General features: G+C 21.0%; 53 protein-coding genes, 2 non-coding genes and 1 pseudogene across 55 annotated transcripts, besides 1 other annotated feature; 40 read left to right on the top strand and 16 right to left on the bottom strand.

Moving 5' to 3' along the window:
- Nucleotides 1-2597: 2597 nt before the first annotated feature.
- Nucleotides 2598-11552, top strand: PY17X_0804400 (conserved Plasmodium protein, unknown function; the record flags this gene model as incomplete). Its single annotated transcript, XM_720874.2, has 1 exon — nucleotides 2598-11552. The coding sequence occupies one exon, from the start codon at nucleotides 2598-2600 to the stop codon at nucleotides 11550-11552; it is 8955 nt and encodes a 2984-aa protein (XP_725967.2).
- A 1424-nt stretch (nucleotides 11553-12976) lies between these two features.
- PY17X_0804300 (conserved Plasmodium protein, unknown function) lies at nucleotides 12977-24859 on the top strand (the record flags this gene model as incomplete). The annotated part of the gene is made up of 1 exon (XM_022955642.1): nucleotides 12977-24859. The coding sequence occupies one exon, from the start codon at nucleotides 12977-12979 to the stop codon at nucleotides 24857-24859; it is 11883 nt and encodes a 3960-aa protein (XP_022811894.1).
- A 929-nt stretch (nucleotides 24860-25788) lies between these two features.
- Nucleotides 25789-28230, bottom strand: PY17X_0804200 (conserved Plasmodium protein, unknown function; the record flags this gene model as incomplete). The annotated part of the gene is made up of 1 exon (XM_022955641.1): nucleotides 25789-28230. The coding sequence occupies one exon, from the start codon at nucleotides 28228-28230 to the stop codon at nucleotides 25789-25791; it is 2442 nt and encodes an 813-aa protein (XP_022811893.1).
- Nucleotides 28231-30656: 2426 nt separating this feature from the next.
- On the top strand, nucleotides 30657-31265 carry PY17X_0804100 (conserved protein, unknown function; the record flags this gene model as incomplete). Its single annotated transcript, XM_721160.1, has 1 exon — nucleotides 30657-31265. One exon carries the CDS (start codon nucleotides 30657-30659, stop codon nucleotides 31263-31265), a length of 609 nt encoding a protein of 202 aa, XP_726253.1.
- A 588-nt stretch (nucleotides 31266-31853) lies between these two features.
- PY17X_0804000 (conserved protein, unknown function) lies at nucleotides 31854-33804 on the bottom strand (the record flags this gene model as incomplete). Its single annotated transcript, XM_022955639.1, has 10 exons — nucleotides 31854-31940; nucleotides 32084-32156; nucleotides 32302-32438; nucleotides 32550-32616; nucleotides 32709-32801; nucleotides 32958-33052; nucleotides 33203-33292; nucleotides 33416-33493; nucleotides 33614-33678; nucleotides 33801-33804. 10 exons carry the CDS (start codon nucleotides 33802-33804, stop codon nucleotides 31854-31856), a joined length of 789 nt encoding a protein of 262 aa, XP_022811892.1.
- A 1266-nt stretch (nucleotides 33805-35070) lies between these two features.
- Nucleotides 35071-41124, bottom strand: PY17X_0803900 (uncharacterized protein; the record flags this gene model as incomplete). Its single annotated transcript, XM_721162.2, has 1 exon — nucleotides 35071-41124. One exon carries the CDS (start codon nucleotides 41122-41124, stop codon nucleotides 35071-35073), a length of 6054 nt encoding a protein of 2017 aa, XP_726255.2.
- A 3345-nt stretch (nucleotides 41125-44469) lies between these two features.
- On the top strand, nucleotides 44470-46530 carry PY17X_0803800 (conserved Plasmodium protein, unknown function; the record flags this gene model as incomplete). The annotated part of the gene is made up of 1 exon (XM_022955638.1): nucleotides 44470-46530. The coding sequence occupies one exon, from the start codon at nucleotides 44470-44472 to the stop codon at nucleotides 46528-46530; it is 2061 nt and encodes a 686-aa protein (XP_022811891.1).
- Nucleotides 46531-47466: 936 nt separating this feature from the next.
- Nucleotides 47467-47907, bottom strand: PY17X_0803700 (conserved Plasmodium protein, unknown function; the record flags this gene model as incomplete). The annotated part of the gene is made up of 1 exon (XM_725100.2): nucleotides 47467-47907. One exon carries the CDS (start codon nucleotides 47905-47907, stop codon nucleotides 47467-47469), a length of 441 nt encoding a protein of 146 aa, XP_730193.2.
- A 1331-nt stretch (nucleotides 47908-49238) lies between these two features.
- On the top strand, nucleotides 49239-53006 carry PY17X_0803600 (conserved Plasmodium protein, unknown function; the record flags this gene model as incomplete). The annotated part of the gene is made up of 1 exon (XM_725099.1): nucleotides 49239-53006. The coding sequence occupies one exon, from the start codon at nucleotides 49239-49241 to the stop codon at nucleotides 53004-53006; it is 3768 nt and encodes a 1255-aa protein (XP_730192.1).
- A 950-nt stretch (nucleotides 53007-53956) lies between these two features.
- On the bottom strand, nucleotides 53957-54490 carry PY17X_0803500 (uncharacterized protein; the record flags this gene model as incomplete). Its single annotated transcript, XM_725098.2, has 1 exon — nucleotides 53957-54490. The coding sequence occupies one exon, from the start codon at nucleotides 54488-54490 to the stop codon at nucleotides 53957-53959; it is 534 nt and encodes a 177-aa protein (XP_730191.2).
- Nucleotides 54491-55321: 831 nt separating this feature from the next.
- PY17X_0803400 (conserved Plasmodium protein, unknown function) lies at nucleotides 55322-60178 on the bottom strand (the record flags this gene model as incomplete). Its single annotated transcript, XM_721185.2, has 1 exon — nucleotides 55322-60178. One exon carries the CDS (start codon nucleotides 60176-60178, stop codon nucleotides 55322-55324), a length of 4857 nt encoding a protein of 1618 aa, XP_726278.2.
- Nucleotides 60179-61460: 1282 nt separating this feature from the next.
- On the top strand, nucleotides 61461-62277 carry PY17X_0803300 (centrin, putative; the record flags this gene model as incomplete). Its single annotated transcript, XM_022955637.1, has 4 exons — nucleotides 61461-61535; nucleotides 61637-61742; nucleotides 62021-62122; nucleotides 62237-62277. 4 exons carry the CDS (start codon nucleotides 61461-61463, stop codon nucleotides 62275-62277), a joined length of 324 nt encoding a protein of 107 aa, XP_022811890.1.
- A 1150-nt stretch (nucleotides 62278-63427) lies between these two features.
- On the bottom strand, nucleotides 63428-63511 carry PY17X_0803200. The gene has a single exon. It is a non-coding gene; the product is annotated as a tRNA-Tyr (tRNA).
- A 421-nt stretch (nucleotides 63512-63932) lies between these two features.
- Nucleotides 63933-64005, top strand: PY17X_0803100. Its single transcript has one exon. It is a non-coding gene; the product is annotated as a tRNA-Ala (tRNA).
- A 1254-nt stretch (nucleotides 64006-65259) lies between these two features.
- On the bottom strand, nucleotides 65260-67422 carry PY17X_0803000 (chitinase; the record flags this gene model as incomplete). Its single annotated transcript, XM_022955636.2, has 1 exon — nucleotides 65260-67422. The coding sequence occupies one exon, from the start codon at nucleotides 67420-67422 to the stop codon at nucleotides 65260-65262; it is 2163 nt and encodes a 720-aa protein (XP_022811889.2).
- Nucleotides 67423-70546: 3124 nt separating this feature from the next.
- PY17X_0802900 (conserved Plasmodium protein, unknown function) lies at nucleotides 70547-70907 on the top strand (the record flags this gene model as incomplete). Its single annotated transcript, XM_022955635.1, has 2 exons — nucleotides 70547-70729; nucleotides 70881-70907. 2 exons carry the CDS (start codon nucleotides 70547-70549, stop codon nucleotides 70905-70907), a joined length of 210 nt encoding a protein of 69 aa, XP_022811888.1.
- A 1556-nt stretch (nucleotides 70908-72463) lies between these two features.
- On the bottom strand, nucleotides 72464-74386 carry PY17X_0802800 (conserved Plasmodium protein, unknown function; the record flags this gene model as incomplete). Its single annotated transcript, XM_720868.2, has 1 exon — nucleotides 72464-74386. One exon carries the CDS (start codon nucleotides 74384-74386, stop codon nucleotides 72464-72466), a length of 1923 nt encoding a protein of 640 aa, XP_725961.2.
- Nucleotides 74387-76630: 2244 nt separating this feature from the next.
- PY17X_0802700 lies at nucleotides 76631-77114 on the bottom strand (annotated as a pseudogene).
- Nucleotides 76631-77114: a sequence feature (fam-a protein, pseudogene).
- Nucleotides 77115-79477: 2363 nt separating this feature from the next.
- On the bottom strand, nucleotides 79478-79873 carry PY17X_0802600 (early transcribed membrane protein; the record flags this gene model as incomplete). Its single annotated transcript, XM_022955633.1, has 1 exon — nucleotides 79478-79873. The coding sequence occupies one exon, from the start codon at nucleotides 79871-79873 to the stop codon at nucleotides 79478-79480; it is 396 nt and encodes a 131-aa protein (XP_022811887.1).
- Nucleotides 79874-84001: 4128 nt separating this feature from the next.
- Nucleotides 84002-87779, top strand: PY17X_0802500 (PIR protein; the record flags this gene model as incomplete). The annotated part of the gene is made up of 3 exons (XM_022955632.1): nucleotides 84002-84016; nucleotides 84155-87373; nucleotides 87459-87779. 3 exons carry the CDS (start codon nucleotides 84002-84004, stop codon nucleotides 87777-87779), a joined length of 3555 nt encoding a protein of 1184 aa, XP_022811886.1.
- Nucleotides 87780-88507: 728 nt separating this feature from the next.
- Nucleotides 88508-90095, bottom strand: PY17X_0802400 (fam-a protein; the record flags this gene model as incomplete). Its single annotated transcript, XM_022955631.1, has 6 exons — nucleotides 88508-88612; nucleotides 88808-89041; nucleotides 89142-89251; nucleotides 89413-89479; nucleotides 89575-89827; nucleotides 89965-90095. The coding sequence occupies 6 exons, from the start codon at nucleotides 90093-90095 to the stop codon at nucleotides 88508-88510; spliced, it is 900 nt and encodes a 299-aa protein (XP_022811885.1).
- Nucleotides 90096-91856: 1761 nt separating this feature from the next.
- Nucleotides 91857-93339, bottom strand: PY17X_0802300 (fam-a protein; the record flags this gene model as incomplete). The annotated part of the gene is made up of 6 exons (XM_022955630.1): nucleotides 91857-91931; nucleotides 92077-92307; nucleotides 92388-92491; nucleotides 92663-92732; nucleotides 92826-93063; nucleotides 93209-93339. The coding sequence occupies 6 exons, from the start codon at nucleotides 93337-93339 to the stop codon at nucleotides 91857-91859; spliced, it is 849 nt and encodes a 282-aa protein (XP_022811884.1).
- A 3904-nt stretch (nucleotides 93340-97243) lies between these two features.
- On the top strand, nucleotides 97244-98495 carry PY17X_0802200 (uncharacterized protein; the record flags this gene model as incomplete). The annotated part of the gene is made up of 3 exons (XM_725479.2): nucleotides 97244-97297; nucleotides 97435-98340; nucleotides 98430-98495. 3 exons carry the CDS (start codon nucleotides 97244-97246, stop codon nucleotides 98493-98495), a joined length of 1026 nt encoding a protein of 341 aa, XP_730572.2.
- Nucleotides 98496-100794: 2299 nt separating this feature from the next.
- Nucleotides 100795-101728, top strand: PY17X_0802100 (fam-b protein; the record flags this gene model as incomplete). Its single annotated transcript, XM_022955629.1, has 2 exons — nucleotides 100795-100863; nucleotides 101027-101728. 2 exons carry the CDS (start codon nucleotides 100795-100797, stop codon nucleotides 101726-101728), a joined length of 771 nt encoding a protein of 256 aa, XP_022811883.1.
- A 2781-nt stretch (nucleotides 101729-104509) lies between these two features.
- On the top strand, nucleotides 104510-105587 carry PY17X_0802000 (PIR protein; the record flags this gene model as incomplete). Its single annotated transcript, XM_022955628.1, has 3 exons — nucleotides 104510-104524; nucleotides 104662-105411; nucleotides 105501-105587. The coding sequence occupies 3 exons, from the start codon at nucleotides 104510-104512 to the stop codon at nucleotides 105585-105587; spliced, it is 852 nt and encodes a 283-aa protein (XP_022811882.1).
- A 2821-nt stretch (nucleotides 105588-108408) lies between these two features.
- Nucleotides 108409-109549, top strand: PY17X_0801900 (PIR protein; the record flags this gene model as incomplete). Its single annotated transcript, XM_022955627.1, has 3 exons — nucleotides 108409-108423; nucleotides 108566-109378; nucleotides 109463-109549. 3 exons carry the CDS (start codon nucleotides 108409-108411, stop codon nucleotides 109547-109549), a joined length of 915 nt encoding a protein of 304 aa, XP_022811881.1.
- Nucleotides 109550-111944: 2395 nt separating this feature from the next.
- Nucleotides 111945-113134, top strand: PY17X_0801800 (PIR protein; the record flags this gene model as incomplete). The annotated part of the gene is made up of 3 exons (XM_022955626.1): nucleotides 111945-111959; nucleotides 112098-112964; nucleotides 113069-113134. The coding sequence occupies 3 exons, from the start codon at nucleotides 111945-111947 to the stop codon at nucleotides 113132-113134; spliced, it is 948 nt and encodes a 315-aa protein (XP_022811880.1).
- Nucleotides 113135-114637: 1503 nt separating this feature from the next.
- PY17X_0801700 (uncharacterized protein) lies at nucleotides 114638-116093 on the bottom strand (the record flags this gene model as incomplete). The annotated part of the gene is made up of 6 exons (XM_722307.1): nucleotides 114638-114733; nucleotides 114873-115091; nucleotides 115186-115295; nucleotides 115413-115482; nucleotides 115574-115796; nucleotides 115963-116093. 6 exons carry the CDS (start codon nucleotides 116091-116093, stop codon nucleotides 114638-114640), a joined length of 849 nt encoding a protein of 282 aa, XP_727400.1.
- A 2504-nt stretch (nucleotides 116094-118597) lies between these two features.
- PY17X_0801600 (conserved Plasmodium protein, unknown function) lies at nucleotides 118598-120475 on the bottom strand (the record flags this gene model as incomplete). Its single annotated transcript, XM_722632.2, has 1 exon — nucleotides 118598-120475. One exon carries the CDS (start codon nucleotides 120473-120475, stop codon nucleotides 118598-118600), a length of 1878 nt encoding a protein of 625 aa, XP_727725.2.
- A 3938-nt stretch (nucleotides 120476-124413) lies between these two features.
- On the top strand, nucleotides 124414-125489 carry PY17X_0801500 (PIR protein; the record flags this gene model as incomplete). The annotated part of the gene is made up of 3 exons (XM_022955624.1): nucleotides 124414-124428; nucleotides 124537-125313; nucleotides 125403-125489. 3 exons carry the CDS (start codon nucleotides 124414-124416, stop codon nucleotides 125487-125489), a joined length of 879 nt encoding a protein of 292 aa, XP_022811879.1.
- A 2410-nt stretch (nucleotides 125490-127899) lies between these two features.
- PY17X_0801400 (PIR protein) lies at nucleotides 127900-128919 on the top strand (the record flags this gene model as incomplete). The annotated part of the gene is made up of 3 exons (XM_022955623.1): nucleotides 127900-127914; nucleotides 128051-128749; nucleotides 128833-128919. 3 exons carry the CDS (start codon nucleotides 127900-127902, stop codon nucleotides 128917-128919), a joined length of 801 nt encoding a protein of 266 aa, XP_022811878.1.
- A 2262-nt stretch (nucleotides 128920-131181) lies between these two features.
- PY17X_0801300 (fam-c protein) lies at nucleotides 131182-131722 on the top strand (the record flags this gene model as incomplete). Its single annotated transcript, XM_724604.1, has 2 exons — nucleotides 131182-131262; nucleotides 131390-131722. 2 exons carry the CDS (start codon nucleotides 131182-131184, stop codon nucleotides 131720-131722), a joined length of 414 nt encoding a protein of 137 aa, XP_729697.1.
- An 895-nt stretch (nucleotides 131723-132617) lies between these two features.
- On the top strand, nucleotides 132618-132929 carry PY17X_0801200 (uncharacterized protein; the record flags this gene model as incomplete). The annotated part of the gene is made up of 1 exon (XM_724605.2): nucleotides 132618-132929. The coding sequence occupies one exon, from the start codon at nucleotides 132618-132620 to the stop codon at nucleotides 132927-132929; it is 312 nt and encodes a 103-aa protein (XP_729698.2).
- A 2397-nt stretch (nucleotides 132930-135326) lies between these two features.
- Nucleotides 135327-136266, top strand: PY17X_0801100 (fam-b protein; the record flags this gene model as incomplete). The annotated part of the gene is made up of 2 exons (XM_022955622.1): nucleotides 135327-135395; nucleotides 135568-136266. The coding sequence occupies 2 exons, from the start codon at nucleotides 135327-135329 to the stop codon at nucleotides 136264-136266; spliced, it is 768 nt and encodes a 255-aa protein (XP_022811877.1).
- A 3208-nt stretch (nucleotides 136267-139474) lies between these two features.
- Nucleotides 139475-140621, top strand: PY17X_0801000 (PIR protein; the record flags this gene model as incomplete). Its single annotated transcript, XM_022955621.1, has 3 exons — nucleotides 139475-139489; nucleotides 139624-140445; nucleotides 140535-140621. The coding sequence occupies 3 exons, from the start codon at nucleotides 139475-139477 to the stop codon at nucleotides 140619-140621; spliced, it is 924 nt and encodes a 307-aa protein (XP_022811876.1).
- A 2393-nt stretch (nucleotides 140622-143014) lies between these two features.
- PY17X_0800900 (uncharacterized protein) lies at nucleotides 143015-144202 on the top strand (the record flags this gene model as incomplete). The annotated part of the gene is made up of 3 exons (XM_719124.2): nucleotides 143015-143029; nucleotides 143166-144047; nucleotides 144137-144202. The coding sequence occupies 3 exons, from the start codon at nucleotides 143015-143017 to the stop codon at nucleotides 144200-144202; spliced, it is 963 nt and encodes a 320-aa protein (XP_724217.2).
- A 2554-nt stretch (nucleotides 144203-146756) lies between these two features.
- Nucleotides 146757-147772, top strand: PY17X_0800800 (PIR protein; the record flags this gene model as incomplete). Its single annotated transcript, XM_022955620.1, has 3 exons — nucleotides 146757-146771; nucleotides 146891-147622; nucleotides 147710-147772. 3 exons carry the CDS (start codon nucleotides 146757-146759, stop codon nucleotides 147770-147772), a joined length of 810 nt encoding a protein of 269 aa, XP_022811875.1.
- Nucleotides 147773-150052: 2280 nt separating this feature from the next.
- On the top strand, nucleotides 150053-151222 carry PY17X_0800700 (uncharacterized protein; the record flags this gene model as incomplete). The annotated part of the gene is made up of 3 exons (XM_722380.1): nucleotides 150053-150067; nucleotides 150206-151033; nucleotides 151136-151222. 3 exons carry the CDS (start codon nucleotides 150053-150055, stop codon nucleotides 151220-151222), a joined length of 930 nt encoding a protein of 309 aa, XP_727473.1.
- Nucleotides 151223-153981: 2759 nt separating this feature from the next.
- On the top strand, nucleotides 153982-155086 carry PY17X_0800600 (PIR protein; the record flags this gene model as incomplete). The annotated part of the gene is made up of 3 exons (XM_022955618.1): nucleotides 153982-153996; nucleotides 154105-154914; nucleotides 155000-155086. The coding sequence occupies 3 exons, from the start codon at nucleotides 153982-153984 to the stop codon at nucleotides 155084-155086; spliced, it is 912 nt and encodes a 303-aa protein (XP_022811874.1).
- Nucleotides 155087-157496: 2410 nt separating this feature from the next.
- Nucleotides 157497-158586, top strand: PY17X_0800500 (PIR protein; the record flags this gene model as incomplete). The annotated part of the gene is made up of 3 exons (XM_022955617.1): nucleotides 157497-157511; nucleotides 157649-158410; nucleotides 158500-158586. 3 exons carry the CDS (start codon nucleotides 157497-157499, stop codon nucleotides 158584-158586), a joined length of 864 nt encoding a protein of 287 aa, XP_022811873.1.
- Nucleotides 158587-160948: 2362 nt separating this feature from the next.
- On the top strand, nucleotides 160949-162004 carry PY17X_0800400 (uncharacterized protein; the record flags this gene model as incomplete). The annotated part of the gene is made up of 3 exons (XM_725333.2): nucleotides 160949-160966; nucleotides 161092-161814; nucleotides 161918-162004. The coding sequence occupies 3 exons, from the start codon at nucleotides 160949-160951 to the stop codon at nucleotides 162002-162004; spliced, it is 828 nt and encodes a 275-aa protein (XP_730426.2).
- Nucleotides 162005-164390: 2386 nt separating this feature from the next.
- PY17X_0800300 (PIR protein) lies at nucleotides 164391-165416 on the top strand (the record flags this gene model as incomplete). Its single annotated transcript, XM_022955616.1, has 3 exons — nucleotides 164391-164405; nucleotides 164524-165264; nucleotides 165351-165416. 3 exons carry the CDS (start codon nucleotides 164391-164393, stop codon nucleotides 165414-165416), a joined length of 822 nt encoding a protein of 273 aa, XP_022811872.1.
- A 2549-nt stretch (nucleotides 165417-167965) lies between these two features.
- PY17X_0800200 (uncharacterized protein) lies at nucleotides 167966-169096 on the top strand (the record flags this gene model as incomplete). Its single annotated transcript, XM_726313.1, has 3 exons — nucleotides 167966-167980; nucleotides 168118-168921; nucleotides 169010-169096. 3 exons carry the CDS (start codon nucleotides 167966-167968, stop codon nucleotides 169094-169096), a joined length of 906 nt encoding a protein of 301 aa, XP_731406.1.
- Nucleotides 169097-171302: 2206 nt separating this feature from the next.
- On the top strand, nucleotides 171303-172454 carry PY17X_0800181 (PIR protein; the record flags this gene model as incomplete). The annotated part of the gene is made up of 3 exons (XM_022955615.2): nucleotides 171303-171317; nucleotides 171449-172306; nucleotides 172392-172454. 3 exons carry the CDS (start codon nucleotides 171303-171305, stop codon nucleotides 172452-172454), a joined length of 936 nt encoding a protein of 311 aa, XP_022811871.2.
- Nucleotides 172455-174662: 2208 nt separating this feature from the next.
- PY17X_0800161 (fam-b protein) lies at nucleotides 174663-175527 on the top strand (the record flags this gene model as incomplete). The annotated part of the gene is made up of 2 exons (XM_726316.2): nucleotides 174663-174731; nucleotides 174904-175527. 2 exons carry the CDS (start codon nucleotides 174663-174665, stop codon nucleotides 175525-175527), a joined length of 693 nt encoding a protein of 230 aa, XP_731409.2.
- Nucleotides 175528-178422: 2895 nt separating this feature from the next.
- PY17X_0800141 (PIR protein) lies at nucleotides 178423-179517 on the top strand (the record flags this gene model as incomplete). Its single annotated transcript, XM_034637491.1, has 3 exons — nucleotides 178423-178437; nucleotides 178546-179343; nucleotides 179431-179517. The coding sequence occupies 3 exons, from the start codon at nucleotides 178423-178425 to the stop codon at nucleotides 179515-179517; spliced, it is 900 nt and encodes a 299-aa protein (XP_034493461.1).
- Nucleotides 179518-182292: 2775 nt separating this feature from the next.
- On the top strand, nucleotides 182293-183420 carry PY17X_0800121 (PIR protein; the record flags this gene model as incomplete). Its single annotated transcript, XM_022957790.1, has 3 exons — nucleotides 182293-182307; nucleotides 182444-183247; nucleotides 183334-183420. The coding sequence occupies 3 exons, from the start codon at nucleotides 182293-182295 to the stop codon at nucleotides 183418-183420; spliced, it is 906 nt and encodes a 301-aa protein (XP_022810817.1).
- Nucleotides 183421-185813: 2393 nt separating this feature from the next.
- Nucleotides 185814-186814, top strand: PY17X_0800101 (PIR protein; the record flags this gene model as incomplete). Its single annotated transcript, XM_022957780.1, has 3 exons — nucleotides 185814-185828; nucleotides 185934-186665; nucleotides 186749-186814. The coding sequence occupies 3 exons, from the start codon at nucleotides 185814-185816 to the stop codon at nucleotides 186812-186814; spliced, it is 813 nt and encodes a 270-aa protein (XP_022810816.1).
- Nucleotides 186815-189138: 2324 nt separating this feature from the next.
- PY17X_0800081 (uncharacterized protein) lies at nucleotides 189139-190167 on the top strand (the record flags this gene model as incomplete). Its single annotated transcript, XM_725884.1, has 3 exons — nucleotides 189139-189153; nucleotides 189272-190018; nucleotides 190102-190167. 3 exons carry the CDS (start codon nucleotides 189139-189141, stop codon nucleotides 190165-190167), a joined length of 828 nt encoding a protein of 275 aa, XP_730977.1.
- Nucleotides 190168-192403: 2236 nt separating this feature from the next.
- PY17X_0800071 (PIR protein) lies at nucleotides 192404-193656 on the top strand (the record flags this gene model as incomplete). Its single annotated transcript, XM_022957763.1, has 3 exons — nucleotides 192404-192418; nucleotides 192544-193479; nucleotides 193570-193656. 3 exons carry the CDS (start codon nucleotides 192404-192406, stop codon nucleotides 193654-193656), a joined length of 1038 nt encoding a protein of 345 aa, XP_022810815.1.
- Nucleotides 193657-196489: 2833 nt separating this feature from the next.
- Nucleotides 196490-197604, top strand: PY17X_0800061 (PIR protein; the record flags this gene model as incomplete). The annotated part of the gene is made up of 3 exons (XM_022957754.1): nucleotides 196490-196504; nucleotides 196613-197428; nucleotides 197518-197604. The coding sequence occupies 3 exons, from the start codon at nucleotides 196490-196492 to the stop codon at nucleotides 197602-197604; spliced, it is 918 nt and encodes a 305-aa protein (XP_022810814.1).
- A 2345-nt stretch (nucleotides 197605-199949) lies between these two features.
- Nucleotides 199950-201090, top strand: PY17X_0800051 (PIR protein; the record flags this gene model as incomplete). The annotated part of the gene is made up of 3 exons (XM_034637490.1): nucleotides 199950-199964; nucleotides 200096-200935; nucleotides 201025-201090. The coding sequence occupies 3 exons, from the start codon at nucleotides 199950-199952 to the stop codon at nucleotides 201088-201090; spliced, it is 921 nt and encodes a 306-aa protein (XP_034493460.1).
- Nucleotides 201091-202203: 1113 nt separating this feature from the next.
- PY17X_0800041 (fam-a protein) lies at nucleotides 202204-203699 on the bottom strand (the record flags this gene model as incomplete). Its single annotated transcript, XM_022957697.1, has 6 exons — nucleotides 202204-202278; nucleotides 202435-202665; nucleotides 202745-202854; nucleotides 203023-203092; nucleotides 203250-203433; nucleotides 203569-203699. The coding sequence occupies 6 exons, from the start codon at nucleotides 203697-203699 to the stop codon at nucleotides 202204-202206; spliced, it is 801 nt and encodes a 266-aa protein (XP_022810813.1).
- Nucleotides 203700-207172: 3473 nt separating this feature from the next.
- On the top strand, nucleotides 207173-208324 carry PY17X_0800031 (uncharacterized protein; the record flags this gene model as incomplete). Its single annotated transcript, XM_719756.3, has 3 exons — nucleotides 207173-207187; nucleotides 207312-208148; nucleotides 208238-208324. The coding sequence occupies 3 exons, from the start codon at nucleotides 207173-207175 to the stop codon at nucleotides 208322-208324; spliced, it is 939 nt and encodes a 312-aa protein (XP_724849.1).
- Nucleotides 208325-210656: 2332 nt separating this feature from the next.
- PY17X_0800021 (PIR protein) lies at nucleotides 210657-211689 on the top strand (the record flags this gene model as incomplete). The annotated part of the gene is made up of 3 exons (XM_022957591.1): nucleotides 210657-210671; nucleotides 210792-211535; nucleotides 211624-211689. 3 exons carry the CDS (start codon nucleotides 210657-210659, stop codon nucleotides 211687-211689), a joined length of 825 nt encoding a protein of 274 aa, XP_022810812.1.
- Nucleotides 211690-214376: 2687 nt separating this feature from the next.
- Nucleotides 214377-215515, top strand: PY17X_0800011 (PIR protein; the record flags this gene model as incomplete). Its single annotated transcript, XM_022957542.1, has 3 exons — nucleotides 214377-214391; nucleotides 214510-215325; nucleotides 215429-215515. 3 exons carry the CDS (start codon nucleotides 214377-214379, stop codon nucleotides 215513-215515), a joined length of 918 nt encoding a protein of 305 aa, XP_022810811.1.
- Nucleotides 215516-217680: the final 2165 nt, after the last annotated feature.

Here is a 217680-nt window from a genome sequence, read left to right as displayed (position 1 = left end):
TGATAATTACAACAAATTGATAATAAGACAAATAAATTTAATTTTTTTTAGCAAAATGTGTAAAAAAGTTAAATACAAAATGATAAATATATATAAATATTTATATAATTGTGAAAAAATTGCATTATCAAAAAAAAATTCTATAAAAAGTTTAACTTTTTGTTCTAAGTTTCATGAACTTATTATCCTCTTCATTATGGATAAATGATAAAAAAAAAAATTAAGAATTTATGAAAAAACAAAGTAAAAATGTGCCATAGGAAAAATACATAATATTACAAAAATTAATAAAATTAATAAAATACTTTTTTCAATTGTTTATTTCACAATGATCTAATAAAAATACAATATTTTTAACAAATACGTGTATTTATATTTGTCTATTCGTGCATACATTTACATACAAAAAATATATATATATTTTTAATAATTAAGGTTGAACATATATATTTTTTCTAAAAAGACGGAATTGTTACATGGAAATATAAAATGAAAAGGGAAATATTCTATTTATTAAAGAAATAAGTAATCAGTTATTTTTTATTTATTATTTTTTATGTGTGCGAAGAAATATGTAATTTACAATGTTCCACATGCCATATTGAATATAATAATTTTGGTATTAAATCATATGATATCGTTTTTATTTTTTATTATATATTTTTTTATGTTATATATCTCATATTTCTATCATAACCATTTATATTATGAATGTACCAAAATAATTTTATGTTTTCTATCGTAAGAATGTTTTAATATTTTAAGAATTGTCATTTTAAAAAACCAAAAAACAAAATACACTGTCTGAGAAAAATACGCACACTGGTAAAGCACATTTATTATATTATATACATTTTATATAAATAAAAAAAATAATCTGGTAATTTTTTAATAGCATTATTTTGGGACAATATAAATTGTAAAAAATTGTGAAATACAACTTTAATGAACAAACCTGTTTTATATTTTTTTCTTAAATTCATATATTTTTATCAATTAAGATAAAATAACCATTAAAATTACCCTGTTGGTAATTTATGGTGAACATGTATAGTGTCGCAATTTCACTATTTTTTTTAATTAAATTATATTAGCCGAATTTTATATTCGTTATAAATAATATAAGGTAAAATGAAATATTTATATATTTTTTAATGGTATATAAATGCATTTAACTAATGCGCACACACAATATATTTTTCTACATGTATGTGCGAATTATCATTTTCATTAAAAGAATGTATATTACCAAGTTACTATAATGAAAATATTCATTCCAAGACACAAAAATTGCGTATTATTTTTATATTAAACGTGATAATACATTCAAAAATGAATCACTTTGTTGCAGTTGTTTGTGTCTCAAAACATATGATCTAGCTTCAATATATATTTTTTAAGACGTTATTTGTATTTTTGGAAAAACAATAAAATTACCATATAATAACATAAATTAGCTACTGTTCACCTTTTCATGATATATGTAATGTTGTTTTTTTTAACTTGTTTTGTTTATTAAACTGTATATTTCACATTGTTATTCATGAACGGATAAAAAAACGGGAAACTATCAATAAAATAAATATTTATTAGCAATAGTAATATAAAAATATAATTATCAAATTATATATGTGTAAACTTATTCTATAATCCCCAAAAAATGTATTAGTTACTATTTTGTCATAGTTTAATTCAAAAAAACATGTTTTATATGATTTGGGTTATATATATTATTGTTTTTTCTTAATGTACATAATTTGGGGTTAATCTTTTCATCTATACTTAATATTTTGTTTTATATTATTCAGTTTTCACATATATATATGTAAATAATAAAACATATGATTAGTAAATATTATATAATAAAATAGTAGAAATGAATAATTCACAAAATAATAAAAAATGAGAAAATTTATGATTGGAATTTCGTTATATGGAAAATACAGAGTCGTTTGCATTGAAATAAATGTGGTATAAAAAATTAAAGATTTTTCTTAAACAAAAAAAATATATTATATTTATGTACAAAGTGGGGAAATGCGTGGTATACATGGCAAAATAAATATCATTTAACAATGTATATTGTTGCATTATTTGAAAATATGAAGGATGAAATCTTATAAATATTAAATAATCATATTGGACTTTAAAAAACTGAAACTATAGAATATTATATAATTTTTTCCAATTTAATATGCTTAAATATTTTATAACTGATAAAACATAGAATATATACGAAAATTTAATATTTTGAAGAAATTTGTCATTAATTAAAAAGAGAAAAAAGATCACTTATCATTTACTAAGTGATATTTCTTTTATCAGATTTTAACAAATAATAAGTGAATGCTATATATAATAGTATTGTGGATAAAATTATGGTACCCAGGAAAAACACACGAATATATATAAATATGTATGTAATAACCCTGAAGGATACAAAAGATAAATAATAAGAGTTAAAATAAGATATAAAAAATAAAGCAGAGTATATAATAAAGGTGTTATATAACAATTTTAATAACTACTAAGTAAATCATAATACTATCAAAAAAAAACATAAATTGGTGATAAGTAAATGATAAAATAAGGTGAAAATGAATGATCAAGAGAAACGGAAATATGCAAAGGTTATTGAAAATGTTAAGTATTTTCAAAATGAAAATATTTTGCTTGAAAATTTAAATGTATTTCATAAGAATAACATAAAAAAAGACAATAATATAGTTATAGAACTTATTGATATATTTTTAGATGATAATAATTATTGCAATAATGAAAACTTTCTTTTTGATTATAACTTGTTAAAAACAAATAAGGAAATAAATTTAAATATAACAAAGAAAAATAAATCAAAAATTGCAAAACAATTTAAAATAAATGTTAAAAACAAACATGTAGAAAAGGTAAATGAAGATGATATATATTATTTTGCGTTAAAATCGAAAAATATATGTAATTATAATCGTGAATTTTTAAATGCTAAGAAAATATTATTTGAATATATTTGTAATGGTGTACTGGAAAAATGTGTAGATATAAATTATTTAATAGATAGAATATATGTCGATTTTCAATTAAAAAAAAATAATACTTATCATTTAATTCGTAATAATGATATTATAAACATTTTAATAGAAACTATTTATAAAATTTTTATTAATAACATTGATCAAGAAAGTAATATTTATAATGACGAAGACGAAGAAAATGACGAAAGTAAAACAAAAAGAATTACAAAAAATCAAAATAAAACAAGTGATAATAATATATATTATTGTAGAAATGAGATGCAAAAAAGTTATTTGACATATTCAAAAGAACAAAGAAAATTAGAGGGGGGGAAAAATAATGTTGGTAGCAATGAATCTATTAATTATTTAGAGTTATTCAAAATATTAATCACTATTGATAAAAGTTTTGTTAAAAATATATTTTATATTTTTTTAAAAAATATTGAAACATTAAAAATAAAAAAAATTAATAAGGTTTGTAATAAACTTTTTATAATATTAAAGCATTTAATAAGCTATTTAGACGAATTTGAAATAGGAACCATTTATAATATTTTTTTGAGTAACGATTTATGTAATGAAATCAATCAAAAAAATAACACCTTGTATAATTATATTATTATGCTATGTTTAATAAATTTGAGAAATGTATACAATACATATAATATGGAATTATGTATGAATATGATTTCGGAAAAATTAATTATTGACGATAAGGAAAATTCAATAAAGGAAAATTTGTGCTTAGCCATGATTGATATTAATAAAAATGAAGAAGAAAATCAGCACCAAAATAATTCCTTAGATGTGTGTACCCATAATAGTTTAGAAGAAGAAACTGATGAAAAAAAGGAAGATTTTTCTTATAATAATAACGAATTAGATACTAACTCATATTGCAATATTGAAAATGAAAAAGATAATAAAATTACAAAGACATGCACTAGTTATTATAATAAATCAACAATAGAAAACAGTGAGAATGGTTCCGAATTTACTATAAATAATAAAGAAATAAATAGGAAACATATAATTTTATTTATACTAATTTTCGCATTAAAAATATATGATATAAGTTATATTAATGGATGTGTGCATAAACTTATTAAAAATTTTTTTCATTTACTAAAAAAATCAATGCATTTTATGATAAATAAAGTTTATCATATTATAAAAACTATAATCTTCATTTTGTTATTAGTATTTAGTAACTTGAATATTAATAACAATGAGACCGTTGTTTATATTTTAAAATGCATAGATATTTTGCTAAAAATTTATTACAAAAATTTGGTGTTTAATGAGGAATATCATGAGGTAAGGAATAATATTAGCGGCAGTAATTCTAATAGTTATGCAAAAAATCATAAAATATTTGAAAAAAATACTATTGAATTAAACAACAAATGTGCTAATAAAGAACCCCAAAGAAATAACAATGGAGAAGAAAATGTAGAGGATAGCTATTCCGATGAAATAAACATTTTTGAATTTAACATATCGCCTATTTTATTGTTTTTGATAATTCATATAACTCTTGAATATAATTTGAACAAAAAATATGTGGAGGATCAAAATAGCATGAATCATAAAATAATGAGTTTGTCATTAAAATTGAAAGAAAAATGGATGTTATACCTTAAAAATTATAATCGTTTTTTTCTAAAGTATTTAATAAAAAGAGATAAAGATATTAAATTATGTAGGAATAATGTAGATGGTAATTATAAATATGAAGATGGTGTAAATGTGTATATCGAGAATCTAAGCATAATAAATAATATAAGAAATGAAATAAAATATTTGACTAAAGAAGTCGATAATTTTTTTGAAGAAGATATATTAAATATTTTGTGTTTAAATAATATATTATTTTATATATATGAAATGTTTAATCATATTGACTTAATATATTTAATTCGTTTTTTTAATTTATGCAAAAATGTGAAGTATACATTTTGTTGTATAAATATTGAAAAGGTAAGGAATAAACTAGATATTTTGCTAAAGTTGAATACAAAATTATGTATTAATACATTTGAAAATTTGAAAATTGAATATATATCTAAATGTAGTTATATATATATAAATGCATTAATATTATCATTATTTGAGTATAATTTAATTTATGTTTTTAAATTTATCTCATATTATTGTTTAATAAATTCATCCGAATTGATAAAATTTTTACCAGCTTTATTATTTATTTATAATTTACCATATGATAATTGTTATATAGATAATACGAATTTTAAAATAAAAACATATCAAAATGTGTTATATTATAACCAAAGAAATTTCTATCGTATCTTAGTAATCAGGAGTTTAATTTTACACGCACTTTCAAAAATAGGATGTAGCGATAGCAATATTCCAATTATTTATAACTGTGTATGTATATTATTAAATAAAAATGTAAATGAGATTGAGAATAAAACAAAACCATCAACTTTGGAGGATGACAATATTTGTAATGAAAAAAACATGAATTATGAACAAGATTTTAGTAAACTACATTATTTATATTGTTATGATAAATTAATTGATAGTAACGAAAACATAATGAGTAAATACTTCAAATATATCGAGACCATTTTGAATAATCCTATAGAAAGCAGTAAAGAAAGTGAGAAAAAAGGAAGTAGTTTCAATAAATTTAGTAAAAATGATTATATAGAAAATGATACTGAAAATGACATACTAGATTGTGTTAAACAAGATTTAGATGTTCTTTTCGATTTGAAAAATTTGTTGATTTTGCTAAAACTTAGCAGGTTTTATAATGTCAGTAACTATATAGATATTATTATAAAATTAATAAGTACATACTTTCGTAAATATAAAAACAAGGTTAAATTGAACAACGTATACAATAAAATACAGAATAATATAATAAAAATAAGCATATTAGTTTTAGTTGCTTTATCATTAAAAAAATATGTAGAATTTGAAATTATTTATAATTTATTAAAAAAAAACTTTTTAAAAAATAATGATTATAGCGATTTTAATGTGTGCAATACGAATATACTTTGTTCTGTTATTATTTTTACAAGATATTATATAAATTATTTAGTTTATAAAAAAAAAAATATGTGTAATGAAGAATATGATATTTTATATCACACAAAAATTAAATATATTTTTAAAGATTTCTCTAAATTAATAAATTTAAATAATGAAAAAATATCAGAAGAACTTATTAATCTTGTATCTTCAATTTATTCAATATATTATAAAAATAATGAATATATTGAAGCTGAAAATGTGAAAGATGGTATTATCTCCAATTTAGAAAATGGTACTAGCATGAAAACTGAATTTGATGTGGAAAATAATGATAGAAGCTTGGAAAATAATAATATGACATATTACTTAAATTTTTCAGAGAATAGCAATTTAATGAGCCTTTATTATGATAAACGTTTTGTACATGAGTCATTCTTAAAGTGTAAAAAAATAAACATTTATGAAAAATTACAAAAAGTTATACTTACAGATGAAATTAATAATATTTCATTATATAATTTAAAAAATAACAACAAAATAAATAACAACCACTTGATAAGAGTTTTATATAAACTGTTTAATAAAAATATTAAAAATGATTCAAACTCAAATTTTAATTATTATGTTAAGTTGTTATTTACAGAAAACTTTAATAATATTGACGAAATAATTGGAATTTTTAAAAATTTACATTTTTTTAATGACCATTATATTAATTTATTTTTTTACATAATTGAATGTTTTTTTGAAAAGTTAAAAAGTAGAATAAAAAATAAGGAAGAGTTTATTATATCTATTGACGATAAAACAAATGAAGCAACAAATTTGGTAACTCGAAAAAAAAATAAAGAAAATATTAACACATATGGAAATAATAGTGATATATCTAAATCATATAAAGAAACCATTTCAAATAAAGGATCTGAAATTAAATCTATAAAAAAAGAAAAAGAGGAACACAATGTGATAAACAAAAAAGTAAAACAAAATTTATCTCATGAAATTATCTGTAATAAAATATATGAAGAAACAAAAAAAATGATAAATGATGAAAATTTAAACATATATGTATTTTATCCGATATTATGCATATTATGTAAGTATAATAGTTATATAAATGAAGTTATAGATTTTTTTTTACAAAAAATTGATATGTATATGAAAGAAAATGACACAAAATTGAAGGTTGTAAAAAATGAAATGATTATATCATTACTATGTTTAAATTATATACATATAAACATTTCCGAAGTTCCCCAAATTTGCAAATATTTGATTGGAATATATAAGGAGGCATCAAAAGAAAAAGGAGACGAAAATCGATATATTAAAAATACACTTTTATTTTGCTTAAGTTCATGTTGTCATTATACAAATTTAAGCACTGATGATATTATTACAATTTTAAATATGCACATTGAAAATTTAGAATATGTGTTAAACTTCAAAAGTTGGAATAACGATGAGACTGATAAAAACGGAAATAATAACTACACAAATTACAACCAAAATTATGTTGAATGTCAATCAAATCTAAATATGGATTATAAAAAGGAAGAAATAAATAATTTAGATAAAAATGAAGAAAGCTTGAAAACTTTTGATGATCTTTACTTTTTTATTTCGATAAACAATTTATGTTTTTATTTATATAAACACTATAATAACACAAAATTTGATGAGCTTATAAAACATATATATAATATTATAATAAATTATTCTAATGAGAATATAAATAATGTTATAATTACCATTACAAATATTATGATGTATTTATATATAAAAAAAATAATAAATATTTATGATATTATAGAAAATATAAAAATTATAATAAACCATGTAAGATTAAATATTCAGTATAATTCAAAATATGTTGTATATGGTATGTGCTCATTTTATCGATTTATAAACTTTTATTTAAAAAAATATTTTGGGTATTTTTCGTACGAGACGGATGATGGTAAAAATGAAGTAGTGGAAAATGTGCCTAATAATAATATAAGGGAAAATAGTAATGAAATAAAATATGATGATATAAAAGAAATAATGAAAATGTTGTCAAATAGGGTAAATATACTTATTGAAAAATATTTTGATGAGCTTGAAGATAAAAATATAAGTTTTCTTTCCTATTTTAATTTAATAGGGTTAAAAAGTTTAGGGGAATGTATGATATCTGATTGTTTTGATTCTTTTGATTGTTCTAATATGACAATTTTATTTATAAATAGATTTATAAAAAAACATTTTGAAATAAAAAAAAGTATTAATGCAACGAATAAGATATTTGCTGATAGTGACTCATCTTCATGTTCTGAAGATAATAAAAAAAAACATATAAATAAAGAGATTGGAAATGAAGATATAATAGATAGAGAAGCTCCAGAAATATATAATAATTTATTTATATACAATAATAATAATCACAAATTAAATAATGATATAATAATTAGTGATAATAATACAATTCTTATATTTGTGTATTTGTTTTGTCATAAGTATTATGAAGAATTAAATTGTTCATTAATTAAAATTGAAAATTTAGATAAAAATAACATGTTGTATTATCTTTTTTCGAACTTAATGTGTATTGAAAATTATTTAAGAAAATTTCTCCAAATTTGTAAAATTATAGATATAGAAGAAGAGTTACACATTTTACAAAAAAACAAAAAAAAATATGAAGATATAAAATTGAATATGACAAATAATAGAACTGGAAACAAGATGTATTACTTAAATTTTTTTAGTGATGAATTATATGATAATTTAAATATATTTTTAAATACAATGAAATTAATAAATTATATAAAATTTGATGTTCAAATTAAAAATATAATTTTAAACATATATTCTTTTATTTGTAAATTTATAACAATTCTCTACATAATTTTAGATATAATAATATGCAATATTGAAAAGGATGTAGATATGGAAAAAATAAAAAGTTTTTATAAAATTTATGAAGAAGTTATCAAAAAAGTTCAACTGTTATATGAATGTAGAATAAGTATATTTAATTATTTTTCTATATATAGTGTATTTAATAGTTCATATAATCATATATTTTGCAACTTTAGTAATAATTTTTATACGTTAAGCACATATGAAAAATATATGTTTATTAAAAGTATAATAAATTTTAAAAAAATAAAAAAAGAAGAAATAAAATTTATTTTTTTAAATATTTTCAAAAATTTAAAACTATTTCACCAAGACACATCCCTATGGATTTACACCATTTCAATATTAAAAATATTATTAAAAAAAATATATATAAGCGTGAAAAAAAAAAATAATAAGCAAACAAAAAATGAGAAAAATAGTGTTAATTATGATAATTTAGGTTCTTATATTAAGTTGTCGTTTGTTACATTACTTGAAGAAGCTATACTAGCAGTATATAAGGAAAAATATTACAGCTATTATTCATTAAGTGATAGTTTTAGAAAAATTGTGAATGAGAACAAAAGTGTTGAATATGATATTCCGAGGATAGAAAAACACGATTACAATATAAGTAGGACAAAATTAGGCAACTATTTAAATGGAAAAAAAAGCAAATATGAAATTGGAAATGATTATAATAATGAAAACAATGGTTTAGTTAACAAAAAAGTTATAAATGATGATGAAAAACACAAAATACTATATTTAGATATGCCTTTTAGTATTATGATGTGTATATCTGATTTTGTTTATTATTTGTGTAAATTAATAGTTAAAGAACAATTAGAAAACGAAATAAATATTGATGAGCTAATAAAAAATTGCCCTATTCTTATTCAAGGTTATGTTCGACTGAAATTTAATGATTCGTATAAAAAATTAAACATGATTAGAAATAAAATATTATTTCATACATTTGAGTATAATTTTACATTTAAAGAAAATTTTCAAAATTTTTACTATGTTGAAGAATCATGTAAAAATAATAAAAAGTTATTGACACTAAAATTTAATTATCAGAAATTAACTGAATATTTTCAAACAATTTTTTTGATAAAAGAATGTATATATTTATCATATATATATAGTCAATTTAGTGAAAAACAACAAATATTAGATAACTTATTGCAAATGTGTGATGCTAATCAAATTAATAAAGAATATCTATATATATTAATTACATCATTTACATTATTTTCTTTTAAAAATAATAATAGTTCTTTTTTCATAAACAAATTTATGTACAATTTTGATGTTGCTAATTATTTAGTTGATGGAATTTCCACTTTTTTATTTGAGAAAAAAATCGATTTGACACAAAGATACAAGAATGAAAATAGTGAAGAAGGAATTTATAATTATTTCAATGTCTTAAATAAGGAAACCTTTCAAAATAATACGAATGGTAATGTCAACAAAAAGTTAATAAGTGATGATAGCATTAGTAGTAATCAAAAAAATAACGTTAGCAATTTAATAAAAACTAAAGAAATGAGTGAAGAATACCAAGGAAAGGATATTAATATCTCTAAAATATTTTACATTATTGAAGAAGAATTAATAAGAACTAAAATGAGAAATAGTTTTTTTAAACATAAGAATAAATTACTAAAGGAGGAAAATTTAACATATGAAAAATTTTTAGAAAATGATATGTTTTTTTTAAAAAAATTAGGAATATTTTATTTAATAAAAAATAATGAAGGAAGAACAAACTTAAGAGATAAATATAAAAATATATTATCCTTTTTTTCTAAAAATGAAAAAGATGATATATTTATAAAAACTTATGATATATGCAATTTAAATGACAAGGATATTGAAAAATATGCATGTACTCAGGATATTATTGATAATTCCTATTATAACAATAATTCCTTTAACAAAAAAAGTGAAAATAATTCTTTTGTTTCTGATGATCAGGAATTAGTTTCAAAATATTTCACTGTCCCTTTATTTATGAAGGATGTCTTTACGTTTTTTGAACTTAGCTTAAATAAAAATATTATACTAAACAATTTTAACGAGTTATTCTATAAAAATATTCCCAATATACAAGCAAATAAAAAAGAAAATGAAAAAAAAAATAAAGATAACAATAATGATGATAATAATAATGACTGTAAAGATGACGAAAATGATTCGTGTTCACTTATCTCTGATGATGAGAATAATGTAGACAAAATATTGTTCGACGAAAAAAGAAATAAAAAAAAAAAAATATTATTTTATGATAATGCCATATTAAATTATTTAAGTATTAAACCACAGTTTTTAAACAATTTTGAACTATATATAGCAAATGTTAGTTTTATTAGCAAATTAGTACGAAGTTTTTTAATTGAAAATAATAGTATATCAAACAAAATAAATATTGATGAAAATTCCAACTGCAATGGATTTTCTCACCAATTTTATTTAATTCAAGCTTTTTTTAATAATTTGTCTATATATTTCATGAGTTTTACAAAAGGTTTCATTCTCAATAATTCAGAATATTTATATCCTAATTCGAAATTACACCTTGTTTATAGGGTTATAAATTTTTTATGTGAAAATTATACAAATAAATATTCTTAGTTTTTTAATAATTAATATTTTTGATGCGTATAATACACGGAGAAATTGTTTCTGGTGTAAGTGATGTGGTGTTTTTGTTCAAATTTTGTGCATTTATTCTATTTTTCACTTTTTTTTTTTAATTATACTATGTGTTATACATGCTTTGAATATAATTACCCCCCAAAATATATTCGTATTTAGTTTAAATCGTAAAATATGTATTATATGTATATATGTTTATGCCTTGGTAATAGGCGTATATTTTAAAAATACACAACATAAAAGTTATAAGAGAAACTTTATAATGGCTGTTTCAGTGGGACAGAAAATAACTTTTTTTCTTTATAATTTAAAAAAATAAAACAATAAATTATACAAAATTATTATTAATATATATATTATTTCCCCTTAACTATTAAAGTTTTCTATACTAGAAAATATTTTTCGATCTACATGTAATTGGATATATTTTTATAATTTACAAAATTTTTTAACATCGCTATTTTTTTTTTTTTTTGAGAAAAAATATATTTTTTAAATTATCAATAACAATTAATAGCTGTATTTATGGGAATTTTGTAAATATAAATAAATGGGAAAAATTATGTAAACAAATAATAATTTATTCGGTATGTATTTATATAAATATGTATATATATATTGCATACAAATATAAGTGGAGACATGAAAACAAAAAATGTATACCATACTTATATAAAATTTATTAATAAATTAATTAATTAAATATGGAAATAAATATATACATTCTTTTTATTTCGAATTATATTTTTACATTTTTGTATATATTTTGAATTTTTTTTGAAATACGTTATTTTATATAATGGATATTTTGCATAATTTTGGCATTTGTTTTATATGTTAGCAAAGGTATTAATTAACATCCTATAAAAAATTCATTACTTCATAGATATGATATATGTATATATATACATATATATTCATAAATTTTGAAGTAATTTTATGGTTTATAAAAGAAACAAAGAAAACTCCTTGAGGAAGTAAAAAAAGAATCTTTGTTTGTAATACAGATGAAACCCTGAAATATTTGGGAATTTTTTGTTGGTTTAATAATTTTATATTTTTTTACATTTGTTCAATAAAATTACTTATAAATTTGTAATTCATTTTTATTTCATTATAGATTTGTTATCACTTTGCTATCATTTTGCTATCACTTTGCGTTTATTACGCATTTTCAGTTGTATATATATTTGCATTATACTCGCTTAGTGTATGTATATAGAATGTATGCGACTGATTCAAGGAACTAAAAATAGCTATTTGAATTGTATAAAATTTTATGATTTGGTTATAATACCATGCAATTATGAGATTGAAAATAATATATACGAACTGGTATTGTATATAGATTTATGTGAACAATTAGGAAGGGGTTAAACAAAAAAGTAAAATTTAATAAAATGAAGAGGGGAAAGGATGAGATTATCGAAATATGTTCCCTGCTAAATAATAATAAAGATAAAAGCATAAACAAAGGAATAAGAACATTATGTTTGTTTATAATAAATAATGACTCTATATCAGACGATGAATATAATAATTATGTTAGATTATTGATTGAAAATAATTATTTTCGTGTAATATATTTTTTATTATGTCGTGAAGTAGAAAATGTGAAATCTTCAAAAATAATACAAGATGTTGATTTAGAGTTTATTGAAATAATTTTTTATACATTAAATTGGGTATTTCGAAAATTGTTTGGGGGAGGTAACATTTATACGAAGGATAAAAATGAATTCGATAATGGAAAAATAAAAGTATCTAAATTTGTTTACAAGGATGGAAATATAGAGACATATATAAAAAATGGGATATTTGAAGAATCTCATGAATTTTCAAGGATCGGAATATTATTGTGTGAAAATTTGAAGTTTGTTGAAGTTATTGCATTAGCTAATATTTCCTATAATGCAATATATATATTAAATTGTATTTTTTATTTTTTATTATATCATAAAAGATTTAATGAAGTTTTTTTAAGATCCCCTTTGTTGTTAAGCTTGATTAAAATAAGAGAAAATTTGGAAGATTTTTCAAATATAAAAAATAATGACAATATATTTGATAGCATGGAAGAAGAAAATATAGATAATGGAAGTGACATGGGTGGAAAAAATGAATTATACAACGGAAGCGATATAATGGATATTAAAGAAAAAAGTGATGGATCAAGTGATGTAAATAATAAAATTAATGAAAGTGATGGAAAAAAGAAAAAAAAAGTTTCAAATAATACAGATGAAATATTAATATGCAATTATAGTTTTGAAAAAGAATTAGTCTTTTTATATAAACATTTAGCACTAAAAAATTTGAAACGTCAAACGAATAAAAATATTAATCAAGTATCGGAAAATTGTGATTTTTATGGTGAGTTATTAATAAGAAAACAAAATGGAGAAAGCAAAATTTTTAAAGAAGAAATAATAAATGTAGAGAAGAAAATTAAAAAAATAAAAAAAAAGTTAAAGAAAATTAAAGGAAATAATAATGATAATATTCGTGATTTAATTGAAAGTGGATCAGATTTTGAAATAATGAGAGTAACTATATTAATTTATTTTTTATATTGTTATTTATTTATTGGGAAAAATCATTATTTACATAAAAATTTTGAACAATTATGTAATGAGATATATGAAATATATAGAAATAGTATTGATGTGGTGAAACTTTATATTTTGTTATGTACATATGAAATACTAAAGAAAGGTGAACATTATAAATATATTAACATATTTCTAGTTATTATGAAATTACAAAATAATTTCTTAAATAATATTCAGATCGAGATGAAAGAAAATGTTACTTTTATTTTAAATGAAGTTTTGAAGTATAATGAATTTTCCCACATATATAAAAAAAACAAATTTAATGATAAAGTTATATTTCTTTTAAAATTATCAAAAGAGTCATATAAAGAAACGGATAATCAATTACAAAATAATTTTGATGGAATAATGGACGAAAATATTGAAAAATCAAAAAGGAGTTACATTTTAGTTATAAATTTTAATAGAAAACAATGTATGCAAACAGATAATAATTATAATGATACTATAATAAATTTTGCTAAAAATGTTAAAAGAAATAAATTTGAACAAATAAATAATAACTTTTTATTATTAACTGATAAAAAGGAAATTCATCGAATTTGTATGATATTTAAAATTATAGAATTGTATGTGAAAAGTTGTTCCACAGAAATACATCAATTATTTGTCATTAGTCCTAATTTGAAAGAAGAAGAAAATGTCAAAATATTTAAAAGTAATACATCAACAAATAATAATAGTCTTAAAATTGGAAAACCTCATAATAATAAAAAAACAATGAATGATAATTTGTTTGCACTTTTAACTGATTTAAATGTAAAATACTTTCTTAATCATTATGTAATTGTAAAAACATTAGAAAAACATAAGCATTTTATTAATATGTATTATAATAGTAGCAGATTATATAAAATATTAATTTCTGGGAATATATATATATTTATATTTCTTAATTTATATATCGAATTAAATAAAATATTTTTCATCTATAAAACAAAGTCAAATTTTGGTATATCTATAAAAAACGATGAAAGAAATGTAGCATTTGATAAATTGTTTAACAGAATAGCGGAATGTGGTGTGACTGATATAAACATCGGGAAGAGCATATGTTCGTTTAATTATGAGAAAACAGAGAATGAATATGATGAGATAAACAATGGTGGGGAACACAACTTGACGCCAAGTAATAAAAGCAAGAAAAGAAGAGTTAGTATAAAAGGTGATAATATTGAAGACGAAACAACGATAATTGAAAAAAATCAATTAAAAAGAAAGCAACCAAAACAGGTGGAACAAAATGAAAATAACATAAATTTTGAAAATAAAATGGATAAAAATGAAACTGACAAAATGTGTCAACAAAAATATCAGTATAAATATATATATCAAAGGATTAAAGATGAAATTGTTCATAAAACAAATTTTTTAGTGTTATGTAAAGAAGTTGTAAATTTAAAAATTGTTGTAGAATTGTATAAGAATAAAAAAAAAAAATATATATATAATAACAATGAAATAATACATAATGAAGACATTTTAATTCAAAATATGAAAGAAGAAAATGATTATATTTATAGTGAAGAAAACGAAATAAATTATAAAAAAAAATTAGAAGAATTATTATTTTTTTTTATACCTATGCAAATTACAAAATATTTATTAAAATTTGTTTTGAAAAAAGAGCGACATTATTATTTTAATTATTCTATAATGTCCTATTTATATTATATATTTGAAATATATAAATGTATTTCCTTGTTTATTTTATCTCTTCAATCTTATATAAACATTCCGAAAGGAATAAATAATGAAATTTTACTCAAAAGCATAAAGTTGGATTTATCAATAATATTTTATAACATTATTAGCCCATATTATTTATTAGACATTACATATATAAATATTTGCTTGTCAAATAGTATTAATAATGTAGAAACTCATAAAAATGGAAATACATTAGCAAGTAATGATAACAATAATAAAGGGGTAAAGAAAGATGGTAAACATAATATCAATAGTAAGAAAAAAACAAACTTTGAAGAGGAATATTCAAGTGGTAATGATTCGGATAATTATGTTTTCAACATAGAGGATAAAACAAATACGATGTTAATGTATAAATTAGATAAAAAAAAAGAAGAAAAGGAGAATTTGTTAAATTTACATTATTTTATAAATAATGTATATATAAATAATAACAATTCAACTATATTTTATTTTATAGTTTTAAGGAGTTTTATAAATTTATTTGATGAATGTGAATTGAAGAAGAAGCTAATATATGAATTATACAATAAAAAAACAATTCTTGAAATAAATAATTTTACATTATTTTCAAAAATTAATGATAATATTTATAAAATATTTTTAAAATTATTTATAGAAAAACGTTATTTCACCATTGAAAGTTACAATTTAGTTAACTCTTTATTCCACATGTTTATATATTATAAAAATAAAGTCATAGTGGAAAAAAATGAGGCAATAAAAAATAATAGTAAAAATTATAGTATTTATGAAAAGTATTATAATTTTATGGAAAATCTTGTATACAAAATTTTAAAAAAAACAAAATATTTTGATAACAAACACTTGGATATTTTATTTATATTTCTAATTTTTTTAAGAAGTATAAATAATTCACGAGAGTTTCTTATTGTTATTTCAGTATTTTTAAGAATTTTTAATTTGTTTAATACAAAAATAACGCATTTGGAGGTTTATTACAAAAGTGAAAGGTCAAAAAAATGCACAGAAGAAAATGTAATAAATTACACCGCCAAAAAACGTAGAATAACAAATTATGAAAATTCATCTGTTTTGGGTTTAATTATTGATTATTTTTTTACTAATAACATAAAATCTCTATGTAATAACATACCAATATTAAAGGTTTTTAATGATAATAATTCAGAAAAGGAAGGACAAAATAATAAGAATAATACCAACCTATATGAATATACTGTCAATGACGTTGTACAATTGTATAAAAATTATGTAAATTTTGTTAAATATATTATTTTGTTTAATCCATATATATATTTAAAATTTAAAAATAAATTAAAAAATAAAAAATGTTTGAGTGAACTGTTTTTTACTATTACTAAAAAGGGAAAGAATAGTTTTACAAATTCAAATCTTGATAAAGGTTTACAGACAAATGATAATAAGAATAATACTTCACACGAAAGTTGTAACCAACCAAGCAATAACGATTTGATAGAAAAAAATAAAAAAGATGAAAATGACAATAATGAAAATATATACTTTCCTTATAAACAAGAAATGGAAGAATACGATGAAACGTTTCAAATTTTTTTGAAATTTCAAAAAAGTGTAAAATTATTTTTAAAAGAAATAAAATTAAATAAAAACAATGATACAACTAAATATAAATCGAAAATTGAGAAAATATGCACAATGAAGATGAATTTAGAAGCAAAGAATAATGAACAATATTTAATGAATAATAAAGATGATTTATTAAAAAATGATAAAGGAAATAACATAGATTGTAATACTATCAGAGAATTAGGAGAAGTTTTGAGCAAATGCAAAAATGTGTTAAAAGCTTATTTAAACGAACAAAATATATTTCCATTTGATTCAAAATGTAATGAAGAAAACGGAAATGAAATGGATGAAGAGGTAGTGTTTTATAAGATATGTAATATAACACATATTTTAATTAATTATTATTATATTAATTATATATATATAAAAAATAATGATATAGATAATATAAATATAGATATCGCTATATATTTAATAAAAAATATAAATTTTATACTAAAGGTATATCTTAAAATTTGTATGAACATAAATATAAAATTTAGCTTATTAATGAAAAGAAATTGGGAATATATAGAAATAGAAAATATGATTATGAATCGTAAAAATTTAAATAAAAATAAATTTCATTCTAACCAATTTATTGAAAAAATTAACAAGATGAATAAAAAAATGTTTATATATTTTTTGAATATTTTCAAAAATGAATCGTTTAAAAATTTATTGAGCTTATTGGAGAATGTGGGGAAAAAAAATAGAGACGTATATGAAAGTTTTATTTACCTTAATTTATGTTATATATATAAAAATGTATATTTCTGTAAATTAAAAAAGGAAAATCATATAAATGTGCTAGTTGATAATTTAACATTTTTAATTAATGCAATAGTAAGACATGATATAAACAGAACAAACGTTCTTTTTAAAAAAAACATATGTAACATGGTTTTTTTTTTATTAAAAAAATTGCAAACAAAGGAATGTTTTATAAATAAATTAATTATGAATTCTTATTTTTGTAATAAAATAAAAAATAACATTGAAGATACACAAAAGCAAAATGATAAAATTACAAGCTCAGAGAAATTCAATGATTTCGAGCAAATAGATAAGTCAAATCAATTTATTGTAGAGGAAGCCCTTTCATTTTTTCTTTATTATATGAGCAATGAAAATATTATGCAAAGTCATTTGAAGAATATTAATGAAAATATTATTAGTAATACATCATTACTAATTAATAATATCATAAAAAATAAAGGAATAAATGTAACTACTAAAATTGCAGTAAAAAAATTGTGGAATTTGTATATTAATAAAATCTATTCATATAATGACTTATTATTAAATTATGATTTAATTAAGAATATTACAATCTTTAGTTTATCAAATAATTTGGATAGCAATAACAAAAATAATGATATGGGTGCTGGTAAAAATAATTTAATTATTAAAAAAATAAAAAATGATAAAATACATTTTTTAAATTATAAAGATATAGAAAGAGAAATAAAAAGTTGTATAATTTATAATTATATGACGCATTTTGGAATTGAAACATTAAAAGACGAAGAAAATGTAAATATGAGTAAAGAAAATTATATTATTATGTATATCTTATATTTTATGAAAAATTATAATGAGTGTGAATTTTTCGATAAAACACATATTAACGTTTTGGAAAAAATCACTTATAAAAAAGTTTTAAAACTTAAAAAACATATATTTACAAACGAATTTGGAGAAATGTGTTTAAATAAAATTATATATTCATACACAAATGTAAGAAATAAAAACAAAATTGATTTTCTTTTATTAAATACGAAAAGGATGAGAAATAAGAATTGTCTTTTTGTAGCCATGTCTATATTATATTTTCTGGGGAATTTATTGAAAATGGAAAATCGAGTAACTATGTTCAATAAATATAATAAAAATATAATACGAAGAATATGTAAAGTCGTTTTTCTTTATTTTTATGAATATTTTTTTGAAAATGATGTTAAGAAGAATAAACATATTTTTAAATCGTATAATAGAGTAGTTTTTTTTACGTATATAAAATATTTTAAGCAGTTTAAGAAAAATGAATCGAATAGTAACATCGAGGATAATGATGAATCATATAAATCTGACCATGTAAATAATGAACAAAATCCAAGAATCAACAAGTTTGTTGATGTCGTTTTAAAAGGCAATACAAACGATTTCCATATCATGCTAATGCTATTATTAAACTTGATTAATAAGAATAAGAACAAATTTTATATTGAAAATGTGATAGACAAACGTTTTAATTCTGTATTAGTTAATATTTCGAATATTTTTAAAAGGAATAACACAAAAAATTTGTATTACACAGATATTATGAAAGAATACATATATACTTTTTGTGATAGTGATATGAATAATATAGTAAAATACAAAGAAAATATGAATTATATATCATTTAACATATATTTCCTACTATTTAAGTATATGAAATTAAGAGATTTGAATTTGTTAAATATGATTGAATCATTTTTTAAAGATGAGGGTATAGAAAAAACAATTTTATCTCAAATAGATGAATACAAAAAGAAGAAAAAAAAAAACGATGAAAAAATTTTAATTTACATTTTAAAGTTAATAAAAATATTTTATGAAGAATGGTATAGTTTATGTAAGAATAAAACAGAAAGCCAAAATATATATTTAAAAACCTTAAATAAAAATATATTTAATGAACTTAAAAAATTGTATAATTACACATTAGGAGATATAGACATTTGTATAAGAAATATATTTTTTGTTGATTTATCTTATTTTTTAAAATCAATTACTATTAAAAATATGCTTGACAATAAGCTAATGGACGAAGTTTTAAAATTTAAGGATTTTAATTTAGATAATGATAATAACCATAATTGGTTAGATATGAATCCAAAAATGTTATATAAAACATGTACCTTTTTTTTTGTGAATGAAAATATACGCAACGAACTAGGAAATAATGAAACATATTTTACATTTTATAAAAATATGAAAAATCGATCTTTGAATGAAAATTATGATATTAATGAATCAAAAAATGAAGAAAATTATGACTATAATGATTTGCAAAATAATATAAATAAAATCGACACATCCAATAATTTAGAGAACTATGACGATGATAACTATAATGACAACAATGAGAATAACTATGCAGAAGATATAAATGATGATAAAAATGATAAGGATAATGAAATTGAATTGGGGAAAATGGAAAATTATTTAAAAAATTTAGCTATTAAAAATTTGTATTCTATAATATATCAAAATGATTACATTAAAAAAGAAGTTTATCTTTTATCACAGAATGATAAATTAAAAGACAATATATATGATTATTTATTTTTGCTATGTTTAATAGTTAGTAAATTAATTTTTTGTTTTATTTTAATGGCAGAAAAATTAAGGATTTTCTTCTACCATTTTAGGATTTTATATACGACAAATAGTTATGATAATATATTTTTAAATTATGATCTATTATATATGCAAGAAGTTAATAGAAAGATTAAAAACTATATAAAGAAATATCCAGATATTCATTTTTATATTGATTATGACAATAATGAAAAGGAAGAAAATAAAGGATACAATAACACTTCTTATTATAGTTATAATAAAAATGCACAATTAAATGGCGAAGAAAACTTTGAAAATTCTTACAATAATAAGAATGAAGTAATGAACTCGGAAAATAACAGTGGTTTATTTACAAAAAATAAAAAATTAATATCTTATGATGAGGAAAAAGAGCATTTTCATCATTTAAAAAAAGGTGAAAAATATAGTATGAATTGTAAATTTTGTATAAAATTTAGGAAGGTTCATAAGATACACAAATCATATCGAATTTTTAATTTATTCAATGAAGATGAGAAAAATCATATAAAAAATATGATCTACTATGGTAAAACTATTCGAACAACTATATTTTTAAATTGCCCTTATGAGAATAATATATATAGCAATTTTAGCACTTTTATAAATGGTCAAGAATATTTCGATGATACTAATGAAAAAACTAAAAATGATGAAACGTCAAATATATTTGATAATTCTAAAAGCGAAAAAGTGGATAAAATGGAAAACAATGACGGCGAAAACGATGATATAAATATAGATAGCGATAAAAAAAATGATACTAAAGATAATAAAAAAAAAAATAAAGAAAATCACATAATCAACAAAATTAATTCATATTGCATAGTTGACAATAATGATGATTTATTATATGGAAAAAAAATTGGAAAAAATCATTTTAAAAGAAATTATAAAAGATTATTAAATCAATATCTTTTAGACGATATAGATTTTTTTGGAAAATGGATTAAAAATTTTTCTATATATGCATTGAAAATATTAATATGTTGTTTAAGTAGTAATGATATTATTGTTAGAATTATAAGTTTAAAAGGGTTATCAATTTTTTACCAACTTATAGAAAATTCATTTTTTCTTTACAAAATAAAAAAAAAATTAAATTCATTTAGAGGAAAAAATTATAATAATACGGATGAAAATAATGGTATATATAAAGAATTTATGGAGAATAGTATTGCACGTATAAATAGAAATAACAATAACAATGAAAATATTAATCTTGGGATCGGAACAAATAAAAAAAATTTTGTAATTCCATTTAAAGAATTATTTTATCTATATTTTTTCATGAAAAAATTAAAATATTCAGTAGATCAAAATTCGTATTATATAAATCCTTGTATATCATCTTACTCCATATTTTTATTAAATGATTTGTACAATCGAGCAAATATTATAGCAACATTGAAGCATCTAATTATAAATAAAACGTTTTCGGTTTATTTTTTTTATGCTTATTTAGACAAAATGTTTACAAATGAAAATCTAGTATCACTAAAATTGATAAATTTTTTCATTATCTCGGTTCAGTCGTTGTATTCAATAGGGTATAATATAACAGCAGATGAAAAGGAATGCGATGGGGAAGAATCTCAGAATCAAAACTTTAATAATGAAAATAATGATGAATATTATAGCGAAAGAAACAACAATTATGAAGATGAGTATGCAAATAATAATAGAAGAGGAAATTATACAGAAAATAAAAATAATAATCATGTTGATAAGAGTTTTTTTGTAACTTCTAATATTGGTAATAGGATGATTCATAATTTTGAAAATGAAGAAGATGATAACGATGAAGAAATAGAGGATAAAATGAATGATGAAGAAGAAAATGTGGATAAACCAGTTTTAGATAAATTGCAACATATTGAAGAAAGTCACAAAAATGCAGTAAACTGTATTTACAGTATTTTAAATAAAAAACAAATTTTTGAAATTTATATGTCCATGTTTTTTAATAATTATTCAAATTATAATTTGTTAAAAAACTTTCTAATATTGCTTATTACATCAACTAATGTAATCGATGTAGTTTATATGAAACATGACGATATTAATTGTACTGAACCCTGCAATGGAAATCAGAAGGATCAATTAGAAGATAACATATATTGTGATGAAAATGAAAATAATAACAACTCACATGTGATAGATGATAAGAAAAATTATGATGATAATGAAGAAGATGGATGGACTGAAAATAAAAATATAATATACAAGGATGATGATAATTTTAATGAAAACGATGAAAATAAAAATTATGATAATACTAATATGAATAATATTGGTGTTCAATATTATGTTAAAAATAATTTCGTTATAAAATTAATTACCAAAAACAATATTTTTTTATGGATCAATTCATTAATACATAAAAAGCTTTTTCACGAAGAAAATTCATTAAATTATCCTTCTTCTTTTATTTTTCCAATTTTAAACTTTTATGATTTAACGAATAAAAATGAAAATTATTATGTTAATTATATTTATAAGAATATAAAAAATTTTAAAAAAAGCACCGTCAAATTATCTATGCCACTCTTTTTAATAAATCAATTGAAGTTTATTGAGAATAACATGCAAATTCTTGAAGAAAAAAATTATGATGAAATGAAGAATGATGAGGAAAAAATAGAAAACAGCTACAATGAGAACAAAGAAGGAGACATTGAAGATCCCAATTTGAGAAACACTAACAAAGATGAGAAAATATATAGTGACAATGATAGTAGCAATAGTGAGACTGTTAGTGTCGATAGAAATAGCAACAGTATCACTGACGACGAAAGTGATATATATAAAAATGAATATATGAATGGCAACGAGTTATCTATGCTGCAACATTTAGATGACATAATTAAAAAATGGCATATGTTAGGACATGTATTTAAAGAAAACTATGGAAAAACATCAGGTATATTGTTATACTTATCATTACTGACCAATAATATAGTGTCTAATTTGTTTTATCCTAGTGTAGATTATTCGCATATTTTTGGAAATAGTTTATTAAAAGAAGAAAAGGAAAAAATCAAAAAATTTATATTAAAAAATGGATATAATTTAATATATAAAAAAAATGAAAATAATAATAAAAAATTTGAGATATGGAATTTTTGGTATAATAATTTTCATAAATGCATATCATTAAAAATTCGAGGAAATTTATTAATACATAAAAAAGATATCAGTTTGAGGAATTCGAATTTAAATATATTTTCAGAAATACTAAAAATTATAAGAAAATTGAATAGAAGTTTATATTACACATTCTTTAATTTATATCATACAGAATATTATAATTTGTTTATTTTTATTAGTGGAAAGAAGAAATATATTGCAAAAAAAAATATATACTTGAAAAAAACTATTAGCAATTATGTAAAAATCTGTAAAAAGTTTATTAAATATATTTATCTTTTATTTAATATGGTTTTTAATATTTGTACTAGTTTATATGACACAGCAACATCAAATGATAATATATTTCAAAATTCAATATCAACAAAAGTAATTGTAGACAAATCTTTTATGAACAATGATATAAGTTTAATTGTGAATGAATTTATTTTATTTTTTGAAAATATTTGTATAATCCTCAATTATTTTAATTCCCAAAAAATGAAAAAAGATAGTACTGATTTTGATATTGAGCAATTCAAAAAAGGGGAATATGAAGAACAAGAAAAAAACATACAGGATAGAAGTAGAACAATTGAAACATTTTATGTTAAAATTCATACAAAATTATTAAAAGAAACGTATAATAAAATTCCACAAAATTCCAATTATTTCTTATACAGAAAAATCATATTATGCGTATTACAAATGATACATAAAAATTGTTTTAAAAATAACAAACATTTTTATTATATCTTTTTAAATAAGCTAATTACTATGTATCATTTTATTAATGTTGATAATCGACCAAAGCTATACTTATACATATTTGAGCTTTATAATATTATTAAAAAAGATCCATTCGAATCAATACTAAAGCAAATTTTTTAAGATATATTAAATATGAAGAAAGTATTTTCTCTTAAAATTCTGAAACTTTTATGAGCCGATTTTTAGTAATTAATTATTTGAAATTGTAGTCAAAATGATGATACTAAAAAAGGAGAGAAACATAGTTAAAATCAAAAATAAAATTCATTGATTTAACATTTTTTCCTGAATACAACCCTTTTTGTCAATTTTTCATATACATATATTATATGCTTGTTTTTTATTTTGAATCCTTATATATGTACACTTATTTGTTCATCAATTATTAGAAGCATTTCATTACGATGTTATAATTTCATAATTTTAAAGATTTTTAAAACACGAAAACTCAAATTAAACATTTTGAAAATAAAAACTTTTTATTTAATGCATTTTAAACGAATAGCAATAAAAAAATGAATGAATGAATGAATGAATAAGTAAATAAATAAATAAATAAATAAATAGATAAATAAATAGATAAATAAATAGATAAATAAATAACGAGGTTGCATTGCATATGCATACTAAATAGCAGCATAAATATAATCCATTATTAGTGTTGATATACCTTTTTTGGGTAATTTATTGCCATAGATATAGACATTTCAATTATGAGGCTTATTTTTACTGTACCGCGCATATTTAATATGCTATTTTTTCTTTATGCTTATATATATATTATTTTTGATAGATAACTTAAAAATGTTAACAAAATATGAGGAACAAATTATATTAGTATAATTATTATACGATGTTATGAATTATAAAAGAAATTTAGAAAAGTAAATAAAATGAGGCTATTATATGTGTAGATAAATTTGGTGAACGATTTAAACGAGGAATTTCTCAATTTTAATGAATATTACGCAGAGATAGTTGGTTTATTAATAAAATAAAGCTGAATTTTATACTGCGCTGTATGTATGTGTTTTATGTTGTATATTTGTTTATTTCAAAGATTCATTTTCGTTAGTTAGAAGCTCCTTTGGTAATTCTTCTTTTAGTTTATCATATTCAATATTACGAGAATTGAAATGATTTAATAAATAATTTTCTTTTACTTCATTAATTATAATATCATTTATTTGTTCACTTTGGTTGTTTTCTCCTGTTATGCTACTTTCTAATTTTGCATTTTCGTTTTTTGAATTATCATCGTCCATTTTTGCAACCTCTATATTTATATCATTTTGTTTGTTCTCTAAATTGGTATTCTCCATTTTCTCTTCTACAACTACATCTTCTTTAGTTTCTTCTATAGCTACATCTTTTTGTGTTTCTTCTACAACTACATCTCCTTTAGTTTCTTCTATAGCTACATCTTTTTGTGTTTCTTCTACAACTACATCTTCTTTCGTTTTTTCTATAGCTTCATCTTCTTTTGCTTCTTCTATAGCTACATCTTTTTGTGTTTCTTCTATATCACCATCTTCTTTTGTTTCTTCTACAACTACATCTTCTTTCGTTTTTTCTATAGTTTCATCTTCTTTTGCTTCTTCTATAGCTACATCTTCTTTCTTAATAATATCATCTGTTTCGTTCAAGGCTGAGGCTTTTTTCTCGTCAGTTTCTGAAATTTCATTTGCGCTATTTTCATTTTTTGTTTCCTTATTTTCCTGTTTGTCATTGAAGTCAGTATTACTTAGTTGATTCACCGATGAATCATTTGTATTATCAGGATTATAATTTATACTGTCGTTATTTTTTATATCATCTTTACTATCTATTACTTTATAATCTGTTTGTGGAATTTGTGTGTTTGTTATGAGATCATTTTCTGTATTGAGAGTATTAGTCGAAATAAATTCAGATTGTTTTATATCGGTTGTATCTAATTGGATATCTATATCATTAAAATGTGTATTGTTAAAATTTGGATTTTGATAAATAAATGTTTTATAATTAAAAGGCATAGGAAGATAAAAATTCAAAGCATATATATATCTTTCAATAAATATCAAGAAATCATTTAGATGATTTTCATCAACTAATATTTCTTCATTGTATTTATGTATATAATTAAAATGAAAAATTTTGTCTTTATTTATAATTTGTGTTCTTAAATTTAATTTATTATTATTATTTTCATATTTTTTAATAAAGTCATATAATAATTTTAAATATGAGACACATTCATAAAAGCATTTTTTTTTTAGCTTACACGTTTCTTGGTTATTAATTAATGAAGTTTTAATAGTATTTATTTTGTCGTTCATTTTATTAGTAATTTTATTTTTCAAATGAACAATTTCATCATTTTGGACATTAATATTCTTAAATTTTTCTTTCATTTTTTTATTTAATTTTATTAGTACATTTGTTTCATAATTTAAAAGATTAATTCTGGATATAAGACTGTAATTTTTTTCTTTTGATGCATTTAAATTTATTATAATATGATCGAAATCTCCATTTTTAGCACTTAACGAATTTATAGAATTAATTGCATTATTCATATTTTCTATATTTGTTTCTAATTTGTTTATATTTTCTTTTTGGTATTCATTTATAAATAATATCCTTAAGCACAATTTTTTTAGCAATATAATTTTTTGGTTTAATTTTTGTTTCTTTTCACTTTCATAGTCTTCAATTAGACGATTGTTATTAGCAATATTTTCATTGTTTGTGTTACCTTGTTTTTCTTTTTTTTTATATGATGTATTTGTTTCGTCTATAATCTTATTATATTTCTTGTCTTTATTACTTTGCTTCATTTTTATTAATTCATGTAATTTTTGTTCTGAGGATAAGATTTTTTGTTCCTTTAATTTTTGTTGTAATGTTTTAAAATTTTCTCTATGTTTTTTTTCCATGATGTCTTTTTCTTTATTCAATTCAGCTAATTCAGTTTTTAATTTTTCATTTTGGATAGCCTGTTCCTTTTCTTGTATTATTAAATTCTTGATGTTTTTTTTTAAAGTATTATATTCATTAATTAATATTTTCATATTGTTGTTATAAATAATTCTTTCATTCCTTTCATCGTCTATAGAACTTTTTAATATGTTTATATCATTTGTAATATTATTTGTATATTCTTCAATATTGTTAATATTATTTTGTAATTTCACAGTAATTTTTTTATAATGATCTAAAGAGTTTTTTTTTTTATTATCCGATTGATCAATTAATTTTTTTTTTTCTAATTCCTCTTTTATTATTTTATGATGTAAATTAATTTTTTTTATTTTACTATTCTCTTCATATATTCTCCGAGATATTTTCTCGATTTCATATTCTTTTTCACCTAAATATTTTATATCGCAATCATCTGAATCATTCTCCAATAATTTTTGATACTTATCCATTTTGTTATCACTTATGTTATTATGGATATTTTTTGTTTTTTCTTTGAGCTTTGTGTCTTTATTTTTTTTTAGTAGCATTTTTTGTTAGACTTTGATTTTTTTATAAAAATAAATTATATAACTGTTAAGAAAAAATATAAAAAATAGTATAATGATGTTATGCAAACATGTGATACATATATAAATCGTAATATATTTATTTATGAATTAATAAAATTTATGTTTTGGTGTGTAAAAGAGGTATATATAATAGATATAGGGTTGTCTCGATGATATTATCTAAACCTTTTCTTTTGTTACATTTTTCGACATATTTTATATAATTTTTTTTCGAAATGACAAATAGTAGGATGAGTGAAATAACAACTAATACGTCCCCTATTATATTCTGCTATATATATACATATTTTATGATATTAATATCATTTTCTTAATGATATTCCATTTCAATATTATATTAAAATTTTCTCCTTATGAATAATATGCTATGTGAAATACTATTTGATTAATTATAGTTATTTTATCGTATCCAATTGAGAAAAGATAAGAAAAAAAAGGGGAAGAAAATGATAAAATATATATATATATATATATGACAAAGGAATGCATTATGTGTATATATAATTATGTTTATCTATATGTGCAAAAAATTTTATCGCATTTTCAAAATAAAGACACATATACACATCTTGCGAGCCCGTAAAAGAGAGAATGATAAAAAAATAAAAAGTTATGAATAATAGTTAGAATACAATTCATAAATAAAATTAATACTTTTCCTTTTTTTGTTTATTTCTCCATATTTATTAAAATTAGGAGAAAAAAATATTATGCATTATAGTAGAAAAGGGATTACATTATTGAAAAGTTAATAGCTGAGCATATATAGAATTTCTTTAATTATAATTACCAAAAAACTACTGTTCATCATGTTTCTATAAATGTATAGATGCTTATAGAAAGTTTAAACACTACAGCATGCTTATATATACAAAAATTATTTATTATATAAAAATATTGCAGATTAAATATATTTAGTATTTTTTAATAATATTAATATACAAAATCATACAATAATCTTAGTAAAGACATTTTTTTCTCTGAAAAAAGTATATTATATTATTTTTTTTTAAATAAATTAATTTACTTCTTTTTGTTTTCAAAAGATAGTTGTATGGGAATTGTTATTATATAGCAAATGTGTTGCAATAATTATTTATGAACTTATTCTATATATGCTAGTATGAATATATTGCGAAGATAAGTTATTTTCCATATTATATGACATTGAATGGATTTTTGTATATACAAATATTGAATTGTTTAAATGAGATATAATGATTTCATATATAAATATGGAATTCAATTTAAGTATGAATGTATATAATTTTTATTAGTATGCTATGTGTATATAATAGGAAAACCTTTTTTTAATATAGCAACAACAAATTTGGAAACTTAAGCAGAAATATTATTTATTAGATGGTTAATGACATGACAATAATTTTTTAAATATTTTTTTGCTTTTGGTTCTAAAATTTATTTTATATTTATTTATTTTTTTGAAAGAAAGAGGCATATTATTATTATTATATAGTAAAATTGTAGATTAGTTGAGAGTTTGTATAATAGATCAATCAATTAATGGTTCACATATTAATATAAATTTTTAGTTGCTAATTTTCTTAAAATGTTTTGGAAATTATCTTAATATGCAATGTTTATTTAAATTTTTATATAATTAATTTTTGAGTTATTGTATAATAATTTATTATATATACATTTAGTAAATAGTATTTTTAGAATTATGATTTTATATTCCAACAAATTATATAGAGCTAAAAAACAAAATGCAATAAAATAATAAAAATCGGTATATGATATGCAGATATATGTATGAACTAGTTTTAGGATAGTTTTTGTTATTAATTGATACATACTATTCATATAAAAATTACCACAATTTCTTTTATTGTGGAAATAATACTTTACCATTACTTAAAAATGAACATAATATAATAATGGATCTACTGGCATTATATTATTATACAATTAACTTATATTTATGAGGGTCCTAATATTAGAAGAGAATAATTATAGAAGCATATATATTTTTTTTACTAGGCATATGCTTCCATAATTTTCACCATTAGTTTAAATAAAAGAAATTAAAGCATATATTTTTTATTATTTTACAATTTCATAAGAAATAAAAATTATTTTATTTTAAGAAAAAAATATATTTTATATTTTTTTATAAAATTAATTAATTTTATAAATTATTAATTTATATATTATGATTTATAAAAATAAATAATAATATATATACCCTAGAATGTTATTTTAATTTCCTAATTTGTTTGTTACATTTTGTTATAATTTATAAAATTGATAAATTTAATATATATAGAACAATACATAATTATGTTTGGTTTGTATTGAAAAGTTCTATAAATTAAATAAGATACATATTATTTTGTTAATTATATATTTTTTTAAGTAAAATGAATTCTATAATAAAATTGCTTATACCCCTTGTTTTGTTTAATGTGTTATGTGAAGGCCACCCAGGAGGCTTAGGATTTAATTTAAAGTATAATTATTCTAAATATGATAATAACAATTTAAATATTTTTTTAAAATCAAATAGCCCAGGATGCACTGGAGAACTTGAAAGAAAAATAATAAATGGGCAAAAAATAGATTGGAGTGGTGTGATGGTTGAAGATGATACTGGAAAACACAATGACAATTCAATTCGTATAAAAATTAATAAATCTAAAGAACATACAATAGAATTACCTGTTTTCGATAAAAAAATGCCTTCGAACAATTTTTATAAAATTCTTTTTAACTGTGCTAAAGCATCTTCAGCAAAACCACATTTAATAGATATTTGCATAAATAAATATTTTAAAAAGTACAATGTCCCATTTTCACCTGATTGCGTAAAATGCTTTTCAGATTTTATTGGTTGTGGGTTTATATCATGTAATAAACAATGCTCAAAAGACCAATGTTCTAACGCTTGCAGAGATTGTAGTCAGAAAGAATGTTATAATAGTTTATTAAAATGCACCCAGTTAGAATCCTTACCAGATCCATGCAAATGAATTTATATAGATTATATTATCCCATGTTTAGAAAAAGGGGCAAAACGAATTGTAAGGAAATAGAAGAAAACTATATAACAATGATTGAGAATCAAATGAACAAAAATAAACCAAAACAACAAAGACGGTGATATTCAATTCCGTTAATTTTGTGTGTTTTATTTTATATGTATTTTTCTAATGTATTTTTCTAATGCATTTTTCTACATGGATTTTCTACATGGATTTTCCTATATGTATTTTCCTATATGTATTTATTTATTCATTCTTTTTTTTATTGTATTTGTATTATCATTTTTAATAATTGAAATTTATGAATAACTTAAAATTCACATAAAATGAAAGCTGTTCAAAATTGTTTAATAAGTTAAATATTAACACCAAAAACAAAAAAACAAAACGCAATAATAAAGCCAATACATGCTTTATTTACATGTATACACATATATTATAGAAACAAATAAAAAAGGGGTAAAATGATAACACCTTTTCAACCATATGCTTTTAAATTATAAAAGAAATATTACTTCCAAATAGTTAATTAGTAATATTATAAAGAAAAATCAAAAAGGCAAATAGCATATATATTTATGCATATGGCATTCCTATTTTATCTAAAGTTTCTTCCATTAGGTGAACAAGTGTCTCTTCTGTGTCTTCTCTTTCTAGTCGTTCCTTTGAATTAAAAAAGATGGAAAGTTGTATGTTTTTACAAGCATTTATTGATATAATGTTGTATGCACATATATGGATGTATTATATATTTTTTATATCATAAATAAGCACTCGTTTATTTATTATTTCAACAAAAGTTTTACTTTATCTATTTCCATTTTTATTTTTGAAAAATATTGTTCGATAAGGGAAACTAAATTTTCTGAGTAATTTTTTCTACAAAAAAATAATAATAAATAAATTAATAATAAATACACAAATATATGTGAATAGATATTTTTTAAACGATATAAAACATATTTGATATATTTTTAATTCTGGGTTATTTTGTATAATGGTTATATTTTCATATATAAATTACCTAGTTATTTTTTCATTTTTGATTATTTTGATAATTTCGTTGATTTTTTCATCTACGTCTTTCAAAATTTCTTTTTCAGTTTTAATTCTTTCGTTTATTTCATTTTGAACTATGGATTTAAGATTGGCAATTTCATTCTGAAAAAATATAAATTATAATAAATGATGATATAGACATTATTGGACAAATAAAAAATTATGACTGTACATAATGATATATAACAAGTTTAGCTAATTATAAATTCTTACATCATAATATTTTCTTAATGATGCTTCCTTTTCTTCAAAAATACCATATTCTTCAGTTATTTCTTCCCTAAAGAACATATATATGTATATATTTGTTTGTATATATAGATATACATATAATTTTTTTAATTATTTTACAAAAATAAATTCATATATTACTTTAATAAGCTAGATTCGTTTTGAAAGTCTTTTATTAGTTTCATTTTGAGGTTATTCCACTCTTCCTTTTCGGTGTTTATAAAATCTTCAGTTCTATTTTTCCAATGGTGAAATGGAAAACAGTAATTGAATTATAATAAACGCAAATTATTATATTCATATATATATGTGGGCATTATATGCATATTAGTAGATACAGTTGTCTAAGTACAAATATGTTTGTGTCAATCAAGGCATATTTATTCTTACTTTTTTTCAAGGTTATACAATTTTTTTTGATGATAGTTTTTAAATTCCTCAAATTCGGATTTATAATTAGTGAAATCCGTTTTTATATCATTTATCTGATAAATATATATGCGTTTATATATATACATATGAATAATTTAAATATATGAGTTACGGTAAAATATAATGGTGATATTGCAATACTGTTTAGCGATATTATTATAAGCTACGTATCAAACATTTATAGTTTTTTTAATTCTGATTACCTTTTCATTCAATTCTTCAAAAATTTTATTTGAGTTTTCATTAATTTGGACTAGTTTCTCTTCTAAGGAATTGACTTTTTCAGTTAATTTCTGAGTGTTCCCCAAAAAATAAATAAAAATCAAATAAATAATAATATAATAATTGGTTTAAGCATGATATTAATTGTAATTAAAAAACTTATATATATGTATTTCGTCCTTGATTTATATTACCTCAACTTTTTCATTTTTTTGTAATTCAATATTGAAATGTAGACCGCTCAATCGTTTTTCAAGTCTTTGCAACCTTTCCTGCAGTTGTAACAGAAAAATACGAGTATTTAAATTTGTAATTATTTATTTTTTAAATATATCTGTATAATAATATTTATACAAATATTATTATTCTTCATTAATTTGATTTTTTCATACGCTGCTGTGTTTGCTTTGGCTTAAAGAAAATTGCTTGTTATAAATTCCACTTTTGTTAAGATCTTCTATATATATAAGGAAACAATTGTAATATGTGTATGCATATATGTGAATGTTTATAGTCAAATTGGCGAAGAAATGTATGCATTTATATTTATTTTATTTTTTTAACATTTTGTTTTATTACCCATTTTAAATCGCTTTATAATATAACGAACAATAAATACATTATGTGGAGGAATACTTGAATTTATTATTTATTTTATATTTATTCCTTATATATATATATATAATAGACAATTTGATTAAAATACAATATTGTATTCAAAAATTATAAAAACTTTTTTTTATTAATTTTGTATAATTATTAAAATCAGAAAAAAATTAAAGCATTTACTTTTTAGTAATTAAACCTTTGAAAGTTACACCAAATTTTTTAAAGTGTAAAAAACAATATGATGCAAAATTATATTTTACTATTTTATCAATGCATACAAAGTAGAATATATTTTTTTAATTAATATATTATATATATATTTGCATTAATTCGTAGTTTTCTTTTATTATTATTTTATTAATTTTTTGGAGAGGAGAGGAAAATTGGAAAAGGAAATTATTTCCACCCAATAATTACATGCACATTTGTGTTAATACGCCATATATGTATACCTTATACATATTTTTAATTGATACTCATAAATATATAATACGCATAAATATGCATTAAATAAAATTAGGGATGTTATATTCCTGTGTGTATAGTATAATTTTCACAATTTCATTAATTTCACAGTTTTGTTCAACCATTTATGGTCAATGGATACCATCATTTCATTTTTATATTCAGCCTTCTATACCTTAGCATGATATCCATTAAGTAAATACAATTATATATATATATATATATATATATTTGAATATTAAGGAAGCATAAAAATTTGTATAAACCCGTTACCATAAGCAATGTGTGTATACTGTTTGTAATAGGGATGGTTATTAAAAATTTTGTGCGATGGAGAAATACTCTAACTTTCAAGTATTGCATATAGGAAAATGATATATGGATATGCAAACATTTATATATCGAATAAAAGTTCAAGTTAATTTAATTTTAATCTTAACACATATTTTTTTTAATTACACTAATGTATGTAAAAATAAATAAAAGAAAAAAAAATAAAAAATTTTAATTTTGATAAATAAAAAAATTAAACTATATTATTTGGAATAATTTTTAAATTGAGTAAACATATGTAGCATGCATGCATATTCATATGTATAGCATGCATATATATATGGGAATATAAACTGCAGATATAATTTGTATTAAACAAAATAAAAAGGTAAATATAATAATATATGAAAGGGGTGAATAAAACAATAATAGGGATGAATTGTTAATGGTATTATATATTGTACCCTTTTGCAAAATGATATTCATTTGTATGTATATATATTTATAGCAAATCTTCCCAATTTTCTACAATTTCCTCTACTTGCTCTTCTTCTATCTGGTTATTGTTTAAATCTGAATTATTGTTATTGTCGGTAGTTTGGATATATTTTGGGTCATAATCATTTGAGAACCCAGTATCATCTCCATAAAAATAGTAGTTATCCGAAACATTTACATTTTTAAAGTTAACAGCTTTATTAATTTTGTTTAATTTATCCATTAGGGAATAATCAGCATTATCTAAGTGTTCATTTAATTTAGTTATATGGACGATTGCTCTTTTTGATGATATCCATTTGAGCCATGGTAGCCAATTGGCTGGGTCATTTGCTAATGTAAATTGATCACCAAATATGATAACTCCTCTTTTCGCTCTTGTTAACATAACATTTAATCTTCTTGCATCTCTTAAGAAACCTAACTCGTTATTTGCATTCGATCTAACAGCTGAAAATAAAATTAGATCCTTTTCCTTTCCTTGGAATCCATCAATTGAATCAATTTCTATTCTATGTGCAGCTTCATATGGGAATGTTTCTTGAACTGCTTTTTTTAATTTAATTTTTTGTGCATCATATGCAGTTAAAATACCGATTTCGTCAACTGATACACAACCTTCATTAACAATAGATTTTAAAACGGCTATCAATGGTTCTATTTCATATAAATTAAATTTGGATGTTCCATAAGCGTTTTCAAATTTACTTCCTGGTTTACCTAATGATACATCTATGAATACTAACCTACATTTTGGATTTGGCCATAAGAACCCTTTAATAATGGGTCTATTTTCTTCAGTAACATTAGCAGTTTTTAATTTATTATCATAAAAATGAAAATTTGGAAATGTACAAATACTTAAATGCATACGTCTTTGTGTTGATAATAAATGTATTGGTGCAATTTTTGCCATAACAAACCTTTCTAATAATGATTTATCTAATCCTAATTTAATAGCATCTGGTGATATAATAGTTGGAGGTAATTGTTTATGATCTCCAATTAGGACTAAATTTGTACAATAATGACCTAATGGAATTAAGTTAGATGGTTCGATTGATTGTGCACATTCGTCAATAATAACTCTTTCAAATTTTTCATTATCAAAAATTTCATGACCCGATCCAACACAGGTAGCTATAACAACATTATATTTTTTAACAGCTTCAAGAAATAATAATGCTTTCATAACTTTAGCTTCTTTTTGCATATTATTTTTTCGTAGTTTTAATAAATCTTTATATCTATGAAATTCCATTATAGCTTCTTCATGAAAATCGCTGTCACTACCAGCCCCTACTCGAACAGCTTGAATATTTCTTTTTTTTAAACCTTCTACTAAATTATTAGCAGCAACATTTGAATCAGCAACAGCCAATATTTTTTTGCTGCTGTTTTGTCTATGCCAACTATCGATAATAGCACATGCAACATGTGTTTTACCTGTACCTGGTGGTCCCTGTACTAAAGTTAATCTTCGTGTCAAAGCGCTTAAACATGCTAACTTTTGAGAATCGTTAAGTGGTAAATTAGTTGGCAAATTAATACTTTCAACTAGATATTGATCAACATCTTCAAGGTACGTATTTCCAATTTGTTTATTCAATGCTTCGTTTAATAAATCTTCATATGGATTTTTTGCTTCTCTACTATAATCTTTTAAAATATCTTCTTGTGAGTTTTTGGATGGATCATTATTTTGAAAATTCATTTTAATTTTTTCATCATCAGCAATTTCTTCATTCATTTTTCCAGTTTGTGCTATATATTTTGCATGCTTATTATATGTATGTAATATTAGAAAACGGATTTCTGGAGTAAAAACATAAGGTGATTGATATTGTGTTGGGACTGAACTTATAAATGTAATTGACCTTAGTGCTTGCAACATTCTTTCATGTGTAACTATATTTAATAATAAATATAATTTATATTTGGTGTATTTAATATTTCCTTTTTTTGTATTTTCTGCAGAAAATATTCTTACATTAATATTATAAACCGTATTATCACCTTTTGTACTTGTTATACTACCTATTAAGCTGTTTGACCATGCATCTTCATCTTTTAATAACATATCATATGGCTTCAATATAACAATATCATCTTCTCTCATTTGAGTTGATTTCATCCATTCCTTTTCTTCATTCGTTAATGTACAAGTAAATGATAAAATAGGCATAGTAACACTTTTCATTTTTAGCAATAATGATTTATTTTCATGTAAATATTCGAAATCTCTTTTTTCTTGTATACTTTGTGCCAAATTAGCTTGTAATTCTAATGCTAACATGATTCTATATTTTTTATAATAATCATGTGCACATTTAGATATAAAAATTGAATAATCCAATTCTACTTCACGTAATAAGCTAATACAATGGAAACATAATTTATCGTTTAAAACAATTACACATTCATCAATTAATTTTTCCCATAAATCTATTGAAACAAGTTTGTGTACATAATTACTATTATCACTTTGATTTTTAATATATGGATTACAAAAAAATAAGTTACTAGAACTATCAATATATTGTTCTTCACAGGAATTATTTTCATACAAGCCTTTTCCCATATCGGCATTTACATATGGCCCATTATTATTCATTCCTGATGGATTAAAGTTCATTTCGTTACTTGGAATATTATTATTGTTATAAGAATTTGCATAATTAGCGTTATTGGTTAAATTGTTTATTTTTTCAGATTCTATTCTTCCTTCTTTACTAACCTCAACAAGAGTGTTAAGTAGCCTGTTTATGTGATCATAATTACCATCTATTAATAATTCTCTAAGTAAATATACTACAAATATAGACCATGCATTACTACTATATTGCATTATAAATTGGATAGCTAAATTAAGAGCCTTTGTTAAATCTTTTGAAATAAGATCTCTTATATATTGTGCATTTTTCCTATCAGTTGATGAAACATATTCTATTAAATTATTTTTTACTAGCATATCATAAGCAGCTTCACATTTAGCTAAACTTTTTGTACTTCCATAACCAAAACTTTTTGCCTTACATGATATTTTGCCATTTTTCCATTCCCATTCTAAAGTACATTTATATATATTGTATACTTGTTCAAATGTTTCAATTTGATGAATTTTATATCTTGAAGCAATATTATTTCTCAACATTTGTATGCTACTAGCATCTTGCTTTGTTAAACCATACACAATAAGTTCTGATGGGTCCGATATTCCAGGTGGTAATGGCACTTCAGAACTCATTCCATTTATATTATCATCACCTATATTGTTGTTATTGCTGGTGTTATCGTTAATATTCTGAGAATTGTTATTCCAATTTTGAAAGTTCATATTATTATTATTTGGATTAATAGGGATATTAGTCATGTCTATATTGTTACCCATATTCCTGTTATACATATTAGCTGTTAACGTTTGCATTAATTGATTATCAGAAGATGGGGGGTTAGGAAAATTATTGGCGATTCCATTGTTGATATTGTTATTATCATTATTAATATATAAATCATCATAATTATTTAAATTTGGAATATTTCCACCAAATTTATTCATATTGGATTCATCATAATTTTTATTATTATTGTTATTGTTCATAATTTTTCCAAACATAGCATTTTCATACATTTTATTACTATTGCTGTGGATTTTCACCATTTTTTTATCATCCGGAATTTTAGAATATTCTGTTTCTTTAATTAGTTGATCTTTAATATCATATAAAGTCATATATAGTTTTTGAATAGCTATAATTTCTGCCACTTTTTCATGAACATGCACACCTATTGATTGATATATTTTATTATTAACTTTCCATTTTATATTTGTACAATATATATTATTATTAAATGTATTTTCCACATTTTTACTTTCCACTTTTAATATAACATTGAGGCTGTTTATCATCCATTTACTCATTTGATCTAATTCTAAAAGGGATATATTTTTTAATTTTAATAAAATGTTTTTTACACATACTTTCTTACTTAATTTTTTAGTATTATGTAATCCAAATACGGTAATTTTTTCATTATTTGCAAATGACCATACAATAGAACATTTTATTTTATCATTTTCATTTACAAATTCTTCTTTGGATTCTGCTTTTAAATAATTTTTTCTTATATAAAAAAGGGTTAATATATTTTCATCTTTATACATGTAATTTACAAAATCACTAAAATCAAAATATATAGATGCATCAGAATCTAAATTCAGGGTGGTGATAGTAGAGTTGTTTCCAGAGGGATGTATGTTTACATTTTCTGGATCTAATGAATTATCCAGTTTGTTAATACCTCCCATGTTGCTAATATTCTTTGAGTTTAACAAATTATCATAATTATTTAATTTATTAACATCATTATTATAATTATTATTTTTGTTATCATAAGAAATGTTTCTTACATTTTTATTCATAATAATGTTTGTTCCTTTTTCATTTTCGTTTAACATTTTGCTGTTCCCATGATTAGAATAATTTGCCATCACATTCATACGATTTTCATTTTGTCCATGAGTCATATTAATGTTCATCAAATTGCCTGTATTATTATTAGCATCATTATAATTATATGATGAAACTTTATTTATGTTTCTATTGTGCATTAGTTGGTTATTTATTGAGTTTCTCATATTGTTTGAATTTCCATATATATTTTGTGATGATTCATGTTGAAAATTATCAAAATTTTCATTTCTTTTTATATCCTTATTTTTAATTATGTTATTTATTTTGTGCATATTCACATTTGTATTATTATTTTCAATGTTGTAGTTACCAGGCAAATTTACATCATCACTAATATTATTAACTATGTTAGTATTACATGTATCTTTGATATTTAGCATGTTATTTGTTTTATCTATTGAGTTCATATTAAGGTCTTCAACTTTATTTATATCATTGGTACTAATACTTGTTATATCATCTGAAACTTCTCTTTTAAAATTTTTTTGCAAGTAATTTGTATGCCCATTATTTTTGCTATATTGGCTATTATTATTATATGTGGATAAATTTTTTTTTCCTGAATTAAATGCACTCTTCATGCTATATTTCATATTATTTTGATAATTGTCATGAAAATAGTTATATCGTTCATTCCCTTTCATGTTATTATTATTATTCATTGATTCATTTTCTTTCCTTTTTTCATTAGAATGATTTTTATAATTTCCATTTTTTATTGAAATATCTTGATAATTTGAATTAACTGGAAATTTATTATTATTAGTAGTAATTCCACTACTCGTGGATATATTGCTATTATTGTAATCAATTTTTTCTTTACTGTATGAATTAGTGTTTACATTTTTTTGAATTATATTATGTTCATTGATATGTGAATTAGAATCATTATTTGCGTTCAAATTTGTGTTGTCCTTAATGTTCGAATTTACAAACTTAGTATTTGTATTTATTTTTGCTTCGCTTAATAAATGGGTTGAGTCATTATTGTTGTTTTTAGAATCTCTATTAAAATAACTATTATAATTATTCGAATAATTATGGTTATTGTTTGGGTATTTACTGTTATTATTATTACTCGATAAATAACTATTAGAAACTTTATTTTTGTTTTTATTGATATGAATATTATTGTTCATAAAGTTGTTAATATTATTTCCACTATTATTAGGGTTATTATAATGTTTGTTAAATATAGAATATCTATTATTATTTTTATAGTTTCTATTATAACCCTTTACGTCATTATTACTTTTATTAAATGACAATATATTATCATTTATAATGTTTTCATTGTCATTATTTGCATTCATATTTATGGAATTGGAGACTTTCTTGCTCATTTTATATTTTTTAAGCGATATATTTATAAAAGCATTATAATTTTTTTTATTTGAGCTGATATTATTTAATATTAATCGATTGTTTCTTTTGTGTGCTGAACATGAAAAGGGAATTAAACTGTGGATGTGCGAATTACTTCGTTTTACTATAACACTTTCTGTTTGCAATACGTTAATTAGTGAAAAAATATACATGTATTGGGTTGCTAGTGATATTTTCTTATATTTTTTTAAAATCATATCATATATAAATATATAATAACAATCATAATATGCTAAAAAATTTTATAAGATGTGATTTCAAACTTATAAATACATTATTATATTTCTATATGTGGGTATCAAGAGCATACATTGGTATTATTTATATTTTTATTGATGGAAACATATAAATTTTATAAACTCACTAAATAAATATATATTAATACAAAAATAAGCAATTTTACAACATTTTTATAAAAGGGAAAACGACTTTGAATTTATTCTATGTAAAACTGTACGTTAAAATTTTAAAAGAAAAATATTAAAAAATGTAAATATGGATTACTAACTAATGAGTAATGAATTAATATTAAAAAATTCGGGAAATAGCATATGAATGGTGAAAAAAAAAAAATATATATATATTATACATAAATATATATCTATAATAACATATTGTATATAAATATGTAAATATTTATATTTGTAAGCATGAAATGCAAATAGTTACAATAATTTATATCAATATGGAATTATATATATGAAAAAAGTTTTATTTTCATTTGTACATTTTCTTCTTTTATTCTAACAAAATATGCAATATTGTATATATAAATGATATATTATGTTCCTTGCATTTAAATTATAACAATATGTTACATTGAATATGTTATATGCATATATTTTTTGGAGGGGTTATTTTTATATATTTTTCCCTTTACACTGATGTTTATAAGGGCATTTAATCAATTTATATTTTATATTTATATTTTATTAGTTTTTTTGTTTTATTTTATATGCAAACACAATAAATTTTATATATACATAATTATTTTTATATATTTTTGCTGTTACTTTTTTTACGTACATGTAAAATATAATACTAATATAAATATATAAACGTTTTATATACAAGCATGTATTAATTTGTAGGCACTTTTGTATATAGAAACTTATTTGCGCGCATTTGTATTATACATATATATTAAGTTTTTCGTGCTTATATAAAGTGATAATTAAAAAAATAATGGTATAAATCTTTCATTATTTCCATAGGAATAAATTAAAAAAAAATTAACATTAAATAACATGCGGTGTTTATAAGATATACCAAAACAATAACAAATTTATTCCTTTTTATCATATATATATATAATATATATATTATATAAGCCTTATTTTTTATAAAAATGTTTCAGTGCTTAAAAATTTATTTATATATGTTTTTGCGCGTAAAGCATAAATGATTAAGCATATTTTGGTAATTTACGTAGTTTTAAATGAAATGTAAAAAATGAACAATTAAGGGTTTATTATATCACATACTTATTATGTATAATACTATATAGTAGTAACAACTTTTTTCATTACAAAAAAGCATTTAATGGATATACATAGTGAAAAAAAAATTTATAGAATTATTCATAAGCACACACTATATATTTTTTAATATATAGAAATATTTTAAATGTTATTGATACTAAATATACATTAATTTTCCTTTTGTTGTTATAATATAAATACAATATAATGCGGGATAATGCTGTTTATTATTATTGTTACTTGGTCTTGTTTTTTTTCTTTATTTGTTCTTAAATGGATTTTATATACATATATGCAAATTTACAATTATATAAAAGTATATACAAAAAGCATATATGTTGCTTTAAAATGACGGACATACACAATTATAAAATAGTATTTCAAGTATCACAAATATATATGAGTATACATGAAAATGTAATCATATTAACATGATAAATTTAACTTTTAAAATATAATATTTTCAAATAAATATTTGCATACTATATGGTATTTATTTTAACATACTTTTAGTACTACAAGTTTGTATTTAAATTATTATTGCTTAAAGAAAAAATATAATAAAAAATAACACTTTGATATGCACATTTATTGTTTTTCACTATTGCATGTGCATACATATAATGGTGAAGTTTGAATGATAAAATATGTATGTTTTTGTATTCTTATTTTAGGTATATGCTTTATTTACATTAACCTAAATTTTATTTAGGTTAATATGTAAATGGAAGTAGTTTGAAAAATGCTATTGTTTTATTTAATTTGAAAAAATGAGATTAGAAAATATTTCGTTGTAATATAATTTAATATGTAATTAACAATTATCCTTTTACATAAAAGTTCTATTAATTACTTAAAAGGTATTTTTTAAAGTAAAATATATGCATAACATATGTTTGTATATACTCTCTATATATGTACATACGCATATATTCATTTATTTCAGTAATATAATTAATACATATACAGTATTAAAGTGTGTAATAGTTGAGACATACTAAAAATATAGAGAATATTCTTATTCGAAAATTTAAAACTTTGAAGTGCATTTTTTTTGAATAATAAAGATAAGGAATAATTATATATCGACAATATTTGTATTGCTTTCCGTTTTGTGTATACACCAAAAATAAAATTTCGCGTTTCATTAAAAAAAAAAATATTTTTAAAATGAATTAAGCAATAAATAACAATATAATATAGTATGTTACGAGCTCGCTATTTGTGCATATAACTTTGGGGTTATAAAAGTAAGAAGAAAAATGTAGACGTTTTTATTATAAAAAAATAAATAACATTTGTGATATAGAACGTTCATATACAAGTTTTTACTTAGATATACACCACCATATTATATGATTATGCACATTTCATGTATTATTTTTTAAAATATGAAAATAATTTTTACGTATTAAATTTTTAAAAATCATAAAAAATAAAATAATGAATTATTTTAAAATATTTGTAAATTAATTCATGTGAATTATATTGCTTCATTATTCCTATAAATCATAATGTATTTTTAATATTTCATCTTTTAAAAATAACGCTGTAACACAATTTTTTATTCTATAAAAATTGTTACAAAATAGTAAGAACATTTTTAATTTATATTTTTCTATAAATGCAATATACAAGAAAATTTATAGAAACTATTTTAAATCGAATTAATTTAAAAAAAGGTAATCAAATTGTGTACCTCAAAATATAATGTAAGTGGTATTTGATAAATATTGCATCATCTACGTATTTAAGTTATCATAGACTTATTAAAGGTTAACAAAATGTATGCAACTTATTAAGTGACATATATATTTTAGATAATGAAAAAGTGAGTAAATGAATATGGGAATGAAAAGTATAAGGAGGATAAATAAGTGACAGTAAATATGTATACATAACATAAAATAAATATGTATATATATATTTCTTATTATCCGTAGAAATAACGTTTCTTTTTATTATACATTATAAATGAAGGTATTTATCAAAATCTATATATTACAATGAAGGAATTTTTTTATTAAAAACAGGATAAATATTATTGGAAAAAAAAGCAAAATGATTAATTTCTTTAGTTCACCATTAAAAAGGAATGTTATAACACGGAAAAAATGTGTTGATGTTTGGAATAGAAAAAATGCAGGATTTAGCTCAAAAAAAATATGTATGTTGAATATAAAAACGATTAAGGATATGAAGAAAATGATATGCTATATTGAAAATGTATATTCCAATGGTAATAACGAAAAAAAGGATAGTTTTGAAAAATATTTTGGAAATAATGATGTAACTGGATTTTTATATAAAGATAGTAACTTTGAAAAAATATATAATGAATGGAATAAATTTCATTTGAAAAATAAATCAGAAGTAGAAAGGGAAGAAAAGGCAATAAATGAAAATAAGGATCCTAATTATGATAACAACAATTGTAAACATTTGAGTTCTGTCTTTCAATTATGCTCAAATGATAATGGTGAAATAAACATTATGAAAAAAAACATAATTGGGATTTATATTCCTGAAAATAGAAATATCAATTCTATAAACGCAAACTATTTTTATATTTTTAAAAATTTAAAGGATTTAATGGATGGGAAAATTATTTATGAATTATACCTTATTTTGCCAAATTGTGTATTCCTATTGTCATTTATTAATATTTTTAAGGAGTTGATTTATTACGAAAAAATCATTGAATTTATTGAAATGGAAAAGAAAAAAATAGAGAAAAAGGAAAGTATAAAAAAGATAATTAAAAATAATATACTAAGACGGGTTTATAAACATCGAAAAAATACTCTAAAAGGAGAAATGAAAAATATTTTGGAAAAAGTATTTTCTCAAAAAAAATATATTAAAATAATATACGAAGATTCAGTTGAGTTGTCTTCTTTTTTATATAAATTTTTAAAAATAAATTTATTTAATGTTATAGATTTACATCATTTATACCATAATATATTATCTATGTATGAGCTTAAAATTTTAAAAAATAATATTTATCAAGTGATTAATATATTGTTTCCGGATATATATAATAAAACAATATTTTATGAATACAAACAATTTCCTAGTATGGATGAAAAATATCGAATTGGAATAAATATGAGTGGGTATAAAAAAAGGAAACAATGTCCAGAAAAACAAAAAAAATATTTAGAATTAGGAAAAGATGACTATTCAAATGTTAATAAGAAAGATAATAAACTTTTTCAATGTAAGAAACAAATTATGTCTGTATATAATTGTGCTGATAATAATAACGAATTATTAAATTATGAAAAACAACTAGTACACATTTTATATATATTTCCATGCACACACAAATTGCTTTCTAAATATAAAGATTTGGAAGGATATAATATTTGTTATAAAATGAATGAATTAATAGAAAAATATATATCATTGTTTACTTTCCGAAATAAAATTTTATATATGAAAAATGCAAAATTATTTTATAATGATAATATTATAAAAAAAAATAGAAAAGAAGCTAGTAATACCGAATTTCATCAAAATAATTATGAGAAATATAATGATAAACTTATTACTTCATTGTGTAATAAATTAAATATAAATGAAGAGATAATATATAACCATCATTTAACTATAGGGAGTAACTTGTATGCATATATATATGAGAAAAATAAATGTACAAAAAATATAATATTCCGTTTTAATTTAAACTCTAAAAATATTGCTTTTAAAAATGTTTTATCTCAGAAATATTATTCTATATGTGATAAAAATAATAGAAGAATCAGTATTTATAAATATATATTAAAAAATGTAAAAAATAACATTTTTTCAAATGCATCACCTACACTTGTAAATAGAAATAAAACAATTTATAATTATAAAAATAATATATTAGTGGGATATTTAAATGATAAGGAAAATGATTTTCATTTTTTTGATGACAAAAATATCGGTGATGTTGTTTTGTGCAATATACGTGATATTTCTTCATGTGGGAAATATTTGTATTTAGAGCGATTTGACAAAAAAAATTTAATTTTTCATTTTCGAAAAAAAAAATACGTTAATTTGGAAAGAAATTACGATTACGATGATATTAATAAGCTTGACGAAGATATGTTAAAAGAAATTACATAGAAAAAAAGGAAGAACATATAATCGTTTTTTTTTTTTCATGAAATGTGAATTTGTTTTATGTCTAATTTCATATTATTTTTATACATTATTAAGATAATTTTTTGAACATTTTGTTTTATTATTAAAAAATTGCAACATATTTTATATGTATATATTACCGACATATAATGATGCTCCTTTTATTTAAAATATAAATTATATCTTTGTTTTTTTGTTTTTCTTTTATAATTTGTTTAGTATTTGCTGTTTTTTGTGGTTAATAATGATGGTTTAATCAGAATAATATATATACGAAAAAAATGCATACACACATATATATATGTGAAGTAGTAAAATTTATTTGTGGATTTGTTTATGTATTTTATTATTAAAGCATAACATACTCAGACAAAAAAAAATAAAATAATAAATATATACATAAATTCACATTGGTTGAATAATATTATAATTGGATAAAAAAACACAAATAAGTTGAATTACAATAATAAAAAACAAAAGAAGATGACACAAAATTTTATAATTGAATTCATTCCATTCTGGTTATAGATTTTTTATGAAATATATGTTTGGTAGAAAATAATGTCAAATAAATTTTTAGAATACACAAAAATAGGGGTATATATTGCATATATGATGTTTTATTGACTGTTTGGCAAAATGATATGGCTTAATTTCATAAGACACTAATATTATTATATACTATATATTAAATGTGGTATTGATGTGAAAAAACTGAAATAAAATTAAAAATTAATATGGTTTAAAGTAAGGTTTCAATTGTTTTATGTAACTTAATATAACATCATGCGGGTAAATATTTATGCGCGTCTAAATTATAAATATCCCTTTTATATTTCGTCGATTTTTTTTGGAAATATAGTTTTGGGTATTTTCCTTGTTATACTCATCTTTATTTTGAATGTTCATTTTACTTTTTTAAATATCAAATACATCATCGTCCAAGCCAATATCTTGCTGGAAATCATTATCATTAATGGATGGGTCTTCGTTATTAAAATGTTCACTGGAATAATTATTATTGGCATATGCGTTTGTATTATCATTTGGATAATTTTCCATATTGTTGTTAAAAGTATCGTATGTACGTGGACCAAATATTTGATCTAACAATCTATTACTTAAAAAAAAACCACAGCCATATATAAAGCTTTCATAAAAAGTATTTAACAGTCCTCCACCAAATCTAGATATTTGATTATTTCCATATTGTTGATTTTGAAGGTTATTTGGCGTAGAATTATATTGTGTTACATTTCTATGCAGGTTTTTTCGTACCCCTCTCTTTGGCGTATTGTTATTTATAAATCTCGAAAAGTTTCTCTTAAAAATAAACATTTTATTAAACAAAATGAACATTTATACCAAAAAAAATATATACATATATAGAGAAAGAATCAACAATTCATTATAATATATATTTGAAGCAAAATTATATTTAAAAAAAAAAACAATAGTTCCTTATTTATTATATTTAAATTCACTGAAAAGGATTAAAATATTATTGATTCATTTTTTCTCAAGTTAAACATTTTAAAATAAAAAAAAAAAAAAATGACTATAAAACTTGTGTTATTTTATTGTTTATTTAATTATATACAATATTTTCGATTAAACAGAGTATTAATTTGTAGAAAAAATCAAAGGATTTTTTTTTAACCCTTTTTCTTTGATTATTTAATGGATAAAAAAATATGTAAATTTTTTTAAAGAAATGTTTGAAAAGAATGTTAATTATTTGTGGTAAAAATTGTTTATTTATATAACTGAAGTTCATAGATCCAAGAAAAATTTACGTATTGGGACATGTGAATTATGCACTAAAATACATATTTGCCATATAAATATACATAATAAGCGTATAAAAATTTGATTGCGTTTAGGCTATATATTATATTTTTAATCATTACTTTTCCCCTCATTTTGTGTAGATAATTTAAAATTTGTTCCATGGATAAATAAATATAAATATTTTTCTCTAATTTTTTGGAAATAAAATTGGTAACAAAATAGGCACAAAACGTGTATTTTTTATTAGTGTAATAAATATTCATTTTTAAGTTGCTATTTTCCCAATTATAAGTTTCTGAAGAGCTACCAATTCTTCCCGTTTCGTCTCTTTTTTTAATAAAATATATAAGAAAATAAAAATTTTAAATAAAAAATGAAACAAAAAACCGAGTAAAACCGAGTAAATTATTAGTATTAAATAAATGGTAAAAATACACATCATATAACACATGTTCATTTTACTTTGTTTATGGCTAATTTTATTTTAGTTCACTGTATTATTGTGAATAAATGCATAAGAATAATTAAAACCTTATAATATTAACGATGTTATTTATAAACACTAATATTTTGTGAAAATTTATGATATATATATTTTTAACCATTTTTAATTACACACAACAATAGGATATTCGATTATCTATATACAATCCAACATAAAATGAACAAATATATATAGATATGCATGTATTACTAAAAGAGCTATTTTAATAATAGTACATTTAAAGAATCCACAATATACGATATTCATTCTAGTATATTTATATAATTGACTTGATGCGCATATTTGAATATATATATATATATATATTTGCATAAATAAAGTGATCGTATTTCAAATGGTATGTAATAGGGGAAAAAAGGATAATTAAGAAAAAAAATGATACCATATTTGTATAATGGATATTTGTATAAATAATCTTTATAATAGGCAAATAAACAAAAATCTATTACAGGATGTATTTTACAAGCTTGAAAATTTTGATAATGAAAAATTTTTATGTTTCGATGTAAATTCAAGTGGGAATTTATTGGTAGCATCCACAAAAACTTCTCTGTATTTTTTTAATATATTATCTGGAACTTTGCTAGTTCAATATAATTATTGCAATGAAAAAGATCATGAAGGAAATTTAAAAATAAATACATCCAAGGATGTAAATTGTGTAAATAATAATAGTAATGAAGGTAATAAAAAAACAAATGAGGAAGAAGACATATTGGTCAAAGAAACTTCCAAATATGATAATGGCAAAGAATGGGATAACAATGATGAAGTTTCTCAAAAAGAAGGGAAAAAATTTGAAAATGAGGAAATGTGTAACAATGATAAAATTATTATAAATAGTGAAAATTTAAATAATGAAGATCCATCACTAAGTGAGGTAAATCCAATGAACGAGAAAAGGCTTACGAATGAAGAAATTTTAAAAAGTGATGATTTAAAAAGTGGTGATTTAAAAAGTGGCGATTTAAAAGGTGGCGATTTAAAAGGCGGTGATTTAAAAAGTGGTGATTTAAAAAGTGGTGATATTTGTGATGATAACGAGAATTTTGTTTGTGTCGATAAAAATACTTATGAAAAATCAAATGATATGAATGATGAAAATTTTACAAAAAGTGAAAATGATGATGAAAATATAATTAACAATATAAATAAAGATGATACAAATGTGAGAAAATGTAGCCAACTCTCATTGGATAATGATTGTCCTATTAATGGTTATTCTATTAAAATAAATAATAAAAGAAAGAATACCCCATTAAAGGAGCAAAAAATTAAGAAAGTAAAAAAACGCTCAAAGCAAACTGACAAAAATACAAATAGGTTAGGAGATAATCCAAATAATACCAAAGGGAAATATAATGATATAGGTCCTAATAAGAAAATTCCAGAAGATAATTCGAAAGATGAAAATTATTATATTAAAAAAATTCAATTTATTAAAAATGATGAATATTTGTTATGCACATCGAATAGATATTTGTACATATATCAAATTTGCAACTATCCAATTACTAGAATAATATGCATTGATTTGTTATATTTATGTATTGGAATTGAAACCATTATTTCTGAGAAATTATTTTTTCCGTGTTTTTTTTCTGAGTATTTTTATTTTTTATATAAAGAAAATGAAAATAAAGGGTCAAAAAATGATGGTAATAATGGTTCAAATGGTGATATAAATAAATGCAAAGATAATTTTGATAAATTGAAAAATAGTGATGAGATAAAAACGAATTTTGGATATAATAATGATGACAATAGTAATGATACAATAGGAGAGATGGGTCATTTAAAATTATTTGAAAAATATTACGATATTTACAAAAATCTAAGTATTAAAACAGTTAGGAATTTTGAGATACATGATATTAAGTGTATAAATATAAAAAAAAAAAAATATATAGATAATAATAATAATGAAAAAAGGACAATATATATAATAGATATAATTTTATGTTTAAAAGAGCAGATACCATATATATCAAGAATGTATGTTGAAAACAAAAAAATAAATAATAATAAGAATGATATAAATAATAGACAGATAAACAATTTTATTATTGACATAAATCAGACATTTCCATTAATTTCTCTTGATCAAATGAATGCTACATTTCAAGAAAATGCAGGAGAAGGTAATTTAAACACGAAGAAGGATATCGTTTGTACAAAAGGTAAATCGAAAGTTAAAAAATTATCTTCAAAAGGATTAATGAAAAATATAGATGATGGTCAAGAAAATGAAATAATTGAAAATGAGGAAAGAAAAGATAACGAAAGGGAAGAAACCATCGTTTCGGGACCTAAAATAGACGATAATAAAAATTATGTATACAACTTTGATGGATGTGTAGAAAAGTGTAATGGAGAGGATGGAAATATAAATAAATGTGAAAAAGTGGAAAAAACAGAAAATTGTGATATAAGTATGGATAATAACAAAGATGATTATATGCATTTCATTATGTTTTATGAAAATTATGAAAAAAATCGTAAATATGTAAAAAAGTTAAAGAATACTTGTTTTTCTGTATGTCTTTATAAAAAAAAATGTAAGAGGCGATTTAAAGAATTACCAACAACATTAAATATTTATGACAATTTAGATAATATTTTAAAAGAATATATTGATAATGAAAATAATTTAAAAACCGAAGAAACGAAAATATTTAAAAAACATAATGATTATTATTTATTTGATTATTCTGAAATGGGAAAAAATGACTACTTTAAATATCCATCTGATTTATTAAAAAATAACAATATTTTTAAAAATATTAAAAGATATGGAAAATTAGATGAAAAAAAATATTATATATTTGTAGGTACTCATTCATTTATACTAGTTTTTGAATTACGATATATAAAGAATAGTGATATTAAAAAAGCAAATGGAAAGAAAAAAAATAATATTTTGAGTAATGATAATGTGTATGAACAAATTGAAAATATATCAAATGAAGTATATAAAGAATATAATAATTTTATTAAAAGTGCGGGGTTAACTATTTGTGAAAACCATTTAAAATTAAAATATTTATTTAAAATATATTTAGGAATAGTAACACCATTAGAAATTGTTATGAGAGAAAAGGGGAATATGATATGTGTTAGAACTTCAGATAAAGTTTTTTTGTATAAAATTAATTATAAATATAATATTGAACATTCTTTGCCGATTAAAAATGAGGAACATATATCATGTGCTGATAAAATTGAGAAAGAAAATTATAAAAGGGAAGAATCAATTATAAATGTGAACAAGGTGAATGATCAAATAAATAATGGCAAAATTGAGAAACATATATATAGTTATATTGATAAAATATATTTATATCATACAATTTATAATCCTATTCAAAAAGAAGTACATGAAGTATGTTGTTTTAGTGGAGATATACACCAATCCTATTTATTAGTAATATCTTTAAAGTCAGGATTATACACCTTATATATTTATAACTTAAAAGATATGGACTTTCAAAATGCTGTTAAAGTAAATATTTCTGCATATAAAGGATTTAAAATTATAAAGTGGGTTAAATGCTATGACATGCTAGTTTCTTTATCTAATGCAAGTAATAATATTTTAGTTTTAAAAAATAAGCATTTAAATAATTGGAGTTTTTTTATGTCTGATTTTGAATTAATAGATTCAAATATCGAGGTTATTGAAGAAGATAATGAATTTGACGCAATAGAAATTGCAGAACCCAAATATGCAAATTTGGAAGATAATATATGGAAATATATTATTATTTATTTAAATATATTTATAAAAAATAAAATATGCATACAAAATTTAATACATCCGGCTTGTTCTTTTCCTACATTATATACGGGATATTATAAGAATAGTCCAAGATATTTTTTTTATGAATCATCTTATGATTTTTCAAAAGAAAATATCGTTTGTTTCAATACTGACATGTTTACAGCAAAAAGGGATAAAAAAAAAGAAAAACAACAAAAAAAAATTTCTGAAATAAAAAACAATTGGGAGCATTTTATAAATGTAGAAAATGAAAAAGTAGATATTGTGAAAGAGAATACAAATAATTTAACAATTGTAGATAACTCTAACACAGTGCAACTGCTTGCCCCATCTTCTATGTATTATTTATATTACAAAAATATAATAAATTTTTCAATATAATGTAAAATTGGAGATTTAAGACAAATTTTTATTAGTATTGAGGAGGAATATATAATTTCATTTGTTTACAATTTTTTAGTTATAATGCAATTACATATGTAACAAAAAGCATGCACATGTATAAGTAAATATTTATAATCCCTTTGATATATGCATATTTTGTATTATTGTTTTATGTCATTTACAATTATTTTATCATTTATTTATTAAATGTTATTAATTTAACCATATTCAATTTAATTATGTTTTAATATTCGTGCTTATATTAAATATGTGCGCATAGTTCCTTTGGAATGAATGTGTATATATTCCCTTATGATTTATATAGTTTTTAGTATATTATCCAAACTTTCTTTAATATTACATTGATTTTACCAAAAACACAATTTAAAAATTGTTTAATATAAATGTACAAATACCTTTGTTATGGATTTAATTTTACATATTTACTTTCGTTTTATATTACTTTTTGTGATTTTTATAAGGAAATTGTTTTAGATAAATATATACGCATAGTTTATATTTACATTCCCCTTGGGATTTTTATATATGTAAAAGTTTAAAAATTTAACGTCATTAGAGGAATATGAGTGCTCAATTTTTATTAAAAAAATAAAAATACAAAAAAAAACACCATGTTTTATCATGAAAAATGAAAAAAATAAATTATGAAACATGGGTATATATATATCTTTCCATTGTTGGTACACAGAAAACAAAGGGTTATATGAAACTAAAACAATTAATAGTTTAATAATTTACATTGTCAATAAATAATTTTTTGAATTTCAAATAACCATGGTTAATTGGTTTTGTTATGATTAATATATAGTATGCCTTTTTAGGAGCATTTAAATTGATTTTTCATTATAAATTTTGTATACATGTCATTTTTATATTACACAGTTCCCCTTTTTTTTCTTCAGTGATATTTCGCATACTTATAATGTCTAGAAATTAATGACTGGGTGGTTATATGTTATGCTGGACTTTATAACATTGAATAAGTGGGTATTTTCGATGGCAGCTGCTATCCTTTCTTTGTCATTTAATTGTTTATTAATGGAATGCTCAGAATTATGTGAGCCTGGGTATACATAAATATTAGTTTTAAATATATTTGGTAAAGAAAACTGTAATTTAATATTTATCATTAATCCAATAAGTGTTGCTAAGGAGCAATTTGGTATTGTTGGAGTAAAATAAACTGTAACTGTTTTTTCTTCACGATTTATGCTAATATTTTTTTTTTCTATTATTTTTAAATTTTCCAATGTATAAGAATACTCAGGGTCTTTTATGTCTTTTAATAAATCAAAAATTTCATCTACACTTATTTCATTTTCTTCGTAATGTAAGTCACACAAATCGCTTGAATTATATACATTGTCCCTAATTGCTTGTTCATCTATTGTATCCTTTTTTTCATCCGTGTTTGTGTTATATAATATAGGGTTTTCATTTTCAGGTTTATAAACATTCATTATACTATGCATATATAATATATGATAATTTTTACGAGAAACTTAAAAAAATATAGGAACAAAATAATTGCTTATTTCTTTAAAAAATAATTCATGGTATATACATAAATGTTAATTAGCTAATTTATATGTATATTGTTCACAGTGTTTTATATAATACAAAATTTGTGAATCTTCATAAAATTAAAAGTTTTTTTCTTTTTTTTATTCATTTATTTATGAAATATTTATATAAAACATATATATTATCCACTATAATAATATTAATTATTTTTCAAGTCATCAATTTATAATTTAGTGCAAAAATGGAATAATAAATATATATAAGCAGAATTTACGATTTATATTATACAAATTGTGGATTTTTAAGAGAAAGGGGAGAATTGTCCCACAAAAAATACGTATGTAGTTTATATTAATTTAAATTTACTAAAAAATAAAATAATAATAGTTCATAATGCATATAACTTAATATATATATGCTATAACAAGATACGAAAAAATTATAAAATATCATAACATATGAATAAATGTTAATAAATTATAACACTGAATTGAGAAATATAATTATATCACAAATATTTAAAAACAGTAAAAAAAATATATGATAATATGCTTGTTTTAAAATTGTATTATGATTATATTTCTACAGCATTAATATAAAATGTGCGTCTTATAAACATACAAATTTGTATGTGTTTTTTATTGCATGCATATTTATGACAACCGACAATTGCTTATCAGAAGGCTTATTTATTAGTAACATATTTTGCCCCCAATTATGTGTGTGTATATTTCTGGCATTTTATTTAGATTTCCCCCTTTTCTCATTTACGAATTTACTGGTTTAATTTTATTTTGTATATATTTGATTATACCCGTTTCATAACTAGCAACGTAATTATCAGGGATCATCTTAAAATGATAATATTTCATAATGATAGAACGTATATGTTTATATTGAAAAAAATCTGGATTGCAGTTCTTTATTAAGTAATCGAGTTTTTCTAAATTATAAAAATGTAAATCTAAATATTGATCGTAATAATTAATTTCATTAGACAAATATATATAATAAAAATTGTATCTCGAGTTATTAGTTGAATTTTTTAAATCATTAAAAAATTTCATATATATTGTATTTTGTATTGTTGCATTATTATTTTTATTTAAATAATTTTCAATTTCTTTTTCAAAGTATTTTATATTTTGTATTATAGAATTAGATATTGTCGAAAAAAAATATTTTAATGTATTTATTATGAAAAGCTCTTTTGTATAATTATCTTCATATTGGTTATTGTGTGTTGTGAATATTTCAGTTTTCCCATGTTTATTATTTAAAGGTGTTACTATGCGTTTATAATAATTATTATTATTATGTGATAATAGAGTATTTCCATTTTTGGTTGTGGACATATACTTATTATTTTCTTGAGCTTTACACTTATTATGATTTGTTTGTTTTTTAATGTTTTTAGAACTGTTTATTATAGGAATAATTTCCTTTTTGATATTATATATAATTTCTATATTATTTAAATTAAATATATAATTAATTAAATTCCAAAGTAAATAATGAATAATAATAGATGTAACTCCTTCACAAGAAAACATTAATTTTCTTTTTCCATCATTTAATATATTTAAATATAAATTCATATATTCGTTTAAATTCATTTTAAAGTTTTTATTTTTTAAATTTAAGTCATCATTTGTTGTTGTTTTTTTATCTTTTTCATTATTGTAAGCATCATTGATTATTTTTAATACTTCTTTTATATAGTTACTACTGTCAATAATTCCAAACAAAGAATCACAATATATTAAAATTCGTAGTTCCTCTACAATTTTTAATTTATCATTTAAAAATGAAATGAACATATTATTATCTTTATTAATTGGTTTGCAATTTGAATTTTCTTCCTTTATATGTTCATAGTTATCACAGGTATCATTTACTTTTTTTTCTTTAGTTACACTTTTTTGATAATTATGATTTTCTTCATTTGTTGAAAAATCCATTTTGATTACATCTTCTTTTAATTTTGATATTAAACAATATAATGATTCTATAGATACAATTTTTTCAGAAATAGCATATATCGAAGTAGAACTATAAATTTTAGAATAATTATTTAAACGGAAAAGATATTTTTTATTATCTGTAATGTTATTTTTATTAAAATTGTCTACAGTATATTGAGGTTGGTGGAAATTACTTTTATTTATATTAAGATTTTCGAGATTGCATATATTTTGGTCATTTTTAATTTCATCATTATAAGAAGTTAAAAAGGTATATAGTTCTTTATACTTTTCTTGTCTTTTTATAATAAAATATATGCTATTTAATCCAAGTCTTTCATTGCATTGTTTTGGATCAACTATAAGTTCATCAATTGTTGATTGTTTCATGAAGTAATAACATAACATGTATATATATAAATCAATTGTTTTAAAAATATTATTATGAATTTCATCTTTTAAATTTGGTAATAATTCATTAAGTTCAAGATATTTCTGAAGCACTGATATTAGCATATTTGTAGAGTATGAGGAAACTATGTCAAAATTAACAATTTCAAAATTTTTCATACTGTATATTTTGTTTTTATCATTTGTTAAATTATGTAGATTCTCTTTTTTTTCTTCTTCATTATTATCGACTTTATTTTGTACACTTTTCTTTTCGATAGGTTGATATATGTTCCGTTTTTCTAGAGTAATTTTGTCAGAAGGTTTGCCAAAAGATACTTGGTTAGTAATATTATCTTCTGAATAATTGATGTAATTTATTTCTCCTTCCAAAGGTTCATTTAATATGTCATATGATGAAAGATCTTGTTCTAATGTTTCGAAATTAAAATTCATTAATGGGTTTTCCGAAAAAGGAATATTTAAAAAATTATTAAATATTTTTTTATAAAACGATATGACACTAGAAAATTTATTTTTTTTTTTTAAAATAGGTTGATTTCTTATAGTTGGTATTCTTACCCAGGTATCATTATTAATAGCATTATTTAATTTTCGAATATTCATGGAAAGTATTTTTGAAAAATTATTTTTAATATTTTTTTCTATTTCTTTAAAAATTATATTGTTTTCTATCATGCTATAAAAAATATCTATGCTTTCCTTTTCAAAAATATTTATATGTGGAAATTCGTTGAGAAAGTATTCTTTCAATGTGTTTTTCAAGTTTTTGTTTTCCTCTTTTTCGTTTTTATTTGTTACACTATTATTTAGAATCGTATTTGTATCATTCATTTTGGATGTTTCTTCGTTAGAGCTATGATTTTTGGTGTATTCGTGATGTTTTGGCTGGGGTGAATTTAATTCATATTTTCTCAAATTGTATATATATTTATTTGAGCAATCATTTTCAAAAAGAAAAGAATGAATACAAAAAATAATAGTAATCACTATAAATCCTAATCCATAATTGAAATCAAAATTATCGAATTGTATATTTTCAACAATTGTTTTTATTACTTTTTCTATATTTTTTAAAAATTTATTTTTTGAATTTATGAATGTATTTGCACATTTTCTAGAAAAATTGGCATATTCCTCACAGTATTCATATTTAGTTATTTTGTCCATTAAATAATTTTCTATCTGATCTTTTATATTTGGATATTTGTCTAAAAATGAGTAGTTATTATTCATAAAAAGGCTGTCTGATGGTGAATTATGTTTTTTATTTTTGTGAAAATTTAATATATCATAGAAATTAAAATGAAGATCATCAGTATTATTTTTTTTGTCTCGTTCTGTTTTTTCTTTCTGAATTTTATGATCATATGCTGTCTTATTATCGTGTAACATTTCGCAGTTATTATATTTATGGTCATTGCATTTTATAGAATTTAGATCATGATATATTTTAATGGAATTTTGTGTAGAAGGATTTTCATAATTTGTGGGAATAACTTTTTCTTTGTTTTCATCCAAATTCGTTTTTTTATCTTCCTCATCCTTATTTACTAATTTTGATGCATAATTTTTGTAGCAACTTAATAAATATATTATGATAAAATCATATTTGTTAAGGATGTCAATTGTGATTTCATAAATTTTGACCATTGAAATATAACTATCTTTTTCATTTAATTTATGAACTAATTCATTTAAAGGAATAAACAATAAATTATCTTCATCTTCGTTTTGATTTATCTCGTTTTCAAATGAATTATTTAGATTACTAATATTTTCTGATGAATGTACTGTTTTGCTTTGCTTGTTTATTTCATATTTATCAGTGGGTGTATTTTTTGTGTCATTATTATGTACATTTTTCAAACCGTCAATATATTTTAATTCTACATCACTTGTATTTTTATTTATGTTATGTGTATCTTCTTTTAATACCCTTTCCATTAATACTATTTTGTTAGCATTTTCCGATATAGAAATATTTTTTAATTCACTGTCAACTGTTTTTATGGATTTTTCATTTAAAAACATAATTTCTTCTTTTAGCTCTCCATTAGATATTTCCCTTTTTTCCATCTCCCTATCTCTGGTTCTTTCTTTTTCTTCTTCATTTTGTGAAAGGGTACTTTTAAAAGGATCTTTTTTTTTTTGTATAATTACAAATGATAGAATAACTTGTTTAGAAATTTTCCGAAAACACTGATATACATAACCTAATAAATTCTCAATAAAATTTGAAGATTTTGATTTATAAATCAAGTAATAAATTTTGAATGAAACTTGTATTTGTATTTCCAAGTTCTTTTTAGAATTATTTGAAAACAAAAATTCAATGAAGTCTGTTTGGTTTTTTTGTTTTAATCTATTTAGATACTCTGAAGACATTTTTTCTTTTAATGCACGTATGCAATTAATATTTTTTAATAATTTAATATTATCATTTATTAAATTGGACATCTCGTAATATACTAAAGATGCATACTCATAATTTTTTTTTAAAATGCTTCTAAAAATGATCTTATCAAAAATAGAAATAATATAAATAATTAAAATAACTGAATTAATTTTTTGATTTCTTTTTTTTTTTTTAACCAATTCTATTATGTTTAAGATCTCTTTATATTTATTATCTTGTATCACTTTTAATTCATTCATATTATCGACAACTAAATCGTTAATATTCGATATGTGATTTTCTATCTCTCTAATTTTAACTGAGTTTATAAGATAATCTTTATATTTTTTTTCTAATTTTTTATATATTGTAGTTTCAATTTCTTTTCTGATCGAATTTAAATTGTTTATAATTTTCAAAACATCGTCTACATTATATATATTAGTAACTTTGGCATATTCTTGTTCAAAAACAAATTTTTCTCTTTCTTCGTAAGTCCATTTTTTATCCATACATTTTGAAAACAAATAATCATGGGTATTACGGTTGCATGTTTCATTTAATACATTTAATTTTGTCTCTTTATCTTGATCATCTTTCTTATTTTTGTTAATTATTTCTTTTTTAGAATTTTCTACATTGTTATTATTTTTGTTTATATCTACACCAAGCTCTGTGGTGTGATTGTTTTGATATGTTTCCTTGGGTGGAGAATTCTGTGAATAATTTTTTTTATGTTCCTTTGCGTCATGGTTAGAAAAAAAATAAAATTCGTTTCCTGTGAGATGATTTATGCTATTTGTTGTGTCAAAAATTAACACCTGTTCATCTTGTTTTTCTTTAACTTCCATTGTTTTGATTTATATTTTTTATATATAATATCACATTATCTATTTTAATCATTTTTTTTTTCATAAAAAAATATAAAGTATAGATGCATATGCATAAGTTGGGTATGTAATTTTACATTACATTTGTAATTTCGGGAAATATATGACAAAAAAAATAAATATAATAATATAGAGGGTTTTACGTGTGTATATGTTTCCTGTTGGGTAAATATATCTCTTAATTGATAGAAGAAAAAATCAGTACCATAGCTATCCAAAAAAGTGATATTTTAACTAGAAAATTTATATTTTCCTATTTTATTATAAAAGTTTCCTTTTTTGCTATGGTAATATTATTTTTATATTATTATATTTTACGTATATACTTTATTTTAAAGAGTTTTTGGCGGTTATTGATGAGAATAATAAGAAATCCGTTTAAAGGGATGTATACAAATGAGCACGGGTATTCCCTATGTATGTGATATACCAAGTAATGTTAAGAAAAAAAAAAAATTTAAGAAACAAAAATATTTATACATATATTTACGCATTAGTAAATGTGATAAAAATAAACTTGTGTGCTTAAGAATAAAGAAATGAACAATTAAGAAAAATATTATATATTGTGTATGATTGCATATTTAAATAAGGTAGCTCCAAAAATAAACAATTTTTTCCACTCAAAATTTATGGAAAAAAATAAAAATATATTATTTTAAAAACGTCCAGATTGTTACAATATTAAATTTATATATACTTTTTTTCTTAAATTTTTATGTGATTTAATTTTTAATATATATATATTTATTTATTTATTAAAAAACATAAATTGTATTTGAAAGGAATTAGTAAAATAATTGTTTTACAAAATTGCGATAAATCAAAGTGTGCTAAATTTACGTACATAAAGATTATCGTTGTGTTAGTTAAGAAAGTATTGATCGAAGTAAAATATTTGCTATAATCAAGAAGGGAGATTCAAGCAAAGCTGAAATATATAAATGCAACATATATGCATTATGTCTTATTATTTTTACCTTTGCCGTTTTAAACATTGAATTTTTATGTTTGTTACTTCCAATAACAAATGTTTCATAAAATAGATAAAAGCGAGATTAAAAATAAAACAATTTATACACAAATTTAATAAATAAACAAATATTTAGGAAAATTTGATATATATATTTCGCTAAGAATATTGCATACGCTGTTAATTAATTGTACTATTTTTATATTCATTATAATTTATTTGTTTTATTCAATACTTTTTCAAATATAGAACTAAATTGATTTTGCTATAATGAAACGATTTTACTTAAAGGCAATAGCTCTCTTATTTATGTTTATATCTTTTTGGAATGAAATAAAATCTACTGTAATAAAACCTAACATTTATATTTAGTTACATAAATATATAAAGTTAATATCCATATGTGGTTTTAAATATTGTTACATTTTTAATTTATATCTTAACAGAAAAATGATAATAATGAAGCAGGGGGTAATGCAGCCTCTAATATGTCTAAACAAGAACTAGACGAAGTTTATCTGGAATTTGTCGAATATGATTTAAATAGAGATGGTAACTTATATATATAATAAAAAATGACTGAATTAATTACATAACATGATTAAAATTGTTAAAAACAATGAACATGTGCAATTGCAAATATATATATCGTAATAAAGGATATATCAATGCATTTATACATAAAATGATGAGGTTATTAATATGTATGATATAAAACAATTTGATAAAAGAAAAGCAATTCGGGAACGTTTTTAATTGATATATACATGTGTATAAATAAGTACATTATAAATATGTTTGTTGTTTGTTTATTCTCAATTTTTTTAAAGGTTTAATTGACGCAGAGGAAATTATATCAGTTTTAAAATATATGAAAAAATCAGATTTCATAAATTTTTTTACAAAAGTCGATTTAGACTCATCAGGAACAAGTAACAATAATTTTATTCTCTAACATATATACTTGTGTGTATGTTTTTCTCTCATAATATTGTTTTGTGATGCTTATTACTTTATTTATTACTTTTTAAATTCCGTTTTTTTAGTTTCATTTAATGAATATATGATATTCATAAATTCAAATTAACCCATCCATCATAATAATAAAGACTTCTGAATATCGGAAGATTAAAATGAATGGTAAAAATTATATAGTTAAATTTGAAGATTTTTTAGACAATTTTATTACAAGATACTTAATTTGAATTGCATTTTCCGTTTAAAGCGATATATATGCTAATATATGTGCTTATATTTATATGAACTAGTGTGCATAGTTTACATTATATTAAAACTTTTAATATTGGTAATGGGGGAAATAATTTTCATTTAATAGATTTATAAATCACATTTTTTTTTATTATTTATTGTTATTTCATTATTTTGGTTTTTATATTTTTACTCCTTTTATTAACTCTTTAAATTGTAAATATACAATTATTTTTTACAAAATGGGAATACTATAAAGAAGTATGTTAAATAGTAAATCTATTAATATATATATATATACTAAAAATTGTTCCGTCCACATAAGTATTTATAAATTGAAAATAGTATAGCTAATGAATATGTATATTGCGATATCACTATGTATGTAATATAATATAAGCGATTTATGGACGCGCTCATAAAATTTATAATTATTTAGTGTCAATTTTGTTAATATTATCTTTGCTAATTTATTAAATTAAATGGAACAATACGAAAGACATAATAAATGCGAGTCAAGTTATATTTTAAATTTTATTAAAAATATTTAAAAATACAAGCATCAAAATATCATTGATATCACAACAAACCAATTTACGAAAATTACAATTTTAACATGAATAGATTTAATCACTATAAAAATAAAACACACAATCCTATGCATATGAAATACCCAAGTTTTAATCATTATATCAAAATAACTATTATATATTAGAGAAATCAAATTATAAGCATATTAAATCATTTAATAATGATGTACAAATAAAATAATTTTTATTCAAAAATTCCATAAATCAAGTATTCAAGTAAAGAAATTATTTTAGGAAAATTCATATATTTAAAAAAGTATTATTAAGAGTGTTTTTATTCTAGTTATATACTATTATATACATATATATATAACATATTATTTATTAAATTTATGAATAAATTATTCATATTACATAAGAATAGATGCTTAATAAACTTTTTTTAAAGTGTTAATAAAAAGCAGAATTTAAAAAGGTTTTTTTCATAAAATAAAAATATCCGATGAACCGGAATCGAACCGGTGACCAACAGATAACCATTGCAACTACAGTCTGCCGCTCTACCAACTGAGCTATCATCGGTATATTTTATAATGGTAAATGCTAAATTAATATAATTTCAAAATAATAATTATATATTTTTTTGCTTTAAAAAGGGCATATTAAAAAATAAATGAGTTAAAGCAATTTTTGCTTGTATTAAATGAAAATTTTTATGTTTTTTTAATTAAATAAAAAATATATTTATTATAAATTATTTAAAATTTTGATATATATATTTTTTTAAGTATCATGTATACATTTTTTTACTATGATTACTATACCCTTAAAATTTAAATATGGCAAAAATTGTGTATATTGGTTTAAATTATTAAATATATGAATAAAGTTATATATTTATAAATTTATATTATATCTTTGTATAAATTGGAAAACATAATATTATATAAGGCGTTGTAAATGCATTCTTTTAATAATATACACTCTCGCTAATATAAGATGAGGGCGGCTAGCTCAAGTGGTAGAGCGCTCGCTTAGCATGCGAGAGGTACGGGGATCGATACCCCGGTCGTCCATATTTTTCTACATTAAAAAAAACATTATTAATATAATAGTTTTCAATAAAATATATTTGTAATATGTTAACGAATTATTATGAACAATTAATATGGGTTTTATTTAAATTATATAAAAAAATTATTAAAATTTTTAGTATGCATTTTATTCGAATAAATTGCTACATTAATCTCATTTTTATATGGGAATTATTTATTAATTGTTTAAATGTTAACTGGGGAATACAAATAAAGCATTTAATGGGGATTATATATTTTTTTTTATAAAAATATATTTAATAGGATATGCTATTATTTAACAATGTTTCATGTTACAAAAACATAAAAGTATTTTTAGCTTAAATGAAGATATACATAGATAATACATAGTTATATCTATAAATATAATATATCGAAGAGTAAAAGTAATTTTCCTTATAATATAATAAAAAGGCATCACATATGTTATGTGTATTATATTTTGTGCTTCCAAAATAAATAGCATTTTTATATTGGAAGACAATTCAGAACTGCTTTATATTCATTAATATATATAATTAATATATCATTTGAAAATTGTTCTGTCTTTTATTTTACACGTTCCAATTATTTTACAATATAAAGGATAATATAATTTCAATCATTATATATTTTATTATATTAAAAGCTTATATATTATACATTGTGCATAACTAATATTCATTATAAGTTAACATATATAAGGTCATTGCTGATGCAACAACACTTTATGATATGAAATTTATGAAAAATATTAGTGGTGCATTCATTTAAATTATAAAATATTATTTTATAATTATTCATTTCATTTTGTCGTAATACAAATGATTTAATTATTTTATTATTTTAATTTTATTATTATTTTACTTAAAAATTTATGTGTTAATAATTTCCAAATATATGCAATGTAACTATAATTTGCGACTCACGAAAAAAAAATAATACAAAAAATGACGTAACACAATACTGTAAAACGAGTTATAAAATGTGAACAAGGACAAATTAAATTTATACAAATGTTATATTCTTTAAAAAATTATTTATTGTAGAGAAACGAATTATTTATGTTACAAAAAAGTAATACATTTTTTGATTTATAATAATACTATTTCACAACACAACTATAAATATTAATTTTCATACGGATATTTATATGTATATAATATATGTTATAATAAAATATACCAATAAATATTTATTTTTTTATTATTTGATTACATTAACTTGTTGCAAATATAATATGAGAAATATTTGTATTTATCCATCAACTTCAGGTACATATGGAGCTAAAACTTCAAGTGGTTTATGTGGGTGTTTCACATTCCATTCTGCTAATCCTGGGCAACTGGATTCATCTACTTTTTCATATGCTTCAAGATAAGCACCTTCTGGTGGGCCTCCATGCCATTGTTTAATAGAGAATACTTCTCCTTTCCAAACGACCTTTGCTCCTGTTGGGTAGTCAACGTTATAATAATGTGCAGCTTCATTATTACATGCTTTTTCATAACATACTTTTACTAAGTTCCATTCATATCTGTCAATACCAGGTGCACGTGTTGAATAGGACCTTGTTACCCATATGGCATCATTGTGTTTAGCATAGACTCCTACATTTGGAATAACGATTCCTTGTACATATTCGTCTATAGTGCTACAATCATCAGGGTTAGGTGTTGAAACTATATCTATTGGTGATGGTACTCCTGGATTTAAATGGCTCCATGCATTAGCAACAAAACCATCTAGATCATATGCTCCATTAGGCATTTGCTCTTTCATAAATAAATGCCATATTCCTACACCATCAGCTCTGTTGAATTTGTGATTATTCTCATGTATAGCTTTCGATACTAATTCTACTAATTGTTTGTTATCTGGACTAAATCCACCTCTATTTTGTTCTATTGAAAAACCTAAGAAAACAGTTATATCATATTTTTGTCCAAAATACAAATGGGATAAATACATATCAAGCATGATATCTGGGTTTGATGTTTCTAAATTATATGTTTGGATAAAGACAAGATCAATTTTATCCTTTGATGTATTAAAAACATTAACAAATGTTCCTGTGGATAACATGGTTGCTGCTTTGTATAATTCAGGGTTTACGCTCATTTGTTCAGATAAATATTGAGTATTATATGGTGTTTCTTCATCTTTACAAAATGTTTCTCGTACTGATACACATGATAATGCTGCGTTTGATGAACCAGATATGGAAATTAGCTTATCTTTTGAAATGTTGCTTCTTATTAAATCAATCAATTTAATGTAATAATTTGAAAAGGCGAGTTCATTTAAATTGTTAAAACTTCCATTTGGTTCCCAGTCAATATCTACACCATCTAAATCAAAATTATTAACCATGTTTACTATTTGAGGAATATAGTCAATTTCTTTTGTTATATCTAGCATATATGTTTCTCCTCCTAAGGATAAAATTATAATTACATCTGGGCGGGCTTTTCTTATACGTTTAATTTCATTAGTCATCATACCATATGTTTCAAATTCTAGTCCATGCTTTTTTTGTAAAAAACCTTGAAGTCCATTATATGGTCTAGAAGCATCATAATACATATTTATACGGGCGAAAGCTATATAAATTACAGATACGTGTGGGTTGGAATGTGTCATTTGCTTCCCAGCAGCTCCTTGGCTATTCCATGATCCATAATATCCTGCAATTATACCTTGTTTTCTTTTTTTATATTCTTCTAAAATTTCCCTTGGAGATTTTCTTTCATGGTTTCCATTTCCAGTTACGTTACCATTTCCATTGCCACCTTCTACAGTTCCATTTCCATTACCACCTTCTACTTCAGTTCCATTTCCATTACCACCTTCTACTTCAGTTCCATTTCCATTACCACCTTCTACTTCAGTTCCATTTCCATTACCACCTTCTACTTCAGTTCCATTTCCATTGCCACCTTCGACTTCAGTTCCATTTCCATTACCACCTTCGACTTCAGTTCCATTTCCATTACCACCTTCTACTTCAGTTCCATTTCCATTACCACCTTCGACTTCAGTTCCATTTCCATTACCACCTTCTACAGTTCCATTTCCATTGCCACCTTCTACATTTCCATTTCCATTGCCACCTTCTACAGTTCCATTTCCATTGCCACCTTCGACTTCAGTTCCATTTCCGTTTCCACCTTCTACTCCGTTACCATCTTCAGAGCAATATTTTCCTTTGGTTCCATTTTTACAAATATATTTCGTTTCACAAACAAAGTTTTTGGAATCACCACATAGTGCGTCAACATGTGATAAGGATTTATATTGCTTCTCTGTGTGTGCTATATTTATTGGATGATTTACAGCTGTTCTACCCTTAAGCCCAACGGAATAGGCATTATTGATTGTTGAAAATATAATTAAAAAAAGGGATACATAAATATTCATTTTTTCTAAATTTTGTAAATATATTAAAGTGAAAAAGCTAATTATAATACAGTATAGACGGAAAAAATATAAATAAAATATAAAATAATGTTATAAAGTTTCACAAAAAAATTAAAATGGAAAATAAAAATGTAAAAAAAATTATAAAGACACAAAAAATGAATATATAAATATAAAATAAAATATAATTAAATATTTAAAATAAATATAAAATAAATTATAATTAATTTAAATTTAATTTAATTTAATTTAATTTAAATTTATAAATTATAAAATAATTGAAAAATTTTGGCAAAAAGTTATCCAGCTGATTAACAACAATAAAAAAAACTATATAGCTTTACAACCAAAAAAATGGTGATATAAAAAAGGGCTATTTAAAAAGATATATATATATAATACGTTTGATAATATTAAAATATATATAAGAAAAAATAAAAAAAATAAAACATGTCTATTTATAATCATAAATAGCTAAAATACGAAAAAAAAAAATTTCAAAGGAAAATAAGGTAGCTATTCAAAAAAATATGTACATCCATAAAATATAAAATAGTGATTAATTTAAAAATAGCTATAAATAAAAAAAAAATAATACCTATGGTATATAAAAACACAAGTATGCCCTTATTTATATGTATTTCATATAATTTTTTTTTAAATATTATAAAGCTATTCCATATAAATTTGTATTTTATTAGACCAATCCATTATCACCATTTTGGTTGTGTCTAATATATTTTGAGACTTAGCTAAAAAGATATAGATAACCTATTTTAATATAATTGTAATATTTTCATAACTATAAAAGTATTTTATTTGGCTAGTTTTCCGACACCATAAAAAAAATCCCAAATAAATATATTAAAATACCCTCGCCTTATGGGTAATTTTAAATGCATATTAACACATAGTGTTCGTTGGTTTTTAATGAATAAAATTTTCATATATTATACATTATTTTATATAGATTTTCTTTGTCTATATATTGTAGATGATATTTTTTCATAGTAATTATTTGGAAATAATATGAAACTTTGTATAATACTAAATATTTACCTTTGGTTATTTTTACGTCCTTATATATTTTTTTGTGTGCATTTAATAAAATTAATTATAGACATTAAAGTATTTCATGTGTAATTAATTACTTTTCAATATAATATATGTACATATATTAATATACTGGTGAATGGTATGAACTATTAAAATTTTACAACATATACCGCAAATAAAAATTAGAATGATAATTTACTAGAATTTACAATTGATGATATTAATTATTAGTAGTATTTGACCATATTAACGTTTTCTTTATTATTCCTAATATATATATTTATTTATTTATTTAACATTTGTTTATGGAGTTTTAATTTACTTCCAAAAATAAAAAAAAAATGTTATAGAATTTTAATAGAATATGATAATTATATGTAATATAATAATAATAATAATATTTTTATAAAAAAAAAAATGAAACCTTTAAAAAGTAAAAAAATAATAGAAATTAAGTTTAATGCTGGTAGTGGGGGATTGTTGTTTCATGTATGGACTTTTTATTATAAAATATTTAATAACATGGGAAAAATTTAAAAGAAAATTGAGTATGAAAAATAATTATTTATTTTTATTCATTATAATTGCATAATACATATATTCTTTCAATTAAGGTTATTTTAATATTTTAAATAGAAAAAAATTGAATCAGTATTTCAGAGTTTAACTTTCTAACATTATTTTTAATGATAATATAACAAGTATATTGTATTTTTATTATTATTAAAACCAAAACAAAAAATAATTGTATTTTATGAAAAATGCACTTTAAATATCATTTATTATGAAAATCATAAATAAAATATATAGTTTCATATAAAATTATAATATATATTATAAAATACAAAAAACATGCATTTTAATTACACTCTCGTGTTTAACTAATACCGATAAATAGGAGCCGAAGTAAAAAAATATAATAAATGAATTTTATACCAATTAGATATATAATATATGTGCATTTATTATATAAAGTCTAATTTTATTGATATTTAAAATTTTTAATTCAGAAAAAAATTAATTACCCTAATTTTTATTTTTTATTTTAAATGAATAAATATATTACATACTACTAAAGTGAATTTTTTTATCTTATATTTTAATATATATATTTATTATTATTATTATTTTATAAAATACCGTTAAAAAAAATATATTAATTAATGATTTGTAAAATATGATTAATAAATTTAAAAATAACTTAAAAAATAAAATCGTTTATAAAAGTTAGCGGAATTAATTATTTTAATACATTTTCAAAAATAAAAAGGTAAGTATTTTGTTATATTATGATAAAAACAAATTATAAGTTTTATAATGAGTAATTATATGAATTATGTATATAATATATATATAGTATCATAATTATTTTTAAAATAGAACGAGTTGTTAATACTTATGTAATTTTTTATCACAAATAGATATTTCTATTAACATTTTTTTTTTATTTTCTTCATTGATTTTAGCCTGAAATTAAAAAAATACATTTTTATCGAAGGAAAAAAGAAGACATAAATTTGCCCCCATATATATAATAAATAGTAATACTAATAAACATAATGTTAATAACGTGTGAATATTACATATAATTATAAATTATATCAACTGTAATTATGTATATAAATTAATTAACTAATATAGTATTAAATATTTAGTAAAAAATATGATTTCTTAGTTTTCTTATGTAATAAAAATACATTATAGTGTATAATATATTTTGTACTACAATCCTTATGTATTAGGTTTAAGGATAAAATTAAAAAAACATAAACATTACTAAAGATCAAACTCATCATAATTAAGTACATTATATTATATATTTGTTCTAATTTTAGTATTTACTTGACAATATATACATTTCTAATATTAGCAATACTTCAGTTAAAACAAACAATAAGCATGCTAAATATAAACTTCGATCGTTGTATTATACATATTATTACTATATTCATTATTTATTGTTAAATTCATTGATTATTATCATTTTTTTTTCAAATATAGGGATTCTATTTATGCTACTGGAAATTTATTAATATAAAATATTATTGTAATTTTAAAAAATGCTATAATGGCAGAACTTACATCATCTTCATATAGGGTCGCTGTTAGCGACAATAGTAGCGGAATTTTTCCATTTAGTTGTGACTTATTTTCTTTATTTGGTGACCCTAAATTCTTACAAGGTGTTATATTGGGTATTATATTGTTTTATTTGATTATGTATTACAATTCCCGTAAAAGAATGAATAAGGTAATATTATAAAAATTATAGCATTTGATAAATCACGTATATAATTTTTTTAATAATCAATTGTGTTCTATAATTTATACATAACTATGTTTAATGGCTGCTTTGATTACTTATCGACTAATTTTTATTTTTATTTTTTTTATTTTAATAGAGACATAATTGTTATGAGGAAAAATAAGGGAAAGTAATATTATGACAAATTAGACATTTAATAAATGAACTTAACCCCAATATAACATATAAGTATTATGGAGTGTTTTTATGATGCAATATGCCAATGTATAGTAGTTAAAATTAGCATTTATTGTTTTATACATCATAGGTGATTATAAGAGGAAATAATAATATAAACAAAATTATGTTATATAGAATCCATGTGTTGTTATTTTCGTAAATATATATCCAATTTTATATTGCATTTGTACTTTTATAAGCTGATTTATTATTTTTAATTTTAAAATATAATTTGTATATAATACTATAAAGAGATGCATGTTTATTTACTTTGAGATAAAACTTTATATTTTGATACAATTGTGTAAGATATTGTTTTATGAAATGTATAAGATTGATTATTAAAATAATATATAATTTTTTAAATTATCACGAATTTCGGTTCTGGATTTTGTTTTGGTTAAATTTTAGGGATCATGGATTATGACTCTGAATTTAAAAGGCCATATAAATTTTAAATAATAATAATATGTCACATATATTTCGTTCAATATTATAAGTATTTAGTGTTTCAATATCTATAAACAAAATTATAATTGAAATTTCTCTATATTTTTATCGAAAAACAAGGGAATTAATCAAATATATTTGGTATATGATGGGATTTTATATTTAAATTATTTGTTGTATTTACTGTTATAGTGTGGTGATTTATTTGTGGGATATACATATTTCATATTATTTTAACAGAAATAATATATTTCATGTGTGAGATTATTATTATAAATAAAAGAATTAAAGATCAGGGTCTAAAAATATATGTAAGTTGATAACATATAAGGTTTTGTTAAATAAATATAAGAGAGAAATAAATTAAATTATTTATTATTACTATTATGATTACATAATTGTTAAAGCAATTGCAATATTATATGCAAAATAAATAATGCAATGTCTTTTACTTTGGATTTGTTATGAAAACAAATTTTGATAATTTTGTAGATATACACTTTTCTATTTTATATTTAAAATGCTCTAAGTGTGTATAATAATATTATAAAAAAATATGTAATGGTTATTGAAGTTTTAATTATATTATAATAGTGCTTAATAAATTATATATAGATTAATAAATATTATAAAATCACATAAATTAAAATAAAATTGAAACACAATCATGAACTTTAAACCATAAAACATATTGAAAAAAAATGTATTCTTCCAAACATAGTGCATCTTATTTGAATAACAATATTAATTAATTTTGGAGAGGTAAAAAAACAAAAAATTACGATTATTAAAATGAAACAGGAAAGTAAATATGTTATACTATCATCAAATAATCGAACAAATGAATAAATGTTGGAAAATTCCATACTTTCTCTTCATTGTTTATGATAAATTTCCTTGATTTTTAATATAGTTCATATAAATGTACATCAATATTGTTAAGGACGTGGAGGTAAAGTTTGCGACTGTAAAGGGGAGAAATAAAGAAATGATGTTTATATAATGGAAAAATATAATGTAGTTCGATATACTATTAATAAGGGATATATTTCACTTACCTTTGTCGGAAGGCGTCACTGTGGGATTCATATGCATTGTTTCGTTTATGTAATTGTCTAGGATATTTTCAAAATGTTTTGTTTTTATGAATATTTTATTATTTTGGGGATTTGTTATCTGATTTTTGAATCCAGATAGTGTCTTATTTTTAGCACCAGGGTGTTTGGTATCACTACTACTGACATCGCTACTACTGACATCGCTACTACTGACATCGCTACTACTGACATCGCTACTATTGGCATCGCTACTATTGGCATCGCTACTATTGGCATCGCTACTATTGCCATCGTTACTATTGCCACCTTTATTATTGGAGGTTCTAAAAATATTGTTTATATTGCTAATTTCAATTCCCATTTCACGCAAGGCCTTGTCCTTATATATGTCTCTTACACATTCATTTATGCATACCCTAAACTTTAAACAAATCGAATTTAATAATGGTAAAAGGGTACCTAATATAAAGCTGTCGAATAATGAGGATTTTAAAAAATGTGCGCCATACAACATGTCTATCTGTGTAGCATTTTTTCCGCTACCGTCTTCACTAGGAACACTGTGTAAAATAGCTGTTATGACACCGCGAACAGATTTAAGAAATGGAATATTAGTTATAAAATTAATTTGTGTTTGTAAAATTATACAATCATGAAAAAAAAATAATTTAATAGTTTCATTAATATCTGCTCTTGTAGGTAATCCGTATACTCTTTTTTTAGCTTTTACCAATGATACATTATATTTAAAATTAAATGAATATCCAGATGGGGTTTGTATATTATCACTTAATTCATTAAACTGGTCATAATTAACACCTTGTGGATCTATTCGTTGATAAAATTCATAAAATGGATTCTTTTCATGAATTTTTGAAAATACGTTATAATAAACGTCTTTAAAATCTTTATTTATATATAAACTATTTGAATATTCTAATTCACTATAAAATTCTTTTTCTTCTAATAAATCAATTTCGTCGGGATATAAATTCATAGTCATCATATTATCAATATCCTTTGTAATTAAAATTCTTTCCGACAATTCAGAAGAAGGTTTTATGTCATTTGAATCCGAATTGTTCTTTTCCTTTTTCGTTTGTGTTTCATTGTCTGTAGCATTTGCTTCCGATTTTTGTTTTGAATTCATTGCATATTCTATCATGTTAGATATCGAATCATATGTATCGTCTTTATCTAATAATGATGTAAACGAAAATGATTGGTTTTCATCTGGTTTTATTTTAAGCCATTCAGGAATTATATTCAATTCTTGGGCTTTTTTAGTTGATAGGATTGATTCACATTTTACTCTAACAACCGATGAATTTTTTAATATTTGATTAAACGCTGAAACAAAATAAATGCTATCATTTGATATGAAGCATTTCCCTTCAACTAAAACGGGGCTTTGTAATGAAAGTTTGTCTTCGTCTTTTTTTATTATAGTACAATTTCTTTCTTGAATTTCTTCCATTGATGTGGTAGAAGCATTTTGTTCATCATTATCATCTAATTCTTCGTTTTTTGAAGTTGCCCTTAAATTTTGTTCAACTTTGTCATTTGGGTCCAAATCATTTGATGAGCTTTCATTGTTTGTTACTTTTGCTAGCAAATTTTCATAAACATAATTTATTATATCTTGATTGATATTTGGATCGGGAATGTCGTCTGAAACACTTTCTTCGTCGTTTTGTTCTGTATCACTTTGACCATCTTCATCATTCACTCCAACTGTTATATGTTCATTATCATTGTCTTTTATATTAATTTCAAAAATTTTATGTAAACCTAAAGCTTCATCATTATCATCTAATAGTAATTCGCAATTCTGAAGGCTGTTACTAAATACAGGCGATTTTTCCACCTCAGTTACAAAATCATGAAATGGTTTTGTTCCCTTTAACGCCGCCATAATTAAATAATGGTATTGAAATGGGTTATTGTTGGTATATATATGTATACAACCTTGAGGGCAACGGTGTTTGAATTTTTATATCAAATGTAAACAAAAACATTAAAATAATATACTTTATTAAGGATACGAAAAATGCATAAATATTAACAAATTTATAAATGTAATTCTAAACAAGGGAGAAACACAAGATACGAGTAGTTATACCATTTTATATATTTTTATAAAATAAAAATGACATTATTAAATCAATTAAATATTAACAAATTAATGAATGTATTATTATTATTATGATTATTATTATGGTTATTATGATTATTATGGTTATTATTATTTTTTTTTTTTAATTATTATATATTAGTAGTTCTTTTATTATGCTATATTAAAAGCAAAAATATATATTTAGAATAATGAGTACGCGAATTAGTATAATAATTAAATTTATAATTATATTAAAAAATAAATACAAGAAATAAAACATGCATATTAATTATTATAAAAATAAATTAAAAATATAATAAATATATTATATTTTTTCTATATGTATTTATTTTTATATAAAACATTATATGCTACAAAAAAGTATTTTGTTGTATTACTGAAAAAAACAACGGTTCACAATTAATATTGTATGCACTACATACAAATATAATGCATATATTATAAATAAGAACTAAAAATTCAGAAAGAAATATGATATATATTATATATATAACTAAATAAAATAAAAAATAATATTTCGCAAAACATGCAATATTTAACTATAAAAAATATATATGTTTAATAATTTAGACTATAAAGTATTTTTTACAAATTTTGATACAAATACATTTTTAATCTAATTTATATTAAAAAAAAATATCGTAATATGATATATGACCATATATACGTAATAACCAAATTTATACAGTTCAAACAAGTTAATTGATATGTTCCTTTTTATAAAATCGGCATGTATATATAATTATATGACGTAATTATTCATATCAATCAATATTTCTTTGTTTAGTCCTTGATAAAATTAGTCTTTAAGTTTATATGCATTAATAGTATAAAATTATGATAATTTAAATGTCTATTTTTTTAATAGAAAATTTATTAAGAAGAAAATATATTGGAATATTATTGAATATACTTACATATGTCCATTTTAACTGTTTTAAAACATAATATATATATCAACCATAAATATTATATATTGGTGAATAATAATCTAATATTATATCTTTATATAAAATAAATAAAAGTTTACAAAACTATTTCTACTAATATAAATTAAAATTTTAACAATATAAAATAATGAAATAATTTCTTATAATATACTTTTTTATTAATATATATATTTTTAGACATTATAAAAAATGCTTTCATAAATCTGTATTGCGTTATAAATAATGTCGCTTTGTCGAATCTTAATTTATAGTTTATGTATCTGAAATTTATAATTGTATATTAAATATATAAAGATTTATTTCATTAATATTATAAAATATGCGTATTAATCCTCCCATATTATAATGTAGAGAAATTACTCAAAATGAATTTGGTTATAATTTTATAACTTAATATATAAAATGTTTATTACAGTTTTACCAGGGAAACTATAATTTAAATTAAAAAAATGGAACGTACAATTAAAAGGGTTTTGTTAAATAAAAGTATTAATAAAATGAACATATTAGGATATACATAATTCAATATAACCATAACCCCTGAATCCTAAACATTTTTATATTAGTATATTATTTAAATTCCATAAACTATTTTAAAGACAAATTTAAGAAAAAAAAACAAATAATATATAGGAAATAAAATATTAATAGGTGATTATGAGAATAGCAATTGATATGATTTAAGACAATAGATATTTGGAAATAATAAAATTTTACCATAATTTTGAGTTTACAATGATAATTAAAATGATAGAAATAACAAAAGAAAAACGTAAACTTATAAATTTTTAGTATAAAAAAATGATAAAAAATAAATAAAGGATATTTCATAAATAATATTGCTTATATTTCTAATGTTGAAAAAATAAAATACTTGTAAATGTATCTTTATATTAAAGAGAAAAAATACATTACATACGAAACAAACTAATTTAAAAAGGAAAAAAGACGCTTTATGCTGTTAATTAAATCGGTGCTATAAAAATAAATTAATTTTATTAGCATATGTATATATTAAAGTGTTAAAAGCTACTATTAGATATATATATTTATTTCTTTGACATAATTTTTCTTAAGTTGATAAAGATGGCAATTTGTCTGATATACCATTTTTAATCGCGAAATTTAGGGAAGGTGGCACATTAAAATCCATCTACAAAAAAATGAATAAATGCATAAAAAATGTTCGATTTTTTGAATAAATGAATATCATATATTATAAATATGTACATATATACAGAGTCTGTATATGTTTGGTCACTTATAAAATAGAATAAATTATAGAATAAAATTAGCATGTTATTAATATATTTATATTTCTTACAGAGCTAACACAAGTGATATCACCGTAATTGTCTTTTTTTTAATGATAAATCCGGATAAGTTAACATAATTTTTTTTTAATTTTCCACATCGAATATAATTTTCAGAATTAATATAGGTTTTGAATGAGTTTACATGCTCTAAAATAGTGTTTGTATATTTTTTTTTATCACTAATGTTATGATCATCTATATTTGCTGAAGAATTAATTAATTAATTGTATGCTTCACCGGATATACAAATTTAATCACTTTTATTTAAATCATTTTTTTACAAGACAACAACAATAATCGAAGTTCTCATAAATAATGAATATCTAAAAGCATTATGATTCTTAACTTCTCTAATATTATATTATTGGAAAATAAATAATTTTAATTATATTATATATATATATATATATAATTTTTAATATATCACATTATGGATGTACAAGCTTTTTATGGTTATCATTATTAAACAGTGACTAAAAATTATAAAGAATTTCATATATGATATATACTCTTATATTTATACGAGCATGGAACAAATATATATACTTTTGGCTAATAGATGTTTGTTAATATATAAAAATATATAATATTAGTATTAGTGTAATACTTGATATATATGATTTAATGTAATTATATAAAAATGGTAGTTTTGTTATTTCTTTTGATTTCATTTTTGCGTTTTTTAAATAATTCTGCATTTTTATTATAAAATATGTTTTATATGTTTTTAAACATTATAATAATTTAATCTAAATCTAGAATTCTGCTATTTTTATAAACGTTTTTTATTGCTACTGCTGCAATAATAATATTTATAATTCATTATAACAATAGCATGATAAAATTTATATAGAATGGTAAATTTTTATTATGGTGTATCATGTTTTATTTTATTTTTTTTATTAATTTTAATCTCAATTTTACTAAATAAAAATTTTCGAATAGAATTTTTGAGATGATAAAAATAATGTGTTGCTAAAAATATTGGTAGAAATGTCTTTTTGTAAATTATTGTGAATTATAAAATATATTTTTTATGTCGCAAACAAATTGTATATGTTACAAATTAAAATAAAAAGTGTATAACTATATAGAAAAAATAAAGTTGTAAAATAAATCAAGAAGAATCTATATAGGATTTTTTTTTAATTATAATGTTCTTGATATCAAGGCACTGGGGGTGAGATATTCAACGATCATGATTTCGTGTTATGTGGTATAATTCTGTATTTATGTTGAGAATTATGTGTTATATTTTTATTTAATTTTTAATAAATTGATAAAATTTATTGGTTTGTGCAAGTTTATTTAATATATATGTGTAACTTTTTAAAAGAAAAATTATTTTTATAATAACCCCCAATTTTTAACCTATAAATGAAGACTAAATATGTAACCCAAAAGGTGGCATAAACATTGATATGAAAAGAATCTTATAATAATCACATCATTCATAATTTATAATTTTTCTGTTTAATGTGTTCATATAACTTAAATATTAAATATGTTTAAAATAAAATTTTGTTATTTTATATTTTAATATTATATATTGGTTATTCATATATAATAATAGTTAATGCGTAATATTACAAATGTTCATTACATAAGATGCGTTAATAATGATTTAGGGTAATATTGAATTATATATATCACAACACACAATATACAATACTTTTATTTTATTTTATGAACGTTTTTATTTAACGAAACCTCTTATTTTTATTCTAAATATATGATTAATTTAATACTATATTTTTCCAACGCCTTGCTGCAATAGTAGCAAAATAAATAAATTATTATCTTATGTTGTTTATATTTATGTTATATTTTATGTAATTTTTCTATTAATTCATACAAAATATTTTTTTATAGTTATTTAGGTTTAGATAGTTTATTATAATGTTAAATATATATGTACATAAAATATATTGGCATTATATGCTTTAAACAGCATAAAAAATATATTATGTATAATGTAACATTTGTATGGAATCATTTTAATAATCTCATTAATTACTATAAATGATATTCCGATCAAATATCACTTACAAATAAAAGTATATATCACGATTTACTTTTACTATAAAGGACACAAAGAACATCACGTATATGTATTATATGCACAATATATTTTTTAATATTAACAATATGAAACTACTCTTAAAATAAAATAATTTATGTTAATAAAAGAAAAACAACAGAAAATGAAATGTTTTTTCAATGTGACTTTGTTGTTAAATAATTTTATTGTGGAAACGTAAATACATATATTTTGGAATTGAATCGCAAATATTGGAACTTTTTAATAAATCCAATATACTATTTTATATATTATATGGCACATAAGAATTAAAATAAAATGTTTTAAAAAAGGCAAATTGGTAACGTAAAGATATTTAAATGCCTCGATTTATTGACATCTTATTAATTTGTTTAATTATTTAATTAATTTTTACAGCGTATGGGATATACTTGAATTTTTGGTTTACTGTCACATATTATATGAAACTATGTAAAGCGTGATTTAAATCGATATGGAATTGTATTAGTTTCTGGTGTTGATGGTTTTTCATTTTTTCTGGTGCTGGTGTGTTTTCATTATTTTATGATGCTGGTGTATTTCCATTATCTGGTTTGGGATTTTTGCGTGGAGTAATTAAGGGTGTTTTTTTTTCCTCTACCTCTATTGGTTTTTTTTCATCATTTTCACCATTTTCAACATTTTCAACATTTCCATCATTTACATCATTTCCTTTATTTTGATAATGCATTACACCAAATGTAGTAGCAATTGCTAATGCTACTGTTGCAGCTAGTGTAGATATGAATGCAGCTTTGTTATCTTTAATTTTTCTAATAAATCCATTATCACCACCTTTACCTTTGGCTACTTTTTTTGAATTTGCGGGTTTAGCTTCAACATAATTAATAGATCCTGGGGTTAAGACTTTTATGGCCAATAAAAAGGCAACGAAGTATAATGCTTTTGCTAATTTCATTTTCGTACAATTATGTAAAAAAATTATAATATAATAATAGCAAAAAAATATAATAAATATATAAAGCGAATTAATGTAATTATAAGAGTTTATTATAACAATAAAATAGAAAATAAAAAATAAAATAGAAAAAATAAAATTAAAATAGTAATATTTAAAGTTTTTAATAATTAAAAAATGTTTTTTAAAGAATAAAATTTTTTTGGCATTTATACTATATAATTTTTTTTAATTATAAACTTAAATAAAAATCTAATATATTTTTTTGTGAAGCGTTTATATAGAAATATATCCATAATATAGCCATTGGTTAGGCTTTTTAGTTTTTTTATTATTTATTTTCTTAATGGCTGTATATTTAGTTATATTGATTAAACCTCGTTGCATTTATTGGTAATATTTTCACGTATTTTTGAATTACATGCAAATATATAATAGTGCATTATTAATTGCTAACTTTTTATGTTTTTTATAACAATTTTTATCAGGACAATTATAACTATTTTATTGCTAATAAATATTAAAATTATATAGTTAATGAATATTGGATTTTTTTTTGATAACAGTATAAAAATTTTAAGATAAAAATTATTAAGAAAAATGCACTGTATATAAAAAAGCCACGATATATTTATATATATGTTTTAATATATATAGCAATAATTTTAAATATTTTCTATAGATTATTGTTATTAGATTTTTTCCTGTATTAAATAAAAAATAAAAATTGAATAGGCACTTTTTTTAAATATTACGTTCACACTTGTTATTAAAAAATTAATCTATAGCTAGCTAACTAAATGTTATATATAAATGTACATATTATATATACAATATTAAAATTTTTGTAAATATTCCAATTTATTATCATTTGTTTTGAAAAAATTTAATTCATAAAGATCTCTCATGGAGTTTATAGTGATAATAAATTATTAATATAATAACATAACATTATTATAATGACATAGTGCGTATAGAACGTTAGACAAATAATGAAATAAATGAATTATAATATTTAAAATTGTAGGGTTCTTTTTAAATAATACTAATGTTATTATTGTTTACGTATATATTATGGTATATTTAATAGTTTTATAAAATTAATATGGGGGGGAGGTGTTTTATAATAATATGTAAAAATGTGTTAATCCAACGTAAATAATATAAAAAAAAATTACTAGTAAACGAACAAATAAGAAAATATGTACACAATTAATATATAAATAAATACAACATTTTTAGCAAATTTTCGTCATTACTATATTAATAAATGTGAATGCATTATAATTTATGCGTATATTTGTAATTTCAGATTTATGATTCAGTTTTTTTGTTCGAATATGTACCCTAATTTGGTTTTGGATCATTTTTTAGTATTTAATAATTTGATTGTATATACAATATTATTATATACATATATAATAAAATAATGGTCGTATTTGATTCTTATGAATTGTATTAAATTAATTTTAAAAACTTGTTTTTTTTTTTTGCAAATTAATTTAACATCAATAAATATTTATCACTTACACCAAAAATATAAAAGGTGTTGGTAATATAATTATTATTTTAGCCGCACACCCATAAATTCTTTTTATTTTTATGAATATGATATTATATAAATTTTCACATTAAAAAATGAATATTTTAAAATAGCGAAAAATTGCTTAGAATTTATTAGACAACAAAAATATTTTTAACGATATATTATTTTCCATACTATATATTTTGGCGATTTTTACATTAGTGTTTATGTTAGTATTTATGAGTTGGGGTAAAAGTGGAAGTAAGAAAAAAATACGAAAAATGCCGTAAATCGAGTCGACGAAAAAATGAGATTATTAAATATATAGAAAGTTATGGAGGTCGATCCTGTACATTTATTAATTTATTTTTTTTGTTAATTTTTTTTTTATAAAAGAAAAGAGGATTATTTATATGATAAATTTAATTAACAACTTTTTTTTTCGAAGTTACACATTTAATATTGACTTATATTTTATTAGTTAATGCTTTGCTTCGATTTGGGTTTAATTTTGGATTCTTACAATAATTAATATTTTCATAATTAATATGTTCATAATTAATATGTTCATAATTAATATGTTCATAATTAATATGTTCATAATTAATATTTTCATAATTAATATTTTCATAATTAATATTTTCATAATTAATATTTTCATAATTAATATTTTCATAATTAATATTTTCATAATTAATATTTTCATAATTGATATGTGTATATACATATATATTACGAAATATATAATTTATCTAAGACATAATGCATTTTATAAAGTTAAAATGAACATATATATAAGTACGTTTTATAATATGTTTCGTTAATAAATTTTCTAGTAACTCCCAAAAGTTATGTATATAAAATTATGTTATTATAAAAGCTATAGATATAAATGAACAAAATATTGTATCAATAATTAGGCACTGAAATATTTTTAGATTATGGCGACATTATATAGCTATTATATAAAAGTATATTTATAGAGCTTGCATCTTTTAATTAATTTTTTTTGAACTAATGATATTTTTTGTTATTATACATATATAAATTAATAAATATGTATTATAAATATTTCTTTTTATGAAGGAGCATATATATGTTTTAAAATATTTTATTCTAAAACAATGAAATAAGGAAACTTTTTACATAGATTTAAACTATTTATGTTGAGTACAATCATATGTTTTTGCAACATATAATGATGTAGGAGGAGTAACAATAATAATATATTAATATGTTACTAAATAGTAACAAATATATTATATTTATATAGGTATAAATCCATTATATATATTATTAAACGAGTGACAATATCAAAATTGTGTGCATAGAAGAGCACGCGAAATATTACAACACTTATTTAAGATTTAATGTGATGATATTAGTATTAACACTATCAAACCATGTATTATTAAATCTATTAGCAATTATATAGTTTTCCTTAGAATGAACACTTTTCTATTATTAAATAAATATAATTTTGTTAGAAAATATCCAATATATAATATTTACTTAGGTAATTATTAGAAATTTACACCAGAAAAAGTAAAACCATGCTATATTACTTTCCAAATGAATTGATTATTAAACTAATATATTAATAAATTATAAAATTAATAAAATAATTGGTTTAAAGTAAAATATATGAAAATAATTTCATTTACTTGATTTTATATATTATAATAAGTTTTATTATTTGTTAATAGCTAATAGAATGGAAAATGTAATATACACAAACTATTGTTATAAATCGAATATATATACTATTGTTTATTTAAGTTTATAATTATTTCGATTAATCTAACTGCATATTATTTGTTTTTTTTAAATTCTGCAAAGATGCATAAAATACACACTCGAAATTACTCATTATAAATGCGTATGTGTGTAAAGGAAAATTAGTGTGGAACACACTTATTGCACATTATGAAAAATGGTTTTAATTAATATGGATAAATTAAAAAAATATAAAAACGGCGTGTAATATATTTATAAAAATAATTAATAAGTTATATTTAAGTATTATAATTTAAATAAAAATGTCTATTATATTTACTAGAGGTAATACTAAAAGATATAATATTCCATACAAAGTAATAACGGATATCAATAAATTATATTGAATAATGAGATATAATACATCTTATTTTTTTATATATTTACAGTTGTATAAAGTTGTAATAACTTTATTAAAACTAATATATAATACATCTTTGTTCCCATATGTAAACCTACAAATACGATGATATATATTATTATATAAAAATGGATGTCTTTTATTATTATTCCGATATTACATATATTTGTGTAATGAAGTAATATCAATTTTGAATGGAAATAGTGATATTATGCGTATGAACAAACTTTTCAAAAAATTAGAAAATTAGAAGGTTTATCTAAACTACCATAAAAATAAATATAAGTTATTCCCCATACACTATTGTATTATATACTAATTTTAAATTAATATTATGATTATCTACAGACAATTTTATATAGAAAGGCACGTAATTGTATAACTTATTTTGGTATAGTAGATAAGTTTTATATAAAAATGATATGATACCATTTAACATGTAGATTAAAAACAAAATTCGGTTACAATGCCTAAGGACATGGTAAATGCATTATTTTTAAATAGAAATTATCACCTTAAATTTTATATGATATATTGGTTGTATATTATTATTAAATTTTATTTTAATAAATTTTTCATTAATACATATTTTTATTAAATTTTATAAAAAATTTCTTAGTGTATGATATTTAAAAATGCTAATAATCTTTTTAATAATGAAAAAATTGACTTGGCTACAATAAATTTGAAAGATGGACCTTATATTCGGTATTGTCCTTATCATAGAAGCTCAGGAAAATATGAATGTAAGAACATTTATGATGGCCTTAACGCTCTGTGTATGCATTTATTTACTGAATTATACAAAATTCCTGAGAACACAATGAAATTTAAAAGTAACAATAGGCAATATGTTGGATACATTATGATGTGGCTATGTTATAGATTACTTCAGGTAAAAGATTATAATGACTCAACTTTACTTCAGTTTTATGAAAACTATTTAACGAACGCATTTATAAATTATGAACATTCTGAAAGAATACATAAAAACAGGTATTTGAAGGATTCCAACATTGAATATATGAGTCGATTATATAATTTATTTAATGAAATATGTAATATCACTTTGAAATATTCAAAAAATCCTTCCGACATCGATCAAATTATTGTCGGCTCTAAAAAAATTTATAATATGCATAAAGATCTTTATAATGATCTTTACGAATGTGATTCATACGTTTATTTATTAAATACTTTAAAAACAGAATATCAAAAATTAAGAAGAAATATTATTAAGAATAAACGAGCTGCTTTTATTAGTGGTAAACCATTTGCTACCCCTAGAGATCTTATGGCTACAAGGAAATTAGAAAAAAAAGTTGTAACTGGATTTAATTGCGATGAATGCATAAGAGTAAATTCAAATGTTAAGAAAAAATCCCACAGTCCTGCAGAACCATTACCAAAAGGACCGCCACAGGCATCACGCTCAGAACCCAACATGCCATTGCCACAGGCATCACGCTCAGAACACAAAATACCATCGCCACAGGCAAAAACTCCAGAAAAATCAAAAGATAATAAACCCGAAACACCATTACCACCATTGCCACCACGACCAGAAGCACGAAGAGCACCACAACCACCACAACCACCACCACGACCACCACACCCACCACCACAACCACCACCACGACCAGCACCACAACCAGTATCACAACCAGTATCAAAACCAGTATCAAAACCAGTATCACACACTTCACCACCTTCACAAGACAATACTGAATCACAAAAAACTAAAACAGGAGGATCAAATCATAAAATTGGACCAGTTCCTAAAATTGAACCAAATGCTTTAGATAATACTAAAAGAAATACAGGGGGTCCAAGTGTTGATAAAGGAGGTCCAAGTGTTGATAAAGAAGGTCCACGTGTTGATAAAGAAGGTTCACGTGTTGATAAAGAAGGTTCACGTGTTGATAAAGAAGGTTCACGTGTTGATAACAGAATTCCAAGTGGTGATAAAGGAAGTCCAACTAGTAGAAACGGAAGTCCTGGTGGTATATCAAGTGATAAGGGTTCAGGGAATGGAACTGAAAAACCACCAAGCATAACTTCCAATAAAACTGATACATCAGGAAGTAAACGTATTATACCAGACATTACTAAAAACAACGAAGACCCTAAAGGGGGTGAACAAAAAAGTCTAGGGAGTGACATAGGAAATAAAAAGAGTCTCTTAACCAATCCAAACGATTTAAGTGATTCAAATAAGCATCTCTCAACTCCAGGTACCAATCAAGGAGATTCAAATGATGGATTGGTTAGTGGGCCAAAAGGTTCAAATGTTGGGGGAGGAGACAAAGATAACAGGTCATTAAATACAGGTAGTGGACAAAATGGACAAGATGGACAAAATAGGCAAGATGGACAAAATAGACAAGATGGACGAAGTGGACAAGATAAATCAGGAGATGGACCAATTGGTGATCAAAAAAGTCAAGAAGGATCAGGAGGTTCAGGCAGTAGTACAGAGCCTTCTAATGATGTTCAAGGAGGTCAAGGTGGATCAAAAGATGGTCACAGAAGTCAAGAAGGATCAAGAGGTCCAGGTAGTGAGACAGGACCTGTTATTGATCTCCAAAGAGGTCAAGATGGACCAAAAACTGATCAAGATGGACCAAAAGGTGGTCAAAGTGTACCAACAGGTGGTCAAAGTGTACCAACAGGCGGTCAAAGTGGACCAACAGATGGTCAAGGTGGACCAACAGATGGTCAAGGAGGATCAGAAGGATCAAAGAATTTGGGAGGTGGGCCAAGTAGTGAGCCAGGTAAATTAGGTAATGAACCAGATGGTTCAGGTAGTGATAAAGATCCTTCAGATAAAGATCCCTCAGATAAAGGTCCCTCAGATAAAGGTCCCTCAGATAATGGTCCAGAAACAAAAGAATCTCAAAATACATCAGAGAAACCTCTTGAAAATGGATCATTCTCTTTGAATATCATATTCAACGGCATGGAAAAAATAAATAACACTTTCAAGTTTTATGAAACATATAAGGAAAAAATTACAAATATTTCTAATGACATCCATAATGTATATAATACAACTTTAGATAATATAAAAACTGGTTTTGATAAATCTATTAATTATTTTAGTGAAATTATTGAGAATATAAATATCGATTCTAAAAAAGTAGAAAATTCTGATAATTCAGGCGATAAAAAACCTGGATCAGACGATAAAAAACCTGGACCAGACGGCACAGGGGACAAATCGCCTACATCTGATGATCCACCAACGCCTCAAGGAGGTCCAAATCAAGAAGGTCCAAATCAAGAAGGTCCAAATCAAGAAGGTCCAAATCAAGGAGGTCCAAATCAAGGAGGTCCAACTCAAGGAGGTCCAACTCAAGGAAATACGCCTCAACAAGATTTGCACCAAACAAATCAACATCAAGGAAGTCTACCTAAAGAAGGTTCACATCAAGGAAGTTCGCCTAAAGAAGGTCCACCTAAAGAAGGCCCACCTAAAGAAGATCCGCCTAAAAAAGATCCACTTCAAAAAGATTCACTTCAAAAAGATTCACTTCAAAAAGATTCACTTCAAACTTCACCACCAGAAAGTTCTAATGAACTAACTAAAACACAGAAACTGTCTCAGGGACCATCTGAAAACAATCACAGAGAACCTCAACAACCAGCTCCAGTTTCAGTTCCAGCTTCAGTTCCAGCTCCAGTTCCAGTTCCAGTGATTAAACCAAGAAATCCAGTAGCCGAAATAAAAGGAAATGGAACAACCGGAATAGATATTAATGTACTCAAAAAATACAAACCAATTGGAATTTCAATTCTAGTTCTTTTAATTCCCATTACTTTATTAATTGTGTACAAGGTAAACAAAAGAAAATTATGAATTATACATTTTTAAAAATATCTCCCCACTAAAATATTATATATTTTTCATAATTTTATGTTAGTATTTTTCATCTGGATGGAAAAAGAAATTGAAGAGAAAACAAAACATGAAAAAAGTTATAAACTTGATTGGTGTAAATAAAACTACAAAAACAGTTATAAACTCAATTAATGGAAACAAACATGTGGAAATAATTATAAATTCATCTACTCCAAAAAAAGAGACTAAAAAATTTAAAAAATCTATAAATTCCGTTTATAAGGAAAAATCTCCATTATTAAATATATACAAACTTGTGCGCGCTGATCCTGCACCATTTATTAATTTATTTTTTTTGTTAATTTTTTTTGTTTATAAAAGAAAAAAAGATTCTTTGGAATGATAAATTTAATTAATGTCTTATATGTTTTGTAAAATAATCAAAGCTCAGATGCTTATGGCTCTGACTTTAAAATTCAATATAAATATAAAAACAATAAGTAAACTGCTTATTAATATTAGTAATTTGGTTTATAAATACAATTGAAAAATGTATTTTTGTGTAATATTATAGTATAAATATACGAATTTTAATAATCTATATATAAGAATGTTGTATAATCGATTCATTTTATTTCGAATTATAATTTCCTTTTCTATAGTTCTAAAAATATATTAGTATTCATTATTTGGAATTCTTTTCGAATTCCAAAGATAAAATAAATCATTAATAGATGAATTAGAGGGTGTTGATTGACATAGTTAATAATTTCTAAAGTTGATAATAACGATGGGGAGTTACATAAGAATAATGAAAATAAGAAAAATAGTACCAAACAAATACTAATTAATACATTTTTACATACAAAAAGATTATAAATATTAATATGAAAATGGAGAATACAGAAACATATTTCACAAATTATAACGTTATATTTACGGAAATCACCAAAATAAATATATGCATCATTATGTTAAAAAGACATAAAAAATTATAAAGAAAACAAACTGTATTAAAAAATGCGTTTATGGCAATAATTTAAAATAGACATCATATGTGAAAGTATATTTATTTTATTAATAATGTATTACAGCATTAAAATGATCAAAAACATTATGAGGAATGCATATTTATTTCATGGAAATTATGGTGGATATATTCAGAATATTTAGTATGTGTGCTGAATGAACTATTCTAATTAATATATTTTCAAACATAGGGGCATTAATATCAATCTGTAAACAAAAAAGAAAAATGGATAAATATATAAAAGAAAATATTATAGTTTTATGTGGAAGAACATATATTATAAATATTTACATTTATATAAATGGTATGTATTTTTTATAAATGTTAAAATAGGATAACGAAATAACAAATTAAATTATGGAATAAAATGATTAAGTTATTAAAATGTGTAGATTGCTTACAGAGTCAAGATATGTAATGTCAACGCAATCCTTTTTTTTTTGAATTATATATCCAGATAAATTAACAAACATTTTTGTCAATTCTCCATCTCTAATATCCTTTTCTGAATAAATTTTTGGTTTGACTAAGTGCGCACTGTCTACAATAGGATTTACATATTCAGTTTTATCGACACTGTTGTAGTCATCTGTATTAGATGATGTATAAACAATTATAGTTATGTCATCTGATACCTAAAAATTAATTAAAAAAATATATGTTTTGCATAAATTACGCTATATAATGTGGAATTTTCATTTTTAGAGGAATGAGAGAAAAAAAATGTTTCCTTACTTGAACTTTTTTGGCGAAAGCATAGTAATATCCATGGAACGATAGAGAATCGTATATGAAACGTTGTTGGACCATCATTATATTTGGAGAGTAATGACATACAATTTTTTCTAAAAAAAAATTATATTTTTACATATATGTAAATTCTGGTATTACGAAATTTAATGACTAATAGATAAAAAACAATATTATAGAATATTGACAATAATAAAACATGAAATATTGGATATTGGAAATCGTATATTAAATTGATCGATTATTTGCTTAATACCTTTAAGCATATTATCATCAGAATATTTGACATTTGGATTCCATAGCATTTCTATTATATCATTATACTAATGAACAATGGAAAATATATATATGTGTAATAATTATTTTTTAATTTTAACTTAATTTTATGACTTAAAAATGTTTCTTCGTTAATTCATACCTTATCTGGACGATTTATTTTATGATTCAATTTGTAAATGACTGTATTTCCATCTTTCTTAAAATATTCAATTGAATCATCACCATGTTTATGATATAATTTGTAACCATTCGTACTTGTAGCATGGTATTGTAATAACATTTCAGCATCATCCATAATTTTGTCTACTGTTTTAGTTTCTTCAGTATTCATAGATAAGTTGAAAGGGGCTTTCTCACTTTTCTCTTCTGAATTATCATTGGGAACAGTAGATCTTCATTTAATTTGTAAAGAAAAAAGATAAATGCATTTATAGACTGATATTTTTACTATTCAATCTTATGTAGGTATACATTTCTATAAATACGAATTATATTTGATGTGAATATATACACTGTCATATTTTCTTACATGTTAGATGGTCGAGCAAATCTTCGTAAAGCTTCAATACCTGAATTAGCCTCAGTTGCAAAGGCTTTATTGCTCATATATATGGATGAGATTAAAAGAGAAACAACTATTTTAATATAGCCTTTACTCATTTTCGATTTTAATAAACAAAATATTAATAAATTTATTTATATTTTTTTTAGATTAGAAACTATAAATCAAGAATTCGAAAAATTGTGTAAATAAAATTAAATCAAACAAATTTTCGAAAAAACAATAAAAATAAAATTTATTTAAAAAATAAAAAATATATATTTAAATGTCAATTTTGTATAACTTTGTTATATTTGTAAATTCAACATATTTTATATTTAATTAGTTAGGTTACAAGTATTGGATAGCCAAAACTTTCATAAATAAAACTAGTATGCATAATATTATGGATTTTGGTTTATCAAATATTATAATAAATAAAAATTAGCAAATTTAATTATGTAATATCTTTAATGCTGTATTATTAATATACAAGTTTTTTGAGTTGTATAGTCCATTCAACTAAAACATATTTTAAAATAAAATTTATAAAATATACATTATGTATGAAATTATATATATATTAATATACCTTATACATGCTACAAATCTGTATAATTTTATCAATCACCAACATCACCAATTTAAATATAGATTATAAATTTTAATGCAACACTTGATAAAGATTGTTTTAATATAATTATTGATGCATACATTAGTTAATGAACGACTATGGTAGGAAGGATACAATATTAATAATTATATTAATAATTATATTAAAAAATATATTAAAAAATAAGTATGTCGTTTATTTTGAATTTATATATGGTTTTTAAATTTTAAAATTTTTAAATATAAAAAAAAAATTGACTTAATCCCAAAATTACAACATAGTTGCGCGTGCGTGCTATTTATAGTACAATGCCACAATAATAATATTTGTCAATTCATGATAAAATTGTTTAATAAAATTTACATTATAGTAGCTCCCGTTTTATATTATATTTTTATAGGTATTAATGAAATTTTACTATATATATTTTCTAATATAATTTATAAGGCGATAAGAATTATGTATTGCTAGTAGTATTGATATATATTTTTTGTAAATTGATGCAAATTATAAAACATATTTTTTATTAAGATATATAATATAAAATAAAAAGCTTAAAATAAAAAAAATATCTTTATTTTTTAGTTACAATTTTATCGATGTTGAGGTATTTATGGTTCTATTTCTGGGTCCAAATTGATTTAATTCGTTCATATTTAATATTATTTGGTTGTTTGAAATTTTATTAAATAAATAAATATATAAGATAGTGACAATGTGTGATTTTTATGATGTATTTTTAAATAACCATAAACACTATGTTTTTTAGAAGGCATGAATAATATATTTATTCTAAAAGTTTCAAAGAGTTATTATGTATGAGTAAAAGAAGAAATAATTGATGGTATTAATGATAGTATTTTTCCGGTGTTTATGTATCTCGTTTTATTTAATTTTGAAACATTTATTAGTTTAACATGCTTCTTAATTAGTATACATAAATAAAAAATCGTTTAAATATATGGCACATTCGCCAAAATTTTAGCATATGATGATGTTTATGTTTGTAAACAAAAAAAGGTGATAAGAATTAAATGAAAGAAATATCATAAATAATAACAATTCTATTTGTAGTATTCACAAAATTAATACATATATATGCATCCTAATATTAAAAAACATGAAAAAAAATATAAAACTTGTTCAAAATGGAAAAATATATTTTATGATGGTAATTTAAAATAACCATTATGGATAGAAATAAATCATTTTATTAAAATAAGTCTTCTAATATTACGGTACTGAAAAATATATATGAAATATGTGTTTATATATCAAGGTAAAAATAATTAAAAATTTGTCCAATAATCCAATCTTGACAAATGGAATTATGTCCATCAATCTAAGAAAAAAAAACATAAATGGATGAATATATAAAATGTTTAAATTTTTTGCAAATTATAAATATGTACACTTATTTAAAACTATATATTTTTAATAATTATTGAAATAAATTATTATGTTATTAAAATTTGTATGTTGATTACAGATTCGATATATGTGATATCAACACATTTGCTGCGTTTTTTAAAGAGGTATCCATTTATGTTAACAAACACTTTTTTTAATTTTCCTTCTCTAATATCATCTTCAGAATCAATTTCAGTTTTGAATAAATTTGCTTCTTTTACGATTGTGTTTTTATATTTTTTATCGGAAGGGTTGTGATCATTTATATTTGCTGAAGAAATGGCAATTATAGTTTTGTCTTCTGATATCTACAAAATTAATAAAAGTGTATTTGAATAATACGAAAAATATGATTTATAACGAAATAGAAAAGGAAAGTTTTCCTTACTTCAACCTTTGTAGCTAAAGCATAAAAATATTTCTGGCGGCGTCCTAATTTTTTTTTGTAACGGTGTTGTATCATTACTAAATTTGGATTGTATACACGGGTAACTTAAAAAAAAAAATAATAATTTTGCATTATGTAAATTAAAATATTATAAATTTGAAGACATGAGAAACAATAAATATTATCATATAATAATGGCAATGATAAATCACGAAATGTATAATAAATAGTAACAATAATATGGTGATTTGACTAATTATTTATGTTTTGTATACTTTTAACAGAGCCACTATTTATCAATCTGGGATAATCGGGATCCCAATACATGTTTATTATTTCATTATACTAATGGAAGTAAAGAGAAATATATATATGTATTATAATCATTTTTTAATTTTAATTTGGTTTATAACTTCAATAGTGTTCTTTAATTGATACCTTATCCGGATAATCAATTGTATATTTAACTTTTTCAATAAGTGTATGTCCTTTATGTTTTTTTTTATATAAATCTATATGATGATTAGGATTTGTTTTACAAGATATATAATCATCATTACTTTTTGCATGATGTACTAAATGTTTTACAGCTGCTTTCATAAATTGGTCAGCATTTATAATTTCTTCGGGATTGGTACATAATAGGTGCTTGTTTTTTTCATATACTTCTTCTGGACTATCATTGATCAAAATGGACATATTTTTTATGTGTAAAAAAATAAAGTTATTGTATTTATATTATAACATTGTTGTACATGCGTATATTTAATATTTTCATAATGAAATATGTAATATATATATATATTTTTGTATTTTATTACGTAAGATAGTTATGTGTTGATCCGGGCGTTGGATCTTCTCCTGGATCAGCCTCAGCCGCAAGGGTTTTATTATTCACATGTACGAAGATGCTTAAAAGAAATAAAACAATTTGTATATAAAATTTATTCATTTTTGAACATTACAAACAAATGTTAAATTATATATTAGTATTTTTTTTAATTAAAAATTAACAACTCGAAAATCTGGACAAGTATAATTAAAATTGAAGCAAATAATTTTCTCCAATAAAATATAAAAAACTACTATTTAAACTGTAAAATGTATGTTTTTATCAGATTTATAAGTTTAATATATTTTTTATTTAATTAATTAATCACAAAACGACGTCAATAACAGAAGCTTTCATGAATAATGAATTTCAAAAATATTATAATATCTAAAAATAAATAATTTTAATTATATAAATGATATTTTTAATATATAATATTATGAACACACAAGTTTTATATTTTTATAATTGATTAAATTCAATTTAAAATTTATAAAACATCACGTTACGTATGTAACTACCCATATACTATATTTATATATAATAGAAAAAAACTGTGTTGTTTTTACCTAATAGAAAATCAATCATTTAAAATAAAAATATAAAAGTGAGAAAAGAATATAAAAATATATATTTGTTTTAATACAATTTGAATAATATGCAATTTTAATATAATTATATATACTTACATAATAGATAAACGACCATTGTAGTATAAATATTATATTAGTAATTGTATTAACATAATTATTTTATTATTCCTTTCTATTTACTTTTTCAGTTTTTATATTATGCTTCATTTTTAGTATAAAAATGTTTTTTATTTGTAAATATTAAAAAAATCAATTCAATATGAAAATTACAGTTAAGTTTATGCATGGTTGCAGCATTTACTACCAAAATAATAATGCTACTAATTCATCATAAAATATATATAATGATAAATCGCGCTTTTTGTAATTTGTGTTCACCAATTTTAACCGGAATTTATTAAATAATTTTTGTCTAGAAAAATTCTTAATTTTATAAAAATTATTTATTGGTAATAATATTGATTTCCATGCTTTTTTATAAATTAATACAAGTTATAAATTCCCTTTTAATAGTAAAATATAATATACAAAAAATTAAAAAAAAATACAAATAAATAAAATTTAAAAATAAAATAATGAAGCATAAAGTTGTAAAGTCAAGAAATATATATATAATTAATTTATTTTTTAATTATATATTCTTAATGCCGAGGTGTTCATGTTATGTGGGTCAGGGTTCTGTATTATGGGTTATCGTTTCGTTCATTAAATCTGCGTTTTGAGTTAGGGTTCAAGGTATATTGTAATTTAATTGTTTATAATTGGATAATATGTATTGTTCTTTGAATACTAATTAAATATATGTACCATCCTGTATGTTTAATCTCGGGTTGAAGTCTAAATATGCAACCAAAAAAGGGTATAAGCTAATATGAAAGTGGTTGTACATATTTTTTCCATAAAGTATAATATATACAGTTGTGTGTTAATATAGATTTAAAATTATTAAAATAAAATATAATATTACATATATTAATATACATATTGGTTATATATGTCGTATTATGCTATATCATAATTGTCTATTATATAAAGCTTGTTAATCAGGGACTATATTGAATTATGCATAAAGCAATATATTTCTTTATTTGAGGAAACATTTTATTTAGTAAAACTTATTATTCGTATCATATTTATTTTTATTTAAATTATATTACCCAACTGAACCAGATAGTAATCTTATATATCAGGGTATAAATTATAATTCGATTCTTTTTTAATATTCATCTACATTACAACATATATTCGGATTAATATGTGTGTTTTTAAGATTAATTAAACATATCACCAATATATAATAGGTATTCATAAAATATCGATTCATAGAATATAGCCCGAGAATCGACAATACAACGTTGTCTATAAATATTATTATGCTTCTAACGTTTTTAGTGACATAAAAAATTGATCTATATATACAATATTTTTTAAGTTTTAATTGTAGTTACTATTCTCTTTTTTTATTTCCTTTACATTTGTATTAAAAATAATTAGTATTAATAGAAGTTGATTTATACGCATAATTTATTTATCATAAGGTATAATAATAGATTAATCACTATTAATTTTTAAGCTTCGTAGTTTTGAGGTATAAATAAATTATATTTTAAAATGGTTAAAAAATAAAATATAAGTATATAATAAAATTTAATGTTATATTTATTAAAATAATTATAAATAATATAATAGGTATAATCCGTTATTATTATATACATATAAAATAGTAAAATATTCTACCAATTACTAATATTGAAATATTGTTGTTGTGAAACCTTCATATAATTAAATACTAATATTAATTTTATCGAAAAGGCAAATAATAATAAATTTCCTTTGAACTAATAATATTTATATTAGGTTATTATATATACGCAAACTTATAAATATATATTTTAAATATAATGGTATTACGAAATAATATATATGTTCTAAAATGTTATCCTTTAAAACAATGAAGCAAAGAAAATTACTATTTGATTTAAAGTGTTCCTTTTTAATGCATTAATTATCTCATTGTAATATACTGTGATATATCAGCAAAATCATAATAGTAATAAAAATAGATAAAAGTATTAAATACGAACAAATATATTATGTTTATTTAATTCGATTACGTGGATATACAGTAGTTATATTATTATTAAATTTATAATAATACTAAAATTGTATGCACAAAACATCAAATGAAATGTTATAATTTTGGCTTAGTGTTTTTTTAATGTGATAATATTAGAGCTAACATTACCAAGCAAAATAATATTAATAATTCTATAGTTTCCTTAAAATATTGTTTTCCATTATAGAACTAAATATAGTTTATTATAAAATATAAAAACAAACTATATATTTAGAAAATAATTATAAGTCATTTTTAATGAAGAATTTTAATATATATATACATGAATTGAAAGTTGTATGGTATAAAATATAAGGCATTAAACTATGTAGAATAGGTAAATCTTATGTGGATAAAGCCTTGTCTTAAAAAAGCATACTTCCCTCATCTCTCCTATCTCAAATGTAAATATACAACTTGATTATCCATATTTTTATATTATACTTAAAAATTTGCATCAATACTTATTAATTTGTTAATATTTACTAAGCATTATTTTAAAAATAATATGCATTCAAAGGCTTATTTAAGCTTATAAATATGGTTCAGTGCTAATTGTTATTTTAAATCGTGGAAAATATGCGTAAAATATATTATAAAATTACCCAAAAGGTATAATTATAAATTGGAATATGTAGGAATAAAAATAAAGTTATTGGACTCATTAAAATGAATTATAAATTTATCTATATTAAATAAAAACAATATAAATTTATGTAATTTGCATAAAAAATGGAACATGTAACTTAATTTGAAAAAACTATAATTTTAATAAAACAGTGGTATATAGTATTAGAAACAACTGTATAAGTATTTAATATATTTAAAAAAATGACTATTTATATATTTTTAAGGGTTATAGTAATAATAACTTTATTAAATTTTTTTATTTGTGCATCATTTAAGTTTTAGGGCGTTGTTTATTATAATAAAAGATATGACATCATTTATGTTATATATTAAAGCATATGTATAAAAAGATATATTCTAAACTCACTACAATGTCACTCTAATTTTGTAATAGGATTATACCGGAAGGTATTAAGGATAATAATTTATGCAAAATTGTATTATATATACATATGATAAAAAATGTATTAAACACGCCCCAAAATAAGGTAATTTATTTAACTATCATAAACAAAAATAGAATATTCTTTTAGCAATACTATTGTATTATTATTCCATATTAATTTAAAATTGATATTAAGAATTGTAACAACATGCCTAACTACAAATAATTGATATATAAAACTCAAATATTTGTATCACCTATTTTGACGCAGGTTATACATTTTATATAAAAAAGACAATCATGGAAAATAAAATAAATGAGTCAGAATATTTCTTTAAAAAACACAACAAAATAGTATATGCAATTTTTTTAATAAAATATACATCTTATATTTATTGATGTTATATTACTTATAAATGAATGGTAAAATTAACATTATAAAAACATCATTGATATTTATTTTTATTTGTTTTTTTTAAATGGCTCCTTAGTGTAATAAGTTTGATACTTTGAGGAATCTTTTTCCTGATGAATTGAGTTCTGGAAAATATTACTTTAAAGCTGGACCGTCCAAGAGATATTGCCCTAATGGAGGCTGCAATAACGATATCGATAAAATTAATGGGTATTGCTTATGGTTATTTAATCAATTATATAAGGATAAAATAGATTTTTCGAATAATGCAAATGACAATATGAATATTGTTACATACATTTTGGGGTGGTTAAGTTATAAGTTAAATCAAAAAACAGAAAACAAAATTACCACATTAAACGATTTCTATACTACTTATATAAAAAATGGCGAGGGATATAACAATATTATAGAAAATGTTACAAAATATAAAACTTATAAGGAAATTATAGATGGGAATAATAAATTGATGGATATTGATATTAAAATTATGTCTAAATTTTATCATGCATTTAATAATATGTGTAAAATGTATAATGAACTTTTAGAGGCGAAGAAAAATGGGGAAAAATATTTAAAATATGTTAATAATTTTGTTGAAAATTATAATACCCTGTTTAATGATACCAACAGTAATCTATTTAAACAAGTACTGTCTGGTGTATCAAATGATTATAATTACATAAAAAGTAAATTAGATGTTGAATCTATAAGGAATCAATTTCCAGAACTTTCAAATGAAAGAACAGAAACACAAGTTTCTTCAAGTTCTAAAGAACCACAAATAGATGACTCCTCAAGTGGAACATCAACATTAAATTCTAAAATTGAAGTATCAGATTCTGAACCTGAAACATTAAATTTTGAAACTGATGTATCAAATTCTGAAACGACACTATTGAGTTCATTGATAATAAACAAACTAATTCCAATTCCATTTATGTTTTTTGTAATATTAATTATATTAGGAATTGCATACAAGGTAAATAATAAATCAATTAAAAATATATTCATCACTGAGTATTTTGTGAATATAAATAAATTATACATTTTTAACAATTTTTATATTAGTATTCATTATTTGGATTTCGGAAACGATCTCAAAAACGATATTTAAGAGAAAAACTAAAAAAATAAAGAAGAAAACTAATCATTAATATATTATTCGAAGAATAGTGACAATTTAGGAATAGTAATAATGATTGATATATCTAAGAATCAGTTTATTTGTAAATAAATAATTTTTGCATAAGTTTATATAGTTTTATGTTGTGGGTCATGGTTAAGGTTATGGGACCCATGTTCGGTTAGGGTTAAGTATTATATTGTATTCAATTTTGTATAATTTGATAATATTTATTAGTTTAATAATTTTTTTTATATATTTATAAGAAACAAGTTATTCGAAACATGTATAGAATAAGTTGTAGTATCTAAGATTTATATTAAATCTAAATATGTAATAGAAAAAATGAGGATGAAAATTACTATGAAAAGGAACGAATAAAGTAATATATTTTGACAAACTATAAGAATTGAATTTCGTATTAATATAACTTAATAGTAAATTTGTTGAACTATACTATGTATTTTTTGTATTTTACTGTTAATTTTGGTTAATGCTTTATGGGTTAGTTGATCAAATATTAGAATAGACTTGGTCCTAGAAGAAATCATTGATTTAAATAATTACAACATTTAATATGAGAAACTAGGGAGAGGAATTGGAAGAAAATAATTTATTTTTATTTCTTCCCTCAGTGACATCTGAATCGAATGATAAATGGAGTAAGTAAAAGAGTAATGAATTTGAATGGAATAGAAGTATAAAATACTATTTGAAGGAAATATATTTAAAGAAGGTATGCTACATTAAAGGCATATTTATTTTAATACCCATTATTTTAGAAATTAATATAACATTTTAAAAATATTTGTCCAATGGAAAATATTATATATTTTGGTGATTTTTACGTTAGTGTTTATGTTAGTATTTATGAATTGGGAGAAATGAAAGTAGGAAAAAAGATGAAAAATGTCGTAAATTGAGTTGACGAGAAAATGGGATTATTAAATATATACAAACTTATGCAAGGAAATCCTTTACCATTTATTTTGTTGATTTTGTTGATTTTTTTGATTTTTTTGATTTTGTTGATTTTTTTGATTTTTTTGATTTTGTTGATTTTTTTGATTTTTTTGATTTTTTTGATTTTTTTGTTTATAAAAGAAAAATCGATTATTTATATGATAAATTTAATTAACTTATATTTGACGTCGAATTTAAAAAATGTATAAATTTAAATAGTACTAAATAAACAACATTTCATTTATTAATATAAACAATTAGGACTTTAATATATGAGAGTCATTTAAGACTCATTTACCCTATTTTTATAAAAAAATATAGAATACATTTTTTATATTAGGAAATGTTCTATGATAAATAATTTGCTATATTTATGTTTATTTAAGTAGTATTTATAAAAATAAAGACAATATAATATTTAACTATTAAAGGTACTATAATACGTGTTTAATGAATACGACAACATAAAATGTTTTTTATTAATCGTATTTCATTTTCTGGTTTCATATAATAATAAATTGATATTTTTTTACAAATTTTGATTTTACATGTATTTTTCGTTGTATTTATACGAGGTATACTTGAAAATATGAATATTTTATATTATTTTAATATAAATAATATATTTGATGTTGTATGTTCTGAGATATATTTATAAATAAAATTATTACATACCGATCTATGAAAAAAAAATATTTTACAAAAAAGTGGTAAATAAAATATAGAATATTATCAAGTAATATTTAAAATTGTAGAAATATAACAAATATAAACGATAATTTGTTAATTGATTTTCATATGTTTTCATATATTGATTTACAATATATATGTATCTAGTATTTTATTATTTTTATATATTTTTATTAATTTGTTCGTATGTAAACAATAATAGAAAAATATAAATTTATAAAATATTAGAATCGTATCACTAAATATACAATATATTTTAAATTATATTAAAAGTCTACTTCTATAACAAATTTGCAAAAAATAAAATTTAGGAGAAACTATTATATAGATATATATTTTTATAATTAAAATATTAAAAATTGTGCATTTTTAGAGAAAAATTAACATTTATTTGAAAAAATAAATAATATAATATTTATATCCATAAATACTTTTAATGAATATAACAAAGTTTATTACAACGATTACATAAATTAATTCTATAGACAATGCAAAAAATTAATAAATGAAATCAATTCCGTTTTTTATAGATATATCATTTATTCATAAATTTTAGAACAAAAAACTAATAAATATTACTATTTTTGGAATAAATATCAAATTATCATCATTATTTCAAACTACATATATTATTTTATTTATTTAATAAAGTTAAAAATGAGAGTCAGTATTTTAAAATTTGTTTTTTTTTCAATTATTATTTGTTTTTTTAAATATGCCAAAAATGTAAGTTACAGATTATTTTATTATTAATAATATTTCATTATAGTTTTTGTATATATTTGTTTTACATTAACCTTATATTATTGTTTCGTGTATTGGTAAGACATTTAAAGAAACTATTAAAATTGATTACATATATGTTAATAAATATTTAATTTATTTGCAGGAATTATACTTTATAAATGAGAGAAACATATATCATGAAAGGAATATAATACAGCTTAGAAGTATTAGGATATTAGCAGATGTAGACAATCAATTTGATTTAAATGATTTTTATCAATCAACTTTGAGTCTTGCAAATCAATTTAATGACTACGATAATGATGATGAAGAAATGATATCTATTCGAAATATTATAGATTCACATATAAAGAAGCATAAAGAAAATAATACATTACCCGATTTAAATAATGTAGATAAAAGAACGAAAAAGTTAATTCATGGACTTCACAAAGAAATAGAAGAATTTAAAAAAGAGCTTGATAATAAAGGGGATAATGAATTAGCAATACAACCAATACATGATAAAATAATAATAAAAAAAGATGAAAATAGTTCTGTATCAGAACATGAAGACTTTAAACAATTGAAAAATTCTGAAAATATTTTGGAGATTAATGATGATAAATTTGACGATAAATATTATGAAATTAAAACAAGTAATAATTATAAGAAATTCAAAATTAATGAAAATATTAAAAAAGATAAAGAAAAACCGCTTAAGAAGTTGCTGATGGTGTCTTTTACAATTTTGTTGGCGATGATAGTATCAGGAACAATAAAATTACTATTAATACTTGCACCTTTGGGGGCTTTAATATTTAGGAGCTGGCGGAAAGTCAGGAAATATAGCTTTAAATTATGAAAAATATAAATATAACCACTCTTTATTATTGTTTTTTATTATACTTGCTTAAATGATTAAAACTAGTATATTTAATATTGTGTGGCATAAAAGTTCCACTTGTTTACGTTCTATAGAATAATGAAATTTGATTTAAGTGTTTGTTTTATTATTATATATTTTTTAATTTAATATATAATCACGTTATATAATTAATTTGTTTTTGTTTAGTGTTTGTCAAAAACTCATTTGCCCTTATTTCCATGCATATATATTATGTATTAATTTAAACGCACTTATTAATAAACTTATAAGCTATGTTGAGGGGTTAAGTTCAGGTTTAGAGTTGCATTTTGGGAAACTCGTATTTTGGGTCAGGGTTTTGTATTGTGCGTTATAGTTTTGTTATATGGAATTCATATTTGGATTAAGGTTAAGTATTATGTCTTTATTTAATTTTTAATAATTTGAACACTATTAAATATATGTATCATTCCTGTATGTTTAATCACGAGATGAGGTTCAAAAGTCAAAATATGCAACCAAGAAGAGCCATAAGCTAATATTGATGGGGTTGTATAACATTTTTTCATAAGTTATAATATACATAATTGCGTGTTAATATAGATTTAATATGGTTAAGTAAAATATCTATATTTCATATATTAATATAGATATTTGCTATATCATAATTCCTATTATATAAAATTTGTTAATCTGTTGTTACATCAAATTATGCATAACGCAACATTTTTCTTTATTTGATGAACATTTTATTTAGTAAAACTTATAATTTGTATCATATTTGTTTTAAATTAAATTATATTACGTCAACTGAACTGTAATAATAGCATTATATATGAAGCTGGGTATGAATTATAATAAAATTCATTTTGATTATTCATCTACACTATAATATACCTACAGGTTATTGAGAATACTTTTATTGTTAATTAAGCATATTACCAATACATAATAAATATTCATAAAATATAGATACATGGAATATCGATCGATGTTCGACAATATAACATTGTCTATAAAATATGTTTTACGCATATAACATTTTTAATAATACAATAAAAATATGCATATTAATAAAAAATTGAATTATAGATATATGTATACTATCCTTTTAACTTTCGATTATATATAGTATAATTTTATCCTAATATTTTAAATTCAAATAATAGAAATAGTTTATAGATTTTAATGTATTCTCCATAAGTTATAATATTAGATTAATCATTATTAATTTTTAAGGTTTATAGTTTTGTGATATAAATAAATTATATTTAAAATAGTTAAAAAATAAAATATAAGTATATTAATAAAATTTTATGTTATAGTTTGTTCTAATAATTATAAATAATATGATATATATAATGCGTTATTATTATATGACTATACATATAAACTAGTAAAATATCATACCAATAACTAATATTGAAATATGTTAATTTTGGAAAACATACAATTATATATTAATTTTATTGAAAAGACACATAATAATACATTATAGAGGTATAAATACTATATATTTTATTAAAGGTCCAATTAGGGATTTGTAGTTTTATATTATAAAAAACTGGATAAATAAAGAAAAGGATAAAGACTCAATGTTAAAAATATTTTTATTACTCCATATTAGCATGTATTATATTACCATTGTTTAATGAATCATCATTTTTTTAATTCAAAATAGCATTGTTTTATCGTAGAATTAATAAAATATAGAATTCTAATAAATTATTTGAATGTATATACATTGATAACTATAACCATAAATATATAAGATAAAATGAACAATGTAAAAATTGAACGAATATTTATTTAAATTTATATATTAAAAGACCAAATATATCTTATCTCTCTCATCTAAAAGGGCAATATAACAACATAATTACGCATAGTTTTATATTATACTTTAAAATACCATCAATACTTATTTATTTGTTAATATTTAATATTTACTAATTATTATTTTAAAACAGTCTACATTCAAAGATTTATTTAATTTTATAAATACGGGTTCAGTGCTAATTGTTGTTTTAAACCTTGGAAATGATGCGTAAAATATATTATAAAATTACCCAATAAGGCATACTTATAAATTGACGTATATAGGAATAAAAACAAAGTTATTTAACGCATTAAAACTATTTTTTAATTTATCTATATTAATTACAAATAATATCAATTTATATAATTTGCATAGAAAATGTAACAATGTAACTTATTTTGTAATTGTTATAATTTTAGAAAAGACTGCATTATATATTATAAGAAACAAGTATATAAGTATTTAGTCTATCTTATTAAATAATTATTTATATACTTTAAGGATTGTAATAATAATAACTTTCTTAATTTTTTATATTTGTGTAGTATTTGAGTTTTATGACGTTGTTTGTGTTCTATATTAAATCATATGTATAATTATATATTTTTTAAATTCATTATAAAAGTATATTCATTTTTATAATAAAGTTATACCAGATATTAGTAAGAATAACATTTTTTGTATAAAATTCATCATATATACATATAGGAAAAGTGTATAAGCAATCATCTATTTAAGATAATTTAGCTAATTGTCATAAAATAAGTATAATATTATTTTAGTAATACTACTATATTATTATTCTATATTAAATTAATTATTGAAAAACTTATAATATATTTAACTACAGACAGTTGTTATATATAGGGTTAAAGTATTTGCGTCATATATTTGGTGCATCGTATATAAAATAGCATGATTATACTTAATTTACAAATAAAAAATAAAATCCCATTATAATGAATGACGGCATGGTATATGAATTTTTTAATAATAATAATTTACTTTACATTTTTTGATATTGTATTATATATAAATACCATTAAACTTTATTTTAATAAATTTTTCAATAATATGCGTTTTTATTTATTGTTTTTAAATGTTTTTTTAGTGTAATAAATTCTTTGCTTTAAGGAACTGGTTTCCCGATCAATTGAGCAGGGATGGAAATTATCAATTTAAAAGTTATAATAACCATAGCTTTTGTACTAATATAAACTGTGAAACTGATATCGATAAAATTAATGCTGGATGTTTATGGTTGTTCAAAGCAATTTTTTTTGATTCTTATTCGTTCAAGACATATGCAAAAAATAATATCAATATGGTTGAATACATTATGATATGGTTAAGTTATATTTTAAGCCTAAAGAAAGATAATAGCATCAAAAATCTAAAAGAATTTTATGATCAATATATAAGTAATGATAAGGAGTATACTAGTCCTATATCTGGTGTTGAAGCTTATTATAGTAGTTATAAGGATCTTATGGATAAAAAAAATGGTTTGATGAGTATTGGTATTAAAGATATATCTAAATTTTATGATGCATTTAAATTATTATGTGAAATTTGTACTGAAATTGATGCAAGCACTTCAAATTGCTCAAACTATTTACAAAAAGCCAAAGAATTTGCTAAAAAATATGATGATCTTAATGAAAATTATAATAACACTAAAGGCAGTCCCTATAATCAAGTATTGTCTACATTATCAAATGATTATAATAATATAAAAAATAAATGTAATCATTTTCCATCACTTCCAACTTTTTCACGAAGATCAGTAATAAAAAATACACTAATTTCAATTACATTTATATTTGTTGCAATATCAATTTGTTTGGGAATTGCTTATAAGGTAAATAATAAAGAATTTTAAAATTATTTTCATTATATATATGCAAACTTTAACAAGAAAATTATACGTTTTTTAACATTTTATATTAGTATTCGTTATTTGGATTTCGGAAACGATTTCAAAAACAAAAATTAAGAGAAAAGCTAAAAAATGTAAAGAAGAGAATGAATCATTAATAAATTATTCTGAATATGATGATTTACATATGTTAAGAAACTGTCTATTGGGAAATAATTTTTGATCATAGTTTTTATATAGTTTTTATGTTGTGGGTTATGGTTGTGTTTGTGGAACCCACATTCGGGTTAGGATTAAGTATTATATTGTATTAATTTTTTATAATTTGAAAACCAATTAAATATATGTATCATCCCTGTATGTTTAATCTCGAGCTGAAGTACAAATGTGAAACACACAAAGGGATACTGTCATTAATATGAAAAGGACCACATAAAATTTTTTTCATAAATTATAATACATATAATTGAGTGTTCATATCGATTTAATATGATTAAAAAAAAATGTCTATATTGCATATATTAATTCATATTATTATACATCATAATTATTTATTATATAAGACTTGTTAACCCAGAGTTATATTGAATTATACATATCATAATATATTTCTTTATTTGATGAAACATTTTATTTAGTAAAATTATTATTTGTATCATATTTATGTTAAATTAAATCGTATTTTGATAACCGAACTGTAATAATAGCATTATATATGAGATTGAGTATTAATTATAAGATGGTTCATTAGGAACAATTATCTACATTATAATATATCATCAGGTTAATGATTATATTTTTGTTGTTAATTAAATATATTACCAATATATAATAGGTAGTCACAAAATATAGATTCATAAAATATCGATCGTGATTCGACAATACAACGATATCTATAAAAGATGTTTTATACATCTAACATTTTTGATAATGCAATAAAAATACACTATAGATATATTATAATATATTTATAAATTATAAATATATATAATACTCATTTTTTTCATTCCAATACTTTGAATTTATGTTAATGTTCTAATTTATATTCATAGAAATAGTTATATATACATTAATTTATTTGTCATAAGGTATAACAATATATTAATACTGTTAATTTTTAAACTTTATAGTTTTTAAGTATATATAAATTGGAAATATATTATATTTTAAAATAGTTAAAAAATAAAATATAAGTATATTAATAAAATTTCATATCATATTTTGTTCTAATAATTATAAACTAGTAAAATATTATACAAATAAATAATACTGAAATATGTTAAAATTGTGAAACATATACAATTATATATTAATGTAAAGTATATAAAAAAGGTATGTAATAATTAATTTAATTTGAACTAATAATATTTTTATTAAGTTATTATATATATACAAATTCACAAATATATATTTTAAATATAATGTTATTACGAAATAATATATGTTCTAAAATGTTATACTTTAAAACAATGAAACAATAAAAATTACTAATTGGTTAAAGTATTTTTATTGAGCGCATTAATTACTCCGATGTACTATACAGTGATATATCAGCATCACAATAGTAATAACAATAGATAAAATATTAAATACGAACAAATATAATATTTCATTTAATACACTACACGGATGTAAATTCATCATATATATTATTAAACGAGTGATAATATTAAAATTGTATGCGTACAAAATCAAATGAAATATTATAACATTTATTTAAGTATGCATGAATGCGATAATATTAGAATTAACACTACCAAGCAAAATAATATTAATAATTATATAGTCTTCTTAAAAATATTGTTTTTTATCATAAAACTAAATATAGTTTATTATAAAACATGCAGTAAAATATTATTTATTAAAATATAAAAGCAAACTATATATTTAGAAAATAATTCTAAGCCATTTTTAATGCATACATGAATTGAAAGTTTTAATGGTAGAGAATATAAAATATAATTAAACTATGTAGAATAAGTAAATCCTATATGATTACATCCTTGTCTTAAAAAAACGTACTTCCCTTATCTCTCCTCTCAAAGTGCAATATACCAACCTAATACACATAGTTTTCTATTATACTTTAAAATTTACATCAATACATATTAATTTGTTATATGTTTAATATTTACTAAGTATGATTTTAAAAACAATATACATTTAAATATTTATTTAAGCTTATAAATATGGGGTAAGTGCTAATTGTCGTTTTAAACCGTGGGAAAGATGTGCAAATATATTATAAAATCACCCAACAAGGCATATTTCTAAATTGTATTATATAGGAATAAAAATAAAGTTATTGGATTTATTAAAATGGATTATGAATTTATCCATATTAAATAAAAATAATATTAAAATTATGTATATCAATTAAAAAAGGAAATAATGCAACTTATTTTGTAAATGTTATAATTTTAGATAAAACTATATTATATATTATAAGAAAAAAGTATATAAAAATTTAATATATTTAAAAAAATTACTATTTATATACTTTTAAGGATTATAGTAATAATAAAATATTTTATTTTTTAAATTTATACAGTATTTAAGTTTTAGAAGGGCGATCATTAAAACAGACGATATAAATATATACCTTTTCTATGTTCAAACATACTTTAAATTCTTTAGAAAAGTATATATATTTTTATAATAAATTTATACCATATTTTATTAATAATAGTCTTTTTTGTATAAAATTCATCATACCTACATTTAATCAAAATTTTATTAAACAACCCTCTATTTAAGATAATTTAGATAATTATTATAAACATAAATATAACGTTTCTTTAGTAATAATATTATTTTATTACTCTATATTAATTTAATTATTGAAAAACTTATAATATACTTAACTACATACAGTTGTTATTTATAGGACTAAAGTATTTGCTTCACATATTGGGGGCAGTGTATATAAAACGGGATGATTCTATTCAATTTACAAATCAAAAATAAAATCCCATTATAATGAATGACAGAGCGGTATATGCATTTTTTAATAATAATAATAATAGTTTCCTTTACATTTTTTATATTGTATTACATATAAATATCATTAAACTTTATTTTAATAAAATTTTCAATAATTCACGTTTTTATTAATTGTTTTTAAATGTTTTCTTAGTGTAGAATACTCCTTTCTGTAAAGAACTCGATTTCCGATAAATTAGACAAAAACCAAGATTATCAATTTATTATTGAAAGCAATTTCAATAAGTATTGTACTAATGGCAAATGTAGTAATAATCTCGGAAAAATTGATGCTGGATGTTTATATTTGTTTGATGCATTCTTTGAGAGTTCTTCTGTGTTTGAGTCTGTTGCAAAAAGTAATACCAATATTGTTGATTACATTATGATATGGTTGAGTTATATGTTAAACCTAAAGGAACAAATAGGAAATGAGACCAATCTACAATATTTTTATAAGACATTTATAAATAATGATAAGTATAAAAAGCCTATAACTGGCGTTGAAAAATATTATGAAAATTATAAGGATCTTATAGATAAAAAAAAATATTTTTGGGATTTGGATAGTAATATTATATCTAATTTTTATAAAGCATTAATATTATTATGTGAAATGTATACTAATTTTGATGAAAAATCATCATTTTGCTCAATCTGTTCGCAAAATGCTAAGAAATTTGTTAATATATATAAAGAAATTAATCAAAATAATAATATTACTAGTGATAGTTCCTATAATAAAATATTGTCTATTTTAGAAAATGATTATAATAATTTTAAAAAATATTGTAATACTAAAGGTGGTAAATGTGAAGAATATCCAACCCTTCCAACGATAGAAAACACACGAAGTTCTGGGCAATTTTCTGAAGATACATCATCAAATTCGTCGATAACAAGCAAATTATTTACAGTTTTATCGATATTTGGTGCAATAGCATTTTTTTTGGGAATTTCTTATAAGGTAAATAATAAGAAATTAAAAAAAATTATTATATATATACAAACATTAACAAAAAATCGTACGTTTTTTAACAATTTATATTAGTATTCATTATTTGGATTTCGGAAACAAGTTCAAAAACAAAAATTAAGAGAAAAGCTAAAAAATATAAAGAAGAGAATGAATCATTAATATATGATTTGAAGAGTAGTGATTATTCCAGGAATAGTAATAATGATTTACATATGTTAAGAAACTGTCTATTGGGAAGTAATTTTTTTATCATAGTTTTTATATAGTTTTTATGTTGTGGGTCAAGGTTATGTTTGTGGAACCCATATTCGGGTTAGGATTAAGTATTATATTGTATTCATTTTTTATAATTTGAATACTAATTAAATATATGTACCATCCTGTATATTTAATCACGAGAATCCCAAATATACAACCAAAAGGGGAATAATCAAATATGAAATGGGTCACATCACATTTGTTCATAAGTTATAATATATTAAATTGTGTGATAATATATATTTAATATAGCTAAAGTAAAATAATTATATTGCATATATTAATATATATATTGGCTATATATTAATTCATATTATATATATCATAATTTCCTATTATATAAAGCTTGTTAATCAGAGACTATATTGAATTATGTATGACACAATATGTTTCTTTATTTAATGAAAATTATATTTAGTAAAACGTGTTATTGCATCATATTTATTCTAATTTAAATAATGTTATCTAACTGAACTGTAATAATAGATATTCATAAAATATAGATGCATAGAGTTTCGATCGGGAATCGACAATATAACATTGTCTATAAAATATTATTATGCTTCTAACATTTTTTATAATACACAAAAAATTGAACTATATATAATATTTTTTAAGTTTTAATTGTGTTACTATTCGTTTTTTGCATTAAAATTAATTTTTATTAATAGAAGTTGCATTATATACGTTAATTTATTTATCATAAGGTATAATAATAGATTAATCACTATTAATTTTTAAACTTATAGTTTTGAGGTATAAATAAATTGGAAATATATTATATTTTAAAATAGTTAAAAAATAAAATATAAGTATATTAATAAAATTTAATGTTATAGTTTGTTCTAACAATTATAAATAATATGATAGATATAATACCCTTATTATATGCCTATATATATAATATTCTACTAATAACTAATATTGAAGTATTATTTTATTATGGAAACTTCATATAATTATATATTAATTTTATTGAAAAGACATAATAATACATTATAAAGGTATCATTGTTATATATTTTATTAAGGATTTAATTTATGATTTAGAGTTTATATTCTAAAAAGCTGGATAAATAAAGAAAAGGTTAGAGGCTCAATTAACGTTAAATATCTTTTTATTATTCCATGTTAACACATATTATATTATCATTTTTTAATGAATAATCATTTTATAATCTAAATTAGTATTGTTTTACCATAGAATTAATAAAATATAGATTTTTTAATAAATTATTTGAATATATATACATAGGTAACTATAACAATAAAATATATAAGATAAAAATGAGCTATGTAGAACATTTAACGAATATTAAACTTAATTTATATATTAAAATGACTAATATATCTTATCTCTCTCCTCTTAAAGGGCAATATAACAACCTAATTATACATAGTTTTCTATTATACTTAAAAATTTGCATCAATAGTATTTATATGCTATATATTTAATATTTTCTAAGTGTGGTTTTAAAAACTATTTACATTCAAAGGGTTATTTAAGTTTATAAATACCATAATGAGTATGGGTTCAGTATTAATTTTTGTTATAAACTGTGGGAATAATGCGCAAAATATATTATAAAATTACCCAATAAGGAATACTTATAAATTGAAGTATATAGGAATAAAAATAAGTTATCGTACTCATTAAAATTATTTTTAATTTATCTATATTAATTACAAATAATATCAATTTATATAATTTGCATAGAAAATGGAATAATGCAACTTATTTTGTAATTGTTATAATTTTAGAAAAGACTGCATTATATATTATAAGAAACAAGTATATAAAAATTTAATATATTTAAAAAAATTACTATTTATATACTTTTAAGGATTATAGTAATAATGGGTTTCTTAATTGTTTCGATTATTCCAGTATATTAATTTGGGGTCATTACTTATTAAAGCAAAATATAGGACGTTGTTTATTTTATATATTAAAGCATATGTATAAGATACATTTTTAATTCGTTACACTGTTGCTTTAATTTTATGATCGGATTACACCTGAATGTATTAAGGATAATAATTTATGCAAAGTTGTATTATATATACATATGATAATAAATGTATTAAACACCCTTAAAATAAGGGAATTTATCTAACTACCATAAAAGTATATATTCTTCATATTATCTTTAAGTTGATATTAAAAATGATAATAACATGTTTAACCACAAACAATTTTATATTAGAGTTCATTATTTTGTCATTTATTAACCGTAAAATATATAAATCAATATGATGTCACATAATTTACATATTATAAACAAAATAAAATTACAATGGATTATAAGCTAGTATATAATTTTTTTAAGAAAATTTGCTTTTCCTTTATATTTTTTGATATTGTATTATATATAAATATCATTAAACTTTATTTTATAATAGTTTCATTAACATATATTGTTATTATACTTTTTTAAATGTTTTCTTAGTGTGGCAGGTTTCGTCATTTGAGAAACTATTTTCCCGATGAATTAGGAAAAATTTCAGATTATGATTTTCATGATAATGGGAAGATTGAGAAGTATTGTCCTATTGTAGGTTCAAAAAATAAATGTGAAACTGAGGCCTATAAAATAAATGCTGGATGTCTATGGTTGTTAGAGCAAAATATTGTTAATAGGATTAGTGATTTAAGTAAAGATCAGGCTAAAGCGTTTATTATGTACATTATGATATGGTTAATTTATATGTTAAACCTAAAAAAAGATAAAAACATTAACTACCTAAAAGATTTTTATGAAGCGAATATAAAGGATAACAGTCATTATACTAATTGTAAAAAAGGTAATATAGATTGTAGTAATTCATTAAAAAATAAACTGGGATATAATAATTTTAAGGAGATCATAAAAGAAAACGAATATTTCATGAATATGGATATGAACATTATTTCTAACTTTTATGATGCATTTAAATCATTATGTAACATGTATATTGAATATGATGCAAGCAGTCCAGATTGCAACCAAATTTCGCAAGATGCTAATGAATTTGCTGAAAAATATAAAAAACTTAATGATGATTCTAATAATACTGATGGAAGTTCACATAGCCAAATATTGTCTATTTTGTCAAATGATTATGATAATTTTAAAAAGAAATATAATAATGATCAATATTGCAAATCTTTATCCCTTCCAACGATAGAAAAGAAAAAAAATATTGTAAAAAGTTCTGAAAAAATGATTGAACAAATTTCCGAAGTTGCATCATCAAGTTCGTCGATAGCAAACAAATTAATTATAGCTTTATCGATATTTGCTGCAATACCAATTTTTTGGGGATTTTCTTATAAGGTAACTAATAAGGAATTAAAAAATATTACATTTAAATATTATTTTAATTATATATATGTGAACGTTAACAAAAAAATAATACGGTTCTTAACATTTTATATTAGTATTCGTTATTTGGATTTCGGAAAAGAGCTCAAAAACAACATTTAAGAAAAAAGCTAAAAAAATAAAGAAAAAAAATGGATAATTAATATAAGATTCGAAGAGTAATGACCATCTCAGGAATAGTAATAATAATTGATATATGTTAAGAAATTGTTTATTTGAAAATAAATAATTTTTCACCATAATTATTGTGTCTATAAGAATAATTAAATAATATAATTAATAACATATAATGTTATATATGTATATTTATTGTATTTTTGTATGTTTTGGCATAATGCTTAAACAGCTTTATGTTGTGGGTCAGGGTTTTGTTTGTGGAACCCGGGGTTTATTAGGGTTAAGTGCTATATTACATTTAATTTTGAATAATTTTTAATAATTTGATAACATTTATTAGTTTAAAGAATTGTTTTAAATATATATAGGAAATAAATTATTAAAATATGTAAAGGATAAGTTGGACTTTTTAATATTTATATTAAATCTAAATATGTAAGAAAAAATGAGCATGAAAAGGAGCAATAAAGAAATATATTTTGATAAATTATAAAAACTTAATTTCGTGTTAATACAACTTAATGTTAAACGTGTTGAACTATGTACTTTTTGTATTTTATTGTTAATTTCATGGTAAATGTATTTAATAGCTCTTATTATACTGTACCATAATTTCCTATTATATAAGAAATATCAATCGGAGTTTAAGATTATATTGAGGTATACGTAGTACAATATACAGAAATTTGGTTTATTTGATGGGTAACTGCATTTATTAAAACTCATTATTTGATGGAAGAGTTATTTGAATTTAATATATGATTCCTACCTGAAATAGTAACATACGTTATATATGAAGGTATAAAAATATAATAAAATGTGTTTTAATAAATTGTTTACATTATAATTTAAAATATACGAGAAGTGTATTTTTAATATTAATTAAATAAATTGTATATTATTTAATAGACAATCAATAAATATGGATATATATTTAAGTTGTATTTATACATATAGTATTTTATATTTGAGTGGATAACATTGAAATTATATTTTTTTGAATATATTTATATTAGTATTGATTATTTGGATTGTGTAAACGGTTTGAAAGAGAAAATTTAAGGAAAAAATATAAATAATAAATATAAAAATGATAAGTATATTAATTTGAGGATGGTGATCGATATATTTTATGATATTTGTATATTGATAGAGAATTAATTACTAATAAGTTTTAAGTTTTATGATAATAATAAAAATACGGAAGATAAATTTTTAGCGGTAAAAAAAGTGATCAAATTAATATAAAGGGGGATAATAAAGAAAATGTAATTGAATTATAACATTGACTATTTGATTTAGTCACAAAATTAAATAAATTGAATATATTTTAATACAAAAGGAATGATAAATTAAATACTAAATAAGCATTTTTAAAATGAAAAAAATATTGTGATGGTAATTTAAATAAGCATTACGCATAATTATAAATTAATTTTATTAATTTATGTATCACAATATTAAAGTGTTGACAGAATTTGATTTGGGGGATATTGTTGTTTACTAGATCAAGTACGTTGTGCTAACCTTAGGATATTTATATATGTACTATATCTTTCTTTTTTATCGTTGTCATAGTCGGTAGAATTACCAGCATCATAAATCTACGAAAAAAATGGATAAATATATAAAATATGTTAATATTTTGTGTGTGAATATCATAAAATATATGAGTTATAGAGAATGTAGATTTTATATAAATTTTAAAATGAGAAAAAATGATTATTTTTTGAGATTGCTTACAACGTTGATATAATTAACTTGAACTTTATCGGCGCGTTTTTTAACTACAAATCCGGCAATGTTAGTACCCAATTTGGTTAATGCTTCCTCAGGATCAATGTCAGTTTCGATTGATTGTGTATTTTCTAATATTTCTTTCATATTAGGTCCACTATCAATTTGACCGAAATAATTTAGAGGTCTTGAAGGGCAAAGAATTACAGTTGTGTCATTTGATTGCTACAGAATTAATGAATAAAAAACATATATGTATTGTGTAAATTAATGTATAATAATATAGTTATTAGAGGAATGATGGAAAAATTGTCCTTACTTTAACTTTTGCGGCTAAAACATATTTTTTTATGAGGGGTGCATACTTAGGGTCTATGCTAAGTTTTTCAAACATGATTAAATATTTGGAGTATACACGAATAAGATTTCCTAAAAAAATGATTATTTTGGAGATATAAATGAAAATAATAGACAAAGAATAGTAAAATTAAAGATGCGTAAATAGTGACAAGTAGATATTAAATTTATTGATTATTTTTTATGTACCATTAATAAACTTGTCATCGGGTTGTTTGTTATCACTGAAATCCCAGAGTTTCTTTATTACGTCAGAATACTAACGAAAAATAAAAATATGGGTATATATAATAATGATTATTTAATTTGAAGTTATTTTTATATGTTAAATATTGTTTGGCATGTGATACCTTATAGGCAGATGGGATCGTAAGATGAAATCTTCCAATATCAACATTTCCAATTTTCTTAAAATATATAGTTTTGTTTTCATTTTCTGTAGAATAGACCGAATAATCGTCTATACTAGCCTCAGAAAGTTTTGTTAAAAGTTCTGAAGCTTGTATTGCATGATTTATTGCTGTTGAAATTTCATAAATGTCATAACATACCAAGTCTCTGTATTTCTCAAATCTTGAATTCGAAATATTATTGGTGAAAGTGAGATTATTTTTAATGGGTAAAAAAAAAAGAAATGAATTTATAAATGGGATTTAGAATATTTAATGATTATGAAAGGATGGGTTTGAGGAATATGGATATTTATATTATATGTATATATTTTTCGATATTTTCATACATTGTTTTTTGGCGGACGGGGTTGGCCTCACTAGCAACATCTGCAGCATATTCGGCCGCAAATGCTACATTTTGCATATATACTACGAAACTTAAAATTGTCAAAGCAATCTTAATATATCCTTTATTCATTTTTGTATTTTACAAATAAAATATGAATTTAAAAAGTGTAAAAACGGTTATATAAGTAGATTTAATATAGAAACAAACGAATATGCAGGAATTTATAAAAAATTAATTATTCAAAAATAAAAAAATAAATTTATATAATTATTTAAATGGAAATTTTTTTATCTCAAATTTTTAATGTTTATGTTTCATCAGGTTTATAAATTTAACTTATTCTTTGTTTAAATGAATGCGTTGCAAAGGAAGAAAAATAGCATACAGAAATTATAGAGCACCAAAAATATTATGATTTTAATTTTCCTAATATTATAATATTTTATATGTTACGAGTTATGGGGATACAAATTTTTAATGTTTTATCATGTTTATAAATTTGACTTATTTTTTATCTAAATGAACTCGTTACAAGGGGAGAAAGATAACGTACAACACAAATTATAGAGCAACAAAAATATTATGATTTTAATTTTTCTAATATTATAATATTTAAAAAAGTAGCTTAAATTAATTATATATAATATTTTATGTTACGCGTTATGGAAATACAATTTTTTTTTTTTTATAGTTAGCTAAAATTAAAGCATATTTTTATAAAATATCTATATATATAGGATTGTGTAAGCATTTATATGGATCTGAAAAAAAATGTATGCGTGGATATGGTACTTAATGAAAATCGATAATTTAAAATATAAAGAGAGAAACACAATCAAAAATAAATAGTAGTTTTGTAATTTTTCTTCTTTATTTGAGTATGAATGTTTTTTTATGTAATAAAGAGTTTAATTTATGGTGAAAATGTATTATTTATATATGGTTGGAAATATTATAGCTACAGCAATAATATTACATTTCATCATAATAGTATGATAAATTTTACATTGTGTGAATTATGTTTTCTGTAATTTTATTTTTTACTTTAATTGAAATTTTAATAGAATTTTTCTAATATTATTCGTTAAACGGTCAAAATTATATATTGCCGGTGATAGTAATGATATACATTATTTCTTGCAAATTGATACAAATTATAATAAAATTAAAAAAATATATAAATATAAAACAAAACAAAATATAAAAACATATATAAAATTAAATAAAAATTTAATATATTTTTTTTCGCGAAGCTGTGATGTGGAAATATATCAGGTTTATTGTTCCACGGTCCAGATTTAATATTGCAGGTTTATGAGTCCAAATTTAAAAGAGTATATATATTTTAAATAATAAGTCAGATGTAGTTCGTTCATTATTATAAATATAGTGGTGTAATATCTATAAAGAATATTATAATTAGAATTTCTGTATAGTTTGATTAAAAACGGAGGGAATTAATCAAATATATTTGGTATATGATGGGATTTTATATTTAAATTATTTGTTGTATTTACTGTTATAGTGTGGTGATTTATTTGTGGGATATACATATTTTATATGATTTGAACAGAAATAATATATTTCATGTGTGAGATTACTATTGTAAATAAAAGTATTAAAGATCAGGGTATAAAAATATATGTAAGTTGATAAAAAAGATAAAATATAAGGTTTTGTTAAATAATTATAAGAGAGAAATAAATTGAATTATTTATTATTAATATTATGATTATATAATTGTTAAAGGAATTGGAATATTAGATGGAAAATATATAATGAAATATCTCTTATTTTGGATTTGTTATGAAAATAAATTTTTATCATTTTGTAGATATGCACTTTTCTATTTTTGATTTAAAATAGTGGTGTGTATAATAATGTTATAAAAATGTATGTACTGGTTATTGACGTTTTATTTTTATTATAATAGTGGTCAATAAATTATATATAGATTAATAAATATTATAAAATCAAATAAATTAAAATCAAATATATTAGAATCAAATATATTAGAATCAAATATATTAAAATCAAATATATTAAAATCAAATATATTAAAATCAAATAAATTAAAATCAAATTTATTAAAACCAAATAAATTAAAATCAAATAAATTAAAATCAAATTTATTAAAACCAAATAAATTAAAATCAAATTTATTAAAACCAAATAAATTAAAATCAAATATATTAAAATCAAATTAAAAAAAATGATGAATTTTAAATCATGAAAGAAATTGGAATTGGAATGTATTTTTTGGGACATATAGTGTATATTATTTGAATAAGGATATTAATTAATATTGGGGGAGTAAACAAGCAAAAAATTAGGATTATTAAAATGAAATAGGAAAGTAAATATGTTAGAGTATCATCAAATAATCGAACAAATGAATAAATGTTGGAAAATTGCACACATCGTCTTCTCTGTTTATAATTAATTTCTTAGATTTTGAATAAAGTTCATATAAATGTACATCAATATTGCTATGGAGTTGAGGAGAAATTTGGGGGCTGTAATGTGGAGGAATAAAGAAATGATGTTTATATAAGGGTGAAAATAAAGAAATAATGTTTATATAAGTGGGAAAATATGATGTAGTTCGATATACTATTAATAAGGGTAATATTTCAGTTACTTTTGTCGGAAGTCGTCAGTGTGGGATTGATATGGATTTCTTCGTTTATGTAATTGGCTAGGATATTTTCAAAGTGTTTCGTTTTTATGGCTATTTTATTATTTTGGGGATTTGTTATTTTATTTTTGAATCCAGCTAGTGTCTTATTTTTAGCATCAAGGTGTTTGTATTTTTGATTATTCGTAATACAACTACTGTTATCGGTAGTACTGTTATTGGTAGTATTGTTATCGGTAATACTGTTATCGGTAGTAGTGGATGTTCTAAAAATATTGTTTATATTAGTAATTTGGGTGGGTGTTTCACGGAAGGCTTTGTCCTTATATATGTCCCGTATACATTCATTTATGTGTACCTTAAACTTTAAACAAATCGATTCTAATAATGGCAAAAGGACAGGTACTATCTTGTTTTCGAAATATGTGTGTTTAAAAAAATGTGCGGCATACAAGATGTCTATCTGTGTATTCTTTTTTCCGCTAGAATTTTCACTAGGAAGATCGTGTATAATAGCTGTTATGACGAAGCGAAAAGAGCTAAGAAATGGAATTTTAGTTACAAAGTTAACTTGTGTTTGTAAAATTATACAATCATGAAAAAAAAATAATTTAATAGTTTCATTAATATCTGCTCTTGAAGGTAACATAAATGATGCATACATCTGTTGTTTAACTTTTTCCAATGATGCACTATATTTAAGATTAAATGAATATCCAGATGGAGTTTGTATAGTATCAGGTAATTGATTAAGTTGGTCATAATTAATACCTTGTGAATCCATTTGGCGAGAAAGTTCATATAATGGATTTTTTGGATGATTTTTCGAAAATACGTTATAATAGAGATCTTTAAAATCTTTATTTATATATAGACTAGTTACATATTTTAAATCAGTATAAAATTCTTTTTTTTCTAATAATTCAATTTCGTCGGGATATAAATTCATAGATATCATATTATCAATATCCTTTGTAATTAAAAGATTTTCCGAGAATAGGGGAGAAGGTTTTATGTGATCTAAATCTAGATGGTTATTTTGGTTTTTGGTTTGTTTTTTATTGTGTGATATAGGATTTATTTCTAGTTTTTGTTTTGAATTTATTGGATATTGTATCATGTTGGATATCGAATCATATGTATTGTCTTTATCTAATAATATTGTAAACGAAAATGATTGTGTTTCATCTGGTTTTATTTTAAGGGATTTAGGAATTATATTAAATTTGTGTGCTTTTATAGTTGATAGGATTGATTCACATTTTACTCTAACAACCGATGAATTTTTTAATATTTGACTGAACGCTGAAACAAAATAAATGCTATCATTTGATATGAAGCATTTCCCTTCAACTAAAACGGGGCTTTGTAATGAAAGTTTGTTTTCGTCTTTTTTTATTATAGTACAATTTCTTTCTTGAATTTCTTCCATTGATGTGGTAGGAGAAGCATTTTTTTCATCATTATCATCTAATTCTTCGTTTTTTGAAGTTGCCCTTAATTTTTTTACAACTTTGTCATTTGGGTCCAAATTATTCGATGAGTTTTCATTGTTTTTTCCTTTTTCTAGCAAATTTTCATAAACATAATTTATTATTTCTTGATTGATATTTGGATCGGGAATGTCGTTTGAAACACTTTCGTCGTCGTTTGGTTGTGCGCCACTTTGATCAGGTTCTTCATCTATTTCAATTGTTATATCTTCATTATCATCATCTTTTATATTTATTTCGAAAATTTGATGTATGCCTAAAGCTCCATCATTATCATCTAATAGTAATTCGCAACTCCGAAGGCCGCTATTAAATACAGGAGATGTTTCTACCTCAGTTATAAAATCATGAAATGGTATTAGTTCATTTAATGCCGTCATAACTAAATAATGGTATTAAAATATGTTATTGTTTGGTATATATGTATATAGGCTTGAGGGGAACGGAGTTTGAATTTTTACATCAAATATAAGCAAAAACATAAAAATAATATACTTTATTAAGGATAGGAAAATGCATAAATATTAACAAATTTATAAATATAAAAAAAAATGAATTTACAGGGACGAACAATTACAAAAGTTTATATGTTTTTATAATATAAAAATAACATTATTAAATCAATTAAATATTAACAAATTTATAAGGGTGTAGGGGGTTAAGGGTATGAAAAATGCATAAATATTAACAAATTTATAAATATAAAAAAAAAACGAATTTACAGGGACGAACAATTACAAAATTTTATATGTTTTTATAATATAAAAATAACATTATTAAATCAATTAAATATTAATAAATTTATAAATATAATTTTAAAAAAAGCATATTTCCGGGGGCGAACAATTATACAATTTTATATGTTTTTATAATATAAAAATAATATTATTAAATCAATTAAATATTAACAAATTTATGAGAGTGTAGGGTTTAGTATCCTATGATTCAGGGTTCAGACCTCGTAATATAAGAAAAAAAACACAAAAATACATCATATCGTATATAAATATGCCTATACTAATTGCTTTAATTAATTTTGTGTACACATATAATAATAAATTAAGATAAAATCATTTGATATATTTTTAATTTTCTTATTTTTTTAGTTTCCATTTTTTAGAAAAAAAAACAAACAAAAGCCATAAGACGGGAGATGAGCCAGTTAAACGTAAGGAGAGTATAGCATGATTTTCCAGATCTCGAATTTATAGATGAATACGATCCATTATTAACAGAAATTTACAAAGGACGCCAAGCTGAATTAGATGAGCCCTTTATCTCAGAATCCGATGGTACTTTCGTTGATAAAGTGACCAGATTTTTAAGAAAAGAAAGTGAAACTATGAGAAGATGATGGTATATTAGACCATATGAAGTAATGTATCCCTAAAAATAACTATTAAAAAATCGAAGCTATTATATAGAATATATTTTTTTTATAAATAATAATAGTAATAAGAAAACGATTAAATGGTTTCAAATGGTTCAAGCTATATACTTTTTTAACTAATTAAAATTATATATATATATATATATATATATATTTTTTGTTTATTCTTACTTAATAAACAATAAAACATATAACAGTACCAATTTAATTTAGTGATTATGTCTTATCGTACAATTTAATAGGGTTTCTGGTCAGTGACCTGTACTACGGGTTATAGTTTTGTTCTATGAATCGATGTTTTGGGTTAGGGTTTTATTTGCATTAATTTTTTTGTAATTTGAACACTAATTAAATATATGTACTATATCTGTATGTTTAATCATGAGATGAAGTTCAAACGTCCAAATATGCAACCAAAAAGGGGTTATATGACATATTTTATAAGTTATAATATATATAATTGAGTATTCATGCAGATTTAATATGATTAAAATCAAATATCTATATTGCATATGTTACTATATATATTTAGTATATCACAATTGTCTATTATATAAAACTTGCTAACCCATACCTATATTGAATGATGAATAATACAATATGTTTCTTTATTTGACGAAACATATTATTTAGTAAAGTTATAATTTGGATCACAATTATTTGAATTTAAATTAGAACGCTTCCCAATCGAGGTATATAGCAGTCTTATATATGAGGTTATAATTAAATTCACTAGGAATAAGTATCTACAATACAATATACGATCATGTTAATATGTATATGTTTAATATTATTTAAACATAATACTAATATCTAATAGGTAATCACATAATATGGATTCATAAATATTGGTCGAGAATCAACAATACAACATAGTCTATAAAAGAGTGTTATGCTTCTAATGTTTTTAGTAACACATACAAAATTGATCTATATATACAATACTTTTTAAGTTTTAATTGTAGTTACTATTTTCTTTTTGAATTTCCTTTACATTTTTATTAAAATTAATTAGTGATAATAGAAGTTGTTTTATATGCTTTAGTTTATTTATCATAAGGTATAATAATAGATTAATCACTATTAATTTATAAATTTTATATTTTGAGGTATAAATATATTATATTTAAAATAGTTAGAAAAAATATAAGTATATAACAAAGTTTAATGTTATAGTTTATTCTAATAATTATAAATAGTATGTTAGATTGAATATCGTTAGTATTCTAATATATATATAATATTTTATCAAAGAATAAGCACTGAAATTTGTTAAATTTGGGAAACATACAATTATATATTAATGCAAAGTATATAGAAAAGGTATGTAATAATTAATTTGAACTAATAATATTTTTATTAGGTTATTATATATATATATAACTCACAAATATATTATCATTGCGAAATAATATGTTCTAAAATGTTATACTTTAAAACAATGAAACAAAAAAATTACTAATTGATTTAAAGTATTTTTATTAAGCGCATTAATTATTCCGTTGTACTATACAGTGATATAACCAAAACAACAATAGTAATATTAGAATAATATGTTATGTTTATGGATATACTACGTGGGTATAAATTCATTATATATATTATTAAACTTGTAATAAGACTAAAATTGTATACATGCAAGATCAAATGAAATATTATAACATTTATTTAAATATGCTTTAATGCGATATTATTAGAATTAACAATTTTAAGCAAAATAATATTAATAATTCTATAGTTTACTTAAAAATATAGTTTTTCATTATGAATCTGAGTTAATTATTATAAAATATGTAGTATAATATTATTTATTAAAATATAAAAGTAAACTATATATCTAGAAAATAATTCTAAGTTATTTTTAATGATTAATTTTAATGTATAAATAAATTGAAATCTTTAATGTTAGAAAATATAAGGGATAATTAAACTATGTAGAATAAGTAAATCTTATGTAGCTATATATTTGTCTTAAAAAATAATACTTCCCTTATCTCTCTTCTCTCAAAGGGAATATACTAACCTAATACACATAATTTTATATTATACTTTAAATTTTGTATCAATACTTATTTATATGTTAATATTTAATATTTACTAAATATTATTTTAAAAATAATATTCATTAAAATACCTATTTAAGCTTATAAATACGGTTTCAGTGCTAATTGTCGTTTTAAACCGTGGAAAAGATGTGCAAAATATATTATAAAATTGCCCAATAAGGTATATTTCTAAATTGAAGTACGTATGACTAAAAATAAAGTTATTGAAAATGTTAAAATATAATTGGAATGTATATATATTAATTAAAAGTAATATTAAATTTATATAATTTGCATAAAAAGTGGAGTATATAACTTAATTTGAAAATATTATCATTTTAGAAAAAATGTATTATATATTATAAGAAACAAGTATATAAATATTTAATATATTTTAAAAAATTACTATTTATATATTTTTAAGGATTATAGTAATAATAACTTTTTTGTTTTTTTATATTTGTGCAGTATTTAAGTTTCAGGGCATTGTTTATGTTCTATATTAAAACATATGTATAAGAAGATATATTCTAAATTCATTACAATGTTACTTTAATTTTTATAATAATGCTCATATGAATGTTATTAAGGATAACAATTTATGCAAAATTGTATTATATATGCATATGATAATAAATGTTTAAACGTCCCCCAAAATAAGGTAATTTATCTAATTACGATAAATAATAATATAATATTCTTTTAGTAAAATATTATATTATTATTCCATATTAATTTAAAATTGAAATTAACAATAATACAAATGTTTTTATCTACAGATAATTGATGTATATAGGGTTAAATAATTGTATTACCTATTTTAGTATATATATATAATATGATACCCCCTTAACCTAGAAATTATAAATTATATTCCATCACAATGAATGATGATTTAGTATATACACTTTTTGATATTATATTTACTATAAACTTCATTAAGTTTTATTTTAATAATATTTTCTTAATACATATTTTTATCAATTTTTTTTAAATGTTTTTTTAGTGTGGAATAATTGGTTCTTTGAGGCAATATTTACCTGATGACGTTACCCAAACATCATCACTCGATTTTTATAGTAATTCGAAATTCGTAAAATACTGCCCTGATAAAAACTGTAATAGTGATCTCGATAAAATTACGATTGGATTTTTATGGTTACTTGAACAATATTTTTCTAAATACCCAAAAAAGGGTAAAATTGTAAATGATATTAAACCATTTTTTCTATATATTATTTTATGGTTAAGTTACAAATTAAATCAAAACTCAGAGCACAAAACCACACAAATAAACGATTTTTATAATAAACATGTAAAAAATAGTGATAAATATAAAAAATTTATAAGTGATGCCTATACATATACAGATCTTGAGGATGCCTTAAATAAAAAAAATGATTTGTTGAAGATTAATATTAAAGATCTGTCTAAATTTTATGATGCATCCAAATTAATATGTAGTATGTATGGTAATCTTGAAACGAATACAAATAGCAACATATTGTCAGACAATGCTACTAGTTTTGTTAACGAATATGCAGAGCTCAAAGATGACAGTAATATTGAAGATACCCTACATGGTCAAATATTGTCTGATTTATCAACTGATTATGATAATATAAAAGATAAATGTAAAAATACTCAATCCCTTCCAGAGATAACATCAAACATGTACGCACAAACATCTAGAGTTACATCCAGTTCGTCGATAGGAAATAGATTATTTACAGTTTTATCGATATTTGGTGCAATAGCATTTTTTTTAGGAATTTCTTACAAGGTAAATAATAAGGAATTAAAAAATTATTTTCATTATATATATCCAAATGTTAACAAAAAAAACATATATTTCTTAACATTTTATATTAGTATTCATTATTTGGATTTCGGAAACGAGCTCAAAAACAATATTTAAGAGAAAAAATAAAAAATATTAAGAAGAAAATGAATCATTAATATATGATTCAAAGAGAATGACTATTTAAGGAAACTAATAATGATTTATATATGTTAAGAAACTGTCTATTGGAGAGTAATTTTTGGTCACAATTTTTGCATAATTTTCATATAGTTTTTGTGTTATGGGTAAGGGTTGTGCATGCGGAACCCATATTCGGGTTAGTGCTAAGTATTATATTGCATTTAATTTTATATAATTTGAACAATAATTTAATATATGTACTATACCCGTATGTTTAATATTGAGATAAAGTCCAAATATGCACCCCCAAAGGGGTACTGCCATTAATATGAAAAGGGCTGCATCATATTTTTTCATAAGTTATAATATATATAATTGAGTGTTCATGCCAATTTAATATGATTAAAATAAAATGTCTATATTGATTATATATGAATTCATATTATTCTATATCATAATTTTCATTATATAAAACTTGCTAATTAGGGGCTATGTTGAATTATATATAACATAATATGTTTCTTTGGTTGATGAAACATTTTATTTAACAAAACTTATTATTTTATCATATTTATTTTGATTCAAATCGCATTTTTATAACCGAACAGTATAGTAATTTTATATATCAGAGTATAATTATAATTCGATTCATTTGAAACAATTGTCTACATTATAATATACCTTCGTATTAATGATTATATTTTTAATATCAATTAAACACACTGCTAATACATAATAGATAATCATAAAATATAGATTCACAAATATCGATCGCGAATCGACAATACAACGTTATCTATAAAATATTATTATGCATCTAACATTTGTTGTAATGCAACAAAAATCGCAATATATATACAATATATTTTTAAGTTTGAAATGTAGTTACTATTTTCTTTTTGTATTTTACATTTGTATTAATAGAAGTTTATTTATACGCTTTAATTTATTTATCATAGGGTATAATATTAGATTAATCATTATTAATTTTTAAATTTTATATTTTGAGGTATAAATAAATTATATTTTAAAATAGTTAAAAGATAAGATATAAATATATTAATGAAGTTTAATATTATATTTTGTTCTAATAATTATAAATTATATTATAGATATGATGCGTTATTATTATATACCTATACATATAATATAGTAAATTACCAATAATTAATATTGAAATACTGTTTTATTGTGGAAACTTCATATAATTAAATATTAATTTTATCGAAAAGACATAACAATACATTATATATTTGTTAAAGACCCAATTAATGTTAAATGTCATTTTATTGTTCCATATTAACGTGTATTATATTATCATTATTTTACCATAGAATTTATAAAATATAGAATTTTTAATAAGTTACTTGAATGTATATACATTGATAACTATAACAATAAAATATATAAGATAAAATTAACTATACAGAACAATTAGCGAATATTATCTAAATTTATATATTAAAAGAGCAAAGATATCTTATCTCTCTCCTCTCAAAGTGCAATATACCAACCTAATACATATAATTTTCCATTATACTTAAAAATGTGCATCAATACTAATTTATGTGTTAACATTTGATATTTACTAAGTATTATTTTAAAAACAATATGCATTCAAAGACTTATTTAAGCTTATAAATACGGGGTCAATGCTAATTGTCGTTTTAACCTGTGGAGAAGATGTGCAAAATATATTATAAAATTACCCAATAAGGTACATTTATAAATTGAAGTATATAGGAATAAAAATAAAGTTATTGGATTCATTAAAATATATTTTGAAGTTATCTATATTAAATAAAAATAATATTAAAATTATTTATATGCAATTAAAAAAGAAATATTAGGGCTTATTTTTTAAATGTTATAATTTTAGAAAAAACTATATTATATATTATAAGAAGCAAGTATATACAAATTTAATATATTTAAAAAGTGACTATTTATATATTTTTAAGGATTATAATAACAATATAATTTTTTATTTTTTTAACTTATACAGTATTTTGTTTTAGAAAAAATTTTACTAAAAAAGAGATGTTATAGGTTTTTATGTCAAACATAAGTACAAGGAAATATATTTTTAATTTATTATAAAAATATATACATTTTTATAATAAAGTTATTTATACTAGATGTTAGTAAGAATACCATTTTGTGTATAAAATGCATCATATCTATATTTAATCAAAAATTTATTAATCACCTATCTATTAAAGGTAATTTAGCTAATTATCATAAAAAGAAATAAAACTTTTCTTTAATAATAATATTATTTTATTACTCTATATTAATTTAATTATTAAAAAAAATTATAATATATTTAACTACAGACATTTGCTATATATAGGGTAAAGTATTTGCGTCATATATTTGGTATATTATATATAAAAACAGCATGATTCTACTCAATTTATAAATCAAAAATAAAACCCCATTATAATGGATGCCGAAATAGTATATGCTTTTTTAATAATAACAATTTCCTTTATATGTTTTGATATTATATTATATATAAATATGATTAAACTTTATTTTAATAATTTTTTCGATAATACACTTTTCTAATAATTGTTTTTAAATGTTTTCTTAGTGTAAACAGTTCAAGAATGTATGGGAAGATTTTCCCGATACATTGAGTAGTGAAGACTATCAATTTAAAAGCGATGAACGTTCCAAAACCTATTGTAATAATATAAAATGTGATAATAATGTCGAAAAAATTCATGCTGTATGTTTGTTTTTGTTTAATGCTCTCTTGGGAAGTTCTTCGTTTAAGAGTAATGGAAATAGTAACATCAATATTGTTGAATATATTATGATATGGTTAAGTTATATGTTAAGCTCAATCAAAAATACAGGTAACTCCAGTAGTCTACAATTTTTTTTTAGTGTATATATAAATGGTGGAAATTATTATAGTAATTATAAGAATCTTATAGATAAAAATAATTATTTTTTGAATATGGATAAGAGTATTATATCTAAATTTTATAATGCATTTAAATCATTATGCAACTTATATATTCAAATTGATAAAGACAATCATAATTGCAAGAATTATTTGAAAGACGATAATGAATTTATTAAAAAATATGAAGAACTTAAGAAAGATTCTAATATTACTAAAAACGATTCATACAGTCAACTATTGTCTACTTTATTAAATGATTATAATAAATTAAAAGATAAATGTAGCGATACATCATCAAGTTCATCGATAGCAAACAAATTATTTATAGTTTTATCGATATTTGGTGCAATAGCAATTTTATTGGGAGTTTCTTATAAGGTAAATAATAAGGAATTAAAAAAAATATTATATATATGTAAACATTAACGAACAATCGTACGCTTCTTAACATTTTATATTAGTATTCGTTATTTGGGTTTCGGAAACGATTTAAAAAACAACAAATAAGAGAAAAAATAAAAAATATAAAGAAGAAAATGAATCAATAATATATGATTCGAAGATTAATAATGATTAATATATGTTAAGAAGTTGTCTATTTGGAAATAATTTTTGATCAAAAATTTTGAAGGTTATAAGAATATTTAAATTATATAACCAATAAAATGTAAAAATATATATGCATATTTATTGTGTTTTTGCATAATTTTTATATAGTTTTTATGTTGTGGGTCAGGGTGAAGTTATGGAACCCATATTCGGGTTAGGGTTAAGTATTATATTGTATTTAATTTTTAATAATTTTATTATATTTATTAGCTTAATGAATTGTTTTAAATATTTATAGGAAACTAATTATTAGAAATATGCATAGAATAAGTTGGAGATTTTAAGATTTACATTAATTCTAAATATGTAAGAAAAAATGAGAATGAATATTACTATCAAAAGGAACAATAAAGAAATATATTTTGAAAAATTATAAGAATTCATTTTGTATTAATATAACTTAATGGTAAATATTTTGAACTATGTATTTTGTGTATTTTATTGTTAAGTTGTGATTAATGGTTTATGTGGAAATTGATCAAACATTGGAATCGACTTGGTTCTAGAAGAGAACGCTGATTTAAATAATTATGATGCATGATATAAAAAACTGGAAGAGAAGAATGGGAAGTAAGGAAGAACGATGAAAAAGTCGTAAATTGCATCAATGAGAAAATGTGATTATTAAATATATACAAACTTATGCAGTCTGATCCTATATACTTAATTTATTTTGTTTTTCGATTTTTTTGTTTATAAAAGAAAAGGCGATTATTTATATGATAAATTTAATTAACTTATATTTATAATTTAATTTAAATAATAATAAATAGTAAATTTGTCTATTAATATATTAATTTGCGTGAATGGGAGCCAGGTTAAGACTCTATTTCATGTTTTATAGTAAAACATAAAATAATTTTTCTATATGGTGGAATTATCTATTATAATTGAATTATAGTATTTTTTTGTCTTTAATTATTATTTATAAAAGTCAAAATATTGTATTGTTCAAATATAAAAGATGTCTTAGCATCTGTTAAATGAATATGATGAAAATAAAAGTTAATAGAATTAAGTATACTTCATTTTTTATTTGGAATAAAAATAAATTGGTATTTCATTCAATATATTGGTTCTATATGTATTATTTTTTGCTATTTAATATTATAATTGATTGTTTTTTGAATTAAATTTAAAAATATTAATATTTTATATTATTTTAATAGAAATAATATATTTGATGTTGTATATTCATAGTTATATAAATAAAATTTATTATATACCAATCTATGAAAAAAAAAATTTACAAAAAAGTGATAAATAAAATGTAGAATATTATTAAATAATATTAAACATTTTAGAAGTATAAAAAACAAGAAATCATTTAGATGCAAACAACAACGGTTGTTAATTGTTTTGCATACTTTTGCATATATTGATTTACAATATATATGTATCTAATATGTTATTACCATAATTAATATATATTAATTTACTTGTAGACAAGCGATAATAGAAAAATATAAATTTATAAAGTATCAAACATATTACTAAATGAGACTTTAAATTATACTAAAGACTTATTTATATAAAATATTCAAAAAATATATTTTAAGTTGAATTTGTTACATAAACTTATTTGTTTATAATTAAAATAATGCAATCTTTTAGAAAATAGGTTATTTGAAAAACAAACATAAATATAAAAATTTTATCAATTGCATGTTTATATCTCTGGTGATAAGAGTTATTATATATTTATATGATAATATATACATATTGATTAGTGCATTAATTTATTTATATTTTAAATATTATAAATAATTTTGTCATATTTAATATATCGGCTCAAACAAACAAAAAATATTCAGAATACATATACATTTTTAGTATTTAGAACAAATTGTTATATATATTTTTATGCATTTAAAATAAATTATATTATTTATATTAAATTAAAAATAAAAATAAAGTACTAAATTTTGTTAATTTATAATTGCAAATTTATAAATTTGTGGATACTTTAAAATAGAAGCAATATATAACTTTATTATAATATACTTTTATAAATATGAAATAAATTATTTATATAAATTAAAATTAAACAAATTGTATAAGAACATATTTCTAATAATTTAATATTAAATAATAGAATTATTGTTTTACAACAATAATAGATAAAAAGGAAACTTAAAAATAATAAAACATATATATTATCTAAAGCGTATTGCTTCAAGGAAACATTTTTTATTAATAAAATGAATAAAAGGATATTTAGTTTAGTTTTTATCGTCTTGTATATCCTTTTGGATGTATCAATACATTGCTCTGAACAGAAAGTAAGTTGTCAAAACAAAATATAAACTAATGTTTAGAAAATTATATAATAGTGATTATTTACATGTGACATATATATTACCGCATATATACATTATTATATTTATTCTATTGTATTATCGATCTAAGGGGTCTGGATTAAGAAATAGAATCATTCGTGCTATCAAAAAAATAAAGAGAAGTAACAAAAAAAATGATACAGAAACTAAAAGCAAAATTCAATTAAATAATAACAATAATAACGATTCTATTGATGATAAAGATAATAAAGATGATAAAGATAATAAAGATAATAAAGATGATAAAGCTAATAAAAATGATAAAAATAATAAAGATGTTTATACTGATTATTACAGAAATTACAATCATAAAAAGCCCCAATACGCTATACTTTGTCTTGGTTTATGTTTTCCATTTGAAACAGATGAGATGGAGGCCCTCGAATATGCACTTACGTGTTAATACTTCAAGTTTATAGGTTATTATATAAATGTTAAAATAAATACAATTTGTTTATTATAAATTGTTAATAGAAGACTCATATATTTACTTATATGGAAAATATTTTGACTTATTTGCATTATTGTATATAATTTGTGAAAGCATGTTCCAAAAGTAATTAATAGTTGAAATATGATTGATCCATTTTCTATAATCATAATATTTATTATTTATGTACGTATAATTTCATATTATATACATATGTTTATATTTTATATGCATATTTATAAAATATATAATTGTGCATTTTTAACGTATATTATGTTACATAACTTATTTTTATTATTGATAATTTTACAAAATATATTTGTATCAAACACAATGGAATAACATCTACACGACCAAAATAACCTAAATACATTATAAATGAATCTATATTACATATACAAAACAGTAATATTATTGATTTTAAAATTATTCTATTGATAATTTAAGAAATCGGCTGTCTATTTTCTTTATGGAATACATACATTCAATAAGTAATATTATTACATAAAAAAGCATATATACACACCTAAATAATGTTTTTTCACAAATTAACGTAATAATACTAATCCATTTTTTCCATATATTATTTCATGGTTAAGTTACAAATTAAATCAAATCACCGAGGGAATTTTCACTAAAATATACAATTTTTATACTAAACATGTAAATGGTAGTAATAAATATAAAAAAATTATAAATGATTCCAATAAATATACAAATCTTAAGGAAGTCTTAAATAAAAAAGTGATTTTTTGAATATTAATATTGAAGATATGTCTAAATTTTATGATGCATTTAAACTATTATGTAATATTTATGATAATTATTCAACAAATACAAATGGCAACAAACTGTTAAATAATGCTCTATGTTTGTTAACAAATATACAGAGCTCAACACTGGCTATAATACTGAAGGTACCGCATATAGTCAAATATTGTCTATTTTATTAACCGATTATGATAATTTAAAAAATAAACGTAGCAATATTCCATCTATTCCAGAGATAACACCAAAAATTTATGCACAAATTTCTGAAGTTACATTATCAAGTTCGTCGATAGGAAACATATTATTTATAGTTTTATCGATATTTGGTGCAATAGCAATTTTATTGGGAGTTTCTTATACGGTAAATAATAAGGAATTAAAAAAAATATTATATATATGTAAACATTAACGAACAATCGTACGCTTCTTAACATTTTATATTGGTATTCGCTATTTGGATTTCGGAAACAATCTGAAAAACATATAAGAAAAAAGCTAAAAAAATAAAGAAGAAACTGATCATTAATATATTATTCGAAGAGTAGTGATTATTCCAGGAATAGTAATAATGGTTGATATATTTTAAGAAATTGTCTATTTCGAAGTAATTTTTTCATAATTTTTATATAGTTTTTATGTTGTGGATCCCACATTGGGGTTAGGGCTAAGTATTATATTGTATTTATTTTTTAATAATTTGATCATATTTATTAGTTTAATGAATTGTTTTAAATATTTATAGGAAACTAATTATTAGAAATATGTATAGAATAAGTTAGAGATTTTAAGATTTACATTAAGTCTAAATATGTAAGAAAAAAAATGAGGATGAAGATTACTATGAAAAGAAACGAATAAAGAAATATATTTTGATAAATTATAAGAATTGCATTTCGTGTTAATATAACTTAATGGTAAATGTGTTTAACTATGTCTTTTTGTATTTTAATGTTAATTTTGGTTAATGCTTTATTGGGCAATTGGTCGAATATTGGAATCGATATGGAAAGATGATTCCAAAGTGTCTATTTGGCCCTAGAAGAGAACGTTGATTTAAATAATTACAATGTTTAATATGAGAAACGGGGGGAGAATAATGGAAATTGCAAGAAAATAAACTATGATTTCAACCAAAAAGACATTTAAAATGATTTTACCCCTCAGTACCACCTGAACCAAATGATAAATAAAGTGACAAATAAAGAAACTGATGAAGGAATGCTTTTGAATGGAATAGAAGTACAAAGTACTATTTGGAGGAAATTTATTTAAAGGAGAGAAGTTACATTAAAGATATATTTATTTTAATAGCTATTATTTTAGGAATTAGTATAATATTTTAAAAATATTTTTCCACTGGAAAATATTATATATTTTGGTAATTTTTACGTTAGTTTTTATGTTAGTATTTATGTGTTTGAAAAAATGAAAGTAAAGAAAAAACATGATAAATGTTGTAAATTGAGTTGATGAGAAAGTGGGATTATTAAATATATACAAACTTGTGCAAGCCGACCCTGTACCATTTATTAATTTATTTTTTTTGTTTATAAAAGAAAAATCAATTGTTTATATGATAAATTTAATTAACTTATATTTGAAGTCGAATTTAAAAAATGTATAAATTTAAATAGTACTAAACAAACAACATTTCATTTATTAACACAAACAATTAGGGCTTTAATATATGAGAGTCATTTAAAACTCATTCACCCTATTTTTATAAAAAAATATATAATACATTTTTTATATGAGGAAATGTTCTATGATAACTAATGTGCCATATTTATGTTTTATTTAAACAGTATTTATAAAAATAAAGACAATATAATGTTTAAATATTAAAGGTACTATAATACGTGTTTAATGAATACGACAAAATAAAGCATTTGTTATTAAGCGTATTTCATTTTCTGATTTCATATAATAATAAATTGATAATTTGTTACAAATTTTTGATTTTGCATGTATTTTCCGTTGTAATTTATACGAGGCATACTTGAAAATATGAATATTTTATATTTTAATATAAATAATTTATTTGATGCTGTATATCTGAGATATATTTTTAAATAAAATTATTACATACCAATCTATGGAGAGACCATATATTTTAAAAAACGAAGAAAAATAAAATATAGAATGTTATTAAGTAATATTTAAAATTGGAGAAGCATAACAATAAAATATAATAAATTATAAACCATTTAAATGTAAATAGCAACGGTGCTTTGTTAATTATTTTTCATGTTTCCATATATTGATTTACAATATACATGTATCTAGTATTTTATTATTTTAATTGATATTTATTAATTTGCTCGTATGTAAACAATAATAGGAAAATATAAGCTTATAAAATATTAGAACGGTGCCACTAAATACACCGACGTATTATAAATTATATTAAAAGCCTATTTGTGCAGCAAATTTCCAAAAAATATATTTTAGTGGAAATTATTATATTATATACATATATATTTTTTATAATTAAAATGTTAAAAGTGTTGTATTTTTTAGAGAAAAATTAATATTTGTTTGTAAAAAAAAAATATAATATTTATATCCATAAATACTTTTAATGAATATAACGAAATTTGTTACAACAATTACATAAATTAATTCTATAGAAAGTGCAAAAAGTTAATAAATGAAATAAATTCCGTTTTTTATAGATATATCATTTATTCATAAATTTTAGAACAAACAATCAGTAAATATTACTATTTTTTGAATAAATATCAAGTTATCATCATTATTTCAAACTACATATATTATTTCTTTTATTTAATAAATAACGTTAAAAATGAGAATCAGCATTTTAAAATTTGTTTTTTTTTCAATTATTATTTGTTCTTTTGAATATGCCAAAAATGTAAGTTACATATTATTTTATTATTAATAACATTTCATTATAGTTTTCGTATTTATTTGTTCACACTAGCCTTATATTATTGTTTCATATATTGGCAAAACACATACGATAAGTTAAAGGAACAATAAAAAATAGTTATATATGTGTTAATAAATATTTTATTTCTTTGTAGGAATTATACTTTGTAAACGAGAGAAGTATATGTCTTGAAAGGAATATAACAAAATTTAGAAATAATAGGATATTAGCAGATGTAGACAATCAATTCGATTTAAATGATTTTTATCAATCAACTTTGAGTCTTGTAGATCAATTTAATGACTGCAATGATGACGAAGAAATAACAAACCTTCGAAATATTATAGATTCACAAATAAAGAAGCATAAAGAAAGTAATACACTACCCGATTTAAATAATGTAGATAAAAAAACGAAAAAGTTAATTCATGGACTTCACAAAGAAATAGAAGAATTTAAAAAAGAGCTTGATAATAAAGGGGATAATGAATTAGCAATACAGCCAATACATGATAAAATAATAATAAAAAAAGATGAAAATAGTTCTGTATCAGAACATGAAGACTTTAAACAATTGGAAAGTTTTGAAAAAAAATTGAGGACTCAAAAAAAAAAATTTAAACTTGAATATTATAGAATTAAATTAAGTAAAAAGTATATGGAATTAAAAATTAATAACAAATTGAAGAAAAAAGAAGAAAAATTACTTAAGGGTTTGATTGTGTTCTCTATTATAACTGTGTTGTCTATGATAGCATTAGGAACAATGAAATTACTATTAATACTTGCACCGGCGGTTTTTTTACTATTTAAGAGCTGGCGGAAAGTCAGGGAATATCGCTTTAAATTATGAAAAATATAAATATAACCACTCTTTATTATTTTTTTTTATTATACTTGCTTAAATGATTAAAAATAGTATATTTAATATTTTGTGGCATAAAAGTTACACTTGTTTACGTTCTATAGAATAATGATATTTGATTTAATTGTTTGTTTTATTATTATATATTTTTTAATTTAATATATAATCACGTTATGTAATTAATTTGTCTTTGTTTATCATTTGTCAAAAACTCATTTGTCTTTGTTTATCATTTGTCAAAAACTCATTTGTCTTTGTTTATCATTTGTCAAAAACTCATTTGTCCTTATTTCCATGCACATATATTATGTATTAATGATTTTTGAATTTACTAATTTAAACGCACTTATTAATAAACTTATAAGCTATTTTGAGGGGTTAGGTTCAGGTTTAGAGTTACATTTTGGGAAACTCGTATTTTGGATCAGGGTTTTGTACTGTGGGTTATAATTTTGTTTTATGGAATCGATGTTTTGGGTTAGGGTTATATTCTTATCATTTTTTTATAATTTGATAATATTTATTGGTCTATAAATGCTGATCAAATATATTTACCATTTTCGTACCTTTAATTTCGAGCTAAAGTTCAAAAGTCAACATGCAACCAAGAAGGGACATAAGCTAATATTAATGGGGTTGTATAACATTTTTTCATAAGTTATAATATATACAATTATGTGTTAATATAGATTTAATATGATTAAAAAAAAATGTCCATATTGGATATATTAATATAAATATTGGTTATGTATGAATTCATATTATGCTATGTCATAATTACTATTATATAAAATTTGTTAATATGTGGTACATCGAGTTATGCATAACGCAATATGTTTCTTTATTTGACGAAAATTTTATTTAGAAAGCCTATAATTTGTGTTACAATCACTTTAATTTAAATTATATTATACAACCAAACTGCAATAATAGCATTATATATGAAGCTGGGTATGAATTATAAGATGATTCATTTTGAACATTCATCTACATTACAATATATATTCATATTAATACGTTGGTTTTTAAGATTAATTAAAGATATTACCAATATATAATAGGTAGTCATAAAATATAGATGCATGAAATATCAATCGACATTCGACAATACAACGATATCTATAAAACATGTTTTATGAATCTAACATTTTTAATAATACAATAAAAATCGCACTATATATACAATATTTTTGAAACTTTAATTGTAGTTACTATTCTCTTTTTGTATTCCCTTTACATTTGTATTAAAATTAATTAGTATTAATAGAAGTTGATTTATACACCTTAATTTATTTACCATAAGGTATAACATTAGATTAATCACTATTAATTTGTAAATTTTATATTTTGAGGTATAAATAAATTATATTTAAAATAGTCAAAAAATAAAATATAAGTATATTAATAGAATTTAATGTTATAGTTTGTTATAATGCTTATAAACAATCTAATACATAAAATTAATGTTATTATTTTAATATTTATATATATAATATTGTATCAATGGACAAAGACTAAATACGTTAAATTTAGGAAACATATACAATTATATATTAATGCAAAGTATACAGAAAAGGTATGTAATAATTAATTTAATTTGAATTAATAATATTTTTATTAGGTTATTATATATATACAAATTCACAAATATATTGTTATTGCTAGATAATATGTTCTAAAATGTTATATTTTAAAACAATGAAACAAAAAAATTACTAATTGATTTAAAGTATTTTTATTAATCGCATTAATTATTCCGTTGTACTATACAGTGATATAGCAGTAACAATAATAATAGTAATAAAAATAGATAATGAATTAAATACGAACAAATATATTATGTTTATTTGATACAGTACGTGGGTATAAATTCATCATATATATTATTAAACGAGTGATAATATTAAAATTGTATGCATATAATATAAAATAAAATATTATAACATTTATTTAAGTAAGATCTAATGCGGTAATATTAGAATTAACACTGCCAAGCAAAATAATATTAATAATTATATAGTTTTTCATCATAAAACTAAATATAGTTTATTATAAAATATAAAAGCAAACTATATACTTAGAAAATTATTCTAAGCCATTTTTAATGATTAATTTTAATATATATACATGGACCGAAAGATTTAATGGTAGAAAATATAAAACATAATTAAACTATATAGAATAGGTAAATATTATATGGGTATATCATTGTCTTAAAAAAACATACTTCCCTTATCTCTCCTATCTAAAATGTAAATATACCAACCCAATACACATGGTTTTCTATTATACTTTAAAATTTGCATCAATAATTATTTATATGTTAATATTTAATATTTACTAAGTATTATTTTAAAAATAATATGCATTAAAAGACTTATTTAAGCTTATAAATGCGGTTTCAGTGCTAATTGTCGTTTTAAACCGTGGGAAAGATGTGCAAAACATATTATAAAATGATCTAATAAGGTATATTTATAAATTGAAGTATATAGGAATAAAAATAAAGTTATTGAAAATGTTAAAATATAATTGGAATCCATATATATTAATTAAAAATAATATTAAATTTATATAATTTGCATAAAAAGTGGAGCATATAACTCGAAAATGCTATAACTTTAGAAAAACTATATTATGTATTATAAGAAACAAGTATATAAAAATTTAATACATTTTAAAAAATGATTATTTATATGCTTTTAAAGATTATAGTAATAATAAAAATTTTTATTTTTTAGATATATACAGTATTTAAGTTTTAGAAGGACAATTATTAAAAAATAAGATATAAATATATTCCTTTTTTATCTTCAAACATAAATACACGGAAATATACATTAAATTCTTTATAAAAGTATATATATTTTTATAATAAAGTTATACCAGATGTTAGTAAGAATAGCATTTTTTGTATAAAATTCATTATATATATATATATATATATTTAACTAAAATGTATTAAGCAACCATCTATTTAAGGTAATTTAGATAATTATCATAAATGTAACTTTTCTTTGTAATAATATTATTTTAGTATCCTATACTAAGTTAAATATTGAAAAAAATATAATATATTTAACTACAGACAGCTGTTATATATAGGGTTAAAGTATTTGCATCACATATTTGGTGCATCGTATATAAAATAGCATATTCTACTCAATTTACAAATATAAAATGAAATTTCATCACAATGGATAAGAAAGTGGTATATGCATTTTTTAATAATAATTTCCTTTACATTTTTTGATATTGTATTATATATAAATATCATTAAACATTATTTTAATAAATTTTTTAATAATTCGCGTTTTTATTAATTTTTTTTAAATACTTTCTTAGTGTGGAATATTCCTTTCTGTAAGGAACTCGTTTTCCGATAGATTAGACAGTAGTGGAAACTATAAATTTACTATGAATGAAGGAAATTTTAAAAAGTATTGTAATGGTAACGAGTGTGATAATAATCTCAAAAAAATTAATGCTGGATGCTTATATTTGCTTGATGCATTCTTTGAGGATTATTCTGTGTTTAATTCTGTTGCAAAAAATAACATAAATATTGTTGAATACATTAAAATATGGTTAAGTAAAATGTTAAGCCGAATCGAAAATAAAGAAAAGGAGAGTCTAAATTTTTTTTATAATACATATATAAATGGTGATGATAATTATAAAAAGTCTATAGCGAATTTTACGGAGTATAGTAGTTATAAGGAACTTATAGAAAAAAAAAATATGATGAATATGAATATTAATGATATATCTAGATTATATGATGCATTTACTGCATTATGTACGATGCATTATGAATTTGATGAACAAAAGCCAAATTGCAAGAAATATTTGGAAGATGCTAAAAAGTTTGTTGACCAATATAAAAGACTTGAGGGAGATTCTAGTATTACTGAAAAGAGTTCATATAATCAACTATTGTCTACTTTATTAACTGATTATAATAATTTTATAAATAAATGTACTAGCAATGGTGTTAATTGTACAAATTTTTCATCCCTTCCAACGATAGAAAAACCAAAAAATTATATACAAAGTTCTGCACAAACATCTGAAGTTACATCATCAAGTTCGTCGATAGGAAACAAATTATTTATAGTTTTATCGATATTTGGTGCAATAGCATTTTTTTTGGGAATTTCTTATAAGGTAAATAATAAAGAATTAAAAAAAAAAAAATTATTATATATATGCAAACATTAACAAACAACCGTATGTTTCTTAACATTTTATATTAGTATTCATTATTTGGATTTCGGAAACGATTTCAAAAACAAAAATTAAGAGAAAAACTAAAAAATATAAAGAAAAGAATGAATCAATAATATATGATTCGAAGAGAGTGATTATTTCAGGGATAGTAATAATGATTCATATATGTTAACAAACTGTCTATTGGGAAGTAATTTTTGAATAATTTTTATATAGTTTTTATGTTCTGGGTCAGGGTTATGTTTGTGGAACCCGCATTCGGGTTAGGGCTAAGTATTATATCTTTACTTAATTTTGTATAATTTGAACACTAATTTAATATATGTACCATCCCTATATGTTTAATCTCAAGTTGAAGTCTAAATATGCAACCAAAAAATGGGTACTGCCATTAATATGAAAAGGGCCTCATAACATTTTTCCCATAAAGTATAATATATTGAGTGTTCATGCCGATTTAATATGATTAAAATAAAATGTCTATATTGTATATATTAATATAGATATTGACTATATATTAAGCCGTATTATGGAATACCATAATTTCCTATTACATAAGCATTGATAACCCAGAGCTATATTGAATTATATATATCATAATATATTTCTTTATTTTATGAAAATTTTATTTAGTAGAATTTATGATTTGTATCATATTTATTTTAATTTAAATCATGTTATACAACTGAACTGTAATAATAGACAATCATAAAATATTGATCCATAAAATACCGATCGAAAATCGAAAACACAACGTTATCTATAAAAGGCATTTTATGCATCTAACATTTTTAATAATCAACAAAAATACCCATATTAATAAAAAATTAAATTATAGATATATGTATGCACCCTTTTAATTTTCGAATATATATAGTTTCATTTTATGCTAAAGTTTTAAATTCAAATAATAAAGGTAGCTCTATATACATTAATTTATTTACTATAAAGATATAATATTATATTAATCACTATTCATTTTTGAAATTTATAGTTTTGAGGTATAAATAAATTACATTTTAAAATAGTTAAAAAATAAGTATAAGTATATTAATAAAATTTTATATTTTGTTATAATAATTATAAATAATATGATAGATAGCGTAGCGTTATTATTATATGCCTATACATATTATCTAACAAAATACTATACTAACTAATATTGAAATATTGTTTTATTGTGAAACCTTCATATAATTAAACATTAGTATTAATTTTATCGAACAGACACATAATAATACATCATAATGATATAATTTTTATATATTTGTTAATGATCCAAATTGGGATATTTGGTTTTATATTATAAAAAAATGGATAAATAAAGAAAGGGTTAAAGATTCAATTCATGTTAAATTTCATTTTATTATTTCATATTAACGCATATTATATCGTCGTTGTTTTACCATAGAATTAATAAAATATATAATTCAATAAATTATTTGAATTCATATACATTGATAACTATAACAATAAAATATATAAGATAAAAATGGCCAATGCACAAAATTTAGAGAATATTTATCTAAATTTATATATTAAAAGAGAAAATATATCTTATCTCTCTTCTCTTAAACGATAATATAACAACCTAATTAAACATAGTTTTCTATTATACTTTAAAATATCATCAGTAGGTATATATGTTTAATATTTACTAAGTATTATTTTAAAAACAATCTATATTTAAATACTTATTTAAGCTTATAAATATCATAATAAGTATGGGTTCGATTCTAATTGTTGTTTTAAAGAATTGAAAACATGGCAAAATATATCATAAAATTACTCAATAATGTATATTTCTGAATTGAAGTATATGGGAATAAAAATAAAGTTATTGGACTCATTAAAATGGGATATAAATTAATCTATATTAAATAAAAATAATATACATCTTTGTAATTTGTATAAAGATGTAAGCAACACAATTTAATTTGAAAGTCTATAATTTTAATAAAACAGTGGTATATAGTATTAGAAACAAGTATGTAAATATTTAATATATTTAAAAAAAATTATTATTTATATACTTTTAAGGATTTAGTAATAATATAATTTTTTATTTTTTAGATATATAAATTATTTAAGTTTTAGAAGGGCAATCATTAAAACATAAGATATAAATATATTCCTTTTCTATGCTCAAACATACTTTAAATTTATTATAAGAGTATCCCCACTTTTATAATAAAGTATACCATGTTTTATTAATAATAGTCATTTTTTGTATAAAATGCATTATATCTATATTTAATCAAAAATGTATTAACCAACCTTCTATTTAAGGTAATTTAGCTAATTATCATAAAAAGGAATGTAACTTTTCTTTAGTAATAATATTGTTTTATTATTCTATATTAATTATTAAAAAAATTATAATATATTTAACTACAGACAATTGTTATTTATAAGGTTAAAGTATTTACGTCACATATTGGAGGGAGTTTATATAAAACAGGATGTGTTTACTCAATTTACAAATCAAAAATAAAATTCCATTATAATGGATAACCAAATAGTATATGCATTTTTTAATAATAATAACTCCCTTTACTTTTTTTGATATTGTATTATATATAAATATCATTAAACTTTATTTTATAAGAGTTTCATTAAAGTATATTTTTATTATACTTTTTTAAATGTTTTATTAGTGTTCGAGGTTTAATACATTGAGAACATTTTTACCAGATGACTTAAACAACTCTACAAGTAAAGATATTAATAAATTAGGGAATGCTAAGAATTATTGTCCTAAAGATGGTTCAGAAAATAAATGTGAAACTGAGGCTGATAAAATAAATGCTGGATTTCTATGGTTGTTCGAGCAAAATATTATTAATAGGATTAGTGATTTTAGTGGTTCTAGTGATGAGAAACATAAAATGTTTATTATATACATTATGTTATGGTTAAATTATATGTTAAGCCTAAAGAAAGATAACAAAATCAAAAACATAAATGATTTTTATGAAGTGCATATAAAGGATAATACGCATTATACTAAATGTACTAAAAATGATAAAAATTGTAGTGATTCATTAAAAGATAAAACGGGATATAATAATTTTAAGGAGTTCATAGAAGCAAACAAATGTTTGATGAATAATGGTATTGATAATGTGTCTAATTTGTATGCTGGATTTAAATCATTATGTAACATGTATTCTGAAATTGATGCAAACGATAGAACAAGTAAAAATTATTTAGTAAAAGCTAATGAATTTGTTAAAAAATATGATGAACTTAACAAACATCCTAATATTACTAAAGATAGTCCTTATTATCAAGTATTGTCTACATTATCAGATGATTATAATAATTTTAAAACTTATTGTAAAAATAATAAAAATGATTGTAGCGATATTCAACCCCTTTCACCGATAAACATAAAAGAAAATAGTTTACAAGATTCTGGACATGATCAAGTACAAAATTCTGGAGCTACATCATCAAGTCTGTCGATAACAAACAAATTAATTCCAGTTTTATCGATAATTGGTGTAATAGGATTTCTTTTAGGAATTTCTTATAAGGTAAATAATAAGGAATTTATAAATTATTTACATGATTACTTATATACGATTATCAAAAAATATTAATATGTTTACCATTTTTACATTAGTATTCATTATTTGGATTTCGGAAACGATCTCAAAAACAACAAATAAGAGAAAAGCTAAAAAAATAATGAAGAGAATGGATCATTAATATATGGTTCGAATAACAGTGACTATTTCAGGAATAGTAATAATGATTAATATATTTTAAGAAACTGTCTATTTGAAAATAAATAATTTTTTACCATAATTTTTGAACATAATTATTTGATCTATAATAATAATTAAATAATATAATCAATAATATATAATGTTATATATGTATAGTTATAATATTTTTATACTGTTTTTGTATAATTTTTAAACAGTTTTTATGTTGTGGGTCAGGGTTGTGTTTATGAACTCCATATTCGGGATAGGATTAAGTATTATATTGTATTAATTTTTTATAATTTAAACACTAATTAAATATATGCATCATCCCTATATGTTTAATCAGGAAATAAAGTTCAAAAGTTAAAATATGCAACCCCAAAGGGCATAATCTAATATGAAAAGGACCACATAACATTTTTTCATAAGTTATAATATATATAATTGGATGTTCATATCGATTTTATATGATTAAAAAAATGTCTATATTGCATATATTAATTCATATAATGATATTTCATAATTATTTATTATATAAAGCTTGATAATCATAGCTATATTGAATTATGCATAACAATATGCTTCTTTATTTGATAAAACATTTTATTTAGTAAAATTTATTATTTGTATCATTTGTTTTAATTTAAATCGTATTTTTATAACCGAACAGTATAATAATTTTATATATCATAGTATAATTATAATTCGATTCGTTTGGAACAATTACCTACATTATAATATACCTTCAGGTTAATGAGTATATTTTTAATATTAATTAAACATATTACCAATATATAATAGATATTCATATAATATAAATCGAGGTTCGACAATACAACATTATCTATAACAGGCATGTTATGCATCTAACATTTTTAATAATACAATAAAAATGTAAATATTAATAAATAATTACATTATATATATAGGCATACTATCCTTTTAACTTTTGATTATATATAATATAATTTTATGCTAAAGTTTTAAATTTAAATCATATAAATCGTTCTATATACACTAATTTATTTACTATAAAGGTATAATATTCGATTAATCGCTATTCATTTTTAAATTTTATATTTTGAGGTATATAAAAATTGGAAATACATATTTAAAGTAGTTAAAAGACAAAATATAAGTATATTAATAAAATTTAATTTTATAGATATGATGCATTATTATATTCCTATACATATAATTTAGTAAATTAGCAATAGTTAATATTAAAATATTGTTTTATTGTGGAAACTTCATATAATTAAATATTAATTTGATCGAAAAGACACATAATAATACATTATAAAGGTATCAATGCTATATATTTATTAAAGATCCAATTTGGGATTTATAATTTTATATTATAAAATATGGATTAATGAAGGAATGGTTAAAGACTTAATTCCCGTTAAATATAATTTTATTATTCACATTAGTGTTTAGTGAATAATCATTTTATAATCCAAAACAACATTAGTGTATCATCGAATTAATAAAATATAGAATTTTTAATAAATTATTTGAATGATATACATTAACTATAACAGTAGAATATATAAGATAAATTTATGTATAATATTTAGCGAATCTTTATATAAATATATATATTAAAGAGCTAATATATCTTATCTCTCTCCTATTAAAGGGTAAAATAATAACCTAATCAAACATAGTTTTTTATTATACTTTAAAATTAGCATCAATACTTATTTATGTGTTAATATTTAATATCTACTAAGTATGATTTTAAAAAAATATGAACTTAAAGACTTATTTAAGGTTATAAATACGGGTTCAGTGGTAATTGTCGTTTTAAACCGTGGAAATTATGCGTAAAATATATTATAAAATTATCCAAAAGGTATAATTATAAATTGGAATATGTAGGAATAAAAATAAAGTTATTTAACGCATTAAAATTATTTTTTAATTTATCTACATTCATTAAAAACAATGTAAATTAATGTATTGGGGATATAGAATGGAACAATACAACTTTGTAAATATTACAATTTTAGAAAAGACTATATTATATATTATTAGGAACAAGTATATAGTATTTAATATATTTTTAAAAAAGACTATTTATATGCTTTAAGGATTGTAATAATAATAACTTTCTTAATTTTATATATTTGTGCAGTATTTGAGTTTTATGACGTTTGTGTTTTATATTAAAGCATATGTATATATTTTTTAAATTCATTATAAAAGTATATTAATTTTTATAATAAAGTTATACCCAATGTTAGTAAGAATAGTATTTTTTGTATAAAATGCATCATATATACATATGACAAAGTGTGTAAACAACCTTCTATTTAAGATAATTTAGCTAATTGCTATAAAATAAATATAATATGATTTTAGTAATACTAATGTATTATTATTTATATGAAGTTAAAATTAAGAATAATATGTCTAACGAAAGATAACTGCTACGTAAAGAGATTAAGTAAATATACCATATATTTTATACAATATATATAAATAACATCACCCCGCATAATCTCCGAATTATAACAGAATTTCATTATGTCTTCTAATGTGGTATGTATATTTTTTCTTATATTATTCGTATGATGCATTCCTATAAATTATATTAATTTTAATTTTATTAACATTTATATTAATACATTTTTTGTTTAATTCGTAAAATATATTCGTAGTGTGGTATAATTAATACGGTTGATCCGAACAACTCGGGAGAAGATATTTCTATGAGTTATTTTAATTTTTATTGCCCTGATAATAAATGTGATACTGATGACAAAAAACTTAGTTCTAATTTTATAGGATTACTAAAATTTTTTGAGGATATTAATGATGAGGAAAATTTAGAGGGTGATAAACTTGCTGAATATGCTATTTTATGGTTAAGTTATAAACTAAATCAAAAAACAGAAAGTGGAACCACCACATTAAACAATTTTTATACTAATCATGTAGAAACAAATAATAAATATAAGGAGAATATAGGTACTGATAATGGTAGTAAGATTAAAAAGGAAGTTATAGATACAAAAATAAAATCGATGGATATTGATATTAAAGATATATCTAATTTTTATGATGCATTTAAATCATTATGTAATATGTATAGTGAATTTGATCCAGAAGAAAATAATGAATGCAAGGCATGTTTAGAAAATGCTGGAGAATTGTTTGAAAAATATGAAAAACTTAAAAATGCTTTAGATATTAATAAAGGAAGTTTTTATTATAAACTATTGTATAGTTTATCAAATGATTATAAAAATTATGAAAAAAAATATAATAATAAATGTAATCATGTCTCACCATTTGTAGCTTGTCCACGAAGTTCAGTAACAAAAAACATAATAATTCCAATTGCAATTATATTTGTTGCAGCATCAATTTTATTGGGAATTTCTTATAAGGTAAATAATAAGGAATTTAAAAATTATTTTGATTATATATGCAAATTTTAACAAATAAATCGTATACTTCTTAACATTTTATATTAGTATTCGTTATTTGGATTTCGGAAACGATCTCAAAAACATTTAAGAGAAAAGCTAAAAAACTAAAGAAGAAAATATATCACTAATATATTATTCGAATATTAATAATTATTAATATATGTTAAGAATCTGTCTATTGGGAAGTAATTTTTGCATAATTTTTATATAGTTTTTATGTTGTGGAACCCATATTGGGGTTAGGGCTACGTATTATATATTTATTTAATTTTTTATAATTCGAACACTAATTAAATATATATATCATCCCGTATGTTTAATTTCGAGATGAAGTTAAAAATATGTACTCCCAAAGGAGCATTGCCATTAATATGAAAGGGGGTACATAACATATTTATAAGTTATAATATATATAATTGAGTGTTCATGTTGATTTAATATGATTAAAATAAAATGTCTATATTACATATATTAATATAGATATTTGATATATCGTAATTATTTATTATATAAAGTTTGTTAATCATAATTATAATGAATTATGCATATCATAATATGTTTCTTTATTATATGAAAATTTTAATTAGTAAAACTTATTATTTGTATGATATTTATTTTAATTTAAATCGTATTTTTATAACCGAACAGTATAATAATTTTATTATCAGAGTATAATTATAATTCGATTAACTTGTAACAATTACCTATATTATAATATACCTTCATATTAATGATTATATTTTTAATGTTAATTAATCACACTACTAATGTATAATAGATATTCATAAAAAATAGATACATGCAATATCGATCGAAAATCGACAATATAACGTAATCTATAAATTATTGTTATGCTTCTAACATTTTTTGAAGCTGTAATTGTAGTTACTATTATCTTCTTGTATTAATAGAATTTGCTTCATACGCTTTAATTTATCATAAATGTAGAATTATATTAATCACTATTAATTTTTAAATTTTAAGGCATAAATATATTATATTTTAAAATAGTTAAAAAATAAAATATAAATATATTATTAAAGTTTAATATTATAGATATAATGCATTATTATATACCTATACATATAATCTAGAAATTACCAATAGTTAATATTAAAATATTATTTTATTGTGAAACCTTCATATAATTAAATATTAATTATATGAAAAGACATAATAATACATTATATATTTGTTAATTATTTAATTTGGAATTTGTAGTTTTATATTCTAAAAATATGGATTAATAGAGAAAGGGTTAAATACTTAATATTAAATATCATTTTATTATTCCATATTATATTATCATAGTTTTTTGTAGAATTAATAAAATATAGTATTTTTAATAAATTATTTGAATGTATATACATTGATAACTAAACAAATAAACTATATAAGATAAAAATGAACTATGCAAAACATTTAGAAAATATTTATTTAAATTAATATATTAAAATAGCAATATATCTCATCTCTCTCCTCTTAAAGGACAATATAACAACCTAATTAAACATAGTTTTCTATTATACTTTAAAATTTGCATCAATACTTATTTATATGTTAATATTTACTGAGCATTATTTTAAAAATAATATGCATTCAAAGACTTATTTAAGCTTATAAGTACGGGTTCAGTGCAAATTGTTGTTTTAAAGAATGGAAAAGATGGCAAAATGTATTATAAAATTATCCAATAAGATATATTGGAATAAAAATAAAGTTATTGAGCACATTAAAATGAATTTTAAATTTATCTACATTCATTAAAAACAATATAAATTTATATAATTGCATAGAAAGGAAACAATGCAACTTAATTTGAAAATACTATAATTTTAATAAAACATGGTATATAGTATTAGAAGCAAATATATAAAAGTTTAATATATTTAAATAAATGAGTATTTATATACTTTAAGGATTATATTAATAATATAATTTTTATTTTTTAGATTTATACAGTATTTAAATTTTTGAAGGACATTCATTAAAACATAAAATATAAATATATTTCTTTTCTATGTTCAAACATACTTTAAATTCATTATAAATGTATATTAATTTTTATAATATAGTTATACAAAATGTTAGTAAGAATGCATTTCTTGTATAAAATGCATCATATATATATTTAATCAAAAATGTATTAAACATCCCTCTATTTAAGGTAATTTAGTTAATTATCATAAATAGAATTAAAACCTTTTTTAGTAATAATATTATTATATTATTCTATATTAATTTAATTATTGAAAAACTTATAATATATTTAACTACAGACAATTGTCATATATAGGGTTATAGTATTAGCGTCACATATTTGGTATAGTTTATATAAAACAGCATGATTTTATTCAATTTACAAATCAAAAATAATATCCCATTATAATGAATAAGCAAATGGTATATGCATTTTTTTAAAAATAATAGTTTCCTTTACATTTTTTTATATTTTATTACATATAAATATCATTAAACTTTATTTTAATAAAATTTTTAATAATTCGCATTTTTATTAATTGTTTTTAACTGCTTTCTTAGTGTAAAAGGTTCAAGGATGTAAGGGAATGGATTTCCGATGAATTGAAAGGTAAAGAAAACTATGAAATTAAAGATGATACGCCTTTAAATAATTATTCTTGTAATATTAATAATAATTGTCAACGTGATTTCGATAAAATAAGTGCTGGATGTTTATATTTGTTGGATGAATTCATTAAGGATTGTGGTGTGAATTCCTCCCCTGTAAAAAATATCATCAATATTGTTGATTACATTTTGATATGGTTAAGTTATATGTTAAACCTGACCAATAGTGAAGGAGAAAGCAATATAACATGTTTTTGTAGAGAATACATATATTATTGTGATAAGTATAACAATAAAATAAATGAATTAACTGATTATGATAATTATAAGGATCTTTTAGATAAAAAAAATTATGTGTTGAATATGGATAGTTATGATGTACCTAAATTTTATGAAGCATTTAAATTGTTATGTGAAATGTATACTGAATTTGATGAAAAAAAGAAAGATTGCACAAACTGTTCGGAAAAAGCTAGTCAATTTGTTGAAAAATATAAAAAACTTTACAAGGATCATATCACTAAAGACAGTTCATATAGTAAAGTATTGTGTACTTTATCAAATGACTATGATAATTTTAAAAAGAAATATAATGAATCTGATTGTTGTGAATCTTCACCCCTTCCAACGATAGAAAAAGAAAAAATTCCTGAAATATGTTTTGAACAAACTGCACAAATTTCTGAAGATACATCATCAAGTTCGTCGATAGCAAGCAAATTAATTCCAGTTTTATTGATATTTGCCGCAATACCAATTTTCTTGGGAATTGCTTATAAGGTAAATAATAAGGAATTAAAAAATATTACATTAAATATTATTTTCATTAAATATATCCAAACATTAACAAAAAATCATACACTTCTTAACGTTTTATATTAGTATTCGTTATTTGGATTTCGGAAACGATTTAAAAAACAATATTTAAGAGAAAAAATAAATAATATAAAGAAGAAAATGAATCATTAATATATGATTCGAAGATTAATAATGATTTATATATTTTAAGAAGCTGTCTATTGGAAAGTAATTTTTGATCATAATTTTTGTGCTGTGGGTCAAGGTTGTGTTTATGTGACCCATATTCGGGTTAGGGCTAAGTGTTATATCTTTACTTTTTATAATTTAAGCACTAATTAAATATATGTACTATTTCCGTATGTTTAATCATAAGATGAAGTTCAAATATGCAACCAAAAAGTGGATATAACCATTAATGTGGAAGGGGGTACATAACATATTTTATAGGTTATAATATATATAATTAAGTGTTCATGCCGAATTAATATGATTAAAAAAAATGTCTATATTGCATATATTAATTCATATTATGATATATCATAATTATTTATTATATAAGACTTGTTAACCCAGAGCTATATTGAATTATGCATATCATAATATGTCTCTTTATTTGATGAAAATATTATTTAATAAACTTATTATTTGTATCATATTTGTTTTAATTTCAATTATATTATGTCAACTGAACTGTAATAATAGCATTATATGATGATTCATTTGGAACAATTGCCTACATTACAATATATATTCGGATTAACATATGTGTTTTTAACATTAATTAAACATATTACCAATGTATAATAGATAATCATAAAATATAGATTCATAAAATACCGATCGATATTCGATAATACAGCGTTATCTATAAAAGGAATTTTATGCATCTAACATTTTTAATAATCAATAAAAATATGCATATTAATAAAAAATTATATTATAGATATATGTATATTATCCTTTAAAATAACAATTATATATAGTTTTATTTTATCCTAATGTTTTAAATTCAAATAATAGAGATAGTTTTATATATATTAATTTATTTACTATAAAGGTATACTATTAGATTAATCACTATTTGGTTTTAAACTTTATAGTTTTGAAGTATATATAAATTAGAAATATATTATATTATTAGTTAATTAAAAAAATATAATTATATTAATAATATTTAATATCATATTTTGTTATAATAATTATAAATAATATGATAGATAGAATAACGTTACTATTATATATCTATGCATATAATTTAATAAAATGCTCTACTAATAACTAATATTGAAATATTTTTTTATTGTGGAAACTTCACATAATTAAATGTTAATATTAATTTTATCGAAAAGGCAAATAATAATTAATTTAATTTGAAATAATGTTATTTTTATTAGGTTATCATATATAAATTAATAAATATGTATTATAAATATATCGTTTTACGAGGTAGTATATATGTTACAAAATGTTATACTTTAAACAATGAATCACGGACATATCATACATTGATTTAAAGTATTTATATTAAGGGCATTAATTATTCCGTTGTACTATACAGTGATCTAGCAGTAACATTAATAAAAGTAATAACAATAGATAAAGTATTAAATACGAAAAATACATTATGTTAATTTGATAGATTACATGGGTATAAATTCATTATATATATTATTAAATTTGTAATGAGAATAAAATTGCATGCACAAAACATCAAATGGAATATTATAACATTTATTTAAGTATGCTTAATGCGATAATATTAGAACTAGCATTACCAATGAAAATAATATTAATAATTCTATAGTTTACTTAAAAATATAGTTTATTATAAATACAAAAGCAAACCATATATCTAGAAAATTAATAATTCTAAGTTATTTTTAATGAATAATTTTAATATATACATACATGAGTTAAAAGGTTTAATGATAAAAAATATAATTAGCTATATAGAATAGGTAAATCTTATATGGCTACATCCTTGTCTTAAAAAATCATACTTCCCTTATCTCTCCTCTCAAAGTGCAATATACCAACCTAATACACATAATTTTCTATTATACTTAAAATTTTTCGTCAATACGTATTTATGTGTTATGTATTTAATATTTACTAAGTATTATTTTAAAAACAATATGCATTCAAAGACGCATTTAAGCTTATAAATACGGGTTAAGTGCTAATTGTCGTTTTAAACCGTGGGAAATAAGTGCAAAATATATTATAAAATTATCTAATAAAATATATTTATAAATTTAATTATATAGGAATAAAAATAAAGTTATTGAAAATGTTAAATATAATTGGAATTGATATATATCAAATAAAAATAATATTAAAATCATTTATATGCAATTAATAAAGGGAGCAATGTAACTTATTTTATAAATGTTATAATTTTAGAAAAAATTGTATTACATATATATTATAAGAAACAAATATAATAGAAAAAATATATTTATATACTTTTAGAAATTATACTAATAATAATATTTTTTATTTTTTATATCTATACAGTTTTTATGTTTTAGAAGGACAGCTATTAAAACAAACGATATGACGTTTATTTTATATATAAAATCACATGTATAAGGAGATATATTTTAAATTTATTATAATGTTACTTTAATTTTTATAATAATGGTCATATGAGTGTTATAAAGGATAACAATTTATGTAAAATTGTATTATATATACATATGATAATAAATGTATTAAACACCCCCCAAAAATAAGGAATTTATCTAACTACCAAAAAGTATATATTATCCCATATTATCTTTAAATTGATATTAATAATAATAAAAATATTTTTATCTACAAATAATTGCTGTATATAGGGTTAAATAATTGTATTACCTATTTTAGTATATATATATAATATGATATCCCCTTAACCTAGAGATTATAAATTATATTCCATCATAATGAATGATGATCTAGTATGTACACTTTTTGATATTATATTTCCTATAAACTTCATTAAGTTTTATTTTAATAACATTTTCTTAATACATATTTTTATCAATTTTTTTTAAATGTTTTTTTAGTGTGGAAAATTTGGTGTTTTGAGGATGTATTTACCCGATGAATTAGGCAAAACTGGAACACTCTCTTTTGATGAAAATAATAATTTTATTCAATACTGCCCTGAGAATGGTTCAGGAAGAAATGAATGCAAAAATAATCTCGATAATATTACGGCTGGATTCTTATGGTTACTTGAACAATGTTATTCTGCAATCGTAAGTAAAACATATAATGAAGATAATAGTAATGCATTTTTTCTACATATGCTTTCATGGTTTAGTTACAAATTAAATCAAAACTCAGAGCCCAAGTCCACCAAAATATACGATTTTTATACAAAAAATGTAATAAATAGTAATAAGTATAATAGATTTAAAAAAGATGCTTATACAATTTCAGGTCTTGAGGAATTCATAAATAAAAAAAAAGATTTATTGGATATTAGTATTGAAGATATGTCTAAATTTTATGATGTGTTCAAATTATTATGTAATATACATGGTAGTGTTGCAAAGAATAACTATGATAGCACACTGTCAAACAATGCGAATGATTTTGTTAAAAAATACAACTACCTCAACAATAATTATAATATTGAAGGTACCATAGATAGTAAAATATTGTCTGCTTTATCAACTGATTATAATAATATAAAAAATAAATGTGATAATGCTAAACCTATAAATTTTTCATCCCTTCCAGAGATAACAACAGACATTTCTGCACTAGCATCTATAGGCATATCATCAAGTTCGTCGATAGGAAACAAATTATTTACAGTTTTATCGATATTTGGTGCAATAGCATTTTTTTTAGGAATTTCTTACAAGGTAAATAATAAGGAATTAAAAAATTATTTTCATTATATATATGCAAACATTAACAAAAAATAATTTGTTTACCGTTTTATATTAGTATTCGTTATTTGGATTTCGGAAACGAGCTCAAAAACAACATTTAAGAGAAAAAATAAAAAAAATAAAGAAGAAAATGAATCATTAATATGTGATTCGAAGAGAGTGACTATTTCATTAAAGTAATAATGATTTATATATTTTAAGAAACTGTCTATTGGGAAGTAATTTTTGGATAATTTTTATATAGTTTTTATGTTGCGGAACCCATATTCGGGTTAGAGCTAAGTATTATATCTTTATTTAATTTTTTATAATTTGAACACTAATTAAATATATGTACCATCCTTGTATATTTAATTTCGAGCTGAAGCCTAAATATGCAACCAAAGAATGGGTACTGTCATCAATATGAAAGGGACCACATAACATTTTCCCATAAAGTATAATATATATAATTGTGTGTTCATGCTTATTTAATATGATTAAAACAAAATGTCTATATTGTATATATTAATATAGATATTGACTATATATGAATTCATATTATGGTATATCATAATTGCCTATTATATAAGTCTTGGTAACCCATAGCTATATTGAATTATCCCCATCATAATATACAATGCATTTCTTTGTTTGGTGAACACATTTATTTAGTAAAACTTATTATTTCTGTCATTATTATTTTTATTTAAATTGTATTTTAACAACCGAACTGTAATAATAGATATTCATAAAATATCGATCGAGTATCGACAATACAACGATATCTATAAAAGGCATTTTATGTATCTAACATTTTTAATAATCAATAAAAATATGCATATTAATAAAAAATTAAATTATAGATATATGTATATTATCCTTTTAATTTTTGATTATATATAATATCATTTTATGTTAAAGTTTTAAATTCAAATTATAGAAATAGTTCATATATTTTAATTTATTTTCCATATTGGTATAATATTAGATTAATCACTATTAATTTTTAAGCTTTATAGTTTTGAGGTATAAATATATTACATTTAAAATTAAAAAAAAAAATATAAGTATATTAATAAAATATAATATTATAGTTTGTTATAATAATTGTAAATAATTTGATAGATATAATATCGTTATTATTGTATACCTATATATATATAAACTGGTAAAATATTATACTAATAATTAATATTGAAATATTATTTTATTGTGAAACCTTCATATAATTAAATATTAATATTGTCGAAAAGACGTATATTAATACATTATAAAGGTATCAATCCTATATATATTGTTAAAGGTCCAATTGGAGATATGTGGTTTTAGATTAAAAAAAACTGGATAAATAGAGAAAAGCCGAAAAACACAATTAACGTCAAAAGTCTTTTTATTATTTCATATTAACACATATTATATCATCATTGTTTAATAAATAATCTTTAATTACAAATAGCATTGCTTTATCATAAAATTAATATAATATAGATCTTTTAATAAACTATTTGAATGTATATACATTGATAACTATAACAATAAAATATATAAGATAAAATTAACTATACAGAACAATTAGCGAATGTTTATCTAAATTTATATATTAAAAGAGCAAAGATATCTTATCTCTCTCCTCTCAAAGTGCAATATATCAACCTAATACATATAGTTTTCTATTATACTTTAAAATTTGCATCAATACTTATTTATATGCTAATATTTAATATTTACTAAGTATGATTTTTAAAAAAATCTACATTCAAGGACTTATTTAAGCTTATAAATATCATAAGTACAGATTCAGTACTAATTGGTGTTTTAAACTATGGAAATGATACGCGAAATATATTCTATAATTATTTAATACGGAATATTTATAAATTGAAGTATATAGAAATAAAAATAATGTTACAAGATTCATTAAAATGAATTGTGAATTTATTTATATTAAATAAAAAAAATATAAATTATGTAATTTGCATAGAAAGTGGAGCATGTAACTTAATTTGAAAATACTATAATTTTAGAAAAAACTATATTATATATAATAATAAACAAGTATATATAAATTTAATATATTTTAAAAAGTGACTATTTATATACTTTTAAGGATTATAGTAATAATATTATTTTTTATATTTATACAGTATTTAAGTTTTAGAATTGAAATCACTAAAACAGAAGATATAAATATATTCCTTTTTTATGTTCAAACATACTTTAAATTCATAATAAAAGTATATCCATTTTTATATTAAAATTATTCCAGATGCTAGTAAGAATAGCATTTTTTGTATAAAATGCATCATATCTATATTTAATCAAAAATGTATTAAGCAACCCTCTATTTAAGGTAATTTAGCTAATTATGATAAACAGGAATATAACGTTTCTTTACTAATAATATTATTTTATTATATATAATAATTTAATTATTAAAAAGTTATAATATATTTAACTACAGACAGTTGTTATATATAGGATTAAAGTATTTACGTCACATATTGGGGATAACGTATATAAAGCAACATGATTCTACTCAATTTACAAATTAAAAATAAAATCCCATTATAATGGATGCCGAAATAGTATATGCATTTTTTAATAATAAAAATTTCCTTTACAATTTTTGATATTGTATTATATATAAATTTCATTAAACTTTATTTTAATAAAACTTTTAATAATTCGCGTTTTTATTAATTGTTTTTAAATATTTTTTTAGTGTAAGAACTTCCTTTTAGTAAGGGAGAAATTCCCCGATCAATTGAACAGTGACGGAAAGTATACATTTAAAGATGAATATTTCAAAGATTATTGTACTGGTGGTTGTGATAATGATTTCAAAAAAATTAATGCTGGGTGCTTATATTTTTTTGATGCATTTTTTAAGGATTCTTCTTTGTTTGAGAAGGTTGCAAAAAATAACATCAATATTGTTGATTACATTATTATATGGTTAAGTTATATGTTAAGCCTAATGGAAAGTGAATTAAAAGAAAGTCTAGTTTTTTTTTATAATATATATATAAAGGGTGGTGAAAGGTATACAAATACTATATCTGGTATTAATGAATATAGCAGTTATATGGAACTTATAAGTAAAAAACACGATTTGACGAATGTAGATATGAATAAAAGTATTATATCTGAATTATATGATGCATTTAAAATATTATGTGAAATGTATACTGAATTTGATAAAAATTCAAATTGCACATCATGTTCAGAAAAAGCTAAAGAATTTGTTAAAAAATACGAACAGCTTAATGGAAATTATAGTATTACTGGGAACAGTTCATATAATAAAATGTTGTCTAGTTTATCAACTGATTATAATAAATTAAAAGATAAATATAAAGATAGTTCATCCCTTCCAGCGATAAAATCAACACAAATTACATCAAGTTCGTCGATAGCAAACAATTTATTACTAGTTTTATCTATATTTGGTGCAATAGGAATTTTTTTAGGAATTGCTTATAAGGTAAATAATAAGGAATTAAAAAATTATTTTCATTATATATATGCAAACGCTAACAAAAAAATCGTACATTTCTTAACATTTTATATTAGTATTCATTATTTGGATTTCGGAAACGATTTAAAAAACAACAAATAAGAGAAAAACTAAAAAATATAAAGAAGAAAATGAATCAATAATATATAATTCGAAGATTAATAATGATTAATATATGTTAAGAAGTTGTCTATTGGGAAATAATTTTTGCATAATTTTTATATAGTTTTTATGCTGTGGGTCAGGGTTGTGTTTATGTAACCCATATTCGGGTTAGGGCTAAGTATTATATCTTTATTTAATTTTTATAATTAAACACTAATTTAATATATGTACTATACTCGTATTTTTAATCACAAGATGAAACCAAAAGTCTAAATATGCAACCAAGAAGGGGCATAAGCTAATATTTAATGAATTGCGCAACCTGTTTTATAAGTTATAATATATATAATTGAGTGTTCATGCCGATTTAATATGATTAAAATAAAATGTCTATATTGCATATATTAATATAGATATTGATTATATATGAATTCATATTATGTTATATCATAATTGCCTATTATATAAAACTTGTTAATCAGGGACTATATTGAATTGTGCATATCATAATATGTTTTTTTATTTAGTGAAAATTTTATTTAATAAAACTTATAACTTGTATCATATTTATTTTGATTTAAATCATGTTATCGAACTGAACTGTAATAATAGATATTCATAAAATATAGATGCATGAAATACCGATCGAGAATCGAAAATACAACGTTATCTATAAAAGGCATTTTATTCATCTAACATTTTTAGTAATGCATAAAAATGTACTATAGATATATTATAATAAATTTATAAATTATAAATATATATAATAATCATTTTTTTCATTTCAATAATTTGCATTTATATTAATGTTCTAATTTATATTGGTAGGAATAGTTATATATATATTAATTTAATTATCATAAGGTATAATAATAGATTAATCATTATTATTTTCTAAGCTGTATAATTTGAGGTATAAATATATTACATTAAAAATTGTTAAAAAATAAAATATAAGTATATTAATAAATTTCATATCATATTTTGTTCTAATAGTTATAAATAATTAGATAGATAGAATAACGTTATTATTGTACCCCTATAAATATAATAAATTACTCTACTAGTAAATAATATTGAAATATTATTTTATTGTGAAACCATCATATAATTAAACATTAGTATTAATTTTATCGAAAAGACACATAATAATATATTATAAAGGTATCAATGTTATATATTTGTTAAAGATCCAATTTAGGATTTATAGTTTTATATTATAAAAAAATGGATAAATAAAGAAAAGGTTAAATATTCAGTTAATATTAAATTTCTTTTTATTATTCCATATTAACGCGTATTATATTATTATTATTTTACCATAGAATTAATAAAATATAGAATTTTTAACGAATTATTTGGTTATATATCTATTGATAACTATAACAATAAAATATATAATATAAGAATGAACAGTGCAAAATATTTAGTTAATATTCAATTTAATTTATATATTAAAATAGCAATATATCTTATCTCTCTCCTCTTAAAGGTAATATAACAACCTAATTAAACATAGTTTTCTATTATACTTTAAAATATTATTAATATATATTTATATGTTAATATTTACTGAGCATTATTTTAAAAATAACATGCATTCAAAGACTTATTTAAGCTTATAAATAACTTAATAAAAACGGGTTCAGTGCAAATTGTTGTTTTAAAGAATGGAAAAGATGGGAAAATATATTATAAAATTATCCAATAAGGTATATTGGAATAAAAATAAAGTTATTGAGCACGTTAAAATGAATTTTGAATTTATCTACATTCATTAAAAACAATATAAATTTATATAATTTGCATAGAAAATGGAACATGTAACTTAATTTGAAAATACTATAATTTTAATAAAACAGTGGTATGTAGCATTCGAAACAAGTATTAAATATTTATAATATATTAGAAAATATTTATTTATATACTTTTAAAAAATATACTAATAATAGATTTATTAATTTTTACATATTTACATGTTTATGGGTATAAATCTATTTATTAAAACATGAGAAACAAATTTGTATTTTTCTATATTGAGACATAAGGGAATGTATTTTAAACTCATTACAAAATTCCTTAAATTTTTATAATAAAATTAGAATGAATATTATTAATAATCATAAATTTAAGCATAATTTATGTTATACATATGACCAAAACAAATATCTCCAATTTAAGGCAATTTAGTTAATTTCAACAATATATATATATAAACTTACTATAGTATTACTATTGTATTATTACTTTACATTAATTTTAAATTAATACTAAAAATAAAATATGTTTAACTACAGATAATTTTTATATAGAGAATCCAATTTTATGTCCCCTATTCTGATGCAATATATGAAATTATTATGATATACTTAATTTATAGTTTAAAAATAAATCTCCAATATGTTAACTAGTAAAGTGGTACATACCATTTATTGAATAAAAATGTTTCTTATTACACATTTTTGATATTGTACTATCTATAAATTAATAATACGTTCATTTTAATAGACATTTTTATTTGATTTTTTAAATTTTTTTCATAGTGTGAACAGTTTGATTATTTGAGGGAGAATTTCCCCGATGAATTGGATGCTTCTGGAAATTATTTTTCTGCAAAGGGAATGCTCAAGCAATACTGCCCTGATAAACAATGTAATAATGATATCAATCTAGTTAACGGTGGATGCTTATGGTTATTAGATATATTTTATGGTAGTAAAACAGTTTTTTCCCATTATGCAAATAAAAATATTGATATTTTTGTATATATTATGATGTGGTTAGGCTATAAATTAAATAAAATGTTAAATACACAATTTCCCAATATAAATGGATTTTACAATAAAAATATGAAAGGTTTCCATGGGTATACAAAGAGAATAGATGATGTTGATGGTTATAGTAGTTATATTGATCTTATAAATAAATATAATTATGTATTGGATATTCCTAATAAAGATATGTCTAAATTTTATGATGCATTTAAATCATTATGTAAATTGTATACTGAATGTGATAACAGCGATTCAAATTACAATAGTTATTTAGAAAAGACTCAAGAATTTGTTAACAAATATGAACAACTTAAGGAAGATTTTGAAATTTCTGAAGGTAGTACTTATTATCAACTATTTTCTATATTATCAAAGGATTATGATAATTTAAAAAATAAATGTTATTATTTTCCACCTCTTCTAACTTATTCACTAATTTCAATTGCACTTATATTTGTTGCAATACCAATTTTTTTGGGAATTTCTTATAAGGTAAATAATAAGGAATTAAAAAATATTACATTTAAATATTATTTTCATTAAATATATGCAAACATTAACAAAAAATCATACACTTCATAACGTTTTATATTAGTATTCGTTATTTGGATTTCGGAAACGATTTAAAAAACAACAAATAAGAGAAAAACTAAAAAATATAAAGAAGAAAATGATTCATTAATATATGATTCGAAGATTAATAATGATTAATATATGTTAAGAAGCTGTCTATTGGGAAATAATTTTTGTATAATTTTTATATAGTTTTATGTTGTGGAACCCATATTCGGGTTAGGGCTAAGTATTACATTGCATTTAATTTTTTATAATTTGAACACTAATTAAATATATGACCATTCACATATGTTTAATCACGCAGTAAAGCCTAAATATGCAACCAAAAAAGGGATACTACCATTAATATGAAAAGAGTCACAAATTTTTTTCATAAATTATAATATATATAATTTAGTGTTCATATCGATTTAATATGATTAAAAAAAAATGTCTATATTGCATATATTAATTCATATTATGATATATCATAATTATTTATTATATAAGACTTGTTAACCCAGAGCTATATTGAATTATGCATGTCATAATATGTTTCTTTATTTGATGAAAATTTTATTTAGCAAAACTTATTATTTGTACCATATTTATTTTGATTCAAATCGTATTTTTATAAACGAACAGTATAATAATTTTATATATCGGAGTATAATTATAATTTGATTCATTTGAAACGGTTTCCTACATTATAATATACCTTCAGGTTAATGGGTATATTTATATTGTTAATTAAACATTTACCAATATATAATAGGTAGTCATAAAATATAGATTCATAAATTATCGATCGAGAATCGACAATACAACGTTATCTATAAAAGGCATGTTATGCATCTAACATTTTTAGTAATACATAAAAATTACATTATAGATATAGGCATACTATCCTTTTAACTTTCGATATATATAATATAATTTTATGCTAATATTTTAAATTAAAATAATAGGAATAGTTCTATATACATTAATTTATTTACTATAAAGGTATAATATTAGATTAATCGATATTCATTTTTAAATTTTATATTTTCAGGTATACATATATTACATTTAAAATACTTAAAAGACAAAATATAAGTATATTAATAAAATTTAATGTTATATTTTGTTTTAATAGTTATAAATAATATGAAAGATAGAATAGCGTTATTATTATACGCCTATATATATAATCTAACAAAATACTCTACGAATAACTTATATTAAATATTATTTTATTGTGGAAAATTCATATAATTAAATATTAATTTTATCGAAAAGACACATAACAATACATTATAAAGGTATCACTGTTATATATTTGTTAAATATCCAATTTGGGATATGTTGTTTTATATTTTAAAAACTTGGATCAATGGAGAAAAGACTAAAGCCTCAATTAGTGTTAAATGTCATTTGATTATTCCATATTAACGCATATTATATTGTCGCTGTTTTGCCATATAATTAATAAAATATATAATATTAATAAATTATTTGAATGATATACATTAACTATAACAGTAGAATATATAAGATAAAATTATGTATAATATTTAGCAAATATTTATATAAATATATATATTAAAGAGCTAATATATCTTATCTCTCTCCTCTTAAAGGGAAATATAATAACCTATTTACAAATAATTTTCCATTATACTTTAAAATTCCCATCAATAGTAATAGTTATTTATATGTTAATATTTAATATTTACTAAGTATTATTTTAAAAACAATATGAACTTAAAGACTTATTTAAGCTTGTAAATACGGGTTCAGTGCTAATTGTCGTTTTAAACCGTGGAAAATATGCGTAAAATATATTGTAAATTATCCGATAAGGGATATTTACAAATTGAAGTATATAGGAATAAACATAAAATTATTGGGATCATTAAAATGTATTATAAATTTATCTACATTCATTAAAAACAATATTAATTTATGTATTTTGGATAGAAAATCGAACAATACAACTTATTTTAGAAAAGACTGTATTATATATTATAAGAAACAAGTATATAAGTATTTAATATTTTTTAAAAAGTTATTATTTATATTCCTTTAAGGATTAAGTAATAATATATTTATTAATTTTTTATATTTGTGCAGTATTTGAGTTTTATGACGTTGTTTGTGTTCTATATTAAAGTATATGTATATATTTTTTAAATTCATTATAAAAGTATATTAATTTTTATAATAAAGTTATACCAAATGTTAGTAAGAATAGTATTTTTTGTATAAAATGCATCATATATACATATGGCAAAGTGTGTAAGCAACCCTCTATTTAAGATATTTTAGCTAAATGTCATAAAATAAGTATAATATGATTTTAGTAATACTAATGTATTATTATTTATATGAAGTTAAAATTAAGAATAATATATCTAACGAAAGATAACTGCTATGTAAAGAGCTTAAGTAAATATAACATATATTTTATACAATATATATAAATAACATCACTACGCATAATCTCCAAATTATAACAGAATTTCATTATAATGTCTAAGGGATTGGTATATATCATGTTCTTATATTATTCGTATGTTGCATTTCTATAAATTATATTAATTTTAATTTTAGTAACATTTATATTAATACATTTTTTGTTTAATTCGCAAAATATATTCGTAGTGTGATGCAATTAATGTGATCGATAGATCTTTTGATGATGATCCGAACAACTCGGGAGAATTTGTTTATGGGGATTTATTAAATACGTATTGCCCTGATAGTAACTGTAGTAGTGATGACGAAAAGATTATCTCTGGTTTTATAATGTTACTAAATACGCTTGATGATGGAACTATAGATGGTGATAAACTTGTTGAATACGCTATTTTATGGTTAATTTATAAACTAAATCAAAAAAAAGGAAACGAACCGATCATATTAGACAATTTTTATACTGATTATATAAAAACAAATAGTTGTTATATTAAGCATATATCTAATAATAGTGATAGTAGTATTAAAAAGGATGATATTATATGTAAAAAAATAAGTATGATGAATATCGATATTAAAGATATATCTAATTTTTATGATGCATTTAAATCATTATTTAACATGTATAGTGAAATTTATCCAGAAAATAATATCCAATGCAAGACATGTTTAGAAAATGCTGGAGAATTGTTTGAAAAATATGAAAAACTTAAAAATGCTTTAGATATTAATAAAGGAAGTTCTTATTATCAACTATTGTCTAGTTTATCAAATGATTATAAAATTTTTGAACATAATTATAATAATGAATGTAGGAATGTCTCAACACTTGTAGCTTGTCCACGAAGTTCAGTAACAAAAAATATACTAATTACAATTGCAATTATATTTGTTGCAGCATCAATTTTATTGGGAGTTTCTTATAAGGTAAATAATAAGGAATTTAAAAATTATTTTGATTATATATGCAAACATTAACAAAAAAATATATGTTTCTTAACATTTTATATTAGTATTCGTTATTTGGATTTCGGAAACGATCTCAAAAACAACATTTAAGAGAAAAGCTAAAAAAATAAAGAAGAAAATGGATCATTAATAAATTATTCCGAGTATGCAGATTGATGTATTTTAAGAAACTGTCTATTGGGGAGTAATTTTTGATCATAGTTTTTATATTGTTTTTAAGTTATAGGGTCAGGGTTATGTTTATGGAACCCATATTCGGGTTAGGGCTAAGTATTACATTGCATTTAATTTTTTATAACTTAAATACTAATTTAATATATGTATCATTCCGTATGTTTAATCACATATAAAGTCTAAATATGCAACCAAAAAGTGGATATAACCATTAATGTGGAAGGGGTTACATAACATATTTTATAAGTTATAATATATATAATTAAGTGTTCATATGGATTTAATATGATTAAAAAAAATGTCTATATTGCATATATTAATTCGTATTATTCAACATCATAATTGTCTATTATATAAAATTTGTTAATCTGCGGTTATATCGAATAATTCATAACGCAATGTTTCTTTATTTGATAAAAAAATTTATTTAGTAAAAGTTATTATTTGTATCATATTTATTTTAGTTTAAATTATATTACGCCAACATAACTGTAATAATAGATATTCATAAAATATAGATGCATGGAATATCGACCGAGAATCGACAATATAACATTGTCTATAAAATATTATTACGCTTCTAACATTTTTTAAGTTTTAATTATAGTTACTATTCTCTTGTATTTTACATTTGTATTAATAGAAGTTTATACGCTTTAATTTATCATAAAGGTATAACATTATATTAATTACTATTAATTTGTAAACTTTATAGTTTTGAGGTATAAATAATTATATTTTAAAATAGTTAAAAAATAAAATGTAAGTATATAATAAAATTTAATGTTATAGTTTGCTATAATACTTATAAACAACTTGGCATATAAAATTAACGTTATTGTTCTAATATATATAATATTGTATAAATGACTAAAACTGAAATATGTTAAATTTTTGAAACATATACAATTACATATTAATGTAAAGTATAATGGTATGTAATAATTAATTTAATTTGAATTAATAATATTTTTATTAGGTTATTATATATATACAAATTCACAAATATATTGTTATTGCGAAATAATATGTTATAGATACTATACTTTAAAACAATGAAACAAAAAAATTACTAATTGATTTAAAGTATTTATATTAAGCGCATTAATTATTACGTTGTACTATACAGTGATGTAGCAGTAATAATAATAGTAATAACAATAGATAAAGTATTAAATACGAAAAAATCATTAAATTCATTTGATTCGATTGCGTTGATATATATTATTAAACTTGTAATAAGATTAAAATTATATGCACAAAACATCAAATGAAATATTATAACACTTATTTAAGTAAAATTTAATGCTATAATATTAGAATTAACACTACCAAGAAAATTAATATTAATAATTTTATAGTTTCCTTAAAATATAGTTTATTATAAAATATAAAAGCAAATTATATATTTAGAAAATAATTCTAAGTCATTATTAATGATTAATTTTAATATGTACATTAATTGAAAGTTTTAAAGGTAGAAAATATAATTAAAATATGTAGAATAAATAAATCTTATATGACTACATACTTGTCTTAAAAAAACATACTTCCCTTATCTCTCCCCTCAATGTGCAATATACCAATCTAATACATATATTTTTCTATTATAATTTAAAATTTGTATCAATACTAATTTATGTGTCATATATTTAATAAGTATGATTTTAAAAACAATATGCATTAACAGTCTTATTTAAGCTTATAAATACGGTTTCAGTGCTAATTGTCGTTTTAAACCGTGAGAAAGATGTGCAAAATATATTATAAAATTATCTAATAAGGTATATTTCTAAATTGAAATATATAGGAATAAAAATAAAGCTACTTAACTCATTAAAATTATTTTTTAATATATATATATTAAATAAAACAATATTAAAATTATTTATATGCAATTAAAAAAGGGAACGATGCAACTTAATTCGAAAATAATATAATTTTAATTAAACATGGTATATAGTATTAGAAATAACTATATAAATATTTAGTATATTTTAAAAAATTACTATTTATATACTTTTAGGGATTATAGTAATAATATAATTTTTTATTTTTTAGATATATATAATATTTAAGTTTTAGAAGGGGAATCATTAAAACAGAATATATAATATATTTGTTTTTATGTTAAAACATACTTTAAATTCATTATAAAAATATATCAATTTTTATAATAAAATTATACCAGGTATTAGTAAGAATAACCTTTTTGTATAAAATGAATCGTATATATATTTAATCAATAATGTACTAAGCAATCCTCTATTTAAGGTAATTTAGCTAATTATCATAAACAGGAATAGAACCTTTTTTTAGTAATAATATTATTCTATATTAATTTAATTATTGAAAAACTTATATATTTAATTACAGACAGTTTTTATATATAGGGTTAAAGTATTAGTGTCACATATTTGGTGCATCGTATATAAAATAGCATGATTCTACTCAATTTAAAAATATAAAATGAAATATTATCACAATGGATAAGCAAGTGGTATATGCATTTTTTAATAATAATAGTTTCCTTTACATTTTTTTATATTGTATTACATATAAATATCATTAAACTTTATTTTAATAAAATTTTTAATAATTCGCATTTTTATTATTTGTTTTTAAATGTTTGTTTAGTGTGAAAAATTCGATAATGTATGGGAGGATTTTCCCAATACATTGACTGCTGATGGAAATTATCAATTTAAAGATAAAACGTTTTTAAATAGTTATTGTGATGTTGATAAATGTGATAGTGATCTCGAAAAAATTAATGCCGGATTTTTTTATTTGCTTAATCAATTTTTTGGGAGTTCTGTGTTATCGCATTATGGGAAAAATAATATAAATATTGTTGATTATATTATCCTATGGTTAAGTTATATGTTAACCCTAAAGGAAAATCCACTTAAAGATGGTATAAAATATTTTTATACCACATTTATAAATAGTAATTCAAAATATAAAATGACTGTAGAGAATGTTGAAGATTGTCGTACTTTTAAGGATATTATAGAAAAAAGACACAATTTGATGAATAAGGACATAGATAAAAATAGTATATCTACATTGCATGATGCATTTAAATTATTATGTAAAATGTATACTGATTTTGATGGAAACAAGTCAAATTGCAAAAAATGTTCGGAAAATGCTAATCAATTTGTTGAAAAATATAAAAAACTTAATGGAGATCCTAATAATACTAATGGCAGTTCATATAATAAAATGTTGTCTACTTTATCAATTGATTATAATAAATTAAAAGATAAATGTAACAATACTTTACCCTTTCCATCGATAGAAACAATACAAAGTTCTGAAATAACTTCTGCACAAACTTCTGAAGTTGCATCATCAAGTTCGTCTATATCAAAGAACTTATTTACAGTTTTATCGATATTTGGTGCAATAGCATTTTTGTTAGGAATTTCTTATAAGGTAAATAATAAGGAATTAAAAAATATTTTTCATTATATATATGCAAACATTAACAAACAACCGTACGGTTCTTAACATTTTATATTAGTATTCGTTATTTGGATTTCGGAAAAGAGTTCAAAAACAACATTTAAGAGAAAAAATAAAAAATATAAAGAAGAAACTGGACCATTAATATATGATTCGAAGAGAGTGACTATTTCAGGAAAGTAATAATGATTTATATATGTTAAGAAACTGTCTATTGGGGAGTAACTTTTGGTCACAATTTTTGCATAATTTTTATATAGTTTTTATGTAGTGGGTCAGGGTTGTGTTATGGAACCCATATTGGGGTTATAGTCAAGTATCATATTATATTTAATTTTGAATAATTTGAATACTAATTTAATATATGTACTATACCCGTATGTTTAATCACGAGATGAATTTAAAAATATGTACTCCCAAAGGAGCGTTGTCATTAATATGAAAAATGCCTCATAACATTTTTCCCATAAAGTATAATATATACAATTGAGTGTTCATGCCGATTTAATATTATTAAAACAAAATGTCTATATTGTATATATTAACATAGATGTTGAATATATATGAAGTCGTATTATGCAATATCATAATTTTCATTATATAAGCCTTGATAACCTAGAACTATATTCAATTGTGGATATGATAATATGTTTCTTTATTTTATGAAAATTTTATTTAGTAAAACTTATAACTTGTATCATATTTATTTTTATTTATATCATGTTATACAACTGAACTGTAATAATAGATATTCATAAAATATAGATGCATGGGATATCGATCGAGAATCGACAATACAACATTATCTATAAAATATTATTATGCTTCTAAGATTTTTTTAATTTTTAATTGTAGTTACTATTATCTTCTTGTATTAATAGAAGTTGCTTCATACGCTTTAATTTATTTATTATAAGGTATAATAATAGATTAATCACTATTAATTTGTAAACTTTATAGTTTTGAGGTATAAATAATTATATTTTAAAATAGTTAAAAAATAAAATATAAATATATTAATAAAGTTTAATATTATAGATATGATGCATTATTATACCCCTATAAATATAATATAATAAATTACTCTACTAGTAACTAATATTGAAATATTGTTTTATTGTGAAACATTCATATAATTAAATATTAATTTTATCGAAAAGACATAATAATACATTATATATTTGTTAATGATCCAATTTGGAAATTTTAGTTTTATATTCTAAAAATATGGATTAATGGAGAAAGGGTTAAATACTTAATTAATATTAAATATCATTTTATTATTCAATATTATATTATCATAGTTTTTTGTAGAATTAATAAAATATAGAATTTTTAACAAATTAGTTGAATGTATTTACATTGATAACTATACAATAAAATGTATAAAATAAAATGAATTATGTAGAACATTTAATGAATATTTTCTAAATTTATATATTAAAATAGCAATATATCTTATCTCTCTCCTCTTAAAGGACAATATAACAACCTAATTAAACATAGTTTTCTATTATACTTTAAAATATTATTAATATATATTTATATTTTAATATTTGCTAAGTATTATTTTAAAAATAATATGCATTCAAAGATTTATTTAAGCTTATAGGTACGGGTTCAGTGCAAATTGTTTTAAAGAATGGAAAATATGGCAAAATATATTATAAAATTCCCCAATAAGATATACTTCTAAATTGAAGTATATAGGAATAAAAATAAAGATATTGGACTCATTAAAATGGATTATGAATTTATCTACATTCATTAAAAACAATATAAATTTATATAATTTGCATAGAGATGTAAATAACATAACTTAATTTGAAAATACTATAATTTTAATAAAGCATTGTATATAGTATTAGAAGCAAATATATAAAAGTTTAATATATTTAATGGATTATAGTAATCATATAATTTCTAATTTTTTATATTGTGCAGTATTTGAGTTTTACGACGTTGTTTGTGTTCTATATTAAAGCATATGTATATATTTTTTAAATTCATTATAAAAGTATATTCATTTTTATAATAAAGTTATACCATATTTTATTAATAATAATAATTTTTGTATAAAATGCATCATATATTTAATCAAAAGTTTATTAAGCATCCCTCTATTTAAGGTAATTTAGCTAGTTATCATAAACAGAAATAAAACCTTTTTTTAGTAATAATATTATTTTATTATTCTATATTAATTTAATTATTGAAAAACATATAATATATTTAACTATAGGAAATTGTTATATATAGGGTTAAAGTATTTGCGTCACATATTTGGCGCAGTGTATATTAAACAGCATGATTATACTCAATTTACAAATATAAAATAAAACCCCATTATAATGAATAAGCAAGTGGTATATGCATTTTTTAATAATAATATTAATTTCCTTTACATTTTTTGATATTATATATATCATTAAACTTTATTTTAATAAAAATTTCAATAATATATATTTCTTATAATTGTTTTTAAATGTTTTCTTAGTGTAAAACGTTACAGGAAGTAAAGGAATGGTTTTTTGATGAATTGGGCAGTAATGGTGATTATCAACTTATAAATGTTGAACATCTCAAAAAGCATTGTATTAGTAAATGTGATAATAATTTCGATAAAATTAATGCTGTATGTTTATATTTGTTGGATCAATTCTATAAGCATGAGGGTTTGTTACCCTCTCCTTCAAGAAGTAACCCCAATATTGTTGATAACATTTTTATATGGTTAAGTTATATGTTAAGCCTGGATACAACTATTAAATACAACGGTATAAAGTATTTTTATGAAAATTACATAACGCAACGTAGTACGTATAAGGAGTATATAAATGACTTAACTTATTATGATACTTATAAGGAGCTTATAGATACAAGAAAGAATTTTTTGGATATGGATAGTAATACTGTATTTAAATTTTATGAAGCATTAATATCATTATGTAAATTGTATAATGAACTTGGTGATGAAAATAAAAATTGCAAGAATTATTTGGATGATAATAATGAATTTTTTAAAAAATATAAGGATCTTAATGAAGATACTAATATTACTAAAAATAGTTATTATAATGAAATATTGTCTACTTTATTAAATGATTATAATGATTTTAAAAGGGAATGTACAGATATTTTATCCTCTTCATCAGAAGAAACAAAACAAAATCCTGGACAAATTCCTGTAGATAGTTCTGGACTAGATTTGGGATTAGTTTCTGGACTAAATTTAGGACAAGAATCTGAAGAAGATTCTGAAGTTGCATCATCAAGTTCGTCGATAACAAACAAATTAATTCCAGTTTTATTGATACTTGGTGCAATACCAATTTTTTTGGGAATTGCTTATAAGGTAAATAATAAGGAATTAAAAATAATTTTCATTATATATATGCAAACATTAAACAAATTATATGTTTTTTAAAATTTTATATTAGTATTCATTATTTGGATTTCGGAAAAGAGTTCAAAAAAATTTAAGAGAAAAGCTAAAAAAATAAAGAAGAAAATGGATCATTAATACATGATTTGAATAGTAGTGACTATTTCAGGAATAGTAATAATGATTAATATATTTTAAGAAACTGTCTATTTGAAAATAATTTTTTACCATAATTTTTGAACATAATTATTGGGTCTATAATAATAATTAAATAATATAACCAATAATATATAATGTTATATATATATAGTTATAACATTTTTATACTGTTTTTGTATAATTTTTAAACAGTTTTTATGTTGTGGAACCCATATTCGGGTTAGGGTTAAGTAATATATTGCATTTAATTTTGAATATTTTTTTATAATTTGATAACATTTATTAGTTTAAAGAATTGTTTTAAATATATATAGGAAATAATATATAATAATATGTATAAGATAAGTTGTAGTTTTTAATATTTATATTAAGTCTAAATATGTAAGAAAAAATAAGGGTGAAAATGACTATGAAAAGGAACAAGTAATATATTTTGACAAACTATAAGAATTGCATTCCGTGTTAATATAACTTATGGTAAATCCGATGAATTATTTACTTTTTGTATTTTATTGTTAATTATGTGTTAATGGTTTATGGGTCAATCGGTCGAATATTGGAATATATATAGAAAGATTATTCCAAAGTATCGATTCGATCCTAAAAGAAAACGTTGATTTAAATATTATCAATGCATAATATAAGAAACTGGGGGAAATAGAATGGAATTGGAAGAAAATAATTTATTATGATTTCCTTCCTCAGTAACACCTGAACCGAATGATAAATGGAATGGTGGAAGAATGAATTTGAATGGAATAAAAGTATAAATTGATATTTGGAGAAAATATAAATGAAATAAGTTACGTTAAAGGTATATTTATTTTAAGATCCATTATTTTAGGAATTATGTATAAGATAATGTGGAGTTAGTATAATATTTAAAAAATATTTGTCCACTGGAAAATATTATATATTTTTGTGATTTTTACATTAGTGTTTATGTTAGTATTTATGAGTTGGAGGAGAAGGGGAAGTAAGAAAAAACGATGAAAAATATTATAAATTGAGTCGATAAGAAACTGAGATTATTAATATATAGAAATTTATGCAGGCCGATCATGTAACATTTATTAATTTATTTTTTTTGTTTATAAAAGAAAAGACGATTCTTTGGAATGATAAATTTAATTAACTTATATTTAAGTAAAATTTAAAAAATGTATAAATTTAAAGAATACTAAATAAATTGGATTTCAGTTATTAGTACAAATAATTATGGCTTTAATATGTGTGAGGAATATTGAGGTTGATTTAGCCTATTTTTATATGAGGAAATGTACTATATTTATGTTATATTTAAATAATATTTATAAAAATAAAGACAAAATAATGTTTAACTATTAAATATACTATAATATGTGTTTAATGAATAGGATAAAATAAAGGATTTCTTATTAATTGTATTTCATTTTCTGATTTGATATATGCATTGTGATTTATACGAGGTATACTTGGAAATATGAATATTTTACATTATTTTAATATAAAAAATATATTTGATGTTGTATATTCTGAGATATATTTATAAATAAAATGATTACATATCAATCTATGAAAAAAAAAAATTTACAAAAAAATGGGAAAATAAAGTGGAGAATATTATTAATATTTAAAATTGGAGAAATATAAGAATAAGAAACCATTTAAATGTAAATAAGAATGATGTTTTGTTAATGTTTTCATTATATGTTTGTATTTATTCATATAAAAAATATATATGTATCTAATATGTTATTATTTTAATTGACATTTATTAATTTGTTCGTATGTAAACAATAATAGGAAAATATAAATTTATAAAATATTAAAACCGTATCACTAAACATGTTAATGTATTATAAATTGTATTAAAAAATGATTTGTACAACAAATTTTCAAAAAATAAATTTTAGGGAAAATAGTTGTATATATATATTTATAATCAAAATATAAAAAATGGTGTATTTTTTGAGAAAAATTAATATTTATTTGAAAAAAAAATAACATAATAATATGTATGTCCATAAATACTTTTAATGAATATAACGGTGTTTATAACAACAGTTACATAATTCTATTGGAAATTCAAAAAACTAATAAATATTATTATTTTTGAAATATCAAATTATCATCATTATTTCAAACTACATTTATTATTTCATTTATTTAATAGATAAGGATAAAAATGAGAGTCAGTATTTTAAAATATGTTTTTTTTTCAATTATTATTTGTTTTTTTGAATATGCCCAAAATGTAAGTTACCTATTATTTTCTTTTATTATTAATAATATTCCATTATAATTTTCGTATTTATTGTTTTACATTAACCTTATATTATTGTTTAATGTATTACTAAAACACTTAATTTAAAGAAACAATTAAAATTAATTACACACATGTTAATAAATATTTCATTTCTTTGCAGGAAATATGCCATGAAAGGAATATAATAAAATTTAGAAGCAATAGAATATTAGGAGATGTAGAAAACCAATTCGATTTAAATGATTTTTATGAATCAACTTTGAATCTTGTAAATCAACTTAATGACTATGATGATGACGAAGAAATGATGTTTCTTCGAAATACTATAGATTCACATATAAAGGAGCATAAAGAAAATAATACATTACCCGATTTAAATAATGTAGATAAGAAAACTAAAAAAATAATTCGTAAACTTCAAAAAGAATTAGAAGAGGTAAAAAAAGAGCTTGATAATAAAAGGAATAATGAAATAGCAATACAACCAAAAAAAAATAAAAAAATAAAAAAAAAAGAGGAAAATAATTCTGTATCAAATGATGAAGATTCTACCGAATTGGAGAATGAAGGAAATTCACTGAAAGCAAAAAATAATCGAATAGTGAAAAAAATAATCAGACACGTATTGATGAAGGCAATGGTGTTTTGGGGAGTTATTATTATTATTTTAGTTTCAGGGAAGTTATTAATACCATTTATAGTTTTAATTACACTGATTTCAGCTGACTCAGTTATTAAAATTAAGAAAATCACTAAATTTAAAATGCCCAAATTATTTAAATAACCACTCTTTATTATTATGTTTTATTACACTTGATTAATTGTTTAAAAATTATATACTTAATATTGCATGACATATTTTTTGATTTAATATATAATGAATTTATATTTACTTGGTATTTGTTAAGAAGTCATTTATCCTTATTTTCATGCATATATATTAATATATTTTTAATTTACTCGTTTTTAGTTAATATTTGTAATTATTTTAAATAGACTTAATTTGAAAACATATATTAATGAAATTATAAGCTATATATAGGGTTTAGGGTTATGGTTTAAAGTTGCATTTTGGAGAACTCATATTTTGGGTCAGGGTTATGTACTATAAGTTATAGTTTTGTTCTATGTAATCTATGTTTTGGGTTAGGGCTATATTTTTATTAATTTGTTTTAATTTGGTAATATTTATTACCTCGTATGCTTAATTTCGGGATGATGTCTAAATATGCAACCATAAAAGGGGTATAGACTAATATGAAAGGGGCACATAACATATTTTATAAGTTATAATATATATAATTGAGTGTTCATGCCGATTTAATATGATTAAAATAAAATGTCTATATTGAATATATTAATTCATATTATAATATAACATAATTATTTATTATATAAGATGTGTTAACCCAGAGTTATATTGAATTATGCATATCATAATATGCAATATATGTATTTATTTGATGAAACATTTTATTTAATAAACTTATTATTTGTATCATATTTGTTTTAATTTAAATTATATTACGCCAACTGAACTGTAATAATATATATTCATAAAATATATATGTATGGAATACCGATCGATATTCGACAATACAACGTTATCTATAAAATGCATTTTATGCATCTAACATTTTTAATAATCAATAAAAATATGCATATTAATAAAAAAAATGAATTATAGATATATGTATACTATCCTTTTATTTTTCGATTGTATATAATATCATTTTCTTTATATTTATATTAAGGTTTTAAATTCAAATAATAGAGATTCTTATATATACATTAATTTATTTACTATAAAGATATACTATTAGATTAATCAGTATTAATTTTTAAATTTTAAAGCTATGAGGTATATATAAATTGGAAATATATTATAAGTAGTTAATTGAAAAAATATAATTATATTAATAATATTTAATATCATATTTTGTTATAATAATTATAAATAATATAATAGATAGAATAGCGTTATTATTATATATCTATGCATATAATTTAATAAAATGCTCTACTAATAACTACTAATGAAATATTGTTTTATTGTGAAACTTCATATAATTAAATACTAATATTAATTTTATCGAAAAGGGAAATAATAATTAATTTAATTTGAAATAATATTATTTTTATTAGATTATCATATATAAATTAATAAATATGTATTATAAATATATCGTTTTGTGAGATAGTATATCTGTTTTAAAATGTTATACTTTAAACAATGAATCACAGACATATCATACATTGATTTAAAGTATTTATATTAAGGGAATTAATTATTCCGTTGTACTATACAGTGATCTAGCAGTAACAATAATAATAGTAATAACAATAAATAAAATATTAAATATGAACAAACATATGATGTTTATTTGATATACTACTTTGGTATAAATTCATTATATATATTATTAAACTTGTAATAAGAATAAAATTGTATGCATACAAGATCAAATGAAATATTATAACATTCATTTAAATATTCTTTAATGCGATAATATTAGAATTAACACTGTCAAGCAAAATAATATTAATAATTCTATAGTTTACTTAAAAACATAGTTTATTATAAATACAAAAGCAAACCATATATTTAGAAAATTAATAATTCTAAGTTATTTTTAATGAATAATTTTAATATATACATACATGAGTTAAAAGGTTTAATGGTAAAAAATATAATTAAACTATGTGGAATAAGTAAATCTTATATGGCTACATCCTTGTCTTAAAAAATCATACTTCCCTTATCTCTCCTCTCAATGTGCAATATACCAACCTAATACACATAATTTTTTATTATACTTAAAAATTTTCATCAATACGTATTTATGTGTTATATATTTAATATTTACTAAGTATTATCTTAAAAACAATATGCATTAAAATACTTATATAAGCTTATAAATACAGTTTTAGTGCTAATTCTCGTTTTAAACCGTGGGAAATATGTGCAAAATATATTATAAAATTATCTAATAAGGTATATTTATAAATTGAAGTATATTGGAATAAAAATAAAGTTATTGAAAATGTTAAATATAATTAGAATGGATATATATTAAATAAAAATTATATTAAAATTATATAATTTGCATAGAAAATGGAGCATTCAACTTATTTTATAAATGTTATAATTTTAGAAAAAATTGTATTATATATTATAAGAAACAAATATATTAGAAAAAATATATTTATATACTTTTAGAAATTATACTAATAATAATATTTTTTATTTTTTATATTTATACAGTTTTTATGTTTTAGAAGGACATCTATCAAAACAAAAGATATGACGTTTATTTTCTATATTAAAGCATACGTATAAGGAGATATATTCTAAATTCATTACAATGTTACTTTAATTTTTATAATAATGCTCATATGAGTGTTATTAAGGATAACAATTTATACAAAATTGTATTATATATACAATGATAACAAACGTATTAAACAACCCCCAAAATAAGGCGATTTATCTAACTACCATAAAAGTATATATTATCCCATATTACCTTTAAATTGATATTAAGAATAATAAAAATATTTTTATCTACAAATAATTGCTGTATATAGGATTAAATAATTGTATTACCTATTTTAGTATATATATAAAATTAATATGATAGCCCCTTAACCTAGAGATTATAAATTATATTACATCATAATGGATGATACTCTAGTATGTACAGTTTTTGATATTATATTTCCCATATACTTCATTAAGTTATATTTTAATAATATTTTCTTAATACATATTTTTATCAATTTTTTTTAAATGGTTTTTTAGTGTGGAAAAATTGATTTGTTGAGGAAATATTTACCTGATAACTCGGACAATCTTAGAATACTCGATTTTTATGATAATGATAATTTCCAAGAATACTGCCCTGAAAAAAACTGCAATTCTGAACTCGAACAAATTACGATTGGATTTTTATGGTTACTTGGAGAATGTTATTCTACATTAACAGGTAGAGTTTATAATGAAAATAATACTAATGCATTTTTTATATATATTATTTCATGGTTAAGTTACAAATTAAATCAAAACAAAGAGGAAAATTTTGCCACAATAAACGATTTTTTTACTGAATATGTAAAAAAAAGTGGTAAATATGAAAGATTTATAAGTGATGCCTTTAAAATTGGAGAACTTAAGAAATTCATGGATGAACGAAATGATTTTATGAATATTAATATTGAAGATTTGTCTAAATTTTATGATGTATTCAAATTATTATGTAATATACATAATAATGTTGCACAGAATAAACCAAGCGACACACTGTCAAATAGTGCTACTAGTTTTGTTAATGAACTTACAGAACTTAACAATAACTCTAAAATTGAAGGTACCGTACGTAGTAAAATATTACCTGTTTTATCAACCGATTATGATAATTTAAAAAATATTTGTACTAGAAAAGGTATTAATTGTAAAGATTTTCCATCACTTCCAGAGATAGTAACAAACGTTTCTGCACTAAAATCTGGATATACATCAAGTTCGTCGATAGGAAATAAATTATTTACAGTTTTATCGATATTTGGTGCAATAGCATTTTTTTTAGGAATTTCTTATAAGGTAAATAATAAGGAATTAAAATATTATTTTCATTATATATATGCAAAAGTTAACAAAAAAATAATTCGTTTATCATTTTTATATTAGTATTCCCTATTTGGATTTCGGAAACGAGCTCAAAAACAATATTTAAAAGAAAAAATAAAAAATATAAAGAAGAAAATGAATCGTTAATATATGCTTGAAGAGTAGTGAATATTTCAGGAATAGTAATAATGATTGATGTATGTTAAGAAACTGTCTATTGGGAAATAATTTTTGCATAATTTTTGTATTGTTTTTATGTTATGGGCCAGAGTTGTGTTTGTGGTTCCCACATTCGGGTTAGGATTAAGTATTATATCTTTATTTATTTTTTTATAATTTGAACATTAATTTAATATATGTATAATTCCGTATGTTTAATCACGAGATAATGTTCAAAAGCCCAAATATGCAACCCATAAGGGGAATAAGCTAATATGTAATGAATTGCGTAACATATTTTATAAGTTATAATATATATAATTGAGTGTTCATACCGATTTAATATGATTAAAATAAAATGTCGATATTGCATATATTAATATAGATATTGATTATATATGAATTCATATTATGATATATCATAATTGCCTATTATATAAGTCTTGATAACCCATAGATATATTGAATTATGCATAACACAATATATTTCTTTATTTGGTGAAATATTTTATTTAGTAAAACTTATTATTTGTACCATATTGATTTTAATTTAAATCATGTTATTCAACTGAACTGTAATAATATATATTCATAAAATATAGATTCATAACAAATCGATTCACAAAATATCGATCGGTATTCGACAATACAACGTTATCTATAAAAGGCATTTTATGCATCTAACATTTTTAATAGTCAATAAAAATATACATATTAATAAAAAATTATAGATATATGTATACTATCCTTTTAATTTTCGATTATATATAGTATCATTTTATGCTAAAGTTTTAAATTAAAATAATAGAAATAGTTATATATACATTAATTTTTTTATCATAACGTATAATATTAGATTAATCAGCATTCATTTTTAAGCTTTGTAATTTTATGGTAAAATAAATTATATTTTAAAATAGTTAAAAGATAAAATATAAGTATATAATAAAATTTAATGTTATAGTTTGGTATAATACTTATAAACAATTTGTTATATAAAAATATGATATTATTATAAAATATATAGATATAAATGAACAAAATATTGTATCAATTGCTAAAATTGAAATATGTTAAATTTGGGGAATGTATACAATTATATATTAATGCAAAGTTATAGAAAAAGTATGTAATAATTAATTTAATTTGAACTAATAATATTTTTATTAGGTTACTATATATATACGAATTCACAAATTTATAATTTAAATATATTGTTATTACGAAATAATGTGTTCTAAAATGTTATACTTTAAAACAATGAAACAAAAAAATTACTAATTGGTTTAAAGTATTTTATTAAGCGCATTAATTATCTCAGTGTACTATACAGTGATATACCATTAGTACCAACAATAATAATAGTAATAACAATAGATAAAGTATTAAATGGGAACAATCATTAATTTTATTTGATTCGAGTACGTTGATATATATTAATTATATATATTATTAAACTTGTAATAAGACTAAAATTGTATGCATACAAAATCAAATGAAATATTATAACATTTATTTAAGTATGATTTAATGCGATAACATTAGACTAACAGTACCAAGCAAAATAATATTAATAATTCTATAGTTTCCTTAAAATATAATTTTACATTATAGAACTAAATATAGTTTATTATAAAATATAAAAGCAAACTGTATATTTAGAAAATAATTTTAAGCCATTTTTAATGAATAATTTTAATATATATACATGAATTAAAAATTTTAATGGTAGAAAATATAAGGCATAATTAAACTATGTAGAATAGGTAAATCTTATATGGCTAAATCCTTGTTTGAAAAAAACATACTTCCCTTATCTCTCCTCTCAAAGTGCAATATACCAACCTAATACACATAGTTTTCTATTATACTTTAAAATTTGCATCAATACTTGTTTATGTGCTATATATTTAATATTTGGTAAGTATGATTTTAAAAACTATTAACATTCAAGGCATATTTAAACTTATAGATTAATAAATACGGGTTCAGTGCTAATTGTTGTTTTAAACCGTGGAAAAAATGTGCAAAATATATTATAAAATTACCCAACAGAGAATACTTATAAATTGAAGTATATAGGAATAAAAATAAAGTAATAGGAATCATTAAAATGGATTATGAATTTATCTGTATTAAATAAAAATATTATAAATTTATGTATATGCAATTAAAAAAGGGAATAATGATACTTATTTTGTAAATGTTATGATTTTAGAAAAAACTATATTATATATTATAAGAAACAGTATATAAATATTTTTTAAAAATTTACTATTTATATGCTTTTAAGGATTATAGTAATAATATAATTTTTAATTTTTTAGATTTATACATTATTTAATTTTTTGAGGAACAATCATCAAAACATAGGATATAAATATATTCCTTTTCTATGTCCAAACATACTTTAAATTCTTTATAAAGTATATTCATTTTTATAATAAAGTTATACCATATGTTAGTAAGAATAGCATTTTTTGTATAAAATCCATCATATCTATATTTAATCAAAATGTATTAAGCACCTCTCTATTTAAGGTAATTTAGCTAATTATCATAAACAAAAATAAAACGTTTCTTTAGTAATCATATTATTTTATTATTTTATATTAATTTAATTATTGAAAAACTTATAATATATTTAACTACATACAGCTGTTATATATAGGGTTAAAGTATTTGCGTCACATATTGAGGACAACGTATATAAAACAGCATGATTCTATTCAATTTACATATCAAAAATAAAATCCCATTATAATGGATGCCAACATAGTATATGCATTTTTTAATAATAATAATTTCTTTTACATTTTTTGATATTGTATTATATATAAATATCATTAAACTTTATTTTAATAAAATTTTCAATAATGCCCATTTCTAATAATTTTATTAAATATTTTTTTAGTGTAGGAACTTCATTTTAGTAAGGGAGAAATTCCCCGATCAATTGGACAGTAATAAAAAATATACATTTAAAGATAAAGAACATTTCAAAGATTATTGTACTAATGGTTGTGATAATGATTTCGAAAAAATTAATGCTGGGTGCTTATATTTTTTTGATACATTCTTTAAGGATTCTTCTTTGTTTGAGCATGTTGCAAAAAATAACATCAATATTGTTGATTACATTATGATATGGTTAAGTTATATGTTAAGCTTAATGGAAAATGAATTAAAAGAAAGTCTAGAATTTTTTTATAAAACATATATAATTGGTGGTGATAAGTATAGAAATACTATAGCTGGTATTAGTGAATATAGCAGTTATATGGAACTTATAAGTAAAAAACACGATTTTACGAATGTGGATATGAATAAAAATATTATATCTGGGATATATGATGCATTTAAATTATTATGTGAAATTTATACTGAATTTAATGAAAACACGTCAAATTGTACAAAATGTTCGGGAAAAGCTGATCAATTTGTTAAAAAATATGAAGAACTTATCAAAGATCCTACTATTAATAAAAATAGTTCATACAGTAAAGCATTGTGTACTTTATTAGCTGATTATTATAATTTAAAAAATAAATGTAACGGTACTTCATCCCTTCCAACGATAGATAAAACAAAAATTAATGTACAATGTTCTGAACAAATTTCTGAAGTTGCATCATCAAGTTCGTCTATAACAAAGAAATTATTTATAGTTTTATCAATATTTGGTGTAATAGCATTTTTTTTAGGAATTTCTTATAAGGTAAATAATAAGGAATTAAAAAAAAAATTATTATATATATGCAAAAATCAATAAACAACCGTACGCTTCTTAACATTTTATATTAGTATTCATTATTTGGATTTCGGAAACGATTTAAAAAACAGCAAATAAGAGAAAAAATAAAAAATATAAAGAAGAAAATGGCTCATTAATATATGATTCGAAAAGCAATGACTATTTCAGGAATAGTAATAATGATTAATATATTTTAAGAAACTGTCTATTTAGAAGTAATTTTTGCATAATTTTTATATAGTTTTTATATTGTGGGTCAGGGTTAAAGTTGTGTTTCCCATACTCGGGTTATGGTTAAGTATTATATCTTTAATTTTTTATAATTTAAACACTGATTTAATATATGTACTATACACGTATGTTTAATCACAAGATGGAAAAAAAATTACAAATATTCAACAAAAAAGGGGCATATAATATGAAAGGAGCCACATACAATATTTACCATAAAGTATAATATATATAATTGACTGTTCATGCCTATTTAATATGATTAAAATAAAATGTCTATATTGCATATATTAATATAGATATTGATTATATATGAATTCATATTATGGTATATCATAATTCCCTATTACATAAGCCTTGATGACCCATAACTATATTGAATTATGCATATCATAATATGTTTTTTTATTTAGTGAAAAATTTATTTAGTGAAACTTATAACTTTAGTATATTTATTTTGATTTAAATCATGATATCCAACTGAACTGTAATAATATAGATTCATAAAATATCGATCGATATTCGACAATACAACATTATCTATAAAATGCTTTTTATGCATCTAACATTTTTAGTAATACATAAAAAATCTACTATATTTATAATAAATTTATAAATTATAAATATATATAATAATATTTTTTTTTCATTTTAATAATTTGCATTTATATTAATGTTCTAATTTATATTGATAGGAATAGTTATATATATTAATTTAATTATCATAAAGGTATAATAATAGATTAATCACTATTAATTTGTAAATTTTATATTTTTAGGTATAAATATATTATATTTTAAAATAGTTAAAAAATAAAATATAAATATATTAATAAAGTTTAATATTATACTTTGTTCTAACAATTATAAATAATATGATAGGTAAAATGCATTATTATATATACCTATACATATAATCTAATAAAATACTCTATCAATAACTAATATTGAAATATTATTTTATTGTGAAACCTTCATATAATAAACATTAATATTATCGAAAAGAAAAATAATAATGCATTATAATGATATAATTTATATATATTTGTTAAAGATCCACTTCGGGATATGTGGTTTTATATTATAAAAATTTGGATCCATGGAGAAAATTATAAAGACTTAATTCAAGTTAACTGCCATTTTATTATTCCATATTAACTCTTATTATATTATTAGTTTTAATTAAATAATCATTTTTTAATCTAAAACATTATGTTACCATATAATTAATAAAATATAGAATTTTTAATAAATTATTTGATTGTATTTACATTGATAACTATAACAATATAATATATAAGATAAAAATGAACAATGTAGAGCATTTAAAGAATATTTATATAAATTTATATACTGAAAGAGAAAATATATCTTATCTCTCTCCTCTTAAAGTGCAATATAACAACCTAATCAAACATAGTTTTATATTATACTTTAAAATTTGCATCAATACTTATTTATGTTTTATATAATTAGTATTTACTAAGTATGATTTTAAAAACTATTTACATTCAACGGCTTATTTAAGCTTATAAATACTGATTCAGTGCTAATTGTTGTTTTAGAGAGTGGAAATTATGCGTAAAAAATATTATAAAATTACCCAATAGAGAATACTTCTCAATTGGAACATATAGGAATAAAAATAAAGTTATTGGGGTCATTAAAATTGATTATGAATTTATCTACATTCATTAAAAACAATATAAATTTATGTATTTTGCATAGAAAATGGAGCATGTAGCTAAATTTGAAAATGCTATTATTTTAGAAAAAACTATAATATATATTATAAGAAACAAGTATATACAAATGTAATATATTTAAAAAATTACTATTTATATACTTTAAGAATTCTAATAATAATAACTTTCTTAATTTTTTATATTTGTGTAGTATTTGAGTTTTATGACGTTGTTTGTGTTCTATATTAAAGAATATGTATAAGTATATATTTTTTTAAATTCATTTTAAAAGTATATTAATTTTTATAATAATGTTATACCAAATGTTAGTAAGAGTAGTATTTTTTGTATAAAATGCATCATACATACATATGGAAAAGTGTATAAGAAACCCTCTATTTAAGATGATTTAGCTAAATGTCATAAAATAAGTATATTATTTTAGTAATACTAATGTATTATTATTTTATATGAAGTTAAAATTAAGAATAATATGTCTAGAGAAAGATAACTGATATGTAAAGAGCTTAAGTAAATACAACATATATTTTATACAATATATATAAATAGCATCACCCCGCATAACCTCCAAATTATAACAGAATTTCATTATAATGTCTTATAAAGTGGTATATATCTTTTTTCTTATATTATTCATATGTTGTATTCCTATAAATTATATTAATATTTATATTAATACATTCTTTTGTTTAATTTGCAAAATATATTCGTAGTGTAAATCAATTAATGAGATTGATACATATTTTATTGATGATCTGAACAACTCGGGAAAAGGTATTTCTATGGATATATTAAGTATGTATTGCCCTGATGATAAATGTAGTAGTGATGAACAAAGGATTATTTCTGGTTTTATATTTTTACTAAATATGTTTGATGAGGAAAATTTAAAGAATGATAAACTTGTTGAATACGCTATTTTATGGTTAAGTTATAAACTAAATCAAAAAACACAAAATGGAAGCACTAAATTAAAGGAGTTTTATACCAAACATATAAAAACAAATAGTAAATATAAGGATAATATACCTACTGATAATAATATTAATATGGGTGTTATAGATACAAAAATAGAATCGATGAATATGAATATTAAAGATATATCTAATTATTATGATCCATTTAAATCATTATGTAACGTGTATAGTGAACTTGATCCAGAAAAAAAACAATGCAAGACATGTTTAGAAAATGCTGGAGAATTTTTTGAAAAATATGAAAAACATAAAAATTCTTTAGATATTACTAAAGGAGATTCTTATTCTCAACTATGGTTTAGTTTATTAAAAGATTATAAAAATTTTGAAAATATATATAATAGTGTTAAGTGTGGTAATGTCTCATCACTTGTAGCTTGCTCACGAAGTTCAATAATAAAAAATACACTAATTGCAATTGCAATTATATTTGTTGCAGCATCAATTTTATTGGGAGTTTCTTATAAGGTAAATAATAAGGAATTAAAAAAAATATTATATATATATAAACATTAACGAACAACCGTACGCTTCTTAACATTTTATATTAGTATTCGTTATTTGGATTTCGGAAACGATTTCAAAAACAACATTTAAGAGAAAAGCTAAAAAAATAAAGAAGAAACTGATCATTAATATATTATTCTAAGAGTAGTGATTATTCCATGAATAGTAATAATGGTTGATATATTTTAAGAAATTGTCTATTTCGAAGTAATTTTTTTATCATAGTTTTTATGTTGTGGAACCTATATTGGGATTAGGACTAAGTGTTATATCTTTATTTAATTTTTTATAATTTGAACACTAATTAAATATATGTACCATCCTGTATTTTTAATATCGAGCTGAAGCCTAAATATGCAACCAAAAAAGGGGTATTAGCATTAATATGAAAAGGGTCACATAACATTTTTTCATAAATTACAATATATATAATTGAGTGTTCATATCGATTTTATATGGTTAAAGTAAAATGTCTATATTGTATATATTAATATAGATATTAACTATATAATAATTGTCATTATATAAGACTTTCTAACCCATAGTTATATTAAATTATGCATAACACAATATGTTTCTTTATATGATCAAGCATTTTATTTAGTAAAACTTATTATTTATACCATATTTATTTTGATTTAAATCATGTTATCCAACTGAACTGTAATAATAATTATTCATAAAATATAGATGCATGGAATATCGATCAAGAATCGACAATACAACAGTATCTATAAAAGGCATTTTATGCATCTAACATTTTTAATAATACAATAAAAATCGCACTATATATACAAATTTTTTTTAAGTTTTAATCGTGTACTATTTCTTTTTCGCGATTCCTTTATATTTGTATTAAAATTAATTAGTATTAATAGAAGCTGCTTTATACGCCTTAATTTATTTATCATAAGGTATAATAATAGATTAATCACTATTAATTTTTAAATTTTATATTTTGAAGTATATACAAATTGGAAATATATATTTAAAGTAGTTAAAAGACAAAATATAAGTATATTAATAAAATTTAATGTTATATTTTGTTTTAACAAATGTAAATAATATGAAAGATAAAATAGCGTTATTATTATACGCCTATACATATAATATAATAAAATACTCTACTAATAACTAATATTAAATATTATTTTATTGTGGAAAATTCATATAATTAAATATTAATTTTATCGAAAAGACACATAATAATACATTATAAAGGTATCAATGCTATATATATGTTAATGATCCAAATTGGGATATGTAGTTTAATATTCTAAAAATATGAATCAATGGTGAAATGGTTAAAGACTCAATTCATGTTAAATGTCATTTGATTATTCCATATTAACGCATATTATATTGTCGATGTTTTGCCTATAATTAATAAAATATATAATTTTTAATAAATGATTTGAATGATATACATTAACTATAACAGTAGAATATATAAGATAAAATTATGTATAATATTTAGCAAATATTTATATAAATATATATATTAAAGAGCTAATATATCTTATCTCTCTCCTATTAAAGGGTAAAATAATAACCTAATCAAACATAGTTTTCTATTATACTTTAAAATTAGCATCAATACTTATTTATATGTTAATATTTAATTTTTACTAAGTATGATTTTAAAAACAATATGATATTAAAGACTTATTTAAGGTTATAAATACGGGTTCAGTGCTAATTGTCGTTTTAAACCGTGGAAATTATGCGTAAATATATTGTAAAATTACCCAATAAGGCATACTTACAAATTGAAGTATATAGGAATAAAAATAAAATTATTGGGATCATTAAAATGTATTATAAATTTATCTACATTCATTAAAAACAATATAAATTTATGTATTGGGAATAGAAAATGGGAACAATTCAATTTATTTTGTAAGTGTTATTTTGGAAAAGACTGTATTATATATTATAAGAAACAAGTATATAAGTATTTAGTCTATCTTATTAAATAATTATTTATATACTTTAAGGATTATAATAATAATAACTTTCTTAAATTTATATATTTGTGAAGTATTTAAGTTTCAGTATGTTGTTTATCTTCGATATTAAAGCATATGTATATATTTTTTAAATTCATTATAAAACTATATTAATTTTTATAATAAAGTTATACCAAATGTTAGTAAGAATAGTATTTTTTGTATAAAATGCATCATATATACATATGGAAAAGTGTATAAGCAACCCTCTATTTAAGATAGTTTAGCTAAATGTCATAAAATAAGTATAATATTTTAGTAATACTATTGTGTTATTATTTTATATGAAGTTAAAATTAAGAATAATATGTCTAACAAAAGATAATTGTTATGTAAAGAACTTAAGTAAATATAACATATATTCTATGCAATATATATAAACATAACCCCGCATAATCTCCAAATTATAACAGAATTTCATTATAATGTCTAAGGATTTGGTATATATCATGTTCTTATATTATTCGTATGTTGTATTCCTATAAATTATATTAATTTTATTTTTAGTAACATTTATATTAATACATTTTTTGTTTAATTCGTAAAATATATTCGTAGTGTGAACTAATTAATGCGGCTGTTAATTATATTGTTGATGATCCGAACAACCCGCGAGGAGATCATTATGGGAGTCTTTTTAATTCGTATTGCCCTGATGATAAATGTGATACTGATGACAAAAAAGTTAGTTCTACTTTTATATCATTACTAAAAAGTTTTAAGAATATTGATGATAAGGAAAATTTAGAAAGTGATAAATTTGTTGAATATACTATTTTATGGTTAAGTTATATAATAAATCAAATAACACAAAATGGAACCACCAAATTATACGATTTTTATACTAAAAATATAGAATCAAATAGTAATTATTATGAGGAAGATATATTTGCTGATAATAATATTAGAAAGGATGTTATAGATAAAAAAATAGGATCGATGAATATTGATATTAACGATATATCTAATTTTTATGTTGCATTTAAATCATTATGTAACATGTATAGTGAATTTAATGAAGAAACTATAAATTGCACGAAATATTTGCAAAAAGCTAATGAATTTTCTGAAAAATATCAAAAAGTTATTGGAGGTTCTAGTGTTGATAAACATAGTTCCTATTATAAACTATTGTATAATTTATCAAATGATCATGAATATTTTAAAAATAAATATAATAGTGAGGAATGTAATAATTTTTCATCACTTGCAGATTATTCACGAAGTTCAGTAATAAAAAATACACTAATTACAATTGGAATTATATTTGTTGCAGCATCAATTTTATTGGGAGTTTCTTATAAGGTAAATAATAAGGAATTAAAAAAAATATTATATATATGCAAACATTAACAAACAACCGTACGCTTCTTAACATTTTATATTAGTATTCGTTATTTGGTTTTCGGAAACGACCTGAAAAACAACATTTAAGAGAAATGCTAAAAAAATAAAGAAGAAACTGATCATTAATATATTATTCGAAGAGTATTGGTTATTCCAGGAATAGTAATAATGGTTGATATATTTTAAGAAATTGTCTATTTCGAAGTAATTTTTGCATAATTTTTATATAGTTTTTATGTTGTGGAACCCATATCCGGGTTAGGGCTAAGTATTATATTGCATTTAATTTTTTATAACTTAAACACTAATTTAATATATGTATCATCCCGCATGTTTAATCATGGGGTGATATTCAAAATATGTACCCCCCCAAATGGGTACTTCCATTAATATGAAAGGGGTTACATAACATATTTATAAGTTATAATATATACAATTGAGTGTTAATATATATTTAATATGATTAAAGTAAAATAACTATATTACATATATTAATTCATATTATGATATATCATAATTATTTATTATATAAGATTTGTTAATCATAATTATATTGAATTATGCATATCATAATATGTTTCTTTATTTTATTTAGTAAAACTTATTATTTGTGACATATTGATTTTAATTTAAATCGTATTTTTATAACCGAACAGTATAATATTATTATTATCAGAGCATAATTATAATTCGATTCATATTAATGATTATATTTTTAATGTTAATTAAGCACACTACTAATGTATAATATATAATCATAAAATATAGATTCATAAATATCGATCGAGAATCGACAATATAACATAATCTATAAATTATTGTTATGCTTCTAACATTTTTTGAAGTTGTAATTGTAGTTACTATTATCTTTTTGTATTAATAGGAATTTATTTGTGCGATTTAACTTATCATAAAGGTAGAACATTATATTAATTATTAATTTTTAAATTTTATATTTTGAGGTATAAATATATTATATTTTAAAATAGTTAAAAAATAAAATATAAATATATTAATAAAGTTTAATATTATAGATATGATGCATTATTATATGCCTATACATATAATCTAGAAATTACAAATAGTTAATATTAAAATATTGTTTTATTGTGAAACCTTCATATAATTAAATATTAATTTTATCGAAAAGACATAATAATACATTATATATTTGTTAATGATTCAATTTGGAATTTCTAGTTTTATATTCTAAAAATATGGATTAATGGAAAAATTGTTAAATACTTAATTAATATTAAATATCATTTTATTATTCAATATTAACGCGTATTATATTATTATTGTTTTTTGTAGAATTAATAAAATATAGAATTTTTAATAAATTTTTTGAATGTATAACATTGATAACTATACAATAAAATGTATAAGATAAAATGAATTATGTAGAACATTTAATGAATATTTATCTAAATTTATATATTAAAATAGCAATATATCTTATCTCTCTCCTCTTAAAGGCAATATAACAACCTAATTAAACATCGTTTTTTATTATACTTTAAAATATTATTAATATATATTTATATGTTAATATTTACTAAGCAATATTTTAAAAATAATATGCATTCAAAGACTTATTTAAGCTTATAAGTACGGGTTCAGTGCTAATTGTTCTTTTAAAGAATGGAAAATATGCATAAAATAGTTTATAAAATTGCACAATAAGATATACTTCTAAATTGAAGTATATAGGAATAAAAATAAAGTTATCGGACTCATTAAAATGGATTATGAATTTATCTACATTCATTAAAAACAATATAAATTTATATAATTTGCATAGAGATGTAAGTAACATAACTTAATTTGAAAACATTATAATTTGAATAAAGCATTGTATATAGTATTAGAAGCAAATATATAAAAGTTTAATATATTTAATGGATTATAGTAATAATATAATTTTTAACTTTTTAGATTTATACAGAATTAAATTTTTTGAAGGACAATGATCAAAACATAAGATATAAATATATTCCTTTTCTATGTTCAAAAATACTTTAAATTCTTTATAGAAGGATATTCATTTTTATAATAAAGTTATACCAGATGTTAGTAAGAATAGCATTTTTTGTATAAAATGTATTAAGCAACCCTCTATTTAAGGTAATTTAGCTAATTATGATTAATGTAACTTTTCTTTGTAATAATATTATTTTATTATTCTATATTAATTTCATTATTGAAAAACTTATAATATATTTAACTACAGACAATTGTAATATATAGGGTTAAAGTATTTACGTCACATAGTTGGTATAGTATATATAAAAACAACATGATTTTATTCAATTTACAAATCTAAAATGAAATTTCACCACAATGGATAAAGAAATGGTATATGCATTTTTTAATAATAATAGTTTCCTTTATATTTTTTTATATTGTATTACATATAAATATCATTAAACTTTATTTTAATAATTTGCGTTTTTATTAATTGTTTTTAACTGATTTCTTAGTGTAAAAGGTTCAAGAATGTAAGGGAATGGATTTCCGATGAATTGAAAGTTAAAGGAAACAATGAAATTAAAGATGATACGATTTTAAATACTGTTTGTAATAATAATAATTTTTTAAATAATTCTTGTAATGATAATAATTTTCAAAGTGATTTGGATAAAATAAGTGCTGGATGTTTATATTTGTTGGATGAATTCATTAAGGATTGTGGTTTGATTCCCCCTCCTGCGCAAAATAACATCAATATTGTTGATTACATTTTGATATGGTTAAGTTATATGTTAAACCTGGGCAAAAGTGAAGGAAAAGACAATGTAAATGATTTTTATAGTACATACATAAATAGTTGTAATAAGTATAATGATTATATAAATGACTTATCTGGTTATGATAATTATAAGGGTCTTATAGATACAAAACGTGATTTTTTGTATATGGATAGTAATATTGTATCTAAATTTTATAAAGCATTTAAATCATTATGTGAAATGTATAATGAACTTGATGATGAAAATAACGATTGCAAGAAATATTTGGAAGACAATAATGAATTTTTTAATAAATATGAAGAACTTAAGAATGATCCTCATATTACTGATAGCAATCCATATAAAGAAATATTGTCTATACTATCAAATGATTATGATAATTTTAAAAAAGAATGTACAGCTGCTCAAGAAAGAAAACTTAAAGCCGATAAAGAGACAATTACACCACAATATACTATAGGAGGTACTGGAGAAGCTGGAGTAACTGAAGAAACTGAAGTAACTGAAGAAACTGGAGTAACTGAAGAAACTGGAGTAACTGGAATAACTGGAGTTACTGGACAAATTTTTGAAGATACATCATCAAGTTCGTCGATAGCAAGCAAATTAATTCCAGTTTTATTGATATTTGGTGCAATACCAATTTTCTTGGGAATTGCTTATAAGGTAAATAATAAGGAATTTATAAATTATTTACGTGATTACTTATATGCTATTATCAAAAAATATATAATATGCTTACAATTTTTATATTAGTATTCGTTATTTGGATTTCGGAAACGATTTAAAAAACAACAAATAAGAGAAAAAATAAAAAATATAAAGAAGAGGATGAATCATTAATATATGATTCGAAGAGTAGTACTATTTCAGAAATAATAATAATGATTTATATATTTTAAGAAACTGTCTATTGGGAAGTAATTTTTGCATAATTTTTATATAGATTTTATGTTATGGGTCAGGATTGAGGTTATATTGGGGGAATCTACATTCGGGTTAGGGCTAAGTATTATATCTTTATTTAATTTTTTATAACTTAAATACTAATTTAATATATGTATCATCCCGTATGTTTAATTTCAAGATGAAGTTAAAAATATGTAATCCAAAAGGAGCATTGTCATTAATATGAAAAGGGTTACATAATATTTTTTCATAATTTATAATATATATAATTTAGTGTTCATATCGATTTAATATGATTAAAAAAAAATGTCTATATTGCATATATTAATTCATATTATGATATATTATAATTATTTATTATATAAAGCTTGTTAATCATAATTATATTGAATTATGCATAACATAATATGTTTTTTGTTTAATAAAACATTTTATTTAGCAAAAATTATTTGTATCATTTTTTTTAATTTAAATTATATTTTGATAAACGAACTGTATAATATTATTATATATGATGGTATGAATTATAATTATATTCGATTGAAATATTTGTCCACATTACAATATATATTCGGATTAATATATGTGTTTTGTGCATTAATAAGCACAGTACTAATATCTAATAGATAATTATAAAATATAGATTCATACATATCGATATAAAATCGACAATGCAACGATATCTATAAAATATGTTTTATGTATCTAATATTTTTAGTAATAAAATAAAAATGTACATATTAATAAATAATTACATTATAGATATAGACATATTATCCTTTTAACTTTCGATTATATATAGTATAATTTTATGTTAAAGTTTTAATTAATATTGATAGAAATAGTTATATATACATTAATTTATTTACTATAAAGGTATAATATTAGATTAATCACCATTTATTTTTAAGCTTTATAGTTTTGAGGTATAAATATATTACATTTAAAATTGTTAAAAAATAAAATATAAGTATATTAATAAAATTTAATATCATATTTTATTCTAATAATTATAAATAATATCATAGATATAATGCGTTATTATTATATACCTATACATATAAAATGGTAAAATGTTATACCAATAAATAATACTGAAATATGTTAAATTTAGGAAACATATACAATTATATATTAATCCAAAGTATATAGAAAAAATATGTAATAATTAATATAATTTGAGCTAATAATATTTTTATTAGGTTATTATATATATACAAATCCACAAATATATAATTAAATATATTGCTATTACGAAGTAATATGTTCTAGAATGCTTGATTTAAAAACGATGAAACAAGGAATAATACTAATTGAATTAAAGTATTCCTCTTGAGTGAATTAATTAGTTCGTTGTACTATACAGTGATATAGCAGTAATAATAATAGTAATAACAATAGATAAAGTATTAAACACGAACAAATATATTATGTTTATTTGATACAGTTATATGGCTATAAATTAATTATATATATTATTAAAGGTATGATAAAATTAAAATTGTATGCACAAAACATCAAATGAAATAATACAATTCCGACTTAGTATTTTGTTAATGTGCTAATATTAGAATTAACAATACCAAGAAAAATAATATTAATAATTTTATAGTTTTTCATCATAGAAGTAAATATAGTTTATTATAAAATATAAAAGCAAACTATATATTTAGAAAAGTAATAATTCTAAGTTATTTTTAATGTATACATGAACTGATAGTTTAATGTTAAAGAAATACAAGACATAATTAGTTATATAGAATAGGTAAATCTTATATGGCTACATCCTTGTCTTAAAAAAGCATACTTCCCTTATCTCTCCTATCTAAAATGCAAATATACCAACCTAATTACACATATTTTTTTATTGTACTTTAAAATTTGCATCAATAGTTATTTATATGTTAATAATTAATATATACTAAGTATTATTTTAAAAATAATATGCATTAAAATACCTATTTAAGCTTATAAATACGGTTTCAGTGCTAATTGTCGTTTTAAACCGTGAGAAAGATGTGCAAAATATATTATAAAATTACCCAAAAGGGTATATTTCTAAATTTAATTATATAGGAATAAAACTAAAGTTATTGAAAATGTTAAATATAATTGGAATTGATATATATTAAATAAAAATAATATTAAAATTATGTATATGCAATTAAAAAAGGGAACAATGCAACTTAATTCGAAAATAATATAATTTTAGAAAAAAACAGTATTATATATTATAAGAAAAAATTATATAAAAATTTAATATACTTTAAAAAATTACTATTTACATATTTTTAAGTATTATAATAATAATAGAACTTTTTATTTTTTAGATCTATACAGTATTTAAGTTTTAGAAGGACAATCATTAAAACATAAAATATAAATATATTCCTTTTCTATGTTTAAACATACTTTAAATTATTTATAAAAGTATATATATTTTTATAACAAAGTTTTACCAGATGCTAGTAAGAATAGCATTTTTTTTATAAAATGCATCGTATTTATATTTAACTAAAATGTATTAAGCAACCCTCTATTTAAGGTAATTTAAATAATTGTCACAAAAAGAAATAAAACGTTCCTTTAGTAATAATATCATTTTATTATTCTATATTAATTTAATTATTGAAAAACTTATAATATATTTAACTACAGACAGTTGTTATATATAGGGCCAAAGTATTAGCGTCACATATTGGGGGGAGTGTATATAAAACAGCATTATTTTACTCAATTTACAAATCAAAAATAAAATTCCATTATAATGAATAAAGAAGTGGTATATGCATTTTTGATATTGTATTACATATAAATATCATTAAAATTTATTTTAATCAAATGTTCAATATTATACATTTCTAATATTTGTTTTTAAATGTTTTCTTAGTGCCAAAAATTCGAGAATCTATGGAATAAATTTCCTGATAAATTGGACAGTAGTAATAACTATCAATTTAAAGAAAGAAATTTTTTAGATAGTTATTGTGATGGTAGTGGTTGTGATACTGATTTTGAAAGAATTGCTGGTGGATGTTTATATCTTTTTATGCAATTCTTTGGGAGTTCTGAATTGTTTCAGTCTGTTGCAAAAAGAAACATCAATATTGTTGATTACATTTTGATATGGTTAAGTTATATGTTAAACCTAAAGGAACAACCAGGAAATGATAGCAATCTACAATTTTTTTATAAAACAACTATAAATAATGATAAGTATAAAAATTCTATAAATGGTGTTACAGAGTATAGCAATTATAAGGAGCTTATAGATAAAAAAACATATTTTTTGAGTATGAATAGAAATATTATATTTAATTTTTATGAAGCATTTAAATCATTATGTGAAATGTATAATGAATTTGATGATAATACACCATATTGCACAAAATGTTCGGAAAATGCTAATCAATTTGTTAATAAATATAGAGAAATGAATAAAAATTCTGATATTACTAATAATAGTTTCTATAATGAACTATTGTCTACTTTATCAAAAGATTATGATAATTTTATGAATAAATATAATAATAATCAACATTTAAAATATTCACCTCTTCCAACGATAGAAAAAACAGAAAATTCTGCCCAACAAATTCTACAAAGTTCTGAAGATACATCATCAGGTTCATCGGTAACAAACAAACTATTTACAGTTTTATCGATATTTGGTGCAATAGCATTTCTTTTAGGAATTTCTTACAAGGTAAATAATAAAGAATTTTAAAATTATTTTCATTATAAATATGCAAACATTAACAAAAAAATCATATGTTTCTTAACATTTTATATTAGTATTCGTTATTTGGATTTCGGAAACGATTTCAAAAACAAAAATTAAGAGAAAAAATAAAAAATATAAAGAAGAAAATGGGTCATTAATTTGATTCGAAGATTGATTACTAATTCAGTAATAGTAATAATGATTTATATATTTTAAGAAACTGTCTATTTGGAATTAATTTTTGATCAAAATATGTGAATAATTTTTATATAGTTTTTATGTTGTGGGGGTTGAAGTTATGTTTGTGGAACCCACATTCGGGTTAGGGCCAAATATTACATCTTTATTTAATTTTTTATAATTTAAACACTAATTTAATATATGTATCATTCCGTATGTTTAATCAGAAGATGAAGTTAAAAAGTCAAAATATGCAACCAAAAGGGGAATAATCTAACATGAAAGGGATCAATACCAATTTCCCCATAAAGTATAATATATACAATTGTGTGTTTATGGCAATTTAATATGATTAAAATAAAATGTCTATATTGCATATATTAATATAAATATTGATTATATATGAATTCATATTATTGAATATCATAATTGACTATTACATTAAACTTGTTAATCAGGGACTATATTGAATTATGCATATCATAATATGTTTTTTTATTTAGCAAAACTTATGATTTGTATCATAGTTATTTAGATTCAAATCATTTTATCCAACTGAACTGTAATAATAGATATTCATAAAATATCGATCGAGAATCGACAATACAACATTATCTATAAAAGATGTTTTATGCACCTAACATTTTTAATAATCAATAAAAATATGCATATTAGTAAAAAATTAAATTATAGATATATGTATACTATCCTTTTAATTTTCGATTATATATAGTTTTATTTTATGATAAAGTTTTAAATTCAAATAATAGAGTTATTAATATATACATTAATTTATTTACTATAAAGGTATACTATTGGATTAATCACTATTAATTTTGAACTTTATAGTTTTGAGGTATAAATAAATTATATTTTAAAATAGTTAAAAAATATAATATAAGTATATTAATAAATTTTTTATCATATTTTGTTTTAATAATTATAAATAATATGATAGATAGAATAACGTTAATATTATATACCTATACATATAAACTGGCAAAATATTATTCAATAACTAATATTGAAATATTGATATATTGTGAAACCTTCTTATAATTAAATACTGATATTAATTTTATAGAGAAGGCAAATAATAATACATTATAATGGTATTAATGTTATGTTTTTGTTAATGGTCCAATTTTGAATATGTGGTTTTATATTCTAAAAAAATAAATAAATAAAAAAACTGTTAAAGACTTAATTCGTGTTAAATTTCATTTTATTATTCCATATTAACGCATATTATATTGTCGTTGTTTTACCATAGAATTCATAAAATATTGAATTTTTAATAAATGAGTTGATTGTATATACATTGATAACTATAAAATATAATATATAAGATAAAAATGAACAATGTAGAGCATTTAAAGAATATTTATATAAATTTATATATTGAAAGAGAAAATATATCTTATCTCTCTCCTATTAAAGTGCAATATAAGAACCTAATTAAACATAGTTTTATATTATACTTTAAAATATCATCAGTAGGTATATATGTTTAATATTTACTAAGCATTATTTTAAAAATAATATGCATTCAAAGACTTATTTAATCTTATAAGTACAGGTTCAGCGTTAATTGGTGTTTTAAAAAATCGAAAGGACGACAAAATATATTATAAAATTACCAAATAAAGTATATTTGTAAAACGGAATGTGTAAGAATAAAAATAAAGTTATTGAAAATGTTAACTATAATTGAAATGTATATAAATTAAATAAAAACAATATAAATTTAAGTATATGCAATTTATTTTGAAAATACTATAATTTTAATAAAGCATGGTATATAGTAATAGAAACAAGTATGTAAATATTTAATATATTTAAAAAAATAACTATTTATATACTTTAAGGATTATAGTAATAATGGGTTTCTTAATTGTTTCGATTTTTTCAGTATATTAGTTTTGGGATACTGTTTATTAAACAAAATATATGGTGTTGTTTATTTTCCATATTAAAGCATATGTATAAGACGATATATTTTTAATTCGTTACAAAGTTGCTTTAATTTTTATAATAATGTTCATATGAGTGTTATTAAGGATAACAATTTATGTAAAATTGTATCTATACACATATGGTAAAACATGTATTAAACATACCCAAAACACGATAATTTATCTAACTACCGTAAAGTTATTATACTGTTCCATATTATCTTTAAATTAATATTAAAAATGATAATAACATGATAAATTACAGATAATTTTATATTAATCTTCAATTATTTTGTCATTTATTAAGCATAAAATATATAAAATATGATGTTACATAATCTACATATTATAAACAAAATAAAATTACAATGGATTATGACCTGGTATCTGCATTTTTTAATAAAATTTGCTTGTATTTGTTGATATTATATTGCCTATAAAATTCATTAAATTTTATTTTATAAGAGTTTCATTAACATATATTTGTATTATACTTTTTTAAATGTTTTCTTAGTGTAAAAAATTTGATACATTGAGAAACTATTTACCTGATGACTTAAGCAATTCTACAACTAGTGATATTAATAATTTAGGGAATGCTAAGAATTACTGCTCTAATGGAGAACCAGGGAAAACAGAATGTAAGACTGATTTCGATAAAATTAAGGCTGGATGTTTATGGTTGTTTGAGCAATTGTTTGTGGAAAATAAAAAAAATATCAGTACAGTTGAATACATTATCATATGGTTAGGTTATAAACTAAATCAAAAGACGTATGACGAAGCCAAGGATCTAAATGATTTTTACAATAAATATATAGAAAATAATAGGCATTATATTAATTGTAAACAAGGTGATGTAGGTTGTAGTAATTTATTAAATAGTAATACAGGATATACAAATTATAAGGAGATCATAGATAAAAGAAAGAAAATGTTGAATATTAATATTAAAAATATGTCTAAATTTTATGATGCATTTAAATTATTATGTAACATGTATACTGAACTTGGTGGAAGCAACACAGAAAATAAGACATATTTAGAAAATGCTAGTAAATTTGTTAAAAAATATAAAGAACTTAATGACGATTCTGGTAATACTAAAGATGAAGCCTATTGTCAAGCATTGTCTACATTATCAATTGATTATATTAATTTTAAAAGTTCTTGTGCTGATAGCGATGATTGTAACAATATTCCATCCCTTACATCGACAGAAACAGAAGAAATTGTTATGAAAAGTTCTGGAAATATTTGTGATGATACACCAAGCTTGTCGATAGTAAAAAAATTAATTCTAGCTTTATTAATATTCAGTGTAATATCAATCTTTTTGGGAATTTTTTTTAAGGTAAATAATAAGAAATTTAAAAATTATTTTCATTAAATATATGCAAACGTTAACAAACAAATCGTACACTTCTTAACATTTTATATTAGTGTTCGTTATTTGTATTACGGAAAAGAGCTCAAAAACAATATTTAAGAGAAAAGCTAAAAAAATAAAGAAAATGGATCATTAATATATTATTCGAAGAGTATTGAGTATTTCAGGAATAGTAACAATGATTGATATATTTAATAAACTGGCTATTTGGAAGTAATTTTTGACCATAATTTTGGGGTTTATAAGAATAATTGAATAATATAACCAATTAAATATAAAGTTATATATGTATATTTATTACATTTTTGTATGGCTCTACATCATTTTTATATAGTTTTTATGTTGTGAATTAGGGTTAAGTATTATATTGTATTTAATTTGAATAATTTTATAATATTTATTAGTTTAAGGAATTGTTTTAAAGGTTTAGGGTTATATTGAATTATATATATCATAAAATGGTCATGTTATGAATATTTTTATTTAACGAAACTGCTTATTTTCATTCTACATTTATGTTATATTTTATTTTTTCTATGAATGTATATGAATTTTTTTTAAAGGAAAGAATGTTTTAGTTGGTTTATTATAATGTTCACATATATATGTATAAAATATATTGGTATTATATGGTTTAAATAACAATATAAAAATGATTACATCAACGTAACATTTATATTGAATCATTTTGGCCATCTTATTAATTTCATTACAATAATGGTATTAAGATCAAATATCACTTAAAAACAAAAGTAAATGTCATGATAATATTTGGAATACAGAATAGTTTAAATATATGGGATATCCCCCCAAATTTTAGCCTATGATGATGTTTATGTTTGTAAACAAAAAAAAAGTGATAAGAATTAAATGAAAGGAATATCATGAATAATAACAATTCTATTTGTAGTATTCACGAAATTAATATGTATAGATACATTCTAATATTAAAAGACAAACAAAATATATATATATATATAAACATTATAATATTAAAAGACAAAAAAATAATATATATAAAAACATTATAATATTAAAAGACAAACAAATAATATATATAAAAACATTTTAATATTAAAAGACAAACAAATAATATGCAAAAAAACATTCTTAAAACAAAAGAACATTTTATGATGATAATTTAAAGCAATTATTATGCACGTAAACAAATCGTTTTATTAACATAAATTTTCTAATATTATGGTGCTGAAAAATATATATGAAATACATGTTTATTTTTGAGGGAAAAAATTATTTAAAGCTTTTCTAATCATTCGATTTAGGAAACTGGGGGCATAGCGATCAATCTAAGAAAAAAAACATAAATAGATGAATATATAAAATGTTTATATTTTTTTGCAAGTTATAGTATATATTATAAATGTGTACATTTATTTAAAATCATGTTTTTTAGCAATTGTTGAAATAAACTATTATATTTCTAAAATTTGTATATTGATTACAGATTCGACATGGGTGACATCAAGATATTTGTCTTTTTTTTCAATGATATATCCAGCTATATTAACAAATGTTTTTTTTAAGTATCCTTTTCTAATGTCATCTTCAGAATTAATGTCAGTTTTGAATAAATTTGCGCTTTTTACGATTTCGTTTTCATATTTTTCATTGGAAGGGTTGTGATCATTTATATTTGCTGAAGTCATGACAATTATAGTTTTGTTTTCTGATATCTACAAAATTAATAAAGTGTATTTGAATAATACGAAAAATATGATTTATAATGAAATAGACGATGAAAGGTTTCCTTACTTCAAATTTTGCAGCTAAAGCATAAAAATATTTCTCACGAGACCATGGCCATTTTCTGGAACGTTGTTGTATCATTACTAAATTTGGAGTGTACATACGGACAATTTTTCCTAAAAACGTATTATAAAATTGCATATATATAATTAAAATATGATGAGTTTGAATATGTGGGAAAGAATAAATAGTATAGTATAACAATGCCAATAATAAATTACGAAATGTCGAATAAATAGTAACAATATTATGTTAATTTGGGTAATTGTTTATGTTTTGTATACTTTTAACCGAGCCTATATACAAAAAATGATCACTATCGGGATCCCAATACTTGTTTATTATTTTATTATACTAATGGAAATAAAGAGAAATATATATATATATTATAATTATTTTTTAATTTCAATTTGGTTTATAAAATTTAATGTTGTTTGTTAATTGATACCATATCTGGATTATCAACTATATATTGTTTTTTTTCAACATTTGTATTATATTGATATTTTACATTATCAAAGCGCACATAATCAGTATAATATATTTTATATAATCCATAATCAACTATATTTGTAGTATGATATTCTAATTGTATTAAAGCTTCTTTCATAACGTTGCATGCATTTTTAGTTTCTTTGGGATCGTTACATAATAGGTGTTTGTTTTTTTCATATACTTCTTCTGAACTATCATTGCTAAAAATGAACATATTTTTAATGTGTACAAAAATAAAGTTATTGTATTTTAATATTTTTGCAAAGACGTACACATTTAATATTTTCATAATGAAATATGTAATATATATTATAAATATTGTTGTATTTTCTTACGTATGATAATGATTTATTGATTTGGGTTTTGTATCTTTTTTTAGAGAAAGCTCGATTACAAGGGTTTTATTATTAACACATAGGGGGATGGTTAAAAGAAAAAAAACAATTTTAATATAAAACTTATTCATTTTTGAACATTGCAAACAAAATATTAAAATATATATCAGTATTTTTTTAATTCAAAATTAACTCGGAAATCTGTACAAGTATAATTAAAATTGAAGCTAATCATTTTCTCCAATAAAGTATAAAAACTATTATTTAAACGGTAAATGTGTTCTTTTATCAGATTCATAAGTTTAATATATTTGTTATTTAAATAATTCAACCACAAAACGACATCAATAACAGAAGCTTTCATAAATAATGGATATCAAAAATAAATAACTTTAATTATATAATTGATATTTTTAAATATAGCATTATGAATACATATATTTTATATTTTTATGATTGATCAAACTCAATTTAAAATTTACAAAACAGTTCATTACGTATGGAAATACACATATACTTACATTAATAAATAAAATATCATAGTACTATAAATATTATATTAAATAATTTAATATGAGAAATGCAGTTGATTCTATATATTACTAATACTACTATAATAACAATATTTTTACTTCATAATAATAGTATGATAAAATTTATATTATGATAATTACACATTTGTGATTTTGTATCACTTTTAATGCAAATTTTACTAAATAAAATTTTTGGAGAAAAATTGTTAGTTTTATAAAAATGATTTATTGGTAGTAATATTGACACCTATGTTTTATATAAATTAATACAATTATAATTTTCCTTTTAATGATAAAACAAAGTATATATTAAATTAGAAAAAATACAAATAAAATATGAAGTAAAATATGAAATAAAACATGAAATAAAATATGAAATAAAATAATGAAACATAAAGTTGTAAAGTCAAGAAATATATAATGTAATTAAATTGTTTTTTAATTATAATATTCTTAATGTCGAGGTGTTCATGTATTATGGATCAAGGTTATGTTTATGGTTCTGGGATATTGTAATTACATTTTTTATAATTAAATATATTTATGATTAAATTTTTATAATTAAATATATTTATGATTGTGTACGTTTAATCTGGAGATGATGTATAAATATAAAAGGAAAAAAGGGGTAGTGTGATTAATATGAAATAGGTGATAATATTTTTTTGATAAAGTATATTATATAGATTTAAAATGATTAAAATGATTAAAATAATATATTAGATATATAAATATTGGTTATATATGAAGTGATATTATGGTATATGAAATTGTCTATTATATAAAACTTGTTAATCAGGGGTTATATTGAATTATCCACATTATAATATACAATGCATTTGTTTGCTTGATGAAATATTTTATTTAGTAAAAGTTATTATTTGTGTCACTATTATTTTGATTTAAATTATATTACGGAAATCTAAGTGTAATAATAGCATTATATGTGAGGGTGGGTATGAATTATAAGATGATTAATTTTGAATATTCCTCTGCATTATAATATATGTTGTAATAATAACATTATATGTGAGAGTGGGTATGAATTATAAGATAATTGATTTTGAATATTCCTCTGCATTATAATATATCTTGAGGTTGATGGGTATATTTTTATTTTTAATTAAGGACATTAGGGACATATAATAGATAGTAATAAAGTATAGGTTGATATATATCGACAATATAACGTTGTTTATAAATATTATTATGGTTCTAACATTTTTTAAGTTTTAATTGTAGCTACTATTCTTTTGTATTAATAGAAGTTGCATTATATACGTTAATTTATTTATCACAAGGTATAATAATAGATTAATCACTATTAATTTGTAAGTTTTCATGATATGGTGTATATATAAATTGGAAATATGTTATAAATAGTAAATTGAAAAAACATAAGTATATTAAATATAATGTTATAGTTCTAATAATTATAAATAATATGATATATAGAATATCGCTATTGTTCTAATATAGTAAAATATTATACCAATTACTAATATTGAAATATGTTAAATTTGGGAAACATATACAATTATATATTAATGCAAAGTATACAGAAAAAGTATGTAATAATTAATTTGAACTAATAATATTTTTATTAGGTTATTATATATACAAAATATAAATCTATAATTTAAATATAGTGTTTTACAATATGATATGCCTTCTAAAATATATACTTTAAAACAATAAAATACGAAAATATTCTACATTGATTTAAAGGATTCTTATTGAGTGCATTAATTGTTCCGTTGTACTATATAGTTACATAGCAGTAACAATAATAATAGTAATAACAATAGATAAAGTATTAAATACGAACATATGTATTATGTTTATTTGATACACTATATGGGTATAAATTCATTATATATATTATTAAAGGTGTTATCAGATTAAATTGTATGTATACAAGATCAAATGAAATATTATAACATTTATTTAAGTATGCTTTAATGTGATAACATTAGACTACCAGTACCAAGGAAAATAATATTAATAATTCTAAGATATTTTTAATTTATACATGAATTAAAAACTTTAATGGTAGAAAATATAAGAAATAATTAAACTGTGTAGAATAGGTAAATTTTATATGGATATATCCTTGTCTTAAAAAAGCATACGTCCCTTATCTCTCCTATCTAAAAGGACAATAATCTAATAACTCATAGTTTTCTATTACACTTAAATTTCATCAATACTTATTTATGTGTTATATATTTAAAATTTCCTAAGTATTATTTTAAAAATGACCTACATATAAAAACTTATTTAAGCTTATAAATACGGGTTCAGTGCTAATTACCGCTTTAACGGTGGAAAAATATGGAAAACATTATAAAATTACTAAATAAAGAATACTTCTAAATTGGAATATGTGGGAATAAAAATAAAGTTATAGAACTTATTAAAATGAATTATGAATTTATCTACATTCATTAAAAACAATATAAATTTATATAATTTGCATATAGATGTAAGTAAAATAACTTAATTTAAAAATACTATAATTTTAATAAAACTGTGGTTTATTGTATTAGAAAAAAGTATGTAAATATTTAATATATTTAAAAAAATGACTATTTATATACTTTAAGGATTATAGTAATAATATAATTTTTGTTTTTTTAGATTTATACAGCATTTAATTTTTTGAAGAACAATCAACAAAACATAAAATATAAATATATACCTTTTCTATGTTCAAACATACTTTAAATTCTTTATAGAAAGATATCCATTTTTATAATAAAGTTATACCAAATGTTAGTAAGAATAGTATTTATTGTATAAAATGCATAATATATTTAATCAAAAGTTTATTAAGCAATTCTCTATTTAAGGTAACTTAGCTAATTAGCATAAACACTAATAAAACCTTTTTTTAATAATAACATTATTTTATTATTCTATATTAATTTAATTATTGAAAAACTTACATATTTAACTACAGACAGATGTTATATATTGGGTTAAACATTTGCGTCACGTATTTGGTGGAGTGTATATAAAAACAGGATGATTGTACCCAATTTGCAAATCAAAAATAAAACCCCATTATAATGAATAAGGAATTGGTATATGCATTTTTTAATAATAATAGTTTCCTTTACATTTTTTTATATTGTATTACATATAAATATCATTAAAATTTATTTTAATAATTCGCGTTTTTATTAATTGTTTTTAAATGTTTCTTAGTGTAAACAGTTCAAGAAAGTATGGGAGGATTTTCCCGATACATTGAGTAATAAAGGCTATGATTTTAAAGATGATGGAGTTTTAAATAATTATTGTCAAAGTAGTCAATGTCATAGTAATTTCGATAAAATTAGTGCTGTATGTTTATATTTGTTTCGTGCGTTCTTTGGGAGTTCTGATTTGTTTAATTCTGTTGCAAAAAAAAACATCGATATTGTTGATTACATTTTGATATGGTTAAGTTATATGTTAAACCTGGGCGGAAGTAAAGACCATAACAATATAAAAGATTTTTATAATTATCAAATAGTGAATCGTGATAATTATAACACGGGAATAAAAGATGTCAGTGATTATAAGAGTTATAAGGATCTCATAGATAGAAAAAATTATTTAAGTATGAATATTAATATTATATCTAAATTTTATGATCCATTTAAATCATTATGTAACTTGTATAATGAACTTGATGATGAAAAAACAAATTGCAAGAACTGTTCGGATAAAGCTAATCAATTTGTTGAAAAATATAAAGCACTTAATGAAGATTCTGATATTACTGATAGCAGTCCATATAAAGAAATATTTTCTAAACTATCAAATGATTATGATAATTTAAAAAATGAATGTAAAGATGATAAAGATAGCAAATTTCCATCTCTTACAGAGACAAATACACCACAAGATACTGGACAAATTACTGAACGAACTGGAGAAACTGGAGAAACTGTACAAAAGTCTGATGTTACATCATCAAGTTCGTCGATAGTAAGCAAATTAATTATAGCTTTATCAATATTCAGTGCAATAACAATATTTTTGGTAATTTTTTATAAGGTAAATAATAAGAAATTTAAAAATTATTTTCATTAAATATATGCAAACTTTAACAAAAAAATCGTACACTTCTTAACATTTTATATTAGTGTTCGTTATTTGTATTACGGAAAAGAGCTCAAAAACAAAATTTAAGAGAAAAGCTAAAAAAAATAAAGAAGAAAATGAATCATTAATAAATTATTATGAATATGACGATTGATTTATTTTAAGAAACTGTCTATTTCGAAGTAATTTTTGATCATAGTTTTTATATTGTTTTTATGTTGTGGGTTAGGGTTGTGTTTCTGGAACCCATATTGGGGGTAGGATTAAGTATTATATTGTATTAATTTTGTACAATTTGAACACTAATTAATTATATATATCATCCCGTATATTTAATCACTAGATGAAATTAAAAATTTGTAACCCCAAAGGAGCATTGTCATTAATATGAAAAGGGTTACATAATATTTTTTCATAATTTATAATATATATAATTTAGCGTTCATATCGATTTAATATGAATAAAAAAAATGTCTATATTGCATATATTAATTCATATTATGATATATCATAATTATTTATTATATAAGACTTGTTAACCCAGAGCTATATTGAATTATGCATATCATAATACGCAATATATTTATTTATTAGATGAAACATTTTATTTAATAAACTTATTATTTGTATCACATTTGTTTTAATTTAAATCGTGTTATCCAACTGAAATATAATAATAGATAATCATAAAATATAGATTCATAAAATATCGATCGATATTCGACAATACAACGTTATCTATAAAATGCATTTTATGCATCTAACATTTTTAGTAATACATAAAAAATGTACTATAGATATATTATAATAAATTTATAAATTATAAATATATATAATAATCATTTTTTTCATTTCAATAATTTGGATTTATATTAATGTTCTAATTTATATTGATAGGAATGGTTATATATATTAATTTAATTATCATAAAGGTATAATAATAGATTAATCACTATTAATTTTTAAATTTTATATTTTGAGATATAAATAAATAATATTTAAAAATAGTTAATATAATTGCATATAAGAATATTAATAAAATTTAATATTATATTTTGTTCTAACAATTATAAATAATATGGTAGGTAAAATGCATTATTATATATACCTATACATATAATCTAATAAAATACTCTATCAATAATTAATATTGAAATATTTTTTTATTGTGGAAACTTCACATAATTAAATGTTAATATTATATAAAAGACACATAATAATACATTATAAAGGTATCATTGTTATATATTTATTAAAGATCCAATTTGGGATTTGTAGTTTTATATTTTAAAAAACTGGATAAATTGTGAAAAGGCTAACGATTCAACATTAAATTTCCTTTTATTATTCCATGTTAACGCATATTATATTATCATTGTTTTACCATATAATTAATAAAATATAGAAAATTTAACGAATTATTTTAATGTATATCCATTGATAACTATAAAAATATAATATATAAGATAAAAATGAAAAGTGCAGAACATTTATAGAATATTCAACTTAATTTAAATATTAAAAGAGCAAAGATATCTTATCTCTCTCCTCTTAAAGTGGAATATAATAACTTAATTAAACATAGTTTTCTATTATACTTAAAATTTCCATCAATAGTTATTTATATGTTAATATTTAGTATTTGCTTAGTATTGTTTTAAAGATAATATACATTCAAAGGGTTATTTAAGCTTATAAATACTGGTTCAGTGCTAATTGTTGTTTTAAAGAATGGAAAATATGCGTAAAAAATATTATAAAATTACCCAATAGAGAATACTACTCAATTGGAATATGTAGGAATAAAACTCAAGTTATTTAACGCATTAAAATTATTTTTTAACTTATCTATATTAAATAAAAACAATATAATTTATATATTTTACATAGAAAGTGGAGCATATAACTAAATTTGAAAATTCAATTATTTTAGAAAAAACTATAATATATATTATAAGAAACAAGTATATACAAATGTAATCTATTTAAAAAATTACTATTTATATACTTTAAGGATTGTAATAATAATAACTTTCTTAAATTTATATATTTGTGCATTATTTAAGTTTTATGACGTCATTTATCTTCGATATTAAAACATATGTATAAGTATATATTTTTTAAATTCATTATAAAAGTACATCCATTTTTATAATAAAGTTATACTATATTTTATTAATAATAGTATTTTTTGTATAAAATGCATCATATATACATATGGCAAAGTGTGTAAGCAAGCCTCTATTTAAGATAGTTTAGCTAAATATCATAAAATAAGTATAATATTTTAGTAATACTAATGTATTATTATTTTATATGAAGTTAAAATTAAGAATAATATGTCTAACGAAAGATAACTGCTATGTAAAGAGCTTAAGTAAATACAACATATATTTTATACAATATATATAAATAACATCACCCCGCATAATCTCCAAATTATAACAGAATTTCATTATAATGGCTTCTAAAGTGGTATATATCCTTTTTCTTATATTATTCGTATGTTCTATTACTATAAATTATATTAATTTTAATTATAGTACCATTTATGTTAATACATTTTTTTGTTTAATTCGTAAAATATATTCGTAGTGTGATGCAATTAATTTTATCGATGAATATTTTGATGATGATCCGAACAACTCGAGAAAAGAGATGTCTGGGGATTTATTAAGTATGTATTTCCCTAATAATAACTGTAGTAGTGATGAAGAAAAGATTATCCCTGGTTTTATAATGTTACTAAAAAAGCTTGATGAGGAAAGTTTAGAAAGTGATCAAATTGTTGAATATGCTAGTTTATGGTTAAGTCATAAACTAAATCAAAAAAAACAAAATGGAACGACCAGATTAAACGAGTTTTATACTAATCATATAGAAACAAATAGTTGTTATAAGGATAATATAGATAAAACTACTGATAGTAATAGTAATATTAATATGACTGTTATAGAAAAAAAAATAAGATCGATGGATATTGATATTAAAGATATATATAATTTTTATGATGCATTTAAATCATTATGTAACATGTATAGTGAAACTGATGTAGACAACTACAAATGCAATAAATGTTTAGAAAATGCTGGAGAATTTTTTGAAAAATGTGAAAAAGTTAAAAATGTTTTTGATATTACTAAAGGAAGTTCTTATTTACAACTATGGTTAAGTTTATCAAAAGATTATAAAGATTTTGAAAGTAATTATAATAGTTTTTTGTGTAATACTGGCCCACCACTTGTAGCTTGTTCACGAAGTTCAGTAACAAAAAATACACTAATTTCAATTGCAATTATATTTGTTGCAGCATCAATTTTATTGGGAGTTTCTTATAAGGTAAATAATAAGGAATTTTAAAATTATTTTCATTATATATATGTAAACATTAACGAGCAACCGTACGCTTCTTAAAATTTTATGTTAGTATTCGTTATTTGGATTTCGGAAACGATTTCAAAAACAAAAATTAAGAGAAAATCTAAAAAAATAAAGAAGAAACTGATCATTAATATATTATTCGAATAGTAATGATTATTTCAGGAATAATAATAATGGTTGATATATTTTAAGAAATTGTCTATTTCGAAGTAATTTTTGGTCACAATTTTTGCATAATTTTTATATATTTTTTATGTTGTGGAACCCATATTGGGGTTAGGGTTAAGTAATATACCTTTATTTAATTTTTTATAATTCGAACACTAATTAAATATACGTATCATTCCGTATGTTTAATCACAAGCTGATGTTCAAAATATGTACCCCCCAAATGGGTATTGTCATTAATATGAAAGGGGTTACATAACATATTTATAAGTTATAATATATATAATTGAGTGTTAGTATATATTTAATATGATTAAAGTAAAATAACTATATTACATATATTAATTCATATTATGCTATGTCGTAATTATTTATTATATAAAGTTTGTTAATCATAATTATAATGAATTATGCATATCGTAATATGTTTCTTTATTTGATGAAACATTTTATTTAGTAAAACGTATTATTTGTATCATATTTATTTTAATTTAAATCCTATTTTATAACCGAACAGTATAATATTATTATATATGAGGTATATATTATAATTCGATTAGTTTTGAATATTCATCTACATTACAATATACCTTCATATTAATGATTATATTTTTAATGTTAATTAATCACATTACTAATGTATAATAGATAATCATAAAATATAGATTCATGGATATCGATCGAGAATCGACAATATAACATAATCTATAAATTATTGTTATGCTTCTAACATTTTTTGAAGTTGTAATTGTATTAATAGAATTGCTTCATACGCTTTAATTTATTTATCATAAAGGTATAATAGTAGATTAATCACTATTAATTTTTAAATTTTGAGGTATAAATAATTATATTTTAAAATAGTTAAAAAATAAAATGTAAGTATATAATAAAATTTAATATTATAGTTTGTTATACTTATAAACAACTTGGTATATAAAATTAACGTTATTATTCTAATATTTATATATATAATATTGTATAAATGACTAAAACTGAAATATGTTAAATTTGGAAATATATACAATTATATATTAATGCAAAATATAATGATATGTAATAATTAATTTAATTTGAATTAATAATATCTTTATTAGGTTATTATGTATATAAAAACTCTAAATTTATAATTTAAATATATTGTTATTACGAAATAATATGTTCTAAATACTATAAAACAATGAAACAAAAAAATTATTAATTGATTTAAAGTATTTTGATTAAGCGCATTAATTATTCCGATGTACTATACAGTGATATAGCAGTAATAATAATAGTAATAACAATAGATAAACATATTAAATACGAAAAATCATTAAATTCATCTGATTCGAATACGTTGATATATATTATTAAACTTGTAATAAGATTAAAATTATATGCACAAAACATCAAATGAAATATTATAACACTTATTTAAGTAAGATTTAATGCTATAATATTAGAATTAACACTACCAAGAAAATTAATATTAATAATTTTATAGTTTTTCATAATAAAACTAAATATAGTTTATTATAAAATATAAAAGTAAACTATATATTTAGAAAATAATTCTAAGGCATTTTTAATGTATACATGAGTTGAAAGTTTAATGTTAAAGAAATACAATACATAATTAGCTATATAGAATAGGTAAATTTTATATGGCTATATCCTTGTCTTAAAAAGTATAATTCCCTTATCTCTCCTATCTAAAATGCAAATATACCAACCTAAATACACATAGTTTTTATTATACTTTAAAATTTGATCAATAGTTATTTATATGTTAATAATTAATATCTACTAAGTATCATTTTAAAAACAATATGCATTAAAAGTCTTATTTAAGCATATAAATACGGTTACAGTGTTAATTGTCGTTTTAAACCGTGAGAAAGATGTGCAAAATATATTATAAAATTATCTAATAAGGTATATTTCTAAATTTAATTATATAGGAATAAAAATAAAGTTATTGAAAATGTTAAATATAATTGGAATAGATATACATTAAATAAAAATAATATTAAAATTATGTATATGCAATTAAAAAAGGGAACAATGCAACTTAATTCGAAAATAATATAATTTTAGAAAAAACTATATTATATATTATAAGAAAAAATTATATAAAAATTTAATATATCTTTAAAAATCACTATTTATATCATTTTAAGGATTATAGTAATAATAGAACATTTTATTTTTTATATTCATGCAGTATTTAAGTTTTAGAAGAACAATCATTAAAGCATAAAATATAAATATATTCCTTTTCTATGTTTAAACATACTTTAAATTAGTTATAAAAGTATATATATTTTTATAACAGAGTTTTACCAGATGTTAGTAAGAATAGCATTTTTTTTATAAAATGCATCGTATTTATATTTAACTAAAATGTATTAAGAAACCCTCTATTTAAGGTAATTTAAATAATTGTCACAAAAAGAAATAAAACGTTCGTTTAGTAATAATATTATTTTATTATGTATAATAATTTAATTATTAAAAAGTTATAATATATTTAACTACAGACAGTTTCTATATATAGGGTTAAAGTATTAGTGTCACATATTGGGGACATCGTATATAAAATAGCATGATTCTACTCAATTTACAAATATAAAATGAAATTTCATCACAATGGATAAGCAAGTGGTATATGCATTTTTTAATAATAATTTCCTTTACATTTTATGATATTGTATTATATATATCATTAAACTTTATTTTAATAATTCGCGTGTTTATTAATTGTTTTTAAATACTTTCTTAGTGTAGAACGCTCATTGCTCTAACTAACTCGTTTTCCAACAAATTGGGCAGTAACAAAGAATATCAAATTATTATTAATGGAAACATTTTAAGTGGGTATTGTAGTAGCAATAACTGTATTAGTGATCTCGAAAAAATTAATGCTGGATGTTTATATTTGCTTGATGCATTCTTTAAGGATCCTGATTTGTTTAAGTCTGTTGCAAAAAGTAACATCGATATTGTTGAATACATTATCATATGGTTAAGTTATATGTTAAGCCTAAAGAAACAAGTAGGAAATACAAGCAATTTACAATATTTTTATAATACATATATAAATAATAATATGTATAAAAAGTCTATAACTGGTGTTGAACAATATTATAAAAATTATAAGGATCTTATAGATAAAACAAAAAATTTGATAAATATGGATATGAGCAATATATCTGAATTATATGATGCATTTAAAATATTATGCAACATGTATCTTGAATTTGATGAAGAAAGTCCAAATTGCAATAAACATTCGGGGAAAGCTAATGAATTTGTTGAAAAATATAAAAAAATTAAGGAAGATCCTAATGTTATTGAAGGTAGTCCATATTATAAATTATTGTCTACACTATCAAATGATTATGATAATTTAAAAAATAAATGTGATAGTTTTCCACCACTTTCATCAATAGAAAAAACAAAAAATAATGTAAATTTGTCTGAACGAACTGAACAAATTTCTCAAGATGCATCATCAAGTTCGTCGACAACAAACAAATTATTTATAGTTTTATCAATATTTGGTGCAATAGCATTTTTTTTAGGAATTTCTTATAAGGTAAATAATAAGGAATTAAATAATATTACATTTAAATATTATTTTAATTATAAATATGTAAATGTTAACAAACAAATCGTCGTTTCTCAACGTTTTATATTAGTATTCGTTATTTGGATTTCGGAAACGATTTCAAAAACAAAAATTAAGAGAAAAGCTAAAAAATATAAAGAAGAAAATGAATCAATAATATATGATTCAAAGAGAGTGAATATTTCAGTAATAGTAATAATAATTTATATATTTAAGAAACTGACTATTTCGAAGTAATTTTTGGTCACAATTTTTGCATAATTTTTATATAATTTTTATGTTGTGGCTCGGGGTTATGGAACCCATGTTCGGGTTAGAGTTAAGTATTATATTGCATTTAATTTTATATAATTTGAACACTAATTAAATATATGTACCATCCCTATATGTTTAATCATAAGATGAAGTTCAAAAGTTCAAATATACAGGCAAAAAAGGACCACATCACATTTTTTCATAAGTTATAATATATATAATTGAGTGTTCATGCCGATTTAATATGATTAAAATAAAATGTCTATATTGCATATATTAATTCATATTATCTATATCATAATTGCCTATTACATAAGCCTTGATAACCCAGAGCTATATTGAATTATGCATATAATAATATGTTTCTTTATTTTATGAAAATTTTATATAGTAGAACTTATAACTTTTGTCATATTTATTTTTATTTAAATAATGTTATCCAACTGAACTGTAATAATAGATAAACATAAAATATAGATTCATAAATATCGATCGAGAATCGACAATATAACATAGTCTACAAAATATTTTTATGCTTCTAATATTTTTAGTAATACATAAAAAATTGAATTATATACAATATTTTTTAAGTTTTAATTGTAGTTACTATTATATTTTGTAATTCCTTTGCATTCGTATTAAAATTAATTAATATTAACAGAACTAGCTATAAATGCTTTAATTTATTTATCATAAGGTATAATAATATATTAATTACTATTAATTTTTAAATTTTATAACTTTGAGGTATAAATAAATTATATTTTAAAATAATTAAAAAAATAAAATATAAGTGTATTAATAAAATTTAATGTTATATTTTATTCTAATAATTATAAATAATATGATAGATAAATTTATTGTTATTATTATATAACTATACATATAATCTAGTAAAATGTTCTAATAATAACTAATATTGGGATATTGTTTTATTGTGGGAACTTCATATAATTAAATATTAATATGAATTTTATTGAAAAGACACATAATAATATATATAAAGAGATAATTTTTATATATTTGTTAAAGATCCAATTTGGGATTTGTAATTTTATATTCTAAAAAACTGGATAAATAGAGAAAAGGATATAAACTTAATTAACGTTAAATGTCTTTCTATTATTCCATATTATCATTGTTTTGTCATAAAATTAATAAAATATAGAATTTTTAATAAATTATTTGATTGTTTATACATTGATAATTATAGCAGTAGAATATATAAGAAAAAAATGAACAATTCAGAACATGTACGGATATTTATCTAAATTTATATATTAAAAGAGTAAATATATCTTATCTCTCTCCTCTTAAAGGACAATATGATAACTTAATTAAACATATTTTTCTATTATACTTTAAAATTTGCATCAGTAGTTATTTATGTATAATATTTAATATTTACTATGTATTATTTTAAAATCAAGGGTTCAGGGTTTAGGGTTCAGGGGTTAGGTTTAGGGTTCAGGGTTTAGGGTTCAGGGTTCAGGGTTTAGGGTTCAGGGTTTAGGGTTCAGGGTTCCAGGGTTCAGGGTTTAGGGTTCAGGGTTAGGGTTAGGGTTCAGGGTTTAGGGTTTAGGGTTCAGGGTTTAGGGTTTAGGGTTCAGGGTTCAGGGTTTAGGGTTCAGGGTTCAGGGTTCAGGGTTCAGGGTTCAGGGTTCAGGGTTCAGGGTTTAGGGTTCAGGGTTCAGGGTTAGGGTTCAGGGTTTAGGGTTCAGGGTTTAGGGTTTAGGGTTCAGGGTTCAGGGTTAGGGTTCAGGGTTCAGGGTTCAGGGTTTAGGGGGTTCAGGGTTCAGGGTTCAGGGGTTCAGGGGGGTTCAGGGTTCAGGGTTCAGGGTTCAGGGTTCAGGGTTCAGGGTTCAGGGTTCAGGGTTTAGGGTTCAGGGTTCAGGGTTCAGGTTTAGGGTTCAGGGTTTAGGGTTTAGGGTTCAGGGTTTAGGTTTAGGGTTCAGGGTTCAGGGTTTAGGGTTCAGGGTTTAGGGTTTAGGGTTCATTAGGTTCAGGGGGTTCAGGGTTCAGGGTTTAGGGTTCAGGTTTAGGGTTCAGGGTTCAGGGTTCGGTTTT

This window comes from Plasmodium yoelii (genome assembly GCF_900002385.2).
Source record: "Plasmodium yoelii strain 17X genome assembly, chromosome: 8".
NCBI classification, from domain to species: Eukaryota; Apicomplexa; class Aconoidasida; order Haemosporida; family Plasmodiidae; genus Plasmodium; species Plasmodium yoelii.
The sequence above is the reverse complement of the archived record's forward strand: the minus strand, read 5'-3'. Positions and strand labels throughout refer to the sequence as shown.